Here is a 243933-nt window from a genome sequence, read left to right on the forward strand (position 1 = left end):
GCCGCAACCCCAGAGTCGGTCACGACTGGACCTAATGGTCAGGGGTCCCTTTACCTTTACAGAGCAAAGAGGTAGAATTCAGCTGGGTTCAATCCACTTCTGGTGGGAGAAACTTTTGCCTGAAACCTTGGGCAACCCCCTGCCAGTCAGACACCATCCGGGCAGCCAAATAACCCCCCCCCCTTTCGTGCCGATTGTATGCAAGGAAAGGGACCCAGCTCTGGAAACAGTAAAAGGACTTAAGACACCCCCTGCCCAAAGACTGCAACCCCACCCCCCACCCCTGCAGCGCGGCACACAAACACGAGTCCAAAACAGGTGAACTTGTACAAAAAACATGTTGACAGTTTTTATTGTCTCTTTTAAAAACCACTTAAAAATGATAATCTCTCAGTGGGTAGGCGGGGAATTAAAAATATAACTACCATCTCGTCTCGCTTGCCTGTCGCTGAGTCGGTTGCTCCCACCACTCCCACCACCACTGCCTCCCCTTCCCGCCCCCCCAACCCTGTGAGAGGGGGGTCTCAGGAAGGAGGGGGGCCGCTTCTCAAAAAGCTGGCCGGGAGGATGCGGGGCAGGGCGAGGGGGGGGGGGCTTCCTTCATGCTGACAGCCTAGCAGTCATTTCTTCGTATGGCTGGGGGGGGGGTTGTCGTTTTGAGGCAGGAACGTGGCAGCGAGGCTTATCCGGCCATCATACACGAAAGGGCAGGGAGGCCGCAGAAAGGAAAGCCTCCTTGCCCCCCCCAACCTCCCCGGGAAGTGGGGTGGGGGGAGTGTTTGAGGCTTTGGGGTGGTTAACCGGAATGTTCTCTGTGTGGAGAAAATGGCCTTTCTTTTTCTCTCTCTGGAGGTGGAAGGGCACACACGCGACAAGCTTGGGGTTGGGTGGGGAGGAAGGGCCTCTGGCGCTGTGGGGGGGGGGGACGATGCCAGGAAAAGCCTGGCCCGGCTCTGAAATACCCCCCCTGCCCCTCCTCACATTTCCAGCTCCCCCCCAAGCCCAGCCCCACTCCCGGTTCTCCCCGCCGGAAGCAGCACTGACGGGAGTAACGCCGGTTCACACCATTTATTTACATTTCGGAGAGAAGAGGGGACCCCTCTCTCTGGCGCCGCTGCCCGCGGAATGAGGTGGCCCCCGCGCCGCCAAGGACAGGCCTGAGGAAAACCACCCGCGTCGTCCCCCCCGCCCGCGGCCACCATACAAAAGGCGGGCAGGCGAGGATGGGTGGCGACGCCGGGGGGCAGAGAGTGTCTCGCAGGCACGGAGAGCGGGGCAGAGGCTGTAACGGTGCCAAGGTGGGGGGGGGAAGGGGGCGCCCGAGCGTCCCAAGTCCCGCCAGCGCCCCTCTTTAGAGAGCATTGTCCTCGCTGCCGATGGTGACTCCGGCCGGCCGCTCCAGATCCGCTCTCTGCCGCTGCCTGCGGTCACCCTGGGAGCCGCTAGCGACAAGGCGGTCTTGTCCGCCCCCCTCAGTCACTGTCCGAGCCAACCGCTGAGGAGCCTTTCCTCTTCCGCTTGGTGGGTTTGGGCTTCGTGTCTTCCTCCTCCTAAGAGCAAAGAAAGCCGTGTTTCAATGATATGTAAGTGGTATCTTAAACACCAAACGATCTGACTAAGGTGCACAAGGATGTGTCAAGTACCATATGTTTTACTCCATAAGACACACTTTTTTCCTTCTAAAAAGTAAGGGGAAATGTCTGTGCGTCTTATGGAGCGAATGCGTGGTCCCTGGAGCCAAATTGCCCATGGGTGAAAAGCAGATCATGCTTTTTTTTTTTTTGAAAGAGGGAAGTGGGTGTTGAAACAAAGCCGCTAAGCAGCTGATCGGCAAGAGATCAGACGGAGATAAGGGACTCTAGCGATAAAGGAGGCTGCCTGGGAGGGGGGAGGTAAAGACAGTGAACTTGCAAGGAGAGGACACAGGAATACTAATACAAGCAATGAGGAGAGAAATTAGAAGAAAAGGAGGAGCAAAAAAACTGCTCCAGCTAAGGAAAAGACACTAAAGCAAACAAGAGGGGAGGGGGTGTTGAAAGGAAGCAGCTGATCAGCAAGCGATCGGGAGAGAGATAAGGGACGCTAGCGATAAAGGAGGCTGCCTGGGAGGGGGGAGGTAAAAGCACATGGATCCTCAGGATTTTTGCATTGGGCTACCCCAAACTCACCGTCAAATCACATATGTCTGTGGCCACAGCATGAACCACAAAAATCATCCATGAATCAATATTCATTCAGAATATTTTTTTTCTTGTTTTCCTCCTCTAAAAACTAGGTGCGTCTTATGGAGCGAAAAATACGGTAATTGTTGGAAGCGTAAACATATCGCATATATAAATTTTAAATTTATTGTTGTACATTGTTTTAAATGTTTGCTTTCCTTCTGGGATTGTACCCCCGAGTGTGTTTTATAAGCTGGTCTCTGACCGTAATAAATGATCTGTCTGTCTGTCTGTCTACCAGAGGGTCTGTTTTTTTCTCTTTCCCCCAAATATGGTGGACATGTAAGAAAGCTAAAGGCTCTGGGGGAATGATATGTAATGAATATTCAAATTGGTTATTCCTGAAAGTCCTGAAGCTTTTCTCTTCGGGATAATAGGGATGGAGGCCCCGAAAAAGATGGTTAAAATATTTATAGATGCAACAACAACAGCCAGTACCAGTCGAGGAGGAACGGCTTCAAAAGTTAACGGCAAAAACGAGAGATAAAAGAGGCGAACTGTTCGTGGAAGAGTGGAGACCCTTTTCGGAATATTTGAAGAACTATTACGAGTCAAATGAAAACGCGGCCGGGGTTTGAATTATGAGCAGGGGAACGAAAACAAGGATAATTGAGATAGAGGATAATTGTATTGAAGTATAATATAGAAAGCAGTAGGAACAAGATAGGAATAAAAACATTATGGAAATAAGGGTGGGTAGCCCAAATTTGAGAGAAAACAGAGACTGAAATGTAAGTAAATTTGTAAAACCTGTGAAAATCAATAAATATGAGAGAGAGAGAGAGAGAGAAAGAAAGAGAGAAAGAAAGAGAGAGAGAGAGAAAGAAAGAAAGAAAGAAAGAAAGAAAGAAAGAAAGAAAGAAAGAAAGAAAGAAAGAAAGAAAGCTTTGTTTCAGGGGGGTGGGAGAAGCAAACTCTTTTCAGCCCGAGTCTCACATTCCCTCGGAGGCAAACAGCCTTTCCACTGCTTTAATACAATTCTCCTGCATCTGCATTCCAGCCACGAAAAAGTCAAGGGGTTTCTATACATAGAGACTGCTTTCTCCATGCACTAACGGGCATGATCACAGGCCAAGGGCACATTCCAGCCGGGCAAGAGCGCTCAGGGATGGTGATGGGAAAGTCCCAAGGGCCGGAACAGAGAGGTTGGGGGCCGCAGTTGGGGACTGGAGGTTCCCCGCTGCTGCTATGTTTATTTATGAAAAGCATTTGCGCACCACGATTTATACATCGCCGCATCAGGGCACCGTGCGGCAACAAAGCACCACGTGTACCCACGTAACCCAGCACCCGCCACAAAGGCTCGGCTCACCGAGGCGCTGCTGGAGGCAGACTCCTCCTCGTTGTTGGCGGGCTGCGCCGCGTTCTTCCGGCTGCGGGGGCTGGAGACGGTGGCTTTCCGGCGGCTCTTTGGAGGCTTGCTGGAGGAGTCCTCGTACTCTTCGGCCAGGGAGAAGAGGTCACTGAACCTGGGGAGGGGAGATGGCACAGGGTGGGGCCACGGGCTGTGCAAGAAGCTATGCACCCAAGAGCATTTTCAGGTTTGGGGGTGGCGGCAGGTCGGGGAAATGCCGGGGTCTCCCTTGCGCTCGACCCGGAAGCTGCGGCGAGAACGCTGCAGGATGATGCAAGGCCTTCAGCACCCCAGCTCAGAAATCCACACCGGTTGTCAATTTGCTGTTTGTATACAGTCATATACAATATACAGTATACAGAGGGACACGGGTGGTGCTGTGGGTTAAACCACAGAGCCTAGGACTTGCCGATCAGAAGGTCGGTGGTTCGAATCCCCGCAATGGGGTGAGCTCCCATTGCACAGTCCCTGCTCCTGCCAACCTAGCAGTCCGAAAGCACGTCAAAGTGCAAGTAGATAAATAGGTACCCTTCCGGTGGGAAGGTAAACGGTGTTTCCGTGCGCTGCTCTGGTTCGCCAGAAGCGGCTTAGTCATGCTGGCCACATGACCCGGAAGCTGTATGCCAGCTCCCTCGGGCAATAAAGCGAGATGAGCTCAGCAACCCCAGAGTCGGTCACGATCGGCAAGCCCTAGGCTCTGTGGTTTAACCCACAGCGCCACCCGTGTCCCCATAAGTGAAAGATTACTTGCTCCTTTTTCTGATTTGCTTGCTTGGAGAGTGAAACAGCAGCAGCAGCAGCAGCAGGGCTCAGGGATTGTGGAACGATGCCACCCCACATGCTGCCCCTGCTTTGGGGGAGAGAAGCAAGTTCTACACCCTTCCCTCCCTCGCCCTACAAGCAAACCTCTGCTCCGCTCAGTCTGCAGGGTGAGACTTTCTTCTCCATCTCTCTCCTGCTCACTTGCTCTCCGCTGGAAAGGAGGGCACCCTCTTTTTTTCTGAGCCCCATACAGTACCAAGGAAAGCCTTCGCCCATGCCACCCCCCAAATGCAAACACAAGGGACGGGCACTCACTTCATCTTGTGGGCTTCGTCGCAGCTGGCCTGGACGTGCTGGAGGGCCTGAAGGATGGGGGTTTGGCTGAAAACTGCCAGGGAATCGAAAGGAAAGAGGAGCAGGAAGTCAATGAAATGAAATTTTAAGAAAACATGGCAGCTTCACATCCTTGGAACATGCACATCCGAGAGGACCGCAGGATGAACGGCATAGATGGGGGGCTTTTAACACCAAGTCACTTGCACGCCCGAGAGCCCAGGCAATCTGCCCTCTGCCAAGTGAGACTCCTGGTATGGAATTCTTGTCTACACTAATGGATGGGAAGTCTCTCCCAGCCCCAACTGGAAGTGCCATTGGGAATAGAAACTCTTTCTTCTTAGCTATTTTCCCTTCTTTTTTGATATAAATGTGATAAAGGGTCCCCCCCCAATTATTTCTTCTCTGTTCTTTCTCTTTTTTTATACAATTTTGTTTGGAAAGGATGATGAGTATTCTACATTTTTCTTTTTTCTTCTTTTTTGATTCACTGCTTTTTATGTGTTTGGATTTTTGTGCTCCATGTGTTAAAAACCTTCAATAAACTTGAAAAGCATTAAAAAAAAAAAAGGAATCAAACCTGGGACTTTCTGCCTGCATTCAGCTACAGTCCTGCACTTACAATTCAGACAGGAGTCTAGTCCTCATGATCTTAAATAAGAGTGCTGGTTTAAACAAGAAACTGGCTTATACGGAGTCAGGCGTTTGGTCCACCTAGCTGAGCGCTGTCTACATCAGGCATAGGCAAACTCGGCGCTCCAGATGTTTTGGGACTACAACTCCCATCATCCCTAGCTAACGGGACCAGTGGTCAGGGATGATGGGAGTTGTAGTCCCAAAACATCTGGAGGGCCGAGTTTGCCTATGCCTGGTCTACATCGACTGGCATCAGCTCTCCATGGGGGAGTCTTTAAAGATGCACTTACAGTTCTGTTTGGTGTTGGTGAGGTTCAGGCGCAGGTTGTCTAGGTGCTCCAGGATCTGTTCCAAGGTGAGCTGGGCGAGTTTGCTGCTGGAACTGCGCAAGCTGGAAGCAAAGAGCCAGAGAAAGGAAGGGGGGAAAGAGGGAGGACGCAGGCAGGGTCATTAGAAATGTCCTTCCAATGCAGGGGTCTGCAACCTTTAAGACAAAAAGAGCCACTTGGACCCGTTTCCGAAGGAAAAAAAAACCTGGGAGCCGCAAAACTCGTCATTATAAAAATAACTTTTTTGTCACTTTTTTATTATTTCTTTGTTGGACCCCTCAGAATTACTCCTCCTCATAGAAATAAACGTTAAATTAACAAGTTACCTTTTTGTGTGTGTGTGTTCTTCACTCCCTTTTCAAAACAGTGACCAGCGCACATGCCCCCTTACAATGCAGTGACCAGCGTACATGCCCCTTACAATGTGGCGGGCGGGAAGGTGACGTCGGGACGGTGCGTGACTAACGCACGCACCGCCCCCATGCAACGTCACAGCCAGTACAGCGCCTGCCACAGTGGGGAGTGTCGGGGCGCACAATGCGCCTCCTCCCCTCGCTAGTATCCGCCCCGGAGCCACGGCAAAGGTGTAAAAGAGCCACATGTGGCTCCGGAGTCGCAGGTTGCAGACCCCTGATCTAATGGAACACAAGGGCAAAAGACTCAGAACCCTGGGAGCGTCTGCTTGCTTTCCCCTCCTACAACTTACAACGAAAGCCCCAAGTATCTAGCCCTCATGAAGGCATGAGTTAAGAACATAAGAAGCACTTTGATGGCCCATCTAGTCCAGCCACCTGTTCCCACAGCGGACACCCAGGGGCTGCAATGGAAGCATGCGAGTGCAGCCTGAGAGCAGCACCACTAGCAGCAGTGCTCTCCTCACTTTCAATTCTTAAAGGTAAAGGGACCCCTGACCATTAGGTCCAGTCGTGGCCGACTCTGGGGTTGCGGCGCTCATCTTGCTTTACTGGCCGAGGGAGCTGGCGTACAGCTTCTGGGTCATGTGGCCAGCATGACCAAGCCGCTTCTGGAGAACCAGAGCAGTGCATGGAAACGCCGTTTACCTTCCCACCAGAGTGGTACCTATTTATCTACTTGCACTTTGACGTGCTTTCGAACTGCTAGGTTGGCAGGAGCAGGGACCAAGCAACGGGAGCTCACCCCGTCGTGGGGATTCGAACCGCCGACCTTCTGATCGGCAAGCCCTAGGCTCTGTGGTTTAACCCACAGCGCCACCTGCGTCCCTCCAATTCAATTCTTAGGAGCTAGGGGAAAAACTGGGCAGGAACAGTAACCTCCGTCCTCCAAGTATCTGCTTTCCAACTTGTCTGTGGTTTTCCCACTTGCTTATTTTGGCTTCTTATGTTTGGGGGAAGGGGCACTGTCCATTTTTAAAATAAGCTCTGGTCCAGTTGCTTAGCGTTGGTGTTCGGACGCTGGAGAAGGAACTCCACTAGATGTCGTCCTTGCTCTGCGAATGTTAAGAAGGATCTCCTTGTTCTCTGAATGAAAGGCTGCATGCCGTGTGGGGGGGGGGCGCGCGTGTGTGTCCGTCCGTCCTGCTTTGGGAAATGTCTTGCCATGAACCCAGGAAGCTGCCTGGTACCACGCAAAGGCAATGCTCTAGCTCTGAGTTGCGGAGAAAAAGGTTTTCCTTCCTCCTAACACTAAGGTCTGTATAGTTAAAGCTATTGTTTTCCCAGTAGTGATGTATGGAAGTGAGAGCTGGACCACAAAGAAGGCTGATCGCCGAAGAATGGATGCTTTTGAATTATGGTGCTGGAGGAGACTCTGGAGAGTCCCATGGACTGCAAGAAGATCCAACCTCTCCATTCTTAAGGAAATCAGCCCTGAGTGCTCACTGGAAGGACAGATCCTGAAGCTGAGGCTCCAATACTTTGGCCACCTCATGAGAAGAGAAGACTCCCTGGAAAAGACCCTGATGTTGGGAAAGGTTGAGGGCACAAGGAGAAGGGGACGACAGAGGACGAGATGGTTGGACAGGGTTCTCGAAGCTGCCAACATGAGTTTGACCAAACTGCGGGAGGCAGTGGAAGGCAGGAGTGCCTGGCGTGCTCTGGTCCAGGGGGTCACGAAGAGTCGGACACGACTAAACGACTAAACAACAATAACAACAACACTAGGGGAATCTGATGAAGCTGGACGTGGAAGGCTCAGGTGAAAAGACTTCTTCACGGGGCATGCAAACTGCAGAACTTGCTCCTATGGGATAGGAGCAACCAGCTGGGATGGCTTTGAAAGAGGACTTGGTGGGGGCAGCGATCAAGGGCAGCTACTAGCTCAAGGCGGCACCTGCGGTTCTCCTCCCACTCCTCTTATCCTCACAACCCCATGCGGCAAAGCTAGGCTGAGAGGCAGCAACTGACCCCAGGGTCACAACACTGAAATTCATGGCTGAGTACAGATTCGAACCCGGGCCTCTCCCAGATCCTAGTCTGGCACTCGAAGCACTGCACCACCGTAGGCAACCCTTGGCATCTGTGATAGGGACGCAACCTGTAGCCAGGCTCTGAGCAGGCAGATCGAGATCAGAGTCCTCCTTTTTACAAGCAAAAAGGAGCCCTCCTTTTCCAGACATTGCATGGGAGGGCAGGGACGAGATCCAAAGTGTTGCTCCTATGAGGCAGAGGGAGATGGTGGAGGTGAGGGATAGCTCTAGGTTCCCGGGGGGGGGCACCACCCCCTCCCGCCCTTGATCCAAGCAGAGAGCAACAGATCTGCCTTGCCCCCTCCACAAGACAGGTGAAATCGACTCCAGGTACCACAGAGAGGCCGGAGCCCTCCTCTCTGCATCCTTCCAAACCTCCCCACCCTGCAAAAACTTCCACTTGGCTCTAATTGGGCTTGGGTTCCTGGCACAGGACCTGTCAGTCACCGCTGGGCTGCCCCCCGCAGGGAAATCTCCCAGATAAATTTCCCCGGGTTTGCAATGCAGATGCGAAGGCGGCTCAAGGAAGTGGGTCCAATTAGGAGAAGCAAAGCGAGCGGCTCTCTGCTCTCTCGGGATAAGACGATGAAAAGAGAAACACGATAGGAGGTGTGATTTTTGTCCTTTGGGAAGGGGTGGCAATGGAGGAAGCTGGTGGCTGCTTTTAGGTGCCTCACCCACGGCCCGTATGCTCTCTTTGCATGTGCAGATTGAGGTTTACAGCTTTCAGTATTTTTAAAAAAAGATAAACAGGGCAAGCTTCTAGTCCTTATGACGGTGACAAGAGAGAGCATCACAAGATTAGGCCTGATATGCTTTTCTTGATCCACTCAACAACAAACGTTCGCTGGGTGATTCTTGGTTCAGTTGCCCTCTCTCAGGCTAAATCAACTCGCAGGCCCATTGTGAGAATAAAACAGGACAGTCCTTTGTTATTATCCTCAGAAAGGAGAGCAACACAAGAAACAGGCAAATAGGTATTGCAACGAAACCTCTACCTGTGCGTTGTATGGAGGATAAAATTATATGTACAGTAGTACCTTGGGTTAAGTACTTAATTCGTTCCGGAGGTCTGTTCTTAACCTGAAACTGTTCTTAAGCTGAAGCACCACTTTAGCTAATGGGGCCTCCTGCTGCTGCCGCGCCGCCGGAGCCCGATTTCTGTTCTCATCCTGAAGCAAAGTTCTTAACCTGAAGTACTATTTCTGGGTTAGCGGAGTCTGTAACCTGAAGCGTATGTAACCTGAAGCGTATGTAACCTGAGGTACCACTGTAGTTCCGACAAGCAGCAAAATCTCTTTGGGTAGTGCAGGGGGGGAGAGATGCTTTTTGAACATCCCTCCTGTTTTGCTTTAAACTCCCTGCATGCAGAAAGCTAGCATCTCAAGCACGTGTGCCTTTTCCCTGGCACGCTGTCTTTCTAGGTGCAAGTTGTCATTGAGCAGATGGCCTCTGCCTGCAGCTGCAGCTGGCCCGCAGCCAAATACCCCACACAGGCAGGCAGGCAGAGTAGGAACTTGAACAGAGGTTGCCCATGTTTGCTGGAACTAACACAAGAAGAGCCTTGCAGGATCAGGGCCAATGGCCCATCCAGTCCAGACTCCTGTTCTCACAGTGGGAAGCCCTCAAGCAGAACCCTTGAGTATTAGGGCAATTCTCCCCTCCTGTGGCTTCCAGCAGTTGGAATATCTGTCTCCGACTGTGGGACAAGAGCGTAGCCATCGTGGCTAGCAGCCACTGTTGGCTGCCTCCTCCTCCTCCAAAGTTTGGATGGCATGCCTACCTCTGGTATGGAAAAGCAAAAGTACATAAAGGATTCCACAACCATTTAATAAGAAGGTCACTGTTCAAAGTATGGGAGAAATATAAAGATTTACTAGAACCAAAAACACCCTGGTGGCTATCACCTACTGAAGCACTATCACTTAAAATATTGGTGGGCAAAGGAGAGTGGCCAATATATAGAGAGTTGCAGGCTGAACGAAAGGGAAAGTTAACTTTGAAAGAATATGATGAAGTAAAAGAACATCTTCAAAGCTGGCTACATCACAGACAATTAAAGGATATCGTTAAGGAGGATAATAAAAAAAGGCTTCTTATATTGGGTTTCCATATTCCAAAAGGAAGTGATAGAAGAAAATACAAAATTATTTTAAAAAGGCATATAACGTTCTTTTGGAGTGGGAAACCAAAGATGAAGAAGTAAAACCGGTAATGATTAAATGGGCACAAGATATAGGCCATAATATACAATTTCAGGATAGTCCAATCGGCTGTCAAAGCCATCTAGGCTGGCAGCCTGCTATTGCTGATGTTTTCGGATGGTGCAATAAAGTTTACGACGAGGTTGTCGGCTGTTGCTGCATCTTGTGGCGGCGAGTTCCACAGTTTAAAGACGCCGACGGGAGCTGAGGTTTGCAGCAACTCCTGGAGGGTCGAAGTGCCCCTCTCTCCTGAGCCAGGTGGAGGGAACAGCCTTGTTCTTGCTGTTGGAAAACCCTGGTTGACCTACTGCAAAATCACCCGGAGATCGACCAGGAAGTAGATCCCAATCTACCTTCCGCTCCCCCCCCCCCCCGGGCTGAAGCAACCTCCTCCTCCCTTCCCAGTTCATGTTTACCTTTGGCGTTTTCGGGGAAGGCTGTTGTTCTTGATCAGGAGGGACTTGATGTGCTCAGCCAAGGGGTCGTCGTGCTTGATGCACCAGTGCCGGAGGATACTGGTGGTGAACTGGTCGTCCGGGTGGCACGGCCGGCTGAGGACCATCTTCACCATGTCTTCGCTAGGCCTGCGGCAAAATGCATGGCTTATTGTTACTCCTGGTTTTTGTTTGTTTTTCCAAGGGGCAAGAAAACCAGGAGAACGGGAGAAGACCCATGGTCTTGATTTAATAAGAGAGCCTCTGGCTTGGCAGCGGAATGTGGCCCTCCAATCCTCTCTGCCTGGCCCCTGGGAGTTCTCCGCAAGCCACGCCCCTCACCAGACTCCGCCCCCTCAAACACTTCTACTGTTCTTGGAACTCTGATCCATGTTTCTCGCTTGTCTGGATAGACCGACAGGGGCGTCTGCTTAGAAACCAGCCTACTGTACAAAGATAACGTTTATTTGAACTGATTTTATAATGAAATGATTTTAGAATGTTGTATTATTTTACTGTTGTTAGCCGCTCTGAGCCCGGCTTCGGCTGGGGAGAGCGGGATATAGATAAAAATTTATTATTATTATTATTATTATTATTATTATTATTATTATTATTACAGTGGTACCTCGGGTTACATACACTTCAAGTTACATACGCTTCAGGTTACAGACTCCGCTAACCCAGAAATAGTGCTTCAGGTTAAGAACAGTTTCAGGTTAAGAACAGACCTCTGGAATGAATTAAGTACTTAACCGGAGGTACCACTGTATTATTATTAGTTGCTCCGCCCACGCCCACCCGGCGGGCGGCCCCTGGGAAATTTGCCCATAAGGCAATGTGGCCCTCAGGGTGGAAAACATGGAGGCAGCAGCCTTAGCTGAATTAAGAGCTGGATCCTGGCCAGCCAACAGATATCCTGGCTGTCATAGTTAAGCCAGCCCTGCGCAAATCCCTTAAAAATATCCCACGGAGCCAAAGCCTGCCTCAAAGGAAGACCGGATTTTCCCAGCATGCCCCTGCTGTTGAACGCGCAGCTGGGAAGCTGCCCGAGTTTTCCTCAAGGCAGCAGGAGGCGCTGGGCTCCGGGAGGCTGCCTTCCTTTCCTGGGTTCGTTCAGCGTGGCAGGTCAGAGAAAGGGAGAGGAGAGACAGCCCGCTCCCTTCCAGGCCCCTTATGAATAGAAATTAAAGCGCTCTCTGCGGGGCCATTGGCAAAGGTCACGCTGGGACACCGCAGCCTCCCTGAGGGTCCGAGTCGGGGAGCAGGAAGCACAGAACAGTAGCCGGTTTCGGGAGAGAAGTCGCAAAGGGAGAAGCTGGGAAAGCAAGGCGCTGGCTTGGCCTCTGCCTGAAGAAGGGATTGCAACTAAAAAAAACTCTACTGGATCAGACAGAAAAAAAGCAAAACAAACCATCCTGTTTCCAACAACCGTACGCTGGGGGGCTCCAAGAAACCCAGAATGGACAGTGTTTATAGTACAGTGGTACCTCGGGTTAAGAACTTAATTCGTTCCGGAGGTCCGTTCTTAACCTGAAACTGTTCTTAACCTGAAGCACCACTTTAGCTAATGGGGCCTCCCACTGCCGCCGCACTATTTCTGTTCTCATCCTGAAGCAAAATTCTTAACCCGAGGTACTATTTCTGGGTTAGCGGAGTCTGTAACCTGAAGCGTCTGTAACCTGAGGTACCACTGTATTGTATCGCATGACGCGCATGCTCTCTCTCTCTGAAATTAATGGAGCTTGATTCATATCAGTGAGTCTACTCCGAGTAGGACTACCACTGGCTACAACCCATAACTCCCCATCATCACCTTTTGTCCTGCCAATTCCGTTATGAGCGGACCCAGTGCTAAATTAAGTAGCAACCGAGTTCCTTGCTCATCTTGGGGGTCTTCAGAACTCTTTCTGCCCAGAACAGCACCCCTCAGGGAGATGCAATCTGGCCCCTTTGCTGCCACAAAAATCTATCATTGGATGAGCGGGGGGAAAGCGATAACCTCCCCACCCCCAGCTTGTTTGCAGGGATCGGCTGAAGAGAGGGGCTGAGTGCCGGCACGTGAGCCAGCCGCATCCACCGTGACCCGGTGAAATAAAAAGGCTTTGAAATCTCGGCGTTTTTGCAACAGAAGGAAACTACAGTTCTCCGAAATCCGCACTGGAACCTGTATATGGAGATGCAGAAGACCCAACAAAGCCCCCGGCTGCAATTATCAATGCCAGTCGTCGGAAAGGGCATGGGCACTCTTGACTGCTGTTTGCTGCTGCCTCCGGGCGGGTGTGCTGGGCCTGGGCAGACGATGTCTCTCCTTGCTTGCGCAGGAAATTGGGAGCGAGCTCAGGTCAAGCCAGCGACGAGATAACACACCTTCCCCGGCACTTGGATCGCCAATTAACATTTTGGAATTGCAAGTCGGGGGCGGGGAGGGAGCGCACTCTGCCTTTCGGCTTCTCATAGCTCCCCAGCCGCCGTGGCCACACGAACCCTGTCCATAACTCATTGCAATGCCGTCCACAGCCCTAAAGGGCGATTACACGGAGCGGGGAGGCGAGAGGAGGCAGGCGAGCAGTTTGCTCTGTGTGTTTCTGAAATATAGCTTTAATTTCCCACCCTCAGCTGCCGTGTGTCAAAAGTTTGGGCTTATTAAAAGCTGGAAGGCTCAGAGAGTTCTTCCCATCATGGGTAGAAGTTGCATCAGGAGACGGGGGGGGGGGGGGATGTAGGAAGTTGCCTCATACCAAGTCGGGTGAAAACAATCCTGGAAATTGCGAAGCAGAACCTTAGGAGGGCCAGGTGGAGAGGAGTAGAGGTCTGTGTGTGACCCTTGGTGCCCTGCCCCTGCTTAGGAACACACCCAGGAGAAGCATAGGTAAAGGTAAAGGGACCCCTGACCATTAGGTCCAGTCGTGGCTGACTCTGGGGTTGCGGTGCTCATCTCGCTTTACTGGCCGAGAGAGCCGGCATACAGCTTCCGGGTCATGTGGCCAGCATGACTAAGCCGCTTCAGGCAAACCAGAGCAGCGCATGGAAATGCCGTTTTCCTTCCCGCCGGAGTGGTACCTATTTATCTACTTGCGCTTTGACGTGCTTTCAAACTGCTAGGTGGGCAGGAGCAGGGACTGAACAATGGGAGCTCACCCCGTCGTGGGGATTCGAAACACCGACCTTCTGATTGGCAAGTCCTAGGCTCTGTGGTTTAACCCACAGCACCACCCGCGTCCCATAGGAGAAACATGGGAAGTGTTAAAAGCCCCGACTGATGCCTTCCTCCTGCCTGATTTCTTTCTCTCTCCATCCCTTGCCTCGCCACCCCTGTATTTTGGCAGGCGCCAACCATCTCCCTGAGAGACGCTTTTCTTCCCACGCAGCCCTGAAGCCAGGCCCCTCCGCTCGAAGCGCACTTGAGGCAACTGTGACATATGGCATTTTGGATACTTACTTCTCCCGTCTCAGCTGCAGCAATAAGCAGGAAAGCGCCTCAGGGTGTTCTGAAATGCAGAGAGAGGTTTGTTAAGCAGCTGCTAACCAACTCCGATGCAGAGCTCTGAGCTCCTTCGCAGCATATATCTCTATATTTGCCACTGCATCAGCAGAGCTGTGGCCTTCAGCCTGGAACCAGTATGTTAGTGTCAGTACACAGATTAGGATTCTTGCAATTTATTATTACATTCATATGGGCGGCTTAGGACACACGTACCTACGGGACCGCCTCTCCTAGTATGCCCCGCGGAGGACCTTAAGGTCCACAAATGACAACACTTTGGAGGTCCCTAGTCGCAAGGCGGTTAGATTGGTCTCAACTACGGCCAGGGCCTTTTCAGTACTGGCCCCGACTTGGTGGAACGCTCTGTCACAAGAGACTAGGGCCCTGCGGGACTTGACATCTTTCCACAGGGCCTGCAGGATAGAGCTGTTCTGCCTGGCCTTTGGTTTGGACTCAGTCTGACCCTTACATTTCCCTCCCCTTATGGTTTTGATCTATGGGCTACTTTAAAAATGAGGCTGCATTTAAAATTGCATTTTAACCTGTATTTTAAATTGTGCCCCCCCCCATAATGCTTTTACTGTAATTTTACTGGTGTTAGCCGCCCTGAGCCCGGCTCTGGCTGGGGAGGGTGAAGTATAAATAAAATTTATTATTATTATTATTATTATTATTATTATTATTATTATTAATAATAATAATAATAATATCCCACCCTTTTCTCCAAAGAGGGCAAGGTGGCGAACACACTTCTCCCCCCCTCTCCATTTATATCCTCACAACGACCTTATGAAGTACCGTATTTTTCGCCCTATAGGACACACTTTTCCCCCTCCAAAAATGAAGGGGAAATGTGTGTGCGTCCTATGGGGCGAATGCAGGCTTTCGCTGAAGCCTGGAGAGGGTTCGGTGCGCACAGACCCCTCTCGCTCTCCAGGCTTCAGGAAGCTCTGCGCAACCCTCGGGAGCCCAGCGGGAGTTCCCGCCGGGCTCCCTAGGCTTGTGGATAGCAGCCTGTTTTGGGGGCTGGGGTCGGGGGAAGCTCAGGCTTCCCCTGCCCCAGCCCCGCGCCTGGGGGGGGGGGAAATAAAAAAAAATTATTTATCCCTCCCCCCCAAACTAGGTGCGCCCTATGGGCCGGTGTGCCCTATAGGGCGAAAAATACGGTAGGTTAGGCTATGAGAGAGAGTGTGACTGGCCCAAGGTGAGTTTTATGGCTGAGTGGGGATTCGAACCCCAGTCCCTGGGGTCCTAACCAGGGAGAGGATAGATAGTTTAATTAGACAGATAGGTAGACATGGACCCTGCAATGTCTCTGTTTCCAGAAATTAAGCTAGGGAGAGATGCATTTCTAGATGCCGAGACGCAAGACAATCTGAAAAGGAACACCACATTATATGGAAACCTGTGGTTCTTAATCCATGGCATGAGGAAAGAAACACACACAGTGTCTCCTCAGGGAAAACCTGAAGAGTTTCTTCCTTCAAGTATTCTGGAGCTGAGCCCTGTCACTGAAAACCACTACGCAACACTGGCTCTCAGTATGAAAACATAATAAATAGAATAGCGGCAAACCCACAAACTGGTTGGTGCCATTGGGCAGTGTTTTCCAATGTGTGACTACATCCTTCTTGTCAACCATTGTCAGCGAAAAAGGACTTGGTCACATGAAAGGAAGTCTAGAGTGACGGATCCCACCAGGTCCCAGGAATCCTCTCATGGGTGCGAGTTTTTTTGGGGTGTTCTGCCAGTATTTTGGGGCACCAGGTAAGAGTCAGGGTGGATGGAGTCCTGGGTAAGAGGCCAGGAGACTGGGGAGGTGCGTCCGAAGGAGTAGATCTTCATCCGTAATTTGTATTAATTGTTTTATTGGGTGTTTTGTGCCGTTCCTGCTTTGGTTTGCCACATGCCGCTTAGAGAGATATTCCTATACTAAGCGGTACAGAAATGGTCTACGTAAGCAAAGCCCTAAATGGCCCGGGACCCAAGTACCTATAGGTGCGCCTTCCTCAATGAGGACTAGAATCTTCCCCCAATATCAACCATCTCAGACCCTGTAATTGGTGAGAGAGCAACTTGGTTGGCATTGACCTGTGACAGGGCCTTCTTGGTGGCGGCTCCCACAATTGCAAAATGGCCTGCCCGGTGAGTTCTGTCCATCTCCCTCACTACTGGCTTTCAGGAGGACTTTAAAGGTGGTGAAGAATTCCTATTTTGCCCGGTTGTGCATCCCCCCTAACCCTGAAATGGCCAGTGGAGAGGATGCTCATGCCATGCTCACCTTTATACTTGAGATGCTGGAGGATGGGGATGATGGTTTCCAGGGGGATGTTGTGGGCCAGAAACAGCTGCCACGTGCAGTATTGCTCAAAGGTCTCCCACTCCAAGCTCTGAACTGGAAAAAGTGGGCAAGGGGGAAAGAGGGAAGGCAGGAAAGAGCCTGGCTGTCAAAAACGTGGCATGGCAACTCAGTTCACAGTGTCTTGCATTCTTTCATGCATTATTGTAACCACTCTGATTTTTTCCTTTTCTTTACCAATAGCAGCATATGAATATTTTTAGGAACAAACATCATCATCATTATTATCATTATTACTACTACTACTACAGTCATACCTCGGGTTAAATATGCTTCAGGTTGAGCGTTTTCAGGTTGCGCTCCGCGGCGACCCAGAAGTAACAGAACGCATTACTTCCGAGGTTCGCCGCTCGTGCATGCGTAGATGCTCAAAATGATATCACGTGCATGAACAAAAGCGGTGAAACGCGACCCGCGCAGACACGTGTTATGTTCTACCCAGGATGTGAACGGGGCTTCGGAATGGATCCTGTTCGCATCCAGAGGTACCGTATTTTTCGTCCCATAGGACACACCTAGTTTTTTTGGGGGGAAATAAAGGGGAAAAAATTTCCCTTTATTTCCCCCCCCCCAAAGCAGGTCAGGGAAACCGAACCAGGTCGAGGAACAGCGGGATGGCGGCGCTGCGCCTCCCTGCTGTCCCCCAAGCTTGTGGGGCTGGCCCATGTCTGCCCGGCGCGAGGGGCGCTCTGCTTCAGGGCGCCCCGCCCGCCGGGCGGCAGGCTGCTATCCACAGCGTGGGGAGCCCTGCGGGGAACTCCTGCAGGGCTCCCCATGCTGCGGATGTCTGCCCGGCGTGCGGACCTCCCGCAGGGCTGCCTAGGCTGCGGATGTGTTCCCGAAGCCTGGAGAGCGAGAGGGGTTGGTGCGCACCGACCCCTCTCGCTCTCCAAGCTTCAGCGAAAGCCTGTATTCGCCCCATAGGACGCACCCAGATTTCCCCTTCATTTTTGGAGGGGGAAAAGTGCGTCCTATTGGGCGAAAAATACGGTACTACTGTATTTAATGCAGAGCTCCCAAACCTCTGCAGGGCCACCGTCTACTTGGTTCCATAAACTCACCCCCAGTGCCCCCTACCCTATAAAAAGGATTCTCTGGGTTTGCACGTCCCACTAAGGAAGATGGTAATGCAATTAAATTCAAAACAGAGGCAATTAATTGCACGTTCATTCAAAATCCAATTCACACAATTTAGTTTAATTCAACAAACCAGATGAGCTTGATTCGGTGATATGATACCAGCTTTTCAAAGTCTGATTAAGTCACTGGCACTTCTTGTGCCCCATGTCACACACCCCCTTGCCACTTTGTGCCCCCCAGGTAATCCCACTGCCCACCCTGAGAGGCTCAGAGATGGTAACTGGACCCCAATGTCCTCCAGAGAGCTTCATGGATGAGGAGGATTTGAACCCAGGTCTTCCGGGTCCTAGCCCAGCACTCTAACCACTACTATAGAATGAGCGGAAGGGTCTATCTAAACGCACTCCTTATCCCCTCCCCCTTTTAACCAAGACTTCGTTTTTTGGCACCGAGCCCCCGCCAAGCCCAACTCACTCAGAATATTGAGGACGGAGTCCTTCCGAAACATCACCAAGTTCCCCATCATAACGTGGCAGACCAATTCCTGGAGCTGGGGAGAAGAGAGAGAGGGAGTCAGACTCACAGATTTAGGAACAAGGCCACCAGGCGCAGGTTGCAGCCGAAGAGAAATGCAGGAACGTGAAATACGCATTAGGAAGATACAGTGGTGCCTCGCAAGACGGAAAACTCGCTAGATGAAAGAGTTTTCCATTTTGGAGGTGGTTCGCAAAACGAATCTCCTATGGGCTTGCTTCGCAAGACGAAAATGTCTTGCGAGTTCCTGCGGGTTTTTTCTCTCCCCCTTTTTCTAAGCCGCTAAGCCGCTTAACAGCTGATCCGATAAGCCGCTAAAAGCTGCTAATAGTGCTAATAGCGCTAATCCGCTAATCCGTCAATGGGCTTGCTTCGCAAGACGAAAAAACCGCTAGACGAAGAGAATCACAGAACGGATTCTTTTCGTCTTGCGAGGCACCACTGTAGGGAGAAACTAAAAGCTGCCCTATACAGTAAGTGAAACATGCATCTAAAAGTGGAACCTTAATTCGAGGGGGCCCACACCACCTGGCCTGAGCCGAGCATCCTTCAGTGTGGATTCACCATATTTTTCGCTCCATAAGACGCACCTGACCATTAGACACACCTACTTTAAGAGGAGGAAAAGGGGGAAAGCCCCATTTTGGGGGGGATCAGCTCACAGTTGTGCAGCTTTTTTTTGCAAAGGGGAAAAGCCCCGTTTTTTTGAGGATCAGCTCAAAGTTGTTGTACGGTGCGAATGCAGCCTAAGTCTTCTTCCTCGGCAGGGAGAAAATGCTACAGTATGAATACACCAAATGTCCACAAAGTCTTCTGGCACCCTTAATTTCCACGCCCACATCCTCACCCACCCCCACCTTTCCCCACAGTGCACCTTTCCCCACTGGCTCCACAACGCAGCCAAGGAACCAGTGAAGCAGGATGGGGGGAAATGAGAGAAAGGGACAAGTGATGGAAACTGAGGCAGGGCTGGGAAAGGCACCAAGGTGGACGGGGGTTAGGCTGGGAACATCCGGAACGGGGCAGGAGCCCAGGAAGGGGTCAGATCAGGCCTGCCACCCACCCTTTCCCACATGCGATACCATCTCGCTGTCTGCCCTGGCCAGGAAAACCTGCCCAAGAGACCCAGCCGTCCCAAAGCTGGCATGGGAAAGAGAGCGCTTGATGAACGAAGCAGATACGGATATATTAGGGGAGACAAAGGTTTATTTTGGGGGGTGGGGGAAACAGCCTGTAGGCCCAGCCAGGCTGAGAGGCAACAAGCATGAGGCAAAAGTACTGCCTGCCAAGACACACACACACACACACACACACACACACACACACACACACACGAAACCTCTCCCACTTTGGCTATTTTTGGGTCACTCCAAACGGGCACCATGGCAACCTGTTAGCATTGGCACCGCACGCCAGCCCTGCTCTCTCAAGGGGCTCTTTAGCCCAGGGCACTGCTCTGGTGCTGTTACAAAAGAAAACGGGGGAAGAGGCCTGCAAGGTGGATGTCCTGCCCTCTGGCCTGAAGATCAGGGCTGGGGGAAGAAGAGTCGGCCGCAAGGTCTCCATGGCAAAAAGAAGAGCGCCCAGGGCATGTGCAGAGGCCCACGCTTTTTTCTTTGTTTTTGAAAAGGCTGTGCCCTGGGTGTCAGGAGAAAGGGCTCCTGTGTAGCCCCGGACTGACCCAGAGTCGCCATCAGGAGAAGATCTCTCCCTATGGCTCTCTCTGCGGCTGTGTTCGCGCCATGCCTTTAAAGCAACCACAAACACCCCAGCAAAGAATCATGGGAATTGTAGTCTATCTCTTACATACAACTGCCGGTACCCCTTAAAGGTAAAAGGTAAAGGGACCCCTGACCATTAGGTCCAGTCGTGGCCGACTCTGGGGTTGCGGCGCTCATCTCGCTTTATTGGCCGAGGGAGCCAGCGTACAGCTTCCGGGTCATGTGGCCAGCATGACTAAGCCGCTTCTGGCGAACCAGAGCAGCGCACAGGAACACCGTTTACCTTCCCGCCAGAGTGGTACCTATTTATCTACTTGAACTTGATGTGCTTTCGAACTGCTAGGTTGGCAGGAGCAGGGACCGGGCAACGGGAGCTCACCCCGTCGCGGGGATTCAAACCGCCGACCTTCTGATCGGCAAGTCCTAGGCTCTGTGGTTTAACCCACAGCGCCACCCGCGTCCCTTGTTAAAGGGTGCTGGCACCCTTTAGCAAACTACAATTAGGAGGATTCCTTGCTGGGGTGTGCGTGGGTGCTTTTTATGGTGTGAACGCAGCCAGGGGCTAAGAAGCAACATAGTGGTTAGCGTGTCAGACTGCGATCCGGGCGCCCAGGGTTCGAATCTCCGCTCAGCCATGAAAGATGCGGGGCAATCTTGGGCCAGTCGGTCTCTCGGCCTAACCTACCAAACCGGGTTGTTTGTGCAGATAACATTGGGAAGGGAGAACCTTGAGCTTCTTAAATGAAAGGTGGAATATAACTGCAATAAACAGAATGGTTAAAAACCCTGCCCTTCCACACAGTGGGCGTGCAACATCTGACCGTGGTCTGGGAGGCTGGCCGGGGCTGGGAGAGGGAGAGAGGAGGGAAATCTAGTCTGATCTACTCCCAGAAAGACAGGACCATCCCAGTCATCAGTCTCTCCACCCCCAGAGGCAGGCACGCTGGTGCGCTCCAGACGCTGTTTGACTGCAATGCCCAATAACCAGCATGGCTGATGGTGGCTGATGGGAGTTGCAGTTCAGAAACATCTAGCAGCGGTTCTCAAGCTGTGGAACCCCAGATGTTGTTGGACTACAACACCCATCATCCCTGACCACTGGTCATGGGAATGATGGGAGTTGTGGTCCAACAACGTCTGGGGACCCACAGGTTGAGAAACACTGATCTAGAGGGCCCCACAGGCTCCTAGACACATGTCCCAACCAATCAGGGATCACATATTATATGCGCTTAGAGGTGTAAGCAGAGAAAGGGAATGTGTGGCCTTTCAGATATCATTGGATTCCAGCTATCATCAGCCCCAGCTGGCATGGCCGATGGTCAGGATGATGGGAGGTACAGTCCAACCAAATACGAAAGGCCATATGTCCCCCATCCCTGCTTTGGAAGAGAGGATGGGGCTGACTGCTAATCGCACCTCTCTGGAGGTTCTACTCCCAGTTCAGCCTCTGAAGCAATGCAGTGTGCCTGGCTGCATTGGCACAATACCTGGAGGCAGCTCTCGAAGGAGCAAAGGACAGCAAACGCACAGGCTCCCCCAGCTCTGACCGATCGTTCCACAAGGAGAGGCCTTACCTGAGCTGAGTCAATGACGGCCACAATCATGTTCAGCAGCTCCCCGCTCCGCAGCGTCTCGTCTGGAAACTTGAGACAGAGGGAGAGGCAATCAAGGGAGAGCAACGACAGACCTAATGCTGCTTTTCAGACAGCAAATGACTACTTTTTGTTGCCCGATAATAAATGCTGGAAATGTAAAGAAACGGAAGGTACATTCTTTCACCTTTGGTGGATGTGCCCAAGGATTAAGGCTTTCTGGGAAATGATATATAATGAACTGAAAAAGGTATTTAAATATACCTTCATGAAGAAACCAGAGGCCTTCCTCCTAGGCATAGTCGGCCAATTGGTGCCAAAGAAGGATAGAACTTTTTTTTATGTATGCTATAACAGCAGCAAGAATACTCATTGCAAAGTATTGGAAGACACAAGATTTACCCACTCTGGAAGAATGACAGATGAAGCTGATGGACTATATGGAACTGGCCGAAATGACTGGCAGAATCCGAGACCAGGGTGAAGAGTCGGTGGAAGAAGATTGGAAGAAATTTAAAGACTATCTACAGAAATATTGTAAAATTAATGAATGTTAGAATGATGTTGGATAGAAATTAAGTGGTTTCCAGCTGTAATGCTTTAAGGGAATATGAAAAATGGGTTGTTAATAGGGGAAAATCTAATGTTACTATTTTAAGACCAAAGATTAGGATAAACAAAGAGGGTAAGGATTTGCTGAGCCAACAAATTGAACTGGAATACAAAAAAGGGAGGTATGAGGAGGTCCGGGAAACAAGTTAAAGAAAATAAATAATAGAAAAATGGAGTGGTTTTTTTAATCATTTTTATTTTGTAATTTTTTTTCTTTTTCATTTTGTATTGTAATATCTTAAAAAAATCTTAATAAATATCTTATAAAAAACAACAAATGACTACTTTTTGAAGCTCGGTTTATGCAAGCAACAGAACTCAGGCAGGGGTATTGTTTTCGTGAATGTTAAAAAACGTACAAACACTTCCACGCAGTCGTGGAGGATACAAAGCCCTCTGCGGCCCAGGACCCACGTACATAACGGAGCTGCCTCTCCTGGTATGCCCCACGGAGGACCTTAAGGTCCACAAATGACAACACTTTGGAGGTCCCAAGTCGCAAGGTGGTTAGATTAGTCTCAGCTAGGGCCAGAGCCTTTTCAGTACTGGCCCCAACTTGGTGAAACGCTCTGTCACAAGAGACCAGGGCCCTGCGGGACTTGACATCTTTCCACAGGGCCTGCAGGACAGAGCTGTTCCGCCTGGCCTTTGGTTTGGACTCAGTCTGACCCTTACGTTTCCCTCCCCTTATGGTTTTGATCTATGGGCTGCTATTAAAATGAGGCTGCATTTTAAATTGTATTTTAACCCATATTTTAAATTGGTGTTTTTTTCTTTTCTTCCCCTCCACCTATTATGTTTTTATTGTAATTTTACTGGTGTTATCCGCCCTGAACCCAGCTCTGGCCGGGGAGGGCAGGGTATAAATATTTTTTTTTTACTTATTATTATTAATGGAAAAATAAATAAAAGGTTCTGAACCAGCAAAAGCAGCTTCTCGATATTTAAAAATGGTTCAAACTGGCCACAGCAGCCAGCCCAATCTTGGACTACACAGAGGCCTGTGGTCCTGTCCACTATGTGCAGCAGGGGGCGCTACAGGCTGGGTGTAGCTGGCTTAACCTTGTATTGCAATAGGGGAGAGCAAGAGACAGAACAAATGAGAACCGTGCAGGGCAAAGCCCAAGGCAATTTGTTGGCAAAGCTGTTTCACTTTGTAAAACAGGTGCCAGAGACGGGGATGGGACTCCTGACACTTGCAACTCCATTCGAAACAGGAAGCGAAACGCCAGCAACGCAAAGACAAAAATACGGTTTTAGATGTGGCGGCAACTCTCCCACTTTGCAGAGAGGTCGTCATTCTCTCCCTCTATCTTGAGCGGCAGAACTATGTCGTCTTCCCATTGTTTTAAGGGGGTTCGTATGGTTTTGGGGTAGTATTTTGTAATATTGCGGATACCATCCCTTTGCCATGTCCCTTTGTTGCTAGGAGGAGGTTTCCGAAGGTTGCCAGGTTGCTGCTGGTTTTACTACTGGGTTGCTGCTGGTTTTACTACTGGGTTGTTTAAGAGGGCATATAGTTGGTGATGTGTTAACCAGGGCATTTGGGTGTCCTCTAGTTTGTCTCGTATTTCTTGTGTTGACAAGGGTTTGTTATTTTTATAGAAGTCTGTTAGGCGATACAGTGGTACCTCGCAAGACGAATGCCTCGCAAGACGAAAGAGTTTTCTGTTTTTCGAGTCGTTCCGCAAGATGAATTTCCCTATGGGCTTGCTTCGCAAGATGAAACGTCTTGCGAGTTCTTGCGAGTTTGTTTCCTTTTTCTTAAAGCCGCTAAGCTGTTAATAGCCGCTAAGCCATTAATAGCCGCTAAGCCGCTAATAGCTGTGCTTCGCAAGACAAAGAAACCGCAAGCCGAAGAGACTCGCAGAACGGATTAATTTCGTCTTGCGAGGCACCACTGTAAAGGCCTTTGGTTTGCCATGTTTTTATCTGGAGGTTTTGTGTTGCGTAATCCCTGGGGGGAAGTCTCTCAGGTTAAGTGGAGGAAATGGACGGGACAATTTTGCGGAGGCTATCGATGGCCACCCTCCACAATGGCTAGGCTCTGCCTCCGTGGCTGGATGAGAGTCATTCATTCTATGATGCCACAGAGCCACAGCCCTAAAAGAAACCCAAACCCTCAGCTCCTAGTCTTCATGGTTCTGAACTAAAGAGGAACATAGGGAGAAACCTTAGACCACTGGGTCCATCAAGTTCAGTATTGTCTCTGCTCTCCAGGACTTTCAAGCAGGGGATATTCCCAGCCCTACCTGACGATGTCAGGGAAAGAACCTGGGACTTTCTGCGTCCAAAGCAAATGCCCTCCCACTGAGCTATGGGTCCTTCCCCCAAGGACCAAAGAGAGCAGAGCGATAGACTGGCAACGGGAAAGAACAAGGCAACGAGGTTCCCGCGCCAAAAAGGGGTAAAGCCGGTGGCTGCAGAGGATAATGCGGTCTGGTTGTTCTGGGGGAAAGGCCTCTGGCAAACGAGGGCTTCGCCCCGCCCCGCTGGCCTGTCGGCTGCTGAGCGATGGAAGCAATAAAACGTTTCATTAAACCTAACGGCCTGGAGAACAGGCAGAGTAAAACCTCCCCGGAGCCCGGCCGCGTCCAGAGATGGCTCGGGGACTGCGAGGCATATGCGATCGCTCAAGGAGCCCGTGAGAAAAACACACCAGGGGAAGCCGTGTAGGAGGGTGGAAGGGAAGCAAAGGTCCTGGTAGAGGAAAGGGGAGAGGGCGGGGCCTTAAAGAGACCTGCCTCGAAGGAAGAGGCAAGCATGGAAAATGCTAGGGGTCGCTGTTAGCTGGGGAGGCCTCCGGATGCTGTCGGACTCCAACTCCCATCAGTCCCAGAAACTGGTGCTGCCAATGGTCAGGGATGATGGAATTGGGAATCCACAGGTTCTCCACCCTCTCCTAGACACCTCTACCAGCCAATCAGGGATCCCATATTATTATTATTATTATTATTATTATGGCCCTCTCTAGCTGTTACTGAGACTCCAATTCCTATCAGCCCCAACCAGCATGGTCATGGATGATGGGAGTCCAGAAACATCTGGAGGGCCACAGGTTCACCATCCTTTCCTAGATCCCTGTCCAAGCCAATCAGGGATCACATATTAAATGCACTTACAGAGGCACAAAGCAGGGATGGGGAGATCGTGGCCCCCTCTAGCTATTGTTGAAACACCATCTCCCATCAGCCCCAAGCAGCATGGTCAGGGATGATGGGAGATGGAGTCCAGTAACAGCTGGAGGGCCGCAGCTCCTGGGGCAGAATGTTACCAAACTGGTCGCATCCATCTGTGATAGGCAGCTTGCTTTTCCCCCTGCTGCACAACCAGAGTGAGATGACGGGGTAGCAGAGCCGAGTCCAGTCTGAGTTTCAAAAAAGGGTGCAGAGATAGGGCAGCCTTTGCCACCTCTCCCTCTGGGTCTCACCTCAGTGTATATGGAAGGAGTGAGGAAGCAGAGGAGCCGGACGTCGTCCTCCTGGCAAGCCTTCATGTCCATCATCAGGCAGGTGTGCAGGTCGCCCAGCTGCGTGGCCTGGGCAAAGGACTCGTAGAGGTTCATCTTCCCGGCCGCTGCTTTGCTGAAATGTTTTTTAAAAGAGGAAGATGGAGGGGGAAGAGACAAGTGAGCAAGCAAAGGAGCCGAACCCGTTCCTCTGTGCAGAAGGAGCACGTGCCTGAGACACGAGAGTTCTAGCTGGTTTTCTTGGGGCTGAGATCTGCCCTTCTCCTGTTGTGCAAAATCTGTCCTTTGCTCGCGTCCTGATGGCCCCAAAGCCTTGACCCTGAGCTGCGTGGAGCCCTGCCTGCCGAACTTCTGGTCCTCTCTGAACTCTCCACCCCAACCTTGTCTTCTCCCTTGCTCCCAAAGTGGCAGAACGACGCCGTCTAGGTATCATTCAGGGATACCACATGCCGCAGGTGGGGGGGGGGGGACATCCTTTGGCTTTTTGTACATTGCTGGAATACCGTATTTTTCGCTCTGTAAGACGCACTTTTCCCTCCTAAAAAGTAAGGGGAAATGTGTGTGCGTCTTATGGAGCGAATGCAGGCTGCGCAGCTATCCCAGAAGTTGCGCTGCACTCCCTCTCGCTGTTCTAGCTTCTGGCTTAGCCGCACTCTGTCCCTTCCCCCACCTCCTGCAAAAGCCAGCAAGAGCCGTGCTCCATTTAAAGAGCCGCGCGGAGCGCGTGTGCGGCTCTTGGGGGCTTTTTCCCGAGGAGGGAGAAAGGCAACCTGTCAGTGACGGGCTGCCCTTCTCCCTCCTCGGGGAAAAGCCTGCAAGCGCCGCACACACGCTCCACGCAGCTCATTAAAGGGAGCGCTGGGCAGAGCCTGGAATGCATACATGCTCTGCTCAGCGCTCCCTTTAAAGAATATTTCTTTTCTTGCATTCCCCCTCTAAAAACTAGGTGCATCTTATGGGGCGAAAAATACAGTACATCACAACCATCATTCCTGGGCCACCAGCTGCTTTGGGTTCAGCAACATCTAGAGGGTTGGAAGTTCACCCCAAGTTTGCTGTATGGGCTTTGCCTGGGGACTGCGATATACGGGCCAAAGGAAAACGTCTTGTCCACACCATGCATTAAAGCACACACCTCCTCCCTGCAAGGACTCTTGGGAACTGTAGTTCGCGAATGCTGAGAACTGTTGATCAATGAGTGGCAAACTACGGTTCCCACGATTTTTTTGGAGGGGTGTGGGAAGCCACACCCTCAAAATGCATGGTGTGTGGATGTGATGGCGCACAGCGGAAAGCGGTGAGATGTGAGGTTTCCCCCCCCACTGCCTGTCCCAGCCACGATCTCACTAGATGAGGTTGAATGTGGCCCTCCAGGCCACTCTGTCTGGCCCTCGGAACTCTCCCCAAGCCATGGCCCTGTCTCTGTTTGGCGCCAGTCTCTTGCTATCCTGGACGGATGACAGGGAGGGGTGTGCATATGTGGAAACGGGTGTGCTGTGCATTTACATACAAGGTCCCCCATCCCTGACTTAGGTAGTTTCCCAAGGCTTCCCTCTTAAAAAAAAAAAAATTCCAGGCTCGCTGATTGTTTGCACTCTCACCTGGCTTTTAGGTAGTAGAGAAGGTGGTAACCGATCTTGGGCTGCTTCTGGTAGAGCTCTGACAACAGATCCAGGAGCACGGAGAAGCTGCTGTTATCCTCCTGCATCTGGCAGAGGTTCCTGGAAGGGGGCAGGAAGGGAGGCTGATGCTGTACTGGGTTAGGTTCAAAGACAACCCCACAACCACAGTGTGTGTGGGTGTGTTGTGCTTTTACAGTCCAGGCTGAGATTCCGAAGGGATATGCCATTTTGTGCCTTAAGCACTGGGGACGTCTATCCGGCAGGTTTCACACCCAGACCCTTGCACTCTCGCACCCAGGGCCCTTACAACAGAAAACAGCTACGGTGTGCTACAGCCATGCTCCATCGGGGGGCTACTCTCTCCATCAGGCTGCAGAAATGGGAGAGAAAGGAAGAAGGGCTGCTCAATCAGCTCTGCTGACTGGGCTTTCTCTCCCATAGCTGTCGCTTGGCAGCAGCTAGTAGGAAGAACAGCAAGCCAAGGTACTCTTGAGGAACAGCTAGCCATGGTACTCTTGAAGAACAGCTAGCCACAGTATTCTTGAAGAACAGCTAGCCATGGTCCTCTTGAAGAACAGCTAGCTATGGTACTCTTGAAGAACAGCTAGCCATGGTACTCTTGAAGAACAGCAAGCCATGGTACTCTTGAAGAACAGCTAGCCATGGTACTCTTGAAGAACAGCAAGCCATGGTACTCTTGAAGAACAGCTAGCCATGGTACTCTTGAAGAACAGAAAGCCATGGTACAATTGAGGAACAGCAAGCCATGGTACTCTTGAAGAACAGCTAGCCATGGTACTCTTGAAGAACAGCTAGCCATGGTACTCTTGAAGAACAGCAAGCCATGGTACTCTTGAAGAACAGCAAGCCATGGTACTCTTGCGTTTTTGAGATCATGGCCACAAGAAGTTGGAGAAAACTCTGGTTTGTTTTTATTATTATTTTAAAAATAATGTACTGGGGGGTGTTCAAGTCTCCCCTGGAACCTGGACTCCCCCAATCTTGGAAGCCCACCTGGACCCAGTCAAAGGGACACCTGAAGAGCCCCCTGCTGGTCAGACCAAATGTCAACACCTAATCCACCCGCAGCAACCAACCAGATGAAGAGGCCGTGAAGGAAGCAGCCCTTTTCTGCTGCCTGCCCTTCGGCAACTGAAATCGAGGGACATGAGAACTAAAGAAGAGCCTGGCTGCAGGATCAGGCCAAAGGCCTGTCTAGTCCCCCATCTTGGGCTCGGCGGCTTCGAAATCAGAATGGAGAGGACAGAATGCATGAGACTCACCTAAATATTAGGTAAAGTGGCTTCCCCACGGATTCCTCTAGAGACCTGCAGGGAAATAGAGAAGGAGCGTGTGTCAGGAGAAATAGGCACACCAGGTCAACCACAGCCAGTGTGGTGTAGTGGTTAGAGCGTCAGATTAGGACCTGGGGGAGACCTGGGTTCAAATCCCCACTCCATAAGAAGAATTATGGAATATTACTTCAATATATGATTAGAGCGGCGAGATTGTTACATACATAAAAATGGAAAGATACAGCCCTACCGACTATGGAGTAATGATAAAATTATTGGACTTTGCTGAGATGGCAAATTTAACATGTTTAATCTGAGAAAAATAATTACGGACATTTATTAAGGATTGGAAACGTATTATGGACTTTTTGTGTGAAAGAGAAAATGAACTTGTAATAACTGGATTTGAAGAGTGAAAAAATATTGGTTTGTAGAAAACAAAACAGTTGGATGCCAAGTTGAGTGAATACTTTGAACAGGTTATTATATTTAGCTGACAGGGAATCAGAAGCCTTGTCACCTTTTTCTTCCCTCCCCTTTCCCACCCCTTTACATTTCATTTTCATTTTCTTTCTTCTGTTTCTCTTCTTCCTTCTTCCTTCTCTCTGCTCCTGTTTCTTTTTAATAAGATTTTTAAAATATTTCTTTTATTCTGGTATCGGGTATAAACTTTTGCATTATCTTTTTGATGAGTATCAATAAAAATAAAATGTTAATAATAATAATAATAATAATGGCCTCAGAACAGCCCGGCTGCTGGAGTCAATGGCCAGCTAGGTTCCTCTACAATGTCCACAGGCAGAATGTGAAGGCCAGAGCCCTTCCTCACTGTTACTCATGAGAAAGTAAGAAAGTCTCAGCTGCTGGATCAGGCCAGGGACCCACCTAGCCCTGAGTCCTGTTCTCACAGTGGCCAACCAGATACCCCACAATGAGAAGTCCCCAGGTGCAATTTGGTCCATGCCTGGGCTGGGTCCTTCAGGAATTCCTTTGCATTCTTGCAGAACAGAAGAACCAGCTAGAACAACCGAAGAACAGAAAACTGCCCCCCACTCCACTTTCCCCAAACCGCTTACTCTTCTGTGATTTCTTCCGGCAGGACCTCTCCGCGGAAGTGAACTTTGAAGAGCTCCTGCAAGCAGGAAGCGAGGACCGACAGCTGCTCCTGGTCGAAATCCTCCTGTGCGGAAGAGGAAAACAGAACGATGCGAAGTTTGGCAACAGGCCGGGGCACTGCCACCGCCCCCACCGTGACGCCTGTCCAGACTGGGTGGGGGATGGTGGTGGCGGCGGCAGCAGTCAGGTGTCAATAAAGCCGAGCCCAATATTGGGATGAGGAGCCGTTTCGCTGCCGGCGCTCAGGGTGTATGGGGTGCCATCAGAAAATGTTGCAGGCACGCTTTAGAATAGCAACCAGTCCCCATCTGCTAATTTAGAGACTGAATACACCCATTCCCCCTGCAAAGGATCCTGGGAACTCGCCCCTCTCACAGCTCCCATTCCTACCTACCACCCTTAAACTACAGTGGTGCCCCGCAAGATGAATGCCTTGCAAGACGGAAAACTCGCTAGACGAAAGAGTTTTCCGTTTTGGAGGTGCTTCGCAAAACGAATCTCCTATGGGCTTGCTTCGCAAGACGACAATGTCTTGCAAGTTCCTGCGGGGTTTTTTTCCTCCCCCCCCTTTTTCTAAGCCGCTAAGCCGCTTATCAGCTGATCCGATAAGCTGATAAGCCGCTAAAAGCCGCTAATAGCGCTAATCCTCTAATCCGTCAATGGGCTTGCTTCGCAAGACGAAAAAACCGCTAGACGAAGAGAATCACGGAACGGATTCTTTTCGTCTTGCGAGGCACCACTGTACAGTATCCCAGGAGGGGAGGAGGCATAAATGGGCTTTAAATGCATGGTGTGTACACCAGGTCAGGCCAGACCAGACATTTGAAGAGCCATACCACTCTCGACAGCTGGAATCCTTCCCCGCCAAAAATCCCAGGGTCTGTTGTCTGTTAAGAGTTGTTAAGAGACCCCTATCCCCCTCACAGAGCCGCAATTCCCAGCATGACTTAACAGTTAATCCCTCTTCCCAGGGAGCTCTGGGAATTGTAGTTCTGGGAGAGGAATGGGGTGGTCTCCTAGCAACTTTCAGCACCCTTAATGAACTACAGCTCCCAGGATTCTTTGCAGGGGAAGACGTGCCGGTTTAAAGTGGTATCATAGCGCTTTAAATGTGCCGTGCGAACACGGCCCTTGTCTCCTTTCTTCCGACAGCAGAGAGAAAACTTCACCGCAGTGTGGCTGCCATGAACCTCCCCTGGCAATTCCTGAGCCGAACTAGTGACTGGAGGGGCGGATGCCACCGGCCTTATTAAGGGCACCCACCTAGCATTTGTCACTCCCTATCTGGGTCCCTCCAGGAGCAACCCCCCACCCCCACCCAATGTTGCCCCTGCCTCCTTCTGCCACTTTCTGAGAGAAGGGGAGATGGTACCTCCAGGACTTGGTCCACGATTTCCTGCATGACCTCACACTGAGCTTCTGTGTCGCTGCAGGCCGAGAAAAGAAGAGGAAGTCCAAGTTAAAGGAGAGAGGGCGAGAGACAGCAAGGGAGATGAAAACACTGGGGCTCTGTACGCCAAGCGAGCTCGGAGCACACTGAGAGCATCTTCAATCGGCGTAAGCAACACCCAGCAAAACAGACGCAGAAAGCTGCCCAGCTTTTAACATCTTCCACCAAAATAAGATCTAATAACCTGGGCACGAGAAAAGCTTGGTTGCTGGATCAGGCCAGAGGCCCCTTCTAGTCCAGTATCCTGTTCTCGCAGAGGCCAGACGGGAAGCAGGAGCTGGGAGTGCAACAGGAGTTCTCTCCCCGCTTGTGGTTCTCAGGAGCTGATAGGGAAAGGAGGGGAAAGGCAGCTGCGTCGGCTAGAAGCCATTTGCAGCCTCCATGAGTTTTCCTAATCCTCCTTTAAAAGCCATTCAAGTTGTTATTGGCTCCGCTTTGGAGGCCCATCATCGATGAGAGACATGGTCGTGAGCAAGTGGAGGTCCCAAGCCAGCAGCCTTGGCCCCACTTGCTGGCAGCCCAGCTCCCACACTTTGGCAGACGCCTCCCCGCGTTTTGGACCCGAAACGCTAGGTGTGAGACGTGGGCAGGAAGGGGATTGGATTGAGAAGTAAACCTCTGCTTAGGTTTCGCCTGTCCTGCACATCCTTCTCTGTCACAGTTGCAGGTGCCAGAGGCAGCGATGCCTCCGAATATAGGCTGATCCCCGTTTATGTGCGCCACTTCTGCACTGCCGGGAACCCAGGAGCAGATCCTGGAAATGCGGAGCACCCTGGAGAGTGCTCCTGGCTCGCAAGCAGACGCTCACCAGAGCCCAGAGAGGACGTCCTGTTTGGGATTTTGGGAGGGTCGCCTCCCAAGCTGGAGGCACAGCAGGGATTTGCTGAGGCCTGCCAACTAACAGCCGATGTGCTCTTCTTACATCAGCCAGAGAGCACGGTGTGTGGAGAGTCCCAGGGGCCTGACAGAGTGGCTTTGAGGGCCGCATCTGGGCTCTGGGCCTGAGGTTCTCCACCCCCGCTATAAACGCTCAGTGGTACCTTGGGTTACAGACGCTTCAGGTTACAGACTCCGCTAACCCAGAAATAGTGCTTCAGGTTAAGAACTTTGCTTCAGGATGAGAACAGAAATTACGTGGCGGCGGCGCAGCGGCAGCAGGAGGCCCCATTAGCTAAAGTGGTGCTTCAGATTAAGAACAGTTTCAGGTTAAGAACGGACCTTCGGAACGAATTAAGTACATAACCAGAGGTATCACTCTATAATACATATTTGTACTCATTTTAATATTTCTTCATGGGTTTTTTTGGTTGTTGTTCATACAGTGGTACCTCGGTTGTCAAATGTAATCTGTTCCAGAAGACCATTTGACTTCTGAAATGTTCGACAACCGGGGCTCAAAGGGCGGTCAGCAAAGTCAGTGGAGAAAAAGAGGGGAAAAACCACACAGCAGAAGCCGTCCGACTTCCAAGGCGCATTCGAGAACGGAAGCAATTACTTCCGAGTTTTCAGCGTTCGGGTTCCAAAACATTCGGGTTCCGAGACACTCGGAAACCGAGGTACCGCTGTGTATTGTTGCACGCTGCACTGACATTTTTTATTGTTGTTTATTTTAAAGTAATCATTTTATTGTGACATTTTTTTCGTATGGGATAAGGTTATCAGGCGCATCTGTTTTGTCGTTTTCTTCAGCTTGTAAACCGGCTCGTGAGCAGCAATATAGAAAGGTGGCATACAAATTAAAAGTGAAATGAAACGAAATCTAAGAACAGGATGAGAGAAGGATAAATCCTGCCCTAACCCCCGCTTAAAAAATGAACACCGCAGCAGATTCACACAAAGCTACGATCCAGCAAGAAGGGCCAAATGCCAGGGGGAAACAGGAATGCCTGAGCCAGGCACCCAAAGCCCTGTAATGATGTTGCCAGGCATATTTCCTCGGAGGAAGCATTAAACAGTAAAGTTTCCAGCAATTGCGCCTGTAAGGGTAGCCTCAAGAGGGCGTGAGCAAGGTGATCTCATATGCAGGAAGTTGCCCACACACTTTAAAAGCTCCTCTGTGCAGCCATAAAGGAGGCAACACTTATAATTTATTTTTTAATACGAAAGCCGAAAGCCTCGAAGATAGACTGCATCACCAGCAGTGCCAGGGGCCAGGCGAAACTGTCCCACCTGCCACACAGAGACAAACAGAGGACTAATTATATTGTACCTTAATGTGGATTTTAATTGCAACCAGTTTGGGCTAAAAAGCAAGGGCGTAAATGCAACTGGTGGGAGCCAGGATTAAAAGCAGACGCACTGGAATCCATGGGACCTCTCTGTCTTCCCTTGAAGCCTCGTCATTTGCAATGGGTCTGACGCTAATCAAGACCAGCAGTCAAGCAACGGGTCTCTCGAACCAGAGATCCCAGAGGGGCGGGGGAGTTTTGCTATCCCAAAAATTCTGAGGAGTGAAATTATCTCTACGGGAAGCACGCAGCAGCATGGAGAGATTGGCAAATGGCAGGGATCTGGCCCAACGTCTCCCTGCAAGCAGCCAAGTCTCTCCCCGCCCCCCCGCCCCGCCCCTTAGCCACGGGTCTCCTTCCTCCCACCCAGCCATAAAGGAAGGGGGAAAAAACCAAAAAAACACAAATATGCATCCTGCAGACTCTGCGGAAAACAAACCTATTAAATGCACTTAGTCATGACATGCAAAATTAATGGTGAGTGCAGGGCCAAAGGCCTCCTGCTCCAAAATCCCAGCTGTGAGCCGCCCAATTCCAAGGAGAGGGCGGACTGATTCTGAACTCATCCTTCTTGAGCAATAGCTACGAATGGCACTCCGGGAAGGGGAAAGCTGGGAGGTCCCAGGTCTTGTGGGGAGAAGGAAGGGAAACGTGGCTGAGACAATTACACACACACACACACACACACACACACACACACACACACAGCCTGCCTTGGTGGTCTTCGGAAAGCTGCTTCCCCAAGCAGCCAACACCGCAGGGTTGTCGCGAGGGCAGGGGAGGAAAGGGCTGACACGGAGAGCCTGCCTTTAACGCTGACTGATGCTATGGGAGTCACAGAAACAAACAGCAGTAAAACACGCCCAGGACTGACAATAAGCTGTTTGACAGTGGAATGGTCGCCCTCTGGAGCTTGCGGACTCTCCTTCCTTGGAGGTTTTAAAGCAGAGGTTGGGTGGCCATCTGTCAGGGATGCTTTAGCTGAGATTCCTGCACTGCAGGGGGGTTGGACTAGATGAAATTGTACATGTGAAAAGGATCTAGGAGTCTTGGTTGACCACAAACTTGACATGAGCCAACAGTGTGACGCGGCAGCTAAAAAAGCCAATGCAATTCTGGGCTGCATCAATAGGAGTATAGCATCTAGATCAAGGGAAGTAATAGTGCCACTGTATTCTGCTCTGGTCAGACCACACCTGGAGTACTGTGTCCAGTTCTGGGCACCACAATTCAAGAAGGACACTGACAAACTGGAACGTGTCCAGAGGAGGGCAACCAAAATGGTCAAAGGCCTGGAAACGATGCCTTATGAGGAACGGCTAAGGGAGCTGGGCATGTTTAGCCTGGAGAAGAGGAGGTTAAGGGGTGATATGATAGCCATGTTCAAATATATAAAAGGATGTCACATAGAGGAGGGAGAAAGGTTGTTTTCTGCTGCTCCAGAGAAGCGGACACGGAGCAATGGATCCAAACTACAAGAAAGAAGATTCCACCTAAACATTAGGAAGAACTTCCTGACAGTAAGAGCTGTTCGACAGTGGAATTTGCTGCCAAGGAGTGTGGTGGAGTCTCCTACTTTGGAGGTCTTTAAGCAGAGGCTTGACAACCATATGTCAGGAATGCTCTGATGGTGTTTCCTGCTTGGCAGGGGGTTGGACTCGATGGCCCTTGTGGTCTCTTCCAACTCTATGATTCTATGATTCTATGATTCTATGATTCTAGATGACCCTCAGGGTCCCTTCCAACTCTACAATTCTGTGATTCCATCACTGGTGACTGGGAAGTCACATCAAGGCTAGAAATGGCACCCAGGAGGCCTGGCTGGAGAAGGCAGGAAAGAATGAAGCTTTGGGGGGGGTGTTTGGTGCTCTTCCTATGTAGGGAGGGCAATAAGCGTCAAAAGGAACAGGGAGGGCCAGAGAGGCACTGCAGTTTAGGGTTCAAAAAATCATGTTTTGTCACCAAATGCTCACTCGGGCAAGTCACACGCTCTCAAAATACCGTATTTTTCGCTCTATAAGACGCACTTTCCCCCTCCTAAAAAGTAAGGGGACATGTGTGTGCGTCTTATGGAGCGAATGCAGGCTGCGCAGCTATTCCTGAAGCCAGGAGAGCGAGAGGGATTGGTGCGCACCGATCCCTCTCGCTCTCCTGGCTTCAGCGATAGCCTGGGAAAGGGAACCTCAACATCCTTCATCACCTCTGACCGCAGCCTCTGCTGGCTGCTGGGAGTTGAAGACCAGCTGCATGGGGACAGGGTCACAGAGATACCAGTCACTGGGAAACGCAGTTGGGCTTCCCATTGAGAGATCTGGTCAGCGACATCGAGAGCAGGGTGCTGGGCTGGATGGGCTGCTGGCCGGATCCAGCAGACTCGTCTTCTGTTTTTGTGTGTCTGCCTTACGTAACCACATGGTCCTCAGACCCACAGCCTCTGTACTGACCTCCCCTTCTGCAGCACGAGGACTTTGTCCTTGAGGGTCTCGTCCAACTGGTCCAGGAAAGGGGTGATGTCCACCGGCTCTTCTACGATGGCCTCTTTGATCGGGTGGAACCGGAACTCCCGCTTTTTCCCTGCGAGGGAGGGAGGAACACCAAGCCGGGTTCAGAGACGAAGCCACAGAAATGCACATGAGAAATGTTAAGCCTCGCTTCATCAGAAAGGCGGATTCCGCAAGGAGATTTGCTTGCGGGATTCCCAGAGGTTGGCCCCATGGCAACAGGATGCTGGACCAGGTAAGTGTTTGGCCTGATCCCACAGCCAGACTCTTCTGACGCAAGTATCCTGCCTCCCTGCATATCCAAGGAGTCGAACCCCAAACATGGAATGCCCTCATTCTGTCAGTGGGTAGCAAGAGAACACATTCAAAAGGAAGCCAGGCATTCTCAATGTTTTGGGCTTAGATCTTGGTCTTCAGCTCTTGCTGGTACAACAACCCCTCCCCACATATGTGGGGCCGGACTTGAAAGGCATGAAAGACCTCTCAGAAACCGTAGACAAGAGTCACCAAGCAAGCCAGCACAAAATATGAGTGAGCAAACCACACAACCAGGTTTGTCCTCTTTAGCCATGGTTATGTGTTTCTTTCTGAACACCTAAACCACGGTTAAGGGGTGGACGAAAGCCATGCTCTCACGTGGCTTTGGCCTACGCCCTGGTTTGTGTTAACCATGGTTGAGTGTTGCGCCGAGCAAACCATGGTTGAGATAAGGCTTCTTTTCCCCTCTCTCTCTGCCCTAAACATGCCTGCTGGGGAACAGGCGTGGTTTGGAATCTTAAACCAGGGATTCACTCAATATTTAGGATAAGACCCGAACTATAGTTTGCTGTATATTGTCTCTCTGCTTATTTAACTTATATGCAGAATTCATCATGCGAAAGGCTGGGCTGGATGAATCCCTAGCCGGAATTAAGACTGCCGGAAGAAATATCAACAACCTCAGATATGCAGATGACACAACCTTGATGGCAGAAAGTGAGGAGGAATTAAAGAACCTTTTAATGAGGGTGAAAGAGGAGAGCACAAAATATGGTCTGAAGCTCAACATAAAAAAAAAACGAAGATCATGGCCACTGGTCCCATCACCTCCTGGCAAATAGAAGGGGAAGAAATTGAGGCAGTGAGAGATTTTACTTTCTTGGTCTCCATGATCACTGCAGATGGTGACAACAGTCACGAAATTAAAAGACGCCTGCTTCTTTGGAGAAAAGCAATGACAAACCTAGACAGCATCTTAAAAAGCAGAGACATCACCTTACCAACAAAGGTCCGTATAGTTCAAGCTATGGTTTTCCCAGCAGTGATCTATGGAAGTGAGAGCTGGACCATAAAGAAGGCTGATCGCTGAAGAATTGATGCTTTTGAATTATGGTGCTGGAGGAGACTCTTGAGAGTCCCATGGACTGCAAGAAGATCAAACCTATCCATTCTGAAGGAAATCAGCCCTGAGTGCTCACTGGAAGGACAGATCCTGAAGCTGAGGCTCCAATACTTTGGCCACCTCATGAGAAGAGAAGACTCCCTGGAAAAGACCCTGATGTTGGGAAAGATGGAGGGCACAAGGAGAAGGGAATGACAGAGGACGAGATGGTTGGACAGTGTTCTCGAAGCTACAAACATGAGTCTGACCAAACTGCGGGAGGCGGTGGAAGACAGGAGTGCCTGGCGTGTTCTGGTCCACGAAGAGTTGGACACAACTAAACGACTAAGCAACAACAACAATAGTTTGCAGAAACCACTGTTGCTGTTGTTATTGTGTTTGCCCAGGGCCACAGTTGGCTGGAAACAGACTCCTTGAAAAACAAGACTGTGTGTGAGCATGGTGGGTTCTCCTCTCACAGCGCTGTTGCGTCTACAAGAACCTTTCCACATGGACCACACAACTGTGTCCCGGGGAGCAAGAAAGTTGTGGGGACGCACAGCAACTTTTGCGGAAAACTCCCTCACCTTTGCTGTTCAAGTCCTCTTCGTCGTCGCTGAAGGCGGCCTCTGCGTTGTCGTAGCAACTGTCATCTTTGTCGGACATGTGATTGTCCATCTCCATGGAAACCGGCTCCTCAATTTTCACTGCTAGGAGGAACAGAAAGAGAAGTGGCTGGCAGCGGGGCAAGGAATGCTGGCTTCCCAGAAGCTGTTTTGTCCTGTTCCACGCTGCAAGGCTTTGGTTTAGTGGTAGAGCGTCTGCTTTGCACACAGAAGGTCCCGGGTTCAATACCCGGCATCTCCAGGAAGGACTAGGAATTATCCCGCCCAAATTCCCGGAGAGCTGCTGCCGGTCAGTGTAGACAGTATGAGCTAGAATGGACCAAAGGCCAGACCCGGTATAAGTCAGCTTCTCCTATGGAAAGCTGCCCTTCCCCAGCCCCGACTTCAATGCAATCTTCAGAGGCACTTGCCCAATCCTGAGCCACATCACTGCTCCACCTAGTCCAGTGCTGTCTACTCAGGCTGGCAGCAGCCCTCCAAGATTGTGCATCAAATGAAACAGGGAACCTAGAACAGGTGCCATGGATCTATTTGTTCTGTCCTTAAGCTGCCCCCCAACTCTCAGCTGTTTGGAAGGCTTCACCCTTCACCAGGAATCGGGACATCCCTGGACGGCTTTCCCTTGCACCCATGGGTGTTGTAAGCAGCACGACCCAGCATTAAATGGCTCGTATTGTCGTGTGAATCCAGAACGTGGTCGGCCAAATAAGGAAGCTGTAAGCCAGAAATAAACTGAGGTTTGTTCTTGGCCTAATCCTGGGCTACTGCTCTGGGCTCACAAGACCACAAGTAAGGTGGGAGAGATGTTGATAGCTAAGCCACAGTTTTAAAACAGACTATGGGTTAGTGCATGGGTAGGCAAACTAAGGCCCGAGGGCCGGATCCGGCCCAATCGCCTTCCAAATCCAGCCCACAGGCGGTCCAGGAATCAGCGTGTTTTTACATGAGTAGAATGTGTCCTTTTATTTAAAATGCATCTCTGGGTTATTTGTGGGGCATAGGAATTCGTTCATTTTCCCCCCCTTCAAAATATGGTCCGGCCCCCCACAAGGTCTGAGGGACAGTGGACCGGCCCCCTGCTGAAAAAGTTCACTGACCCCTGGGTTAGTGCAACATGGTTTTGCTTCAATAGAGCTGTATAGCTCCTGCCCGGAACTTTCAGCCACGACATCTAATACGTGATCCCTGATTGGCCGGGGAACTCAACGCCTACCGGATGTTGCTGGACTACAACTCCCATCATCCCCCAGACACTGGGCATGCCGGCTGTTGGCAGTCGGGCTCTGCATCCCTGACGGACCGCCTTTTTTAGTAATTCTTTAGGGTGCTGATAGGCTATGCTGAGGCAGCCCTGAAGGTGTCGTATAATCCAACCCCCTCCACCCATCTGCCTCGATTCTACCTTCGACGGGAGGCGAAGGGGAACTGCAGAACTCTGGAAATTTCTCTCTCAGCATGGCCCGGAGTTCTTTATCCAGCTTTGGGTTGTCAAAAAGAGGAGCCAGGTGCCTGCAAAAAGCGGAGGGTGATGGTGGTGAAGAAACAGGCAATGCTTTATTTATTACATTCATATCCCACCTCTCCACCCAAAGGAGCGCAGGAATCAGGGTGGAGAAAAATCAACGATTTTTTTTTAAACCAAAAAATCAGATTTTATTTAAATAATTTTTTTTAATTTAAATTGGATATTTAAAATAAAATGCTTTTGGAGGGAAAAAAATCTTTCTAAAGATAGTTTTCTATTTAAGTTACATTATAGCCCAGAGGCTATTCATCAGGAAATAAGGATTTGTTTTTCATGTGTGCTGAAACTTCGTCTAAGTTGCGTTTTTTTTAAAAAAAAGTTTAACCACATCAGTTAACAAACATGGATACATATACTATAATGTTATTGTTTTAGTTAAATAAATTGTTTAAATTGTTATTAAGGAAATGATTGTCTTCCTCCTTCCTATGAAGTACAGCAGAAAGTGGTCCAAATATAAACAGTTAACTTATTAAACCTCACAATAATTTCATAATTATCTATGTATTTCTAATAGTATAACCAAATCAGTAATTTTTGATAGAACTGTAGAAACTACTCTGGAAAAAGGAAACCTTCATCTGGTTGTAAATATTAAGATTACACCAGCAGGAATGTCTTTCGGTAAAAAAAATAATGATTTAAATCAAGTCTTACTGACTAGTGATTTAAATCGGTTTGACTGAAATCAAATCCACCCTGCCAGAAATAAACACAGTAAAACATTAGAATTATGGAACCGAAAGGGACCACAGGGGTCATCAAGTCCAATCCGCTATGACTCAGGAATATTTTGCCCAACGTGGGGCTCAAACACACGGCCCCCAAGATTAGGAATCTCACGCTCTGCCAGCTGAGCTATCCACAGGGGCTAATTAAATTAGGCAGGGAGCAGTTGGAACCCTGGCCCATTGGAAACCTAAGGTTCCTTGCTGACAGAGGCAGTCCGCCTCTGGAGGGAACTGGTGGCTTGAGGACTGGCGGGGAGGTTGGGGACTCAATAGCTCGGGAAATTGGCCATCTCCTTACGCCAGGACTCGCTTCTCCACGATGTGGGTGAGGGAGTTGAAGACTCCTTGCCGCACATGGGCCTCCAACGCGGGGTAAAAATTAGGAATGATCTGAAAAGAAGGAGAGAGAAATTTCATTTTATTTAGGAGATTTTTTACAAGCTCCCCAATAGAGAACGTATGAAGAACCCAGGCCAGGGGCCCAAGTAGTCCAGCATCCTGTTCTCACGATGGCCAACCAGATGAGAGACCGTCACGCAGGACCTGAGAACAAGAGCACCTCTCTCCTTGGATTTCCAGCTGCTGCTATTTCAAAAGCATCACTCCCTCTGACCACAGAGGCAGAGCACAGCTATCATGGCTATCAGTCATTGATTGGCTAGACTGGTGACTGGGAGCGGCCACCGAGACTACATAACACCGGTCTTGAAAGACCTACACTGGCTCCCAGTATGTTTCCGAGCACAATTCAAAGTGTTGGTGCTGACCTTTAAAGCCCTAAACGGCCTCGGTCCTGTATACCTGAAGGAGCGTCTCCACCCCCATCGTTCTGTCCGGACGCTGAGGTCCAGCGCCACGGGGCTTCAGGCGGTTCCCTCGCTGTGAGAAGCCAAGTTACAGGGAACCAGGCAGAGGGCCTTCTCGGTGGTGGCGCCCGCCCTGTGGAACCCTCTCCCACCAGATGTCAACGAGAAAAACAACTGCCAGACTTTTGGAAGACATCTGAAGGCAGCCCTGTTTAGGGAAGCTTTTAATGTTTAATAGATTGCATTTTAATATTCTGTTGAAAGCCACTCAGACTGGCTGGGGAAACCCAGCCAGATGGGCGGGGTATGTATGTATGTATGTATAAATAAATAAATTATTATTATTATTATTATTATTATTATTATTATTATTATTATTATTAAAACAATTAAGCAAGGCAAAGATTGCATATAGAACCATGGAGGACAGAAGTGGTGTCACAAAGGCAACACAAATCTCAAAGGCCAAAAACTGGTGACTGGCAGTGACCGCTGGGACCATGTAACATGGGTCCTGAAAGGCCTACATTGGCTACCAGTACGTTTCTGAGTGCAATTCAGAGTGTTGGTGCTGACTTTTAAAGTCCTCAACGGCCCTGTATACCTGAAGGAGCGTCTCCACACCCATTGTTCAGCCTGGACACTGAGGTCCAGCTCTGAGGGCCTTCTAGCAGTTCCCTCACTGAGAGAAGCAAAGGTACAGGCAACAAGGCAGAGTGCCTTCTCGGTAGTGGCACCCGCCCTGCAGAACGCCCTCCCATCAGATGTCAAGGAAATAAACTATCTGACTTTTAGAAGACATCTGAAGGCAGCCCTGTATTGGGAAGCTTTTAATGTCTGATGTTTTGCTGCACTTTTTATATTCTGTTGGAAGTTGCCCAGAGTGGCTGGGGCAACCCAGTCAGATGGACGGAATACCAACAACAAGAAATTTATATGCCACCCATCTGGCTGCCTTCAGATGTCTTCTCAAAGTCGTATAGTTATTTATCTCCTTGACATCTAGTGGGAGGGCATTCCGCAGGGAGGGCGCCACTACCGAGAAGGCCCTCTGTCTGGTTCCCTGTAACTTCGCTTATTGCAGTGAGGGAACCGCCAGAAGGCCCTGGGAGCTGGACCTCAGTGTCCGGGATGAACAAATATTAGGATAGGATAAAAGAAAAACATCATCGGCAAAAGAGAAAATATATAACGGAGATGCACTGGATGTCTCTGTGGGTGCTTTAATGGGGGACCCATGGTCTGCCAGGTGTTGCTGGACTACAACCCCCATCAGCCCTGACCAGTCGCCATGCGGGCTGGGGCTGATGGGAAATGTAGTCCAATTGGGAGGTCACCGCTTTACTAGGGATCTGACTTTGAAATGGGGCCAAGGGTGGACCACACATCGCCTTGACTACCGTCAGATGCCCTGGGCTGGGGTGGCTTACCCGACACATGAAGTCCAGCAGAGTGGCAGTGATGGCCGGGTGAGGTTTCATGGAATGGTGCATGACCAAGATGGCAGGCTCTGCAAAGGAAAAGAACAGCCGGCGTTACATTCGAGGAGTCAAATATAAAGGCTTAATTCTTTTCTGAACAACGCTGCCTGTATTAGAAGCACCAAGGGCCGGCGGTTTTGCTCACGTCAATATTTAGGGCACAGGGTAGACATAATCAGTTTCAACATGGAATGAAAATAGTGAACTAGATAAGCAAGTACCATACTTTTCCGTGTATAAGACGCCCCCCCTACCCCGTATAAGACGCCCCCTATATTGGGGGGGGGGACTCAAAATTAAGGAAATGTGGGGAGATTGCCCAGAGTTATTGAACTTTTTTTGGGGGGGGGGGGGAGATCACTCACCCGCCTGCCCAATACTGCCACTAGCACATGTAGCAGAAGCCAAAAATCGTCTGCCCGCTCGCCGCCAGCAGCCGCCAATCGCAGCCGCCAATCACAAGAAAATCCACCACTGACAATCTCCTACTCGCAGCAACAACCAATCACCCGTCCCCACTCTGAACTATCCATGTATAAGACAACCTCAATTTTTGAACATTACAGTGGTGCCCCGCAAGACGAATGCCTCGCAAGACGGAAAACCCGCTAGACGAAAGGGTTTTCCGTTTTTGAGCTGCTTCGCAAGACGATTTTCCCTATGGGCTTGCTTTGCAAGACGAAAACGTCTTGCGAGTGTTCCGATTTTTTCCCGCTACCCCCCCCTTTTCCTAAGCCGCTAAGCCGCTAATAGCCTTTTAGCCGCTAATCCTTTAATAGCCGCTAAGCCTTTAATAGCCGCTAAACCGCTAATAGCGCTAATCTGTCAATGGGCTTGCTTCGCAAGACGAAAAAACCGCTAGACGAAGAGACTCGCGGAACGGATTAATTTCGTCTTGCGAGGCACTACTGTATTTTCGTCTTATACACAGAAAATTATGGTATATGCCCTTCCCGGAGCTACAATTCCCAGAGCGGCTTAACAATCAAACCCTCTTCCCAGGCAACTCTGGGAACTGTAGGGGAACGGGGCGCATGTCTGCTACCAATACTCAGCACCCTTAAACTACAATTCCCAGGATTCTTTGCAGGGGGAGGGAGTCATGGTTTTAACATGGTACCACCGTGTTTGAAATGCACAGTGCAGATGGGATGGGGGTCGAGTTTGGCTTTTTAAGCTGTTTTGGGTGGCTTCCTGCGGAAAAAAGAGACAGATACCTAATAATAAAATAATAATAATAAAAAATAGCTGTTTTTAATGATGATGGTGATATTGATAATTTAGAGAAGGTGAAAACATTTGCTACGCATCCCTTGGACGCCACTTGAAGCAACCTTTCCGTTCTAGATTGGGCTGGAAAGAGGCAGGAACCTAGTTGTGTGAGACAGGAGAAGGGACGCAGCCAGCCCCAAGGAAGGAAGGAAGGGAGGGAGGAAGGAAGGGGCTTCTCCGTACCGATGTTCATGATGCTGTCCTTCTCGGGGTTGAAGAAAAGCCAGTCGTAGAACAAGGCCAGCTTGGCGTTGGATGCAGCTACGTTGGACTGGAAGGGGTGGAAAAGAGAGACTATGAAGACAACTGCGACACCTGAACCTGCCAGATCAGCTGCACAGTGTAGCGGGCCTGAGGGAGCAATCCTGGGTCCCAGAGATCAAATTCCCCCTTATGGCCAGCCAAGAGAGGCTGCAGAGCTAGGCGGTTAGTTCTTTTGTTCCCCCTTTCAGTTTTTTATATTCACATTATTTCCATACACTCCAAACATTTTTCGTATATACAGGACTGGGATTATACAAACCCCTTGCGCTTCCCCCTGTCCCCCCCCCCTGGTTTCCATATTTTACCCTCTTTTCTTGCATATACAGTGGTACCTTAGTTTAAGAACAGCTTAGTTTATGAACAACTTGGATTAAGAACGCCGCAAACCCAGAAGTAGGTGTTTTGGTTTGTGAACTTTGCCTTGGAAGCAGAACATGTTCGGCGTGTTCCATTTGTAAATTGGGTTCCCCCGCTACTATGGGAAAGCACAGCTTGGTTGAAGAACGCTTTGGTTTAAGAACGGATTTCCGGAAGGGATTAAGTTCGTAAACCAAGGTACCACTGTAAATATATTTATCCATTCTATTTCATCTCCTTATTTACTACTTTAGATCATTTTACTTCAGAAATGTTATATCAATCCTGCTAATGTTTCTAAGTAACTACAGTGGCTTTTAAGGTATTCTACAATATTTTCCCATTCTTGATTACATTTTTTGTCATCTTTGCCATTTCGGCATAGTCCGTCATTTTGGTAATCTACTCTCCCTTTGGTTGGGACCTTCTCCTCCTTCCACATCTGGGCTAAGATTCTTGCAGCTGTTGTCACATACACAGTCTTTTTAGGTCTCTTGGGATTTCTTCTCCTGTTAAACCTAGTGTAATGGGTATGAGTTACTCGTGCGTAAGCTGGTGCCTTTCTCGGTTAATTTGCCTTGTTAAACCTTTCTGACTGCACAGCCCCTTCTCATCGTGGCTGCCTCAGTCACTGGCAGAATCCGTCAGTGGGCGTTTCTTGAACCTCTTCCAACATAAAAGTTGTTTGACACCCAGTCTCCTCCTCCTCTCACTGCGCGGGAGTCTTCTGCGCAGGGAAGGTGTGGGTAGCGGAGGACCTGGGCTCTCCCCACTGATGTCCAGTGAAGAGTCCCTGAGCCCTCTCTCCACTTCCCCCGTCTGCCTCCCTTTATCCCCGGTGTTGCGCTGATTGGCTTCCCCCTCTACTGAGCTGTTTCTCCCCCTGCTGCTGGGTCCTTCGCCAGCATCATCTGGGAGCCTCCCCTTCGCCTCTCGCTCCAATGTCAGTTCCCTGACACCTAGTAAAAAGGCTTCTGGTTTTTTTTAATACAGTGGTACCTCAGGTTACATACGCTTCAGGTTACATACGCTTCAGGTTACACACTCCGCTAACCCAGAAATAGTGCTTCAGGTTAAGAACCTTGCTTCAGGATAAGAACAGAAATCGGGCTCCAGCGGCGCGGCGGCAGCAGGAGGCCCCATTAGCTAAAGTGGTGCTTCAGGTTAAGAACCATTTCAGGTTAAGAACGGACCTCCAGAACGAATTAAGTACTTAACCCGAGGTACCACTGTAAACGTTATCTTAAACGGGTTTTTTCAGTTCATTATATATCATTTCCCAGAAGCCCTTTACACGACCACCACATATCCTTACATTTCCAATAAACACACAAGACGTAACCGGCTGTACTTTTGAATAAATAAGGTATACTATTCATTGTATCAATTGTAGATTTCAACGGAAGTCTCATAAAGTTCAACGAAAAAAGCAGCAGACCCAATGGATCAGTTCATTCTCTAGTCAGTTCATGCATAAGGTCCATACATGTATAAGTGTCTATTCCACCTGTCTGTTCATAGAGTCCAATATCTACAATTGATACAATGAAAAGGATACCTTATTTATTCAAAAGTACAGCCGGTTACGTCTTGTGTGTTTATTGAGTATGTTTCACATAACCATAGGTCTGTTGTTGTTGTTTTGCTATCCTTACATTTCCAGCATAACGTAGATGGATTTTTGTACATTTTTGCCAACTTTACGGTTAGTTATTGGAGAGGCAGGGACGATATTCGCAGACATCCCACAGGGCTTGCTTCTGTTTCAGGGTAGGCGACGCTGCTGCATAATAAGGATGCACAGCCGCTTATTCACCCTTCTCCAATTGCCAGCTGGGCTAAGCCCCAGTTGCCTTGAGGAAAGCCACCAAGACGGCAGAGCCTGCGCCTCGGGAAACCACACCGGAGTCACCTTCAGAGTTTGTGAAAGTAAAAAATGTTCAAAGGACTTAATAGTTTTCATGAGTGGTGTCAAAACACGCCCCTCTCCTTTCCGGCAATGTTGGGAAAGAGGTTTACTTATTTAAAAAGCCCTCGGCAAGGACACTGTGTCGCCGAGTCTGACTCAATGCTCACGGGAATGCATTAGGCGATGTCTGATGATGTCATCGTGTCAGGCATCATGACATCACACACACACATGTTCACATGATCTCAGACAGACCCTGGACCCTGCATTGTGCTGTCAATTTTTCATTTTTTAAAAATGTGGTTATTTCTACGGATGGTATTGTTCTAATTTATTTATTTCTCATACGTTTTATTGAAGTTTTGTTAAGCCGCTCAGAGGATCGATGGATGGGGGGAAGCGCCTGAATAGAAGAAGTAAAATAAACAACACAGGAAGGAATAAGAGTTGGAGGAGGGGACAGACACACCTCCGAACGGCACTGAGAAAGGTGGCTATTCACATATAACCGAGTCTTTTGTTTCCAAGAAAAAGATCTGGGCTGGTTTCAACACAAAAACCAGAGCTGGCAGGAATCAAGGGCAGCCTCGTCCCCAAAACCTGGACAGGAGTGAGGACTGTAAGGGCTGGAAAGATTCAAAACTATCACCTAGAAGAATCTTTGCCTGGTGACTAAATCTATTTATTTTTATTTAAACTACTGATATACCACTTAACCACAACTGTTTCCAAGCGGTTTACCACAGTACCAAGAATTTTAAAGTCTTTGGTAGGCGTCAGATGTTCAACAGAGAGAGGGGACCTGCCTGACCTAAGCTAGAATAGAGTTTCATCAAAGGGGGCCCATAATACTAAACACACAGCAGATCAGAGCCATGTATGGGACCAATAACGACGACCCGACCTCAGAGATCGGCTGGGGACATGAGGGGTTAACCGACCCTTGTGGCTTTCTGGTCCCCAATCGTTAAGAGCCTTCTGACGTCATGCAATGCCCCACAGATGGAGCCATGGAGCCCCTTCCAGCCAGCTCAGTGGCTTGACCACAAGACTTCCGAAGGAACGTGGGCCTGGCGTTTAAATCCTTGTTGGGCTCCAGGCACGCTGGGCAGCCGTAAACTAGCGCCTGCGACTTCTCGGCTTTGGGTTCCAGATCTGCGAAATGGGAATATCGGCAAGCTCTCCTGCAGCGGGGATGCCAAAAGTGCACTCTGCTCAAACGGCCTGCGATGGCAATCCAGAGCAGAGCGGCAGTGTGCCTGGTGTCCTCGACCAGGACGACTGCAAGAGCGGAGAGCGTGAGGTTTCTGCGGCTAAATTGTCATCGAGTGACTCGAGCGAGTGGCCGAGGTCAAGAGGCTGCAGCCAAAGTCGGCAGCCAATTTGATTTGATTTGGAAGAGGGGAACACTATTTCAAAGCCTCAGAAATGGCAACCTGCTCATAAACATAGCAGGAAACCCGGCCGCTGATTTCCCTGGGAGAGAGGCAGTTTATTAGGGATATCTAGCCTCCCGTTAAGGAAACGAGGAAACCTAAAGGCCTAAAGGTTTGCAAGGGGGGTTCCAGAAAAAAGCCTTAATAATAATTTTATTATTTGTACCCCGCCCATCTGACTGGGTTGTGCTATGCCACTCTGGGCGGTCTTCGCCTCTCCCCTAGAAGCAGCACCCTGCCAAACTTGTTTAGAGAGGCCGTTCCAAAGCCCCAGCTTTTAATTCCCTTTGTTCATTAGCTGCCTCGCCTCCGTCCCTTCCAATAACCATCAGGCAAATGAAATGTGGTCTGCGTTGTCGGAGAGTCAAGCCAGGCTGCAGACCTTAATTAGCTGGGAAGCCAGTGGCAATTAAGCGGCAGAGTCAGAGGGGCTGGGAATGTTAATGTGTGCGTGTGTGAGAGCGAGCGAACGAGGAGGGAGGACAACAGATCTGCCACCGGCAGAGCCAGGTGATGGCCATGTCTCTCCCCCCCCCACCCGCAGGAGGCGGAGATGGCTACCAACTCGGACGGCTTCATGGAGGGCAACGCTGCCAATGGCTACAGGCCATCATGGCTATCTTCTACCTCCACTGCCAGAGGCGGTGCTGTGGCCATTAATGCCGGTTGCGGGAAACCACCAAAAGGAAAGGCATCCTTGCGTTCAGCTCACGCTGGTGAGCTTCCCATTAAGGGCAGTGGTTTCAAATTGGTGGTCCGCAGACCACAGGGGCAACACACACCCATCAACTGTCTGGGACAACCTGTTTTGGGGGACTCGCAAAAAAATGAGATCGTGGGGCCCCCAAATGCACTGTGCTCTCGTGCGGGTCACATGACTTGTGCAGGAGCAAGGCGCAGAAGACGCATGTCCCGGATTTGCTCTGGGAAATGTTGAAGGGTACGGCGGTACCGCCGACGTAACGAAAACTACCGCAGAGATATCAACGTTTAAAAAAGTCCACAGCACTTAGGTAAAGGTAAAGGGACCCCTGACCATTAGGTCCAGTCGTGACCGACTCTGGGGTTGCGGCGCTCATCTCGCTTTATTGGCCGAGGGAGCCGGCGTACAGCTTCCGGATCATGTGGCCAGCATGACTAAGCCGCTTCTGGCGAACCAGAGCAGCGCACGGAAACGCCGTTTACCTTCCCGCCAGAGTGGTACCTATTTATCTACTTGCACTTTGACGTGCTTTCAAACTGCTAGGTTGGCAGGAGGAGGGACCGAGCAACGGGATCTCACCCTGTCGCGGGGATTCGAACCGCCGACCTTCTGATCGGCAAGTCCTAGGCTCTGTGGTTTAACCCACAGCGCCACCTGCGTCCCTTCCACAGCACTTAGTTAACTGGAAAATACTGCATTTGGGCACTTGGCTTGCTGCGGTGAGAACAGGACACTGGACTAGATGGGCCTCTGGTCTAACCCAGGAAGGCTTTCCTAGTGTACACTGAATGGAAACTGGCTCGTTCAGGTGAGGGCAGAGATGCCTTTGCAGCTGGACGCCATCACAGGTATCAATGCAGCCCTTGTAAGGTGCTAGGCCCAGGTTAGACATCTCTGCTGCGTTAAAGCAAATAAATAACACCGGTTGGATTTGGAGAGCTAAAAATACCCGCTCTTGAATTTCTTGGAAATCTATTATTGCTGAGATTATTATCACCACATTATAATTATTTTTTGCAGCAGCTGGTCTCGACGGTGTTGTTCTTGGCTTCCCAGACACAAACCTCACTTTAAAAGAACAGGGCGATTACAGAAACGAGTAGTAGGATCCAGAAACGTTTCCTGGGGCATCACGGCCAGAGCGCCTTGAGGAATGAGACTCTGAAGAAAAGCTAGGAGGGGTTGGTGTCCGAGTAATGTATGTTGTTTTAGAAAAAAATAACAGTGTTGGATTGTAGCTAATCACATTTTAATCAGAGCAGATCCATTAAATTTAATAGACCTAAGCTAAGCAGGTCCATTAATTTCAATGGGTCTACTCTGAGTAGCGCTAGGTCTATTCTTGCCATTGTTAAGGCTATCAATGGCCTCGGCCCTGTATACCTGAAGGAGCGTCTCCACCCCCACCGTTCAGAAGGCTCTGAGGGCCTTCTGGCGGTTCCCTCACTGCGAGAAGTGAGGTTACAGGGAACCAGGCAGAGGGCCTTCTTGGTAGTGGCACCCTCCCTTTGGAACGCCCTCCCATCAGATGTCCAGGAAATAAATACGTACACAACTTTTAGAAGACATCTGAAGGCAGCTCTGTATCGGGAGGTTTCTAATGTCTGGGGTTTTATTCTGTTTTTATATGTGTTGGAAGTATCCCAGAATGGCTGGGGGAAGCCAGCCTTGCAGGATCAGGCCCAAAAGGACCCATCTAGTCCAGCACCCTGTTCTCACAGTGGCCAAACGAATGGCGCGATAGGAAACATGCAAGCAACATTCAAGCTTAAGAGCAGCTCTTTCCACCTTTGGTTTCCAGCAACTGGTATTCAGAAGAGCTGTTGGCTCCAACTGTGGAAGGCAGAGCATAGTCCATAGTCATCAATAGCCCTTCCCTCCACGAATTCGTCTAACCGTCTTTTGGAGATGTCTAGGTTGGTGGCTTGAGGGTTTCCCACTGGGCCTACCTGGGTGGCCCCTGTGGGAACAAGATGCTGGGGCAGCAAGGCAGCCGACATGTACTCTCTGGGTGATGCAGAATGTTCACAAACACCCACACGCAGCTCTTCCGGTCCGACAGAGCTCTGCCTGCAAAACCTGGGAGGAAACCCTCTGGAGTTGCCTGCGCTCTTGTCCCAGTGAGCCGCCTTACCGTGCAGGTGGTGAGCAGCCAGCCAATGATGGCCCAGCGAGGGAGGATGTCAGAGCTCAGCACCTCGTTGGACGGGTGGACCACCCCGCAGATGTAGCGGATGAGGTCGCAGCGCAGGGACTGGCTGTCCGGGGTGGAGAGGTACTGCCGCTGGAACCAGTCTTGGTAGCGTTTCTGCTGGCCAAAGCGCACCTGGAGGGAGGAGAGGGAGGGAGGGAGGTCGGAAGGTGCCATGCCATTGGGCCCATCAACCCCTGAACTTTTGATTCAGGCATCCTTCTACATTTCCTGGTTTTTCACCAGGCATAACCCACACGATTCCATGAATGGTTCCGAGCCATGAGGGCTAGAAACTTTCACAAAGTATGAATCTGATTTTTTTTAAAAAAAAACCGCACACAGCCTATTGGAAAATGGAATTTTGCAGCCATTCCATGGAAAAACAGTGTCTGTCCGGCCCTGCTTTATTCTCTGTAGTGCTTGGAAACAACCGTTTTTGGTTGGTCGGTGTGAATGCGACAGCAGAACTGCCTTTGGTGTCTGTAGATGGGGAAGCAGGTGATTAGCAGCCTTTAGGAAGCTGCCATATACTGACTCAGACCATTAGTCCAGGTGTGCAGCCTGGGAGTCATTTTGGACTCACAGCTGTCCATGGAGGCGCAGGTCAAATCTGTGTCCAGGGCGGCTGTCTACCAACTCCATCTGGTACGCAGGCTGAGACCCTACCTGCCCGCGGACTGCTTCGCCAGAGTGGTGCATGCTCTGGTTATCTCCCGCTTGGACTACTGCAATGCGCTCTATGTGGGGCTACCTTTGAAGGTGACCCGGAAACTACAACTAATCTAGAATGCGGCAGCTAGACTGGTGACTGGGGGCGGCCGCTGAGACCACATAACACCGGTCTTGAAAGACCTACATTGGCTCCCAGTACGTTTCCAAGCACAAAGTGTTGGTGTTGACCTTTAAAGCCCTAAACGGCCTCGGCCCTGTATACCTGAAGGAGCATCTCCACCCCCATCGTTCTGCCCGGACGCTGAGGTCCAGTGCCAAGGGCCTTCTGGTGGTTCCCTCGCTGTGAGAAGCAAAGCTACAGGGAACCAGGCAGTGGGCCTTCTCGGTAGTGGCACCCACCCTATCGAACGCCCTCCCATCAGATGTCAAAGCGATAAACAACTACCTGACATTCAGAAGACATCTTAAGGCAGCCCTGTTCAGGGAAGTTTTTAATGTGTGACATTTTAGTGTATTTTTGGTCTATGTGGAAGCCACCCAGAGTGGCTGGGGAAACCCAGCCAGATGGGTGGGGTACAAATAATAAATTATTATTATTATTACTATTATTAGTCCATTTAGCCTACTATTTGTCTACTCTGACTGGCTTCCACCTCGCCTGCTGCCTAAGCCCCTTTTAACCACAGATGCCAGGGATTTGAATCTGAGACTCTCTGTTTGCAAAGGAGGTCCTCCAGAACTGAGCTATACTGCTCTGTAGTGGCTGTCCTATAAGCATCAAGCTGCATGAACTCAGTTGGGGTGAAGATGGGAAGGGAAATAAGAGGGGACGGAATTCGTGGTAACCACATAAGGCCAGGGGTTGACAGAGTGGCACCCGTGGGCGCTACGGTGCTCTTTTGAGATCTTCCCCTGCTCTGTAAGTGTTAAATATTAATAATAATGGGTTGTTGTAAACTGGTTCGGGAGGCTTGAATACCCAAAAGTTCAACCAACGGCAACAAAAAAAGGTGTTACCCGGGAGGTCATGAAGAGTAGCTTGGTCTCCATGTCGGGCGTGAGGCGGCAAGCCAGGAACTTGCGCGAAGTCCGAGACTGCAAGAGTTGCAAAACGCCTGCGTTGGGGAAGGCAGGAAGGGGAGTGGGAAGTGGGGGGAGAGAGAAAGAAAAGGAAAATTAGATTTACGGCACACTGCCAGCCACAAAAGCTACTAAATCAGCAGGCGTCTCGTACAGCGAGGGACGCATCTTTACAAGCAAGGATCAGCCCCAGAACACAGGTCATAAGCTCATAGGAAGAGCCCCGCAGGATCAGACCAAAGGCTGATCCAGCCAGCCTCCTGTTTCCACAGTGCCCAGCCACATGGGATCCCCAGCTACTGGTCTTCAGAGGCCCCCAACAGTTCCACGATAGTCATCACGGCTAGCAGCCGTCGGTCGCTTCATCCTCCATGAGCTTTGTCTTTTAAAGACATCAAAGTCGGTGGCCATCACTAAACCAGGTTTAAAGTTGCGAATTCCACAGTTTAACTTTGTGCCAACGCTTTCCTGTAAGACAGAGTTGTTCCACCTGGCCTTTGGCTTAGAATCAGTTTGATTCCCTCCCCCTCTTTCTTTTTACTTTCTCCTCCTGTGAAGAGGCTGCATCCTAATGTTTTAATGTTGTATTTTAATCTTGTTTTTTTTTAAATTGTATTTTAATCAACTTGTTTTTATTATTGCTTGTTAGCCGCCCTGAGCCCGGTCTTGGCTGGGGAGAGCGGGGTAGAAATAAAAAATTTTATTTTTATTATTATTATTATTATTCCTTTCGTCTATCCTGACTCTTTCATCAGTTTCCTTGGATGACCCCAATGGATCCCAGTGATGGGAAGGAAGAAAAATCTATCCCTATTCGTTTTCTCCTTAGTGTGCATCGTTTTATGCATGGCGCTCGCCTTTGTACAAGGGTCTTTCGCTTGCCTCCCTTTCCCACCCAGCTCAATACATAAACAGTGGGAGTTGAGCCGAGCCGACATGTTAGGGTCAAAATCTGCAAACCCAGTTCTCCCGGTCCAAGGGAGCGCCGCGTTTCATTCAAGACTTGTTGTGGGCCTGCCATCCCTTCGGGAGGGCTGTCAAGAGCAGGGGAAAGTTCTGCGTGCTTCAAAGCTGAACCGGCGGTATTGAAACCATTCCACTTGTCGACAGAGGGCCATGTGGGAAGGAGCTCCTTGGATTAAGGATGGCCGCCTCCCCTTTAAAAAACTTGCTTAGTTAAAACGCTTCCCCTGTGGGGAAAGAAACAAAAACTACCCGTCGGGAGGAACGCGGCATGAGATCTCCCACGGGTCAACCCCTTCTAGAATGTCTTGAATATGGTCCTTCGAAGAAGCCCCCAGAGGCGCAATTCAGAGAGTGCTGTTAAGGGCTTTGCATCTTAATTTGCCTGGAATCAGGCCGAAAGGCAGCCAGGGGCGGATGGTTGCTAGAGGTAACTGATGGCCCTTGGGGCGCTGATTAAGAAGTTCTCTGCAGCCACAGGAGGCGGAAGGGAGGAGCAGCCTAAATTGCCTTCTCTCTCGGGTGGAGGAATCTTCTCTTCGAAGAGCAGCAAAGATGCACCGAACTCTGATCTGCCAGACCAAAAAGCTGTATGTCCCCTGCCCAGTTGAGGCCAACCCACTAGGCCTCACTGCCAGCTCCCATCCTGGAGGCAGGGATCCTTCAGCTGTTGATTTCTGCATTGGGGGGGGTGAGGGGGGGTTGGACCAGATGACATTTTGGTTCCCTTCCAACTCTACATTTCTGTGATTCTCCAGGGGGTGGCACTGCCTGTCAGCTTCTTCCTCCTTAAAGGTAAAGGGACCCCTGACCGTTAGGTCCAGTCGTGGACAACTCTGGGGTTGCGGCGCTCATCTCGCTTTATTGGCTGAGGGAGCTGGCATACAGCTTCCGGGTCATGTGGCCAGCATGACTAATCCCCTTCTGGCGAACCAGAGCAGCGCATGGAAATGCTGTTTACCTTCCCACCAGAGTAGTAGCTATTTATTTACTTGTACTTCAATGTGCTTTTGAACTGCTAGGTTGGCAGGAGCAGGGACCGAGCAACGGGAGCTCACCCTGTCGCGGGGATTCGAACCACCGACCTTCTGATCGGCAAGTCCTAGGCTCTGTGGTTTAACCTACATGCCACCCGCGTCACTTCCTCCTTAATCTTTTTCAAAACCTCTTTGAGGGTCGTCGTCCGTCCCCCCATCAAGTGGTACATAAATTTTGTGAAACAAATACATAAATTTGATAACCCCTCAAAACTAGTAGGGGCTCCTTTTCCAGAACAAGGCACAGTGGGCAGCAGAGAACTTTGGTTATGGGGAGGCACAGATACACCAGGTTGGATCCAACTACGTTCTACTCAAGAGTAGACCCACCGGATCTGAGCTAGTCATGCTCATCTATTTCAAAGGGACTACCATGAGCAGGACTGACATTGGATTCAACTCACTGTTGACAAATAACAGGAAAATTTTAAAAAAGCACTCAGCCTCTGGAAGGAGCTAGTCCATAATGTTCCGGAACTTCATCACCTACCTGTGAACTGGGGGCTCAGCACCTGTGGGTTGTGGATAATGTCCTTCCAGAGCTGTTCAAACTCGGGTATCCTAGCAACGTTCTGCAGGAGTCTCACCAGGTCTCGGCCAATCATAAGGCAATCCATAAACTTGGGGCAGGGAGGAAGAGGGAGGAGAAGGGGGGGGAGAGTCATTATTGTTCTCAGGCACAGGGATACGGACAGAGTGTGCGCTTTGGGGAACGTTCAGTTCCTAAAACCCTGGCAAAGCCCAAAAAAAGGATGATTCATCCCACCCGTCGGCTGAAAAGGCCTTTCCTCGGGCAGATGGTCTCGCCCCCCTTTGAAGATAGCAGGTTTCGAAGAGGCAGGGTGACAAGCAAGGTCGGCTGCCGCATTAAAAAGATAAAATAAATTTTAAAAAAAGAAATGGTTGCTGTTGTACAAACAAACAGGCAGCGCTATAAATTCTGAGCCTGACCCTCGATCACGACCTGGGAGGGAGACTCAAAAGGTGGACTTCTCAAAGCTCGGTGGCCAAGGCTGAGTCTTTTCTAACTCTGGCCGTCAACACCATCGCAAACGGTGATCGGGATCCATGGCTGCCAGCAACAGGGGTGCGATCACATTCACGGGCCGCCATCAATAGGGGTGCAATTGCATTCAATGGCCAACAGCAACAGGGGTGCAATCATGAACACTTCTACTATTGCTAGCAGCGCTGGAGAGTCAGATCAGATTCCTGGCTATGCTTCTGGCAATGTTTAAGCATAACTTACTCTCCCCGACTGCAGGGCCTTTACTGCAGCTGCCCCACAACTCTACAGTAAAGCATGAAACTATGCCTCCCCACTTGACTTTCCTGCAAGGGTTGTAAAAACAAGGGTGGACAACCTGCGGCCCCTCCAGATGTTGCTAGAACCAGAGCTCAATGGGGATCTTGTTGTACTGGGTCGCCTGTGTCGCTGCGGGCAGGGGTTTGGACTAGGACGGGGAACCTGTGGTCCTTCAGATGTCGCACGACTCCAAATCCCATCACCCCTGACCATTGGCTATGATGGCCGGGGCTGCTTGGTGTTGAAGGCCCGCAAGATTTGAAGGGTTGCAATTCTCCCCAGCCCAGCTTCACTCTTCTGTTAGGTAAAGGTAAAGGGACCCCTGACCATTAGGTCCAGTCATGGCCGACTCTGGGGTTGCGGTGATCATCTCGCTTTATTGGCCGAGGGAACCGGCGTACAGCTTCCAGGTCATGTGGCCAGTATGACTAAGCCGCTTCTGGCGAACCAGAGCAGCACACGGAAACACCGTTTACCTTCCTGCCAGAGCGGTACTTATTTATCTACTTGCACTTTGACGTGCTTTCGAACTGCTAGGTTGGCAGGAGCAGGGATCAAGCAACGGGAGCTCGCCCCGTTGCGGGGATTCGAACCGCCGACCTTCTGATCGGCAATTCCTAGGCTCTGTGGTTTAACCCACAGCGCCACCCACGTCCCTTCACTCTTCTGTTAAGTGCATTTTAATGTGTGGTCCCTGATTGGTTGGGCTTTCAAGCTCCTTAAGAGGAACAAGCAGCAAGGCACAAAAACGCGAAGAGAGAAGCTCATCCGGGCGGGAGTCACAATGGGCTGCGTTGTTTCAAAGTCGGCCCCTACAGAGAAGACAAGGAGAGTGGGGGCCGAGTGTGTCTGCAGCGACAAAGGAGGCTGTCTGGAAAGCGGCTGTCACTTGTCCCTCAAGTGCCTTCCTCCGAGATGGCACCCGCCCACACGCCTCCAGGCAGCTAAACACTTCCCAGATTCCCTTACCCGGTCGCGGAGCAGGGAGATGCAGAATTCCACCTCCTTCTGCCTCAGGGCGTGCAGGGGAGGCGAGCCATGGTGGTCGACGATCAGGCGGAGGTAGGTGTACACAGACATGGCAATCAGCATGGCGCTTTTCAGAACCCACTCCCTGCAAAGAAGGGAGCATTTAGTTCCACGCCACAACCCGGCGCAAACCCCAGCCCTTCCGACTGCTCAGAACCAGTGTGGGCGTTGAGAACATGTACAAGTGGCCCCGCGGGATCAGGCCTGGCACCCTGGTCTCACAGCGGCCCGTCAGATTCTCCCAGGAAGGCCCCCAGGCAAGAGCCCTCCCCTGTTGTTTGTCTCCAGCATCGAGCATTGAGAGGTAGACTGCCTTAGGACATGGAGGTTCTGTTCACAACTAATATAAAAAGAGCTCTGCTGGATCATTTTGCCCAGCGTCCTGTTTTGACGGAGGCCAAGCGAATGCCTGCAGAAAACCCGCAAGCAGGATCCGATCACAAGAGCCTTTTCCCCCTCCTGCAGTTTCCAGCAACGGGTATTTGGTTGCTGAAGATAGCAAATCTTGGGAACCTGGGAGGAAGCCTGAATTAAGATTTCAGACTGGGGGGTGGAGGGAGAGGGGAGGCTTTGATGCCCTCCATGGTCAGATCTGCAAGAAGATCCAACCTCTCCATTCTGAAGGAAATCAGCCCTGAGTGCTCACTGGAAGAACAGATCCTGAAGCTGAGGCTCCAGTACTTTGGCCACCTCATGAGAAGAGAAGACCCTGATGCTGGGAAAGATGGAGAAGGAGACGACAGAGGACGAGATGGTTGGACAGTGTTCTCAAAGCTACAAACATGAGTCTGACCAAACTGCGGGAGGCATGAGTCTGACCAAACTGCGGGAGGCAGGGGTCCAGGGGGGTCACAAAGAGTTGGAGACGACTAAACAACTAAACAACAACAACAACATGGTCAGATCATCCCGCCCCCCCCACCCCATCCTGACCCTAGCGCAGCTACTAAGCAGAGATCTGTTTTAGTTATGCTTTGTAAAAGATCTCAAAGAAGAAGGTCTTTGCGGGGCAAAAGGGCTTCCGGTCCATTAACTGGATGTGCAGCACAACAGCAGCAGCAGCAGCAGCAGCGAAAGGGCAGGAGTGGCAAAGGAGGGGGCAGCCGATGTCAGGGGGTCTGTGCATGGCGCTGCCCTCCAGCCTGAGCTCGGGAGTAATTGATCTGGCAGGTGACACAGAGGAAAGGTTTAAGGGTGCTCCAGAGGCAGATCGGGGCTCGTTACGCCACCGAGTGCCGGAAAGGGCCAACGCGCGACGTGGTGGGCTTGGCTCACCCCCTGATCCGGATGCTTGAGCAACTACACCTTCTGCTCCCAATTAAAGCAGCCAAAGCGGGAGGGGTTTTGGTTTCACATTAAAAAAACCGAACTATGCTGCTTAATTAAAACCTCGCTTTCCATTCTGCTGACCTCAGATGAGTTTTCTCCTCAATCCTCGAAATTCCCAGGCCAGGAACCATCCCCTAGAGCAGTCAGTGCTTCTCAAACTTGGGTCCCCGGCTGTTGTTGGACTACAACTCCCATCATCCCTGACCACTGGGTCCTGCTAGCTATGGATGATGGGAGTAGTAGTCCAACAACAGCTGTGGACCCAAGTTTGAGAAACAGTGCCCCTGGGGCAATGGGCCTGTTTCCTCGTTCGTCGTTAACTCCTGAGCAACACGGCCAGTGAGGGCCTGGGACTTTGGGTAGGGCCTTTTCTGCTGTGGCACAAAGCCCCCCATGTGGGGGGCATTCAGCTTTTGAGGAGTAGCCTTCCCCTCCTTGGAATGTCCCAGGCTCTGCCCCTATCAATCACCCACAGCCCAGTACAAGCCGCAGGAGAAACTGGGAAGGTGACGTTCTTTAAGGCAGGGCTGGGGAATCCCAGGCTCTCAGGTGAGGGGTGCAAATGCAGCAACTCTCCCCAAGCCACACCCCTGGCTGGCCTTGCTTCACGCCCTCCTTAGCCACACCCCCTTTCCTCAGGCCACACCCCCTTGTGATTCCCAGCAACTAGTGTTCAGAGGCATATTTCCTCCAACAGTGGAGAACACAGCCATTGTGGCCAGCAACCACTGACAGTCTCAGCCCCCTCCATGGATTTGTCCAATTATCTTTCAAGAGCAATGAAGATGGCATCCCAGCCATCTGTACGGCTCCCCGTATTTCGCCTTGGAGACAAACAGCAGAATCGTATGTTCCTACTGAACCCAGTATTGTCCACTCTGACTGGCAGCAGCCCTTTGGAAGCCACAGGTCTTCCTGCTAAATCTTCAAAACTTCTCTCGTAAGGGGATAAGAAGACTCCTGTTCGGTCAGACCGAAAGTCCACCAACTCTACCATCGTAAGGGCTAAGCACTTGCTTAACTGCTGGACCACTCGGGGTGCCCAACTCTGTATGCGAGATGCCACTAGGCAGTCACAGGCCAAAAAACACAATCTTGCCCAGAGTTTTGCTACAGCCCATTCCTCTTTCCTCCTTGCCAACATAAATTCCAAATGTGCCCAACAAATGGGAGGCAGGAGAGACTGTTGCAAGTGCAAAGTTCCTCTGAGCACAGAATTTGGACTTCTTTTGGCATGGAACATCACACTCAAAGACCAAGGAAGGAGAGGGAAGCCTTCAAGTGGGCTAGAAACTTGACCCTGTGTGTGTTAAGCCTAAGATGAGGGTTGTCAGGAATCTGTGTCAGGTAAGGCATTGCAGAAGACAAACAAGACGAACTACTAGGTAAAGACTGTCTAGGAAAGAACCAGCAGGCAGAAAGCAATGATTTACAGCCCCCTGGCTCTTCCAGCCACGGAAAACGTGCTTGCTCTCCGAAGAGCGCACTAGATGGCACTGTGGGGCAACGCAGCTGGAATCAAACTGTTCCTTGCCAAAGGGAAATAAACACACTTGAAAAACTCTTTATGTGTCCGTCCGTCCCCCGCGAAGTAAAACGCTTTAACAACTTGATTGTTCACCACAGCAATAAGCAATTTCAAAGAGACATTGCAGCTACTACACATGCCATCCTAAGTGAGGGAACCGCGCATTGAAATATTATGACAGGTACACTCGGGATGCATCCGTGCAAAGAAAAAGGGGCTGAAGAAAAGGAACGGCGTGGGCAACCGAGACTCGGTGTAAACAAAGTCAGATCAGCCTCGGTGACTCAAACGTGTTGCAGAGGGTGTCTGGAGAAGGTGGCCGGGTTCGTACCAAGGCAATAAATATTCCTCGCTCCTGGCAATAAGGCCCAGCAGAAAGCCATGCCCTATTAATTGTGCGGTCTCTATGCAGGGCTGCTTCGGGGCTCTCTTCATCTTGGTCACAGGGTAAGTCAGGACTGATCAGCCCTGGCAAGGCTCGGTAGCGTGAAAACAAACTTCAGAGTCCACACTGGACAAGGTCAGACACGGCTGAGCCCAACCCTTGAAAGGCAAAACAAAGCTACAAGCCAGGCAGTCCACCTGAACAAGCCTTCGAAGCAAGTCTAGGCAAGCACCGCCCGTTTGCTCCATTGTGAGCAGGCAATGACCCCTGGCTGCCAGCGATGGCCAATTAACCAGGCATACATACCTCTGCTCAGTAAGCATATCGAGGATGTTTTCCGCCAGCCAGATATTCTTTGCCGTTACGTCTCCGCCTGCAAGGAGACAAACAGGTGACCAGAAGGTTGGGAGGAAGCCGGTTCAGACTGTGGATTGCACTTTCCTCCAGCATCAGGTTTGCACCAAACTGCCCCTTGATACCTTTCAGCTAATCAAATTTTTTGTTGCTGTTGTTTTTGCCCTGTACACCGACATACCCACCCAACCTAGAAGAACCCCGTCCTCCTTTGCTCAATGGGATAGTTCAGGTACTTTCTGGAAACCAGTGACCAAATGGACATTGGAAGAACCGTTCTGGATCAGGTCAAAAGCCTTTGACACCAGCCACTCAAGATTCCTCTAGGAGGTACACAGGCAGGGCGTGAAGGCAAGAGTCCTCTCTCCCTGCAACCCATAAGGATGTAAAAAGACCCTGCAGGATCAGGCCAATGGCCTGCCTGTTCTCGCAGCAGCCAGCCAGGTGCCTCTTCTGTAAAGGCCTGCAGGGAAGACCTGAGCGCAACAGAAGCACACCAGAAGTCTCCAGCTCAGTTGGTTAGAGCGTGGTGCTGATTAACGCCAAGGTTGCAGGTTTGACCCCTGTATGGGACAGCTGCATATTCTGGCATTGCAGGGGGTTGGACTTAGATGACCCTCGGGGTCCCTTCCAACTCTATGATTTTATTCAGGCACATTTACTACCTTCAAATGTGGAGGAAGAGCCAGTAGTCACTGATTGCCTTCTCCTCAATAAATCTGACTGCAAACCCCAAGATCAGGCCAATGGCCCATTAGGGAAACCCTCAGGGCAGGACCCAAGCACAGGAGAGCTCTCCCCTCCTGTGGCTTCCAGCAGCTGGTATTGATTACTGATGCAGCGCTGAGGAACCCCAAATAAATCACAGCAACCTGACTCAGCGAGGCCAAAATTGGGGAGCAAGCGAAAGGTCATCTCGGCCTGCCAAATGGAGGAGTGAGAGATGCTCAGTGGAAGGGATATTTACACCCATTTTTGTCCTTTGAAAGCAAGGCCTGAGCACAACAAGCAGGGCTTTCTCCACCCGTGATGCCCGGCCAGAAGACAGCAAGGAGGGCTATTTGGCCAGGGTACCCTCCCCTAACTCAACCCCCCAACCAGGTGTTATTGGGCTCCAATTTCCATCAGACTCCCACCCCACCCCAGGCACGGCTAACGGCTAGGGATGATGGAGTCCAATAAGATCTGGAGGGCCGCGGGGCCCCCCAACTCTAGATCAGGGGCACCCAAGGTCGGGCTGTCATGCAAGCTGGCTAACAAAGAGCCCCGAGGCTTGTAAATTCCTGGTTGCTGTGAGCGATTGCGGGGCAAATTCCTTTCTCCACCAGAGTACTCTTTAAAAAGTCAGGCAGAGCCATTCTTGGATGCCTGTCCTTGAGAAGGGGAGTGGGGGGCCCCCCTCAAAAGATGTAGTCATGGCAACTGAATCCTCGTAAAAAGAAGAAGAAAAAACCTTATCAGGGTGAGGGGGAGGCAGAGGTACCTTAGGAAAAGAAGTTTCCCGTAAGTCCGCAAACACTTGACAAGGGTGCCAAACAAAGGAGAAAGACAGTAGTTTGCTGGTCTCCTATGGTTTTGTCCTTCCTGCCCCCCCCCCCAAAAAAACAAATAGCTTTTAGAGCCTGTCCTTCGGGCGAGGGGGGCGGGAGCTCTGAGCTCATACAGGCCCAACTCCACATTGCAGATGCTGGCGGTTAAAAAAACAAAATGACAGATTTTCCGCTGCGGCAAATTCCTGAAGTCAGGCCGGCACAAAAGTGTGCCAGAAGTTCTCGAGATCCCTATCAAGACCATACCTGATTTGGTAGGGAAGGAACTGGTGGGGCGGAGAGATGAGGATTGTTTGGCCAAGAGTAATCCTATTACTGCAATTTAATGAGAGATCCCTGATTGGCTGGGAGGTGTGACCAGGATAGGGGTGGGGGGCCTGTTACCCTCCAGATGCTGCCTAAACTACAAGTCCCATCATCCCTAATCGTAGGCCGTGCAAGCTGGGGCTGATGGGAGTTATAGTCCAGCCACAACTGGAGGACCCCCCCGGTTCCTCAGTCCTGCTATATACAAACTCATCTCTGGCGACGAGACTTCTTTATAGCTTTAAAAATGGAAGATAAATCCTACGTGCGTTATATTTACACACACTTTAATGTAAAGTGAAAAGGAAATCTTCCAAGAGTTATTGGAAGAGTTATTGCATCTTTTAAAAACAAAAACAGGTGTCCCATAATTGCATAAAAATGGTTTAGGAATAAATCTGTTTTATTAAATTGGACAACGTTCTATATCTGTAATGGCACATGAACAATTTAAGGCAGCTGCATTACCAAACTCTTCCTTTTTTAAAAGGATATATAATTACAGAATAATGTTCCCGAGTAATGGTTGTTCTCTACAAAAATAAAATAAAATGACCCTAAACACACCAGGGATTTTTTAAATTGGGCATAATCAAAACATGCGGAATAAAGAAACTCTGCGCCCACTGCAATCCTGCTTAGAGAGAGCTGCTCCAATATACCTTGCTGCTAATTGAGCAACTCATTTTGGCCCTTGTTACCTGAAAAGGGCAACCCTCCTGCCATCAACCACCCCTCCCTCTCTCCTGGCCCTGCCTGGCTCCAGTTTAAGGCGGCTGTACACAATTAAACCACTGCTCGCCCTGTAGCTGTTGGCAACCTGGACGTTCGGCACCTCACCTCTACATGACAGGCGGTTCATTTGGAACATGCCAGTGTTACCATAGGCAAACACTGACTGCCACAATATGCTCCCTTCATTAGACACAGGCAGCAGCAAAAATAACAGCTTAGGGATGGGGCCGAGGGCAGTGATGCTCAAGAGGCTACTGAGAATGGCCTGATTGCTTGATGAGGACCGGGCACCTTAAGAAATTAGAGTAATATTGGTTGCATCTAGCCCAGCTTCCTGTTTTCACAGTGGCCAGCCAGATGCCACAATGGGACGTCCCAAAGAGCTCTCCCCATGCGGCAGCTTCCAGCAACTGGTACTCAGAAGCATTTCTGCCTCCGCCAGAGAAGAAGGAGGAGGAGGAGGAGGAGGAGGAGGAGGGAGGTGTTTCCTTCAAGGAGCTCCAAGTGGTATATGCCCTTCCTCTTTTATCTTCACAACAATCCTTTAAGGGAGTTTAGGAGTGCCTTTGTGCCAGTGGCGTAGCGTGGGGGGTGCAGGGGGGGCCGGCCGCACCGGGCGCAACATCTGGGGGTTAGGGTTAGGGGGCGCAAATCCACGGGTTAGGGGGCGCAAATTACTGGCCTTGCCCCGGGTGCTGACAACCCACGCTACGCCACTGCTTTGTGCCTGGGTTTCATACAGGCATCTGGTTGGACGCAGTGAGATGTTGGTCACTAGATGATCCAGAAAGCTCTTCCAAAGTTCGTAAGATGGGCCCAAGACCTCACACAATCAGATTCATGAGATGAGTAGGAATTTGAACACAGGTCTGCCAAGTTCTTAGTCCAACACACTATCCACTTAACATATCTGCAGATCAGCCTTCCCCAACCTGGTACCATCTAGATGTTAAGAACACAAGAAGAGCCTGCTGGATAAGACCAACGGCCCATCGAAGAAGAAGAAGAGTTTGGATTTGATATCCCGCTTTATCACTACCCGAAGGAGTCTCAAAGCGGCTAACATTCTCCTTCCCTTCCTCCCCCACAACAAACACTCTGTGAGTTGAGTGAGGCTGAGAGACTTCAGAGAAGTGTGACTAGCCCAAGGTCACCCAGCAGCTGCATGTGGAGGAGCGGGGAAGCGAACCCGGTTCCCCAGACTACGAGTCCACCGCTCTGAACCACTACACCACACTGGCTCCCTTATGAGAAACCAAGCCTTAAGAGCAGTGCCGGATTTACGTATAAGCTAAACAAGCTATAGCTTAGGGCCCCACTCTCTTGGAGCCCCCCAAAAAATTTAAAGGGGGAAAAAACCTGGATACTTCTTCTTAATTGTATTTCACTTCAGCAATTACTTTGATAAAATACGTATTTTGATATGTGCAAATGGCTTTAGATACCTATTGGGTCCATAAATTACCATATAGCATATATTCAACACAAAAAACCAGTGACAATTTGTTGTTGGCAAAGGACAGCTAGACACATAAAGGGCCCCATTACCTTTAGTAGCTTGGGGCCTCATCAAACCTACCGTATTTTTCGCTCTATAAGACGCACTTTTCCCCTCCTAAAAAGTAAGGGGAAATGTGTGTGCGTATTATGGAGCGAATGCAGGCGGGAGGCTCTGCTCAGCGCTCCCTTTAAAGAGCCGCGTGGAGCTGCCCTTCTCCCTCCTCAGGAAAAGCCCCCAAGAGCCGCACACACGCTCCATGCGCTCTTTAAAGGGAGCGCGGCTCTTGGGGGAGCCTTGGCCGCGCGCAGCCTCTCCCGAGCAGAGGATGAAGGCTCCCCTTGCCCGGGAGAGGCTGCGCGTGGCTATCCCATAAGCCAGGACTCCGATCCCGCTGGCTGCCCTGGCTTCTGGGATTCAGAATATTTTTTTTCTTGTTTTCCTCTTCCAAAAACTAGGTGCGTCTTATGGTCTGGTGTGTCTTATAGAGCAAAAAATACGGTGAATCTGGCCCTGCTTATGAGGAATGGTTGATAGTGAAAAGGCACTCACTCAGGCTAGCAGCCATCAACGCAGCCTTCCTCCACCTCCTATGGGATGCTTTGTGGAGCTACCTTCTCCAGCGATACTACACCCCCCCCAACGCACTCACCTGCGATCTGCTTCATGAAGGTCATGCAGACGCCTTCGATGCCCAGAATCCCGCTCCGCACTATCTCCCGCACCAGCCAAACCAACTAAAGCGTGGGAGAGAAGAGAATTCAGGGCTCCTTCAAGCGACATGGACAAAGCCAGCCTCTCCCGCCTCTTTGACAGGCAGAAGAAAAGCATGGCATGCAAGCATTTGCGCCAGCCAGATGATGGCGTGGTCCTAACAACTCGCTGCTCATAGAATATGGGTCGTTCAGAAGAACCCCCGATCGGGATTTTTCCTTCCTCTCTCTCTTTTTTTTAAAAAACATCATCCTGCAAGTTTCTAGTCCTTGTGATTGTGGAGGGAACCCCGAACACCACATATGTTATGGAAAGAATCGTGTCTATGTGGGGAATCCTGGGGTGAGCAGCAGGGGAGAAGGTTTGGATTACAAACACAGCCACCAAGCTCACCTACCACAAATTTCTGTTTCGTGCCCACCCCCAAGCTCACAGCACCGTACTTCCCTTGACTTTCCCCGTATGCCTCAATGCACCTTTTCCATATACAAATTCTAATTCTGACACTGGGGTTTGGGAGCAAGGGGCCGGGGGGAGGAAGTACCCGCAACTGCAGACCGCATTACGTATGCCCCTGAAACCCAGCTTGCAGATTTGCAGAGCTGATACCGATTGCGGAATCTGGGTCTTCAGGTTGCAGAATTTAAAATGCCTCGCAGAAATGCCTTTGGCAGCACTGCGCTCCAGGCTTGAGACAAACAGCGGGCTGATCACAGCTCCTGCTTCACACCCTCACACCCCTGCTCTTTTAAGTATGGAGGCACACAGAGAAAAGCAAATGCACACAGGCAAGACGCGGCACATAGCGCATGGCCCACCTGCGTACGGCACGTGTCCTGCAGCTTCAGGTACTTCTCCATCAGAATCTGGTTCATCTTGTTCAACACGGCACTCATCCCGTCCCGGCTGACCAGCACCAGGTCCCGGTAACACTGTGGCCAGGGAGGAGGGCAGGGGAGAGATGAGAGAATGTGTCAGCTGAACAGAGTGCAGTCACAGCATATAACTTAAAAAGAAACTGCTCTAGGGTGGGTGGTGGGTGGCATACAGATTCTGTAAACAGGGGTGGGGAGACTCCATCCCAGGGGCCAAGTGCAGTTCCCTGGAGAGATGCTGCTGGTCAGAGTTAACAGCACTGGGTGGAATGGACAACTGGCTTGGCACGTTGAAGGCAGATTCACATTACCCTGATCATCATCATCATCGTACAGGAGCTCTACAGCATCTTAGGTCTGCTCCCATTGGCTGGACTCCAACGGGACTCTAGCTCCCAATTGGTCGAATTCCAGCGGGACTCTAGTCCCATTGGCTGGACTTCGGCGGGACTCTAGCTCTCATTGGTTGGACTCCAGCAGGACTCTAGCTCCCACTGGCCGGATTCCAGCAGGACTCCAGCTCCCATTGGCTGGATTCCAGTGGAATTCTAGCTCCCGTTGGCCAGACTCCAGCAGGACTCTAGCTCCCATTGGCCGGATTCCAGCAGGACTCTAGCTCCCATTGGCTGGACTCCAATGAGATTCTAGCTCCCATTGGCTTAACTCCAACTGGACTGTAGTTCCCATCAGCCACAGCCAGTGCAGCCAATGGTCAGGGCTGATGGGAACTGCAGTCCACAAGGACCTCCAGAGGGTCATGGGTTCTCCAGCCCTATTCCAGACACACATCCCAAACAATCAGGGATCACGTATTAAATGCGCTTATAGAGGTGTAATATTCTATTACCTAGAGCCGGGATGAAGAACCCGTAGCCGCCATCCAGGTGCTGTTTGACTCCAACTTCCATTTTCCCCAGCCTGCAAGGCCAATTGGTCAGGGGTGACGAGAGTTGTAGTCCACCAACATCTCTGGGAGGCCACAGGCTCTCCATCTGTGCTCTAACAACAGAAGGAGACAGTGCCTGAAGCCAAGGTGGTACATCGGGAATAGCCAAAGCACTGGTTGCTTTGGGGGTGAGCTGCTCCCCGCCACTGGCGACCAAAGGAAATGAATAGACATATATACACATCAGTAACCAGAAAGCAGCGAAAGGGGTCGCTGTTTCTATATGGCACCGCAAGCCCAACCATCTGACATATGAAAATAATTCCAGGCGACACATAATGCAGAACATACACGAAGAGTACGGCCAAGTGTGTCGGACGGTCGTAAATCAGCTGGGACCTGGCTCGTCCAAAATGTACAAGCAGAGAATATATTCCCCGTGTCCAAATTTTGCTCGCTTGTCAAGTTCCAAGAGAACAACCCCCACCGCCGGGACTCAATCTGCCAAAAGCTGGCAAGGAGATGCTTGCGGAAGAGGAGCCTGCGAATGGCCGTGCAAACGTTTCGGGAGCAAAAGGCAGAGCTTGGGGAGCGCAGGCGGTGCGGGAGAAGTTTGGGGTGCGCGGTGGAGGGATGTGGGGGGGAGGCGGTGGAAAGTGCTCAGAGGCTCAGATTTGGGAGGACTTGGAGCAGATCAGCTGATCATGACCCACCAACATCCGAGGTCCTTCTCTATGGGCCTGTGATGACACGAGAACAGGGTCTTTTTTGTGGTGGCTCCCTGCCTTTGGAATGCTCTCCCCAGGGAGGCTTGCCTGGTGCCATCAATGGCTACATTCAGGAGCCCGGCAGTAACACTACTTTTCATCCAGATTTTGGGCCTTTATTTTGGAGACTTTTAGATACCGCAACCCCTTTGTGGGGTGTATTAGAGAGACTTTTTACATACATCCGTGTTTTGAGGTCTCGTTTTGTTTCCGTTTTATACTGGTTTTAATGCTTATGGTATATAAAAGTCTGTCTAATACACCCCACAAGGGGTTGTGGTATCTACAAGTCTCCAAGATACAGGCCAAAAATCTGGATGAAAAGTAGTGTAGTAAAATGAGTTTACATTTCAATTTTCAAAAGCAACTAGCAAGTCCAATTAATAATAAAAATAATAATGAATAGTGAGGCTTCTTGCGAAGTTTTACAGTATTCAGATGCAAGCTGGGTGGGGTGGAAGACAGCTGGCACCTCTTGCCCTGTGAGGTTGGCAGAAGGGAGGGAAGGGGAGAGAGGAACCAGGAAATCATCTGTTAACTCACTTCTGCATGGATGTTAATTTGTGCTGCTAAATGTCACGCCGCGGAGGCAAAGAGGGATCTGCTCTCCGCGTTCTCCCTCGGAGAGGCTAATGAGGCCCCTGAAAGCGCCCTTTCGATTGAACTCGCAAAGCACTCAGCAACCTCACGCTCGCAACAGGCGAGGTCTCTGGCTCGGCCTTTTGGCGCTTTCCAAATGTTAAAAGGCGCACTTGCCCGGCGAGCAGGAGGGGTCAAATAACCCCTGACCCGGTGCCGCGTGGTACAATTGGGGCCAAGGCGTCCTGGCGCCCTGGGCAATTCTCCCGAAGCCACAAAACGGGGATCGCAGAAGGCATTTCAGAGGGCAGGAGCAAAGCAGAGGCGAGGGTGAGGAAGGGATGTCACTGCAAAAGGGTCCAGTCCCTCCAGGGCTAGGTAAAGCACTCTGCCCATGTTTGAAGGTGCTCTTATCTCCCGTGTTTTGAAAGGACAGAGACACTAGTGCCGAGGCCCCAAGATTTTGGCCTCCTATTTCTTTTCCTAGGAACCGATGGGGTTTATAAGGGGTGCTCAGTTTGGGGTGTCTTATTAGCACCAAAACTGCAAAAAGCTACATAAAGACAATGGCATTCTGCAGCTGAATCCTGGCTCAAATTCTGGCCCCTTGCAACAAAACGGTGCTCCTGTTCAGGGTCCCAGCCAGCTAGCCAGTCAGCCCTTTCCCAGGATGTGCCATTCCATTACAACAATAATAATAATAATAACAATAATAATAAATTTTTATTTACACCCTGCCCTTCCCGGTTCAAAAACCGGGCTCAGGCGGCTAACAACAAATTTAAAACACTTTAAAACAATTATGAAAGCAGCATAAAAGACAGTATAAAAACATGAATAAAAATCAAAAATCAGTTAGATAATCCCCAGGGCTAGCTGGCTGAATTGGTCCTACTTGGGCCAGTGAGGAGGCCAGGGGAGAATTAGCTGTGGGGTCTCAGAGTGGGTGATCTTCATAAAAGGGGACGGGGGAAGGAAGAGAAGGGAAATAAAAGATCAGGCTGAATTCAAATTAAAGGCCAGGCGGAATAGCTCTGTCTTACAGGCCCGACGGAAGGAGGTTAAATCCTGAAGGGCCCTAGTCTCATGGGACAGAGCATTCCACCAGGTCAGGGCCATCACTGAAAAGGCCCTGACCCTGGTGGAGGATAGTCTAACTTACAAGCCCAATCAAGTTTCTTATCCACGTTACGATATTCACAAGTGTGACAAAATGCTGGTAAGTGTGGAGTGCTCCAGTTCAGGGTTCCAACCAGCTACGCCCTTTCCCGGGATACTCCATTCCAGCCCAATCCCAGGCAAATTCTTATCCCTGTGATATCATAGAATATTAATAGTGTTACACCTGCAACAAAATGTTGGCAACATGAAGGGCTCCAGTTCATGGTTCCAACCTTAGAGGGCATTTCACAAATAACAAGCAGGTGCCAAGAAGGACCTGTCAATGCCGGCTGGGCGCTGCCACCCACAGGGCCTCCCTTGCCAATCTTAAGGCCCCAGATGCTTGGCACGACCCAACTGTAGCTAATGCTAGTCCTACTCAGAGTAAGGTAAAGGTAAAGGGACCCCTGACCATTAGGTCCAGTCGCGGACGACTCTGGGGTTGCGGCGCTCATTTTGCTTTACTGGCCAAGGGAGCCGGCGGACAGCTTCCGGGTCATGTGGCCAGCAGGACTAAGCCACTTCTGGTGAACTAGAGCAGTGCATGGAAATGCCATTTACCTTCCCGCCGGAGCAGTACCTATTTATCTACTTGCACTGGCGTGCTTTCAAACTGCTAGGTTGGCAGGAGCTGGGACAGAGCAACGGGAGCTCACCCCATTGAGGGGATTCGAACCGCCGACCTTCTGATCAGCAAGCCCTAGGCTCTGTGGTTTAACCCACAGCGCCACCCGCGTCCCATGGCTTCCTTATACTTGACAGTAAACCATTCTTATTTTTGCCTTAAACCCCCTGTCGCGAAACACGCCCATGGAGCGTCTAGCAACACGGCCCATGTCACTGACAGGGGAAAAGTCTGCAGCCTGATGAAAATGTGTCACGCCAATGAATAAATCAGCACCCGCCAGCATAAGGCTCCGGAGATGGGCGCAAGAGGCAAGCAGCAGGGAGATGTCAAGGAGACAGGAGGCTTTTAACTCTGGGTGAAAGATAAAAAGATGGAAGGGGGGTGGGAGAGAGCAGAAGGCCCTCCCTCCATACTTTGTGAACTTTAATTAAAAGCAAGAGCCAACCGAGCGGAGGAGGCAGCCGCCTCGCACACTCATCAGCTGGCTGTCACCCCGACGGCCCCGACGCAGCCAAGGGTCTCCAGCGCACAGCTGGACGGGCTCGGCACGCAGCTCATTTCCTGCGAGGGGGGCCGGGAGAGGCATTCTTTGAGAGGCTTCGGAAGAGGGTGGCTGCTCGGCAGACCCAATCCGCGTCCAGAGCAAGGAGGGCGAAAGGGGGGAACACGGCTTGGCGGCACAGCATCTGCCTTGAGCCCAGAAGGTCCCAGGTTCAAGAACCCCAATGGCATCCTCTAGGAGAGACCCCCTGCCTGAAGCCCCGGAGAGGTGTTGCCTGTCAGCGTGGGCGATACTGAGTTAGGGAGGCCAAATTGTCTGACTTGCCAAAGGCAGCTTCTTCTGAAGGCAGCCCTGTTTGGGGAATTTTTTAATGTTTGATGTCTTTATCGTGCTTTTAATATTCTGCTGGGAGCCTCCCAGAGTGGCTGGGGAAACGCAGCCAGATGGGCAGGGTATAAATAATACATTATTATTATTATTATTATTATTATTATTATTATTATTATTATTATTATTACTTCTGTCCCTAAGGGAGAGCAGTGCCCCTTCTCTTAGTTGTAGAGGGGAGAAGAGGCAGTGCTCAAGATGTAAGAAGTAAACACACCAAGAACTCAGGCCAATGTAAGTTTCAATAGTGGGAGTGGTCCCTACTCACAAGTCAATAGTCAATAGTAACAAAAACTAATAATAATAATAATAATAATAATTTATTATTTTTACCCCGCCCATCTGGCTCCATTCCAAAGTATGTATTCTGACAAGAATTACTAACTCAAATAGAGATCACAAACTCTAACAAACTCAAACTCACAAAGATACGTATAACACAATAATTCGTTACAAAGATTTTCTCTTTTTCAATCAACATTAATGTTGATCCTTATAATTTATCAGCTTGCAGGTGGAGACTCAGTTTCAATCATAGAGCAGTTTATGAGTTTGAGTTTGTAATCTCTGTTAAAGTCTGTAATCTCTATTTGAGTTTGTAATTCTTGTCAGAATACATACAGTGGTACCTCGGGTTAAGTACTTGATTTGTTCTGGAGGTCCGTTCTTAACCTGAAACTGTTCTTAACCTGAAGCAGCACTTTAGCTAATGGGGCCTCCTGCTGCCGCTGCGCCGCCACTGCACAATTTCTGTTCTCATCCTGAAGCAAAGTTCTTAACCCGAGGTAATATTTCTGGGTTAGCGGACTCTGTAACCTGAAGCATATGTAACCTGAAGCGTATGTAACCCGAGGTACCACTGTACTTTTGAATGGATTAGTATTTGTTACTATTGACTTGTGAGTACGGACCACTCCCACTATTGAAACTCCCATTGGCCTGAGTTCTTGGTGTGCTTTTTTCTTGGTATATTTAATAACAAGATGTAAGAAGAGCATGGACTGGTGGATCAGGCCAAAGCCCACCTATGGCCAGCATCCTGCTCTCACAGTGGCCGTCCGAAGGAGGAGGAGGAGGAGGAGAATAACAACAACAACAACAACAATAACAACAACAACAACGTCTCAACAGCCTTATCTTCCAAGGTTGTGCCTAATCCTCTGTTCAAGCTGTTGGAATAGCTCAGTCGGCAGAACACGAGAGTCTTAATCTCAGGTTCGCGGGTTCAAGCTCCATGTTGGACGAAAGATTCCTGCACTGCAAGGGGCTGGACTAGATCACAGTACCCCAGACTTGGGACTACAGCTCCCATCATCCCTAGCTAGCAGGACCTGTGGTCAGGGATGATGGGGAGTTGTAGTCCAAAAATAGCTGGAGACCCAAGTTTGCGAAACCCCTGGGCTAAGATGATCCTTGCAGTTCCTTCCAATGCTACAATTCTATGATTCTGAGTCTGTGGCCATCCCAGGACCAGAGGATGCCGCAGGAGTGACGGCCACCATCTTTGATGACTCTTTTGGTCAGCAGACTAGGGCAGGGAGCTGAGTCAAAACCAGTCTGACTGAGACGTTCACTGCAGGAATTATACATCTACAGTGGTGCCTCGCAAGACGAAAAGAATCCGTTCTGTGATTCTCTTCGTCTAGCGGTTTTTTCGTCTTGCGATACAAGCCCATTGAAGGATTAGCGGATTAGCGCTATTAGCGGCTTTTAGCGGCTTATCTGCTGATCGGATCAGCTGATAAGCGGCTTAGCGGCTTAGAAAAAGGGGGGGAAGGGAAAAAACCAGCAGGAACTCACAAGACATTGTCGTCTTGTGAAGCAAGCCCATAGGAAATTCGTTTTGCGAAGCACCTCCAAAACGGAAAACTCTTTCGTCTAGTGAGTTTTCCGTCTTGCGAGGCATTCGTCTTGCGGGGCACCACTGTACCTGCATAGAAATGCAAACATTTTGACTAATGGGCTTACCCGGCATAATCTTCCATATCTCGGTTGCAGTGTTCCCAGGATCTGTTAAACCACTTTGGGAAGTGCACCTCTGGGAGGGGAATGGGGGGGGGTCTCCTAACCACTCTCAGCATCCTTAACAAACCACAGCTTCCAGGACTCTTTGCAGGGAAGCTGTGACTCTTCAACACAGTGTCCTAGTGTACAGTGGTACCTCGGGTTAAGAACTTAATTCATTCCAGAGGTCCGTTCTTAACCTGAAACTGTTCTTAACCTGAGGCACAGCTTTAGCTAATGGGGCCTCCCGCTGCCGCTGCACCGCCACCGCACGATTTCTGTTCTCATCCTGAAGCAAAGTTCTTAACCCGAGGTGCTTTTTCTGGGTTAGTGGAGTCTTTAACCTGAAGCATCTGTAACCTGAAGCGTCTGTAACCCGAGGTACCACTGTATTTGGTGTGGATGAGGGTGGCTGGCATCTCGCCAATGCTGCTTGCAGCCACTGTCTAAGCCATTGTTTCCGAAACTTGGGTCTCCAGTTGTTGTTTTTTGGACTACAGTTCCCATCATCCCTGACCACTTGGTCCTGCTAGATAGGGATGATGGGAGTTGTAGTCGGGGGAAACAGCTGGACATCCAAGTTGCAGAAAGCCTAGTCCAAGCATTTTTAGAATATTGTTTTGTTTTTTAAAAAAGGAGGTGATAGGAAATTTGAGGTTCTGGGGCTCAACCCAACCCCAACCAGGCCCCTTCCCAGGGTGACCAAGAAGAAAGAGATATGCAGAAACCCTAACTTCAGCGGCACAGTGGCGCCATCAGGGCAGCAGAAGGAGGAGCAGGGGTCCCAAATGCAACAGTGGGGCTGGACTATCCCTTTTGAAGGAAGTGAAACAAAACAAGGGAATCAGAAGCGGAAAGGTACCAATCCTGTCTCCCACCTCTCCCAGCCTTCTGGGCACAGGGTTGCATCCAACTAAAATATCTACTCATTGAGTAAGCCCGTTGAAACCAATGGAGCTAAGTTAGTCATGTCTGTGGACTTCCATGGGTCTGCTCTGAGTAGGACTCGCATAGGACACAGCCCCCTAAGGCATTTCAGAGTGAAAAACGAGGGCCCTTACCTTCTGCGCTTGAGCAGGCTCCGTGAGGATCAGCATGAAAAGGCCCAGGCATATCTCTTCGTGCTGAGGGGCTCCTTTGCACACCTGGAGGAGCAAGACTGGAAGGTTTATCTAACGGCAGGCCAAACCTCAGAGGGAAGGTGCGGGGAGAGGGAGGAAGGAATCCGTAGAGCAAGCAAGGACTCCCAAAGCAGCAAGAATTTAAAATAAAATCAAGATGCTTTCAGAGTCCTTCCAAGCTGACTTCAATTAAGGATGCCTGGAAGCAAATTGTTTATTTTTATTTATTTAAATATTTTTTTATTTGCTTTTCTGTTTGATCATATCCTCAACACCTACTGTGTTACAATCAGACACAGGATAATAAGAGAAGGCGGAAATAACATAAATATAAGACATATGTATTTAAATAATAATTTATTTAACTCTCATAAACCTCAACTTGTACTCCCCTCCCATTCTTTCCTTGGTTTCCTATCTATCTTTTCAAATGATATCTTTTCTTACTCCACTAAGTTGTTTTCATTACCTTACACTTTGCAACATCTACCGCCGAGTATTTTTCGTCAGCCTGTTGCGCTTATTTTCTTATTGTGATATTTTTCCCCATATAATCTAAATATATAATGTCTGTCTTCTTTCAAATTCTTATCATCTTTATTCCTTAATCTGTTTGTCATGCTGGCAAGTTCTATATATACTCTCCTATTTTAAGGTGCCAATCATTTATTTTATTTAAAGAAGTTGTAAACTGGAAATATTGTGGCGGCGGTACAAAAAAAAGAGAGGAGAAATTAAAAACAGAACGGAAAGCTAAAACAGTTAAGAGCGCGTTAAATCCATCTGTTAAAGCAGCAGGAACAATATTCAACCCTGAAAATAGGCTGAATTTTTATTATTTTAAATAAAAAGCCTTAAGGGGGCTCCGTAAAGAGCTTCTCCGTAAATAGCTTCCCCAATGGGAATCCCACAAGCAAGACCCAAGTGCAACAGCAGCGCTGCCTGCTTGCGATACCCAACAGAGGCACATCACAGTGGAAGAGGAACAAAGCCATTGTGGCTGAAAGCCACAGACGGCCTTCTTCTCCACCACGAACTTCTCCGATCTGGTAAGAACACAAGAGGCCTGCAGCTGCATCAGGTCAATGGCCCATCTAGTCCAGGGGTCTGCAACCCGCGGCTCCGGAGCCGCATGTGGCTCTTTTACATCTTTGCTGCGGCTCCGGGGTGGATACTAGCGAGGGGAGGAGGCGCATTGTGCGCCCCGACACTCCCCACTGTGGCGGGCACTGTACTGGCTGTGACGTCGCATGGGGGCGGTGCGTGCGTTAGTCACGCACCGTCCCGACGTCACCTTCCCGCCCACTGTCAGATCGCGGCTCCGGAGATATATTTGTTTTAAATGTTGCAATGGTTTTGCGGCTCCCAGTTGTTGTTTTTTCTTCGGAAACGGGTCCAAGTGGCTCTTTTTGTCTTAAAGGTTGCAGACCCCTGATCTAGTCCAACATCCTGTTGTCACAGGTTCGTCTCCCCAGTTGCAAGACCTGAGCACAGCAGCAGCAGCAGCAGTTCTGCCACTGGCGATTCCTGGCAACTCGTAGTCAGAGGCAGGCTCCCTTCGACAGCGGAGGCAGAGCACAGCCATCGAGGTTAGCAAATGCAGCCATCAGCCACCCTTGGATGCAAGAGGCAGGGCTTTTGCGGCGACCCTCTGCAAGGCGACTCCAGCACTGAGATACTCACGTGAGCGTTCAGGGCGTCGTTGGCTTCCCTCTCGGAGACCCCGCCCGTCAGCGATGTTACGGTGCCCATGCATCTTTCGAGCCTCTGAAAAAATGGATAAAGGAAAAAATGGGTGAAAGGTGTTGAAAAGCGTGAATGTAGAGGCCCAGGGGTTGACCAATGGTTTGTCGTCCCAGGTGAGTGGGGGTGGGGGGAGCCTGTTACGCTTATTTTCCTGCCCTGTTTTCCAGATCATCTCTATCCTAACATGTAGATATATATCCCTCTTTCTTATCCTTTCACTTCACAAGGTTATTCTAGACTCAGCCAGATTTCTGTTCTCGAGCCTTGACTTTTAAGGTATTCATTTAGGCACTCCCATATTTTTTTTACTTCACTTTTTGGTTTTTGTCTTATTACGTCTGTCAATTTGGCTAATTCTAAGTATTCTGAAAGCTTACATAAACACTCTCCCCTAGTGGGTAACTGATTCCCTTTCCAATACTTAGCCACCAGGATTCTTGCTGCAGACGTCGCATGTAGGAAAAGTTTAGTTTTGTCTTTTGGAATATCATCATTTAAAATTCCTAAAGGGAATGCCTCTGGCCTTTTACTATATGATATTCTTAGTATTTTATTTCTTCGTGGATCATGCTCCAAAATTTCCCAATTTCGGGGCATGTCCACCACATATGGTAGAAAGTTCCTTTTTGTTTCTTACAGACAGCTACTTCTGCTCACCTGGGGCAAGCAAAACTTGTCTCCAAGCAACCAGACAGGGAAGTTTCATCCAAAGTTAGTTCTTTTAGGCTGCTACAAATGATGAACGCAGGGAGTTTTTTTAATGTTTATGTTTTTTCAAGTATAAGGGAAGAGTTAAAGGGAAAAGAAGAAGTCCTAGACACACCCCATGGGAACAATTGCAAGAGATATTCAATTAAAAAAATACTTATTAAAACATACGTTAAATAAGAGAATCTGTCCATAGCCTTCTTTGAGTTATGGTTATCATCATCATCATTATTAATTAAATTTGCATACTGCCCTTCATCTGAAGATCACAGGGCAGTTCACAACATAAAAATACAGAACAAGAACACAAAATACACAATAAAACAAAAGCAAACCACAAATTCCTCTCCCACAAACGCATAGAACGGTTCTAGAGAAACACCTCTGCCTGGTGCCTAAAGATATAGAATCATAGAGTTGGAAGAGACCACAAGGGCCATCGAGTCCAACCCCCTGCCAAGCAGGAAATACCATCAGAGCACTCCTGACATATGGTTGTCAAGCCTCTGCTTAAAGACCTCCAAAGTAGGAGACTCCAGCACATTCCTTGGCAGCAAATTCCACTGTCGAACAGCTCTTACTGTCAGGAAGTTCTTCCTAATGTTTAGGTGGAATCTTCTTTCTTGTAGTTTGGATCCATTGCTCCGTGTCCGCTTCTCTGGAGCAGCAGAAAACAACCTTTCTCATATAGATGGGGAGAGCATTCCACAAATGGGGAGCCCACCCAGAGAAGGACCATTCTCGTTTTAACGCGATCCGGTCCTCTCGTGGAGGAGCTAGACAAAGACCTCAGGTGATGATCACAGGGTCGGGGTTGTTGCATATGGGGAGACGTGGTCCTTGAGCTATTGTTGTCCTGAGCCATTTAAGGCTTCATATGTCAGAGCCAGCACTTGATTTGGGTCTGGAAACTGTCATCTAGTGCGGTTGGACCAGGATTGGCATTTGCCACAGTGAGCAACCTGGCTGATGAATTCTGCACTGGTTGAAGTTTCCAGACTGTCTTCAGATGCAGTAATCTAGCCTAGAGCTTACCGGAGCAAAGAAAACAGAAGTTAAACTATCCCTCTCCAGATAAGCTGGGCCACCAACTGAAGCTCATGGAGGGCACGCAATGCCACTGAGGCCACCTGAGTCTCAAGCAACAGCAAAGGATCCAGGCTACGTTCCCCCACTTTCAAAGGGAGTGTAACTCCATCAAGAGCAGGCAAGCTCCCACCCATGAGGTCTAGGGAACCACCCACTAACTGTGCCTCAGTTTTATCTGGATTGAGCTTCAGTTTGTTGGCTCTCATCCAGCCCATTACAGAGGCAAGACAATGGTCCAGCACCACTGCCTCACCTGCAGACGTAAAGGAGAAGTAGAGCTGTGTGTCATCAGCAGATTGCTGATGACAACATACTCCAAAGCTCAGCAGTTCCATGTGGATGTTAAACAGCACAGGAGATAAAACTGAACCCCACATTGAAAGCTCCACAGGGCTGAAGAACACTCCCCAAGCATCACCCTCTGGAAACGACAATCCAATAGGGCTTGAATCACCGTAAAGTGGTGCCACACAGCCCTATACTTCAGCCTCCCCAGAAATATACCATGGTCAATGAATGGCATTGGCAGCCGCTGAGAGGTCAAGGAAAATTAACCTACAATCCCACTGTCTCTCTCCCGACAGAGGTCACCATACAGAGAAACCAAAGCAGCTTCTGTGCCAAAACCAGGCCTAAACCCCAACTGAAATGGATCTAGGAAATCAGTTTCATCCTACAGTGCCTGGATCACCTGCTCAAGAACCTTGCCCAAGAAGGGGAGACTGGCAACTGGTCAGTAATTACTTAGATTTTCTGAATCCAGGGAGGGTTGGTTTCTTAAGGACTGGTCTTCTCGTTGCCTCCTCCAAGTCGGGAGAGGACCACCACCTCAGGCAAGGAGGAATTAATCGTGTCCCTGACCCAGCCAGCTATCCCTTCCCTGCCGGTTTTTATCAGCCAAAAGGGGTGAGAGTTCAGAGCGCAAGCGGTCGCCCTGACCAACTGAAGCACCTTGTCCACATCTTGAGCCTTACCAATCAAAACTCACTCAACAAGACGAGACAGTGCTTGAGACACCCTTGAGATTCATTTGCTGAAACAGCAGAGTCAAGGTCCCGGTGGATGCAAGCAATTTTAACCTCAAAGTGCTTTGCAAACAAGTCAAAGCCTTCGGGCCTGACTGTTAAAGGCCCCGCACCACCCGGAAAAGCTCTGCCAGACGGAACAATGAGGATACAACGGAGGCAGCAATAATAATAATAATAATAATAATAATAATAATAATAATAATAATAATAATTTATTTATACCCCGCCCATCTGGCTGGGTTTCCCCGGCCACTCTGGGCGGCTTCCAACAGAACACTAAAATACAATAACCTATTAAACATTAAAAGCTTCCCTAAACAGGGCTGCCTTCAGATGTCTTCTAAAAGTTTGGTAGTTCTTTTTCTCTTTGACATCTGATGGGAGGGCTTTCCATAGGGCAGGTGCCACTACCGAGAAGGCCCTCTGCCTGGCTCCCTGTAACTTGGCTTCTCATAGCGAGGGAACCGCCAGAAGGCCCTCAGTGCTGGACCTCAGTGTCCAGGCAGAACGATGCAGGTGGAGATGCTCCTTCAGGTATACTGGATGGAGCAAAGTACACCTTATTTGCTGCCTTGACTGACACTAGGTAGGCTCGATGGTGAGCCCTCGCCAGTGTTTGATTACATTCCACCAGAGTTTTTCTCCAATTGTTTCCAAGCCGCCTCCCAGCTTGTTTCCTCACTCTGAGCTCTGAAGTATACAGTGGTGCCCCGCAAGACGAATGCCTTGCAAGACGGAAAACTCGCTAGACGAAAGAGTTTTCCGTTTTGGAGGTGCTTCGCAAAACGAATCTCCTATGGGCTTGCTTCACAAGACGACAATGTCTTGCGAGTTCCTGCTGGTTTTTTCCCCTTCCCCCCCTTTTTCTAAGCCGCTAAGCCGCTTATCAGCTGATCCGATCAGCAGATAAGCCGCTAAAAGCCGCTAAAAGCCGCTAATGGCGCTAATCCGCTAATCCGTCAATGGGCTTGCTTTGCAAGACGAAAAAACCGCTAGACGAAGAGAATCACAGAACGGATTCTTTTCGTCTTGCGAGGCACCACTGTACCAGGGAGCCAAGTGGGCTCCACAGAGGAGAGGGTGCTCAGGAGGGATTGTGTCAACAGCATGAACCATCCAGATGTTCCACAAGTCAGCCAGGGCTTTTAAAGCAGCATCGGTCACATCAGCCGAGAAATCACCCAGGGCCGCCTGGAAACCCAACGGCTCCATCAGCCTCCGAGGGTGGACCATCCCCATAAGTTCCCCACCTCCGCAAAGGGAGAAAGGTGTTTAGAGCCAGAATCCCAACAGGAACTGATCTGACCATGACAAGGGACTGATGCAAATATCTCCCCATTTTCAGATTACCCTCTTCCTGCCCAGCCAAGAAAACAAGTATGACCTGCCACACGCGTTGGGCTGATGACGTGTTGGGATAGCCCCATGGTTGTCACGGCTGCCGTGAAGTCCTGAGCCACCCAGGAGCTAACTGCTTTGGCATGGATCTTGGAAGCCCCCCAATACCAGCAGTCTGGGAGTCCTCAACACCAGCTGTCAGCTCAGGCAGGCAGCAAACCAGCAGAATTGCCCTGGCTACCCAACACCAGGAACGAACACTCTGGATTCAGCTGGGCAGAGAGCGCGCAGAATCTCTACAGGGCTGCATCAACTACAGTCTGTTAGTTTGCCCGTTAAAGCGAATTCCCATAAAATGCTGCCCAGAAATGGACACAGTATTCGAGGTGGGAACTGACCAAGGCAGAAGAGACTAGTACTATTATTTTCCTTGCTCTGGAAACTCTACTTCTTCTGTTGATGCAGCCTAGAAATGCATTTGCTTGTTTTTGCTCCCTGGGATGAAGAGGAAGCGACTCTAGTTTCCCAGCCCTTGTGATCTCAGCCATTGAGAATCAAGCCAGTTTCTCTATTGGGGGGGGGGGAGTGGGTTTGACAGGGAAAACACCACGTGCATGCCAAGAGCTAGAAACATATGTCATTTGTCACCCGCGTGTCTGTGTTGGGAATGGGGGGGGGGTTAGCAAATCCAAGGTCTTTCCCCATAGATCTTTTTCCTGCTGCTGGAAGGGCCTCATCAAAGCGCCCTTTGATGTCCCTAAGTTGTGACAGCTGAAATGAGAGAGGACACCCAAAGTCCCTGCCGACTCCTCCTCAGGAGACCCCAGGGGCCGCCATAATTTCAATGTGGCCCCTCCTCCGAGTCACACTTCCTAACATCCAGAGGCGGCTTTCATCCTTTCGAAGGGGGTGCGGAAAATTCTCACCAGGGACAGTAGGGCTGCCGGCTTTGTTGAAAAGGAGCAGCGAGCAAGTCTTCGCCTCCCACCCCAGCTGGCCAGCCTGCACACACACACACACACACACACACACACACACAGGCCCATTAATATTGCAGAGAGTGTGCCCTGCATGTGGTGGTCAGAGCATGCAAGAAAAGGAGTCAGGGGCAGACCACGGGGTGACACCCCACTCTGCGTGAGTGATGGTGTTTGCAAGCTTTTAAGTCGCTTCTATGTCCCATCTTGCCGCAACAGCAGTGCGCAACGAGGGAATGTTATTTGCAAAAAAGACCAGGAGGAACTAAGAAACACGAAACCTGATGCCACGCCTCTGGAAGGAGAACCTAGCCAGCCTGCTGTGGATTTGTCTAACCTTCCCTTAAAGCCTCACAAGTTAGCAGTGGCAGTGAATCCCACAGTTTAGTTATGGACTGTGTGTAGAAGGACTTTCTGTAATCTGCCGACACTCAGCTGCTAGTGCTATGAGAGAGACGAACTTTTCCCTATCAACTTTCTCCATGCGGTGTATAATTTTATATGCTTCTATCATGTGACATACGCATTGTTTCGAATGTAGAATTGCAAGGAGAACCCTGCAGCTGAGAGTCAGCCAAAGGCCCATCTAGTCCAGAATCCTGTTATCACAGTGGCCAACCAGGTGCTGCAATGGAAAGCAATACCGAAGTTATCCTCACCTGTGATTGGTACTGAAAGGTATACTGCCTCCGACAGGGGAGGAAAAGCACAGCCACTGTGGCAGAAAACTCTGATCTAGTCTGGGATCCTGTTCCCACAGTGGCGAGCCGGACACTTCTGCAGAGAGTTCCCTGGGAAGTGGGATTGATTTTTAAGCCATTGTGAATTGTAGGTCGGGGGGGGGGGATAAGGGTCTTGTAACAACTCTCAGCGCACTTAACTACAACTCCCAGAATTCCTTAAGGGAAGGCGCAACTGTTGAAAGTGGTATCATCCCAGCACTTTAAATGGATGGTCTGAATTCAGCCTAGGTTCCGCTCAGTCGACCCATTGAAATGAATGGACATGACTAACTTAGGTCTATTAATTTCAATGAAGTCATGTCCATTCATTTCAATGAACCTATCCACACTGAGCAGAACAATGGTCACATTTTAAGCGCCATGATACCATTTTAAACAGCCATGGTTTTGCCCAAAGAATTATGGAAGGTGCGGTTTGTTAAGGGTGCTGAAAGGAGACCCCTGTTCCTCTCCCAGAGCTACAGTTCCCATAGTTCCCCGTGAAGAGGGATTGACTGTTAAACCACTCTGAGAACTGTAGTTCTGGAGGGGGAATAAGGGTCTCGTAACAACTCTTGGCGGCCTTGACAAACTACAGCTCCCAGAATTCCTTGGGGGAACCTGTGACGGTTTACAAAGTGGTGCTTTATCTGCATGGAGGGACGCGGGTGGTGCTGTGGGTTAAACTACAGAACCTAGGACTTGCCGATCAGAAGGTCGGCGGTTTGAATCCCCGAGACGAGGTGAGCTCCCGTTGCTCGGTCCCTGCTCCTGCCAACCTAGCAGTTCGAAAGCACAAACTACAAGTAGATAAATAGGTACCACTCCAGCAGGAAGGTTTGCCAGAAGTGGCTTAGTCATGCTGGCCACATGACCCGGAAGCTGTACGCCGGCTCCCTCGGCCAATAAAGCAAGATGAGCACCGCAACCCCAGAGTCAGCCACGACTGGACCTAATGGTCAGGGGTCCCTTTACCTTTACCTATCTGCATGGGGTGAATGTGGCCTATGACTCCTCCTGATGCTGGCCACTGGGGGCTGCAGCCCCACAGCTCCTGGAGGGCTGGAGCTTCCCTGATCCTTATGCTTTCTCCAGTCAGCACACACTCATGGCAAGCCTTTGGTGGTCTCCGTGCCTCCACCCCCCAGCTGTGCAAAGGGGAATGCTTCCTTGGTGACGTTTCAAGGTTCCATCCCTCTGAAGTTCCAAGAGCCTTGACGTTTCCGTCTATCTCCACAAGCGAGCCCAAGGCCAAGCTGACATCCGCTTTGGAAAGCTGCGCTGAGATTCTGGAGGTGGCATTTATGCCCCTTGAGTCAGGGCCAGGAGAATTCCAGGGGGAGAGAAAGAGCGCGAGAGAGATAAAATACCCCACCTCCCTTTGAAGACCAGGTTTTGATCACTCCACACCACACAGCAGATTTTCAAGGAGCCTTTGGGCCACGGCTGTTTCAGAGGCATCTGTTTTTCATTCGCGCCAAGTTATTAACGCACCGGGTCCAGGAAGGTCAAGAAGAGACCAGAGCTTCCTTGAGTCTTGTCACCCAAAGGAAGCGATGGGCAGGAGTGGATAACTGGGGGAAAGCTGCAGCTGGGCGGGTAGAGCAAATGGTTTGCACGCAGAGCCTCCCAGGACCAGCCGACAGCAGTTCCAAACCCGGCTGGGAGAAAAACTGGAGAGCCACTGCCAGCCAGTGCAGGAAGTACTGAGCTAGATGGACCAACAGTCTGATTCAACATAAGGCAGCTTTCCATGTGCTAGACCTGGCCATAGTTTGAGGGTGAGAGAATGTGAGCTGATGTGGAAGGATAAGCCTCTGGGCCTCCTCCTCCAACCCATTCCATTATCACAGGTCTCTAGCCTGGGGTGCCAGCCAGGACAGCTGGATTCTGCACACAAGAACCACCTTCCTGGATCTGACCAGAGGCCCATCTAGTCCAGCACTCAGTTTCCACCAACCATACGTCTCTGGGAAGCCCACCAGAAGGACATCATCATCATCATCAAATTTCTTATACCCCTCACATCTGACTGGGTTGCCCCAGCCGCTCTGGATGGCTTCCAACAAAAATATGTGCGGGGAAAAGGGGAAAGTAACAACAACAACATCAAGCATTGAAAGCTTCCCAAAACAGGGCTGCCTTCAGATTATGTAGAAAAAATTATATAACTCTTTGACATCTGCTGGGAGGACATTCCACAGGGCGGGTGTGACTACCGAGAAGGCCCTCTGCCTCATTCCCTGCAACTTTGCTTCTCGCAGTGAGGGAACCGCCAGAAGGCCCTCGGCGCTGGATCTCAGTGTCCGGGCTGAACAATGGGGGTGGAGATGCTCCTTCAGGTATACAGGGCCTCTTGGGGTTTTTAAGGGGAGCACCAACACTTTGAATTTTGCATCCTGGATTAGTTGTAGTTTCCCAGTCACCTTCAAAGGTAGCCCCACGTAGAGCGCATTGCAGTAGTCCAAGCGGGAGATAACGAGAGCATGCACCAACCACTCTGGCAAGCCAGTCCACAGGCAGGTGGGGTCTCAACCTGCATACCAGATGGAGCAGGTAGACAGGTGCCCTGGACACAGAATTGACTGTTACCCCATTTAGGACCAGGGAGTCCCCCCCACCCGCCCCGCCCCCTGTTCCCCCCAAAAAGTACTTCTGTCTTGTCAGGATTCAATCTCAATCTGTTAGCTGCCATCCATCCTCCAACCACCTCCAGGCACTCACACAGGACCTTCACCGCTTTCACTGGTTCTGATTTATATGAGAAACAAAGCTGGGTACCATCCAAATCTTGATGGATACCCGGTCCAAACCCCCTGGTGATTGCTCCCAGTGGTTTCATATAGATCAGGCTTCCTCAAGCTCAGCCCTCCAGATGTTTTGAGACTACAATTCCCATCATCCCTGACCACTGGTCCTGCTAGCTAGGGATCATGGGAGTTGTAGGCCAAAAACATCTGGAGGGCCAAGGTTGAAGAAACCCGATATAGATGTTTAAATGCATGGGGGAGAGGACGGAGCCGTGAGGCAACCCACAAGGGGTCTGAATACTCACCCCCTGACACCACCTTTTGGACACAGCCCAGGAGGAAGGAGCCGAACCACCGTATAACAGTGCCCCAATATGCTGTGGGCTGGACAGGGCAGATGTCCAAGGCCGTTCGATTCAGCAAACTGAAGTCAGACACAGAAGTGGGTGGGAATACAGAACCGCTACACTCAGGCCTCCCCTGAGCTAATCTCCGAGTCCCAGACTCAAAACATTTGTTCTGGCAAGCTGGCCTCCACTTAACGTCACTGCTTGTGACATTCAGTTGGCACAGTGGTTAGTAACACACACGCCCCTTACTTGGCGACACCACCAGCCTGAGCCCACCCACCCTAAACCATATTCCCACCCCCCAAATCAAGATATCACAGGTACAACCAATCACTCCTGAGGCCTGGTATTCTACATGGAAGAAAGTCACGGTGGTGGCATGGCCCTTTCTGGCCTAACCTACTTCGCAAGGTCGCTGTACACACAAGCCAGCCTTGCAGTTAAGTCCGGGACATTTATGAGCAAACGGACCCCTAGCCCTCGCGGAAAAGCAACAGCAGAGGTTCTGGCAAATTAAGTGGCTTGAATTGCATCATTTTCCATGTTTGTCAATCTTGTTACTATTTTAGGAATGAAATGTGTTGTACTGTACCCTGGGCTTGTTTTTGTTTTTTTAAAAAAAGTAACAAGAAATAATTCAGGACCACGAGACAAACAATCCTCCCTCTCCAAAAGGTTGTACAATACTTTTTTTAAAAAAACCCTTTCTTATACAGCAATGCTGCAGTGAGAGGCCTGCAGGATCAGGCCAAAAGCCCATCTAGTCCAGCATTCTGTTCTGACAGTGGCTAAGCAGAGAGACCTAAGCACAAGCCTCCAGCTGTGGAGGCAAAGCATAGCAATCCTGGCTAGTAGCCACTGACAGTCTTATCCCCCATGAATTTATCTAATCCTCTTTTAAAGTGGCTGGGGAAACCCAGCCAGATGGGCAGGGTATAAATAATATATTATTATTATTATTATTATTATTATTATTATTATTATTATTATTATTATTTCCCTAAATATGAAATATTGTAGGGGAGGGCTGCAGCTCAGCGTCAGAACATCTGCTTTGAATGCAGAAGGTTCCAGCTTCAATCCCCAGCATCTTCTGGGAGGGCCGACACACAGACCCTGTTATAAAAGCCCTGGAGAGCAGCTGCCAGTCTGCATAGGCAGTTCTGAGCTAAATGGACCAGTGGTCTGACTCTGTAATAAGGCAGCTTCCCACGTTCCTCCTCCAGTAACTTGTGCCCAGCGTTAGAAACTCAGATATATCAGCTAAGTACCGAATGGCGCCTTCAACATAGGAATGCCTAGGCACCATTTTTCTTCCAGAGGAGTTTATTCTAATTCTTATTATTAACTTCATTTATATGCAGTGGTACCTTGGGTTACATACGCTTCAGGTTACAGACTCCGCTAACCCAGAAATATTACCTCAGGTTAAGAACTTTGCTTCAGGATGAGAACAGAAATTGTGTTCCGGCGGCGCGGTGGCAACTGGAGGCCCCATTAGCTAAAGTGGTGCTTCAGGTTAAGAACAGTTTCAGGTTAAGTACAGACCTCCGGAACGAATTAAGTACTTAACCTGAGGTACCACTGTAGCGCTTTCTATTTTAAAGGGGGGGGGAATCTCATAGCGGTTTCACAACACATTGAAACACCAAATAAAACAAATTTAAACAAATTCATAAAACCAATTCAAGCTTCAAGGAAAGTATTTCAGATCCCTCCCTATGTGGCATATTGCTTTTCCCATATTTATTTACCTACCGTATTTTTCTGTGTATAAGACTAGATTTCCTCCAAAAAAAAAAAAAAGGTATAAAATTGGTCTTATACTTGGGTAGTGCTGAGAGGTGTTTTCTTAATTTGGTGTCCCCCCCAAATAGGGGACGCCTTATACATGGGGGCGTCTTATACACGGAAAAATACGGTACTTCCTTTATACAGCTGCCCCATAGCATAAGGACTCTAGGTGTGTGGTGTAATGGTTAGAGTGCCGGACTAGGACCTGGGAGGCCAGGGGTTCAAATCCCCGCTCAGCCATGAAGCTCACTGCCTTGAAGTCAGTCCCAGCCTCCTTTTTACCTACCTCGCAGGGTTGTTGTAGGGATTAACTGAGGCGGGGGGTGAACCATGGGTGGGAGATCAATGCAACAGACAAGCTCTTCTCCTCACCAGCTTAAGAAAGCTGGAGGGGCCAGCCAGATGGAGATGTCAGTCACCCAAAGATCTCCATGTGGTTGCAATTGGACCTGCGCCTGTCGCAAATCGCACCTGCCCGATTTCTTAAATTTCTTGCGACACCGCCAAAATCAACTGCAGTCTACCGGGGGCTCAAGGCACCTCCTGGTTTTCCTGCCTGCCGGTGCAAAAGGGGGGCTGTCCATCACCCGGCAAAACGGAACACAGCCATTGGCTGCTGTTCTGCATTTGGCTTGGCAGGTCACATCACTGCTGGCCTAGCACGGGGGTCTCTGGCCCTGCCTCTCCCTCTCTGCACTCCTGCTGCCTGGCTCAGCGAGGAATATTCAACGGCACATTGAGAGGAGGGCCCCTGAATCGGTACGCTAGAGAAGCATAACAGATCTGGCTCGTGACGGCGTTGTCAGGAAGAATAAAACGGGCCACACAAGTACCGCTACCAAAGGCAGCACAAATCCAAGACTCTGCGGCCCTGTGACTTTCTGCATGCTTTTCCTCACCGCTGAACTTTCAGGTGATAATTGATTCGTGCATAAGAGGTGCTGAGGGTGTCCAGCAGCGGCCAAGACACCTCTGATTGCATTTCCTAGCAGAGATGCCTTTACTGGGAAGGAAGTCTGAGAAATGCTTTACCAGGAAATGTTCCCAAGGAGGTAAATTGTTAACCGAGACACATGCTGCACCCCTTACAGACACTGCACCTGGGGGAGGGGGGTAAGGTGGCCCAACGCTGGATCTGGGCCCAGGAAACATGCCAACGCGGAAAGGATTCTGAGCATGTGCAGGTGGCTGAATTGGTCTCAGGGGCACTAATTCTGTACACTTGACAGATGCACAGACAAGTTGCACAGAACTGCCTATGATCACACACGGAGCTAAACCATAGTTAAAGGCAGTAAACCCTCCATGATACTCTTGTGGAAAAGCTGGTAAAATGTGGACTGGGCAAGATGAATTTGTAGCTGGTTTACTCACGGAACCCAAACAGGGGGTGCCACGCGGTTCTGTTCTGGGCTCGTTGTGGTTTGACGTTTTTATAAATGACTTTTAATGAAGTGTGTGTGTGTGTGTGTGTGTGTTTACACACATACAGTGGTACCTCGGGTTACAGATGCTTCAGGTTACATACGCTTCAGGTTACAGACTCCGCTAACCCAAAATAGTACCTCGGGTTAAGAACTTTGCTGCAGGATGAGAACAGAAATCGTGCTACGGCGGCGCAGCGGCAGCCGGAGGCCCCATTAGCTAAAGTAGTGCTTCAGGTTAAGAACAGTTTCAGGTTAAGAACAGGCCTCCAGAATGAATTAAGTACTTAACCCGAGGTACCACTGTACACCCACACCCACACACGTACGTACACCCCCACATATACCTTTAGGATTCAATATGACCTTGCAGAACTGGGCCAAAACTAACACAATGAATTTCAAGAGGGACAAATGTCAGGTTCTGCACTTAGGCAGGAAGAACCGGCTGCACAAATGTAAGATGGCGGACACCTGGCTTGCCAGTAGTACACGTGAAAGGGATCTAGGGGTTTTAGTAGCCCACAAGCTGGACATGATTCAACAGTCTGATGCAGCAGTAAAAAAAAGGCCAATGTTATTCTAGGCTGCATCAGCAGAAGTATAGCATCCCAAACCAGAAGTCCCTGCGCCCAGTTCTGAGCACCACAATTTAAGAAGGATATTGACAAGCTGGAATGTGTGTGGCCCAAGGAGGGCAACTAAGATGGTCAAGGGTGTGGAAATTAAGCCTTATTAGAAACAGGGAGTTGGGTATGCTTAGCCTGGGAGAGACTGAGAGGAGCTTTGATAGCCATCTTCAGATCTCTAAAGGGCTGCCACATGGGAGATGGGGCAAACATGTTTTCTCCCGCTCCAGAGGGTAGGACCAGAACCAATGGATTTAAGTTACAAGAAAGGAGATTCCAGCTGTACCTCAGGAAGCACTTTCTGATGGTAAGAGCTGTTCGAAAGTGGAACGGACACATTAGAAGGTGAGGGACTTTCCTTCCTTGGAGGTTTTTAAGCAGAGGTTGGGTGGCCATGTGTCGTGGATGCTTTAGCTGAGATTCCTGCATTTCAGGGGGTTGGACTAGATGACCCTAGGGGTCCCAACTCTACAATTCTATGCCTATAAACAAACCATGGCTAAAGTGCTGGGCTAGCAAATTACGCAAAACCAAGATTCATTAACTAAGGTTTATTTAAACCATGGTTAAATGTTATGAGCAAACCAGGCCACTATATAATTCCCTGACATTGGTGAGGGCAGGGATGAACAGGAGAAGAACCCAGCTGGATCAGACCAAAGGCCCAGTGAGGTCGGCATCCTGTTCTTACAGGGGCCAACCAGATGTCTGTGGGAAGCCTGAAAACAGGACTCGAAAACAGGACCTGCAAGCAACAGAGGCACATGGTCTCTGATAGTGGAGGGAGAACAGAGTCATCGTGGCCAGAAGCCACAGAAAGCCTTATCCTCAATGCATTTGTTTAACGCCCTTCTAAAGCCATCCAAATTGATGGCCATCGCTACATCTTTTGGGAGGAAATTCCACAGTCTAAACATGCATTGTGTATAGTAGTAATTTATTCTGTCGGTCCTGAATCTTCTAGCACTCAGTTTCATCGGATGACCCTGGGAGCTACTGTTATGAGGGTGAATCTCCCACCACATGAGGCAGAATCGTATACACCTCTATCAAGGCCTCTGCTACTTGCCTCCCCCCCCCCAAACATAAAAAACAAGATTTAATCTTTTGTAGAGGAGTTCCTGCAACCACTTGATCGTTCTGAACACAGAACATAGCCATCGTGTCTAGTAACCACAGGCAGCCTTAAAGGTAAAGGGACCCCTGACCATTAGGTCCAGTCGTGGACGACTCTGGGGTTGAGGCACTCATCTCACTTTATTGGCCAAGGGAGCCGGCGTACAGCTTCCGGGTCATGTGGCCAGCATGACTAAGCCGCTTCTGGAGAACCAGAGCAGCACACGGAAACGCTGTTTACCTTCCCGCCAGAGCGGTACCTATTTATCTACTTGCACTTTGACGTGCTTTCGAACTGCTAGGTTGGCAGGAGCAGGGACCGAGCAACGGGAGCTCACCCCGTCGCAGGGATTCGAACCGCCGACCTTCTGATCAGCAAGCCCAAGAGGCTCTGTGGTTTAACCCACAGCGCCACCTGCATCCCATACAGGCATCCTTAGCCTCCATGAATTTGTCCAATCCTGTCTTAAATGCATCCAAGCTGGTGGCCATCACTGAACTATGGCACTTTGTGAAGATGTCCTTCCTTCCATCTGTCCCCAATCTTCCCACGTTCAGCTCCACTGAGTGTTCACAAGTTCTAGAGTTCTAGAGTTGTTATGGGAGAAGGCCAGAACTTTTTTTCTCTATGCATTTTCTCCAAACCATGCAAACTGTTATAAACTTCTAGCACCTCTTACTCACCGTTTGTCTAACCTAAAAAAAGCCCCAAACACCGCGACATTGATCATTTTGGGCGCCCTTCTCTGAACCCTTTGCAATATCCTTTCTGACTTGTCCCAAACTGCACACAATATTCCAAGAGCAGTCACACCATAGACTTGGAACGACGGCATCTGTGTAGCAGCAACCTTCTTCTCAACCTCTTTCCTAACAATCCCTAACATGGAATTTGCCTTTCCCACAGCTGACGCACACCGGGTCGACATCTCCACCGAGCTACCGTCAAGGACCCAGCTCTGCAATTCTTCAATTCTATGACCCGTTCCTGGCAACAGGAGCAAACCTCAGGCAGTGCAGAGGCTACGAAGTCCACATGGAAAAAGTATTGCAGCCACACAAAGGCGTGGGCCACATCAACTTTCCAAACAAGTCCCTGCAAGTTACCAAGCCAGGAAAAAAGCCACCAGGCCATTTTTGTAAGCCGCTCTGGGCACAGCAGCCTCAGCTCACCTGCTAAGAGTGGAAGCTGGCCTATCAGGGCAAATGGGGCACTGACCGCAGTCATTCCCCACCTGCCTGTGGTCTTACATATATAACCAGTAAGGGGGCAGCTCTGGCCGTCATCGTCTCCGACTCCTAGTTTCTCTCACTTCTGCCCCACCAGTCCCATTGGAAATCTGCCACTGCTGCTAGGCAGCCCTCAGAGAATCTACTGCAGCCTTACTCTTCCAAACTCTGAAATGGGAACCATATTCCTCCTATTGCACTGAGGAACAGGCAGGCGCAGAAAGCAGCCTGCAGATCTCTTAGCACTTTGTCAATGTTAATTATAGCCAGTCCCCAAACCCAGGAAATAACGCAAAAGAGCTCCATAACTTATGGTTACCGAAGAGCACATTCTGCATTCCCCCAGCCAGATGCCGTCAGGCCACATGAGAAGAGCTTGCTGGATCAGGCCGATGGCCCATACTGGACTAGGTGGGTCACTGGCCTGATCCAGGAGGCTATTCTTATAGATACAGCATCCTGTTATCAGAGCGGCCACCCAGACGCTGCTGGGAAACCCACGATAGGGACGCAAGCCCAAGAGCGCTCACACCTGCCATGATGTCCAGCATGGGATATTCGGAAACATAACTGCCTCTGACTATGGGGACTGTTGCATAGCCATTGTGGCTAGTAGCCATGATCTGGTCGAGGCTTAAAAAAAAGCACAATTAGGAAGACTTTCCATGTCACTTGACTGGTGTTGGGCCTAGGAAGACAAACGCTTCTTGTTACTCTAGAGGCAAAGCAGGCCCAATTTTTATTTTAAAAATTATTCTTTGTACGCCTTCTAAGGAGAAGCACTGTCCCACACAGTCACCCACACCCTCCCTTCACCTTCACCCCCCGGGCACCTACCTCCTCTAACTCATCCTTGGCATCCAAGCTGGTGTAGATCAGCAATTTCCCTCCACCTCCTCCTCCTGTGGTTGCTGCACCCCCTTTCCCCTTCTCCATAGCAGGTGGGGGTGGGGTGGGGAAGACACCCCCTTGCTCCCTCTCTCTCTCTCTCTCTCTCTCTCCCTTACCAAAGTGGGGCGGGGGGTGAGATCAATGGGGAAGCCCCACACTCACCCCCCCTGGACTTTCCTCAGTGCCCTATTTGGAGGCAGGGGGAGAGAAACAGATGTGGGGAGGGGGGCTAAGGGGCAGGGGGATTAGCTATGGGGCAGGTGGAACCGACTCTCTATTTAAAGTCACCACCACAACACACAACCTGTGATAGGTGCCCCACTATTTAAGGGGAGCACTTTGTGGGGGGTGAGGAGCGGGGGGGACTTTTAAGTCTCCCCCCCCCAAAAAAAATCCTATTGTGGGGAGTGGGGGATCCCTGCAGCTCCAAATTTGGAGGGGATACTTTTGCTTGACCAATGAAACTCTAAAGGGGAAAAAGTGGTCAGACTTGAGTGGGGGTTAAGTGGGGAGGTGAGTTGGGGGGGGCCCTCTCCTAGCTCTGAGGGGCGGGGCATACGGAGTGGGAGGGGGTCTTCTGGGGGCGGGGCTTGAGTCCCAGGGGGCGGGGCTTGGGGCAGCTAAGGGTGGAGGCGAGGGGTGACACTCTTTTTATAGGCGTGTCTCTCTTTCAGGGACAAATTTTAAAAAATAAAAAGGTGAGGGGGGGATATATATAGAGATAGGGGTGGGGGGGAGTCTCTGCTCCGGTGGGGGGTAGGGAGGGGGGAGCGTGCGCGCCTCCTCGCCCCCCACCACCCAGCCGCACAAGACCGGAAGTCGGTGCTTTGGGATGAGCGAGTGTGTGAAGGGAACGGGCGGAGGAAGAAGCGCAGCCCTCCAGCACAACCGGAAGGGCCCGCCTCTCCTCCTGCCTCGTCTTCGCCCTCGACCTATCAGGGGCCAGGGAGGCCGGTGAGTGGCAGGAGCCGTCCCAGCGGGCCAATGATTGGGAGTTCGGGCGGGGAGGAGGAGGGGGAGGGGAGGCTTGGAGTCCGGCCCCAACCTCTAAGCAGAGGAAAGACTTAGTAAAAAAGGGCAGAGTGACACGGCTGTTTGTCGCTTCCGGGTTGGCTTCTTGCGAGGCCTCCTGGTTCAAAGGCTCTTGTTCGGGGGTGGGGAAGAGCAGAAGTAAACGCTCTGTTCATTGGGTGGGAGAACGGCCGGGCAATGGTAGCCTGGCTGCTATTGGGCAGCAGCAACCGGGTGTACTTCTGGCCCCCGCCTTTCCACAAGACAAGGAATTGGTTTTTCTTTTTTAGGATGTCCTGCCTCTTACTCGGAGTAAGCCCACTGAAGATAATGGATTTATGCAGGCCCACACCTTTCGCTTTAAAACACCGCCTCCAAAAAAGAACTGTAGTTTACTACCTACAGAGCTACAATTTCCAGCACCCTTGAAAAACTATAGTTCCCAGGATTACTTGGAGGAAATAATGCCGTTTTAAAAGGATGGTGTGTGCGTACCATTAAAGCACCACAATGATGCTTTAAACAAGCATGGCTTCCTCTGAAAGAGTCCCAGGCACCATGGTTTCGTTGAGGGTGCTGGGAATTGTAGCTTTGTTGTGGGCAAACTACAGTTCCCCGGACTCTTGGGGAAGCAGCGCTTTAAATGTACATAGCAAACCCATGGAAACCAACAGACCAAAGTTACCATGCCCATTGACTTCAGCTCTTGAGGTCTGATAGTTGATGTTAGCTATCGCCTTATTCTGTTCTCATGCTACAAGACAGCAATGACCATTCACATGCCAAAGAAAGAAAGGGCAGGTACACAGATTTAAATAAATAGATAAGTGGGGATTTATTTATGTGCTACTCAGTCGTAATTTGAGCTGGTTTTCGCTTTGAAACTTTAGAATAATTGCCCTGAAGACTGCCAAGGCCAATACTTATAATTATGCCCACGTAATAGGTTCAAAGGGACGCGGGTGGCGCTGTGGGTTAAACCACAGAGCCTAGGACTTGCCGATCAGAAGGTCGGCGGTTTGAATCCCCGCGAGGGGGTGAGCTCCCGTTCCTCAGTCCCTGCTCCTGCCAACCTAGCAGTTCGAAAGCACACCAGTGCAAGTAGATAAATAGGTACCGCTCTGGCGGGAAGGTAAACGGCGTTTCCGTGCGCTTCTCTGGTTCGCCAGAAGCGGCTCAGTCATGCTGACCACATGACCCGGAAGCTGTACGTCGGCTCCCTCGGCCAATAAAGCGAGATGAGTGCTGCAACCCCAGAGTCGGCCACAACTGGACCTAATGGTCAGGGGTCCCTTTACCTTTAATAGGTTCAAAGTGGAAGGCACCAAAGAGAGATAGAGAGTTGACAGCCTGGCAGGGTAGTTCCCACATGGTTAATATTGCAGTTACAGGTGAGGCTGAGACAATAACCCTGGCGTGTACTCCACTCATGCTGCCTCATTCATATACAATATGAGGGAGAGATTTACAACAACTTTGCTGTGTATTCCCCAAAGTCGCAGCACAATCCTTTCCATGCCTACTCCGAAGTTCAGCCCCATTGAGTTCAATGAGGCCTAACTTGCAGGGCTGTCATTATACAGAATCATAGAATCTTAGAGCTGGAAGGGACCCAGGGGTCATCTAGTCCAACCCCCTGAAATGCAGGAATCTCTGCTAAAGTATCCGTGACGGATGGCCATTTAATCTCTGCTTAAAAGGTCCACCACCTCTGAAAGGAGATGATGTTTAAAAGTCTAGCTTGGACAGCATTTTAAAATAGGGCATTATTATGCATGAAACATATACAGCGGTATCTGCCCAATTTTGTGTAGATTGGGTGGTTTGGAAATTCCGCCCCATGCAAAAAATAAATCCGCTTTTCTGACTGCAGTAGAATTTAGCCAGAAGAAAATCCACAGCGAACCCGGAAGCTAGAACGCTTGGACTTGTGTATTCGAGTCTTCAATTTCTTAAGTCTATATGGGGAAAAGGGGAAAGGAAGGGTGGGGGCGGCGCGAGGCAAAGCAGCCCAACGGCAGCGCGACTCGAGGCCTAAGGCGCTCTTGGTGTCCCTCCCGTCTTGCGCAGGCGCAATCGTAGCTCGCCCTCAGCGGCCCTCCTCCCGCTCTTGCTTCTGGACGGGCTTCGAGTAGCGAGGCGCTCACCCCGTCGCAGTGCTCCCTCGCGCATGCGCCCTCCGCATCTTGAGTCGGCGGCTTGGTTTTCCCGCGCTGTCCGGCGAAGGGCCCTCCCTCCCCGCCTCTTCCTCTGAGGGCGCCCGTTGGGCCTCGTCGTCCCCCTCGGCCTCTTTTATAAGTACTCCAAAGTAACTCCCCACGAACACAAAGAGTGCCGTGCGTGCTTACTCCCGAGTAAGTTGCGCTCGGAGGTCACAGGTGTGAGGAAACGTTTGGCCGCAGGTTGTTGCTCAACTACAACACCCATCAGCCCCTGCGAGCGCGGCCAATGGCAAGGGATGATGGGAGATGTAGTTCTGCGACGCCTGGAGGGTCAAAGTTTCGCCACACCTGACAGTTGACATCTTTTTATTTTATTTATTTCACAATATTCATATCCTGTCTGATTCTTTCAAAAAACCCAACACACACACACCCCAAAGTGGTTTGCAGAAAGAATAAAACAATAAAATTATAATAATAAAAACATTCAGAAAATTAAAAACTAGCAATGAGCTGAAAACAACACATCTAGGTAGGCTTGTGCTTGCCTAAAGAAAAACGTTTTTTGCAGGTACCGAAAAGAGTACAGTGAAGTTGCCTGCCTAGTGTCAATGGGCAGGGAGTTCCAAAGTGTAGACTCCACCACACTAAAAGACTGGATTCTTACTGATGCAGAATAGGTATGCGGAACAACGCCAGTTGCACCGATTGAAGTGGTCAAGTGGGCATTGTTAAGTTGTGGGTGAACATATCAGGCAACACAGTGATTCTTCAAACAGCTCTTGTTTATTCACAGAACAGAACTGAACTGAAGGGTTCAGCCAGCCTGCTTCTATAGAGCTCCACTACAACGCAACTGTAACAACTTTCTGTAACTATCCAATCACTGAACGTCACTTTCAATTCCTTATTTGCATATGTGGACCTGAGTGAAAACTATCTACAGTATCCCCTTGCTGGCCCAGGGTGAGAACTTCAGTACATAACAGGCATGCCATGGGGCAATGCAATCTTGCAAGTTGTAAAGGGCTTTGTGTACTCCAGGTCAGACCTCACCTGGAGCACTGTGTCCAGTTCTGGGCACCACAGTTCAAGAAGGACACTGACAAACTGGAACATGTCCAGAGGAGGGCAACCAAAATGGTCAAAGGCCTGGAAACGATGCCTTATGAGGAACGGCTAAGGGAGCTGGGCATGTTTAGCCTGGAGAAGAGGAGGTTAAGGGGTGATATGATAGCCATGCTCAAATATATAAAAGGATGTCACATAGAGGAGGGAGAAAGGTTGTTTTCTGCTGCTCCAGAGAAGCGGACATGGAGCAGTGGATCCAAACTACAAGAAAGAAGATTCCACCTAAACATTAGGAAGAACTTCCTGACAGTAAGAGCTGTTTGACAGTGGAATTTGCTGCCAAGGAGTGTGGTGGAGTCTCCTCCTTTGGAGGTCTTTAAGCAGAGGCTTGACAGCCATATGTCAGGAGTGCTCTGATGGTGTTTCCTGCTTGGCAGGGGGTTGGACTCGATGGCCCTCGTGGTCTCTTCCAACTCTATGATTCTATGATTCTACTAATGGTAAGACCTTGAACTTGCCCCGGTTGCAAAACACCAAGCAGTGCAGATCTCTGAGCAGAGGTTTTAGATCCTGACAAGGTTCCTCGCTCCGGTCAGCAATCATGCCACAGCATTCTGCCCTAGCTGTAGCTTCTATATCAAGCACAAGGGAAGCCCCACATAGAGCGCATTGCAATAATCCAGTCTTGAAGCAACCATAATTTAATAGCAACAAAAAATATATATAGCTCAGAGACAGCTTCTGGTTATAGGCATATAATGCAGATTTTCATCATCGCAATTTTTTGAAGCAAACTAACAAATGGTGGACTAACTTACCGTGAAATGTGGTGTGACTTTCTTACAGATCTCATTATATTAAAGAAAGTATATAATGTAACTATGTACTGAATACAGACAACAACGGCAATAAAGAGCAATCATCACGCCTTGTTCCTCTTTAAATCTTGGTGGCATACACTAGAATCACAGAATTGTAGTTTCTGTTTCAAACCCCTGCAATGCGGGTCTCTCAGCTAAGAATCCCTGACAGGTGAGCATCCGAACTCTGTTTAAAAACCTCCAACGAAGGAGATTCCACTCTTCACAGCTGAACAGCTCTAACCCTCAGAAAGTTCTTGCCAACGTTTAGTCAGAATCTCCATCCTTGCCATTTGAATCCATCGATTTGAGTTCTACTCTCTGGAGCAGCTGAAAGCAGTCTTGCTCCACCATCCATGTGACAGATCTTCATATATCTGAAGTTAGCCATTGTATCATTTCATAGTCTTCTCCAGGCCAGAACACCGTGTTGGAATAAAGCAAGCATATCAACCCATTTTTCAAAAGCACCTCCTAAATATTCTTGGTAAAAAAAATCTGATTCTGTCAAAGGCTTTCTCTGCACCTAAAAAGAGGAAGATTGGACGGTCCCTGCCACCTCAGTTTGGGCATATCTCGATAAAATCTGTAGCTTTCCTGACATGCTGATCGTCGTTTTCCGTTCCTTATAAAGCCTTCTGGTCTCGTTCTACATATCTCTGGATTTATTTAGCCTCTTTGCTAATATAGCGCTCCGTATATCTGCATCCTGGTTTATTGGGGAGATTGGCCTACGAGGCCGTGGGATTGTCATAACTTTTCCTGCCTTTGAAAGCACCTTTACGACTGCCTCTGACCACAACCTGGGCAGTTTTCCCAATTTGCAAGGACTCGTTTATCATCCTTACATAGCATGCTATAATTTTGTCTGAGACAGTTATATAAAACTCGGCTGCCACCCCTGATTGACATATTTCTGTCTCTAAGTCAAACCACATTCGTGGCTTAAAAGCCAAACAGTAAACGAGATGTCGAATAAGCAAGGTGTTTCCTTCAAGGAGCTCCAAGTGGTATATGCCCTTCCTCTTTTATCTTCACAACAATCCTTTAAGGGAGTTTAGGAGTGTCTTTGTGCCTGGGTTTCATACAGGCATCTGGTTGGATGCAGTGAGATGTTGGTCACTAGATGATCCAGAAAGCTCTTCCAAAGTTCGTAAAATGGGCCCAAGGCTTCACACAATCAGCTTCATGAGATGAGTAGGAATTTGAACACAGGTCTGCCAAGTTCTTAGTCCAACACACTATCCACTTAACATATCTGCAGATCAGCCTTCCTCACCTGGTACCCTCCAGAGCCTGCTGGAGAAGACCAACGGCCCATCGAAGAAGAAGAGGAGGAGGAGGAGGAGTTTGGATTTGATATCCTGCTTTATCACTACCCTAAGGAGTCTCAAAGTGGCTAACATTCCCTTCCTCCCCCACAACAAACACTCTGTGAGGTGAGTGGGGCAGAGAGACTTCACAGAAGTGTGACTGGCCCAAGGTCACCCAGCAGCTGCATGTGGAGGAGCGGAGACGCAAACCCGGTTCCCCAGATTACGAGTCCACTCCTCTTAACCACTACACCACACTGGCTCTCTGCTGTAGTCCATCCTCCTGTTCTCACAGGGGCCAAGCAGATACCTGTGGGAAACTCATAATCAGGACCCGAGCACAAGAGCGCTCTCCCTTCCTATGGTTTCCATCAAGTGGTATGCAGAAGCAGTGCTGCCCTCAACCATGGAAGCAGCTACTAGTGGATAAATGATAGAGGGTAAGGATTTGCTGAACTAAATATCTGAACTGGAATACAAAAAGGGAGGTGTGAGGAGGTCAAGAAACTAGTGAATGAAGTATAAGATATGAAAATACTAATCTTTTTTCTGTTTTGTTTTTTGGTGTTTTTTCTTTTTTTCTTCTATTCTGTTAACTGTTTTTTATTGTGTACCTCTATGTGTTTTGTTTTGTATTTTCTTATTTTCGTAGTTTTTTTTTGGTTTTTGTATTTTATGTTTAAACTTTGAAGCTTTTGATTGTTCAATAAATATTACTTAAAAAAAAAATACTAGTAGCTGTTGATAGTCTTCTGATCCCTGTTTGTTTAATCCACTTTTTGTCTAAAACCATCCAACCTTGGAGGGTTGATATGAAATAAATAAATAAATAAATAAATAAATAAATAAATAAATAAAATAATAATAATAATAATAATAATAATAATAATAATAATAATTTATTTATACCCTGCCCATCTGGCCGGGCCTCCCAGCCACTCTGGGCGGCTTCCAACAAAATATTAAAATACAGTAATGAATCAAACATTAAAAGCTTCCCTAAACAGGGCTGCCTTCAGATGTCTTCTAAAAGTGTGGTACAGTGCTACCTCGGGTTAAGAACTTAATTCGTTCTGGAAGTTTGTTCTTAACCTGAAACTGTTCTTAGCCTGAAGCACCACTTTAGGTAATGGGGCCTCCTGCTGCCACCGCGCCGCTGCTGCACGATTTCTGTTCTCATCCTGAAGCAAAGTTCTTAATCTGAGGTAATATTTCTGGGTTAGTGGAGTCTGGAACCCTGAAGCGTATGTAACCTGAAGCGTATGTAACCTGAGGTACCACTGTATTTGTTTTTCTCTTTGACATCTGGTGGGAGGCCATTCCACAGGGCGGGTGCCACTACCGAGAAGGCCCTCTGCCTGGTTCCCTGTAACTTGGCTTCTCGCAGCGAGGGAACCGCCAGAAGGCCCTTGGAGTTGGACCTCAGTGTCTGGGCAAAACGATGGGGGTGGAGATGCTCCTTCAGGTATACTGGACTGCTCACTGTGCTTTAAAAGAGAACTCTGTGAAAATGATGCTTAGACGTTATTTAACCCCTGATAAATTATCTAGAATGTATAAGAAGGTTCCTAATAACTGCTGGAAGTGCAAACAAACAGGTGGCTCTTGTTCCCCACACGTTGGTGGACTTGTAAGAAAGTGAGGGTATTTTGGGAAATGATATATGATGAGATAAAAAAAAAAGATGTTTGATGTGGCTATACAAAAGACAAAAAGCAAAACAACCCTGAAGCTTTTCTGCTAGGGATTATAGGGACAGAAGTTCCAAAGAAAAGATGGTTTTTGTTTATGTATGTAAAAGATATTTATTAAAGTTTCAACATATTACAAAAATAAGCAAAAAAAGAAAGAAGAAATAAAGAAAATAAAAAATGAAAAATGAAAATACAAGATAAAAACAATTAAAAAACAGATTAGTCTTTCCATGTCTTATCTTTCATTTGCTTGTTTCCCCGACCTCCTCACACCTCCCTTTTTGTATTCCAGTTCAAATTAGTTAGTTCAGCAAATCCTTTCCCTCTTTGATTTTATCTTAGTCCCTTATCTTAAAATATAATAACTTTAAATTATCACCTATTAACAATCCATTTTTACATATTCCTTTTAACATTGCTGCTAAAAACCACTTAACTTCAATCCAACATCATTCTAACATTCATTAATTTTGCAGTATTTCTGTAAATAGTCTTTAAATTTCTTCCAATCTTCTTCCACCGACTCTTCTCCCTGGTCTCGGATTCTGCCAGTCATTTCCGCCAGTTCCATATAGTCCATCACCTTCATCTGCCATTCTTCCAGAGTGGGTAAATCTTGTGTCTTCCAATACTTTGCAATAAGTATTCTTGCTGCTGTTGTAGCATACATAAAGAAAGTTCTATCCTTCTTTAGCACCAATTGGCCAACCATGCCCAGGAGAAAGGCCTCTGGTTTCTTCAGAAAGGTATATTTAAATACCCTTTTCATTTCATTATAAATCATCTCCCAGAAAGCCTTAATCCTTGGGCACGTCCACCAAAGGTGAAAGAACGTACCTTCAGTTTCTTTACATTTCCAACATTTATTATCGGGCAAATGATAGATTTTTGCTAGCTTGACTGGTGTCATGTACCACCTGTAAATCATTTTCATAATATTCTCTCTTAAGGCATTACATGCCGTAAACTTCATACCTGTGGTCTATAACTGTTCCCAGTCAGCCATCATTATGTTATGTCCAACATCTTGTGCCCATTTAATCATAGCATGTTTATGTATGTAACTACAGCAGCTAGGATTCTTTACGTTCAGAAATGGAAAGGTGAAGAAGCTCCCACCAAAGAAGAATAGTGATGGACTGTGCTGAATCAGCAAAGTTAACTGCTAAAATAAGAGAACGTAACGAGGATTGTTTCATTGAAGAATGGAAGCCTTTTTGGGACTATTTAAAGAAATGCTATGATATGGTGAATTCGCGAGCAGGGTTTGAACTATGAGCAACAGAAAGAATGAGAGATTACTGAGTTACGATTATGATATGAAAGGAGAAAAATATCGCAGAAGACGGGATGGGAAGATGAAAATAAAAAAGAATTAAAATAAAATAAAACCATCCAACCTGGCGCCCATCGCAGCCTCCTGTGGAAGAGAGTTCCATAGTTTATGCACTGCGTGAAGAAGCCCTTTATCTGATCTCAATGATTCAGTTTCGTTTGCACAACACACACACACACATTTACACGGAAACTCCACAACAGTTCCTTCCGAGCAATTAAAAAAATAAAATCTAATAATGCAATCTCATGCATGTCTACTTGTGTTCAATTGCGCTTAAGCAATATTATGCACCATATAATTCACATGCTGGTTTTTATAAAGTGCTGTAAGACTCTTGGTTGTTTACACAGGAAAACTGAAGCAGGCGCTCCATCAAAATAAAATATCGGTCTTTTCCTTTCCAAGCCGCCTGTGTCGTTTTCACGCTCCTCGGTCGTGACTCATGGTTCTAAGGTATCAGCCGTTCTTTCCGCGTACGAAGGGGAAATAAATTTGATGCAAGACACTAAGTCGTAAGATTATGAGCAGCCCAGAGGAAATGAGAGGCCGATCTGTTAATTACCCTTTCCTCGTAGCCACATCCGGCTTTTTTTCTCCTGGAGGCAACAGGCAGGAGATTAAAAGAATTTTTTAAATAATAAAAAAACGTAGTTCCCTGCCATGCACACCGTACGATGGGATGACTGACGCAAAATATGTTAGGGTCTCGAGTGATGAAACGCTTTGTACGTATAGATCTGGCACGGGTGATGCGGGAATCTTGAGATTGGATCTCCTGACATTTTTTAATTTTGTTGTTGTGCTTCTAAAGCAGCACCAAGGGACTGGAAATCAGGAGTACAGGAAGGCCAAGCCAGATGACTGGCCCACCTTTCCCTACAATTATTTATTTTGCTATTGTACGTGTGCGGCTGCAGTTTCAATTCCCTCCGATGCTCCCGATGTCTTTGGAGGCATTGTAGGAACTTGAAACGCCAGGCAGTCCCAGCTTCCCAGTGTTGCTCAGAGTACTGAACTGATTGTTAAAAGAAAGAAAAAGATAAAAAGAGTACCCCCCGGCCAGTCAGGGCTGAGCCCTGACAGTTATCCCAAGATGCCTGGGGCCAACACCAGTTCTGGTTTCCAGTTCATGCCTTGGCAGTGCCCAGGAGTGGGGAGGGTGCTTCCTTTCTGTGTGAAATTTGGGAGACTTTGGTCATATTCCCACAAACACCTGCTTTTTCAGCGTGTTGTTAAGTATAGTGGTACCTCGGGTTAAGTACTTAATTCGTTCCAGAGGTCCTGAGACTGTTCTTAACCTGAAGCACCACTTTAGCTAATGGGGCCTCCCGCTGCTGCCGCGCTGCCAGAGCACGATTTCTGTTCTCATCCTGAAGCAAAGTTCTTAACCCGAGGTAGTATTTCTGGGTTAGCGGAGACTGTAACCAGAAGCGTATGTAACCTGAAGCGTATGTAACCCGAGGTACCACTGTAGTAAGACCAGACTGCCTTCCCCGGGGTCCAGCTCCTGCGGTTCCTTCCAGAAGGAGGTGCAGCCAGAGAAACTCACAAAGAGACCAAACAAGGTTGCCTCACCGAAAGGGCCTTTATTTACATTATTCACTGTGGCAGACTCACAATTCCCCCCCCCCCCCGCGGTCCCCTGTTTGCACATGACCAGTGGAGAGGATGGATTTCATGCTGGCCAGCTCCGGCAGTTAGTTCATAAAGGGCCGAACTACACAATAGGTTGAATCTGTTATCACAATCATAGGCGGCTGCGTCATTGGTTTTGTAAAATGGCGGGTGTGGCGAGGAGTGGGGTGGAAGTAGCTTCCCCAAAGCACCATAGCCCTGAAGAATCTCTCTCTCTCTCTCTCTCTCTCTCTCTCTCTCTCTCTTTCTAAATGGTCATTGCTGGGGAAGGAGGCTGGTATTTGTGTCAACAACAGCTTTTCCTCCAACACAAAGGGATCTGGAAGGTGTTTTGTTTTTTTTGCCATAATGTGCGTGCAGAAAGGGTTAAGCCAAAAAACAAAACAACCCTCCCCTCATTTCTCTCCCCACCTCTGCTTTTCATAACTTGTTTAACATAACTTGCTCCAGAAACCATCCCTCCCTCCCTCTCTCTCAACACATGCACGCAAACACCCCGTTTTAACAATATAGTCTATTTTCACTCCCAGCGATATGCGAGGTAGCAATAACAAGTGCCTCTGAGCATGTGCAGAGCGCCATTCCCCCTCCGCGACAAAGTCATCCCAACCAGATTATATGTATCCTGGGGTGCGGGAGGCGGAGAGATCAACATCAGAGGAAGGACTTTCAATACGGTTCTACAGATCGCATCTTGCTATTCAGGGAGGGCAGAGAGTGACGCATACATTCATTTTATTATAAAGCTAGAGCTTTTTTCAGGGGGTGGGGTGTGAAATCAGCAGCGGGTCATATACAGGCGCGAGGTCTTGCGAGATGCTCAGACGTCCTCGCTCCAGATGCCATATTCACAAGAGAGTGTCAGATGCCCAACCAGCTTACACAGAGGGAGGGTCTGGTGCAGTTTGTTGAGTCTACCAGGCATCGTGAAGGACCCCAACTATGTCTGGTTGACGTGGTTCAACAGGGAGCTGATGTGAAACGGGGGGAAAGGAGACAGGGGGCACACATCCGTAGCGATGGCTGCTCCAGGCCACGGGTGCATTGTCCAGTCTTTGGGGGCTCAGAGCTGGGTCAGAGCAGCTGACATGCTCAAAAGGCCCGAGGTGGAGAAGGGTGGGAGTGCTCCAAGGGAGTAGGGTCCTGGGGGCTCAGTCCGGGATCCCCCTGACCCCCGGAGGGTGCCCTGAAAACAGAGGGTCTTTGGTGGCAGGGCGGAGACGACGGACGTGCCCGCCTTCGGGAAAGCAGGAGGGTTAGGAGATCTCCTGGGAATCCCGGAGGAAGGCTGCAACTCTTCAGCCCCGTGTACTGCTCACACGCTCCCCCAACAGCCAGTAGGTCCGGAGTTTGCCCTTCCCCTGGAGAGAGGAGACAGGAGGGCTGTTCAGACATCAGACACAGCACCACCAAACCCACCACAATGTCCCCACCTACCGCCCCCAGGGAAAAGAACAGAAATCTGGCGCATAGATACACTCAGTTGCGGCTGGTGCCCATTTAGGCTATATTGGGGTACCTGAACTGTCTCAAGCTTTAAAGACGAAAAGGCAAAGGTTAACAGAAGAACTTTGCCAAGTTCCTCACCTTCATCTCCACATCCCCACGGAGCTCCAGATCAAAGCACCCAAACTCCTCCAGGATGGACTTGGTGGTTCCTGACAAGTGGATCTTCAGAGCTGGAAGGTGCAAACAGAAATTAGCAGGTTTGCACAGCGGTGGCTCCTCACTGTTTCAGCCAAACCTTTGCATACACGTGAGGTGGGGTTTAAAACTGTGACTGCGTATCGGCGAGGAAAATAAGGTGATGTGGGAAGCTGCGCGCAACATCTCAAAATCCAAATTCAGAACACCCAGTTGCGTGACGGGGCGGGGGCTAGATCGTGAAAAGGATCTGGCCCGTGAAGCCATCAAAGGTCACCTGCCCCTGCTCACCCCACCCAAAATAGCAGCTCACCTTCCCCGTTGGACTCCATGCGGGAGGCTGTGTTGACTGTGTCCCCAAAGAGGCAGTAGCGAGGCATCTTCAGACCCACAACTCCAGCACAGACAGGGCCTTGGGGAGCAAAACACAGCGGTCATGGGGGATGGGGTGGGATGAAGACATGTGAGTGTGGAGCTTTTCAGCTCCCATCCAGTGATGGCTGGTGTCCATTAAGACTGGTGGGGCAGAAGAGACCAATAACAGACGGAACCAGAGCCAATGACTGGCATCTTCTTCGCTGCTGAGTTCTACACTGAGTCTGAGGAAGACGAAGCTGCCAGTCAGGGCCACCCCACCCCCTGGACTGGCTGTTAGGCAGAAAGGCAGGCAGATGGAGACAGGCTGACTTTGGTGGGGCACTGCCCCCTCACCCGAATGGGTCAGCCTTGGCCGCTCCCACCACTTTCCCCTGAATAGCCAGGATCATGCCCTCTCCACCCTGGAAATCAGTTTGTGCAGACCTAAAACCATGTGAACCATGCTTCTGACTGTATACCTGGAAGGCAAATCTGAACTGTAGATTGCGCAAACCATGGTTCATCAAACCGGGCTACATCCTAACCAGCCCACTGACAACCGAGCCAGCCTTTGATTCACTTATACAGTCGTACCTTGGTTTTCAAACGGAATCCGTTCTGGAAGTCCGTTCGACTTCCGAAAACGTTCGAAAACCAGGGCAGAGATTCCGATTGGCTGCCGGAGCTTCCTGCACTCGATCGGAAGCCGCAAAAGCAGCGTCGTACGTTTGGGTTCCAAAAAACATTTGCAAACCAGAACACTCGCTTTTGGGTTTGCGGCGCCAAAACCCTTTTGGGAGCCAAAATGTACAAGTACCAAGGCGTTCGACAACCAAGGTACGGCTGTATATCATTTTTGTTACAAACGCAAAAGGAAGTATTCCATTGCAATTCCTGTTTCTCTTTCCCAAAGAATCCCAGGAACTCAGTCCCAAGATCAGCCTCTCAGGGTGAAGCAACACCTCCAAGTGTGAATGTAAAGCCAAACACTGCCTAAACCATGGTTTGCAAACCAGCTTCAGATCCCCCCCACTTTTGGGGGGCGGCTGCTCTCAAAACCATGGTTTATCAAATCACAGCACCACATCAGACGTCACAACAAACCATGGTTTGTTTGCTTTGCCTAAGCCATCTCAGCGTTGAAGCAAGCATGGCTGTCCTGCCCGTGACCGAGGGGTCTTAAAGGGGTCCCTCTTTTCACGCTCCCACTCATTTCTCACCGCTGTGGATCCCGATTCGCAGTTTGAGCTGCTGGTCCGGCCGATGGCGGATCTTGAAGTTGCGGACGGTCTCAAGAAGCGCCAGCGACATGCGGGAAATCTCACGGGCATGCAGCCGTCCGTTGCGCACCGGGAGGCCCGACACAACCATGTACGCATCGCCGATGGTCTCCACCTGGGCAGACGTGGCAGGGAGAGGGATTCATGGAAGGGAGAAGCATTTCTGTGCACTCAATACAGATCAAATACCCCCTCCTGTAGGTCAGTCACCTGATCCGTTGACTTTATGGCCATTTGCTTATCCCCTCCCTGCCTATCACTCTCCCTGCCCCACAGTGGCATGGGGACCAGTCCCCTAGATGTTCCCAGTAAATTAGAGTATTACAGTATAAAAGCCTAACACCTCCTTACCAAGGCCCAGGAAGCTTCTGCCTGGTTTAGGGAGGCATGATGCTCACATGAGTGACATCACGACGTCCGTCCCCACTCCGCAATCCCCCTCACAAGCTGATGCCTCTAGCCCTAACCATTCCCCTATGAAAAATCTCACTGCACGCCACTGCTGCCCCGCAACCTCAAGCTGGCCAGGCCAAGAACCTCTCACCTTGTAGACATCAAAGTTATCAATGATGGCATCAAAGCAGGTGTACAAGTCGTTGAGCAAAGCGACAACCTGTGAATGAGAAGTAAAAGGGGATTGATCTTAATGAGAGGGTTGGGTCTACGTTGTGCTAAGGGCGGAGGGGGGTGGGACAAAAGATTCTCGATTCTGCAGCTTCAAATGAAGTATGATTTTACATGCCCTGCTTGGGGCCTTCCCACAGGAGTCTGGTTTGCCACTGTGGCTATGGACACACCATATCTTTAAAGGATGTGGCTTCCCTCTAAGAATCCTGGGAACTGTAGTTCACGCCTCAAAGAGCTATAATTCCAAGCCCTCTTAACAAACAGCTCCCAGGATTCTTTTTGAGGGATGCTAGTGATTGAATCAAGGGACGTGGGTGGCGCTGTGGGTTAAACCACAGAGCCTAGGACTTGCCGATCAGAAGGTTGGTGGTTCAAATCCCCACGACGGGGTGAGCTCCCGTTGCTTGGTCCCAGCTCCTGCCAACCTAGCAGTTCGAAATCACGTCAAAGTGCAAGTAGATAAATAGGTACCGCTCCGGCGGGAAGGTAAACAGCGTTTCCGTGTGCTGCTCTGGTTCACCAGAAGCGGCTTAGTCATGCTGGCCACATGACCCGGAAGCTGTACGCCGGCTCCCTCGGCCAATAAAGCGAGATGAGCGCCGCAACCCCAGAGTCGGCCACGACTGGACCTAATGGTCAGGGGTACCTTTACCTTTAGTGATTGAATCTGTGTTCAATAGGGATGGGCAACTGTCCGTTTCGGTTCCTCTCCATTTCTGAAATTTTCAGTCACCCCAGATTACCTGAACATTTGTTCCCCTCCTGCTCAACCCAGTCACCTCCGTGACACTCTTGTCTCCCTGGTGATTGGTGCCTCCCAGTGCTTCGCTGTTTTGGTCACTCACCGTCCTTTCCCTTGTTACCTCCGTGAGCTAACCGCCGTTGTCCTGGTTACCTGAGTTGCCGCAGCACCTGTGAGGGCAAGGCTCGGTAGCCGTTGATTACCTAATTGATTCCCTCTCTGCCAACCGAGGGATGAGGCTAGGGCCAAAAAGTGCAGAAAGGCAGGAGATCCTGCTGTGTTGATCAAGCGAGGGCAGGAGACCAGGCTCCTAGTATTTATACAAGGCCTAGCTGAGGGATGGGGAACTTCCCCCAAAAAAGTTTCAGTGCCACATCCAGCATAAGGTACCCCCCATCTCAAACTGCCATGCTCTTCTCTCTCCCCATCTCATTCCCTCTTTTCTGCCATCCCTCTTCCCTCCCTGTCTCCTCACCCAGTGGACTGATGAATCTGTTTCTCACCCCACCCCACCCTGTTCCCACTGCCCCCACCCTGCATGCTGCCCCCACCCACATGAAATTAGGCCAAGAGCAAATGCCACCCCTAGACCTCTGGTTTCCCACCCCTCGCCTACCAAGTCCGGACACTCCACACTGCATCCCACAATCCCCTTCTGTGCACAGACACCCAAGAGCAGGCCATCCCAGATAGCTCAGCCTAACAGTTTCAGAGTTTGATACCCAGGGTCCCTGATAGAATACCAGTAACTAGGTATTGTGGGGATGGGGACTTGACATCTTTCCGCAGGACCTGCAAGACAGAGCTGTTCTACCAAGCCTTTGGCCAGGGCAAAGCCTGACTCCCTCCTTTGGCAATCTTCACAGAACTCTACCCCAATGGTTGCCATCAATTTGATTTTAATTAATTTTATAATGAAATAATTTTAGAATGTTGTATTATTTAATGTTGTTAGGCGCCCTGAGCCCGGCTTCAGCTGGGGAGGGCGGGATATAAATAAAAAATTATTATTATTATTATTATTATTATTATTATTATTATTATTATTATTAGTTTAATTCAGTTCACACTTCAAGGTGAACCTACCTAACTCCCACTTTCTGAAACAGTACACAAACCGAAATACAGCCATCCTTTGAGAGTCACACTCACACTTCTGAATTTTGCAAGCACTGTGTACAAAAAGGCACACACACACATTCTCTCTCTCTCTATATATATATATTATATATATGTTTAAAAAAATGCAGATTGATGTGGAAATGGGGAGAATAAAACTGAAGATTGAAAAAATGAGGATTGGAAAAGAACGGTTGTCCCTATTAGAAACGCCTTCTCCTGTCCTCGACGCCGCAACTGCAACCACTGCCTTGGTCCAACCCATTTACCTGCATGGGGGTGCTCTCTGCCGACAGGGCAGTGAAGCCCACGATGTCGCTGAAATAGATGGTGACGCTGTCAAATGCCTCTGCTTGCACCGTCTCCCCGCGTTTCAGCTGCTCCGCCACTGAGCTGCATGAGAGGGAAAGTAACGCACGTCACTGCATTTCTACGTACCAATTGATGAACCACAATTAGGAGTGAAGGCAGACCTGATTCATTTCGGGTCTGCTGGAGAAGTGGGGCTCACTGTATAGCTATCGCATATAGAGGACTTCTTTTGAGGATTGGGCTCAGAGCAGGGACCTGTGCAGAACACGAGTTATTTTTGTTTAGGGCACAGACCGGACTGTTTTGCTGGCCTTTGTTATCAGTCATGAAGGAAACCTGCTCCCACAACATTTTTTAAATTGCTGGGCTGTGTGGAGTGCTGATTGGCTGGACCACGCAGAGCGCTGATTGGCTGGGCCCTTGTGGTAGGCAAAGAACGGAACCAGGCTGCACAGTGTGCTGATTGGCCACCCTTGGGGCAGGCAGGAAACAGCTAGACTGCACAGAGTGCTGATTGGCTGGGCCCTTAGGACAGTCAGGAAATGGAGCTAGGCTGTGCAGACTGCTGATTGGCTGGGCCCTTAGGACAGACAGGAAATGGAGCTAGGCTGTGCAGAGTGCTGATTGGCTGGGCCCTTGTGTATACCACTTCTGAACATGGGTGCTCCACAGGAGGAGCATGGCTAACAGATACTGGTAGAGGAGTGGGGTGGGGCAGACTCACTGGGGCAGAATCTGGTAGAGCAGGGCCTCTGCCTTGCGCTTCTCCTCCAGGTAGGCCTGTGTGCGCTCCTCCACCAGCTCCTCCAGGTTGTTGGCGTACTGCTCCATGCGTGACAATAGCGTATCCAAGAGGTTGCAGCTGTTGCCCCTGCCACACAGACAGTCAAAGATTAAAGCAACCGAGATTCTAGGCCGCCGCCACCTCTGCCAAGATATTCCGGGGGGGGGGGGGGACTTCTCTGCATTTTCAGCTTTCATTTAGAAGAAAGCACAAACCAAAGTTTCTAGTCTTTTGCGGAGCCAGGATCCTACACCCTAAGAAGCAAACCAGCTCCTGGCTCCCAGTTTTCTGACCAATGGGTCAGTCAGCGGGGAAAACAGAGGTTTCCACAGATACATCCCCAAACCTCTCTCCATCCTTCAGCTAAGCAGAAGCACTCAGGGAGGGTGCAAAGCAGGGATGCTGGGAGGCGTGGTCTGGGGAAAGGGGGTGTGGCCTACAGACAGATCTGAGAGCTATAGAGAATTGGAAGGACACATTTGGCCACAGAGGTTCCCAGCCCTTGCTGGAAGGAGGAGGGGCACATTTTGGGTAGTAAAGGTAAAGGGACCCCTGACCATTACATCCAGTCGTGGCTGACTCTGGGGTTGCGGCGCTCATCTCGCTTTACTGGCCGAGGGAGCCGGTGTACAGCTTCCAGGTCATGTGGCCAGCATGACTAAGCTGCTTCTGGCGAACCAGAGCAGCGCACGGAAACGCCGTTTACCTTCCCGCCGGAGCGGTACCTATTTATCTACTTGCACTTTGACGTGCTTTCGAACTGCTAGGTTGGCAGGAGCAGGGACCGAGCAACGGGAGCTCACCCCGTCACGGGGATTCGAACCGCCGACCTTCTGATCGGCAAGTCCTAGGCTCTGTGGTTTAACCCAATTCCATTCAAAGTAATCCCACAGAAATTAAAGGGCCTTCATTTCAATGGGTCCAATCTGAGTAGGACTAGCATCAGCTACAACCCTTCACTGTTCTCAGAGATTGCTGAGGGCCGCAGGAGATCAGGTCAAGGGCCGCATGCTGCATACTCCTGCCATAAGCCCCTCCTTCACATCTCCAGGTAAATGCCCTGACCTTTGGGCTGCGCCTTCCTGCCTTTCATCAGGGTGGAATGATGAATTTAATCATCACATGGCTCCTTTCTGAAAAGGTGCCTGTGCACATTGGGGTGAAAACAGGTAACGATGGCCGCCTTTCAGGTTGTGCTTGTGGGGCGGGAGGCAGTAAGGGTGCGTACCTGTCAAATTTTCGCAGCATGCCTTTGATGTGGTGGAAGTCGGGGCGCTCCTGGGGGTCTTCAGCCCAGCACCGCTGCATCAGTAAGACCACCTCCTCGAGGTTGGATGGCAAGTTCACCGAGGGGCGGAAGGGGGGGCGCTCGCTGCTCTTGACTCGCTCGATAATTTCTGAAAACGGCACACGGGCAGGGGAGAGGGGGACCGAAAAGAAATTATTGGGAGGGGACATGCGCATGGGTAAAAAGGTGACATTTTAATGTGGCAGCACCTGCACTTTGATACCAGACAGGCTCCCTTCACTGCCTGCTCAAAACGTTTTTGTTCAGACAAGCCTACCCAGATGTTCCGAAAATTAATGCAAGCTTTCACGTATTCTTATTTGAAGGTTTAATGTTTTACTGTGTTTTTATATATGCTGGAGGACACCCCTGGTGGCTGGGGCAACCAAGTCAGATGGGCAGTGTACAAATTGTCATCATCATCATCATCATCATCATCATCATTACCAGTGCTTTTTTCTGGGGGGACGCAGGGGTATGCATACCCCTAAACATTTTGTGGATCTTTGTACTTTTGCCCACTTACTGTACTTATTTTCCCTTACTTATTTGAACTACTATAAAATGGTAGGTTTCTTGAGTCAAAATGAGAGTACCCCCAAACATTTTTAAGAAAAAAAGCACTCATTACTACTACTATTACTTTTGAAAGTCTTAGGTAAAGGGACCCCTGACCATTAGGTCCAGTCGCGGACGACTCTGTGTTGTGGCACTCATCTCACTTTATTGGCTGAGGGAGCCAGCATACAGCTTCTGGGTCATGTGGCCAGCATGACTAAGCCACTTCTGGAGAACTAGAGCAGCGCACGGAAACGCCGTTTAGCTTCCTGCTGGAGTGGTACCTATTTATCTACTTGTGCTTTGATGTGCTTTCGAACTGCTAGGTTGGCAGGAGCAGGGACCGAGCAATGGGAGCTCACCCCATCGCGGGGATTCGAACCGCTGACCTTCTGATCGGCAAGCCCTAGGCTCTGTGGTTTAACCCACAGTGCCATCTGTGTCCCTTGAAAGTCTCAAATTATGGCTAATTTTTCTTACTGGTGATTTTGTTGTTTCATCTTTCTTTATAATGTATATATTGCCGGATTGAAAGAAACAACCCTCAACATTTTATGAAGTAAATACGTTGGGGAAGTGTGTAAAACAACTTATTTACCAGTTGCGCAGGGGACGCTGTGGAGGAATGTGGCTGGATCCCAAAAGCTCTAAGTCAAAGGCGTGGGGAACCTGCAGCCCTCCAGAGGTTGCCCCATTGGCCGTGCTTGCAAGGCTGATGGGAATTGGAGTCCAACAACATCTGGAGGTTCCTGCACCTTGGCAGTGACCTGGAGGAGAAATTGGCATTTTCCGTTCACCCAATTTCTTACCTTTGGGGCTCAGATCCATGCCTTCCACATAGAAGACGCTGTTCCGCAGGGCAATCTCCTGCAGGATGATCCCAAAGCTGTAGACGTCGCCTTTCTGGGTGCCCAGGAATGGGTTCGACTCCATGCGCAGGAGTTCGGGGGCTGTCCAGAGTTTCTCTAGGGGGAAAAGGGGGGGGAGAAGCAGAGTCAAGCAGGGCAAGGGAGCGGGAGTCAGTTGCTATCATCTTGGCCTGGAAGGGGACCCAGGGTATGCCTGGGGAGGCCAAAGGCCACAGGCCTTTGAGCCAGGACAGTTACAAAGGGTCACACTGCTTTGCAAGCATCAGAAGCTATGGGCTAAATCCTTCTCAGACCCACTGACGTTAATGCACCAGTTTCCAAGGAGCTAGTAACACTGCATACAAATTGCAGGATCACCTGACGCCATATGTGTCCACTCAACCATGTGGATCTGTTACAGACAACACACTTGTAAGAAATCAATCTTTTACTGTGGTGCCACCTGCACTTGGAACTCCCTGCCTAGTGACCTCATGCAGGGACCTTCTTTACATTATTGATTTTGGTACCTACTTAAAAGCTCACACCCTCCAACATTTCTCCGATGAAAATAGGGACTTCCTATTCAACAACAACAGCAAAACAAATTTATTATTTATATCCCGTCCATCTGACTGGGTTGCCCCAGCCACTCTGGGCAGCTTCCAACATACAGTATATAAAAACATGATAAAACGTTTAAAAACTTCTCTATACAGGGGTGCTTTCAAACGTCTTCTAAAGGCTGTACAGTTACTTATCTCCTTGGCTCATGGGTCACAAAACTCCATAGCCTCCAACATTTGTCTGATGAAAATAGGGACATCCTAAGGAAAAGTGGGACATTCCAGGATCAAATCAGAAACCGGGACTGCTTCTGTAAATCCGGGACTGTCCCTGGAAAATAGGGAGACTTCGAGGGTCTGAAATCATTTTAATGTTAAGGTCGGCCTATCCAGGCATGCAGAATGCCAATGTGCATTTTTAATCTCTTCTTAGCTTACTGATGATTTTAAAAGTTAATTGTTTAGCTATTGCTTGATAATTTTCTCAGGTGCTTTTAAAATACCTGTTTTTCATTGATGTTTCCTTCTTAAAAACTGCTATGGTCTCCCCTCCCAGCCCCACCCCCACACACTTACAATCAAGTGGTATCTACATTTTGTTAATAAAAAAGGGTTTCAGAAACCCTAACCCCCCCCAACTGACCCCTCCCCTCCCCTCCCAGCAGCATCCCTCACTGGCAAACAGCGCGTGGGAATCGTCCGTCTCGGGTGCCTGACGGAAGCTCTCCAGCCCGTAGTCTGTGATCTTCAACACGAAGCGACTGTCCACCACGCAGTTGGAGGACTTCAGGTTGCCATGGTAGCTTATCACGCTGTTGTGGAGGAAAAGCATCCCCTGGTTGGAGGAATAGCGGGGGAAACATTGGAGTGGAGGGAGAGAGAGAGGTCTAAGAGAGCTGAGGCTTGTGTGGGGCAGGAGTCCCACTCTGCTAAGTATGAGGAGTGCAGATCTTGCAGGAGCATTTTGTGTTACACTGATTTAAAATCATAGAATAGTAGAGATGGAAGGGTCCACGGGGTCATCTAGTTCAACCTCCTGCAATGAACCATCTCGGGACTATTTAATTGCTCATCGTCTAACATTGTGTATGCCATCAAATGCCAACAGTGTCCTTCAGCTCTCTATATTGGACAAACAGGCCAAACCTTACGCCAAAGAATAAACGGACATAAATCTGACATCAAGAATCACAAAACAGAGAAACCAGTAGGAGAACACTTCAGTCTCCCAGGACATTCTATACAAGATCTCAAAGCAGCTGTTTTACTACAAAGGAATTTCAGAAATAGACTGGAAAGAGAAGCTGCTGAATTGCAACTCATTACCAAACTTAAAACCATGGAGAGACCTGGTCTGAACAAAGACATTGGATTCTTTTCTCATTATACATGACTAAGCCATTTTTCACCTTCTCACCCCTTGCCTTTTCCTGTAAGACCTATTGCAGTCATTAAGAGTCGTCAACAGGCTCATCTCAGCTACCTACCAATCTCCCATTCCCACCACCCTTCTGAGTAATACCCCTCCCCACCTTCTCACTATATAGAAGGATCTGGCAACTTCTGTTTCAGTGTATCTGAAGAAGTGTGCATGCACACGAAAGCTCATACCAAGAACTAACTTAGTTGGTCTTTAAGGTGCTACTGGAAGAAATTTTTTTATTTTGACTATGGAAGACCAACACGGCTACCTATCTGTTCCTGCAATGAAGGAATCTTTCACCCAACATGGAGCTCAAACCCACAACCCTGAGATTAAGAGTCTTATGCTCTACTAACTGAGCTATGTTGCGACTGAGCTGTCTTCTACCTTGGGTCCGAAATCTAGGGACGGGCAAATCCATCACTTTCCCCTTCTCTCTTTTCTTCATCTTTTCCAGTCTTAAATTCTCCACATTTCTGCATCAGTTTGCCAAGTGTCTCTTAAAGTCCTCGTGGAAACTCCTCAGCCTTTCAATGCAAATTCAACCTAACGTACACAGATTTGTAAGCAGTTTCCCCTGATATATACACTTTTCTTGCAAAACAACTTCCCTCGATATGATGCACTTCTGTATTTTATTCTCTCCAATATGTGCATAGTATTTTGAATCTGCCTTTCTCTCAAGCTGGGACTTAAGGCGGCTTACATTTAAAAACAACATTATAAAATGCAAGGTAATAAAAACGAACTGGTTAAGAGAATAATTGCAATACATCAGAAGACATTTAGACCCAGCAAGAAAAATGCAATTTGCCCTGACAGCAGCCCAGTGATCAGCATCATCTGCTCCAGAGTTCCCAAAATCCCGTCTGGACATTAAGGTCTTATCCTGCCGGTGGAAGGCTAACACAGAGAAATCCTGCCTGACCTCAAATCCACAATATGGGAACAGCCACACAGAAAAGACTGCTTCCCACATATGCATTTTCCTACGCTTTGCTTGGAGAACTGGACTGCAATATTTTGTAGGAAAGTTGTGCTTTGGTTCAGGTGCTGTTCCAAAAAGTGAGAATTAAGTAGGTTCTCCTTTGAATCTAAACTGAAACATTCTCCATCTCTACTCCCCAGATGCTGTTGGTATACAATTACCACCATCCCCAGCTGGCTTAGCTCAGTAGCGGCAGGTCCATTAGGGTGAACTGCCCCACCGACCTCTGCCTTCAGCCAGCCCTGCCCCCCCAGCACCCTCCTTACTTGCTACCTATCTATGGGGGTGACCCTGCCTCTCAGCTTCCTCCTTATTCTCAATCTTGCCCCTTGTAGAACTCAGCAGGGAGGAAGAGGATGGGGACAATACTAGAATTAGTTGGCTCTGTCTTTCATTCATTGTTGTGGCGCCACCTACTGTTGGCCTCCCTGCCTTCTGCCCTACCAGTCGCAACAGGTATTCTTTCGCTATTTTCCTACTGAAAAACAGCTCCCCACAGATGCTGCGACCCTCCCTGAGAAAAAGGTATGGTGATCTGTAGGTTTCCCCCAGTACAGAAAACGAGATTTGGAGCGTCCGTATGTTTGCAGGGTGTGTGTGTGTGAAATTTAGATCAGGGAAATGGAATGGGGAGAACGGGTTCAACCCCTGCTCCCTCCCTCCCTTGCCCCACAGCAGGAGGGTTTGCGTTCAACTTAAAAATAGAAAGCTTGGGAAATCACGGATTTCCTCCATTTCGTGACATTTTGGCCCTTTGGTCTGGTGCAGAGATAGCTGCTAGTAACCTCCCTCACGTTCAGAGGCAGGATGAGTACCAGATGTTGAGGGGAAAGGACAACGGAAGGCTTCGCACGCCAGCTTCCTATTCCCCTCGCAGAGCTACAATTCCCAGAGTGGCTTAACCATCAACCCCTCTTCATTGGAAACGCTGGGAATTGTAGCTCTGTGAGGGGAATGGGAGTCTCCTGACAGCTCTCAGCATCCTTTGCGTAGGGCGGTTCCCATAATTCCTTGCGGGGGAGCCATGACCGTTCAAAATAGTCTGGCCGCGGTTTTAAGGTGTGCAGGGACGCGGACTTATAAAAAATATTGGGGGGGCCCGGGAAAGCTCATGAATAATAAATAAGCTCATGAATATGCAAATAAAGTGGCGCCGCCTCCTCGTGAGCGAATAGGGGAGAGTGTGCTGCGCCTATTAATCAGCTCCGAAGGAAATTGGGTGGAGCTTTTGCTCGGGAGGGAGGGCAGGAGGCATGCAGCCCGACCCTGTGCATTTTGGGCTGGGGGAAGGGCGGCGATGGCGCTCTGCTGGAGGGGCGCCGGAGATTATTGGGGGGGCGGAGCCCCCCCAAATGAATTTTTGAGGGGGCTTGGGCCCCCTCAAGCCCCATGGAGTCGGCGCCTATGAAGGTGTGGGTGGCCTGCATCCACCACCCTCCTGAATTTCGCCTGCCTGCCCCTCAACTGGACCCCAGCAGCAGCCCTTCTTGAAGCTAGGCCAAGGCCTGATAAGCTCTGGGCACCAGTTGCTGGGAGAAGGAGAGATGGCTATACTCATGCCCTGCTTATGGGCTTCCCAGAGACAGAAGGAGGCATTCTTAAAATTACCTTGACGATGTCACTGGTGAGCGAATAGCGGAACATCCAGTCCAAGGTGATGCTCTCGTTCTCCAGGATGTCCTAGGGTGCAGCCAGAGGTGGGGAATATTGGGTTAGAGTTTTCCTGATTATAATTGCAGCGCTTCTGTCTCCCTTTTCCAACCATGGGCAGTCCCTGTTGTGTTATGGAATGGTGGCTTTTTGGCCTAAATATTGGCCTGTCGTGCTAAATGTTATTCAGGCCAGAGGGCGTGGTGTTACAGCGATGAACGTCACTGGACGACGTCCCCTTTCCTCCGCCCTTTCCGCAAATGCACGCATCCATTCCCCCCGCAATTCCCCCATGAAGACGGCAAAAAAGAACCGGATGCTGGTACAACCACCCTAAATTTTGTCACTTGAGTCTGACATACTTTCCAAGGCTAAGAGGGCTGGAAACATTATCCCCACCCCCTGGGAATCAAATAAGACAGAAATGGGCGCTAAACATGTGTGCCATATTCCATTGGCTTTTCAGCTCACATTTCTCGCGTGGAGGAAGCTCAAATGTAATGTGGGAATTAACAGGAAAACAGAGAAATGGAATGAAGTGACGTGTGAATGAAGCCCTAGAAAGATGGAGGCGTCGACACAAGTTCAGGAGGACTGTCTCGAAGACATGCTGCCGAGGGCACAAATCTCTTTTTGTACACACAGCCCAATCCATTCCGATCCATTGGCTTTTATACGCTTCAGGCCTTCATTTGTCCTGCAAATTCAAAACCTAGCGCCGTTTGCAAATACCTAAACCTGAGACTGCAGAGTCCAACTCTTGATTTCGCAGCACACTTAGAAATTTTAGTTTTGTCTATCTATCTATTTTTTAAACGTTCGGTGTGAATTTTTCCCAACTCAGCACTTTACATATCCTGCTTGTTTGGGGAATTTTATTTTTCTTTTATGAAAACAAAACAGGAAACCCAAGTCTCAACAACATCCAGTTTCTCAAACAATCTAAGCACACACACACGCTAGGAGACTACACATTGAAATATTCCCCTCTATTAAATTTGAGAATATCTTTTATTTCCCATAACCCCACCTTTCCGCACAAATGCCCTGAGGGCATCTTGACAACCCAGTTTATTTTTGTGGTTGTAAGCTGTTTTAAACTGGTTTTTTTAAGGTTGTGTTTGAATGTTGTAACCCACCCTGGGACCTCAAGGTAGAGGGAGAGTCAACATCATCATCATCATCATCAACAACAACTCTAAAGGTTCTCTCCCACCTTTCCATTTATCCTCACAACCTTGTGAGATAGGTTGCAGCTGAGAACGAGAGAAAGAGAAGGAGAGAAAGAAAGAGAGAGAGAGAGAGAGAGAGAGAGAGAAAGAAAGAAAGAAAGAAAGAAAGAAAGAAAGAAAGAGAACAAGGGAGCGGGGAATAGAGCACAACCAGCTCAAAGTGGTTCAGTTAATGTTTTATGGAACTGTAAGTGTTTAGGGTGGAATTTGAACCTGAGGTCTCCCTGGTCCTAATCCAGCTCTAACCACTACACAACACTGTCCTGCACCTTCCAGCCCCTCTCCCCATGCGGAGCCCATCCCGGTTCCAACCGCCTGACCATTTTCTCCCCTTCTGCTCTTTCTTTCTTTCTTTCTTTCTTTCTTTCTTTCCTTCCTTCCCCCTCTTTCCTGCCTCCCCGTTTCTGCCTCCTCTCTTTTATAAGAGGAAATGCTTATCTTCAGCAGGCAGCCAGGAATCTAGGACTGTCGAAATCTCCCTATCTCCCCCCCCCCCCGCACGCCGCCAATTCTTCTCGCTCATCCACCGCGCTATAAATCATCTCTCTTGGAATCGGCTCTGCAGAGAGGCTTGCAGTGCCCCCTCGGCGCTCCTTTTAATTAAAGGCTTCGTCTGCCCCCGCCTCGGCCCTCGGCAGGGCTGCGGTCGAGGTGGCGGGTGCGGAAGAAACGCCGCCACGCCAGAGGACTTTCCGGCCCTACACACACGAAAGAGGACTGATCCTGAGCCTCGCTCTCTGCAGCACAATTCCTGCATTGAATAGCCACATGTCGGCTGCCACACGTCAAGGCCACGCATGTGCGCAGCCGACGTTCTCCACAAGCAGACACGCAATATGTTTTCCGTTCTCCTCGCAATCCACGCTCTTTCTGTTCCGCCGCGGTTCGGTTCCTGCTACGCCTTTCGTCCTGCCGCCCACCATTTAGCGTGGTTTATTTAGTTATTTATGCAATCTATGTAGATTGTTTACATAAATTGTGAGTTTAACAGAAGGAGTGGCCCATCCGTTTATTTATTTCAGTCCATAAAGCTTGTATTTATTTATTTGTTTCATAAAATTTATACACCGCTTGTTTGTGAAAGAAAGAAAGAATAAAAGCCCCAAGGAGCTTTACGAAAAGGAAAAAACGATAAAATTATCAACAGGAAAAAACCCGGCAACAATAATTTAGGGCATTTGAAAAATTAAAACGGCGATAAAAACAGATTAAAACTCACATCAACGTTCTAAACATATATCGCTTGATTGTAAATAATTTTTTTTTAAAAAAATGAACATCTCAAAGTAGTAAGGCCTGAGGTCTAATTTCAATGTAAAGGAAGTCTTAAAATAATGGTGTTGTGTTTTTTTGATGTGTTGTGTTTTTTTTTTTTAAAAAACAAACTCATTAATTACGCATTGGTTGGAGGCTTTAAAAAAACCCCAACAACTGATTGTATTCGCTGGATTGATACCGATTACATCTGCTGGTCTGATTTTTATTCCTGTTGTGGGACAAAAGCGGCAACAGTGCCAATTCCCGCTTCTCTTGCTAACAGAATCCTCCATCATCCCTGCCAGCGAGACGCATTTGGTTGCCACTTGGCAACACACAGCCAGAGCGACGCCCGAGGATTGAGGCTGGCTGGCACAGGAGGCTTGCAAAGCTAAAAACATGGTTCCTTTTACTGCTGTGTGAGCAATGATGGCCAGCGAGTGCCAGACTCTCCTCAGGCCTACAAAATGGCCGCCCTGTGGTCAAGGGAAAGACTAAGGGTAGTGTTTGTCTTACCCATTGCAGACCCACTGAAACTAACAAACACAAATAACTCAGGCCCATTAATTTCACCAGACCTACTCAAGAGTATGCCCGCCAAATCAACCAGCACCATCGTTAATGAGGGCTGGGCTCTCTCCAAGTCTACAAGATGGATGCCCTCCATTTCCAGCACCAAAGTTAATGAAGGCTAAGCTTTCCTCAAGTCTACATGATGGGTTATCCGTAGCTGAGGGAACAGCCTACCATCTTCCATCGCCAGCACCATCAATAATAAAGGATAGGAAGTGCAAGGCTTCCCGCAGGCCTACAAAATGGCCGCCCTTTTGCTGAGGTATTGGCCACATTATTAGCCTCCACTGCCAGCAGCATTAGTAATCAAGGCTGAGGGACACTACGCTCCCCTTAGGCCTGCAAGATGGCTGCCCTACTGCGAAGCGAATGGCCAGACTGGTCTTCATTGGCAGCAGTAATAAGACAAGCGAGTGCCTTGAGTGCGGGTTCAACTAAGTAACCCAGTGGTTTTCAACCAGTGTGCCATGGCACCCTGGGGTGCCTTGAATGATGGTCAGGGGTGCTGCGGGCAACGCCGGCCTCTGTCCCTCTTTCCTTTCCTCCCTCCTCTGATACCCTCTTGAGTCTCTGCCTCCCCAAGGCTTGCCCAGCTGTTTGTTGTGGCAGCCCTGGCTACAAGCTCCCCAGGCGAATGGTGCCTCTGGGGCTGGCCAGGGGGTGCTTCCCAGACCCCTGTGGGGCCGTGGCACCTCTCTTTGGGGCAGGGGGGGCAGCTCAGAGACCAGGGGCGGTAGCTTCAGCTGCCCAGAGGACTCCCAAGGAGAGGGGAGAAGAGAGGAGGCGGAGGGGACAGTCTCCAAGGGATGGTGTTCAAAAAAGGATTTAGAGGCTGCCAGCTCAGCAGGCGAGGGGTGACATAACAGGGCTCCTGAGCCCCATAGGGGTGCTATCGAAAGAATATAGTTGGTCAAGGGAGCCGTGGACCCCCAAAGGTTGAAAACCTCTGAAGTAACAATAACAATAACAATAATAATTTATTTATACCCCGCCCATCTGTCTGGGTTTCCCCAGCCACTCTGGGCGGCTTCCAACAAAATATTAAAATACAGTGGTTTGCTAAACATTAAAAGCTTCCCTAAACAGGGCTGCCTTCAGATGTCTTCTAAAAGTCTGGTAGACTTTTAGAAGACCCAGATCTGGATTTAGGTTTGATGAGGCCCTCAGCTACTGAAGGTAATGGGGCCCTTTATATGTCCAGCTGTCCTTTGTCAACAACAAATTGTCGCTTTTTTTGTGCTGAATATATGCTATATGGTAATTTATGGATCTAATAGGTATCTAAAGCCGTTTGCGCATGTTGACATGCAACCAGTCCATGCAGAATGTAGGCACCCTATATATAGAAAGGAGCAAACCTGTGATATTTTAGGGAGCAGGCTAGCAGGCGGGGCCCATCACTTACATCATAGGAGACTACACAACACAAAACACTGCTGCTGTATGTAGGTTTTATTTTATTTGTTTTTTATCTTATATTTTGGAAATGGACATCCAGGGGTTTTTTCCCTTTAAATTTTTTGGGGGGCCCCAAGAGAGTGGGGCCCTAAGCTATAGCTTGTTTAGCTTATATGTAAATCTGGCACTGGCCTCACCCACCTATAAGGAGAGAAGTTGAACAGGGCAAGAGTTGTTAACACCCAGGCATGCTTTTTCGCCACGACTCTCACGTACCTGGAGACTGCCACGGGTGCAGTACTCTGTCAAGATGCAGATGTTTGGGGGATCAATGCATGCTCCGATAAAGCGCGTCAGGTGCTTGTTTTGAACATCCCGCATCTGGGAAGAACATGGAGGTGTGGTTAAAGTGCCCAAATCTTGCCAGCGACCCAAGCAACACATAAACACAAACAGAGAGCCACTGCAGAAGCTACTTAACCCTAGCCAGAGGGTTAAAATTATATAGGCAATGACCGTTTTAGGCGGGTCTGATATGTGTGCGACTGCACAGGCGTACATCGCGCTGAACCCGGAAATGACCCAAAAATGTCACCAAAAGGGGTGGAATAGGATGCAGGCTTTTTCAATGGTGTTCCCAATATATGCAATTTCACTTAAATGTGTGGTGTCTCGGAACGTAAACCCCACGTAAAAGGAAAAGCGCCACATTTTTCTGAAATCGCTATTGACTGCTACTATTGCAAACGCCCCAATGTGAGGTGCATATCCCATGCTTTGGGGACTCGTTCGTTCAGAATTATTGAGGTTTTTCTACATTTTGACCGAAAGCAGAGGTTTTTGTAAAATCTCATATGGGAGCACCTTCATAATTTTAATACCCCTCTGGCTGGGTGAAGGGGTATTAAAAAGAACCTTCAGCTGCAACTCCTGAACATTTAACTAGATCCAATGAGATGTCGAATAGAATCACAGATGTGGCAGTGCACATTTTGACAGCATCCCTACAGAACCGTCTCTCTGTCCAGCATTAACAACCGAAGACTTATTTTCCCCACGACTTAACTCTGCAGGCAGCAGAGGAAAAATTAAATCCAGGAGATTTACTGACAGTGAGACCTATGATAAAGCACAATGTAATTTATTCAGGGACGGGAGGCAAAGCGAAGGATTTCGTGCCCCTGGGGTCCTTTTCATCTAGGATTTCCAGAACTGGTGCAAGCACGTTCTGCTCTCCCCGCCAAACAAAAACCCACCAGAGAGCCAGTGTGGTTGGTACTGGACTATGACTTGGGAGACCAGGGTTCAAATTCTCCACTTGGCTACCAAGTTCAACCTTGGGCCAGTCACTGCCTCCCAGTCTAGCCTACCTCACCAAGGTTGTTGTGAGGAGGGGGAAAACCATGTACAACACCAGCCAGGGCTCCTTGGAGGAAAAGGTGGGATACGCATGCAATAAACGAAGAAACAAACAAATTCCACAAGTTTAGCAACCCAGCGCAGGATTCCAGGAGGCATCATAAGCAAACAAACAAATGGGCGACTTCGCAAGGGAGTGTGATGTCCATCTGTTCCCCACAAATAAAATAATTGGTTGCTGCATGTGGAACCTCTCCTGGCACACATTCAACATGACTTTAAAAATAGAAACTTTGGAGTAATCCATAAACAGGAGTCCACAGGAATTTTTCAGCAGGGGAGGAGGAATAAAACACTGGAAGAGGGAGATCAGGCTACTTAAGTCTTTTTTTATTTAAGGCAGCTGAGAGTCTGGGGGTTTGGGGGTCATCATAGGGGTGGTAGGGAAAGGAATTCCCCCACTCAGCGGACACCCATGGGCATATGCACTAAGAGAAGCAGAGGAGGAACTTGGGAGGGAAACATCCCAATTCCACGAAGCAGGGAAAGCATCAGTTTGGGACGGAAGGAATTTGCGCCGTGGGGAGCTGCGCACATGACAGAGTGTGCGCATGTGATTGATGTGCGGACGCCTTGCCAGAGGGAAAGCATGCTTTCAGACACACACACACACACACACACACACACAGACACAGACACATCAAAAAGCAAGCAGGTTGCAAATATCTCTCCCTCGCCAGCTATTATCTTTGCTTGCTCAGATGCCCCTTTCGCAAGCCAAACCCCTTGTTTATCTTCTCCTTCGCACACACGTAAATTCCTGTTGCTTTAAGCTGCTCCGGCTCTTAATTAAGGAGGAGCAGATGGCCGGCTCTTTGCCGCTTCCTCGCTAATGAGTCATTAGCCCTCTGCGCTGCTGTAGCAGCACCCGGGTGCCACTCTGCACCACTCGCTGCCCGCTCCCTATGCGCTTTCTCTCCCCGCTAATGAATCTGCCGCCCGCCCCCCCCCAAATACCCCAGCAGCTCAATGCCCCTTGCTGGTGCCCCACTAAATTCATAAAATCATAGAACGGAAGAGTTGGAAGGGACCCCAGGTTTCATCTAGACCAACCCCCTGCAATGCAGGGGTCTCAACTAAGGTATCTATGACAGATGGCCATCCAAACTCTGCTTTATATATATATAATAATAATATTTATTGAAACACAAAAAATTTTTAGAATTACACAGAAAAAAACATTACAAAAAAGAGAAAAGAGAAAAACACAAAAAGAAAAAGAAAAAAATAAAACCATCACTTTCAAATTTCCGTTACCTTCTTTCCATGACCTCCTCCTCCTCCCATCTCTTGTATCTTAATTAATAATTGTCACAGCAAATCCTTTCCATAATTCATGATATTTTATCATTACGTTGCCTTACTCTCTTGTCATCTTGTCTTATAAAGACGACCTTAGAGCTTAAAACTTTAATCTTTTTTACCAACTTCTCATAACCACTACCCTTTTGCCATTTTTACAAGAGCCAAGTAATTTCATCTCAACATTTTCCCAAAATTCACAAAACATTTCTAATAGTAATAATATAAAAAAGATACAATAAAATAAAAGCAATCCAATCTTCTTCCAGCGTCCGTCCCCCCCCCCCCGGTCCCGGGATTGTCAGTCTTTCTTTTGTCCCATTAGTCTGGCACATTAACCTGGTGCTCTTATGTCCGAGGCCTCATCCAAACTCTGCTTAAACACCTCCAAGGAAGGAGAGACCACCACCTCCCAAGGGAGACTGTTCCACTGTCGAAGGGCTCTTACTGCCAGAACGTTCTTCCTGATGTTTAGTCGGAAACTCCCTTCTCGTCACTTGAAGACATGGGTTCGGGTCCTACCCTCCAGATCAGGAGAAAACAAGCTCCTCCATGTGACAGCCCTTAAGGTTGTTTGCCCTTAAGGCAGGGGTCAGCTAACTTTTGCAGCAGGGGGCCGGTCCACTGTCCCTCAGACCTTGTGGGGGGGGCGCGGACTATATTTTGGAAAATAATAATAATGAACAAATTCCTATGGTCCACAAATAACCCAGAGAGGCATTTTAAATAAAAGGGCACATTCTGCTCATGTAAAAACACCAGGCAGGCCCCACAAATAACCCGGAGATCATTTTAAATAAAAGGACACATTCCACTCATGTAAAAACAAGCTGATTCCCGGACTGTCTGTGGGCCGGATTTAGAAGGCGATTGGGCCGGATCCGGCCCCCGGGCCTTAGTTTGCCTACCCATGCCTTAAGGTATTTGAGGATGGCTAGGACATCTCCTCTCAGTCTCCTCTCTTCCAGGCTGAATATACATAAATTGCTTTGGAAGGAGAAAAACAACAATGAAGGACGCATCTGCACTTGTACAGCAACATCGGGAGACCCAAGGTTGAGAAAGGCTGGGCTAGAGTGTCGGATTAGGCAAGGGAGTGGCTAGAACCACCCCTCAGGTTGGTCCCAGGTACGGAGCTCAATAAGAAACTCAACCAAGATTCCTACAAGACCCTTATATTAACTTTACTACAGTAAAGTGAGCACACGTTTAACACTTATACACAAACAGCTTAAAGGTAAAGGTAAAGGGACCCCTAACCATTAGGTCCAGTCATGACCGACTTTGGGGTTGCGTGCTCATCTCGCTCTATAGGCCGAGGGAGCCAGCGTCTGTCCACAGACAGCTTCTGGGTCATGTGGCCAGCATGACTAAGCCGCTTCTGGCGAACCAGAGCAGCGCACGGAAACGCCGTTTACCTTCCGTTTTGAGTGTTACGCTGAGATCTGTCTGTTTTTGCTATTTATTTTGTGTTTCTGTTTTTGTGGCTCTTTTTGTTTTGTTTTTGTGACTGTGTGGAACCCAATTCAGCTACTGACTGACTGATTGATTGTGTGACTGCAGCACATTGTTTATTGCTTTCATTTTATGGATAAGTGGTCTCGTTGCTGTTTTAGGGGTTGTTTTTAAAAGTCTGGAGTGGATTAATCCATTTTGCACTACTTTCTATGGGAAAACACACCTTGGTTTTGGAACGCTTTGGTTTTGGAACGGACTTCCGGAACGGATTAAGTTTGAGAACCAAGGTACCACTGTAAAAGAGTATTGTGCACACTGTGTGGCTGTTTGCTTAGAGAACCTTGTTCAGCTGAAAAGGAATTGGTGCATGTACAAAATAATCGCAATAATCTTCCAGCTCCATCAGCACCCCCTCCCCATCCCAGAGGGACAGACACCACCCAGGCCCTCCACCACCAGCCGTTCCGGAGTCTTTGCCACGCTCTCAAAGGGCATTCCAGCCAGTTGCTTACATGTTTCAGCTCGAAAAGCACCTTCCGCGTCAAATCGATCCGTTTCCTGTTTACATGTTTCACGGCCACGAGGTTCCCCTGAAAGCAGACGCAGAAATCAGGGAGGAGGAGAGAGGGAATCGTGCTGCTGAGGTTGCAAGAGGAAAGAAGAACGGCCAGTTCGGCTGCTTTGCAAGGGAGCCGTCCGCCTTCCCATCGACTCATCTACCTGGGCCAGCTCAATGGTTAACCTCAGAAAGATGAGCCTGTTTGAGAAGGCCAGTGGAGGCTCACCATAGTCCAGCAGCCTATATGCCCCAAAGAACCTAGGGGTCCAGATAGACTGCCTCTGGACCTGGAGGCTCCATATAATAATAATAATAATAATAATAATAATAATATATTATTTATACCCCGCCCATCTGGCTGGGCTTCCCCAGCCACTCTGGGCAGCTTCCCAAAAAATATTAAAATACCGTAATACACCAAACATTAAAAGCCTCCCTAAACAGGGCTGCCTTCAGATGTCTTCTAAAAGTCTGGTAGTTATTCTTCTCTTTGACATCTGGTGGGAGGGTGTTCCACAGGGCGGGCACCACTACCGAGAAGGCCCTCTGCCGGGTTCCCTGTAACTTGGCTTCTCGCAGTGAGGGAACTGCCAGAAGGCCCTCGGTGCTGGACCTCAGTGTCTGGGTAGAACGATGGGGGTGGAGACGCTCCTTCAGATATACTGGACCGAGGAGAGCCTGGCTGCTTGTTCAGTGTCCAGCATCATTTTCTCACAGATGCCAACCAGATGCCCCAGGGTTTCAGCTACTGGAACTCCAGCAGCTGGAATTCTGAAGAACTGCTGCCTCCAGCCGCCGAGGCAGACCACGGACATCGTGGCTAGTGGCCATTGATGACTTTATCCACCACGAGAGGAGCAAGAGGCGCTATGGCAGGGGTCAGCAAACTTTTCCAGCAGGGGGCCGGTCCACTGAATCTCAGACCTTGTTGGGGGCCGGACTATATTTCTGGGAGGGGAAATGAACGAATTCCTATGCCCCACAAATAACCCAGAGATGCATTTTAAATAAAATGACACATTCTACTCATGTAAAAACACGCTAATTCCTGGACCTCCCCCGGGCCGGATTTAGAAGGCGATTGGGCCGGATCCGGCCCCCGGGCCTTAGTTTGCCTACCCATGCGCTATGGGTTGGCCCTGCCTGGTCCACAAGACCTGCAATAAACATTGGCGTGTCCTGTCTTCCAATAAGGACAGACTTTTCTTTCCAAGGTTTACCTTATAATAAGCTGTCTTGGCATAAACCTGGAACTGTCCCTCTGTGGTGAGAAGGGAGCCATAGTTCGAGCCTCTCTGAGGAAGGAAAGCAGAGAGGGAACGTCTGGCGGCAGAGCAAAAACAAAACAAAACACCTCCCCACCCACACCCCAGATCTTCATTTGCTGAACAAGCGCAGTCTGAACAGCATTGAAACCTACAAATCTGAACATTTCAGGTGTGAGGATCCGAATTCCCAGAGTGGTTTATCCACCAACCCGTCTCGGTGGGGATCTCTGGGAGTTGCAGCTCTGCAAGGGGAATTAGGGGAGGGAGGTTCTCCTGATAACTCTCGGGGCCTTTAACAAATGAGAGTTCCCAGAATCCTTTGGGGAAAACCATGATTGTTTAAAGCGGCACCAAAGTGGTTGAAGCAGAGCGCAGAGGCTGCATGGTGCAGTGGTTAGTGCTGGAGGAAGACCTGGGAAAAGACCAGGGTTCACATCTCCACTCAGTCATGAAGTTCTCAGCCTAACCTGCCTGGAAGGGTTGTTGTGAGATGGGGAAGAGAACCATGAACGCTGCCGTGAACTCCTTGGAGGAAACGGCGGGATATAAATGAAATTAATAATAATAATAATAATAATAATAATAATAATAATAATAATAATAATAATAATTTATTTATACCCCACCCATGTGGGTGGGTTTCCCCAGCCACTCTGGGCGGCTTCCAACAAAATATTAAAATACAATAGTGCATCAAACATTAAAAGTTTCCCTAAACAGGGCTGCCTTCAGATGTCTTCTAAAAGTCTGGTAGATGTTTTTCTCTTTGACATATACCGTATTTTTCCATGTATAAGACGCCCCCTATTTTTGGGGACTCCAAATTAAGAAAACACCCCCTCAGCACTACCCGTTTTAAACCTAATTTTCTGGTTAAAAAAACCTAGTCTTATACACAGAAAAATATGGTAAATAATATTGGTTAGAAACAAGAGGAAGGGGGTTCTGGAAGACGGATGGGACCTGGGGATAGCTCAGTCGGTAAAGCATGAGACTCTTAATCCCAGGGTCTTGGGTTCAAGCCCCACACTGTGCAAAAGATTTTGACATTGCAGGGGGTTGGACTAGATGGCCCTCGTGCTCCCTTCCGACTCTACGTTTCTAGGGTTCGATGACTCACCAGGGAGAGAGTGAGTTTGCTCCCCATGCTGCGGAGGTTCTTCTCCAAGTTGCTGGACTGGACGTCCTCCCATTGCACCCGCCACAGCTCAGAGGCCAGCTCCTTCTCCAGCTTCAGTTTCCTGGGAGGGGAGGCGAGGGCAGCGGAAGAGGTCAGGGCTCACAGACTTCTGGCCTGGCAAGCTTCCCACCCACCCTGCTGCCTCCTTCCTCTTTTATCACTACAAATGCACAATCGCAAACGTATCGCCTCGCAAAACTGCGTTCTTTATCTGAGGTCCTGCTCCGTGGGCCCTCTCCCATGGTGGCGACACAAGTAATAATAATAATAATAATAATAATAATAATAATAATAATAATAATAATTTATTATTTATACCCCGCCCATCTGGCTGGGTTTCCCCAGCCACTCTGGGCAGCTTCCAACAGAATATTAAAATTCAATAATCTATTAAACATTCAAAGCTTCCTTAAACAGGGCTGCCTTCAGGTGTCTTCTAAAAGAACAGGCCTTCTTGGTGGTGGCTCCCTGTTTAGGGAATGCTCTCCCCAGGGAAGCACGCCTGGAGCCATCACTATCTGTTTTAGGTGCCAGGGGGGAATTCATATTCACCCAGATCTTAATTTTCTGCTGTGCGGTGGGCTTGCCACTTATAAAGGTAAAGGTAAAGGGACCCCTGACCATTAGGTCCTGTCGTGGCCGACTCTGGGGTTGCGGCGCTCATCTCACTTTACTGGCCGAGGGAGCTGGCGTACAGCTTCTGGGTCATGTGGCCAGCATGACTAAGCCGCTTCTGGCGAACCAGAGCAGCGCACGGAAACACAGTTTACCTTCCTGCTGGAGCAGTACCTATTTATCTACTTGCACTTTGACGTGCTTTCGAACTGCTAGGTTGGCAGGAGCAGGGACCGAGCAATGGGAGCTCACCCCGTCATGGGGATTCGAACCGCCGACCTTCTGATCGGCAAGTTCTAGGCTCTGTGGTTTAACCCACAGCGCCACCCACGTGCACACACACAAATTCCTATGTATTAGGTTGGCTTATCCTTGTTTTCCATGAGTTCCATTTTTAGGAACTGCCTTACTTTTTATGTTTGCGAGTTGTCAGACACAGAGGACAAAACAAGTTAGAAGGGGAATAGGCAGCAGGTGGCATCCATCTAAGTTTTACTTACACAAATTGCAATTAATGGAGCTGAGTTAGCCATGTTAATTGATTTAAGTGGGTCTACTCTGAGTAGGACTAGCCCCCCGGATACAACTCATTACTTTCAAGCAGGGCCTGTGTCAAGTAGCTGGCCAGCAGACAAACAGGACACCAGGTCGAATCCAGCAGGGCCGTTCTTACTTTTGGCAGCACCTGTCCACAAACTCCGCCCAGCCACTCACCTGTACACAAAGAAAGCTGTGACAATGATGACGGACAGGACCAAGGTCATCGTGAGGGACAGGATCTCCAGCAGAGAGAAGGAGGCTGTAGCCAAGAGAAGGAAATGAAGGGAGGGGGAAGGACAACCATTAGCCAGCCATTTCCCCTTAAATCTAGGGAGGAGAGCCTTTTCCTAAAGCCTGAGGGCCGGATATTTTCTTCTGAGCAGCCTTCCAAGGGCCACATGCTTGGCTTCTGAAAAACAGGGGGTCCTTAGCTAATTGGGAACCACTGGGTTAAGCCCAACTGGATCCCCACACAGCCAGTAGAAGAAGCCTTCTTGGGATCGCCTCCAGTACATAGCTGTCAAGTGTCCCTTATTTGAAGGGACAGTCCCTTATTCCAGCACCATGTCCCGCTGCTGTCCCTTATTGATGGATGTCCCTTAAATGTCCCTTAAATGATGTCCCTTAAATTTCAAAGGAAGCAGCTCCTCTCCCTCCCTCCCTGCTGGCCAGGGAGGAGGGAGGCTCCAACTGTCTTGCTCACCCAATAAGAAGTCTAAGAACGGCTGGGGGGTGGAGCTTGCATGCCTTGTGTGTGGCTAGTTAATGCAAGCTGAGGGGGTTTTTGAATGCTGGGCGCCATTTTGTTGCACGTGCTGCTGCAAACTTTGCAGTGCAAAGCCAGGCCGGGGAGCCATCTTAAGTTGAGGCTGCATAGGCCTTGTGGTGCATGTGATTCAGATTCTATTCAGTTGAACCTCTGGTTACAAAGTTGGTTGGACAGTGTTCTCGAAGCTACCAGCATGAGTTTGACCAGACTGCAGGAGGACAGGAAGACTGGAGTGCCTGGAACAGGTGAGGCTGCAGGTCCCTTATTTTCAAGGCTGCTGGTCCCTTATTTTCAAGGCTGCTGGTCCCTTATTTTCAAATCTGTAAGTTGACAGCTATGCTCAAGTACCTTTTTGGCAGGCTGGGTTGGTGTTCTCGAAACCACAGAAGGGCACATCCCTCGGGATGCCGTTTCCTGGCCAATGGATATCCTTTCCTGGAACCATCTTGATCTTCTTGGTGATCCCGTTGTAAGTGGCGACGATCTGTGGGAAGAAAGGGGTTGTGTGGGGGAGGGGTGGAGAGAAGGGAGGAGAGAAGGAGATGGAGGCAGGGTACCATTTTCCCTCCTTGGTGAGGATGAGGAGCCCGAGGGACCCATTCCTTTCTGGGAACCATGTTGGGGGCCGCACAGCAGTGGTGGGGGAGGAGCCAGGAGTAAAAGGGGGCAGAGCCACAAACGCAACTTTTGCCTTTGGACAGTGGGCTGGTTTCTACACACACACACACACAGACACACACACAAATACACAAGCACACACACACATCAAGAAGAGGTAGACTTCAAGGAGGAGTGGAACCCTTTTGTTGAATATTTAAAGAATTATTGTAAACATGTTAAAACGTACGTAGGTGTTATGTACTGAGTTGAATAGGATCCAAAATGCAGCAATCTGATTGGTCCTAGAACAATAGGATCCAGAATGCAGCAGTCTGATTGGTCCACCCAATCCAGTTCCAGGTGGAAGTGAATCTGCAACCTGATTGGCCTACAGGAGAATCCTGGAACTAGCCAATCACGTGGGGCCCATTGTGTAAATAATGTATATAAAGCAGACATTCTGGGGGAACGTCCATTCCTCCTCACCACTATGAGCTGAAATCCACTCTCGACTCTGAGTATATTTCAGTAGGATTTGAATGAATAACAGCAATTGAATACTTGTTGGGGTACAGTGTGGAAAAGATAAAGTACAGAATATTTATAATATGCAGCAAATTTAGAAACTGCAGGGGAATCCACAGAGGGGTTTTGGGGAAGTCAAACGTGAAATGGATGTGTATTTGGAAGTACGTATCATCTTGGGAACTTTTGAAATTTAGAAAAAAAACTTCAAAACAAACTCAAACACACACACACACACACACACAAACACACACACACACACACACACACACACACACACACACACACACACCTCTGCATCCTCTATCCAGGCAAGCAAAGGGCCTGGTCAGAGTTGAAGGACAAATTCCAGAGAGGCAAAAGTACCTAAGGAGGGACTGCACAAAGCAGGAATGATAAAGGATGCAGCCTCCAGAGTTGGGTTGGGGAAGAGTCCTGGGGGCCAAATAAAGAGGCTGCAGGGCCACATTCGTTCCCCATGATGGAGGACCCCTGGGACGTGGGTTAAGGTCTTCAAGTCTGACAGGGTTGATGAGCTTCTTCACACAGCCTGCCCCACCAGTGGAACTCACTGCCACAAGGGCATGGTGACAATCACTGGTTTAAATGGCTCTGAAAAGGAGACGGGGGATTTCTGTGGGTGAGGGGTCTCATCACTGGCGCTTACCCATGATGCCCCCACGTTCAGGGAGGGGTCTACCTTTGAATACATGTTGTGGGGAGTGGAGAGAACAGACAGACAAGCAACAAAAGGAGCAAACCTCAAACTCCCCCTCTGTCGGGTTCATGTCCCAGAGGGAAAAATCCATCTCCCGGTCGCCGCTCTCGTCGATCTTCAGGGTCCCTGTGACCCCTGCCGAAAGAAGGAAGGAGAGGAGGAAAAACAGCAATCCCACACTGGTCCTTGAGGAGAGGTGAACATATCTGCCACACACATCTTAATGGGTCTACTCTGAGCACATCCTGACACATCCAACCTTTGTTCTAAAACCTTCACGTTTCTTCTGACTTGGTCTTTCTTTCAAAAGGAAAAGCACCAAGGCTGGATGGATGGGACTTCCTGGCTGCAGCAGGCAATGTGGTCGCACCCACGCCATACATTTAAACTATGTAGCTTCCCACAAAGGATGCTGGGAAGTGCAGTTCCCCTCTCGCAGAGCTACAATTCCCAGCACCCTACAAACTACAGCTCCCAGGATTCTTCCGGAGGAAGTCATGTGCTTTAAATGTATGAGGCTGTGTTTGACTACGTTCTACTCAGAGGAGACCCACTGAAATTAATGGCTCTACACAATAACATAAGGAGAGTCAGCTGGATCAGGGCAATGGCCCCTCTAGTCCGGCCATCCTGTTCTCACAGCAGCCCACCCGATGCCTACAGGAAACCCTTGAGCAGGATTGGACCACAAAAGCCCTCTCCCCTCCTGTGGTTTCCAGTAACTGGAATTCAGAAACATTCCTGCCTTTGACCACGGATCTCCTCCATGGATTTCTCCAATCCTCTTTTAAAGCCGTCCAGGCTGGTGGCTATCCTGACTACATCTTGTGGCAGCGAGTTCCACAGCTCAGCTATGTGCTGCACTGAGAAGGATTTTTTTTCATCCACCCTGAATCTTTAACAGGAGATGGCGGGGATCGAACCTGCGACCCCATGCGAAATGGGAGTTCTACCGCTGAACTACAGTCCCTGCCCAGCAACCATTTTTTTGTGGCATAACAGTTAGTTAGAGCAGGGTTTCCTAAACTTGGGCCTCTGGCTGTTTTTGGACTACAATTCCCATCCTCCCTGATCCACTTGTCCTCCTAGCTAGGAATGATGGGAGCTGTAGTCCAACAACAGCTGGAGACCCAAGTTTAGACCAGGACCTGGGAGAGGTCAGGGTTTGAATCCCCAACTCAGCCACGAAACTCACCTTGGAGGCAAGTCCCTTCCTCTCAGCCAAGTCTACCTCACACGGTTGTTGGGAGGACAAAAAAAGGGGAGAAACATTAAACAAAAAAACCCAACAGCACGAAACCTGGGAGGGATGAGAGGTACTGACCATAAAAAGTCCGATTCTGCATCTGGCGAGTGGTCAAGGTGGCGTTGGAGAAGGATCCCTCCTGCTCTAGCATCTCACTGGCTGCTTGAGCGTAGAGCATCACCCCGTCGTGAAAGGCAGCAGCGATGAAGTTTTTCTGGAAAGAAAGTTAGATTTGCCTCTGCGCCACTCAGCCAGGGGGGCAGGAACAGGGCGGGTGCCACCAGACCAGGAGGGAGTCCTTTCCGGCCACAGCACCAACTTCAGAATGCCAACTCATCGGCGAGGTTAGAATCAATGGGGCACGTACCTCCGCTCACTGTGGGACCGTGGTATTTGGGTCAAAAGATTTGGGGGGTTCGGTTTATAATAAACAGGGTGCCGGCGTGGTTTATAACAATGGAGAGCCAGTAACGGCCTAGTGCCAGGGTAGGCAAACGAAGGCCTGGGGGGCAGGATCCGGCCCGTGGACGTTCTGGGAATCAGTGTGTTTTTACATGAGTAGAATGTGTCCTTTTATTTAAAATGCATCTCTGGGTTATTTGTGAGGCCTGCCTGGTGTTTTTACATGAGCAGAATGTGTGCTTTTATTTAAAATGCATCTCTGGGCTATTTGTGGGGCATAGGAATTCGTTCATTTCCCCCCCCCCCCCAGGAAGAAGAAGAAGAAGAAGAGGAGGAGGAGGAGGAGGAGGAGTTTGGATTTGATATCCCGCCTTTCACTCCCTTTAAGGAGTCTCAAAGCGGCTCACACTCTCCTTTCCCTTCCTCCCCCACAACAAACACTCTGTGAGGTGAGTGGGGCTGAGAGGCTTCAAAGAAGTGTGACTAGCCCAAGGTCATCCAGCAGCTGCAGGTGGAGGAGCGGAGACGTGAACCCGGTTCCCCAGATTACGGGACTACCGCTCTTAACCACTACACCACACTGGCTCTCTCCCCAGAAAATATAGTCCGGCCCCCAACAAAGTCTGAGGGACAGTGGACCGGCCACCTGCTGAAAAAGCTTGCTGACCCCTGGCCTAGTGGTTAGAGTGCTGGAGTAGGACGTGGGAGGGAGCAAGGTGCGTAGCTCACGGGGCCTGGCCTACCTCACAGAGGATAAAATGGGGAGCGGAGATCCATGCAGCTAAACTGGGAGACATTTCTTGGCTTGTTTACCCAGAGGTCAAACCTGTTTACTACAACTTTGCTTCCCCTCTGAAATTGAGAGTCAGCGTTTCATCCCAGCCCGAGGGCCAAATCCCCTCCGGGGCAACTTTCTGGGGGCCGCATGCCTTCGGTGGATGGGCCAGAGGCGGAAGTGGGTGAGGGGGGAGGGCAGGGCAGGTGGGTCAATGGGTGCGACCATCACCTTCGTACAGAAATCTCTGAAACGTCCTGTTTTCACAAGGAACGCCAGTGCAGTGAGTCGCGGTTAGAGTGCTGGACTACGACCCAGGAGTGGCCAGGGTTCGAATCCTGCTTGGCTGCGTGAAGCTCGCTGGGTGTGACCTTGGGCGTGAAGATCTCTTAGAAGGGGAAGAAATGGAGGCAGTGAGAGATTTTACTTTCTTGGGCTCCAGATGGAGCACTGAAGATGGTAACAACAGTCACGAAATTAAAAGACGCCTGCTTCTTGGGAGAAAAGCAATGACAAACCTAGACAGCATCTTAAAAAGCAGAGACATTACCTTGCCAACTAAGGTCCGTATAGTTAAAGCTATGGTTTTCCCAGTAGTGATGTGTGGAAGTGAGAGCTGGACCATCAAGAAGGCTGATCACCAAAGAACTGATGCTTTTGAATTCTGGTGCTGGAGGAGACTCTTGAGAGTCCCATGGACTGCAAGAAGATCAAACCGATCCATTCTGAAGGAAATCAGCCCTGAGTGCTCACTGGAAGGACAGATCCTGAAGCTGAGGCTCCAAGACTTTGGCCACCTCATGAGAAGAGAAGACTCCCTGGAAAAGACCCTGATGTTGGGAAAGATGGAGGGCACAAGGAGAAGGGGACGACAGAGGACGAGATGGTTGGACAGTGTTCTCGAAGCTACCAGCATGAGTTTGACCAAACTGCGGGAGGCAGTGGAAGACAGGAGTGTCTGGCGTGCTCTGGTCCAGGGGGTCACCAAGAGTCGGACACGACTAAACGACTAAACAACAACAACAACAACAACTTCACAGGGCTGTTGTGAGGATGAAACGGGGAGGGGGAAACCACATGTGCCACCCCCTTGGAGGAAAAGGCAGAGCATTGATTTAAATAAATGAATAACAAAAACACGCGCCATTGCAAAATAATGGATTGCTAGTTGCCCTAAGTTGACCCTGTTAAATATTTCCAGTGAAGGCAATGATGCTCTGTTGTGGAAAGGAGACAAAAGCAGCAAAAGGCAGGCATTCCCAGTCAACGGGCCTCCTCCAGACCCTCTTTGCCTGTTGTGGGGAGCCAGGAAGGCAAATCTACCATCGCTGCTTCCTTACCAGCCCGTCTTCCATGGTGAAATTGAACTGCGCTTGAGCCCCTTCCTTGACCTCCTGCAGGAACGGCCTGTATTCCGGGTTGGTGGGCTCTGCGTACGTGATGATCATGACGGCCTGCGCAGAGGGCGAGAGGGAGGCGTGCGCTCAAAATCACTTGGAATCATCACAGAACAGTAGGGATCAACAATCACAGCTAAGGAACCCCCCTGACTGTCGGCCACCCAGCCTCTGTTTAATAACCTCCAACGAAGGAGAGTCCGCCACCATCTGTTCATCGTCAAACAGCTCTTGCCTTCAGTAAGTTCTCCCTAATGTTTAGTTGGAATCTCCTCTTGGAAGTTCGGAAACAGGGGGCGATGGGAACAGCCCTCCCTCTGTGATTCGCCCCCCAAAATCAGGTCCTTGGAGTTACACTGCTCCTGTCTATGGAGTTTCCACTTAGCTATTTTGCTTTATAGCAGTTGAGAGACCTTCATGAACATACCTTAAGCCCCTCGTTTTAAGAAACCCACCAGGGGTGGCAAAGCTGTGACCATCCAAGGTTGTGTCAAACTCAGTTATACTCAGAGTAGACCCCCTGAATTCCATGGGCCTAAGGTAGTCATGGCTGCTAATTTAAATGGGTTTAACGCTGGACGTAACAGTGGGCTTCAAAAAAAACAAAACTAGTTTGTATTCAGGATTTTCTTGTGTTACAAAAAAAAAAAACAACAAGGGAAAGTACATACGGTGTCTCCATTATTCAGCTCATAGAATCTTTTTCACAGTTTGTGAAAACCCTCTGTTTTTAAAGCCTTCTAAGCCAGGGGGGCAGAACCTGGGACCCAACTGCTGAAAGTGGCCCCCTAAGCCTCTCTACTTGGCCCTTGAAACGCTCTCCCCAGGCCACGGCCCTCACTCATTAGCTCTGCTGCATGTAAAGTTGGAAGGGACCCCTTGTGGCCATCTAGTCCAACCCTCTGAAATGCAGGAATCTCAGCTAAAGCATCCATGGCAGACGGTCACCCAACCTCTGCTTAGAAACCTCCAAGGAAAGAGTGTCCACCACTCCCGAGGGAGACCGTGTCCTCGAACTCAGGTCTTGCCTTTGTGAGAGGGCGGGTGTGTGTGTGTGTGTCTGCAAGTGTGTAGAAATTAGCTCTACCGAACCACAGGTGAAATTTCCACCTGTTGCCTTGCTCGCTTTCCCTGCTAGCCTTGCCCACCTGTGCCGTGCGGCCCTCGGAAGGTTTCCCAGACATAAATGTGGCCCTCAGATTGAAAACAAAGTTGTGTGTCTCCCAGCCACCAATCTAAGCCAACAGGCATCGAATCCTGCCCCTCTCCCCATAGATATTCAGGCCGGCTCTCAGCTCCCTGGGCTATTAATAGCCTATAACTTGCCCGCTACTCCGGGGGAATTATCTTGCTTCCTTCCTCTCACGCTGGAGAAAAGCAAAGCTGGCCAGGTCTGGCCAAAGTCATCGCCCTTCCCCTCCACCCGAAACCCCCCTCAGCGCCCCTCTCCTCCGACGGGATCTTGTGCGGGGAGGGAGGCCCAGTCCAAAAAGGCACGACAGGGACGCCGGGTGGGATTCGAACCCGGCACTCCAGGAGTTAAATGGGTGGGTGGGTGGCAGGAAGGAAGGAAGGAAGGAAGAATAAAGAATTTGCCAAGGCCCGAGAATACAATCCATCGCCTTCGTGCCCATAGGAAGTTGCCTCACGCAGACTGACCGTTGCTCCAGCTAGCGCAGGGTTACCTACACTGACTGGCAGCAGCTCACAGGGAGCTTTTCCCAGACCTACTTGGGGCCTCCTACACACAAAGCAGGAGCTATAGTTGTTCCCCTGATTTAAGTAAGGTTCTAGTCCTCATTGTTCGGAATAAACGCCTGGTTTCAAGCACTGCCTAAGACCGGCTGTAAGGCCCAAAGCCTGGCTTGCAAGATTCCTAACCAGGCTTGACCAACCCAGAAACTTCATTCTGAGGTGCAGATACGCACAACTCTTTTCTCTTTGGCAGGTTGAGAGGAGTTCCCTACCAGGACAGACTTTGCTCGTGTGCTCAAGACATCGATTCTATAAAACATATTTTGCTGCACTGTGCGAAATACGAGCAAGCCAGGGCTGAACTGATATTACCCTTGCTGGTATCTTTCCCAGGAAAATCAGAGGCTCACTGTGTCAGGTTCCTATTGGAAGACCGGACAAACGCTACAACATTAGCAGTGGCGAAGTTTTTATCGGTGGTTGCAAGAACCAATGATCCCTATCTTTAAGTCTGAATTTGTTTAACCTGGAGGTAGGCTGTCTGAATTGTGCATTGCTTTGTAACAATTTGTTGAGTCTCTGGACTGTAATAAAGATTGATTGATTAATTTTCTCTTGTAAGCAGGATACCGCCCGATCCGCAGCTCCCTTCTGTGCCTGAAGAGGGCGTCGTGATTCCCAAGCGCAGAACTGAGGCCTAGTAACTTGAGACCCCGGCAAGTTTTGACAATGGCCAACTCAGCTGCCAACCTCAGCCCGTCTCGGCCTCAGGGCAGCTTCCAAGTCCGTCACAAAGCCTCATTGTCATGCCCGTCCCTGATGCTCCCAAGGCGCTGGGATCCCCGCCAGGCACTCGCAGTTCCCCCACGGAAGCACAGCAACCTCCACAAGGCTTCCTCTGCCAGGTGTTCTTGGCACAATGGCCATGTTTCTCTCTTTCTCTCTCGGCGGCCGCTTCCTGGCAAAGCATCCGCGCCTTTTAACGGCTTCCTGACCGGCAGAAGTTCCAGAAGTCCAGCTTTCCCTGTCACCTGCCATTGCCAGGAAGAAGCTTCCCCGGTTGAATTTCTGCCCATCGCTTGGCTTTTTTTTTCCAGCCCGAGGGCCGCTTCCCCTCATCAGTGACCTTCCAGGGGCCGCATGCCTGTGGTGGGCAGGGTAACTGAAGGCTATATTCAGCCAGAGGTCTCCCTTCTTTTGCATGGGGAGTAGGGCATATGCCACACAGAGGCCCAAGGGCCAGTTAGAGAGGGCCCGAGGGCCACATTCCATCGTGGGCGGGGCCAGAGGCAAAGTGGGCGGAGCAACAGATGGGACCCTGACATTGAACAGAGGGACACACCAAGAAAAGTCAGAATTTTCCACACACCGCCTAGTAAAAGACTACAATTCCCAACACGGTTTATCCATCAGTTCCGGGGAACTCTGAGAGGGAAATAGGGGGCCTCCTAATAATCCTCAGCACCCTTTAACAAACTACCATTCCCAGTATTCATTTGGGGGGAGAGAGAGCAGTGGCTGTTTAAAGTGATATCAGAGCGCTCTTAAATGCATGGTGTGAATGTTAAGTCCATTAATTTCAATGGGTCTCTACTTTGAGTGGGGCTTAATTGCCATGGCTTCCCCCAAAGAATTATGGGAGCTGTAGTTTGTTAAGGGTGCTGAGGGTTGCTGGGAGACTCCCCCATTCCCCTTCACAAAGCTACAATTCACAGAGGTGGCTTCACAATAAATTCCTCTTCCCAGGTTTAAAGTGGCATTGCAGTGCTTTAAATGTACGGTGTCAAAATGGCCATTAATCTCAGCGGGTTTCCACTCTGAGAGGGGCTTAATTGCCTACAACCCAGAAGTCCGCACTGCGGGGGGTGGGGGGGGGAGAAGAATGGACAAACGCTGTCAAATACGTACAAATGCATATTCGTTTCAGCTCAAAACACACGCGATGGAGAAGGGGTGGCGTTGACGACTGCACAGGACCCTTACCTTGTAGGCCTCGCGGGCAACGGTGTCGTTCCCGTCGCCCCGTCGCCAGGGGAGCTGCCGGTCGGGGAATGTGGAGCTCTGCAGGCTCGCCCCAAAGAGGTCGATGTAGAGGAAGGCGTATTCGCCCGCAGCGAGCCCCTCGCGATGCGCGTGGACCATGAGCTCGCGGAAGATGTCGGGGGCGCAGCAGACGAACACAACTGCAAGGCAGAGAAAGGAAGGCTGTGAACAGGGTGGCCGCTACGGTTGCAAAGGCGTCTTGACACACCGGGTTGGGAAATGTGGAAGGAGGCACCCCGCTTTGGGACGAGAGAAAGCAAATCACTAACATGTTGGGTTATTTCATTTCATTTCATTCTTTAAATTTAGTCACCGTATTTTTCGCTCTATAAGACGCAGCAGAGCACAAGACGCACCTAGTTTTTGGAGGAGGAAAACAAGAAAAAAAATATTCTGAATCTCAGAAGCCCGAACAGCAAGAGGGATCGCTGCGCAGCGAAAGCAGCGATCCCTCTTGCTGTTCTGACTTCTGGGATAGCTGCGCAGCCTGCATTCGCTCCATAAGACGCACACGCATTTCCCCTTACTTTTTAGGAGGGAAAAAGTGAGTCTTATAGAAGAAAACATACAGTATTTCTTTTTATAATGGCACAGCTCCTGCCCACCTAGCCATTCGAAAGCATGTCAAAGTGCAAGTAGATAAATAGGTACCGCTCTGGCGGGAAGGTAAATGGCATTTCTGTGCGCTGCTCTGGTTTCGCCAGCCACATGACCTGGAAGCTGTCTGCGGACAAACGTCGGCTCCCTCGGCCAATAAAGCAAGATGAGCGCCGCAACCCCAGAGTCGTCCGCAACTGGACCTAACGGTCAGAGGTCCCTTTACCTTTACCTTTAAGAATACATCCATAAGTACATAAACCACATGTCTGAAATAGAACAGCAATCCTGAAGACAGCTTGACTCTTAATGACCCCAAATATTTCCTCTGCAGAAGGAAATATCTTAGAAAAACCTCTCCCAGTGGTTCTTTTCACTTACAAATCCTTCAGCTCCTGTCTTAAGGGCATCATTTGCATAGGAATAGGGTCCGCCTGAGACCTGGATTTGATAAATATGTACCACTCCAGCGGGAAGGTAAACGGCGTTTCCATGCGCTGCTCTGGTTCGCCAGAAGTGTCTTAGTCCTGCTGGCCACATGACCCAGAAGCTGTACGCCGGCTCCCTCGGCCAATAAAGCGAGATGAGCGCTGCAACACCAGAGTCGGTCACGACTGGACCTAATGGCCAGGGGTCCCTTTACCTTTACCTTTTTTATCCATTTCTATACCCATTACTTAGCTGGAGAAACTGCAAAATCGGTTTCGGTTCTCAAACTGTTTCAGAAACTCAGGTTCGCCTTTCAGTGTGAAACAAGTCACATTTCGCATCCTGTATCTAAGATAATCCTGGCAGGTTCTTTTATAGAAAGGTCCGGAAAGCCGCCTGCAAACAGATCATAATACACTGGAATGTCCCCTCCACACACACACTTTCCCCTCAACTCTGAGAGATTAAATCCCCGCCATCTCAGGGGTTGTGCACACATTTTCCCCTATTTTCCATCCTTGCTGAGTTGGAAATACAGTGGTACCTTGGTTCTCAAACTTAATCCGTTCCAAAAGTCCGTTCCAAAACCAAAGCGTCCCCAAACCAAGGCGTGCTTTCCCATAGAAAGTAATGCAAAATGGATTAATCCGTTCCAGACTTTTAAAAACAACCCCTCAAACAGCAATTTTACTATATAATGAGACCACTGATCTATAAAATGAAAGCAATAAACAATGTACAGTACTGCAGTCACACAATCAATCAATCAATCAATCAGTAGCTGAACTGAGTTCCACAAAGTCACAAAAACAAAACAAAAAGAGCCGCAAAAACAAAAAGGCAAAATAAATAGCAAAAACAAACAGACCTCAGCGTAACACTCAAAACGGAGGTGTGGCACTTGAAACGGAAACATAAGACTCAAAACAGAGCACGTTCGGCTTCTGAAGAAAGTTCACAAACCGGAACACTTACCGTATTTTTCCGTGTATAACACACACACAAACACGTGTATAAGACGCCCCCTATTTTGGGGGGACTCAAAATTAAGAAAATGCAGTATGCACTATCCGTGTATGAGACAACCCCTTATTTTAAACTTCAAAAATATAGTCTTATTCACAGAAAAATATGGTACTTCTGGGTTTGCAGTGTTTGGGTGTTGTTTGAGTACCAAGGCGTTTGAGAAGCAAGGTACCACTGTACAAAAAACAGCCATTTTTCGTCCACCCTCCCTGCACCCCCTAAAAAATAAATAAGCTGGGCTGCGCACACCGAAGTCGGCAGCCAAATCCTCTCCGCTGGGAGCCATCGGCACCTCCAGGAGGTTGCGAAAGGAGAGCTGTCTGTCTGCATTAAAAAGGCCCTTGCCATTTCTTGATCAGATTCTTCTCCTCTTGCCAGGCCCTCTTCAGAGAGGGGGGAAAAGAAGAGAGCAAACTGGAGCGAAAGGAGTACAAATAAGGCATCCGTCAAGAGACCGTCTCTCCCCTTTGCTGATTTGCGTTTGGAGCACACAGGAAGGACTAGGGCTTGGGAGAGCAGGGTTCGAATCTCCACTCAGCCAGAAAGCGTGCTGGGTGTGAGCTTCGGCCAATCACCATCTCTTAGCCTGACCTACCTCACAGTAGGGTTGTTGTGAGGAGGAAATGGGGGAGGAGGACCCACATACGCCACCTTGAAATCCTAAATGGAATAAATAATAATAAGGCGCTAGTCCTCAAGGGAGTCTCCCTGTTGCCTCTCTGCATGAGCAGCGTTCCCTCATTCAGCCTCTGAAAGGTATTCTCTGCAATCAGCTCCAACCGGATTGTCCTGTCATGAGGGCAAGAAAAGATGGCAAAATTTGGGGTTCTGGAACCCCAGTATCTGGACGCGGGTGGTGCTGTGGGTTAAACCACAGAGCCTAGGGCTTGCCGATCAGAAGGTTGGCAGTCCAAATCCCCGCAAGGGGGTGAGCTCCCGCTGTTCGGTCCTAGCTCCTGCCAACCTAGCAGTTCGAAAGCACGTCAAAGTGCAAGTAGATAAATAGGTACCACTCCGGCGGGAAGGTAAATGGCGTTTCCGTGCGCTGCTCTGGTTCGCCAGAAGCAGCTTAGTCATGCTGGCCACATGACCCGGAAGCTGTATGCCGGCTCACTTGGCCAATAAAGTGAGATGAGCGCTGCAACACCAGAGTCGGTCACAACTGGACCTAATGGTCAGGGGTCCCTTTACCTTTATATGGAAAACAGATTTGAAAAGCAAATAACTTATTTCTCTTATCTTACAAGGCTGTATTGCCAAATCCCGGGAGAGCTTTAATATTAATGATTTTGATTGCTGGCATTCAAGGGGTTGGCAGATTGCCCAGCTGGAAAAGATCTCTCACAAACTGAACAGAGCTGAAATGACATTCCCCCCCCCCCCTTCCATATATGCCATGATTTTATTTCTTCTACAAAATGTTGAGGCGCATGATCGCTCTGGGCGACCAGTCTATGCAAACCTATAAAGAACCTTTATTCTCAGCAAAGAAGGAACTCACAGGTGGGGAAATGCTTTTTTTTTTTTTTAGCTATTAATTTTTAAGGGGATCTTTGCAGGAGTTAATCCTTCATTATCCCTTTGGAGCTGCGCTGTGTTTTCGTACTTTTGCGCTTCCGGACTGTGAGGCTAAAATGTTCGGTTTGTGGTTTCTCTTCTGTTTGTTATGCTGGAACTTTTGTGTTGCTGCTGTTAAGAAAAATAACTCTAATAATAATAATAATAATAATAATAATAGACTGATAAGAGATAAATGGGCTGATAAATCACCGGAAGAGAACCGGCTGCGGAGTCAATGAACCTGCAGACCACAGCAGAGAGAGAAAAGATTTGGGGAGTTGGCAGTGGGAAACAGGTGAGTCTCTGAGATAGGTGCTAATATGCACAAGTCTGCTTTCTGTGCTGGTCCCGTGGGCTAACCGAGAGACGAGGTCCAAGTCTGGTCTGTGGTCAAAGGCACAACATGGAGGCAGTCTGTAGTAGCTGAATCAGGGTGCAGGGCAGGGAGTCGGGTGAAGTCAGGAACAGGCATGCAAGCAGGGAGCCAGGACGGGTCTGGAGCTCAGGCAGGATAGCAGGACAGGGTTCAGGCAGGAACTAGCAACCAACAATGTTGCTCCTGCAACTTGGGACTGGGGCTGGCTGGCTTTTATCCGCCCCGAGGCATAGGGCGGCCCCGATCCTCAGGTGACTCGCCTCTCCTGGCCTGGAGGCGAGCACTCCTTCTGCGGGAACTTAGTTCCCTCTGCCTCTCTGCCCTGAGCCTCTGCAGCTCAGGAGAAGCTGGAGGGTTACCGGACCCAGAGGCAACCTCATCTTCCTCTGACGGGGCTGAGAGTGGAGCACCTGCAGGCAATGGGTCCTTCCTCACCTCAGGAGCCAGAGCAGACTCAGCTGGTGCCTGCACCTGAGGATCCAGCACAGGTGAGGACCCTTTGGGCTCAGGCCCCAGCCCCGGCTCAGCTGGTTCTGGAGGCGAGGTGTTATGTACTGAGTTGAATAGGATCCAAAAGGCAGCAGTCTGATTGGTCCTAGAACAATAAGGTCAAGAATGCAGCAGTCTGATTGGTCCTAGAACAATGCAGCAGTATGATTGGCCGCAGGAGCCACCCAATCCAACTCCAGGTGGAAGTGAATCCGCAACCTGATTGGCCTACAGGAGAATCACAGAATTAGCCAATCACGTGCGGCCCACTGTGTAAATAATGTACAGTGGTGCCTCGCAAGATGAAATTAATTCGTTCTGCGAGTTTTTTCGTCTTGCGAAGCACGGTGTCAGAAAAGTTTTGGAAAAGCTTCAAAAATCACCAAAAACCTCAAAAAAGGCTACGACACCGCGTTCTATGAGTTGCTCCTCGAAGTCAAGTCGCAACTGTATTAACGGTGTTAAGAAAAAGGAAACAAACTTGCAAAAAACGCAAGACGTTTTCGTCTTGCAAAGCAAGCCCATAGGGAAATTCGTCTTGCGAAGCAGCTCAAAAACCGCAAAACCCTTTCGCCTAGCGAGTTTTTCGTCTTGCGAGGCATTCGTCTTGTGGGGCACCACTGTATATAAAGCAGATATCTTGGGGGAACTTTCATTCCTCACTACAATGACCTGAATAAAGAGCATGAAAGCCACACTCGACTCTGAGTATATTTCACGGGGAATCCTGTGTAGGCTGGGATTTCTCAGGTTCAGCATCCAAATCCCAGGCGATCACACCTTCTCCCTTTGGGATGGGGCCCAGGACAAAGGCACCTAAGGATGGAGGCCAGTCCTCATCACTGAACCGCACTCTGAAAAAAAAACCCTGTCCGACCAGGATCAGGAAACGGCGACTCAGCAAAACAGGAAAACGCTGGCTCAGGGGGGCCAAGCTTGCGGCGGTGACCCCTCCCCGTGGACAGAACGCGCCCCTTGACCTCAGCAGCCGGTGGAAGGGGGGGAGTTCGGGCGGGAAGGACGCTCAGCAGGAAAATAACAGGATGCCTCTTGGCCGGGGGCCCAAGAGAGGGTGAAAATTAGTGAAAGGAGCCCAGGCTAAGCCCTGGACACCCTGCCCTTCGCCACCACTGCTTCCGCCTTCAGTTGGGCACAGAAAGTCCTGCCACCTTTTTTCTCCCAGTTGGGAAAGGGCTCCTGTGCCTTGGCTTATTCTTGTGAGTCGGGCCACAGGTCCACCTCGCATAGTGCTGCCTACTCAGGCTGGCAGCAGCGTTCTCTTTTCATAGAATCATAGAATGATAGAGTTGGAAGAGAGCACAAGGGCCATCGAGTCCAACCCCCTGCCAAGCAGGAAACACCATCAGAGCACTCCTGACATATGGTTGTCAAGCCTCTGCTTAAAGACCTCCAAAGTAGGAGACTCCACCACACTCCTTGGCAGCAAATTCCACTGTCAAACAGCTCTTACTGTCAGGAAGTTCTTCCTAATGTTTAGGTGGAATCTTCTTTCTTGTAGTTTGGATCCATTGCTCCGTGTCCGCTTCTCTGGAGCAGCAGAAAACAACCTTTATCCCTCCTCTATGTGATATCCTTTTATATATTTGAACATGGCTATCATATCACCCCTTAACCTCCTCTTCTCCAGGCTAAACATGCCCAGCTCCCTTAGCCGTTCCTCATAAGGCATCGTTTCCAGGCCTTTTTGCATCGTAGAAGCACAGAATCGAAGGTGTGTACTTTTGTAAACCGATAAAATCTTTAATAAAACTATTTATTTAGAAAAAGGGTTGGAAGGCTGACTACAAGGGTCATCTAGTCCAGGGGTCAGCAAACTTTTTCAGCAGGGGGCCGGTCCACTGTCCCTCAGACTTTGTGGGGGGCCGGACTATATTTTTTTTGGGGGGGGGGGAATGAACGAATTCCTATGCCCCACAAATAACCCGGAGATGCATTTTGAATAAAAGGACACATTCTACTTGTGTAAAAACACACTGATTCCCGGACCATCCGTGGACCGGATTGAGAAGGCGATTGGGCCGGATCCGGGCCCCAGGTCTTAGTTTGCCTACCCATGGTCTAGTCCCGGGAATTTTTTGCCCAACGTGGGGTTTGAGTTATAGCATAGAACACAACTGCTTTATCATGGGACATCTAGAAAGGATAACGCGACGCAGCTACACAAGAACACGAGTCATTCCCAAAATATAATTATAAAGGAGCCTCTTCCATAAGTACCTTAAACATGCTTACAATGAGAGGTGTGAGCTTGAAATATCTTTTGATGCTCTCGTTTCCAAAAGATATCTCTCCACATTCTGCAAATAAAAAATATATTTATATTGATACTATACTACGCTGCACTGAAATGTTTAAATGTTTCTGTGATTGTCCTTGAATCTTCCCAGCCTCTCCTGCCACATCCTTTGAGAAGCACTGCTCTAACAGACCTCACCTGGAGTACTGTGTTCAGTTCTGGGCACCACAGTTCAAGAAGGACACTGACAAACTGGAACGTGTCCAGAGGAGGGCAACCAAAATGGTCAAAGGTCTAGAAACGATGCCTTATGAGGAACAGCTAAGGGAGCTGGGCATGTTTAGCCTGGAGAAGAGGAGGTTAAGGGGTGATATGATAGCCATGTTCAAATATATAAAAGGATGTCATATAGAGGAAGGAGAAAGGTTGTTTTCTGCTGCTCCAGAGAAGCGGACACGGAGCAATGGATCCAAACTACAAGAAAGAAGATTCCACCTAAACATTAGGAAGAACTTCCTGACAGTAAGAGCTGTTCGACAGTGGAATATGCTGCCAAGGAGTGTGGTGGAGTCTCCTACTTTGGAGGTCTTTAAGCAGAGGCTTGACAACCATATGTCAGGAGTGCTCTGATGGTGTTTCCTGCTTGGCAGGGGGTTGGACTCGATGGCCCTTGTGGTCTCTTCCAACTCTATGATTCTATGATTCTAACACTGACACCATGTTGGCTCTAAAAAAGAACATTTTTGTTGAAATGCAATCATGTGGGAGAATGGGGGACACCTGGGCCTCAGAGGAGCGACAGTACTTAGTATTTTCGGTCCGAATCTCTGTTCTCAAGCAGGGATTCAGCCCAGATCAGTGACACGTACAGAGACACAACAGGGAAGCTCCTTCCCCCGAAGGCGAGTCAGTCTGATGCACCTCTGCTTGAAGAATCCAGTCACACCCAAATGCAATATTGGAGAGTGTTATGAGAATTACAAGGTCTAAGATATAAAATATAAACCACTTGTCTGAAATAGTATAGGAGAACAATCGTGAAGCCATTTTGACTCTCCCAAATTGATCTCAAATCTTCCTCTGCAAGGAGGAAGGAAATGGGAAAACCTCCCCATTGTCTCTTTGCTCACAAATCCTGTCTTAAGGGTGTATCTGTGTATGAATAGGGTGAGCCTGTGATCTGGATTCAGGAACTGAGTGTTTACCATCACAAAAGATTGGCCAGATTGCCCAAGTAATACAATCAGTGACCATTATCAGGTACCCTGGTAGACAGGTTTTCTGCTGTAGACCGCCTCCTGTGATCTATTTCTGCTGTAGACCGCCTCTTCTGTGATGTATGTATGATGTATTGGGGAGGTGGTCTTGAGCTAGAGGGTGGGCAGTTTCAAAAGTCTATACAGTGGTGCCCCGCAAGACGAAATTAATTCGTTCCGCAATTTTTGTCGTCTAGCGAATTTTTCGTCTTGCGAATCACGAAATCCCATAGGAATGCATTGAAAATCAATTAATGCGTTCCTATGGTCAAAAAAAGTCCAAACAAAGCCAAATTTGGTACAACAACAGTTTATTAACTGCTCTTTAAAGTCACACATACTGTAAAGAGCAGTTCAAAAATTTAAGGGAAAATAAATTAACTTTATAAACAAAACATGTCTTTGTTTTTAGACAAAGAAAAAAAAGTCACGAGACGTTTTCGTCTTGCGAAGCAAGCCCATAGGGAAATTCGTCTTGCGAGGCAAATCGAAAACAGAAAAACCTTTCGTCTAGCGAGTTTTTTGTCTTGCGAGGCATTCGTCTTGCGAGGTACCACTGTATAAGGGCTTGCACACCATTGTTTGGGGTTCTCCTCCTTTCCTGCGTGTGAGGAGAGCACCCTGTTGCAACAGTTTAATAAAGATCAGGCTTACTAGCCGCTTTGCTTCTCAATATTCTCTGCTTGGCCTCTGTTATTTTCTCCTCCCGATAGAGAACTTACATAAGGACTCCAAACAGGCTCTTGGGTACCCCATAAGGGAAAAGGAGCAGTTTTTTTTCTTATAAGAGACAGAATAAATCATGCTACACTTTTCAGGCTGCATCTGGGATTTGCTGTGCCCGGCTGTGGGCACCACATCAAATCATAGAGTTGGAAGGGGGACCCCCAGGGGTCATCTAGCCAGACCCCTATGCAATGCAGGACTTTAAGGAGGGCAGTAGCAAACCCCAGTAGCAAACCCCAGCGCTCTATAGCCGGGAGAATCAAAGGTGTTAAAGAGAGACATGATGCCTTCAAGTATCTTATGTCTTGCACAGGCTTGTCTCTTGTTGCTCTAGTGACTTGCACCATCCAGACATCATTCCACTTTAGCAATTGATGCAATAATACCAATCGTTCCACTTTACTGGAGTGCATTCAGAGACATGGGGATATTCACAATAATAATTTAGTATTTATACCCTGCCCATCTGGCTGGGTTTCCCCAGCCACTCTGGGCGGCTTCCAACAAAAGATTAAAAATACAGTGGTACCTCGGGCTACAGATGCTTCAGGTTACAGACTCCGCTAACTCAGAAATAGTACCTCGGGTTAAGAACTTTGCTTCAGGATGAGAACAGAAACCACACAGCGGCAGCAGGAGGCCCCATTAGTTAAAGTGGTACCTCACATTAAAAACAGTTTCAGGTTAAGAACGGACCTCCGGAACGAATTAAGTTCTTAACCCGAGGTACCACTGTACATTAAAATGTCAGTCATTAAATACTCCCCTAAACAGGGCTGCCTTCAGATGTCTTCTAAACATCAGATAGTTGTTTATTTATTTGACATCTGATAGGAGGGTGTTCCACAGGGCAGGTGCCACTACCGAGAAGGCCCTCTGCCTGGTTCCCTGTAACCTCACTTCTCGCAATGAGGGAACTGCCAGAAGGCCCTCAGAGCTGGACCTCAGTGTCCGGGCAGAATGATGGGGGTGGACACACTCCTTCAGGTATACTGGGCCGAGGCCGTTTAGGGCTTTAAAGGTCAGCACCAATACTTTGAATTGTGCTCGGAAACAACCTGGAGCCAATGTAGGTCTTTCAATACGGTGTTATGTGGTCTCGGTAGCCGCTCCCAGTCACCAGTCTAGCTGCCACATTCTGGATTAGTTGCAGTTTCCGGGTCACCTTCAAAAGTAGCCCCACGTAGAGCGCATTGCAGTAGTCCAAGCGAGAGATAACCAGAGCATGCACCACTCTGGCGAGACAGTCCGCGGGCAGGTAGGGTCTCATCCTGCGTACCAGATGGAGCTGGTACACAGCTGCCCTGGACACAGAATTGACCTGCGCCTCCGTGGACAGCTGTGAGTCCAGAATGACTCCCAGGCTGCGCACCTGGTCCTTCAGGGGCACAGTTGCCCCATTCAGGACCAGGGAGTCCTCCACACCTGCTTACCCCCTGTCCCCCAACAACAGTACTTCTGTCTTGTCAGGATTCAACCTCAATCTGTTAGCCGCCATCCATCCATATTCAGATGTGGGGGATATCGCTAGTGTGGCCCCTCCCGTTTTCTGCTGTTCGTTTCAAACAACAACACAACAACAACACGTCCTCCTGGCCTCCAGACATGTGGGGAAACAGAACGATTGCAGAGTAAAAGGACTGGCGGAAGACAGCCTTCCACAAGATGCGTTCAGAGAAGAGGGACACACACAACCGGGACTGACCTTTGGCCCAGGGATAGGTGGTGCAGTTTACAAGCAAAGGTCTATTTATATCCGGGGAGGAGTGGAGAGCTTTGGTTCTTCTTCTGGTTAAAGATAAGCTTTAGAAGAAGCCTGGAGTGTCCTCCACAAGGTTATCAGCTTATTGCTTAAAGTTATCAGATATTGAACCCGAGGCCTTTTGCAAGCAAGGCAGGCGATGTGCCACCAAGCTCCATCCCTTGGTAGGCCACAGGCCTTTGATGGCACAAGACTGCCTGAGATGATGAAGAGACCCTGCCGGTCAAAGCTCGCAATATGGGGTTAGTTCAGAAGTGGGGACCTGTGCTTCTGTAGATGATGGTCACCTGTTAGTTCCTAGGACCAATGAAGGCTGCCTTATTCCAATTGAGACCTTTGGTCCATCCATCTCAGGGGTCAGAAACCTTTTTCAGCAGGGGGTCAGTCCACTGTCCCTCAGACCTTGTGGGGGGCCGGACTATATGGGGGGGGGTAATGAACGAATTCCTATGCCCCACAAATAACCCAGAGATGCGTTTTAAATAAAAGCACACATTGTATTCATGTAAAAACACCAGGAAGGCCCCACAAATAACCCAGAGGTGCATTTTTAATAAAAGGACACATTCCACTTATGTAAAAACACGCTGATTCACGGATCATCTACGGGCTGGATTTAGAAGGCGATTGGGCCAGTTCCAGCCCCCGGGCCTTAGTTTGCCTACCCATGATCCAGCTCAATAGTGTACACACTGAGTGGCAGCAACTGTCCAGGGCAGGCTTCCTCAACCTCAGCCCTCCAGATGTTTTTGGCCTACAACTCCCATGATCCATAGCTAGCAGGACCAGTGGTCAGGGATGATGGGAATTGTAGTCTCAAAAACATCTGGAGGGCCGAGATTGAGGAAGCCTGGCCCAGGGTTTCATACAGGATATTCCCAGCTCTGCCTGGGGATCGAACCCCGTACCTTCTGCACTCAAAGCACGTGCTCTTTCACTAAGCTACGACCCATCTCCCATCTAAGGAACAGGAAGGCCTTGTGAGCCCTTCCTGGCAGCGCCAGCCAACCGTTTTATTGCCGTTCCGGAGGCACCGGCTCTACGTTTCCCTCGGCGGTGAGAAACTCCGGGGAACATTCCTGACGGAACGCAGAGCAGCCCCAGAAATAGCAGCCGCCCTAGACAACAACAAAGACCTACACCAGGCTGAGAAAACAATCTCGAGCAAAAAGGGGGGGTGGAAGTGAGCCAGAGCTGGGGGGGGGGTAGGGGGAAGGCCAAACATGCACCTCTGGGATCCCAGCCATTTTGGGTCGCATCCACACAGTGCATTCCAAGAACGCGGCTTCCCCCAAAAAGAATCCTGGGTACCTTGCCAGAGAGCTACAATTCCCAGCACCCTTAAACTACAGATCCAAGAGAGTGGAAATGTGTGCTTTTAAATGTGCATTACATGTTTGGTGTGGATGTGTCCTTTGTTGCACGGAACCACCCCCAAACAGAAAGGGTTACCCTAGAGGTGAAAAGTCCAGGTCATATCCACACATTCCCCCCCAAATCAAGTAAAATAAAAATACTTCACTATAAAGATGAATACAGTGGTGCCCCGCAAGACGAACGCCTCGCGAGACGAAAAACTCGCAAAACGAAAGGTTTTTTCGTTTTCGAGTTGCCTCGCAAGACGAATTTCCCTATGGGCTTGCTTCGCAAAACGAAGCTTGCCCCGCCCCGCAAGCTCCGGGGACAGCGGGTCTTCCCCGCTGTCCCCGGACCTCTTTTGAAGCAAGGGGCAGCGGGGAGAAGCGATCTCCCCGCAGCCCCTTGCTTCAAAAGAGGTCCGGGGACAGCGGGGAAGAAGCGATCTTCTCCCTGCAGCCCCAGGTCCGGGGGCAGCGGGAAGCGCTTCCCGCTGTCCCCGGACCTCTTTTGAAGCAAGGGGCTGCGGGGAGAAGCTATCTTCTCCCCGCAGCCCCTTGCTTCAAAAGAGGGGACAGAGCGGTGCTTCCCCTCTGTCGCCGGACGGTCTCCATAGGAACGCATTGATTGATTTTCAATGCATTCCTATGGGAAACTGTGCTTCGCAAGACGAAAAACTCGCAAGAATAAAAAACTTGCGGAATGAATTAATTTCGTCTTGCGAGGCACCACTGTATGTGAAAAATTTGAAACGGAAATGAGGTCACTTGGAAGCTGCTGTGGCAAATTCTAGCAACACAACCCGCAACCCAACTGAGCGATAGGCTCAGTTTCCTGGATAAAAGGGCAGTTTTTAAGCCACTGAGAAGTCTCCTCATCCTTTGTGCTGGCTGGGGCCAATCAGAATGGAAGGAGGGGAGTCGGCCACTGAGGGTGGGCTCCCGGGGTCACTTTGGAGAAGGTGCGTGAGGAAAACTCAGGAGCAGTTTGTTCTGCAAGCTCCAAAGCTACGTGTTGTCAGGACCAGGTTAGCAATAACTCACACAGTGCCAGGGAAGTTCTCCTCTTATTCAAAGAAACCAAGCGGCTCTGGAGGCCAGGCCTAGTGAGCGCAGCAGCTCTTCCCGGTAGAGTTGCGAGGACTGTGACTTCCCCCAGCTCCCTAAGTCTCCTCCTCCTCCAGTTCCTTCCCAAGCAATCTGAGGCTCCAATGCCTTGTCTGCCTGTACTCGGCCCTCTTCATACCTCTCCTGGTCCTGGGGGAGACCAGGGGGCAGGAGGAGAGCTGCCCATCGCAGGAGGGGGAGACCTCCTGGATTCTTCGGCAGCCTGCCTCAACTCAGCCTCTTGGCCCCCTCCTCTCCAGCCTCAGCTTCTGCCTCCGATTCTGCACTGCTCTATGCCACACACTCTCCCTGCTCACAAAAGCCTGTTGCCTTTTCAGATTCCAATACCTCCTCCTCCCGGTCTTCTCCCTTTTCTCCCTCTGACCACTCCTTGTCGTCCCACTGCCACTCCCCTGGCTCTGCGCACTGAGATACCACTTTGACCCTCCCGGCTTCCAAAGAATCCTGGGAGCTTTAGTTTGCTAAGGATGCTCAAAGACTGGTAGCAATGAACTGGAAAGGGGGAAATTCTCGGATTGGCAATGTAAATTACAGGAATATGCAGAAATGGCGCAATTGACTAACAGTTTGAGAGGTAATACAAGACAAGTGTTTGTTCAAAAATGGGATAAATATAAGAGATCTCTACGAAACCATAACAGTGGTATAATGTCTATGGCAGCATTCGACTGACGCTCGTCTAAAGTAACCCATAAGAAACAAGACAAAAGGTACGAATTATTGTAAGAATGTATTAGAAAATATAGAAAGAGTCAGCTAATAATGATAGGTACATTCATCATCTGAAAAAGAGTATGCACCGGGAAATGATAGGAAGTCTATTCTCATTTATTTTAATTTATGCTAGTAAAAAGATAAGGGGGGGGGGAGAGACAGCATAAATCTTTTGTAAACATATACAAGACTATTTGTATATGGTTTATACGGTTCTGTTTATATTTTTGTTCATTCATGAATGTGTACATTATCTAAGTTACATACAAATTTCAATAAAGTATATTTTTTTTAAAGAGAGAGGGAGAGAGAGAGTTGTCAGGAGACGCTGTCTCCCCTTGCAAAGCTACCAAAGTTTTACAGCCAATCCCCTGCTTCCCAGGGAACTCTGTACATGGTAGAGGTCTCAGGTCTGACATATTTGAATGGTCTGCACCCCTGCGGCTGGGAGATCCTGTCCTCTTCCTTTTTCCGGCCACATTCGCTTCTCCATCCATTTGCAACTTAACAAGGAGGCACAGAAGGAAAACCGGAACCAGGCTTCTTATTGCAAATTGCAACAACCACAGATCTGAGTATCAGGAAGACCCAGCTTACGTTCTCTCTGCTATGCCTCTTGTGTGAGAGAGACAGCCCATTGTTTGAAGGCAGCTGCCATGCCCCCTCTTAAATCTTCTCTTCTGCAGGCTAAACATACCCAGTTCTTTTCAAAAAAGTGTCACACGGACACAAAACCTGCTGGATCTAGCCCTGCGTCCTGTTCTCTCAGTGGCCGACCAGATGCAGCCCACTAGCAGGAATTAACTTCAAGCGTAAATGTGCATCTGGTATAGCCATTCTTTGCAGGACAACAGGCATTTCCAGACAACCTCTTTATGCAGCAATCGCCTTCATTTCTGAGCAGGGCAATGGGATGAGCTGTCGGAGGAGGTTTCATTCTGATTTGTTGGCAGGGAGGTGAGGTGAGGTTGCCTCAAGGCAAGTTTATATCCCACACTTTCTAGCGCAGCTTCCCCGTCGCTCCCCTTATGGCAAAAAGTCCAATAACTTAAGAGGAAGAATCTCTGCTGCGCAAGACCTCCCAATCAACTGCGAATAAGAGGCATTGTGACAGGAACAGTGCTAGAAACTCATAAATATAAGCTAGGCAACAAAGGCTCCTTAAACCAAGGTTGCTGTCGCCAAAACGTAACGTCTAGTTGACATTTTGGGGCAAGACGCTTCTCGCTTGGACTACTGCAATGCGCTCTATGTGGGGCTACAATTCAAAGTGTTGGTGCTGACCTTTAAAGCCCTAAATGGCCTCGGTCCAGTATACCTGAAGGAGCGTCTCCACCCCCATTGTTTAGCCTGGACACTGAGGTCCATCGCTGAGGGCCTTCTGGCGGTTCCCTCACTGTGAGAAGCCAAGTTACAGGGAACCAGGCGGAAGGGCCTTCTCAGTAGTGGCACCCACCCTGTGGAACGCCCTCCCATCAGATGTCAAGGAAATAAACTGCTAGGTGGGCAGGAGCAGGGACCGAGCAACGGGAGCTCACCCCGCCGTGGGGATTCGAACCGCCGACCTTCTGATCGGCAAGCCTTAGGCTCAGTGGTTTAGACCACAGCGCCACCCGCGTCCCTTTGACTACCAACCTAGATGACTTTAAAAGAGCTGTAGGCAAATTCATGGCGGCCGAGGGCTATGGATGGCTGGTAGCCCGGCCGGCTGTGCTCTGCCTCCGCAGTCGGGGGCAATAACGCTTCTGAATACCAGTTGCTGGAAACCTCCGGAGGGGAGAGGGGTCCTGGGTTCGAGTCCTGCTTGTGGGTTCCCATTGGGGCACGTGGTTGGCCACTGTGATGAGAGGACGCCGGACTGGACGAGCCATTGGCCTGATCCAGCAGCCTCTTCTTATGTCCTGGATTTAGAATTCATAGAATTGTCTGATGGACTACATGGAACTGGCAGAAATGACTGGCAGAATCCGAGATCAGGGAGAAGAGGTGGTGGAAGAAGACTGGAAGAAATTTAAAGACTACTTGCAGAAATACTGTAAAATTAATGAATGTTAAAGGGATGTTGGATTGAAAATAAGCGGTATTGGTAAAAAGATTAACAAGAATATGTGAATATGTTTAAAATATATAGTTATAATAGGTTAAGATATTGAGTAAAGATAAATGATAGAGGGTAAGGGTTTGCTGAATTAACTATGTGAACCTGAATACAAAAAAGGGGGGTGTGAGGAGGTCAGGAAACAAGTAAATGAAATATAAGACATGAAAATATTGATTCCTTTTTAATTTTTTCTTACTTTTTATGTGTTTTGTTTTTGTATTTTTGTATCTCTTTTTCTTTTATTATTGTTATTCTTTTTTATTTCTTATTCTTAATTTTGTAACCTTTTATTGTCTGTAAAATTTCAATAAATATCATTTAAAAAATAGAATTCATAGAATTGTCGAGGGACCCCTGAAGGTCATCAAGTCCAACCCGCAGCAGTGCAGGAATCTTTGGCTCGAACCCACGACCTTGGAAATAGGAGTCTTATGCTCTGCTAACTGAGCTATGCCAGGATTGGAGGGGGAAAGGGCGTGGGATATACCATATTTTTCGCTCTATAAGACGCACTTTCCCCCTCCTAAAAAGTAAGGGGAAATGTGTGTTTGTCTTATGGAGCGAATGCAGGCGGGAGGCTCTGCTCAGCGCTCCCTTTAAAGAGCCCCGTGGTGCGTGTGTGCGGCTTTTGGGGGCTGCCCTTCTCCCTCCTTGGGGAAAACCCTCCAAGCATGCTCTTTAAAGGGAGTGCGGTTCTTGGGGGAGCCTTCATCCCGCTGTCCGGAAGAGGCTGCGCGCGGCTATCCCAGAAGCCAGAACAGCAAGAGGCTATCCCAGAAGCCAGATCTGGGAAGCAGAATATTTTTTTTCTTGTTTCCCCCTCCAAAAACTAGGTGCACCTTATGGTCTGGTGCGTCTTATAGAGCGAAAAATACAGTAAATGCAAAGGTGCCAGGGCAAATGAAGCCCACCCACCCCCAATCTGGGAGAGGAGGGAGAAGTCAGACAGCCAGAGCCAAGCACAGGGTCAGGTTTACTCCCTGCACAGCTCTCCTGCCTTGGCCAGAATCCCTGACCCTCCTGCTATGGGGCAGCCCCACTCCACCCGCCACCTTGGACAGGAAAAGCAAGATAGCAGAGCCAAGCTCTTCCGCGAACAAGGCCCCTTTCGAAACCCCAAACGCCTTCCAAAACCCACGCCCCGCTGCGGAGACGTCCCTGTTCCTCTCCCAGCTGTTATCAGGCGTGCTGCGGTTAACACCCATCAGAGGTCGGGACCCCTTGCTATTAAAACTCAGCTCTTGCAACCGGGGCAGGCGGACGGCAGGGGCGAGGGGGGTGGGTGGAAAGAGCCTCTCCCCCCACGGTTCTCAAAATCTGCCAACCTTTTAAAAATATTAACTTTCACCCATGGCAGGGATCATGACTCATGAGATTCAGCACAACGCCCCAAGGTCTTAAAAGTTGAGGCGCAGCCCTTTAGCGAACGCCCACCGTGGCTTTGGGACGGGAGGCTGAGAAGCAGGTCTCCAGAACACGTGCAGAGTGCTTGTTTGGGGCCAGTTTGCAGAGGTGCTTTGCAGGCAGCGCTCTAGCACTTCAGTTTTTATGTAATTTTTAAGCTGGAAAAGCCCAGCACGTCCCTTTGGATCGATAGAATATAGCCAGCTGCGGATTATAGGGGCAGGAAAAAAAAGTTAAAGTTTTTAATGTATGTGTAACAACAGCAGCTTGGATTCTTTAGGCACAGAAATGGAAGGAGGAAGTCGCCACTAAAGAAGGACGGATAAGCAAGATAATGGGCTGTGTGGAATTAGCAAAATCAACAGCAAAATTAAGAGACTCCATTGATGAGTGTTTTGTGGAAGAATTTTTCCCCACCAGACTGCTAAGATACTACAGCACGATGAATTTGCGAGAAGGATTTGAACTACGAGCAACAGAAGCCACTAGATTATAGAATGGTGGTTATGATTTAATAGTCTTTTACAGGGTTCAGCAGCAGAGGGAAAACAACAACTCCATGGAAAGCGGAGTGGGAAGTCGACAAAAATAAAAGGGAAAAAATGCAGTTGCGTATTGGATCGTATATGTTTAAAATGTTGAAATTTAGTAAAATGCAATGGGGGGGTGGATATATACAGTAGTACCTCAGGTTACATACGCTTCAGGTTACAGACCCAGAAATAGTATCTCGGGTTAAGAACTTTGCTTCAGGATGAGAACAGAAATCGCGCAGCAGCGGGAGGCCCCATTAGCTAAAGTGGTGCTTCAGGTTAAGAACAGTTTCAGGTTAAGTACGGACCTTCAGAATGAATTAAGTACTTAACCTGAGGTACCACTGTATAAAGAACATAGCTAGCTGCCTTATATTGAGTCAGACCCATGGTCTATCTAGCTCAGTATTGCCTGCACTGGCCGACAGCAGCTCTCTGGGGTTTCAGGCAAAGAGTCTGTCTCTCAGGCAGAGTGTCTTATCACCCACCTATAACTCTTCCCCTACTTAAGTAAGTTTCTAGTCCTCATGGTGTTGGATAAAAAGTCTGCTTTCAAGAGCAACTTGGAAGCTGCCTTCCAGAAGTCAGATCTAAGCAAGTATACACTGGCAGGCAAGTGAGTCTTCGCAGTTTCTGGTGCAGAAGTCGGAAGCCGAACCCAGGACCTTCTGCAGGTATCTAGGTCCTCTGGCGCTGAGCCACACAAACCGACTGGACCTATCTAAATACAGTGGTACCTCAGGTTACATACGCTTCAGGTTACATATGCTTCAGGTTACAGACTCCACTAACCCAGAAATAGTACCTCGGGTTAAGAACTTTGCTTCAGGACGAGAACAGAAATCGTGCGGCGGCAGCGGGAGGCCCCATTAGCTAAAGTGGTGCTTCAGGTTAAGAACAGTTTCAGATTAAGAACGGACCTCCGGAACGAATTAAGTACTTAACCCGAGGTACCACTGTATAAACACATCTCTAAGCAGCTTGCACGATCCCTTTCTCTGCCCTCTTTTTATAACCAAAGGATAATAAAAAAAAAAGCAGGTTACTATCGAACATAGCAGTGACATCCCTGAGCTATGAGCTATGGTTCAAATCTGACCTTGGCTGCAACTTCACTCACGCAGCCCCGTTCAGCTGCCCACCCCCCTTGCTGCAAAACGGGGATGAAACTAAGCAGCGCTGGCCTACCTTCCAGGGGCGTTGTGAAGGAGTGCAGAGCATGTATGCACAAAACATTCCACGGGGCTGCAGCGAAGTGGATTTTATGGCCTTTCCCCCATCCCCACTGCAGGGATAAATAAGAACAAGCGCCTGCCGTTCAGGCTTCTTGCACAACAACAACAACAACTTATTATTATTTCTACCCTGCTCATCTGGCTGGGTTTCGCCAGCCATTACCGAAAACAGACATGAACCACAGTATTTGTGCCTTTTAAGTGTATTATTTGGGCGAGATTGTGTGTGTTTTGCAGTGAAATACCTCCGTCTCTCCCACTTCAACTCACGGGCTGCAATGCTCTTCCTCTCATGTGAAGATAAATTTGTTAACACGCACGGTTTGCTGTTTTTCGGCATGTACGAACTTACAAAAACACCTTGTCCTTGGACCGGCAACTGAGCTAAACACACAGTGAGCAGTGAGCTGTTCCCTCACCCCGGACCCAAAATACTCTCACCTATTTATTCCACGGCTCGACACTCCCATGCAGTTGCAGAAACGCACAAACACACACACTCCCAATGCGGAAAAGCACACAGAGGTCAGGGCAAAGCCGGCCCTTCAATTTGCAGGCTGTGTGCTCCTAGATTTGTGCGTCCAGCTGTTTAACAGGAAAGGAAGGTCCAGACCCGTCACAAAAGGAAAAGCGAGGCTTCATTAAGAGCAGCGAGCTCAGATCCCCCCCAAAAACGAGAACAGAAACATCAACAAATGACGGAAATATCCGCAGATTCGCCGGACAAAAAGTGTGTGCACCATGCAGGTTTAACTTGCGGAACTCACCGCCACAATATGTCTGTGCATCTATAACTAACTAGGCACATTCTGGTAGGAGATCTACCGTATTTTCCGCTCTATAAGACGCACCAGACCACAATACGCACCTAGTTTTTGGAGGAGGAAAACAAGAAAAAAAATATTCTGAATCTCAGAAGCCAGAACAGCAAGAGGGATCGCTGCGCAGCGAAAGCAGCGATCCCTCTTGCTGTTCTGGCTTCTGGGATAGCTGTGCAGCCTGCATTCGCTCCATAAGACGCACACACATTTCCCCTTACTTTTTAGGAGGGAAAAAGTGAGTCTTATAGAGCAAAAAATACGGTAATTGCAGAGATCAGGCAGGGTCACCTCGAAGAGAACCTTGAAGCAGCCTACCTCTGATTATATCAGGGGTTTTTTCAAGGGGGGAGTGTGTGAAGGTGCCCCCTTCACCCCCCAACCGTGAGCCTCCTGGACGCAACGGGGTTCTTGCCCAAACAGCAGCTAATCGGCAAACATTCCCTGCAAACACTTAGATGCGCAGATCCACGGAGGGCAGTCCCCACCTGCATCCATCACCCTGCATAGCTAAGTGTGGACTCCAGATAAAGCCTCCATTTACAGAGGCAGTCTACCTCCGAATACCAGAGAGGCTCAGATGACAGAGGAAGCTGTTGGCCGAAAGAGGAGCGTGGCCCCAAAGCCGGATTCTGGTGAGGGAAAAGAACGACCCCACAAATTCCATAGCAGATGCATCCTATAGAAGAGTGTCTGCGTTCTTGAAATGGAATCATACCAGCACACTAAGCATGCACACATTTAAGAGGCAGGGAGAGGCTGTTTTCTTCCGAGAAAAATCCTTCCTTGCTTACCTCCCGCAGCGGGACAGCAGGAGACCCCCGTGGGAGACCGGATTAATTACTCTGCTTGGGGACAGAGGAAAACGCTTTATACAGAGCCAGGCTGCCGGGGAAGGGATGTGGCTCAGGGACAAAGCTTCTCCCTTCCATGCCGAAGGTTCCAAGTTCAATCCCCGCCATCGCCAACCCGGGCTGGGAGAGATTCCCTGCCTGAGAGTTGCTGCCAGCCAGTGTAGGGATTACAGAGAGCTAGGTGCCGCAGCAATCCGAACCCAGTCAAAGACTCCTTTAAGAACATAAGGATCCGGGCAAAGGAGCCCATCGAGTCCAGCGCCCTGTTCCCACAGCCGCCACGCAAATGCCCGTGGGAAGCCTGGAGGCAGGATTCGAACACAAGAGCCGTCTTCCCTAATGCAGCTTCCGGCCACTGGCTTTCGGAAGCATAATTGCTTCCAACCAGAGCATAGCCATCGTGGCTAGTAGCCCTTCTGCTTCATGGATTTGCCCAGACCTCTTTGATGCCCATCGCTGCCTCCTGCAGAAAGGAGTTCCACAGTTTAACAACTTTATTTTACCTGCCCTGAATCTTCCAGCAGAATCTGATTCCCGGAGGCGATGCTGGGATTGAACCCGCGACCGTCTGTATGCAAGGGGAAAGGCCCTGCCACTGAGCTACGCAGGTCTCCCCTCGCCGACCCTCAGCTATTCCACCACCCGACACGACGCCAGCCCAAGCTTATGAAAAAAGAGCGGGTCTGCTTCAAAATAAAGAAACAACCGCAGGGGAACTTCAGTTCCACCCCCACCCAGCTAGCCAAGGATTGAGGAAAGGATCTGTGCAGTGGATTCCGCCAAAATAAGCCCGTGCATTGGAGGAGCAGAGTGGTGTAGTGGTTAGAGCAGGGGCCCTCCAGAGGTTGCTAGATCCCCAACTCCCGTCAGCCCTGACTTGAGTCTAGCAACATCTGGAGGCGCAGGGTCTCCACCTCAGGTTAGAGGACCGGGCTGGGAGGAGCAGGATTAAATCCCTGACTTGACCTCGGTGTCCCTGGCGTACCTCACAGGGCTGTTGTGCAAGGATAATGTGGAGTACGGGTTTTGCAAGCGGCCCCAAGCTCCTTGAAGGAGGCTGGGATTTTATGAAACATACAAAGGGGGGACAAGGGGAACCCTAAATTGTATAACTTGGAGGTGGTGGGGGTTGAAGGTAGGAAATCCAGCAGGGAAAAGAAGTGTTTAAAATTGGCTCAGTTAAAGCTGGCTCAGTTCTGCCTCACCCAGATGAAGGCAGGGTGAGATTTCTTGCCCGGGAAGGGAGAAAGGGAGATTGAATAGGGAAATCTGGGGTGGAAAATCAGTGGGGCTGAGGTAGGCAAGGAGTTTTGTTTTGTTGATGGGGAATCTGTAGTGGAAAAAATTATTTACTTGAGGGCGGAGGCACTTGCTAAAGTAGGGAGGAGATAATGGCAAACCCATTTCTAAACAAGAACGTGCCTCCTAGGAGCTGGGCTCCCAGCAGCTGTGGACGTTCTCAGTCTCTGCACATGCCCAGAGGTACTCATTTTGGGTACTCCAGAGGCTCCAAGAAAAGGCTCTGCTGTCCATCTCTCTACCAAGAGAGCAGTCTCTGGGACACAGAGGCACCCAGAGCTTCAGCCAAGATTTTGGGCTCCCCTCAGAACAGACCGAAAAGAGGACATGCGGAGATTTATTCAGTCACTACATTCCCACCCGCCCAAGGAAGGAGCTTGAGGCAGCGCATGGCGTTCTGCCCCCTCCCCGTACTGCCCGGACAACAACCCTGAGAGGTAGGCCAGGCTGAGATCGAGCAACTGGCCCACCTGGCGGGCTTCGTGGTGGAGCAGGGATTTGAACCCAGTCCCCACACTCTAACCACTCCACCGTACTGTCAAGGAACCTCTCTGCCTTCTGAGGTGGACGCGATGCGCCCAGTGAGTCCTACAGGTACGGAAATCAAATCTCAGGTGAGGAACAAGGATATAGCCAAGCGACTCTGTACTTACTCCTGGCTTTTCGCTTGATGTCGCGTATCAGCGCGGTGTAGTTCGCCCCCAGGAAAGGAATGTCCTCCATCGTCATGTTCATCAAGGCTGGCAGCCTGAGGTACAGACCCTCCACGGCGAAGAAACAGGGGCGGTCATCGTTTTTGTTGTCCCAGTAGAGGAGCATGGCATGGCGCGTCCAGTTGAAGTGCTGGTTCAGGTAGGCCGCAAACTCGCCCAGTTTGCCGTGGCTGGGCCCAGTGCGGGTGGTCAAGGCGTACTCGCTGGCCTTGTTGGCAAAGCCCACGGCCTCGGCCCCGGCGGTCACCAGCGGCAGCCCCCAGTGCCGGGTGAAGCGGGCCACAGGAGCCGCCGTGTAGACGCAACCGGGTCCCACAAACAGGTCCGGGTTGGCGCTCATCTGAAGGTCCACAGCCGACATGGGCGCCAGGATGTCCGAGCAGACGCCGTGGTCGTCCTCGCTGGTGCCGAAGACCAGCTGGACGGTGTAGCCGGGCAGCAGGTCTGGCCGAGCGTTGACCTTGCGGACGGCGAGCCGTATGGCGGGCGCCACCCGTGGCCAGGCCCAGGGGTACGTGGTGTTGCGCTCCGGAAGCACCACGGCGATGGTCAAGTTGGCTGCGCCGGCCGGGCCCAGCTGGCAGAGGGCCACGAGGATCCACCACACGAACGCCGGGCCGTGGGGCGACACCGCTTTCAGAGGGGTCCCGGGGCAGAGCCACGGCCCGCAGAGGGCCACCCCGCTGCCGCCACGACGCCAGGCCTTCATTCCCTGGCCTCGCCCCGGGTGCCACCCCGATGCCCCCAGCTTCCTCACCCCTTCAAAACCCAACCGGTGCCCAAAACCCTGCAGCAGGTGGCACAGGGTGCTGTGCTAAAGCGTGCCAATCTCTCAAGGGTGCCCGGTTATGCCCACCGTGCCAGCTCCCCGCATTTTGGCGCTTGACCCCTTCCCTTCCACCTCTCTGCAAACTCTCTTCTCTCCAGCGGTGCAAATAAAACCCCAAAACACAACCCACCCCACGGCTGTCCTTTGCCAATCCCTGCTCCCCAAGAAGAAGTTGTGCTGAGTTTCGCTGAGCTTGTCTGCCCGTTGCTGGGGGTCCCGCCCCGAGTTCGCGTCCGCCTCTGCCCGCGCTGCCTGCCGCCTTCCTTGCCGTAACTCAGCCTGGAGTGGAAAGAGAGAGAGGAGCAGAGGTTTATCTAACTGCAGGGTCCAGAGTTGCTTCTTTCCTTCTTCTTCTCTTCATTCAATGACAGGGCGGCTGCGATCATCAGCACCACCGACAAGGAGCCTTAACTCCTTCCTGCCCGCGACTCACCCCCCTCTCCTTCCCATTAAAAGCAGGAACACGGGATTCTTCCAAACAAAGATCGCCCAGCAAAGGACCCACGATGACGGGTTGCGGGATTTCAAGTCTGGACATCGCAGCCGTCGCCGCCAATATTTATATGCCGCTTAATATGCAGAGTCGGTTTAACCTAAAGCGGGGGAATTAAAGGAAGGGAGATGTACCTGTGAGTCGGGAATGCAAAGAAATACGTCAGTAGCAGCTCAGCTAAATATCAAGGAACAATAAAGTAGCCTGAGAGAGGAGAGCCGAGATTTTTTAATCCTCTCCTCTTGTTATTATTAGCCGTCCTCTTTTAAATTAAGTGCCATAATTTTTAGATTGTTTTAGTTAGTTTTTTTTAATGTCACTATATCCTGAAATGTTTTAATCTGCTTGCCCCTTAGGGTTTTCTCTTTTTAATTGCACGTTTTGTTTATTCGTTTCGTAAAAAGTTATATACCACTCGGCAGTGGGGAAAACTTCCGAGTGGTTTGCAAAAGGAATAAAACAGTAAAATTATTGGGGATTAAAAACAACTATTAAAAAACACACACGTGCAAAAAAAAAATTGAGTCTAGGTTTGCCACCCTGGGCTGCATGGGTAGGAAGGTGAGGACGTAAATTCAATAATAAATAGAGTAATAACAAGAGTTACTGTTGTTCTTGTAATTAATAATAATAATATTTCTTCTGGTAGCAGTATTTTAATTTAGGACGAATCAAAGAACACTGTTGATGAACTATGATTGTTATTAGCACTCCAAATGAGTGCCAGGCACTGTGCAATTTTGAAGAAGAAAAATCCTGCCGGTGGCATCAAGCAATTTGCAGATTTATTTTACCGAGTCGGTTCTCACATCTACAGGTTTTCATCCTGCTGCTCTGCCAAATAGCTCGAGGCTGCCTGGTGTGATTTCTCTCCCCCGTTCTTTTTTCCTTGGGCTTCACAAAAACCCCGGCGAGGGTTTGAGCCCCAGGCTGGGCAAAAGATCCCTGCAGTGCACAGGGTTGGACTAGATGACCCTTGGGGTGTCTTCCGATTCTATGATTCTTCACAACAATCCTGTGAAATAGGTTAGGAGAGAGAGAGAGACTGGCCAAAGGTCACACACAGAGTGCTTCTTGGTGGAGTCCAGGATTTGAACCCTAGCCTCTTCCGGGTCCTAGTCTAAGCACTACACCCCCACAGCCTCTCTATGTAAAACACATAATTTCTTTCTCCCCCCCCTTTTATATATAGTTTTTTAACATATCATTTTCAACAATAATTAAACATACTTTTACATCTTATACAATTTTTTGACTTCCGTCAATCACATCTGAAAATTTCCCAATCTATTCACTTAATTTGCATTTCTTATTCTATTACATTTAAATCTCATAACTAATGGCTCTGTTCTTTCTCTATTTTGCAATATTTCATATATTTCTCCTTACAAAACTTCTTGGAGTCCTACTAGCATAGTTTGTTGATTACAGTTGCACTTCAAGTAGTTCATATATTTCTTCCAATCTTCTGTAAATCTCTGGTCCCGCAGGTTTCAAATCCTTCCTGTCATTTTATCCAATTCTGCGTAAAACACGACATTTCAGAGCCTTCTGTGCAAAGGTAATGGTCACACCCATTGACCCACCTAAGAGGTGTGGCCCCCCGGAAAGCTGCCTAGGAGGGGATTTGGCCCTCAGGCTGGAAAAAGTTTCCCACTCCAGGACTGGGTGAAATGTTGACTCTCAACTTCAGAGGGCTGCGCTGCTAGGCACCCGTTATCTGGGGAAGTTAAGTTGTGGCAAACTGACTTTACCTCTGAGTAAACATGGCAAAGAATGCCTCCAAGCCGAACGCACTGATCAGGGAGATAAGTCACAAACCGAGTGACCTCCTTGACCTCCCACTTTTGCAGAGCACCCTGGAGGCATCCAGGGAATTTTAGCATCGGAAGGGCGCGCGCCAGGCGTCATCTCATCCTCCTAAACTACAGTTCGCAAGGTTCTTCGGAGGAAGTTGTGGGCATGACCTTCTTCTTCTTCGGCGATGCCTCGTAGCCGAGTAAGATTGTCTTCCGTTTTAACAATGGTTTTAACAATGAGTCCGTAAGTGACTGTGGAGGCCAGGCATAGGCAAACTCGGCCCGCCAGATGTTTTGGGACTACAACTCCCATCATCCCTAGCTAACAGGACCAGTGGTCGGGGTGATGGGAACTGTAGTCCCAAAACATCTGGAGGGCCGAGTTTGCCTATGCCTGGTGGAGGCCAATTCTGGACCCACACATCCTTCCACAGTGGGGACATTGGTTTCCGGACAGGAGTTGATCATGGTGTGGATTTGCCAACCGTGCCTTCCTCTTAGCACGCTTCTCCCTTGCGTCCTGAGTTCGAGTGTCTTCAAAGCCCATGACACCTTTGCTAAAGGCTGTTCTCCAACTGGAGGGCTCACAGGCCGGTGTTTCCCAGTTGTCTGTGTTTATACTACATTTTTTGAGAGAGTCTTTAAACCTCTTTTGTTGACCACCAGCATTACACTTTCCATTTTTAAGTTCGGAATAGAGTTGTTGCTTTGGAAGATGATAATCAGGCATGACCAACACCTCGATAAACACTATTTTGATGTCTGGGCTACTTCATAATTTTCTGCAAAGTTTTTTTTAATTAAAAAAATCATTTTATAATGAAAATACTGACCCATAAGGAGCAGAGGGGTCTGAAAGGTCTTAGGGAGTCCATTCAGAGTGCCTTGCTCTCTGCATGCCTCAAAAGTAGGGGCCTAGTATTACGCTCAACAGGTGAGCACCGAGTGCGAATTTCGCCATCTGAAGGACAACACTGCCACCTGTAGGACTGAATAATCCTTCCTCCCTTGCTTGCTCCAGCATGTACCAGCTCAGACCGAAAAGAACACACAAGGAGAGTTGTAGAATATAACAACCTTTGATTGATAAAGGTTGATTGATTGAATATAACAACCAATTGAAAGGGATCTGAAAACTGAGCAATGGGGGGAAATGATAATATATGAAATAGAGGAATATATTGGATGAAATGTGTGATGTAATCGAGGAATATGTATCGGGTGAAAATTGTGATATTACACCGTAGGTAAAAGGGATGGCTATGAAAACAGCACGGAAGGGAAGGTGGGAGGTCAAATTATAAGATGAATGCATAACCAATTTGAGGTTTGAAATTAGTTGGTCAAGGTTATGAAAATTTAATAAAAATCTTAATAATTAGAAAACAGAGTTGTAGAGTTGGATGGGACTTGTTCCAGCCCATGTTCATAACAGGAATCTTGCAATGACTGTATACTAAAGACTGTAGCTCAACAGGTAGAGATCTAGTAGTAGATAGGTAGCCGTGTTGGTCTGCCATAGTCAAAATAAAAAAATTCCTTCCAGTAGCACCTTAAAGACCAACTAAGTTAGTTCTTGGTATGAGCTTTCGTGTGCATGCACACTTCTTCAGATACACAGATACTTCTTCAGATTGGGTGTATCTGAAGAAGTGTGCATGCACACGAAAGCTCATACCAAGAACTAACTTAGTTGGTCTTTAAGGTGCTACTGGAAGGAATTTTTTTAGGTAGAGATCTACTTTGCATGGAGGACCAGGTTTAATTGCTGACATCTCCAGGAAGGGCTGGGAAAAACCCCAGGAGATCTAGACTGGCCAGTGGTCTGAATCAGTATAAGGCAGCTTTCCATGTTCCTGATATATGGGTAAAAATTGTAGGAGATAAGGACCTTACTGAAATCATGATATGCTACATAACACTTATCAAAAAAAGAAAGAATATTTGTCTGTTTTTGATACACCCATGCCGGGTCTTAGTAATCACACTGCTGCAAAATAATGTGCTGCGTTGACTTCAACAGAGTTTTTAAAAATTAATTTAAATGTTTTCATTAAAATAATCCAACTCGAACTAATTTTAAAAATACCAGGCTAGCAGAGGATGGTTTCGATCCATCGACCTCTGGGTTATGGGCCCAGCACGCTTCCGCTGCGCCACTCTGCTGCTTGCGAGCAAAATGCTTCACTGATGCTCTATAAGTGCCGCACGATGTTCTGCGCGTGCGCGCTAAGCACTATTGTCTCCCTCTTCGCTCGCTTCTTTCGGCGTCCTTCTCTCCCTCTAGCGGTCTCCAAAGAGCTCCGCTGCCCAAAAGCCGCACATGCGCATTCCCCACCTCCCCTTGCGCGGTCCCTCCTCCCTTCCCGCTCCCACTAAGCCCTGCCCTATTGGTCACACTTCCTGCTACCAACTTTGCCATTGGCTCACCGCTCGCGGGGCGAGCGCGAGTCTTCCGAATGACAGACGGTCCAAAGGAACCAATGAGATGACGGAAGCAAAGACGCGGGCGGGAAGCCACTGAGGGACACGAGGACGGGATTGGCTGAAGGAGGGGAGCCGCGGCGGCAGCCAATAACGGCGGCTGCTACTGCCTAAGGGGACCAATAGCGGTGCAGCTTGTTGCGAGGTGCGCAGAGCGGCGGGCGCAAGTGTAGGCCGGGCGGCTTTTCTTTCATATTTCCTCGGTCCCCTCCCCCCACATTCGCCGCACCGTTTCTTTTTTTTTTAACGCCGGAGGAGCAGCGACGGTTATTGCTCGTCGGAATCATGAGGCGAGTAAAGGGAGGGGGGGAGAAATGGGGAGGGGCTGGCACGTGGCGGGGGAGGGGAATTGGGGGCAGGGAAAGGGGAATGGAAGGATTGGGGGTCAAGGCGGGCGCTCACTTTTTGTGAGGCGGGCGCTTATTGGGGCGAACTGTGCTCAATAAGCAGGACAGGGAAACCTCCGAACCTCCAGGGACGGAAAAGTCTGCTTTTCTACCTGAATATGGGAGCGCGAGAGAGAGAGATAGACTGCTGCTGCGCTTGGAAGCTCCACCTCCGGCTGGCGTCTGCCTGCCCTGTCCCCCTGCCAAGTCCATATAACGGGGAGGGACAGGATGGCTAAAGATGGAATTCCCGTTGCCCCTCCTAAGGACGCATGGAAGACGGAGCGAGATTGTTTTCTCCTGCTCTGGAGGGCAGGACTCGAGATTCCAACAGGGGTCGGACTAGATGACCCTTGGTGCCCCCTTCCAACTCCCACAGTACAGTGGTACCTCGGGTTACAGACGCTTCAGGTTACAGACTCTGCTAACCCAGAAATAGTACCTCGGGTTAAGAACTTTGCTTCAGGATGAGAACAGAAATCGTGCTCCGGTGGCAGCGGGAGGCCCCATTAGCTAAAGTGGTGCTTCAGGTTAAGAACAGTTTCAGGTTAAGAACGGACCTCCAGAATGAATTAAGTACTTAACTAGAGGTACCACTGTACTATCATTCCAGGAACAGAAGAAGAGCCCGGCTGCTGGATCAGGTCCCAATGCCCCATCTTAGTCCAGCATCCTGGTCCCACAGCTGCCCCAAAGGGAAGCACACAAGCAAGATCCCCACAACACAAATAGCCGCCTTTCCCTTTCTGGCCACTGGCATTCAGAGGCATCAGGGCTAGTAGCCATGGGTACTTTCCTTCTCCCATGAATTTGCCAAATCCACTTTGATGGACACCACTGTCCTCCTATGGGAGCGAGATACAACAGCTAAAGGGTGGACCCCCAAGTACAGAAGGAGTCTATTTCTCTGAAATAGTCAGATAATGGGTGGGGAGAAACAGGATAGCCAAAGGATGGACCTCTGTGTACAGAAGTAATCTACCCTCTCAGATAACAGAGGTGGGTGAGGTAGCTGAAGGTGAGGCTTCCAGGGGCAGATGCAGTCTACCTCTCTGCAGTCGGCAGATAATAGGGATATAGACTTCACAACAAGAGCGGGTTAGGCTTGGGGCTTCATGGGCCTTGGGTGTTATTGAGCTTCAAAAGGCATATGTGACTTCATTGGATAGTTACAGGTAGGTAGCCATGTTGGTCTGCCGTAGTCGAAACATAATAAAATAAAATAATAATAAAAAATCTTCCAGTAGCACCTTAGAGACCAACTAAGTTATTGGTCTCTAAGGTGCTACTGGAAGGAATTTTTTTATTTTATTCACTGGATAGCAGAAGGAAGTGAACTTAGCATAACTGTTGGTCTGCCCAACCTGGTATTGTCAACCCCACACTTGAGGACCCTGTGGCCCGACAAATGTTGCTAGACTCCAACTCTCATCAGCTCCAGCCAACATGGACAATAGTCATGAATGATGGACTTCTGGATGGAGGGCACCAATTGCCTGATGCTTAATGTAAATGGGGGGAAAGGGTGTAAGGAAACAAACCTCTGGGAACAACTGATAGCAGATTGTGGCTCTTGCTTGTACTTATGACTTTCCCCCCCTTTCTTCCCCCATGATTTCTTTCAGGGGTGACAGAGGCCGTGGTCGTGGCGGACGCTTTGGTTCTCGGGGTGGTCCTGGCAGTGGGTAAGTCCCACATGAAAGTTAGGCATCTGTCCATTTCTAGCAGCACAAACACAGGAAACTGCCTTATATTGTGCAGGGCCATTGATCCATCTACCTGCCGTTAGTCTCCACTAAAGGCAGCGGCTGTCCAGGGTTTCAGGCAGGGTTCTCTCCAGGGAATACTGAAGGAAGCCCACTGGTCTATTCAGCAAAGTTTTACCTGCAGTGACTGGAAGCAGGTAGGCGTTCAGACAGGAGACATTTCCATCCATACAAGGCCAAAATGGATCAACTGAAACAGTGTGTCTCGGTAGACAGAACACACTATGGTTTAGATGGCCAAGTTTTCTAGGCAGGAAGCCTCATTGGTTCTGCTGCTGTGGCTTCCTCCCAAGCATGTGTGCCTACTTGGGAGTAACTCGCTGAATATACTGGTACTGAATAATCACACATAGGCTTTTGGTGTCAGCTTCACATTCTTCTTCCTTATAAAATCCCTTGAGTAAAGTCAGGATAACCTAAAGAACATGATCAAACCTGTGACATAGGTCTTGAGTGTACTGTAAACTCTGGCAAGAGCAAAATCAAAGTTCACCTTCCTATGTTAACTGTGTTTCAGGTTCCGGCCCTTCGTGCCTCACATCCCTTTTGACTTCTATGTGGTAAGTAGGCCTGATGGGTGCTTTTGAATGTGGCTGGCAGTCCTAAGTTTGAGAAGTTTGTCTTGGGAAATTAAAAATCAACCCAGCAAGCTGTGGGATTGGAGAACATGGAAGCTTTTTGGATACAGCCATGAAATGGTGCGCCTGCATTCTCAAAATATGCTAGGGAAAAAGTAGTGCCCAGGGTTGACATCAATTTTTGTAATGCCTTGGAGTAGGAATCAGACTTTTAGACCCACACATAAGTACACATAAAGAGATGGGTGAGATCAAATTGGAGGCCCTACCTTGTCTTAAAAAACAAAAACTGTCCTGTTTGTTCAATACCTGCCTGTTGTTGGTGGCTGTGTTATGTGCACAGATTGCTGTTTGGTGGTGCTGAGTGGTGAAACCACATATATGAACACTGCTTAAATGGGACCACTGAGGATGAACATAGTGCACTGTGTGTGTATGTGAAAGTCTTCATAAAGGTGTCCTCCTTCCTTCAGTGCGAAATGGCTTTCCCCCGTGTGAAACCAGCCCCAGATGAGACTGCCTTCAGCGAAGCCTTGCTAAAGAGAAATCAAGACCTTGCTCCCACTTCTGCTGAACAGGTGTGTGTGGTTTTGACTGGATGTTTGATTTATTAATATGTTAAATTTTGCACAGCTGCCTTGAACGGCCAATTGCACATTAAAATACGGTATATAAATCAGGTAATAAACAAATAGCCACATACTACTCTATTTCCCCCTTCTGTACTAGGCTTCTATCCTCTCTCTGGTGACCAAGATCAACAATGTGATTGACAACTTGATTGTGGCTCCAGGAACATTTGAAGTGGTGAGTCAGTCTTCACTGAGAAGACATTGGGAGAATACTCATGTTTATCAAGGGAGTGTGTGTTTTAATCTGAAGGGTTGTGGTTTGCTGTGAGACTTCTCTCAGTAGACACAATTGCCAAACTGGGATTGAAACAGAATCTCCGCTGAGCCAACCTCCAGGCAGGATCGCATCAGTCCCTGTAGCCTAGATTTCAGAGTGACTCAGGCAACAGCTTTTTTAAAGTTTACATTTGAATTTCTGAGCAAGTGCTATGGGCACCATCTCTCTCCGTTCATCTCTCTCCCCACTCCCCAGATCAGCCACCCCAAAAGTAGCAGGCTGTGAGTCTGTAAAAAACATAGAGTTGAAAGAGGAAGTGGGAAGGAGGGTCACTTTTCCAACTTCCTTTTTTAGCTCTATGTACTTGGGCTTGGAGGCTTTGTGGGCCAACTTGGGAAGATCTGAACAGCATATTTATGTGTACATCTCTCTCTCTCTCTCTCTCTCTCTCTCTCTCTCTCTCTCTCTCTCGCCTTACCAGCAAATCGAAGAGGTTCGCCAAGTGGGCTCCTACAAGAAAGGAACCATGATGACTGGCCACAATGTGGCAGATCTAGTTGTGATCCTGAAAATCTTGCCCACATGTAAGTTTTCGTATTCGCAAAGGGAAGGGAAAATGGCAGAGTGGGGTGGGGAGTGTGTTCTAATGGAGCCTTCTGCAATGAATTTTGACTTCTGCTTCCATCCACAGTGGAAGCTGTTGCCGCCTTGGGAAACAAAGTTGTGGAAAGCCTGAGGACGCAGGATCCTGCTGAAAGTGAGCAGCCCGTTTTGTCTGCCATTGCCCTGTTCTATGCATCAGCACACTCAGTGCTGCATTCCAAGCAAAATAACCCCAGGGGGAAAGGTATATGCTAGTGGCACAGCCAGGAAACAAATGGACACTTGAGGCGCTTCGGGAAAACACCTGTCTTTTGCCTCAAATGCAATTGGCTGGATTTGGGATGGGAAGACTGTGGCATTCCAGATACTGCTAGACTGCAAGTCCCATCATCTCTTATAATTGGCCATGATTGGGCTGCTGGGAGTTGGAGACCAGCAACATCTCAAGGACTACTGATTTGGGCAAGATTCACTACTGGGGTCCAGAGTACTATCTGGTCCACAATACAGAGAGAAATCTCACCAAGCATTGAGATCTGTAGCTACTCTTCAGTCACTTCTTGGCTCATTTCATCCCTGGTTTTTTCTCCCCTTAGTCCTGACCATGCTCACCAATGAGACCGGCTTCGAAATCAGTTCTGCAGACGCAACAGTGAAGATTCTTATAACCACTGTGCCCCCCAACCTCCGCAAACTGGATCCCGAGTTGCACCGTAAGGAAATCCAGGCAGTTTGTTTTCTCTGCAGTGGAGGGGCGGGGGGAAGGGCAGGATGGATGGAGGTTGACCTTGCTGAAATAGGTTGTGCTTTTGGTAGAAGAGTAGAAAAGAGCAACCTGCCCAGAGGGCCTTGAGTGCTGTTTTTATTGGGTTGAGGTGTGTGTGCCGAGCATAGAAGGCAGGAGTGTTTCCCTGCTGAACACAGTTTCCCTAATGCTGCCACTTCTGTCGTCTTCTCTCCGCTTACCAGTGGATATCAAAGTGCTTCAGAGTGCTCTGGCAGCTATCCGACACGCTCGCTGGTTTGAGGAAAACGCGTCTCAGTCCACGTAAGTCTCGCTCCCTTTGTGCCTGGGGAGTCACCTTTCCTCCTCTTGCAGAGGTGGCCCTCCAAGCCTTCTAACCTTGCTTTTGCCCCCAAGGTGTTTTTTTTTAAAAAACAAAACACCTAACTGCAGTGTCCTTGAGCTCTGATAATGTCGCTTGCTGTCTGCATGTGGGACAGAGAGGTGTGTGCAAGAAAGTAACCTATGGCATAACGGTTATATTTACATTTGTTCCTACGCCCACTTTTGCCTCTGCCCCCCGCCCACCAGAAGGGAATGCCGCCTTCAGGCTCAAAAAGGTTCTCCTGCCCTTGTGGAAGGACATAGGGGAGGAAGCTCCCCAATCTGTAAAACTTAAGGCAGACTAGGGTCAACCTTAGCTCTTACACTGGGAAACATCAAGGCTTTGATGCATCTCTGAGTTTGGACTTGCTCCAGTTGCTTGCTTCTGGTGCTCTTGGTCCAGGTCCTAACCCCTGGCAGAACTCCCATATCTTGGGGACGTATGTCTATTCACAATGAGCCTCCTTCTGATTCTCCGGACTCTGGCATGGGGGCAGTTGAGGCACAAGGATGAGGTGTTCTTTGTGTAGATTTGCTCGCTTCTAGTGCTGCTTGTGCAAGATTCATGCCTTTGCAGTTGGATCTCTTAAGCTGGCATAAGAGCAGAGTAGCCTTGCTGGATCAGACCAAAATGTCAGTTTAGTCCAGCATCCTGTTTTGTAGAGTGGCTCACCTGATGTCTCTGGGAAGCCCACAAGTAGTATATGAAGACAGAAGCCACACTTACACACAGAATTTGCCCCCTTGCAGATGTCATTCAGAGGTAAATACCTCTAAATAGGGAGATTTCATGTAGCTTTTGTGGCTAATCCACCAATGGACGCCCTCCTCTTTAGTAGTATAGAGTCCAGTATTCTAGAGAAAACCATCACCACCATTTGTTTTAGAAAATTTATAAACGGCTTGATCCAAACACACACACACCCCCAGCATGGTTCAAATAAATAAAACATGGCTACAACCCACAAGCTAATTCAAAACAAATACACACACAAACTATCATAAATAAAACATGGCTACAACCCACAAGCTAATTCAAAACAAATACACACACAAACTATCATTTTAAAACAAAGATAGTATCAACAACACAATAGATAGATAGATATTTTGGGGATGACATTGTTACCTTCTTTCAGAGTGAAAGTCTTGATCCGTCTGCTGAAGGACCTCAGGATGCGGTTCCCAGGCTTTGAACCCCTCACACCCTGGATTCTTGACCTGCTGGTATGTGGAGAGATCAAGGGCAGGTGCTTGGCTTCCACTGTGGGCTGATTCTCTAATGGTGGCTGCTTCATGTTATGCTTTCTTGATCAAAACATTCAAGGATCCTGTTTTTGCAGTTGGGAGAAGCTTGGCAGCAATCTGCAGCCCTTTTTCCTGTGTGACAACACTTTGAAGTTGTAGATCAGAACTAGGACTGATCTTTTTTTAAAAAAAATCATGAATTTTAAACAGTTAAGGAAGGCAGAGACGATGAAGAAACAGGAAATGAATGTGGAGACTCCATTGGGTCAAAGACAGTCTCCTGAATAATTTAATCCATAACGTAGTGCATACTTAGAAGGGTTGTTTTTCATTTGCAGGTAATTGCATAAGATTGAGTTGCTCCTTAACTTTTTCCCCCTGCGAATATAAATATTCTGCAGGGAAGGAAAGGGTGACAGCATATTTACTATATATACTGGAATGTTGTGTGCTGTGCATTTGGACACCTCTTTAGGCAGTGGAACCAATTTGCTGCATGATGTCTCCTGAGATCAATGAGCAGCTTTTCACTTACCTTTGGATCCAGTTGGATGCCATTTTGAATCAAGATGGTAGACTGAACCTTGCCAAACCACCGATTTCAAAACTCCACTGGTTTTCGTTTGTTTCCTAAAATTCCTGAGCAGCTCCAGGTATGAAGCTGCCAGTGCTTAGTGAAATAAAATGTTGAACTGTCTTCTCAGTAAGCCCAACTGAATTTAGTTGGAATCCTTTCCCAAGTCAACACAGACAGAATTGTATTGCCAGTAACTGGGGAAGCAGGATGGAGAAAACAAAGCTCTACTATTTGCTCTTCTCTTTGGTTCTAGGGACACTATGCTGTGATGAACAACCCCACAAGGCAGCCCTTGGCTCTCAATGTTGCCTACAGGTATAGTCAAAACACTTTTAAAATTCAGGGGGGAAGAAGAGAATTTGTGTCTTCCAAATGGGGTATTATTATTACTAATCTTGCTGCTGCTTCGCAGGCGCTGTCTTCAGATCTTGGCTGCTGGGCTCTTCCTTCCTGGTTCTGTTGGCATCACTGACCCCTGTGAGAGCGGGAACTTCAGAGTCCACACAGTTATGACCCTGGAGCAGCAGGTAACCCATCCCCCTTTTTTAATTGAGATACCGTATAGTGCAAGGATTTAGGTTGAGGGGGACATCTGTACAAGAATGTACAAGAGGGGTTGAGGACCTGTGGCTCTCCAAGTGTCGTTGGAACCACAGCTCAGCATCGTCCCTGACCGTTGGCCATGCTGGCTGGGGCTGATGGGAGCCCATCAACATCTGCAGGGCCACGTGATCCACACACACATACACCAGTTACATTTGCATGCACATTGATATGCGATCCTTGATTGGTTGGGATATGGTCTGGGAAAGGGGGTGGGGATCCTGTGGCCCTCCAAATGCTGCTGGACTCCCAGCTCACATTATCCCTAGCCACTGGCCCTTCTGGGGCTTATGGGAGCTCAACACCACATGGACCACATGGAGGACCATCGCTGGTATAGTGGCTATAAACATGAGCTGAAAGCCCTTGCCTCTGCCACAGACTTAGTATACAGTGGTACCTCAGGTTACATACGCTTCAGGTTACAGACTCCGCTAACCCAGAAATAGTACCTCGGGTTCAGAACTTTGCTTCGGGATGAGAACAGAAATCGTGCTACAGCGGCAGCAGGAGACCCCGTTAGCTAAAGTGGTGCTTCAGGTTAAGAACAGTTTCAGGTTAAGAATGGACCTTCAGAACGGATTAAGTACTTAGCCCGAGGTACCACTGTACATGGCTTTAACCAAGCCTCTACTCTTAATAACATTGGCCTGCCTGCCAGGGCTGCTTCAAAGTAAACTCTGCAAGAGGTGTTAACTATTCAAATACTTTTTGGGGGCAAGATAAGCACCACACCTCCAACTTCTCAGCAAATTTTGGCCTCCTACAAAAAATTCTAATCCTCATGGCTAAAATGCTTGCATAGGATTGTCAGAGTTGGACCCATAGGTTTCACACCTGCTTTGAGATGCTTTGCAGATTACAGAAGCATGAAGTTCAACTACTGTGTGTCCTGCACTGTTTGAAGAGGCAAGCGTGTGTGCCCTTGCTGTCACTCAAAGAGAAACGTGCTGTGCAGGTGGATTTGCAGCCCAGAGAGGTCCTGAAAGTGCAGGGAGGGGACGATGTGTGACTGGTCTTTCTATTTCCATCTAGGACATGGTCTGCTACACAGCCCAAACCCTGGTCCGCATTCTCTCCCATGGCGGATACCGGAAGATCCTCGGGCAAGAAGGAGATGCCAACTGTAAGTAGGAGCTCTTGGAAGGAGCTGCGGCTCAGTGGCTGGAGCATATGTCCGGGATCTCCTTGTTGGGCTGGGACACCCTCCAGACGGAAACCTTGGAGAATGCCAGTCAGAGTAGACGGTATAGAGCTAGATGGACCCAAGAGTCTGACCGGGCACAAGGCAGGTTCCTATCTTGGAAAGACAGATGGAAAGTGGAGCTCTCTCAAACAGTTTTGCTGGGACAGGCCTGCTCCATCAGGCCTCCTCTCCTTCAGCTGTCACCTGGGAGCAGCTGTTTCATCAGACTGCCTCCATGGGAGATAGGAAGAAGGGCTTACTCACTCCTCTGTTCCATCAGGTGCCTCCTACCCCTGAACTGGGCCACCCGGCCATTATAAAAACAACTGTTTAAGAACCAGTGCCCAAGACCCTCCCCCCATTCCTTTTGTGTGTAGCGTTCCTTTAAATTTCAAGCATACAGGCAGGGTCTGTCTTGTTTTAACTGATAGTACATAAGCCAATCTGGGAACCTTTTTGGCCAAAAGTCAGGGTGCAGATATTCTAAATACCGTATTTTTCGCTCGATAACACGCACCCAACCATAACACGCATGTAGTTTTTAGAGGAGGAAAACAAGAAAAAAAATATTCTAAGCGAAACAGTCAATGTATGATTTTTGTGGTTCATGCTGTGGCCACAGACATGTGATCTGACGGTGAGTTTGGGGTAGCCCAATGCAAAAATCCTGAGGATCCATGTGGATCCATGTTTGTAACCACGTTTTTGCACCACTGCAGCCCCAGGCAACAGTGGGTGCGTGATTTTTTTGGTGCAAACTGTAGCCATGGACATGCTATGTGATCTGATGGTGAATTTGGGGTGACCCAGTGCAAAAATCCTGAGGATCCATGTGGATCTGTGCTTTGTAACCACGTTTTAAGTGGGGAGGGAAGGAAAAGCACTCAAGGGACAAGAAGCACGTGTGGAGCAGGCTCTGCTTCTCTCCCTCCCCCCCCCCCCATAGCGAGCTGAAAACCTTTGCTGGAGGGACAGAGAGCCTGCTTGCTTTAAAGGAGCCTACCGGACAGGAGCCGCTTACACGAGTGTAAGCGGCTCCTGTCCGGTAGACTCCTTTAAAGCAAGCAGGTTCTGCTTCTCTCCCTCCTTAGCAAGCTGAAAATCTTTGCTGGAGGGACAGAGAGCCTGCTTGCTTTAAAGGAGCCGAAAGCAAGCAGGTTCTGCTTCTCTCCTCCCCCCCCCCCACCCCTAGCAAGCTGAAAATTTTTGCTTTAAAGGAGCCAACCGGACAGGATCCGCTTACAGTGCTTTGCTCCTTTAAAGCAAGCAGGCTCTGTTTCTCTCCCTCCTCCCCCCACCCCCCTTAGCGAGCTGAAAATCTTTCCTGCTATTTCCAGGAAAGCGGGAGAAGAGCCGCTGAGTAGAGACGAGAGAGATACAAGAGAGCCTGCTTGCTTTAAAGGAGCCAACCGGACAGGAGCCGCTTACACGAGCCAACCGGACAGGAGCTCGCTTTGCTCCTTTAAAGAAGCAGGCACTCTGTCCCTCTTTCCTCCCCACTCAGCGGCTCTTCTCCCACTGGAAATCACGGAGGAGGGAAGCATTCGCTCCGTAACACGCACAGACATTTCCCCTTACTTTCTAGGAGGAAAAAAATGCGTGTAATGGAGCGAAAACTACGGTAAATAAAAATAATGAATGGGGGCATTGGCACACATTATTACTCAGTTATTGTAACCAAGGAAGTAACTAGTCTTTACCTCTAGGCAAGTGAGCAGCAGCAGCCTCTGGTGTTAAAATATTATTGGCTCCAAGTCTTATGCTAGAGGGATCGGGTGGTCTACATATAGGAATAAAGCCACACTTTGTTCTACTACATTGCAGCCTTTGGCTGTAGCTGAGGTGAAAGATGTTTAGAAATAGGCAACGGAAATACAACAGGAGAGTTATCTTAGGGAAGATGTGCCATGGCCGACAGATGGCTTGCCAGCAGCATCAAACAACAATCCTAATCACATTTAATCTGAGTGTAAGCCCCATTGAACTTGGTGTGACTTAAATTCAGAATAAGACAAGCATAGGATTGCATGCTGGCCCTCGGCTGCTTGTTCCTCGGTGCACTTAGCCCAGGTATTTGGAACCCATGGCCCTGTGGGTGAACTACAACTCCCCTCATTCCTGGTCATAATTGCTAAAACTGCTGGGAGTTGTAGTTCAGCAACATCTGGAGAGCCAAAGGTTCCTGCTCGAGTGCAGTGTTCGTTGTACAGGCTTAACTACCTGACTCACAACCACCCTGGAATATTCCTTGTTTCGCAGACCTGGCTACCGAAATGTCTACCTGGGAAGGTGTGATTGTGACCCCGTCGGAGAAAGCCTACGAGAAACCACCTGAGAAGAAGGAAGGGGAAGAGGAGGAAGAGAACCAGGAAGAGACTGCTACCGGAGAAGAGGAAGAGAGCATGGAAACCCAAGAGTGACCTGCCAGGTGTGATGTGGCGGATTCAAGGGGGCAGCCCTCTCTAGTTTCTCTCACCCCCGACAGTAACACAGCTCTCCCAGCACACCTGATTGATAGCTGATTATGCCAAGAGCTCCCTCCTCCACTCCAGCCACCTTTATTCCCTCTTCCTGGCTTCCCTTCCACTGAGCCCGTTGACTTGGTGTCTATTCTGGATATGTTCACCCTGGTGGTGAGAGCTACAGATGGCACTCTATCCCACACCCTCTTGGAGTTGCATGTGCTTTCCAAGGCCAAAGTTAAATCTCCTAGGTCATACTTTTTACCCAGGACCCCTTGAAAGTTGGTGTGCCTGCTTGTTTTATTTGACTGGTGGGGGGTGGGGTGAATAAGAGACTAGTGACCCCTGGATAATTATGGTGTGGAATACCTGTGTTGCTTAGAATGCTGATTTAGAAGCAAAGAGGAGGGGAAATGGCCTGAGCTGGTGTTCAAGAGCTGTTTTGCTTCTGTCTTTCAGTGACCTCCCCTTGCCTCTGCTACTGATGGATGAACAGCTGAAGAAGGCCAAACCTGACTCCCTTTTCTGTGTGTTATTCTAATTGTCTTGTTTTTTAAAATTCTTGCTATTAAAATTGTGTTTTCCTTTTAAAAGCTGTTAGTTGGTTTGTCTGTCTGGGTGCTGGATCTACCAATTGGTTACATCAACTGATAAGAACCAGGATCTGTTACAAAAGTGACCTTCAGAAAGTGGTCAAGCTCCTAAAATGGCAACTTTTTAAATGAAAAGGTTAGCAACTCTTGCAAACTCTTAGCTATCTCTTTATTTAGATCAAGAGTGAGAAGTAAGAGACTTTTTTTAGCAGAAGAAATAGTAAACGGAGCTGAAACCAAGCTTATTGGGCACTGAGCACCAGGCTTGGAACTTCAGGCCAGGGGATGCTCAAGAAAAGCACAAAATCTATTTAAAAGTCAGACTTCCAGCGCGTTGCTATTCCCAAATATGTCCCTTAGCTTGGATCATCTTTGTTCCCATTTGCTTTTCCTTTGCATGAAAAGTTTCTGTGACTAGCAGCTTAGCCCAGCATTCCCTACAACAGCTTTCAGAGACCCCCAAAGTACAACAGACTGAGCACAGGAGGCCTTGTCCCATGTTAACTAGCAGTGAACTTTTATTGCACAAGCAAGAGGCACCATTCTTGGCCACGTTCCGTGTCACTCTGCAGCCATAAGCAGGCCCAATTGCACCAACTCCACCTGAAAGAGTACCTCGGCAGGGGGAAGCATGATAGGAAATTTGTGCCCAAAACCTTTCTTTCTTTATGAGATGAGGAGTCTTCCATATGCAGGAATTCCTGTCCGCGGGGCAGGAGCTTTCCCTAGCACCATGCAGTGCCCAACAGCCCAACTCTTGTATCTTTCTCCGTGTTGTGCTTAGAAGCTGGCAGCATCCGTAAGGAAATGGCAGCTCTGGAAATTGCACCACTTTTCCCTTAGGAAAGGTCCTCTCATTTGCTGGGCGAGCCTTGGGGGTAGCTACCGCCGGCTTCAAGCATGGCTTTTCTGCGGGCAGTCTCCTTCGCTATACCATGGCTGAGCCTTCTCAAGCGCTCCTGTAAAGGAGAAGAAATGGTTTCAGCAAGAGTTTCATAAGCAGTGAAGGCAGCTCCATTTACAAGTTCTTGAGGTGCAGGAGACACTCGCCAACTGGGCAGAGCTACGTTGTTGTGCTGCCAGCCCTTTGTACCATAGGTTTTCAGTCAGGACTTGCACCTTCCAACAATATCTCGGTGAAAAAATAAAGGGTCAGCATTCTAAATAGCCTGCATGCTGGTCCTATAGTCCAAGGGCGAGGGAGAAAGAGTATCATAGCAGTTAAATCAATCCATAGTGTTAAGTGCCATCCATAATATCTGGAAGGCAGTGGGTTAACAAAGGAGACCTTCAAGACCTCTTTTTTCCCCCAAGCACATGCTGACACCTCCGCGTGTTTCTATAATTACTGGGGCTGAAAAGGACTATAGGAGATGTTGAGCATGGAAGCTAATGAACAACCAAAACTAGAACAGAATCAGTGTAATGTGCTTCTACATGCCCAACCTCTAGGTCCCGATTGTCACAGTTAAATATTTTTATATTGCAAATCACCCTGTGACCCTCAGATACTAAGGGTGGTATTATAAATTTAATAAAAAAATTACAGTCCTGAGTTTCCAGGTAGGAATGCAGCAAACTGCCTTAAACCAGGTCCAATGAATACTGTCTACTCTCGCTAGCAGCAGCCCTCTGGAGTTTCAGGCAAAGAGTCTTTTTCCCCCCTTCCACCTACCTGAAGAAGCTGTGGGTCAAATACAAGGTGTGCAAGGCAGATTTTCTACCACAGAGCAGTGAGGGCCTACTCTGGCTGCCAGCTCCAGCAACTTAAAGAGCTGCAATATGTTACATAAGAGGAAGGTTGGTATAAAAAGTCCACCCCTCTCTCTCACACACACACCTGAGCATTTTGCAGAATATTATTAACAAGGACAACTCTGCGCCGGGCATTGAGCAGCTTCTTGACGTAAGGGTCCAGGTCGAGGGCTACCTTCTGGTCTTCGTTGATGCGACACAGCTCTAGTTGGGGAAGAGAGGAGGGGGAAAGGTTTTCAGGCACGAGTCCGATTGGGATTTGAACCATGAATTTCCACATCGCCTATGGCGGAGTAGACCTCAGCAACTGACCTACAAGGGAAGATCTAGGATTAGTTGTTAACATTTATTTTACCCACCTTTCACCATAGGTCCCAGGGTGGGTTCCGACAGTTTGAAATTCAGAATGTAAAACAAATTACAGCTGTAGGAATAAGGTGGGCCCTGAAAACACACATTTTGGGCATCAAAAGGCCCTGAGTTCAATATGAGATAGTGCCAGTTGGCTACTAACATGCCCTCCAACACCTATCAATCACAGCCAGCAGGGCCCAACAGGGGTAGATGGGAGTTGTAGTCCAGAGACATTTGGAGGGCCTACTTTTTCCTTCCCCTAAAATAAAAGATGCCACACAGATTCAACACTATTCCCTGGAGGTGTATGGTGGGGAAAGATCTCACGATTGTTTACAGGAGCACTGTTGTTGTTGTTTAGTCGTTTAGTCGTGTCCGACTCTTCGTGACCCCATGGACCAGAACACGCCAGGCACTCCTGTCTTCTGCTGCCTCCCGCAGTCTGGTCAGACTCATGTTGTTAGCTTCGAGAACCCTGTCCAACCATCTCGTCCTCTCTCGTCCCCTTCTCCTTGTGCCCTCCATCTTTGCCAACATCAGGGTCTTTTCCAGGGAGACTTCTCTTCTCATGAGGTGGCCAAAGTACTGGAGCCTCAGCTTCACGATCTGTCCTTCCAGTGAGCACCCAGGGCTAATTTCCTTAAGAATGGAGAGGTTTGATCTTCTTGCAGTCCATGGGACTCTCAAGAGTCTCCTCCAGCACCAGAATTCAAAAGCATCCATTCTTCGGCGATCAGCCTTCTTGATGGTCCAGCTCTCACTTCCATACATCACTACTGGGAAAACCATGGCTTTAACTATATGGACCTTTGTTGGCAAGGTGCACTATAATATATTATTGGCCTTCTGCTGAAAGCCAGAGTGCATATCCTTGCCGGTAGGCATTGGCTAAAATTTAAAAAGGGGATAGGGTCTATTTTAGCACTTTCTGCTTTCAAGGAGATGCTGAGTCTTAACAACAGGGTGACTCCATCTTGGAATCAGGGAATGCTACATGTTATTGTAAGTATGATCTTTCTTTGGACTTTCTTAGTTTGTTATACTTTCTCACCACATGAAATCTCCTATTTTAAAGCATTGTTTTTGTGCTGATCACACTTCTGCCTGGTATGCCAAACTACCCATTCAGACCCCTCGCCCTCACTACGTAACCAGCACCACAAATATCAAACAGAGAAAAGCCTTTACAACTCTGCAGCTCCAGTCTATGTACGCTGCCATAGGTGAAAGATGCTATTGCCAGATCTCCCTATGAAGAGAGAGTTTGCCCATGTGCCTGAAGACTTACCCCATTACTTACTAGTTTGCCCAGTCTACTAGGACTTAAGAGCAGCTTTGTTCAAAGATTTAAATCTCCCAGTTAGATCAATTGGGTATTTAATTAACTTTTTATTATAGGATAGCTCCTCCTACACCTCCGAAAAAGTGGTCTCTTTTGCCTTTAGAGAGCAATTTTAAAGAGAAAGGTTTATAGGGATGAAAAGCTAAATTCTTCAGGGGAGCAAACTCTTATCTGACAAAATGTCTGATTTTAATAATTATTTTAACTGTGTAATGTATTTTAACTTTTATAACAGCTTCAGCTAGACTAAATAAATAACAATTTTAACAAAATTGGCCCTTCAGGGCAGAAACTGCTGCTTAGAGAGGCCTCTTCTAACAAGACACTGCAGACTCTTTACTGCTCAGTGAATATGGGGCAGTCATTGCTTCATTTCTCTAGCAGGTGGGGCAATACTTAAGTCCTCTTGGATATGATTCCAATGAGCTTATACAGGAAGGAATGAAATATTTTACAAACCAATATTGAAGTTGCTGTTACTTCCTGGTTGGGATAAAAAGGGGTAAAGTATTTAACAAATCCCAGAAGCAACCAGTTTCTTCTGCCCTCCCAGTTATGTTCTCATCAAACATTCTTCCCGCTGTGCAGATATTTTTACCTGTGGCCAGGCTGTCGATGTGTTCCCGCAATTCCACTTGACTCTCCCTGCAAGGAAAAACAAGAAAGGAGTATAACAGCCTGGGAGTGGGGTGGGGGGAATGCCACGGAAATTTACTAGCTCACAAAAAATAACGTTCATGCCGGAGGACCGGGCTTCAAAACCCCATGCAGCCAGGAAGCTCACTGGAGTGACCTCAGACCGGTCACCATCTCTTCCAGCCTAACCTACCTCACAGGGTGGTTGTGAGGATAAAATAGAAAACCACATGCACCACCTTGAAGGAAAAGTGGGTTAAAAGAGTAATAATGAACTAAAATACCAGAGGGAGGTTTGTTCCCTCTCACGGGGTGAGGGGCCCACAAATAATACGAATCAAAGGAGTCTGGAGAAAAGCCACAGCTCATTGATAAAAGTGTCTGTCTTGCAAGCAAAAATTCCCAGGTTCAACTGCTTTTTCCAGGTAGGACTGGGAGACTCCCTGACTTGAAGCCCTGGAGAGCCACTGCCGGTAAGTGTGGACAATACTGAGCTAGATGGACTCTGTATAATCAGGGTCGGATTTGGGTTTGATGAGGCCCTAAGCTACTGAAGGTAATGGGGCCCTTTATATGTCCAGCTGTCCTTGGTCAACAACAAATTGTCGCTCTTTTTTGTGTTGCATATATGCTATATGATAATTTATGGACCTAATAGATATCTAAAGCCATTTGCACATAACAAAATATGTATTTTATCAAAGTAATTGTCGAACTAAAATACAATTAAGAAGTATATTAATAGTGAAATAATTATTAAGCTCTAACTTAAAATGATTTTTTATTCATAATAAACTTAATAATGCAAACCTATATTTTTCCTTTAAATTTTTTGGGGGCCCACAAGAGAGTGGGGCCCTAAGCTATAGCTTGTTTAGGTAAAGGTAAAGGGACCCCTGACCATTAGGTCCAGTTGTGGCCGACTCTGGGGTTGCAGCGCTCATCTCGTTTTATTGGCCGAGGGAGCCGGCGTTTGTCCACAGACAGTTCTTCCGGGTCACGTGGCCAGCATGACAAAGCCTGGCGAAACCAGAGCAGCGCACGGAAACGCTGTTTACCTTCCCACCGAAGCGGTACCTATTTATCTACTTGCACTTTGACGTGCTTTTGAACTGCTGGTTGGCAGGAGGAGGGACCGAGCAACGGGAGCTCACCCCGTTGCGGGGATTCGAACCGCCGACCTTCTGATCGGCAAGTCCTAGGCTCTGTGGTTTAATCTGGCACTGCACGGTATAATCCTGTGAATTCTTGTCTTCAGATATGGGGAAGGCTTCCTCCCTCGGAAGACGGCAGCAGGGCTTGTTCTCTGCTGCTGCAGAACTTACGGAGGGAAATACACTTTAGAAAGCTGCATCCCTATTGATCTACCAACAGGGGCTGGGCAGGGTAGAGGAGCTGCACCTGGCTGACTTCTACCTGCCAAGGCGCACATCTATCAAGTACTGGCACTGGGCCAGGCAGCCGCTTTGGAGAGGCTGCGTTCCCTGCTCTCCGCAGGGGCGGGGCTGGCGCGAAGCAGCTGCACCTGGAGAACTTCTGCCTGCCAAGGCGCACATCTATCAAGTACCGGCTCTGAGCCAGGCAGCAGCTTTGGAGAGGCTGCGTTCCCTGCTTTCCGCAGGGGCGGGGCTGGCGCGAAGCAGCTGCACCTGGAGAACTTCTGCCTGCCAAGGCGCACATCTATCAAGTACCGGCTCTGAGCCAGGCAGCAGCTTTGGAGAGGCTGCGTTCCCCGCTCTCCGCAGGGGCGGGGCTGGCGCGAAGCAGCTGCACCTGGAGAACTTCTGCCTGCCAAGGCGCACATCTATCAAGTACCGGCTCTGGGCCAGGCAGCCGCTTTGGAGGGGCTGCGCTCTCCGCAGGGGCGGGGCTGGCGGGAAGCAGCTGCACCTGGAGAACTTCTGCCTGCCAAGGCGCACATCTATCAAGTACCGGCTCTGAGCCAGGCAGCCGCTTTGGAGGGGCTGCGCTCTCCGCAGGGGCGGGGCTGGCGCGAAGCAGCTGCACCTGGAGAACTTCTGCCTGCCAAGGCGCACATCTATCAAGTACCGGCTCTGAGCCAGGCAGCAGCTTTGGAGAGGCTGCGTTCCCCGCTCTCCGCAAGGGCGGGGCTGGCGCGAAGCAGCTGCACCTGGAGAACTTCTGCCTGCCAAGGCGCACATCTATCAAGTACCGGCTCTGGGCCAGGCAGCCGCTTTGGAGAGGCTGCGTTCCCCGCTCTCCGCAGGGGCGGGGCTGGCGCGAAGCAGCTGCACCTGGAGAACTTCTGCCTGCCAAGGCGCACATCTATCAAGTACCGGCTCTGAGCCAGGCAGCCGCTTTGGAGGGGCTGCGCTCTCCGCAGGGGCGGGGCTGGCGCGAAGCAGCTGCACCTGGAGAACTTCTGCCTGCCAAGGCGCACATCTATCAAGTACCGGCTCTGAGCCAGGCAGCCGCTTTGGAGGGGCTGCGCTCTCCGCAGGGGCGGGGCTGGCGCGAAGCAGCTGCACCTGGAGAACTTCTGCCTGCCAAGGCGCACATCTATCAAGTACCGGCTCTGAGCCAGGCAGCCGCTTTGGAGAGGCTGCGTTCCCCGCTCTCCGCAAGGGCGGGGCTGGCGCGAAGCAGCTGCACCTGGAGAACTTCTGCCTGCCAAGGCGCACATCTATCAAGTACCGGCTCTGAGCCAGGCAGCCGCTTTGGAGAGGCTGCGTTCCCCGCTCTCCGCAAGGGCGGGGCTGGCGCGAAGCAGCTGCACCTGGAGAACTTCTGCCTGCCAAGGCGCACATCTATCAAGTACCGGCTCTGGGCCAGGCAGCCGCTTTGGAGAGGCTGCGTTCCCCGCTCTCCGCAGGGGCGGGGCTGGCGCGAAGCAGCTGCACCTGGAGAACTTCTGCCTGCCGCGCAGCAACTTGCCTGACGGCGTGGACGTGCGTGTCCAGCTGCCGCACGGCCGGCCGCAGGAACTCCAGCAGCCCCTCCGCGAAGAGGTCTCTGGCCGCGGGGCCAGCCGGGCTCGCCGGACCCGAAGGAACCGCCGCCGCCGCCGCCGCCGCCGTTGTGCTGGTTGTTGTTGTCGTTGCCGCCGCCGCCATCGCGCTTTACTTGACTGGCCGCCGCAAGGCCTGCCGGGACAACTTTGGTCAAGGGAAGCGAGAGCAACGCCGCAAAGGATCACGGGAGGCCAGAGAACGGCCGAGGAACGGGGCGGGGGAAGGAGAAGGCGGGATAGCTGAAGTCTCGCGAAGAGTTCCAAGGGAAGGACGGGAACGCCGCCAGTGGGATTGTGGGAAATGAAGTCCTCTGCAGGCAGCTGGGAAATGTATTAATTGTGAAGCTCTTTGTGCTTCTTTTTTTAACAGGGTTGTGTTGTTTTTTTTAAAGTAGAACATAGAGAGAGGGTTGCGCTTTTTTTTGGCGGGTGACTCAACTTGCTACATGTATCATTCTTTACTCAGACTGGAAATAAGGCGCCTTTTATGAACGCTGTGGGATTGCCAGTGCGTTTAAATCTGTTGCTGTGACTTTTTTGCATAGCTTAAGCCCTGCTGGAATCCCCTTCACATATTAATTCGTGGCTGTTGTGAGGATGAAATGCCCCCTTGAGGCGAGAAATAAATGCAACAATGCAGGTAGGGAGAGCTATGTTAGAAGGGGGGGGGACCCCATTCTGTTCCAAATGATCAATAAGAAACAACCCCTTTAAAGTGGGAGGTGGGGAACACACATTAAAAGCAATCATTCTGTTCCACAGAGACTCAGATTCTGCATTAAGAATCCTGCAACCTGTATATAATGCAGATTAACCTGATGGGAGGATGGGGGAAACTGCCTAATACCAGATTGTTTGCCCACCAACCCCGACACAGGCTATTCTGGAGGGCCTTTCCTATCACCTGATGCCCAATCAGTTTAACCAGACCTGCTTGCCTGGGGATTGAATCCTCTGCCCACAAGTCTTGTGTTCTACAGCCTCTCCCTCTTCCACGATTCTGCATTGCGAGAAAAAGCTGGGAGGTCACTTAGGCTGGCCGCTTCTCCACCTTTTCCGATTTCTCCAGCCTGTACACGCATTTTAAACTCTTCCCTTAAGGACTAGAAACTTGCATTCGAAACAAAACCGTGAGATTCTCGGGATGTAGGATTCTGCACCCACCATCGCTTCCTGCCCTCTGGTAGAATCTACATGTGTATAAAAAAAATTCTGAAAATGCTTTTTTAAAAAATACATAGAATTTTCCATAAGGCTGACCATTGCCATCTAGTGTCACCTTGTATATTGTGCTTAAAACACACTGCAAACGTTTTATTTGCTGCTGTATAGCTGAGTCCTCTCTCTCTCTCACACACACACAGACAGACACATTCACGGAATAGCCACAGCTATACCCATAAAATAAGGAACCTCAGCTCCCAAGGCTCAAATGTGGCCCCCAAGCCTCTCTGTCTGGCCCCAGTGACAATCTCCCCACCGCACCCTCGAGTGGCCCTGCTTCACACATTCCCGTGTTTTGGGCTGTGTCCCTGAACTCTGATATTGCTGCCTCCGTCTTCCCTACATGGACAATAGGGAAGGAGTGTGAGAGGGTGAAGAAGCTAGCCTAGTGCACAGAGGTAAAAAAAATAAACAAATCTACATTTGTTGCCCCACCCACTTTTGTTGCCCCCACCCACCATTAGCATATGGCTCCCATAAGGTCACCCAGAGGGGAATCTGGCGCCTGGCCTGAAAAAAAGGCTCTTCGCTCCTTTTGTGAGAGAACTTGCTTACACTACTAGGCAAGTTACAGATAGGTAGCCGTGTTGGTCTGCCATAGTCAAAATAAAAAAATTCCTTCCAGTAGCACCTTAAAGACCAACTAAGTTAGTTCTTGGTATGAGCTTTCGTGTGCATGCACACTTCTTCAGAAGTATCTGAAGAAGTGTGCATGCACACGAAAGCTCATACCAAGAACTACCGTATTTTTCGCTCTATAACACGCACCCGACCATAACATGCACGTAGTTTTTAGAGGAGGAAAATCCGTAGGCATGCCACCCGTAGGCATTCCCTCCATAACACGCACAGACATTTCCCCTTACTTTTTAGGAGGAAAAAAGTGAGTGTTATGGTGCAAAAAATACGGTAACTTAGTTGGTCTTTAAGGTGCTACTGGAAGGAATTTTTTTATATTACTACTAGGCAAGGCAGCCGATGGGACACCCCACCCACTTACCCCGGAGGCTCCCCGCTATCTTGAAGGGCCGATCTTGTGTTGGGCAGTGGCAGAAATCCAAAGGGAAAGCCCAGCTGCCTTTCCAAGCATGAGAAGCAAAACACAAGCCACATGAAAAGCAAAATCTCCTTTAAATAATGGTTACTAAAAACGACAGAACTGTCAGAGGCAAAACAAGAGGAATCAAACAAGTGCATTACAGAGGAATGTCAGTGCGAAATAACAGGCCCGAAACCACAGGATTGGGCCCGGGACTGGAGACCCTAAGCCAGCCTTTATTGACCTGGTGCCTTCTCCAAAAGCGCTGGCTGGGCCTGTCAACAAAACGTCTTGAGAGGGCTCCCACCGCTTTGGCAAAAGCTGTCTTAATCTGTTCCTGGCTGAGTGCCGTGCAAGACACAAGGACCGTATAAGGCTGCCCTCTTCTCAGGAATATATAAAAACCATTCTGGGGGCTCCACTCCTGTACCTTTAAAGCCCCCTCGTCTACAGAAACGTCGGTGAAATGTCCTCACAGCACAGAAATTAAGAAAAAAATCATCTGCAGTGTTTTATGTGGTTTGTTCGTTTCAGATCAAGCCATGGTTAAAAGACGCAGCTACAAAGGCCCGTCAGGAAGTTGGCAACGTTGTTGAGTCAAGAGATGGGGTGATCACATCCGATCTTCCCAGTGGATCTCCCTTGGCAAGTCCGGTTCGGCGTGGCACCATTCCCCTCTGTCCTCACAACAAAATGGCTGATGGGGGGGGTGTTTGGTGCAGTCTTTTGCAGGGATGTTGGCAAGGTATCAGACTTCCCTCTGAGAGGGGGCAACATATGTTGTTACTTGTGCTGGGGGTAGCCAACATGGCGCCCTGCAATGTTGTTGGACTACATATCCCATCAGTCTTCCCCAGCATGGGATTATAATCTTGCCACATCTGGAGGGGGCTATGCTAGCTGCTCCTGGATTTATGCAGTCCAGGATCCAGCTGCCAAGTGGCTCTGCTCTACTGTAAGCAGTTCCAGATAGACAGGGGGATGTCACAACATGAGTGACATCTGCTGGAAAGACCTAGGCAGCCGTCACACAGGTCTATGGAGCAGAATGAAGACAGCTACTTTCCCTCCATTTTCAGGGCTCATGTGCCTTTTTTGGTCAGAGTAGCAGGCAGAAGTGCAACAGGTACAGCTTTTACACACAACCTGCCTAAGGAGCAAAGCTGCGGCTGTTGAATTTTGGCAAACTAGACATCTGTTAAAAAAAAAAAAAAGGAAAGCGATCATACTACATAAACCCCTCCTGGCTTTCCTGACGGCCAGAAATCTATACGAGGCTTTGCCCCCATAACCTCATCTCCCTGCTAAGAAAAAGGGGCTGCACCAGTTGAACTGGTGCCTGTCACCACCAGAGATTGGTGATTGGTTGGCAGGTCTGTCATGAGCATAGAAGCCATTCCGTAAGTCAGTCTGTACAGTTCAGTTGGTTAGAGCGTGGTGCTGATAATGCCAAGGTTGCGGGTTCGATCCCCGTATGGGAGAGTTGCATAGCCCTGCTTTGCAGGGGGGTTGGACTAGATAATCCTCAGGGTCCCTTCCAACTCTGTGATTCTGCTCCCAAGCCAGTCAAGAGCCTGCAATCTTCATATGAAGTCAAGCAACTTAAAACACCATTTCCACACCACCCTGCTGCTTACCCTCACAGTCACAAAGGGCTAGAAACCTGGCCACAAAAGATGAATTTCTCCAGAAATGCTACGCCTTGATACCACGTTCAACCCGTTTTCCTGAGCTGCTGCAGAATTGGCCCCACGCACATAGCTCCAGTTAAGTCTGCAGTGGCACAGGAAGGAACCAACCAGCTAACCAACGGATATGTCGTGGGGCAGAATTTGGGGGCCAAGGCTGACTGCTGCCTCCCACAGAGATAAGAGGTCCAGTTTGGGTGGCAAACCCCAGAGATTTGAAATGGGTTGTTTGATCAGTTAGGCTTTTGGTCCCCGCCCCCCGGCACAATTATTTGGTGTTTTGAACTGCAACCCAGTAGATTCAAGAAATCTAGATTAATAGATCCTGCGACATTCACTAGACGGAATCTGCATGGGGCAGGGAAACACTGCTTCTGAGTCAAGAAGCAAACATTTTGGCTTGGTTTCCAGATGATGCATGACCACATCTTGGCCGACAATGTTTTAGAGGTTTCGTTACAATGTGATTGCACTCACCACCTGCAGATGTGGGGGGATACAAGTCCCACGGAAGAGTAAGACCACTTGAAATCAACAGGAATGACAAAGCCCACAGATTTCAACGGGTCTACTTTGAGTCGGAGTTCGTTGATTGCAACCCTTTATAACAGGTGGAGGAAAATCTTTGACCTTCCAGGCCTTGTTGAACTACAACTCCCATCATCCCTGGCCACTGGGCCATGCTTGCTGGGGCAGATAGGAGCTGCCATTCAGCCTCATCTAGAGGGTCAGAGGTTCCCCACACCCAAATTTGCAAGTGCTTCATTTTTGCCCTTTCCGAGTTGTCAGGGGCATCGTTCGACTCGATTACTTTAACTGATTAAAGTCATATATTGCAGCCTCCGTTTGGGGATTTAAAGCATAAAAATCAGAGCTGGCCAAATATGTCCTTGCACGACAGGGCAAAGGACAATATGGCTCCCTCCATTTTGCGTGCTGGGAAGCATCACCGGTGGTTGGGTTTCCCTTCAATGCTGGCAATAGCACACCATCCTCTCCTAGGGCAGCAACAACTTTGGGGGGGGGGGCCTAGCTAAGGGGCTGCGAAGGAGCCCAGGCTGCAAGTCCAGCTCTACACTCACACATCCTTGCTGCCATTCCCTGCCTCCCAGCATTTGCCACCTGAATGGCACCTGCCTCCCTCTATCTAGCGGTAGGACCGGCTCCTAGAAGAATGTCTCTAAGAGCCAGATTTTCAGATGTGTGGGGGTGGAGATTCTCCGGCGATTCTCAGCTGCTCAGCCGAGCCGCAACCAGATCGTTGGTGCTCAGGAGAGAAAAGCTGGCGAGAAAAGGACCAGTCCTTTGAGATGGCCAGAAAGGTGACCCCCTTTGAAGTCATTCATTCCGCCATTGGTCTGGGAACAGAGAAAGTCGCGGCACCCCTTCGAAAGGCGGCAGGGCGCGTTCAAGGGAAAATTCCGCCGTCTCGGTCCTTTCGGAGACTCCAGGGAACTTGCCCCCACTGCTATCATGAGCGTGGGGGCCAGAGTCTCCTTCGCAGCGCCGACGGCAATCCCCGCCCCTCTGCAAACCCCAGAGGCTGCGGGATCGGCGAGAACCTCTCCATCTTCCTTGCCTCGCAATTTAATCTAGTTGATGGAGCCCGGGTCAGCCAAGGGCATGGTGTGGAGGACTTCATCCAGGAGCTGGAGGGCTCGGTGCAAGTGGACTTCGATCCAGCAGGGAGTGTGCTTGATGCTCTGGCGGGGGTAGTCCGGCCCCCAGCCCTTGACGAAGCTCAGGCGGAGGATGCACAGGCGGCGGAGGTCATCAACGCCAATGCCGGCCGCAGCTGAGAGGCCTGGAGGGAGAGAAAGGAAAGACGACGTAAGCTAAAGCCTGGAAAGTCTTTTGTAAAGGATTCAATCTCCATCGGTTAAAATAACTAAACCCCCCTTGGAAGCAGGAGAAGAGGGGGGAAATTCTATCGTTTAAGCCTGCAGGAGAGAGAGTGAAGAAAGATAAATCACCACCGTTTCGAACCTGGGAACGGACTGCCAGTAAGATTGACGTTTTGGGAAAGCTTATTGACTGAATAAAACGCATGTTGACAGATAGTTAAATAAGAGAAATATATTGTTTCCATTGTTTCCTTTTACACTTAAAAAGGAGGAAAAAAAGTAACTGAAAATCGAAACTAGCTCTGTTGCTGGATCTGTGTTTAAAAGGATGGATACAAATAGAAATTGTTTCCCCTAGAGGGAGCTTTTGGAAGTGTTGCAGGAGTGGAGCTGGGGAATTTTCCAGCTGCAGAGATTAAAGAGCGTGAGAATCAGAGTTTGACCTTGGACAAGAATGTTGACAGAAGAAGCCCTAGTGATTGCATTTTGCAAGACAAGTGCTTTATTGGAACAGCTTCATGAGAAGATGGATGTGAGGATTATTAAAATTGACAATTTGGGACTAAAAATGACCGAGTTGGGACAAAAAGGGAATACCTATACAGAAATTACTCAGGAATTGACCCAGGAATCTGTTTTGACATGGCAAGCTGTGGAGAAGACGAAGGAGAAAGTTGTTGTTGAACCTCAAGTAATTCAAGTGGAGAGAGCCCTGGCCTCCCAGAGGCAATTTGATGAACATAAGCTGTTGCCCTTTATGATTGAATCTAGAGAAAGCCAGAGAAAGCCAGATTTGGTGGGATGGAGCCCTGCTTGGATTGGAGAAGGAAAGTTGGATAGATCCTCCTATGCAGGGATGCTCTGGCCTTTGGGATCTGGATTTGGGTCAGGTGGAGAGTGGTGCTCTGAAATATCTTTTGGACTTTAGTTCTGACTATGGAGAATGGGCTGACCTGTTGAGAAGGAATAAAGACATTGCTAGGTTGGAGCTCCCCCAAGATCTACTCCTCAGTGCCAAAGGAAGGAAATTAAGAACAAGATCAGCAGAAGACAAAGTAATGTGCATAGATATATATGAAGAAGATCTGCAGAAGGGACATGGAAGAGAGTTAAGAGCCTCGGACAGAAGGTCACCAGGTTAATGGACTATATGGTATTGATAGAAAGGACTGACAGAATCCGAGACCAGGGAGAAGAGACGGTGGAAGAAGATTGGAAAAAAGTATATATATATAAAAAAATTATTTAGAGAAATGTTGCAAAATTAATGAGCGTTAGAAAAATATTGGAATGAAATTATATGGTTTTAGTAGAAATGTTATAAGGAGTTAAGTATAAATAAGTTTTAGGGTTATAATGGTAAGATAAGGTTAAAATAAATTAAGATAATCAAATGACAGAAAACAGTGAAAGAAGGAAAGGATTTGCTGAAATAATTAACAACTAGAACACAAAAAGGGAGGTGTGAGGTCGATGAAACAAGCTAATGAAAGATAAAGATATGGAAATATTGGATATGTTTTTAACTGTTTTTGCTTTTGTTTTTGTTTTGATGTATCGTGTTTTTTGCTTTTTTATTTATTGTAATGTGTTGATTTGTACTGTTTATTTTTTCTCTTTCTTTTTTACTTTTTTTCTTTAATTCTTAAACTTTTAATAAATATTATTTTTTTAAAAAAAAAGAAAGAAAGGGAAGAGTGCAAGGCTTGGCTGCGGCTGCGGCTGCAGCACACCAGGGGCTGAGTGATACCTGTTTTTCAACATCGTGATAGATCACCAGCTAAACATCGCGATATACAGTGGTACCTCGGGATGCGAACGGGATCCGTTCCGGAGCTCTGTTCGCGTCCTGAACGTAAGACGCAACTGCACGTCTGCGCGGGTTGCGTTTCGCCGCTTCTGCACATACGCGTGACGTCGTTTTGACCGTCTGCGCATGCACGAGCGGCGAAACCCGGAAGTAACTCACTCTGTTACTTCCGGGTTGCCGCGGAGCGCAACCCGAAAATACTTATCCCGAAGCATATTTATCCCAAGGTATGACTGTACAGATATATTGTTGTGTCTGAAATAAGGACGGAGCTCCATAGAGGCATTGGGTGGCTTCACAGTTTCCCCCCGCTTCGTAGGGTTGCCATACGTCCGGGATTTCCCAGACATACCCAGAATACTGCAGTCGGAAGTAGCGTCTGGGTGCACCTCAGTGGGGGTGAATCCACTTGGCACTTACCCACAGCTGGCGCGATGCCCCCCACGGAGCCAGGCCCAGGGATGCTCCCCGACACAGCGGCCGCCTGAGCCGCTGCTGCCGCCTGCGCTGTCGCTGCTTGTTGGTGCATCTGGCGGTGGCACTGGCGAAGGTCAAAGACCTGCATGGAAAGGCAGGAGCGAGGACTCTGTGTTAGAAACTTCAGCACCTGCTGTGAGCGATGCTCAGGAAGGATGGCAGCTGACAACCCGTACCACCAGGAAGGTGGCAAGGTGACAATATTAATGATAAGATGATGATAATAATAATAATTAGACAGGCAGAGGTACTTGTGGAGTGCACAGACACCAGCAAACCTATTCAGACACAGGATTCAGTTACATTGCTTTTAAATTTTCTTTATTTTATACTGAGTCAAACCCAACAGGCCTTGCAGCTTTATACTGCCTACACTGTCTGGCAGCAGCTCTCCAGGGTACCAGGCAAGGGACAATTCCAAGCCCTACATGGAGATGCTGGGGAATTGAACCTTTGGTACACAAAGCAGATGTTCAGAGCTATGGTCCTTCCCTGTTAGATTTGCCCTAGGCAACCCTCTTGCTCCCAGGCCCTCAACAGCACCGGCCCTGACCTTGATGTAGGCGCCAGGATAGATCTTGTGCACAGCATCCCCCGGAGCACGCCCAGCCTCCCGGTCCAGGTAGTAGCTCTGCACGAAGACGGCGTGGTCACTCAGACACCGCATCCAGACATCGCCTTCCCCACGGCACTGCAGCTGGACTCCTTTCCCAATGTGCAGCCTGGAAAACAGAATACTCCAGTTCCTCTTCCTGCCTGGTTCCCTGTCCCAAACTGTCAGGGGTAAGTCAGCAACAATAAACAACAAATCACTCAGGGCCAGTGAAGTTAAATCTATATTCAAGGAGACGAACCACAGCTCAGGCCTAGTGGTCTCAGCAACTCTTCCTAGGGGGTCTTGCCCCGACGACACAGTTGCAAAGACCTTCCCATCTCTCTCTAAGGCTCCTCCTTTCTCGGGCTTATTCCGTGCAGTCTCAAACCATGTCAGCACACAACTATCTTTTCATTTCTGTGTGTGTCACAGCAACCTGCCCCAATTCCTCTCCAGCCTCCACTTCGACCGCTGATTCTGGACCGCTCTCTGCCACAGAATCCGCTAAAGAGTGCCACAGCAATTCTTCTTCATGGGTCTTGCCCCTAGGAGGCAGTTGCAGAGACTGAAGGCCCCCTCCTTCCCACAGCTGCCCTAAACCTCCTCCTTTCTCCAGTTTCCCCCAAGCAATCTGAGACTGTGCCTGTGCAAAGCTAACTTCTTCTCCACTCTTTTTATGCCTCTTCTGGTACTGGGAACCAGAGGGGAGGAGAGTTTGTTGCTGCAGGAGAGGGAAACCAGTCTGACTCATCTCTGCCTCTTGGCCTTCCTACTCTCCAGTGTCACGGTCTTGTTTACGGGTCGTCAAAGTCCTGGTGGAGGATGTCGGGACTGGGGGCAAGACGGCAGGGTGGGAGCAGGAACGAGAGGCCAGAAGCCAGGAGTCAGGAAGCCAAGGGTCTGAGGGTTAGGAAGCAAGGAGTCAAGGAGCCCAAGGCAGGAAGTGTGTTGCTGTGGCAAAGAGCCAAAGGGAAATGCTGACCTTATATCCCTTCCCGGTTCTTGCCACCTGGTGCTGTGAGCTACCAATCGGCCTCACCTGTGCGGCCGTGCCTTGCCTCTTCAGAACAAACTTAGGAAAGCCCCAGTCCTGCAAAGCCCTGCTAGTCACAGGGCCCGGCTCCTGCACACACTCCTGACATCCAGTTTCTGCTTCTGCTTCTGCTTCTGGACTCCTCTCTGCCACAGATTCTCCCTGCTCGCCAAAGCCTGTTGCCTCTGCTGCTTCCGACATCTCCAAATACCAGTCTGCTTCCTCCAACCACTCGTCATCACCCCAGCACCAATCCCTGGGCTCTGAGCCTTCTTCCCCTGGGGGCTCCCTTGGGGGTTCCCCAGCTGGTACCTCCCACCACTCCTCAGCACCCAGCCGGTCAATGACTCCCGCTTGCTGCAACAGCCACGATTCAGTGCTGCTCGGTGTTTAGCTAAAGTTGCCGTTCCGCAAACCTTAAGCCTTCCTCCCCAAACCCTGCAGATAAACCCCATTCTGTCCCCAGTCGCTGCCACTTAGGCGCTCAACCCCTCGACATCAGAAATAGCGGGAGGGTTCTTTTGCAATGGAAACCCGTTGCTCTCTGCGTACACCTTTCACACTGAGGTCCAGCACTGAGGGCCTTCTGGCGGTTCCCTCACTGCGAGAAGCCAAGTTACAGGGAACCAGGCAGAGGGCCTTCTCGGTGGTGGCGCCCGCCCTGTGGAACGCCCTCCCATCAGATGTCAAAGAGAAGAACAACTACCAGACTTTTAGAAGCTTCTAATGTTTAACAGACCACTGTATTTTAATACCGTATTTTTTGCTCTATAAGACGCACCAGACCACAAGATGCACCTAGCTTTTGGAGGAGGAAAACAAGAAAAAAAATATTCTGAATCTCAGAAGCCAGAACAGAAAGAGGGATCGCTGAGCAGTGAAAGCAGCAATCCCTCTTGCTGTTCCGGCTTCTGGGATAGCTGTGCAGCCTGCATTCGCTCCATAAGACGCACACACATTTCCCCTTACTTCTTGGAGGGAAAAAGTGAGTCTTATAGAGCAAAAAATACGGTACTTTGTTGGAAGCTGCCCAGGGTAGCTGGGGAAACCCAGCCAGATGGGCGGGGTATAAATAAAATATTATTATTATTATTATTATTATTATTATTATTATTAATCTCCCTCCCCACTGCCCTGACCTGGCGCGTTCGCTGGTGTCGGTGCGGTGGACGTTTGAGAGCTGTCCCAGACAGAAGCGGTCTCCGCCCGAAGGGTCAACGTATCCGTCCACAGTGACCACGGCGCAGTTGGCGGGCACCTTGAAGATCTCGCCCACTTGCACGTCCATCTCGAAATAGGCAATTGAGCACCAGAACTCAGGGCCTGGGGAGAGACGGGCATTCATCTTAAAAATCTGGGCCGTTGTGGGAATGGGGGAGAGAAAAAGTCAAATAAGGGAGGTTGCGTCACTCACCAGGGTGACTGGAGACTGGCGGCTGGTAGGGAGGTGAACTGTGATGAGCAGGCCCTGAAATATAAGGCAAGGAGGGGGTTTGCGGTAAATAGGGACAGGAATGCCAAGACCTTTGCTCTTCTGTTTCCTACATTCACTATACAGTGGTACCTCGGGTTAAGTACTTAATTCGTTCCGGAGGTCCGTACTTAACCTGAAACTGTTCTTAACCTGAAGCACCACTTTAGCTAATGGGGCCTCCTGCTGCTGCCATGCTGCCAGAGCACAATTTCTGTTCTCATTCTGAAGCAAAGTTCTTAACCTGAAGCAATATTTCTTGGTTAGCGGAGTCTGTAACCTGAAGCGTATGTAACCCGAGGTACCATTGTAACTCATTCCGCTTCCCAGAGCGGAAGTTTGAACCCAGGATTCCAGGCCCACAGACGCCCCCTAAACCACCTGTGAGCTTCAAAGCTACTATTGGACTCCAACTCCCAGCAGCCCCCAGTCAGCATGGCCAATGGCCAGAGATGATGGGAGTTGTAATTCCAACAGTGTTATTGGACTCCAGCTGATTCCTGGGAACCTGTAGTTTTGTCAAGGGAGCTGAGAGTTGCTAAAAGGAGACCCCAATTCCACCCCCGCAGAGCTACATTTCCCAGAATTGCCAGGGAAGAGGGACATACTCTTAAACCACTTTGGGAATTGTAGTTCTGTGAGGGGGAACAAGGGTCTCCTAACAAGCCCCAGCACGTATAAAAACTACGGTTCCCAGAATTCTTTGGTGGAAGCCAGGACCGTATAACGTAGTATAACTGCAGGTGCAGTTACGTGATTCCGCCACAGGGGGCAGCAAGATGAATAATGCCGTTTTGTGGGGGAAAGTGAACTGCAGTGGAACCAAAACGGTGCTGCAGACACCCAGGGCCCTCCTTTTTGCTTCGCTTTGCTTGCCAAGACGCACAGTAATGGTTTGAATGGTGAAGAGGAGGCTGAGGGTAACTCCGTCCGTTCTGCTGCTGCTGGGGAGCGGGGAGCGGAGGTGGGGTGGGCTCCTGGCTCCTCCCAACGGAGCTGTAGCTTGGGGTGCCGCCGTTCCCTGTCCAGCTGGTTGTCGAATCTTCCAGAGGCCCAGGGAAGGAAGAGAAGAAACAGGTGAGAGCTTATCATTTGAACGCCTCCGTCCTGCACCCGGCCCAACAATGGCACCCTATACTTACTCTGGTAGGGCAGTTTGGGGGCACACCCATTTTGCTGTGCGCTCGGGGGAGCCGGAGAAGGGGCTGGGGGGTGCAAGGGGGTGGAGATCTGAAGAAGACCCTCACCATGAAGGAGAGGGAGCAGGGGCCCCCCAGGAGGGCCTAAGAGTAAGCATGAGAGAGAGAGAGATCAATTTTATCTGCAAGCTACTATTGCAGATTCATTTCATTTCCCCATCACATTGCATGTCCCCATCACAGATCCATTGCATTGCTCCCATCATATTGCATTTCCCCATTGCAGATCCACCAAATTTCCCCAACATATTGCATTTCCCAGTCACATTGCATTTCCCCATCACAGATCCATTGCATTGCCCCCATTATATTGCATTTCCCAGTCATATTGCATTTCCCCATCACAGGCCCATTGCATTGCCCCCATTATATTGCATTTCCCCATTGCAGATCCACCACATTTCCCCAACATATTGCATTTCCCAGTCACATTGCATTTCCCCATCACAGATCCATTGCATCGCCCCCATTATATTGCATTTCCCAGTCACACTGCATTTCCCCATCGCAGGCCCATTGCATTGCCCCCATTATATTGCATTTCCCCATTGCAGATCCACCACATTTCCCCAACGTATTGCATTTCCCAGTCACATTGCATTTCCCCATCACAGATCCATTGCATCGCCCCCATTATATTGCATTTCCCAGTCACACTGCATTTCCCCATCGCAGGCCCATTGCATTGCCCCCATCATATTGCATTTCTCCGTCACATTGCATTTCCCCATCACAAATCCAACCCACTTGAGAGGAGGCGAGAACAGTTCCTTTTCCTTTCCCTTAAGTCTCCCTTCCTCCCTGCTGCTGCTCCCCAAAAAGAAAAAAAACTAACCTGGGGGAGACAAAGGCAATGCGGGGTAGATGCCAGCGGTAGGATGGGGCGGTTCCGGAAGCTGCAGGGGTGATAAGGGCTGGTAGGGCTCTGCCTGAGGAAGACCGGCCTTGACCCCAGGGCCGGGGTGATCTGCCGGCGGAGGAGGCGGGACCTCCATCTGGATGCAGTCGGGAATGAACTCCTCTTTCACGAGCCGCGGGGGAGGCGCTGCAGGGGGGCGGAAAGAGGAGGCGGCTCAAACAAAGCGAAGACGGGAGAAAATAAGCCCACTGAGTCAGCAACTGCTCTTCAGAACGACATCTGAAGGCAGCCCTGTACAGGGAAGCTTTTCATAGAATTATAGAGTTTTATGAGGATCATCTAGTCCAACCCCACTTGCAATGCAGGAATATGCAGGTGTCCCTTGCGGGGATCGAACCTGCCGCCTTGGCATCATCAACAGAACGCTCTAAGGATGTGATATTCTGTCGTGTTTTTGTATACAGTCGTACCTTGGTTCTCAAATGGAATTCGTTCCAGAAGTCCGTTCGACTTCCGAAAAAGTTCAGAAACCAAGGCACGGCTTCTGGTTGGCTGCAGGAGCTTCCTGCACTCCATCGGAAGCCGCGTCGGACGTTCGGATTCCCAAAAACGTCTGCAAACCGGAATGCTCGTTTTCGGGTTTGCGGCGTTCAGGAGCCAAAACGTTTGAGTCACCAGGTGTTTGAGATCCAAGGCACGACTGTATTCTGTTGGAAGCTGCCCAGAGTGGCTGGGGCAACCCAGTCCGATGGATGGCATATAAATTGTTGTTGTTGTTGTTGTTCAGCAGTACCTGGAAGGTCAGAGGTCCGCCCCCAGTCCTGTCCTAGGCCATCATCCAGAAAAAGAAAGCAGGATTGTATCTCACCTGTATTCTGGATGTTCAGTCCTGCAGAACGAGAGAGAGAAGAAAGTGGGTGTGTTATATATCCTGAGCTCCAGCCGATATTCTCTGAGGCCAGAAATGTGCTTGACATCTTTCCGCAGGGCCTGCAAGACAGAGCTGTTCCGCCTGGCCTTTGGTTTGGACTCAGTCTGACCCTTATGTTTCCCTCCCCTTATTGTTTTGATCTATGGACCACTTTTAAAATGAGGCTGCATTTTAAATTGCATTTTAACCTGTATTTTAAATTGGGTTTTTCCCCCCTAATATGTTTTTGCTGTAATTTTACTGGTGTTTCCTGCCCTGAGCCCGGCTCTGGCCATGGAGGACGGGGTATAAATAATAATAATAATAATAATAATAATAATAATAATAATAATTATTATTATTATTATTATTATTATTATTATTATTATTATTATTATTATGTCCAGCCTAGGGGCTCGATTTGACTGACGTTTCAACGAGGAGCCAGCGTGAGACCCTTTCTGGTCCAACCCCCTCCCTTCTCCCCTGCTAACCTCCTAGGCCGAATGACATGGGCTGACATCTTTTCTGCCCCCCACCGCTGACCCGGTGCCTCACGATGGGTGCCTCTGACTATGTGCAGAGTTGGCCTGGGAGCCCGTTCAGGGGCCCCAAAGTAGGGTTGGGATATTCAAAGGATAAGAAAGAGAATCAAACTCTCCCTCAGCGAAACAATAAAAAATTACATTCCAAGTCGAACTGTGGCCGAATTGCCTCTGAGCATGTCCAGACAGCACGCAACAGAGAGACAAATAGCCCGTGTGTACACATACACACACATAGCTAAGGTTAAATACCTTCCAAGGGCACGCAAAGTACATTTTCTCTCAGCGGAGCAATTAATATTTTGTTTTGAAAAGCAGTCAAGTTGCCACAGAGTGTGTACACTGCCAATTTTCATCTGAATGAGGTGGTTTGAAAAAGCAACACCAGAATGAATTTAAGGACATGGTGCCTCCAGGCAGTTGAAGATTGTCTCATCCAGAAAACACCTTATGCAGAAAATGTGTAAGTTAAGGTATCGTCGTGGGGCTGGGGATAATGAAAACACGGAGCACACAATGTAGGTTATTATTATTTTAATTCCTGCCCTCCTGTTCTGGCAAATCTTCAGTTGGTGGAGATGCCAGGCTGGGCGTAAGAAATTTGGATCGGTTGGCATAGCAACCTGCTAATATCCACTGTGGCTTTATGGAGTCGAATATTTCCATTTACAGATAGGTAAGAAGGCAGGTATGGGACGCGGGTGGCGCTGTGGGTTAAACCACAGAGCCTAGGACTTGCCGATCAGAAGGTCGGCGGTTCGAATCACCCGCGACAGGGTGAGCTCCTGTTGCTCGGTCCCTGCTCCTGCCAACCTAGCAGTTCGAAAGCAAGTAGATAAATAGGTACCACTCCGGCGGGAAGGAAAACGGCCTTTCCATGCGCTGCTCTGGTTCGCCAGAAGCGGCTTAGTCATGCTGGCCACATGACCCGGAAGCTGTACGCTGACTCCCTCGGCCAATAGAGCGAGATGAGCGCCGCAACCCCAGAGTCGGCCATGACTGGACCTAATGGTCAGGGGTCCCTTTACCTTTAAGAAGGCAGGTGGAAACGGCCAAGTGCCCTTTGCCTGCCTGCCTGCCTTGGGAGCAGAGGTGATGTTAGGAGGCTCAGAAACAGCAATAGAGAAACTTTCCTCTCTGCCTCTAGACGAAGGGCCGCATCTCATTCTGAGCAACATCCTGGGGGCCATGTGAGGATGGGGGGGGGCAGAGGCAAAAAGGGTGCTAAATTTACCGTCATACAGTAGGCTACACACATTCACACAACCCTCGCTTTCCTCTATCCAAGAGGCGTGATCTAGCTGTGCAAGGAGAGAGTGCAAAGCGAGGGCCGGTGAGGGAGTGTTCTGAGGGCCGGACGGAGAGACCCAGAGGGCCGCATTGGGTTCCCAAACTTGAGCTCCCACTCTTGGCACCCCATTGGCCTATTCCGAAGTAGATCCACTGAGGCAGCTGTGGGGGTACTCGGCTTCTGTAGGCGCCACCCACGAGGGACTCACTCACCGATGCCCGGAGACACCACCCGCTCGTAGTGGTAGGGGTTGACGCAGACACTGTCGTACTTGAGGTCGAAGGCGAATTGGCAGAACTTGACGTGCTTGAGCTCGTTCTTGTGCAAGTCCGGCCAGCGCCACAGGCGGGAGTAGATCACGTGGGGGAAGCCTTTGCGTCCGGCCACCTGGTTGCGGGGAGCAGGGGGTACATGGAAGGGAAAAAGATGGCAAAGGACACCGTTAGCGCAGGAGCGGAGATGGCGAGGGCAGATGAAGACCCTCCAAGTCTCCCTGTTTTCCGGGGACCGTCCGGGATTTACAGAAGCCGTCCCTGGTTTCTGATTTGATCCATGAACGTCCCACTTTTCCCTATTTTCATCAGAGAAATGTGGGAGGGTATGGAGTTATGTGACCCCTGAGTAACTATGCAACCTTTAGAAGACATCTGAAGGCAGCCCTGCATAGGGAAGTTTTTTTTTTTTTTAATGTTTAACGATTTATTATGTTTTTATATACCTGAAAGGAGCGTCAGGTATATACCTGAAGGAGCGTCTCCACACCCGGACGCCGAGGTCCAGCGCCGAGGGCCTTCTGGCGGTTCCCTCACTGCAAGAAGCAAAGCTACAGGGAACCAGGCACAGGGCCTTCTCGGTGGTGGTGCCTGCCCTGTGGAACGGCCTCCCACCAGATGTCAAAGAGATAAACAACTACCTGACATTTAGAAGATATCTGAAGGCAGCCCTGTTCAGGGAAGTTTTTAATGTGTGACATTTTAATGTATTTTTCATCTTTGTTGGAAGCTGCCCAGAGTGGCGGGGTACAAATCATAAATTATTACTATTATTATTATTACAGTGGTGCTCCGCAAGACGAATGCCTCGCAAGACGGAAAACTCGCTAGACGAAAGAGTTTTCCGTTTTGGAGGTGCTTCGCAAAACGAATCTCCTATGGGCTTGCTTCGCAAGACGACAATGTCTTGCAAGTTCCCGCGGGGTTTTTTTTCCCTCCCTCCCCCCTTTTTCTAAGCCGCTAAGTCGCTTATCAGCTGATCCGATCAGCAGATAAGCCTCTAAAAGCCTCTAAAAGCCTCTAAAAGCCGCTAATAGCGCTAATCCGTCAATGGGCTTGCTTCGCAAGACGAAAAAAACCGCTAGACGAAGAGAATCACAGAACGGATTCTTTTCGTCTTGCGAGGCACCACTGTATTATTTTATACATGTTGGAAGCTGTCCAGAGTTGCTTGGGCAACCCAGTCACATGTATGGGGTATAAATAACGTCATCATTGTTATCATGGAATAGGACATCCCTATTTTCATCGGAGAAATGTTGGAGGGTATGTTAAGAGGAGACCACCTGGAGCAGATTTAAAGGACACGAGGGCCTCTGCTGTGCGGCAGGGGGTTATTTACATATTTATTATTACATTTTTATGCCACTGAAGAGCTCAACACGACCCCACTCTACATTTCATTCTCACAGCAACCCTGAGAGGTAGCTTCAGGCTGACAGACAGTGACTGGCCCCAAGTTGCCCAGCAGGTTTCATGACTGAGAGGAGACTCGAACTCAGGTCTCCTAGGCCCTAGACCCGACATTGCTTCACATGGGCTCTCCACTCACACGCAGGACAGATATGGACCGGGGAACCTCTGACCCCATAGAGAAGAATCAGGGAATCCTTTTTGGACTGAGGGCCGTGTTCCCATCTGCCGAGGGCCACCTTGCAGGGGTGGGCGGGGCCAGAGGTCCAAAGTGGGCGGGGCAACAGAGGTCCATGAATGTAGATGTTGCCATTGTCGAGTAGGCTGGCTTCCACACACTCACACATCCTGCAACCAGGCAAGGAAGAAGCACGATCCGGGGTCAAGGAGCCGCTCCGGGCAGGGTGGAGTTGCCTGAATCTCGGGACACTCCTCCACTGAGCTCCCTGCCGAAAGCCCCACAGGACTCCTCCTCCTCCTCCTCATCATCATTTTATTATTTATACCCCAACCATCTGGCTGGGTTTCCCCAGCCACTCTGGGCGGCTCCCAACAGAACACTAAAAACGGAATAAAACATCAAACATTACAAACTTCTCCAAACAGGGCTGCCTTCAGATGTCTTCTAAAAGTCAGATAGTTGTTTATTTCCTTGACATCTGATGGAAGGGTGTTCCACAGGGCGGGCGCCACCACCGAGAAGACCCTATGCCTGGTTCCCTGTAACCTCACTTTTTGCGGGGAGGGAACCGCCAGAAGGCCCTTGGAGCTGGACCTCCGTGTCCGGGCTGAACAATGGGGGTGGAGACGCTTCTTCAGGTATCCAGTGGTACCTCAGGTTAAGTACTTAATTCGTTCCGGAGGTCCGTACTTAACCTGAAACTGTTCTTAACCTGAAGCACCACTTTAGCTAATAGGGCCTCCTGCTGTTGCTGCGCCACAGCTGCGTGATTTCTGTTCTCATCCTGAAGCAAAGTTCTTAACCTGAAGCACTATTTCTGGGTTAGCGGAGTCTGTAACCTGAAGCGTATGTAACCCGAGGTACCACTGTACTGGGCTGAGGCTGTTTAGGGCTTTAAAGGCCAGCACCAAGACGTTGAATCATAGCTGTGAATATTTTCCCCTTTTCTTGTGAGGAATCCTATTCGGAATAAGGGAATTTCCCTTGAAAAAAGGGAAACGTTGACAGCTGTGCTTTGAATTGTGCTCGTAAAGGTAATGCTCAGGCACTTTCTGTTGCCAGAGCTGCAAATTCCATGTATCTCACAGCAAAGGGGGAGAAGGAATCAACCCCCATTTTCCTCCAACTCGATGCAAGAAAATACAAAACAAACAGGCGTAGTTTTATCCCCTCCACCCTCCGCAAGAACCTTCCTTTCTTTCCTGGGGGGGCGGTGCATGCGTGTGTTTTGTGGACAGGGCCCTCGCACTCATTTTTGGCCCTCGCACTCATATTTCCCCACACGGTTTCTGGCTGACACTGAATTCAGACATAACAACAGCCCCCCCCCCTTTCCCCGCGGCTTCAAGAACCAGACAGTGACTCATCCTCTGGGCAGACAGGGAGGGAGGGGGCACAGCGTGGCTAGCAGAGAAAAAGAAATCGAGATTTGTTTGGGGGTGAGGGTTAAAAGGGAAGGGGTTGGTGACCCCCCCACCCCCCAAAACGAAACCTCAAGAGTCCTCTTTATCTGGTGATATGTTGGGCGGGGGCCAAAAATGGGACACACACACTAACACGCTGCTTCCATCCAAGCCAGCAATAATTTCAAGGCCTTTTGAGAAGGATTTGCTTTTCGCTCTTTGGGTGGGCTCCGATTTAAGGAGACAAAAAAAACGGACGCAGCTGTCGCCTTTCCTTGTCCCGCCCCCCCCAATATATAATTATTATTCTTAATTTAATTCATTAACCCTTCACCCTTAAGTCCCTGGCAGGGTTATATTAGATTTTAAAAAAACCCCCAAAACTTACAACGGCAAGGAATAACACCAAATAACTATAAAAGCAACAACAAAAAGCGACAAAATCCAGACATATATTTAGATTTGCAATGGGTCTGTGTTAGAAATCTTCACTGCTGTTTTCTAAAGAGAGATTACTTTTACCTCATGGGACGTGTGCGCTCACGAATATAATTGGTTTAATACTTCAAACTGCCTCGAAACCTCTTTGCCAATCGATAGCTACCCCACCCCAATCACGGTAATTATTATTTTGTCCGATTTCAAGAGCCAAAATCCTAAGGCAAAAAAGTAGGTCAGGAGGGGATTCAACAATCCCCGGGAGATGTGAGGCAGGGGCTCCTGGACTTAAATCCCCTTCCTTATTTGTAGAGCAAGGGGTTGTAACACACACACACACACACACACAACTCGAGGGTTTCCCATTGCAGCCTTTCTCAACCTGTGGGTCCCCAGACGTTTGTTGAACTACAACTCCCATCACCCCTAGCTAGCAAGGCCAGAGCTCAGGGATGATGGGAGTTGTAGTCCAACAACATCTGGGGACCCACAGGTTGAGAACCGCTGCATTAGGGCATCCGATTGGCTGCTGTGAGAACAGGGTGCTGGGCTGGATGGGACCCCATTGGCTGGATCTTCTCCAGGACTCTTCTGATGCTCTTATTGTCCCGTCCCCCCACACTGGGTGTTTTGCACTACAACTTCCATCAGCCCCTGGCTAGCACAGTCAATGATCAGGGATGGTGGGAACTGTAGTTCAAAACATCTGTCGGTCTTGGCAGTTCTGAGTCACTCATTGTTTAAGACAGAAATGGGAGGAGGGTGGTCAACGACTTTGTCCAGACTCTCACTTTTGGGAATATGGCAACCCCAGCCATGATAGCTGGGGCTGATGGGAACTGTAGTCCAATATCATCTGGAAGGCTTTGGGCTCCTCAACCCTCCTTTATACCTCTGAAACGTCCATTAATATATGTCAGAACGTGTATTAATATATGTTAATATAAATCCAGACGGTGACAGCAGTCACGAAATTAAAAGACGCCTGCTTCTTGGGAGAAAAGCAATGACAAACCTAGACAGCATCTTAAAAAGCAGAGACATCACCTTGCCAACAAAGGTCCATATAGTTAAAGCCATGGTTTTCCCAGTAGTGATGTATGGAAGTGAGAGCTGGACCATAAAGAAGGCTGATCGCCGAAGAATGGATGCTTTTGAATTCTGGTGCTGGAGGAGACTCTGGAGAGTCCCATGGACTACAAGAAGATCAACCCTATCCATTCTTAGGGAAATCAGCCCTGAGTGCTCACTGGAAGGACAGATCCTGAAGCTGAGGCTCCAAGACTTTGGCCACCTCATGAGAAGAGAAGACTCCCTGGAAAAGACCCTGATGTTGGGAAAGATGGAGGGCACAAGGAGAAGGGGACGACAGAGGACGAGATGGTGGGACAGTGTTCTCGAAGCTACAAACATGAGATTCACCAAACTGCAGGAGGCAGTGGAAGACAGGAGTGCCTGGCGTGTTCTGGCCCAGGGGGTCATGAAGAGTCAGACATGACTAAACGACTAAACAAAACAACAATATAAATCCAACCTCTCAGACCAAGTGGGAAGCAAGAGTCCTTTGACAGGAGGCCACACACTGATTCAAATTTCCATATTGTAAATTAAAGTGTTTGAGATATATTTGATACTATTTAATTTACACTATATATTTATATTACGTGTATGTGTGTATAACATGACACAATTGGTAGTCTTAATGTATTTCATTATTAAGCCAATTGAATACACAAACAGATGGGTGTGTTTTCATTGACAATGCAAAAGGATTGCTTTAAGAGGGTTTTTTCTTGAGTGGACCACCCTAATTGGTTGGGATATGAAAGAGCCTGTGGCGCTCCAGCGACATTGCTGGACTCCCAACTCCACCAGCCCCTGACCATCAGCCACGCTGGCTGGGGATGATGGGAGCCTGACCCCACAACATCTGGAAGGCCCATCAATGGTTTAAAATAGGTGCAAGCTTTTGGGCCACACGGGATCTTTTTTTAAAAAAAGATCTCCAATAACGAAGTTGTTTAGGAAGTTCAAAGCTCCGTCTAGATTTTAGAAGCTGAAAAACTTGCTTCAGACATGCTGTTTTGCACAGTGGGTAAGGAAAAAGGGTCCGTGGCAGAGAACACTTGCTTGGCATGCAGAATGAGGCAACTCTCATAGACACACTTTTTTTGTGCTTTAGAGGAGAGATGAGGACCCTCACGCTCTGAACTCGCCATCCTCTCCTGGGCTCCACTGTGCACCCTTTGTGCTCCTGCTGCGCTGGGGTGCATAACTGAACCCTCATCAAGAGGGGAGTGGGTGCGAGCGAGTGAACTAGCCTACCGCACAAAAGTAACGTTTATATTCATTGCATTCACAGCATAAATTTAAATAGAAATCGTGGGACATGTTTTCTTGTTCTTTCTATTCTGATATCCGCCACCATTTCATTAATCCAATTTTACAAAGTAGGAAAATCCAAATATTGATTATCTTTCGACTGATCGGTCTCCTGAGATTACTGCCAAAATACCTAGATTTCTTGTGCAGCAACCATAGCTTATCGGCGCAGGATCTTGCCCGAACTACTGACACCTCAAATTGTTCCTCATCATTTTAATATAATTACTTCATATTCCCCACTGTTTTTTTTATATTTTACATTGTTTCTAATGCCTATATTTAATATTGTACTTAAGGTACCCTACTGTGTTTTCTGTCTTTTTGTTTTCGTCCCTCCTCCTCAACTGGTTATTGGCTGAAATAAATTAATGCAACCATTCAAATCACCATTACGCCACTTTAAACAGTCATGGCTTCCCCCGCCCCATTAATTCTGGGAGCTGTAGCGTGTTAAGGGTGCTGAGAGTGGTTCGGAGAACCCCTTTTCCCCTCACAGAGCTACAATTCCCAGAGGGTCCTGTGAAGAGGGGCTAAACCACTCTGGAAACTATAGCTCTGTGGGGAGAATAAGTGAGGCCTCCTTGCAACTCTTAGCATCCTTAACAAACTACAGTTCCCAGGATTCTTTGGGGAGGCTGGAACTTATTGAATACAACTGTACGGTGCATTTAGTGTGCCCCTGGGAACCTTAGTTTCTTAAGGGCGCTGGGAGTTGTCAGGAGATCCCTGCTCCCCTCAGAAAACCGCAGTTCCCAGAGTTCCCTGGGAAGAGGGACCAACTCTGGGAGTTGTAGCTTTGTGACAAGACCTGACAACAACTCCCAGCAACCTTAACAAACTACAGTTCCCAGAATCCTTTGGGGGGGGTGAGTTTTTAAACTGGTACCAAGAAGACAAAAACTTCAAGAAAGAATGGGGGAAATTTATAACTTACTTAGGAGACCGCTGTAAGCAGATGAAAACATTAGCAGGATTTTAATCGCACTTGCAATGTGACAGATAAGGTGGGTAATATGGATAGATATAAAACATAGACGAGGGTATAATATGCAGCTGAAAATGTTGAAATTAGGACCCAGTGGCGGGATGAGGCGAAATCTCAAAACGCGGCTATGTATTTGGCATTGTTAAAAATCCAATTAAAAAAATAAACCATTTTTATTAGTTTTCATTTTGGAAAATGTGTCTATAAGTGTGTTTACAGTGTTACGGAGTGTTCTTTGTTTAATTTCTATTTTTTGAAAAAAAGTAATAAAAATTAATTTAAAAAATAAAGTGGTATCATAGCGCTTTAAATGTGTCGTGTGAATGTGGCCTCACTGGGGAGACGGTAATGCCTCTAGCTGAGTTGGTGGAGAGGTGGTGGCGCTGTTGTTCCCATGCGCCGGCTGTGCCACCCCGAGAAACCCCAGCGCCACGGGTTTACCTGCAGGCGGCCATCGAGGGTGCGCTGGATGGTGACGCACTTGCTGGGATGCGCGCCGTTGGTGGTGATGGCCGTGATGAGGGAGTCCAGCTCATCCTTCTTCTCCTTCAGCTTCTTGACCAGGCTCTCGATGGCCCGCTTGGCAAACGACTCGTTCTCCCCGCCCTGTCGGTGGCACATTAAGCTGTGCACAATGCTCAGGCACGCATCGCTGCTGCTGGGCTGGCTCAGGGACATGGCGGGAGCAGCGTTGTTCTGGACGGGGGGGGGGGGGAGAAGCCAAGCAGACAGCCATCAGCCTCCCCCACACCAAATAATAATAATAATAATTAAAAAAATGGAGATAGATAATTTGTCAAGTTTCCCCAAGGAAGAAATTGATCTTTTAATGGAGTACCACCTTTGGAACTCATCGCCACTTGATATCAGGCAGGTCCCTTCCCTTCTTTTCCGCATCGGCTAAAAAGGTTTTCGTTTAGAGAAGCCTGCCCAGACTGGTGTGTGTTTTAATCTATTTCTAATTTAACTTTTTAAAAATCACTTTATTCATTTTATTTCAAAGCAGTTTGCTGCAGGGAGGAGATAAAGCAATGAAATTGTCAATAGGAAAAATGGACAGCAACAGCTTAAGACTTTTGAGAAGTTAAAATTACAGTAGACAAAAAAAGCGAGATAATTTTATTAGAATCGTAGAACTGGAAGGGACCTTGAGGATCATCTAGTCTGACCCCACTGCAACGTAGCTGTCTCATACAGGAATCGAACCTGCAACCTTGGCATTATCAGTACCAAGCTCTACCTTGGATTTCTTTAATCTTTTTTCTTTTACAATTGAGCAGTGTCTAAATTTCACAAAATAAAATCAATAAACAAACAATGGCTTGTCCGAATCTTTCAAGCTATGGGACAGGAACACTTCATTCAAGAGCTGCTCAATGCTCTACGCAGTGTTTCAAAAAGCTGGCAGCCTCCAGACTCAAAACACCGTGTTGTGTTTTATTAGATTATAAACCTGAGGACAGAGATTGGGTTTCTTTTCTGTTTTTAGTGAACTTGTAAAATGCTCCGGGAGCCCCCCCCCTTTTTTTTTTGGCTGACGAAACTCTTTTAGTCAATAAATTTACAAAATTCTTTTAGTAAACAACCTTACAATAATAATTTTTTTCTTAAAAAAACAACCACAACCAGATTCAGGAAAACTGGTGGAAGGCCTTGCTGAAGACAGAATTACCATCTTTTTCGCTCCATAAGATGCACCTGACCATAAGGCGCGCCTAGTTTTTAGAGGGGGAATGCAAGAAAAAAAATAATATTTAAAGGAAGCGCTGAGCAGAGCATGTATGCATCCCAGGCTCTGCTCAGCGCTCCCTTTAAAGAGCCGCGTGGAGTATATGTGCGGTGCTTGCAGGAGCCCCCCACACACTCCGCGCGGCTCTTTAAAGGGAGCGCGACTCTTGGGGGCTTTTGTGGGAGGTGGGGGAAGCGAGAGAGCCTGCGGAGGCTATGCGCAGCGCAGCGCTCCCTCTAGAGCCAGTGTGGTGTAGTGGTTAAGAGCTGTAGACTCGTAATCTGGGGAACCGGGTTCGCATCTCCGCTCCTCCACATGCAGCTGCTGGGTGACCTTGGGCTAGTCACACTTCTCTGAAGTCTCTCAGCCCCACTCACCTCACAGAGTGTTTGTTGGGGGGGGGAAGGGAAAGGAGAATGTTAGCCGCTTTGAGACTCCTTCGGGTAGTGATAAAGCGGGATATCAAATCCAAACTCTTCTTCTTCTTCTTCTAGCTGTTCTGGCTTTTGGATAGCCCCATGAAGCCTCCGTGGGGCACAGGGATGAAGGCTCCCCATGCCCTGCGGAGGCTTTGCATGGCTAAGCCAGAAGTTAGAACAGCTAGAGGGAGCGCTGCACAGCTCTCCCTCTTGCTGTTCTGGCTTCTGGGATAGCCTGTGAATCCTGCATTCGCTCCATAAGACGCACACACATTTCCCCTTACTTTTTAGGAGTGCTTATAGAGCGAAAAATACCGTAACTAGTGAACAGAAGAAGAACAAGCCTTGTTGAAGCAGAACCAGCAAGGCTGCTTGAAGGATGGGTCCTGTCACACCAACCTGGGAGAGTTTTGAGAGTGTCAGTAAGCTTATAGAGGTGGATCCAGTCATTATTGTGGGCTTAAAAAAAAAAGAAATTTATTTTGATAAAGTCCTACACACCAAAGACTCCTGATTATTTGGGAACATGAGATGAGAGGACTGGTGGGTCAGCAACTGGAAAAGGAACAGAGAGAAGAAATAAATGGGCAGTGCTCCCAATGGAGAGATGTGGAAAGCAGAGTCCCACAAGACCTGATATTGGGACCTGTTAAGGGTGCTGGGAATTGTAGCCCTGCGAGGGGCAAACTACAGTTCCCAGGATTCTTTGGCCAAAGCCACATGCTTTAAATGCATGGTGTGTTTATGGGATCCTCAACAGTTCAGGGAAATGTTTTAGCACACATAAACAATTTCAAGCTGTTGGGGGCGGGGGGGAACCTGGTAAAACCTGACACAGTTCAAGGATTCTATAACACGGCTTTAAAAAATTCACGTGATTGTTTTTGTGTGTCAAGGGCAAGTATGAACTGGGAGGGGGGGGAATACAAAACAACCCCCTCCCAAATGATTCAAACTTATCTCCATTCCCTTGAGAACTAGAAATTTGCTCGTTTCTTTTCAATGAAAAGGGACGTCCTTTGGTGGGTGAGCTCCGAGCTCAATACAAACACTTTGTCACAAATACTGATAACACACACAGAGCGCAGGTTTTACGGCAAATGTGCTCCTGCAAGATGTAGTGACAGCAAAACATTGGGATGGATAATTTGGAAGAGGATTAGGCAAATGAACGCAGGATAAAGCTACCAATGGCTATGCTCTAACACAGGGGTCAGCAAACTTTTTCAGCAGGGGGCCAAACCACCGTCCCTCAGACCCTGTGGGGGGCCGGACTATATTGGGGGGGGGGAATGAACGAATTCCTATGCCCCACAAATAACCCAGAGATGCATTTTAAATAAAAGCACACATTCTACTCATGTAAAAACACCAGGAAGGCCCCACAAATAACCCAGAGATGCATTTTAAATAAAAGGACACATTCTACTCATGTAAAACCACGCTGATTCCTGGACCGTCCACAGGCCGGATTTAGAAGGCGACAGGGCCGGATCCTGTCCCTGGGCCTTAGTTTGCCTACCCATGCTCTAACTACACTGTTGGAGGCAGTATGCTGGGAATCGCATGAGGGGAGCACACTGTTCAGCTTAGTCCTCGCTTGTGGGCTTCCCATTAAGATTTCTGGCTGGCCAATGCGAGAACAGATGGCCCTTGGGCCTGATCCAGCAGCTCTCGTGTTGTTATATTATCGCTCTCCGCTACCCACTGAGGGCTAGAAACTTACTCGATCCTTTTTACCGAAAGGGGGCATTCTTAGGATGCTCGTAAGATTATGCTCACATGATCACAGCGGTACCTCAGTTTCCGAATGTAATCCGTTCCAGGAGACCATTTGCGTTCCGAAACGTTCAAAAGCCAAAAACTCAGTACGGAAGCCTCAAAACGGAAAACTCAATACGGAAGCCACGTTTCATGTTCGACTTCCGAGGCGCGTTTGAAAACCAAAGTATTTGCTTCCGGGTTTGTGGCGTTCGAAAACCAAAACGTTTGTCAATGTTCGGAAACCGAGGTGCCGCTGTGTTTTATTATTATTATTATGCCCTGTAAAATGTGTTCTTAATGTGGTAAGATGCCCGGGGATCTTTTCATAGAGTCATAAAATCACAGTTATAAGGGACCTTAAGGATCATTTCATCCAAACCCTCGCAGTGCAGGAATAAGCAACTGTCCCATATGTTTACCAGCTCCATCTGGTACGCAGGATGAGACCCTACCTGCCCACAGACAGTCTCGCCAGAGTGGTGCATGCTCTGGTTATCTCTTGCTTGGACTACAGCAATGCGCTCTACGTGGGGCTACCTTTGAAGGTGACCCGGAAACTACAACTAATCCAGAACACGGCAACTAGACTGGTGACTGGGAGCGGCCGGCGAGACCACACAACACCGGTCCTGAAAGACCTACATTGGCTCCCAGTACGTTTCCGAGCACAATTCAGAGTGTTGGTGCTGACCTTTAAAGCCCTAAACGGCCTCGGTCCAGTATACCTGAAGGAGCGTCTCCACCCCCATTGTTCTGCCCGGACGCTGAGGTCCAGCGCCGAGGGCCTTCAGGCGGTTCCCTCGCAGTGAGAAGCGAAGCTACAGGGAACCAGGCAGAGGGCCTTCTCGGTAGTGGCACCCGCTCTGTGGAACGCCCTCCCACCAGATGTCAAAGAGAAAAACAACTACCAGGCTTTTAGAAGACATCTGAAGGCAGCCCTGTTTAGGGAAGCTTTTAATGTTTAATAGACTATTGTATTTTAATATTCTTCTGAAAGCCGCCCAGAGTGGCTGGGGAAACCCAGCCAGATGGGCAGGGTATAAATAAATTATTATTAGGCTCAAACCTGCAACACTGAAGTTATCAGCACCGCGCTCTAACCAACTGAGCGCTATATAAATTGAAATCATCATCATAATATCTGAGCTGAATACCAGATTACTCACTGCAAACACTGATGCACTCAGCACTGGATTGTGGGGGGGGGTCTCTTGAAGCATTTTGGGGGAAGTGCATGATGGGAAATTTATGCTAATAGGTGAAAGAGGGCGGTCATTGGTTTGCTTCAGAAAGAGAGGTCAACAGCTGGGAGTGGAAGCCACATGGGCCGTGAATAAATTGAACTTCCCAGTCCAGGGACAGTCTACCTCTTAAGTTCCTGTCCTGGAGGGGGGTATATAAACAGTGGGCTTCCTACAGGCATCCTGGAAAGAGAGATGAGTTAAGCCTGGAGAAGAGGAGGTTAAGGGGTGATATGATAGCCATGTTCAAATATATAAAAGGATGTCACATAGAGGAGGGAGAAAGGTTGTTTTCTGCTGCTCCAGAGAAGCGGACACGGAGCAATGGATCCAAACTACAAGAAAGAAGATTCCACCTAAACATTAGGAAGAACTTCCTGACAGTAAGAGCTGTTCGACAGTGGAATTTGCTGCCAAGGAGTGTGGTGGAGTCTCCTACTTTGGAGGTCTTTAAGCAGAGGCTTGACAACCATATGTCAGGAGTGCTCTGATGGTGTTTCCTGCTTGGCAGGGGGTTGGACTCGATGGACCTTGTGGTCTCTTCCAACTCTATGATTCTATGATTCTAAGCCGATCCAGCAGGGCTCTCCTTACAGAAATAGGCATGGCTGTTGAGAATGAAGCCTCCCTAGTCTTACGCAGTATACCTCCAAAGGCCAGGTACTAGGAAGAGAGAGCAGGGGTGAGCTGTTGCTTGTGAGCTTTGTGGCTTCTTCCTTTCAGAGTCAGGATATTGGGCTAGATGGGCATTTGACCTAACAAAGATCTTCTTAAGGACTGGAGCAGAGATTTGGGTCAGGGCTGGCAACGTTCCCATTTATGTATATCTCCCTCCCCTACTAAACACACACACAAACGGGGTCCTTTCAGAGTATAACAACTCAGGAAGAGGGCTGCATGTACTACACTTTATATAAGCATGTTTACATTATGCAGATTTCCAGCCAAACCTCTGTTGCCTTGACCCAATTTATTATGCAAATGCTTTTACTACTTTCCAGGAATTATTCTGGAATTCATGGAGAGCAGAGATAAGGGGCCATGAGCAAGGCTCTGAAGTATCCGACTTCTAAAGCGGGACAGGGAACTCTCCAAATATTGTGGGACTCCAACTCCCATCGTGCAGCGCATCCAGCGGTCATGGATAATGGGAGTTGTAGTCGAGCGATGGCTGGAGAGCCACCGATTCTCTTCTAAAAGACGGGGACCTCATTTGGAAACTCCCTGAGGCTTTCTGAGATTGCACCCGCCTATCTTCTATCATGAGAGCTAGTAAGTTTGCCCGGCTTAGAAAGGAAAGAAAGCAAAGGTTCTTTGGAACGTAACTGACCAGCCTTGCTGGTCAAAAATATATCTAAGCCAGAAACGTACCTAAGTGAGACATAAGACAAAAATCTCTGGAAGAAGTGAGGTGGAAAAACAGTCACCACTGAGCCGGACGGAGCAATGGTCTGAGTCAGCATAAGGCGGATTCCTACATCCGCATTTAAACCAGGCCTTTATTAGAATTGTAGATTTGGGACCCCAAGGTTCATCTAGTCCAACCCCCTGCAATGTGCGGGTGGCGCTGTAGGTTAAACCACAGAGCCTAGGACTTGCTGATCAGAAGGTCGGCGGTTCGAATCCCCGTGACAGGGTGAGCTCCCGTTGCTCGGTCCCTGCTCCTGCCCACCTAGCAGTTCGAAAGCACGTCAAAGTGCAGGTAGATAAATAGGTACCACTCCAGCGGGAAGGTAAACGGCATTTCCGTGCGCTGCTCTGGTTCGCCAGAAGTGGCTTAGTCATGCTGGCCACATGACCCGGAAGCTGTACGCCGGCTCCCTTGGCCAATAAAGCGAGATGAGCGCCGCAACCCCAGAGTCGGCCACGACTGGACCTAATGGTCAGGGGACCCTTTACCTTTACAACATAGAATACATTTGACCATGAGGACTAGAAACTTAGCGTTACATTTAAGGGAAAGGCCACAAAGTCACTGGTTGAGAATATGCTTTGCACACACAGAAGATACCCAGAATCTGAAGAGGCACTGCCAGTCCGAGCTGAACAGACCAACGTTTTGACTTGGCGTAAGGCCACATTCGGGGAGGTGGCCGTCCCCCACCTAATCCTGGAATAAAACAAGAACGGATGTAGCAGCAATAAAGGAACGTGCTTGTGCCAGGATGACGGGAGTCATGCGAGGGGAAAAGGATTCCTCCCTGTAACTTTGGAAGGAGGGACAGGGAGGCGTGACGCCCAGCCATCGCGGCAGAAAAGCTGGAGACTGTGGGTGGGTCACGTGCAAGATTCCCTGCCCTTTAATAAGTTTCAGAAGAGAAGGATATTTATTCACCAGTCTGAGCTCCCTGGGGAAAGAGAAAAGGGGAAAAGATCGACTAGAGGTTTTGTTTTGTTTTTGTCATCCATGCTCTGGGTGGGCAGATAAAATAATATTGGGGTGCACTGTTTATCCCACGCTGAGTAGACACACATTGAAATGAGCAGTTAAAAACTAGCCTGCTTTGTTTGACTGTGTCTGCTCAGGGCAGAAAGAGCATCAAACTCAACCCAGGGTTCTTTCGCTCAGAAGAGAAGTAGAGCCTAGTGGTTAGAGGTGAGCAGAGGGAAGACTCGTGGTGGTGGGGGAGTGGAATGTGAGGTCCCGGACTCCTGGGTTCTTTCTCTCCCCACACTTTCTCTTTGGGCCCAAGCATGGGTCAAAGCTGGGGGGGGGGGGGATAATGTGGCCCAGTCAAACATATAAATGTCCCCCGAGCAGCACATCCATTTACAGAGACTTAGAGGCAGGAATCATCTTGAAATGACACAGAAACACAAAAAACTGCCTTGCACTGAGTCAGACGGTTGGTCTATCTAGCTCAGTATTGTCAACACGGGCCGGCAGCAGCCGTCCGGGGCTTCGGGCAGGAGGGTGTGTGTGCGCATCTCTCCATGCCCTACCCGGAGATGCCATCGTGAATCCAACCTGGCACCGCCTGCGCGCAAAGCCACCGCGCTGCAGCCTTTCCCCATAAACAATGCAAGGTTCTAGTCCTCATCGTTCTGAACAAAGCACAAACCCTCAGGCAGGGGCCTCTCCTCCCAGCCCTACCTGGCGATGCCTGGGACCTTTGGCAGGCCAAGCAGATGAGCTGCCTCGGCCCCTCCCGGAGAAGTGGGGTGGGGGACAGGGAAAGGAGGGGCAGCGATCTGAAAGCTGGAGGAGAGGAAACTCCGGACCCCGGTGCCCAGAAGTGGCGTGGAAAGGTTGGGGGGCAGCGATGCGGGAGACCCTCCTGCCAAATCAAACAGGGGGGGGAAACTCACCGGCTATGGGCGATCCCTCTCCGGGGTGCACGGATGCTCTCCGCGGGGCTCAGGCATGCTCCCCTGGACGTGGCAGGCGGATTAAGCCCCCCTTGAAGGCGGCGGGACGCGCGTCGGCGGCGGCTGCTTTGGAGAGGAGCGCGCGCTCTCTTTGCGCTCCCTTCTCCAAATGGGAGCGAAAGACGGGGAAGGAGGCGGCGGCGAAGGCGCAGACTAAACACAGCCGAGCCAGACAATCGCCTGCCTGCTAGTCATGCTGTCAGCCGCAGCTTCGCCTCGGGGGGAGAGAGAGAAAGAGGGAGAGGGAGAGGGAGGGAGATGGGAAAAAGCAAATAGCGAATTCTCCACGGGGTCAGGCTGAGCGCAGCCCCTGCCGCCCTCCCGCTTCCCCATCTCCCGCCTCTCTCTCAACCGAACGAGATATTTATTGACATTTCCACCCCCGTCTTTCTTATCCCAGGAGATCACGCTTCCCTTCCCTGTTTGGTCCTTCCAACAACCCTGGGAGGTAGGTTGGGGGGAGAGCGCGCAGAGGGCTGAGTGGGGAGGATTCGAACCCTGTACCTTGCCATCTCTGTTCATTTTGATTTGCATACCGCCTTTCCAGATTACTGCGCGCGAGGCGGGTTTGCAAAGCCGGAGAAACAGCAAAACAGGCGGCAGAAATCACACAGGCGCCTGATCACAATCTGATCCAATATGAAAATGTCATAATAAAGACATAACTTTGGAATAAACAGCTTATATCCAAGCAAGCGATGTTCAGCACTCCATTAGAATACAATAGTAATCAGCAAAATTAAAAATCAGAAATTGATAATTTAGCAAATCCAGTCTTAGCAATTGCAATAATTACTAAACTATAATCAATAAAAATAACAGCAATGTATAAAATGCATAAAATACAAAACCATGTAAAAGGATCAAATTGAGAAACAAGGACACACAACTTAATTTTTTTTTTAAAAAAAGATATCCCTGAATTCCCAGGCACTGTAAGCTGCTGAACTGCACTCGAACCTGTAAGCCAGGGCTGAGGGCGGGAGAGGCTAAGGGGACGTTGGCAGGGCAACAAATGCAAATTTCACCTTTGTATGGCAGGTGAGTTTCTACACCTGCACCTACCTCTCTATCCTCTGTCCAGGGAACCAAAGGAGCATATGGAGAGTTTGAGGACACATTCCGCTCATCCTCCTCCAAAAAACCTAGCATGAAGCAGGACCAGTGAAGGCCTGGGAAATGCCCCGAGGGCCAGAGAAAGAAGTCTGGAGGGCCACATTCAATGCCCAGACCCGAGGCTCCCCACCCGTGCTTTATGCACCAGATCTTGCTTCCTTTCCCAATCGGGGCAACCATAGCTAGGATTACCCCTTTAGCCCTTCTTCTCTCTTCCAGAACTTAACAACAATAACTGAGCAGCTTCTATTCTTCGCTCTCCCCTGTAATAAAAAGGTAAAGGGACCCCTGACCATTAGGTCCAGTCGTGGTCGACTCTGGGGTTGCGACGCTCATCTCGCTTTACTGGCTGAGGGAGTCGGCATACAGCTTCTGGGTCATGTGGCCAGCATGACTAAGCCGCTTCTGGCGAACCAGAGCAGCGCACGGAAATGCCGTTTACCTTTCCGCCGGAGCGGTACCTATTTATCTACTTGCACTTTGACGTGCTTTTGAACTGCTAGGTTGGCAGGAGCAGGGACCGAGCAACGGGAGCTCACCCTGTCACAGGGATTCGAACTGCCGACCTTCTGATCAGCAAGTCCTAGGCTCTGTGGTTTAACCCACAGCGCCACCCGCGTCCCTCTCCCCTGTAATATCCCCTGGTTATTACCTCTCTCCTGAGACTTATAAAAGATCAGAGCAGTCTCTCCTTCCTCCCACCAATTCACAGGCCTTGGCTCCCCACACTGTCGTATCCCAGGTCGGGGGGGGGGGGTAGAGTTGGGAACTGCGCCTGTTGAATTTCAGCCTGTCTGCATCAAAATTAGGCAGCAGGAACCTTGACTTGAGCCAGAAAGTCCCTATCAACATTTCCCAAAGTGTGTGCCAGGCGCAGACTAAAGTGTCAGACTGACTAAATGTGTAAAAGTCTTTCACTAGGCACAAAAAACCCCAAAATACTAGCTGTGGAAGCACCTGTCCTCTGTATCTCAGGGTGATTCACTGCCCAAATTTTGCCTCCTTCATTTATTTAGTATCTGTTACCCCCCCTTTTTTTTGCTCACTCTTCCAAAAGAATGAAGGATTCTCCCCTGTCTTAACTTGCACAACAACCCTGCAAAGTAGTTCAGGCTGAGGGCTCTCTCAAGGCTGCACCTGCCAGACTTTTGTGTACCCCACCAGACCCATCCAGCATTGCCAAAGTTCAGGGATGATGGGAGGAGAAGAAGAAGAAGAGGAGTTTGGATTTGATATTCCGCTTTCTCACTACCTTAAGGAGTCTCAAAGCGGCTAACATTCCCCTTTCCCTTCCTCCCCCACAACAAACACTCTGTGAGGTGAGTGGGGCTGAGAAACTTCAGAGAAGTGTGACTGGCCCAAGGTCACCCAGCAGCTGCATGTGGAGGAGCGGGGAAGCGAACCCGGTTCACCAGATTACGAGTCCACCGCTCTTAACCACTACACCATGCTGGCTCTCTTTGTAATCCACAACCTCCGGAGGGTAACCATTCACACTGATTACCCCAGGTCAACTGTTTTGGGGAGATGCGAGAGTCACAGGCAATTCCGATTTTAATTCAGAGAATAAGCATCCTTCTTTGGGGGGGCGTTAGACGTTTAAGGGGAACACAGGAAAAGCCTGCTAGATCAGGCCAATGGCATCCTATTCTCACAGCGGCCACTGGGGAACCAGGAAGCAGGATCTGACCACAAGAGCAACTCTCCCTCTCTGTGGGATTCCAAAGCATCACTGCCTCTGGCAGAGCCATTGATCACAGACATCATAAAACTGGAAGGGACCCTGAAGATCATCCGCATTGCAGGAATACGCAGCTGCCCCTTATGGGGATCGAACCTGCAACCTTTGCATTATTAGCACCATGCTCTAACCAGCTGAGCTATCCAGGCTGTTCAATAGCCCTGTCCTCCATGAATCTGTCCAATCCTCTTATAGAGCCATCAGAGTTGGTGGTGGGGGGTTAGGGGAGAGGTAGTGCCTCTGATAAGGGACACGGGTGGCGCTGTGGGTTAAACCACAGAGCCTAGGACTTGCTGATCAGAAGGTCAGCGGTTCAAATCCCCGTGACGGGGTGAGCTCCCGTTGCTCGGTCCCAGCTCCTGCCAACCTAGCAGTTCAAAAGCACAAAAGTGCAAGTAGATAAATAGATACCACTCCAGCGGGAAGGTAAATGGCGTTTCCGTGTGCTGCTCTGGTTCGCCAGAAGCAGCTTAGTCATGCTGGCCGCATGACCCGGAAGCTGTACGCCGGCTCCCTCGGCCAATATAGCGAGATGAGTGCCACAACCCCAGAGTCGGCCACGAATGGACCTAACGGTCAGGGGTCCCTTTACTTTACTATTGCCTCTGATAGAGGGGCACGTCTTGCTCCTGCTGGGGCAGTTTGTCCACCTTTGGTTCCCACCCCGCACTCAGCTCTCACCTGTGGCTCCCAGAAGCTCTCGGCATGCGATAGCGCCCACACTCCGGGAAACGGCTTTGACTGGCCAACTAAAGCAGATGAGGGGAGTCAATGGGTCTCAAACCCTAGGTGAGTTAGGGGCTTCCCCTGCAGGCGAAAACAGGCTTTGGACGACTGAGCGGACGAGACCAAGAGTGGGTCTCTTTTGGGACGAGAAGGCTGTAGAACATGGGTAGGCAAACTAAGGCCCGGGGGCGGGATCCGGCCCAATCGCCTTCTCAATCCAGCCCCTGGATGGTCCGGGAATCAGCATGTTTTTACATGAGTAGATTGTGTCCTTTTATTTAAAATGCATCTCTGGGTTATTTGTGGGGCCTGCCTGGTGTTTTCACATGAGCAGAATGTGTGCTTTTACAGCGGTACCTCTGGATGCGAACGGGATCCGTTCTGGAGCCTTGTTCACATCCTGAAGCGAACGTAATCCGCATCTGCGAGGGTCGAGATTCACCACTTCCGCGCATGTGCGTGATGTCATTTTGAGCATCTGCGCGAGCGGCGAAGCCCAGAAGTAACGCGCTCCGTAACGCCGCGGAGAGCAACCCGAAAACGCTCAACCCAAAGCTACTTCAACCCGAGGTATGACTGTATTTAAAATGCATCTCTGGGTTATTTGCGGGGGATAGGGATTCATTCATTCCCCCCCCCAAAAACAATATAGTATGGCCCCCCCCACAAGGTATGAGGGAAGTGGACTGGCCCCCTGCTGAAAAAGTTTGCTGACCCCTGATGTAGAAAGAAGTGAGGGGCAGATGGGGCTCGTCTACCTGGGAAGGGAGCCCATCTAGAAGAAGGAAAACTCTGATCCTAAACCTCTACCTTTGGAAGAAGAAAAGGCTTAGGAATAAAGTCTAGACAAATCCAGAGTGGAGCCCCTAAGACGGTTGGACGGCGCCTTGTACGCCTCCTTCCAGCAACTTCTGCAGCCAAGCTGGTGTCAAATGTATTGCCGTTTTCTTTTTGACTACATCAGTGAGGCTGAGAGGGGGGGTCTGTGCAGCCCAGGACCTCCAGACACACGGCCCGGGCTTGTGCCCCAAAGAGGTCACTTTGGTGCCTGTTTGACTCCCCTCCATTATCTCTCAAGACAGACGGATGTCAACAAACAGAGTTGGTGGCCATCGCTGCCTCCAGTGGCCATGAGTTCCACAGTCTTAACTAAGCGCTGAATGTTTATCTGCCCTGAATCTACCAACATTCAGCTTCGCTGCACTTCCACGACTTCTGGTGTTATGAGGGATAAAAGCTTTCCTTTACTCGCTTCCTCCACGCCACGCATCGTTTTATAAACCGTGCCGCCTTTTCTCTAAACGAAAGAGTCCCAAAGGTGGCAATCTTTCCTTATAAGGGAGAACACGGAGCCGGTGTTTTTTCTGAAAGGAGCATTTGCAAATGGGGAAAAAACAACACACCAGAATTCATGGGGCAGAGATGGAAATATTGCGTGAGGGGCAGGTGTGGGAACGCAAATCCTCCCTCCATATAACACACTCTTGTTGTGCATTGCTGTGTCTCAGCAAGCTGATTTCCGAGCAAACTCTGGGAAAATCCTTGGCAGTTCCGCAGACACAACAACAGGAGGAGAGAAATTAATCTCTTGCGAGCCTGGGACACTATAAGATAGCAGACACAATGTTTTCACACCCTATAAACCCTTCTCCCTTCCAAGAGAATAATAAAAAAGTCCCACAAACTACACATCTGTTGATTACGGTTATGCTTTGTCTCTGCCAGAGCCAAGTTGCTGGAAAAACACAGGAGGGAGGGAAAAGTGAATAGAAAGGTTTTTCCCCTCCCTCTCTTATAACACTGAACATCCAATGAAGGTGAAGGTTCAGGTAAGGTAAAAAAAGATAAAGGACCCCTGGACGGTTAAGTCCAGTCAAAGGTGACTATTAGGTTCCGGCACTCATCTCGCTTTCAGGACGAGGGAGCTGGCGTTTGTCCACAGACAGCTTTCCGGGTCATGTGGCCAGAGGGACTAAACCGCTTCTGGTGCAGCGGAACACCGTGACGGAAACCAGAGAGCACGGAAACGCCTTTTACCTTCCCGCTGCAGCGGTACCTATTTATCTACTTGCACTGGTGTGCTTTTGAACTGCTAGGTTGGCAGGAGCTGGGACAGAGCAACGGGAGCTCACCCCATCACGGGGATTCAAACCGCCGACCTTCTGATCGGCAAGCCCAAGAGGCTCAGTGGTTTAGGCCACAGCGCCACCCACAGATAAGGACCAGCCGCCTGAGAAACAGTTTCTATTCAAATGCGATTTTGGTTTTAAACGCAGTGTAAGGTAGTTTCTATGGCAGTATATTGTATTTAATTATGGGGTGTCAGAGTTTTTAGGGGGCTAACCGGGCTGGGATAGCTGGCTTGTTGGTTTGTGAATATCTGGTGTAGATTTTCGGTTTCCTGTATGGGACAATCAGTGGCGTAGCGTGGGGGGTGCAGGGGGGGCTGGCCGCACCGGGCGCAACATCTGGGGGTTAGGGTTAGGGGGCGCAAATCCACGGGTTAGGGGGCGCAAATCCACAGGTTACGGGGCGCAAATTACTTGCCTTGCCCCGGGTGCTGACAACCCACGCTACGCCACTGGGGACAATGACAATAAAGATTATCGTATCGTATAAAAGAAAAGCCCTTCTTCTCTCTCGCAGAGCAGCTAAACTGTGGAACTCTCTCCACCAGCCTTGTGTGACTTTAAAAGAGCATTAGACAAATGCATGGGAAACAAGGCTTTCAGTGTCTACTGACCCTGATGACTATGCTGTCTGCTTCCACTGTCGGAGGCAGTGATGTGCCTCTGAATATTAGCTACTAGAAACCGCAAGAGGCGAGAGCTGCTCTTGTGCTCAGGTTCTGCTTGCAGCTTCCCATTGGGGCGCGTGGCTGGCCACTATGAGAACAGGATCATGGACTAGATGGGCTGCTGGTCTGATCCAGTAGCCAGGGTGTTTTAATGCTCTTGTGGAACCTCCAGCGCCAGGGCCAGTCTACCTGATTCCTGGTGTCTTACGGGCATCTGGACACTGTGAGGACAGGATGCTGGACTAGATAGGCTGCTGGTTTGATCCAGAAGGGATCTTCTTATGTTCTTACGGGCTCTGGTGATGGTGCTGGGTGCAGGGGAAGGGAATTGGGGAGGGAAGTTATAGTTCAGATCTGACTTTCTTTAGACAACCAGTTGACAGTAGTCGGGCGAGCCAGCTATTCCTGGACCTGGGGAGAGGTGTGCGCATCAGTTGCGGGGTGCAAAGAAATCATATAAGGGGTGGATAATAAAATAATATGCAGGGGGAGGAAAAATGAAAGCCGTTGGGAATGAGCTAGGTACTCACCCCATAGGCGCTGGTTGGTCCCTCCTGCTCAGCAACCCACCCGCCTTCCCAACACTTGGAAAAACAAAATCAAAATCAGCCCCTCCGCTTTGCAACTTGTTCACAACAATAACATAAAGCCTTTGGGAACGTGTGGAAGCACACCAAGGCCGGCAGCCAATGGGAAGCGTCGGCACAGGCAGCCGCCAAGATTCCGGCCAATAGGCGCCTCGGGCCCACAGAGCTTGGGGAGGGGGGAAGTGGGGCGGGGCCGGCCCGTTCCATGAAAGGCAATATATACGTTCGACGGACTCGAAAGGGAGCAAAAGATTTTGTTTTGGGCTGTACCACTTTCTTCCTCAGAAAGGGGGGGGGTTATTTGAGGCTTTGCGAGCTCTGCAGCTGATGCAAATATATATGCAATATCTGGCTTCTCAGCTCAAGAAACTGGCTTGAGACTTATTCTCCCGACAGAGCAGCATGTAAATGTCATGAAATAGAAAATAAACCCTGAACCACACGCACCATTTTACATGTGAACTACTAAATGAAAATCCCTGGGGTGGGCAGAAAGGGAATCTTCACTTAGTTCTGGAAAGCAAGGCAAGACACAGGTGCTGGTAGTTCAGGTCAGGTCAAGCGACAGGTTTCTGAAGGTGTTTTCTCTGGAGGCGAGCAAGGCTACAAGCGATGGGCACTGTTGTTGTTTAGTCGTGTCCGACTCTTTGTGACCCCCTGGACCAGAGCACGCCAGGCACTCCTGTCTTCCACTGCCTCCCGCAGTTTGGTCAAACTCATGCTGGTAGCTTCGAGAACACTGTCCAACCATTTCATCTGTCATCCCCTTCTTCTTGTGCCCTCCATCTTTCCCAACATCAGGGTCTTTTCCAGGGAGTCTTCTCTTCTCAGGAGGTGGCCAAAGTATTGGAGCCTCAGCTTCAGGATCTGTCCTTCCAGTGAGCACTCAGGGCTGATTTCCTTCAGAATGGAGAGGTTTGATCTTCTTGCAGTCCATGGGACTCTCAAGAGTCTCCTCCAGCACCATAATTCAAAAGCATCAAATCTTCGGCAAAGCTACCAGTCCTCATGGTCCTGAATGATCAAGGGGTGTGTGTGTGTGTGTTGTTAGAAGCAAAGGAAGATGCTTCAGAGTCAAACCATTGGTTCATCTAGGTTTAGTACCATCTACATCAGGGCTTCCCAAACCTGGCCCTCCAGCTGTTTTTGGACTACAACTCCCATCATCCCTAGCTAGCAGGATCAGTGGTCAGGGATGATGGTAACTGTAGTCCAAAAACAGCTGGAGACCCAAGTTTGGGAAACACTGGTCTACACAGTCAGTGGAATTCATACAGGTGTATTTTCCCACCAGTCCTACCTGGAGATTGCACCTGGACCCTTCTACATGCAAAAGCAGATGCTCTACCACTGAGCTACTTCCCCTACTTTGCTGCATCAGCAACACTCCTTGCTCAACACGTCTATAGATGCTACCAAAATAAAAACATGAATGCATTTTTGCATGACAAGCACCAAAGTGGCTAGGCATTTTTTTTTAGCATTAATGGGGTATTCTTCCACATTTCCAGAGGGCATCAAATACCATCACCTCTGCAGACATCTCACAGCTCCAGCTAGTTCTGAACAAGATTCCCCATGGATCAGATATTTAAAGCCAGCTGCTAGCAATGCTTCATAGCAAACTACATTGATTAAAAAAATAACAAGCTTAGAGGATGTATTCTAAGCCAGAGGGCATTTGTGGTCCTAACATCTGCTCCCGTAACCATGGTTACAGCTGCAGCAGTGTCCCCACACATAATCACAGGCTTGCACCCCATTGCATAACCACTCGTCTCTTACCTGTGTCCCATCGTAAGCTGCACTCTTTTCATTCATACCCTCAAAGCTCCTTCAAATTTAATGGTGGATGGAAAACAAAGGCTTTGGGAAAACAGAGGCGTGTAACTAAGCAGAGTGGCTGGTAAAGAACTTTCCTGCGATCCCTTTGCTGGTATCAACAGGCAAAGAAATATTTGAACAGCTTGCATTTTTGCTAGAGGGGGTACCACTGACTCCAAATATGAAATACTGAAATCTTCTTTGTTTCACATTCTGTGTTCGGCAAGTTTCAAAACTCCATTGATTGACCATTATTATAGTTTTGGATGAATTTCCAGAGGGGTAAGCGTGTTAAGGGACTATTTGTTTTTCTGCAATCACTCAAGGATCTTGTCGCATCAACTTTTGTGGATTGGGTCCACAGATGCACCTGACAAAAGTAGACTTGAGGCCAGAAGAAATCTGTTAAATTGTTTGTTTTTGGTAGTCTGGAGAGAAGGCGGTGGCTTGTATCTAAATGTGACATATGTACAAATCCATCCCTTTCTGCATCTTTCCCTCCCTGTTTCAGACACTAGAAACAAGCTGGGAGACAGATACTTAAATTGCAAAACAATGCTCATCTCTATGCTTAGGGACCCAGAGCCAAGGTTGTTTCAGAGATGGTGAAAGGTAAAGGACCTCTGGATGGTTAAGTCCAGTTAAAGGTGACGATGGGGTTGCGGCACTCATTTCGCTTTCAGGCCGAGGGAGCCGACATTCGTCCACACACAAGCTTTCCGAGTCATGTGGCCAGCATGACTAAACCGCTTCTGGTGCAACAGGACACTGTGACGGAAACCAGAGCGCATGGAAACACTGTTTACATTCCCGTCGCAGTGGCACCTATTTATCTACTTGCACTGGCATGCTTTTGAACTGCTAGGTTGGCAGGAGCTGGGACAGAGCAACGGGAGCTCACCCCGTTGTGGGGATTCGAACAGCCGACCTTCCTGTGGCTGCTCTTAATGTTGTGGAGTTTCCTCCAAAGAGAGGTTAAATTGGCTGTGTTTGTTATCCCTCCGTTTAGACAGGCCTCTAGAAGCTCGTGCAGAGAAAGCTGATCACTGGGCTGCAAATTTTATTTTAGTGGCTGCTTTTCAATATGTTGTAATGTATATTCATTATTGTTTTAACTAGTGTGTTTTTATCACGGTGGTAGTTCTAGTTACGAACTTAATTCGTTCTGGAGGTTCGTTCTTAACCTGAAACTGTTAACTAGAGGTGTGCTTTCACTAATGGGGCCTCTTGCTGCTGCTGCGCCGCTGGCACACGATTTCCGTTCTCATCCTGGGACAAAGTTCTTAACTCTTCCAGGTTAGTGGAGTTTGTAACCTGAAGTGTTTGTAACTCGAGGTACTACTGCATTCTGTATCATTCTATATTTGTAATTGGTGTATTTTAAATGCAGCAAGCCTCCTTGAATCCCAACTTGGGAGAAAAGTGGGATACGAATATATAAAATGAAATACCGTATTTTTTTGCTCTATAAGACTCACTTTTTCCCTCCTAAAAAGTAAGGGGAAATGTGTGTGCGTCTTATGGAGCGAATGCAGGCTGCGCAGCTATCCCAGAAGCCAGAACAGCAAGAGGGATTGCTGCTTTCACTGCGCAGCGATCCCTCTTGCTGTTCTGGCTTCTGAGATTCAGAATATTTTTTTTCTTGTTTTCCTCCTCCCAAAACTAGGCGTATCTTGTGGTCTGGTGCGTCTTATAGAGCGAAAAATACGGTAGATGCACCAGGGCATTTCCTGCAGGGAACACACTGGCAAAGCAGATCCCTCCTTCCAACCGGTGGGTTAACTTTGGCAAGTGCTGACACCCTCATGATATGAAATGATAGGCAGGTAGGAGCTCCACCTACCTATTAAAAGATGACCAAAAAGGTCATAGTAGTAGTGGCTTATTCAATTTACTGTAAGTTTCCAACAACAGTCCCCGCCCCACCAACAACAAAAAACCAAGACAAAGGCATTTTTTTCCTTTTCCCTGCAATTGTTTCTTATGGTAAACCAGAAAATACAAGATGCCGTTCAAAACCAGAAGAGAACAGTTGAGCTCACACGACACTGGGCGGCAAATAGAGAAAGACATTTGCGTGCCTAGTGTCTTCAAACACACACAAACAAAATACCAACCAGCAGGCTGGCCACAAGAGCATAAACATAAAAATGAAAAGTTTGCTGCCATTGTTTATTATTATTACTAAAAAAAAAAAATCTGCTTTCGGCCACAATAGGTTTGGTGAATTAAACACTAGTTGGGCCTAATCCTTTTTGAGGGTTGGGGGTTGGAGGAAGGAGAGGGGCAGGGAAGGAAGAACTCCACTGATTTGTGCTCACCATATATAAAAGTCACAGAATTATTTGTTGGGCCTGGGGCGTGGACGTAAGCAGAAACATCAGAAACGAAATATGGGATTCAGCATCACTATGCATGAGCAGCCACCTTGAAACCCAACTCTTACGGCAGCTGTAGCTGCCGAGACTGCAATTTTTAAGCACCTGAGACCTTCTGTCTACAGCAAGGTCAAAAAAAAATTTTTTTTGGGGGGGGGTGAGGAAGACAGGAGAGGAAGGGGGACAGTCATGCATGTAATGTCCTGTTGAGGAGCTTCAAGATGATGCCATCTACAGACAGCAGGTCAGTCACATTTGTTTTTGGAAGTCGTTTAAGAAATGTGTGTGTGCATGCGCGCATGTAGATAAACACACAATTCTCTCCCACCCGCCAGTTTCATACAACGCAGGAGTATCAAAATGCAAGAGAAACCCGTGAAAGTTATTGTCTCCTACCCCTCCCCACGCCGTCAGGGCGGCTGTTGCCGGTCGTGGCTTACAGGAGAGGGGTTGGGTGGGAAGGACCAGCGCACAGAACACACAACCTCAGCGAGTGTCTACAGCAAGGGTGGGTCAGTCGTTGGCTTCGGGGTCTGTCTGGGCCATGTAGGCGTCCAGTTCGGCATCCAGGTGTCCTTTCGTTTTCGACATGTAGGCGTCAAGCTGGTTGTCGAGCTGCTCCTTGGTCAGGGCGGGGCGGGGGGCGCCTCTGCCTCGTCCCCGGCCTCTCCCACGGCTGCCGAAGCCGCCTCGTCCCCGGCCCACCATGCCACGACCTGGGCGGGAGAGGAGGAGGAGGACAGGGTTAGGCACTGCACCACTGGAGCTCAGCTGCCTCCTCTTCTAGGATAAAGTTCAAACCGCCCCCCGCTCCCGCCCCATAGCCTCCCCAGTGCAAAAGATGGCTAAAATTGCGATCAGAGGGCTGCTGTCAATCAGAGTAGACACAGAAAGCTTCCTTCGACTGCACCAGACTATCGGTCCATCTAGTTAACTCAGTATTGCCTAGATCAGGGTTCCCCAAACTTGGGTCTCCAGCTGTTTTTGGACTACAGTTCCTATCATCCCTGACTACTTGTTCTTCTAGCTAGGGATGATGGGAGTTGTAGCCCAAAAACAGCTGAAGACCCAAGTTTGGGAAACCCCGGTCTATATTGATTGGCAGGGGCTCTCCAGTGTTTGAGGAAGGGGATATTCTCAGCCCTCCCTGGATATCAGTGACTGAACTGTGGCTCTTTTGCATTCACAGCTGATGTTCTATCATTGAGTTATGGCTTGTCTCCTAAAGTTAAAGCAAGATCCCAGATCTTAGTTTTCCCGATTAAATGGCCGATTCTAGTCCTCATAGAAAGCTGCCTTATGTTGAATAATAATGTTTGTCTATCCCACAGAGCTCTCTTGGCTTTCAATGTTTTTCCTGTGTTTGGTTTTAACATTTTTTGCTATTCCTGCTTATTCATTTCAAGTCGCTTCGAAATACTTTGGTGTAAAAAGCGGCAAACGAATATAACTGACCTCTCCTGTGCTGTGGTTTTCACACATGCAGTAAATCTACTGTATATTTTTGGAAAGCTGTTTGTTCCTTCGCTAAGCATTTAGATGCCTCTTAAAGATACCGCAACCAAATTTGGCATGCCGGTTCCTGAGGTGACGGAGCAGGTTTTCGTCTTAAGTTTGGAAACAGCTGGAAGCCATTCTGAATCGAGATGGCAGACTAAACCTTTTCAGTACGGGACTGATGTTTTCGCTTCTTAGAATTTCTCTGCAATGCCAGGTACGAGGCTGCAGGAATAAAATGAAAGTGAGTGTAACATCCCAAGTTAGTTGTGCTCACCTCTGCCGCCAATGCCACCCCGGCCCATGGCTCCTCTGCCAAGCCCTCCTCTGCCAAGCCCACCCCGTCCTCTAAGGCCTCCTCTTCTCAGGCCCATTCGAGCAGCTATGCCGCGTCCTCCCCGAAGTAAACCCTGTCCTTTAAAGGGGAAGAGAGAAAGAGAGAAAGAGACAGTCAACCATCAGTTGAGCTTTTGAAGAAAAGGTCTTGCCAGCAAAATCAGAATATTTCTGCACTACAGGTCTACTTTCAAATTCTACAGTGGCTTAATAATAATGGTGTCTCCAAAGCACATTTTGCTTGAGAATTCTCTTTTGGATCCTAGCCCCTTCACTGGTTGTCGGCTTCCTATTTCAAAAAAAGTTGCAACAGCCCAGGTAACTGTTATGCCAAAATGCGCTATGGCAAATGTGGGGAGGCTTTGTAGCCTTACAGTTGTTGTTGGACTCCCCTGTCCCAGCAGCTGGCATGGCCACAGTCAGGGATGATGGGAGTCACAGCTGAAAGTTCACCACCCATTACCTAAGGGCTTCAAAGCCTACCAGCCTCGTTTTCCATTTTCCAGGCTTCTCGCTGCAATTACAGAAGCTAGGGACTTTAAAAAAAAACAAAACAAGCAGAGCTTACTCCAGGATAGCAAACTTAGCTGAAGAGAAGCAGAGCTCGGCTAAAGGCGGCTGAGTCTTTGGTAATATGGTGCCCTGAACAAGGACAAAAATCCACACCCCCCAAATATCTTATTTTAGTAATACTTCCTTTTGGTACAGTTGCATTTTTATGGATCTTAGTAAATACATGTTTTTAAATAATAATAATAATAGTAGTAATGATAATAATAGTAATAATAATTATTATTAGCCCCCTTGGTAGTATGTCCTAAATCTGGCACCGGAAAACTTTTTCATCTGTTGGGGGCAGGCTCCCAAGTTTCTCTTTCCTCAACTCCTTGCTCTCCCACCCCTCTCTCAAGTTTGCACCAAGTATACTAAATCCACTGAAGTCACGCCATGCAATCAGACTAACATGTGGACTATGTCAAAGTTTATGTACTGAGCCCCCAAACTGGGGGAGCAGAGCACACAGCAAACAGGCTGTGCGAAGAATGGACATCAGTTCTGCCCCCCCCAATAGTATTATTGTTCATCAGATATATCTTTGGGGGGGTGTCAAGTGACATTTGGCAAGTAAAGTTTGGGGAGCCTCAGACCTGAGGGCTGAGCTGAATGTGGCCCTCAAGGTCTCCCTATCTGGCCCTCAGAACTCTCCCAGGCCCCACCCCTCATGGGCCCTGCTTCACACCCTCTCCTTGAGTGTTTTTGCCTGGCTGGGACGTGCCTTTGAACTCTGACCATGCCTCTCTGGGTGGAAGATGGAGAAGGGCATGCGTGTGTATGTGCAGAAAGTAGCCTACGGTACAAAGGTAAAATTGGCCTTAACTTTTCCACCCATTGTTCCTCCTTGCCCTGCCCAACACTGGCATGTGGCCCTTCTTGGAACCCAGAAAGGATTGCTGCCTCCAGACAGAAAACGGTGCCGCCCCCCCCAGTGAACTAATTCACTGACACACTAACCTCGGAGGGGAATTCCTCCCCGTAGCAACGCTCTGGTGCCACGTCCGCCGCGCATGGCTCCTCGGGGCAAGCCTCTCTGACCCATGGGCAAGCCTCGGCCCCCTAACACACCCCGGGCCAGGGGTCCCGCCGGCCGGCCTAAACGTGCCTGGATGTTGCTCTTCCCCAGGCGTTGCTTCAGGCTCTTCTGGAAGAAGAGAGTGTTAGACAGGAAAACGTCGCACAGAAACAAGCAGAGAGCAGCTGGCATGGAAGGGCGGGCGCAAGCTGCTTGAGATGGAAGTAATGGGGGGGAAAAGAGAGAGAGGGGGTCACATGTGGTCACCATGGCTCTTGGTTCAATGCAGGAAAGGTCTGGGGAAGAAAAAGGGTGAAGCAGCACGGTTTGGTTTGAGGAGGGAATGAAGATGTGCCCAGAACATTTTGAGAGATGCACTGCATTTTTATTTTACATACCATTACATAAAACCTATGCAATGGTCTATCACATCAGCAGACCAGTGCATAATGGATTATTATGTGAGTGGCAGTAAATATATGAAATGTTAAACATGGTTCTCCAGCTCTCACAAGTCACCTGGTAGCTCATGAAATGATACCAAGGTACATCCTAACTAGATTAGACAAAGGGAAAGGAGGGGACCGCAGGTGCACCCTGAGATGAATCAGAGCCACCTTTTGCAAGTAGGGGATGACCATGCCTCTCTCTCAGGGAGCAGCACCCATTCAGGACTCTACTGCATTTTAGCTCCATCTGTCAAGGCTATAATAAAAACTAGGTTGTGGGATATCGAACGCCAAGAAGTAACAGTAGCAGCAGAGAAAACATCTTCCCCTCCTTATTTTCAACTTTCTTGGGCACATGAAACCAACCACAATTACCTTGAATTTCTGGTTAACTCTCAAGAACGAAGGGCATTTTCGCTGGCCAGGTTTAATTCAAATCCATCAAACTTCCTTTGGGGAAGGTTCTCAGGCAGGGCGGAAGGAGAAAGAACTTGCCCATGTGAAGACTACCAGGTGGAAACCCTTACACATACGGTTCTCAATTGTAAACTATATGCTGATCTGTCAGCAATTTCTAGATCAACTCTGTATCCCCAAGTGGAAACCAGAGTTGGAGGTCATAAATTTTCTATTACTGGGGAATGAGCAGGGGCTCACCAAGTTAGTGGCTAAATATCTCTATTTGGTTTTTTGTCGTCGAAATACACTGCAGATGCCTGATCTCCCTGGAGACCAAGAGATGTGACGATAGACTGCTCTGCCTCCTTTCTTTTAGCAAATGTTTTGTGCCACTGGGGAAGTGGTAATTCTGTATTGATTTGTTTTGAATGTTTGTATGTGATGTCAATAAAAGGTTTGATGATGATGATTTTAGTTCCTGCCATATGTTCTCATTTAAAAAAGGTCATTTCACATAAGTCGTCCAATGGAGCAGCACCTGCTACACACGTGTCACGGCTGCCTGCGCCACTACGGGGCCCAAATGTAGATGGAGACTAATGCGACACAAGGGGAAAACGATTGCATGATCAAAACCACCACCCTGGTCCTCTGAGGCCCAAACTCAGAAGGACAAACTCTCCCAGAATGGGATTTCGGTCACAAGCCTGCAATCTTTTGGGGCCTACCACAGCGAGGTGCAAGGGAACCTCCTCTGCTGTAGCCAAGTCCCTGAGATCAACCCACGTTGCATTAACCTTACGCAGCACAATGACATAGGCGGCCATTTTCTGTTTCTGGGTTGATATGCAATCGTTCTTGTCTTTTGTGTGGTCGCGTTTGCGGTTTCTTTTTTGTTATTTTTCACACAATGAATACTAGAAGTAAACAAATAATGGGTACGCCTATGTGGTGCCTTCCAGATCTGTCGTGAACTACAGCTCCCATCACACACCCTCCACCACTGACTGAGCTGGGACTGATGCAAGTGGCCACCCGAAACAGGTGGAGGGCACCAGGTTAGCAACCCCTGAGTGAAGCCATATGGTGATTGCTATGCAGTCCTTCCTTAAGAGCCCTGGTGGATCAGACCACCCGGACAAAGGATTATTTCCTAGAAGGCAGCAGGAGGTGTCGTGGGACGTGGCTCACCAGCAGGAACATCGACCAAAGATTTGCATAAGGAGAGCCTTGCAGGGTCAGGCCAATGGCCCATCTAGCCCAGAATCCTAATCTCACAAGAGGACCACGCGGTGGGAAACCTGCAAGCAGGACCCTGCGGTTTCCAGAAGCTGGCATCCATCTATCACACCTGTGTTTCCCACCCAAATGAAGCCCCCGGCTGCCAAGGCTCCATCGCTGGCTCTCCTGCGCCTCTCTCACCTGCTTGAGCTTTAACGCAGCCTGCACAGAAGGTCTGTTCTCCATCTGCTGGGCCAGCCTCCTGTTCCGGGCACTGGCTAGCTGTTGCTGCTGCATGGTGGCTCGAATGTTCACGGGGATCGGCTGTTTGTTCTTCAGCATATTAGTAAAGCTTCAAGGTCGAACAAAACGGGTGTTTAAACAAAAGCTTGTCATTACAAAAGCATCTCAACTGGCATTTCATGGCCCTTAAGAGTGGGCGGCCGCGGCCCACAATTTTTTTTTTTTAACGCCAACAACGTGGTACACATTTTAATTTATGGCAGGTTAATGAGCTACAGACTTTTCCTCGTTTTCCAGAAGACGTGCAAGGACAGGACATTCAAAAGGGTGTGGATTAGTGCAGTATATTTAAAACAGAAGTGATTTTTTTAAATAAAAAAAAATCAAATTTCATGTGATCTCAAAATGAAGAAGCAAAGATGGAAAAAGCACACAAAGCAGTTAAGCAAGATGGAGAGAAAGGTGAAGGGAAAGCAGTGCTGGTTCCAAATGGACTGACTCAATTGGCCAGCAAAGGTAGGTTGAGAGAGGAATTGCCAAATCAAGCTGCTTTGAACCATTAGGTTATCTTGAAGCTGCAACGGACCTCTTCTCCCCATAGGAACCAACCCAGACCCTGCAGTCTTCATCTCAAGCCCTTCTCATTGAGTGCCCCACCTGAGGGAGGTGCGGAGGGTGATCACGCAAGAACAGGCCTTTTCTAGTCGTCCCATGCTGCCACCCGCTGGTCCCAGGAAGACATGCCTGATGCCCACCTTGCCAATCTTTAGGCATCAGGCCAATACTTTTTAACTCAACCAGACCTTTGATTAATTAATGTTGCCGTCTGTGGCAGTGCTCAGCTTTAAGCAGGGCTGGTAGGCCTTGGTCCTTATTTATATGTAGCTATATTTTGGTATGGTTCATGGTTTCAGAATCCCCCCCACTCCTGGGGATTTACATTGCTTTTTAAAGTTCTATTTCACCTTGTCAAGCTGCTCTGATACTTGCTATATAAAATGACTGATATGATAAACAATTATTATTATTATTATACAATGCTCCAAAAATCACAAAATTAAAGAACCAGCCCTATATTTAATAACTCTCCTGGCAGCCACAGGCAGTGAGTACTTTTAGGCAGGCCATGTGCCGGAAGGATGGGGGGCTGAGAGGTGAGAGCTACTAGTTTCTTAGCAAAGCTAGGCACTTTCATTAGCTTATTTATGAGGGAGCTAGGAAATGGCACGTGTGTGTGTCCCAGAAGTACAATCCCAGGGGTTTCTAATACGATGGCAAAAATCCCGTTCCAATTCTTACGGCAGTTTCCATCTTTTGGACACATAAGGGAACACACAAACTGCCAATCGGCTTTATGCCACTAGCATACTGCTAGATTTGCACCCAGTCGAAATGAGGGTTGGATCCAGATTCTGAAAGGCGGCTGCTGCTCAAAAACAAGGCTTTTCAGCTCTCCCTTTATGGGCCTGAGCAGCACCCTAAACCAGGAGACACAAAGGGCTGCCAGCTGGAAAGAAACCAGTCGTTGGCAGGAAGCGTTCTCTGGTCATGCCGGGGGCATTCAAACCCTATGAGTAAGGATCTCAAACAGCACACAGGATGTGCTTTCGAAGTCAAGTTTGGACCTGGCTCCAGAAATGGTTCCTTCAGCAAATAACTGGCCATGCTGGCTGGGGCTGGTGGAAGCCAGGAGCCCAACTGCAGCTGGAAGGGCAACAGGTTTTCCCCACATGGAGACCCCCCTCCCCACCAAAAACCCCATGCCCTGGCAGGTGCAGGGACAGAGCAAGGAATTGGAGCCTGCTGCCCAATCTAGGCCCAGAGCCACAAGGTCAAATGCAGACAGGACAAGGGCACACTGGTGAGCAACTGTTAAAAATGAGTCATAAATCAATCACATTACGGGAGGGGTCTTTCTCGGGCTAAGGCGAAACTATGAAGCTCCTTTGCCATTTTTGCTTTTGGTTTTCTGGATGCTGTTTAAGTAATATTGTGATGTTTTTTAGTATTGAAATGTGGGGTTTTGCTATGCTATTATAATTGTTAATGTTTGCTAAGTTATTGTAAAAATAGTCTTTGTAGCATTCGTTTGCAATGTGTTCCCGTTTTCTTTGTTATAAGCCGCTCTGAGCATGATTTATTTTCTGGAAAAGCAGCATACAAATTGAGTGGCTGAATGAAACCAAACGGATTTTCTCTGGGCAAGGACCTTGCCCCTTTCCACGTCTATGATGCCACTCACCCTACCAAGTTAGCAAGGGTTCAATATCAAATAGTACTAATACAACCTTCAAAATACAGTGGTGCCTCGCAAGACGAATGCCTCGCAAGACAAAAAACTCGCTAGACGAAAGGTTTTTCCGTTTTCGATTTGCCTCGCAAGACGAAATTTCCCTATGGGCTTGCTTCGCAAGACGAAAACGTCTCGCGGCTTTGTTTCCTTTGTCTAAAAACAAAGACATGTTTTGTTTATAAAGTTAATTTATTTTCCCTTCAATTTTTGAACTGCTCTTTACAGTATGTGTGACTTTAAAGAGCAGTTAATAAACTGTTGTTGTACCAAATTTGGCTTTGTTTGGACTTTTTTTGACCATAGGAACGCATTAATTGATTTTCAATGCATTCCTATGGGATTTCGTGATTCGCAAGACGGAAAATTCGTTAGACGACAAAACTTGCGGAACGAATTAATTTCGTCTTGCGGGGCACCACTGTACGATGGGAAGCAGCTACCCCCTGACGGTGGAGCCCAATCTCGTTGGTGAAGCCTTCCAATAAATCAAAAATATGAGAGCACGCCACTAACATACAGGAAGCCCCCTACAGTGTGGTGTGGCCTGACCACTGGTTCCCCAATTGAAGGGTCCGGCATGGGAGAGATGGCCACAAGTGCAAACCTGTTGCTATGGAATAGAGCAGAGCTTTCCAAACTTTTCAAGTTGGTGACACGCTTTTTGGACACGCATCATTTTGCAACACAGTAATTCAGTTTTACTAGCAAACTGGAGGTTAAACTAACCCTTTCCATTGCCAGGAGGAGCACAGGGAGCGTTCGTGCAACACAACTACACACTGCAGCTGACACACTAACGTATTGTGACACAGTGTTTGGAAAACTCTGGAATAGAGTCTACAGCAGGTGTGGGGAACCACCGGCCCTCCAGATGTTACTGACTCCAAGTTCCATCAGCTCCAGCAAGCATGGCCAACAGCCGGGGATGATGGGAGTTGTAGTCCAGCAACATCTGGAGGGCACTAGGATCCATGACTCCCAGGGTTTAACAAAACTCACACACCTAAAATTTTGAGAAGGGGCAAGAAATCCAAAAAAAATCAAATGGAAACTTAGAATTCATTTTCTGAATGCCGAAAGGCATGTTTCCCACTCCTGGTCTACAGCATAGCTAGCAGGCTCCCCCGATTGTTCAGAAAGGCTGCAAACCCTATTGCCTGTGTGTGTGTGTGTGTGTATTCCTATCCAATAATGCTATGAAAATTTACTTGGAAGTGCACTTGATTGAGCAAAGTGGGACTTAATTCCAAATAAGCTTATGTAGGACTGCACTGTTTATTAAATAGTATTCTGCAGATTGCAAAAGGACTATCCCTACACCCTCAAAGAACACCTGATGAAAACTTTAGACACAAATGAAATGCCAATCCAAGAACAGGAGATAGGTTATTCAGCAACATGGCTGTAAAAAGGCACAATTTATTCTCTAACAGAATAGACATTATGTAAGGCTAGAAAGAATTTTGTTTGCAATTGTAATGTCATGCATTTATATCAAAGGTGGGGGGAACCCATGGTCTTCCTGGCGTTGTTTGACTAAAACTCCTTGTCCACTGAGCAGGCTGGCTGGGGCGGATGGGGAACTGGAAGTCCAGCAATACCTGGAGAGTGACAGGTTCCCCATCCCTGATCAAAGAGCAGGTGACTGAGTTGTATGGTCTCCTCAGAGCAGACCTCCTGAAATTAATGGACGGAAAGGATGTAGATGCCCAACTGTTTCAAGGGACCAATTCCAAGTACAACTACACCCCTACAGAGCAGCTCAAGGAGTTTCTCAGATAATCCAAGCTTGCCATACCTCTGTACACTGGATCCCTCTTCTCCTGGCCTGCCATTGAAACCAGCTGTGCGTTTCCCAGAGAGATGACCAGGTTTTAAGATTACCAACCCTCTTAACAGAGACAGAGTACACAAGGGCCACACAATGTAAGCACCACCTATTAGTTGGACATTTTACATATAGGAATGCACTGGAGAGGAGAGGAGAAAAAGGAAGGAGAAGAGAGGGCATGCAGAGGGCAAAGGAAGCAGATGATGAATGGAGCGGAGCACTTGCCTCTTACAAGGTCCAAGGACTGTGGCCAAGGAGCCTTCGGGCTGATCAGAGCGGCCAGCTGCCTGCCTCTTACAGGCCAGACCACACAAGGATGTGTGTCCGCCTTGGACACCGCAGCAAAGCCTCCTGCAGCTTAGGTCACATGCTACCGCACTGCAGGGGTCACCTATATAATGTGAACACATGTGGAAGGAAAAAAGGAGGGTGCGAGGTTTTCCTTAGAACACATCCCACCAGATTACCGTTTTCAGCTTTATCATCAGACAGACAATTTTGGCCCTTTTAACCTTGTGTACCACCGCTTGCTGTCGGATTTAAGGCAGACGCAAAGCTGCCCCCTGCTTCTCTGCATCTGGGTAGGTTAAAAGCAGGGCAAGGACCATGTTGGCTCTGGATATCGAACACAGTGATAACTAAGCAAAAATAAAAATTAAAAAAAAATCTTATGAGCTGAAGTTGGCCGTTGGGCTCCTCACCGCTCGTTGAGGGACATCTTGGTGGTGCTCTTAAGCACGACTTTCGGCGCTGACTGCGCGGCCATCTCAGGTCCCCAGAATCTGCAAAAGAAGACAGGGCCAGTTCAGAAAAAAGAAAAAAAACATTAACTGTTGCTAAAGGAAGAGCTTCTTCACACAGCTCACAGCTAAATGTTGTAATTCACCCACATGAGGCAGTTACGGCCACTAACTTGGCTGGCTTTAAAGGAGGATTGGAGAAATTCCTGGGGGATAAAGGCTATGGATGGATACGAGCCATGATGGCTAATTTCTGCTTTCATGATCAGAGGCAGTAATGCTTCTGAATACCAGCCCTGGGAACTGGTAGGAGGGGAAAGCACTCTAACACTCGGGCCCTGCTTTTTGCTATCTAGTTGGCCACTATGAGAACAAGTGGAAGGACTACATGGGTCTTTGGCCTGATCCATCAGGCTCTTATGTTCTGGGAAGCAGGGAGTTCATTGGTCCTCTTGCTAGTAGCAAAAGCATCTGCCTCACAGTCAGTCTCAGGGAACTTTCCCCCTCTTTTTAAAAGAGCCAAGCAAGATTCCTCAATACAATTATGGAGGAGAAGGCTATCAACAGCTACCTGAACCTGTCTTCACATGCAGGGTAAGTTCCTAATTCACTGAGGGTTTGAGACCTATCGTTGACCCTCGCCTAGTTTAGTTGGCCAGTCAAATTCATTTCCCAGAAGGAGCATTACTGTGCTACAGGAGGAGTCTACACTGTGGTGCATTCATTGGTGTTTCAGGGGCCTAATCTGGCCCGCCAGTCGATTTAATCGGCCCCCATGGCAGTATATGTCCCGGGGTAAAATCCCCCCAAAAAGCTCAAAGACTTCAATCCTAAAAGAAGCTCAACAGCTTTGGTTGGCCCTCACACACGTTCACTTCATCAAATCTGGCTCAGAGTTCTAGTCCCTGCTCAGCCATGAAGCTTAGGCCAATCACTGTCTCTCAGCCCAACCTACCTCACAGGGTCACTGAAAGACCAAATGGGGGTGGGGTGGACAACCAAGTTCACCACCTTGGCAAAAAAGTGGGATATAAATGTAATAAATAATAAAGGAGGGCAGAGTAGAGCCAACATCAAAAGTGATTTTATACAGGTTTTTTCTTCTTTTTTAAGCAGGAACTGAGGGCAACTGAGTTTCCTGACCTTTAAAAAATTAAATCATTTTTTTTTTTTGGTCTGACGGGGCTGATATGGAGATACACCCAATGCCTGAGCCAAAAATCCACCTATATCTGTAATCAATAAATTCGTGGCCATTTCTAATTCAGATCCTTGTCTGCTTGAGCTGATTAATCACAACTTAACATTTAGCCACTGCTGGGGTGTGTGTGTCGGTGCTGCGACTGGGCCCGCAATAAACTTCGCGGCAACTTCCCCCACCTCTCCCCCCCCCCGAAAAACAACACTGATTTTACAGGAGACCCATTCATTCTGGAGAGAAGGGAATGCATGGGAATCGCCCCGCCCACCACAGAACCCCGTTGCATCCGGGCATTCCCCCGCTGCTCGCCAGGCTTCGGAACCGGTCACGTGCGCGGCCGGGGCGAATGCCTCCCTCTCCCCCCCCCCCAACCGGCGCGGCCTGCTGGAAGGCGCCAACGGTCCTCGAGGCCCCGCCCCCTCCGCGCGCGGCCTACACGACCCAACGGTCTCCTCACTCACCGTCGGGGGCGGGGCTCGCTCTGCTCTGTCTGCGGCTCCGGCGGGGCCAGCGGAGGCGGCGGGAGGCTCCGCTCAGGCTTAGCCCGGCCTCCCCCGTCAGGCGCCCCAAACGCAAAGATGGTGGCGGTGGTTGGTTCCCCCCTCAGCTTCCCCTCCTCCTCCTCCAACCTCCCGTCGTCTCTCTCTCTCGGGAGGACGACGACGGCGACGACTCTCTCGCTTCAGCCGCTCGGAGCCTTCCTCGCTTCAAATTCCCCTTCAGAAAGGAGCCCGGCAAAATGGCGGAGCTTTTTTCCCCAAAAAATTAATATATATATAAAAAAGGCCGGAGCTGCGCACGCGTCAAGCAGCGGCCGCGCGTGCGCCAGGAGGTTGAGGTGAGGCTGCCTCTCTGCGCATGCGCGAGGAAACGTCCTCTCCGGATGGGAGGAGGGACACGGAGCGCCACCGTGGTTACGTCTGGTAGAAAGAGAGGGAGGAGGCGGTTCTCCGGCGTGCTACGTAGAGTGGTTGGCCGTTCGTCGCTTTTTGAGTGGTTGGAGCAGAGGGAGGGGCGTGGCTCTGCCGGGGCGACGCTCATTCAAAAGAGGGGAAGCTTTTTTGTGAATGGATGGGCGCGGTTTAAAGGGGCGCGGCTGCTTTTAAGTGCAAGGGGGTTTCGGAGCGAGGCCTGCATACAGTGGGTTGAGGCTTGTGCATAAGAACAGAAGGTGTTTCCTGTTGGAGTAGGTCAATGGCCCGTCTAAGTCATAGAATCTCAGAATTGTAGAATTGGAAGGGACGATGAAGACCATCTGGTCCAATCCCCTGAATCTTTTGCCCAACCCACAACCCTGATTGATATTAAGAATTTCATGCTTTACCGATTGAGCTATCTAGCATCCTGGTCTCACGGTGGCCACCCAGATGGCCTCACTGGGAAGCCTGCACACAGGACCTGAGCAACAACAGCACATACCCTGCTAAGGTTTGATGCTAGGCTGTGCATGAATACAGTACCAGCAACTCGTATTCTGATGCATCCTGCCTCGGAGGGTGGAGGTGGAACAGAACACCAACACCACAAACTGGCTTATGAGTATAAACCCAAATTTACTAGAATAATAACTAGAATGGAGATAGACTTGTAACATTCAAGCAACAAACATACTAAGGTGCCATGTGCAAAGCAAAGCCTGGAGATACTGTAAACATGGAGTGGACAAATGTACAACCAGTTCTGTGATTGGACTTATGCTACTTGTTGAACGGTTCATTATCCAGTCTGTATAACGTTTATTGCACATGTAACTTGTTAAGATACAGTGGTACATTTATCCACTCCATGTTTACAGTATCTCCAAGCTTTTGGACATGGCACCTTAGTATGTTTGTTGCTTGAATGGTTACAAGTCTATTCTGGTTGTTATTCTAGTAAATTTGTTTTATACTCATAAGCCAGTTTGTGGTGGTGTTTTGTTGCATTATTATTACTGTCACCACATTTGATACTTTGTGTATATACTATGGAGGTAGAACAGAGCCATTGTGGCTAGTAGCCACGGATAACCTTATTCTCTGTGAATTTGTCTACTTTTAAGGCCATCCAAATGGGTGGCTGCTGTTGCATCTTGTGGGAGCAGATTTCATAGTTTTAGCTATGTGCTGTGTGAAGGAGGACTTTCGTTTGTCTGTCCTGAGTCTTTTTTAACTTCTCAAACACATGGGCTTTGTCTATGCTAAGGGAAATTGGGAACTCTGAAAGCGTCTTAGGAGAGGATATTTTAAAGTCCCATCAGTTTATATTCCCACACTTTACTTTC

At 49.2% G+C, this 243933-nt stretch overlaps 6 protein-coding genes across 16 annotated transcripts; 1 reads left to right on the forward strand and 5 right to left on the reverse strand.

Annotated features, from left to right (window-relative positions):
• Positions 1–324: 324 nt before the first annotated feature.
• Positions 325–92552, reverse strand: INTS3 (integrator complex subunit 3). Of its 3 annotated transcripts, none has more exons than XM_083477013.1 (30): positions 91588–92552; positions 75533–75616; positions 73790–73873; positions 65758–65871; positions 64878–64962; positions 60089–60155; positions 56481–56625; positions 54696–54825; positions 52143–52240; positions 50394–50585; positions 43774–43861; positions 42268–42347; positions 40330–40421; positions 39178–39284; positions 37737–37859; positions 35733–35862; positions 30983–31037; positions 29571–29674; positions 28483–28527; positions 27179–27298; positions 25539–25692; positions 21479–21547; positions 18121–18196; positions 16489–16602; positions 14163–14211; positions 10703–10870; positions 5598–5698; positions 4654–4726; positions 3535–3691; positions 325–1550 (listed from the first exon to the last, which is right to left on the reverse strand). In XM_083477013.1, the coding sequence occupies exons 1-30, from the start codon at positions 91684–91686 to the stop codon at positions 1473–1475; spliced, it is 3081 nt and encodes a 1026-aa protein (XP_083333139.1). In that variant the 5' UTR covers positions 91687–92552; the 3' UTR covers positions 325–1472. The 3 variants fall into 3 exon arrangements, with proteins under 3 accessions (XP_083333139.1, XP_083333140.1, XP_083333141.1); XM_083477014.1 differs by having other exon boundaries at positions 37737–37856; positions 91588–92482; XM_083477015.1 differs by lacking the exons at positions 75533–75616; positions 91588–92552 and adding an exon at positions 66662–66813.
• A 10892-nt stretch (positions 92553–103444) lies between these two features.
• Positions 103445–165520, reverse strand: NPR1 (natriuretic peptide receptor 1). Of its 2 annotated transcripts, XM_083477010.1 has the most exons (23): positions 165227–165520; positions 162456–163623; positions 139824–140023; positions 136089–136202; positions 133650–133785; positions 132369–132460; positions 130831–130966; positions 129888–129972; positions 128499–128619; positions 127331–127405; positions 126064–126141; positions 121649–121753; positions 116871–116942; positions 113527–113686; positions 112247–112402; positions 110820–110988; positions 109532–109678; positions 108765–108888; positions 106552–106620; positions 105948–106122; positions 104684–104782; positions 104314–104405; positions 103445–104087 (listed from the first exon to the last, which is right to left on the reverse strand). In XM_083477010.1, exons 2-23 carry the CDS (start codon positions 163222–163224, stop codon positions 104025–104027), a joined length of 3237 nt encoding a protein of 1078 aa, XP_083333136.1. In that variant the 5' UTR covers positions 163225–163623; positions 165227–165520; the 3' UTR covers positions 103445–104024. The 2 variants fall into 2 exon arrangements, with proteins under 2 accessions (XP_083333136.1, XP_083333135.1); XM_083477009.1 differs by lacking the exon at positions 165227–165520 and having other exon boundaries at positions 162456–163763.
• Positions 165521–168253: 2733 nt separating this feature from the next.
• ILF2 (interleukin enhancer binding factor 2) lies at positions 168254–180079 on the forward strand. The gene is made up of 15 exons (XM_083477400.1): positions 168254–168410; positions 170132–170191; positions 170790–170832; positions 171324–171428; positions 171580–171657; positions 172181–172283; positions 172391–172456; positions 172899–173015; positions 173272–173350; positions 174550–174637; positions 175489–175550; positions 175648–175762; positions 176874–176964; positions 179284–179454; positions 179946–180079. Exons 1-14 carry the CDS (start codon positions 168406–168408, stop codon positions 179442–179444), a joined length of 1173 nt encoding a protein of 390 aa, XP_083333526.1. The 5' UTR covers positions 168254–168405; the 3' UTR covers positions 179445–179454; positions 179946–180079.
• Positions 180080–180569: 490 nt separating this feature from the next.
• Positions 180570–187327, reverse strand: SNAPIN (SNAP associated protein). Its single transcript, XM_083477435.1, has 4 exons — positions 187062–187327; positions 184129–184175; positions 181920–182038; positions 180570–181038 (listed from the first exon to the last, which is right to left on the reverse strand). The coding sequence occupies exons 1-4, from the start codon at positions 187238–187240 to the stop codon at positions 180934–180936; spliced, it is 450 nt and encodes a 149-aa protein (XP_083333561.1). The 5' UTR covers positions 187241–187327; the 3' UTR covers positions 180570–180933.
• Positions 187328–189473: 2146 nt separating this feature from the next.
• LOC310694198 (mothers against decapentaplegic homolog 4-like) lies at positions 189474–225750 on the reverse strand. 5 transcript variants are annotated; one of them, XM_083477179.1, is made up of 12 exons: positions 225632–225750; positions 210641–210895; positions 203335–203509; positions 201245–201265; positions 200353–200562; positions 199461–199601; positions 199205–199360; positions 198262–198315; positions 197987–198170; positions 195773–195941; positions 195163–195301; positions 189474–192892 (listed from the first exon to the last, which is right to left on the reverse strand). In XM_083477179.1, exons 2-12 carry the CDS (start codon positions 210875–210877, stop codon positions 192681–192683), a joined length of 1698 nt encoding a protein of 565 aa, XP_083333305.1. In that variant the 5' UTR covers positions 210878–210895; positions 225632–225750; the 3' UTR covers positions 189474–192680. The 5 variants fall into 5 exon arrangements, with proteins under 5 accessions (XP_083333305.1, XP_083333302.1, XP_083333301.1 ...); XM_083477176.1 differs by having other exon boundaries at positions 201170–201265; positions 225632–225744; XM_083477175.1 differs by lacking the exon at positions 225632–225750 and adding an exon at positions 218662–219445 and having other exon boundaries at positions 201170–201265.
• A 3920-nt stretch (positions 225751–229670) lies between these two features.
• Positions 229671–242532, reverse strand: CHTOP (chromatin target of PRMT1). Of its 4 annotated transcripts, none has more exons than XM_083476829.1 (6): positions 242132–242532; positions 240431–240511; positions 235564–235714; positions 233236–233419; positions 231665–231802; positions 229671–230606 (listed from the first exon to the last, which is right to left on the reverse strand). In XM_083476829.1, the coding sequence occupies exons 2-6, from the start codon at positions 240493–240495 to the stop codon at positions 230404–230406; spliced, it is 741 nt and encodes a 246-aa protein (XP_083332955.1). In that variant the 5' UTR covers positions 240496–240511; positions 242132–242532; the 3' UTR covers positions 229671–230403. The 4 variants fall into 4 exon arrangements, with proteins under 4 accessions (XP_083332955.1, XP_083332957.1, XP_083332954.1 ...); XM_083476831.1 differs by having other exon boundaries at positions 240197–240511; positions 242132–242528; XM_083476828.1 differs by having other exon boundaries at positions 233236–233422; positions 242132–242524.
• Positions 242533–243933: the final 1401 nt, after the last annotated feature.

The sequence above is a fragment of the Podarcis liolepis genome (assembly GCF_965112155.1).
Source record: "Podarcis liolepis genome assembly, chromosome: 15".
Taxonomy (NCBI): Eukaryota; Metazoa; Chordata; class Lepidosauria; order Squamata; family Lacertidae; genus Podarcis; species Podarcis liolepis.

Bases quoted from the DNA above. Each gene is read 5' to 3' on its own strand.
- INTS3 (XM_083477013.1), bottom strand. From the start codon at position 91,686: ATGGAGAAGGGGAAAGGGGGTGCAGCAACCACAGGAGGAGGAGGTGGA. The intron at 39,285-40,329 runs GTAAGGAGATGG...CGCTTTTTGCAG, and splicing joins GTGGAGAAGCGAGTCCTGGC to GCACCTGGCTCCTCTTTTTG. The intron at 14,212-16,488 runs GTGAGCATGGCA...TCTGCATTTCAG, and splicing joins CCAGCATCTCAAGTATAAAG to AACACCCTGAGGCGCTTTCC.
- NPR1 (XM_083477010.1), bottom strand. From the start codon at position 163,224: ATGAAGGCCTGGCGTCGTGGCGGCAGCGGGGTGGCCCTCTGCGGGCCG. The intron at 128,620-129,887 runs GTGAGTGGCTGG...CTCCCCTCCCAG, and splicing joins ACAGCTTTCTTTGTGTACAG to GAAACTGAAGCTGGAGAAGG. The intron at 104,783-105,947 runs GTGAGAAATGAG...TTGCTCCCCAAG, and splicing joins GCGAATCGGGATCCACAGCG to GCCCTGTCTGTGCTGGAGTT.
- ILF2 (XM_083477400.1), top strand. The intron at 175,763-176,873 runs GTAACCCATCCC...ATTTCCATCTAG, and splicing joins TTATGACCCTGGAGCAGCAG to GACATGGTCTGCTACACAGC. The intron at 176,965-179,283 runs GTAAGTAGGAGC...CTTGTTTCGCAG, and splicing joins GCAAGAAGGAGATGCCAACT to ACCTGGCTACCGAAATGTCT.
- SNAPIN (XM_083477435.1), bottom strand. From the start codon at position 187,240: ATGGCGGCGGCGGCAACGACAACAACAACCAGCACAACGGCGGCGGCG. The intron at 182,039-184,128 runs GTAAAAATATCT...TTCCCCAACTAG, and splicing joins CATCGACAGCCTGGCCACAG to AGCTGTGTCGCATCAACGAA. The intron at 181,039-181,919 runs GTGTGTGTGTGA...TCTCCTTTACAG, and splicing joins ATATTCTGCAAAATGCTCAG to GAGCGCTTGAGAAGGCTCAG.
- LOC310694198 (XM_083477176.1), bottom strand. From the start codon at position 210,877: ATGTCCCTGAGCCAGCCCAGCAGCAGCGATGCGTGCCTGAGCATTGTG. The intron at 199,602-200,352 runs GTTAGTTTTTTT...GCTTACTCTTAG, and splicing joins ATTGCCTTTGTCTCCCCCAG to GCCCTCCTGGGGGGCCCCTG. The intron at 198,171-198,261 runs GTGAGTGACGCA...GTCTCTCCCCAG, and splicing joins GCCAGTCTCCAGTCACCCTG to GCCCTGAGTTCTGGTGCTCA.
- CHTOP (XM_083476828.1), bottom strand. From the start codon at position 240,495: ATGGCCGCGCAGTCAGCGCCGAAAGTCGTGCTTAAGAGCACCACCAAG. The intron at 233,423-235,563 runs GTGAGAGAGGCG...CTCTTCTTCCAG, and splicing joins CTGCGTTAAAGCTCAAGCAG to AAGAGCCTGAAGCAACGCCT. The intron at 230,607-231,664 runs GTGAGCACAACT...TCTCCCGCCCAG, and splicing joins GGGTGGCATTGGCGGCAGAG to GTCGTGGCATGGTGGGCCGG.